The sequence below is a fragment of the Lissotriton vulgaris genome, chromosome 12 (genome assembly GCF_964263255.1).
Source record: "Lissotriton vulgaris chromosome 12, aLisVul1.2, whole genome shotgun sequence".
NCBI lineage: Eukaryota > Metazoa > Chordata > Amphibia > Caudata > Salamandridae > Lissotriton > Lissotriton vulgaris.
Genome location: NC_141700.1, coordinates 314,558,363 through 314,846,720, shown reverse-complemented (window position 1 = coordinate 314,846,720; position 288,358 = coordinate 314,558,363).

Sequence of the window (288,358 nt, the reverse complement as noted above, 5' to 3'; positions counted from 1 at the left end):
GTGTTTGATGGATTATCGCCTTAAATCCAGTCATATTGGCCTTGCCAGTACTTGTTTATATTATTTTTGTCAGTGGATAAGAATAACTGATCATGAGATTGTCACACTGAAGTTCTTTTGTAGACTCTTTATTTCCAGAAGCTGTAATAGTACACTGTAACAACATTCAATCACCTTCTACTAGGAGAGGGACCAATAGCACAGTAATTGACACATCAATGAAATGATTTCTCCACTTAACTTATTCTACTCCTCTCACATTCATTTAGTTCAAGAAGCATGCACATAAAAATGCTATGGAAATCTGCCTGAAAACTCAAAGAAGGTACTGAGAGGTATTGGAATACTGATGCGTGATTTTATGCTGAACAACAATATCAACGTTCACAATACATTGCTCCTCAATCGGATGAAACAAATGTAAAACAATTGTCATGAAGAGGTCAATAGTGGCATGAGTTTTTAATGATTAAAATAAAGACGTTTGGTATTTGTATGGCACCTACTACCCCATGTGAGGGCGCTAAAGCACTGGGCAGAATGCTATATAGCATGTTTGTTAGAAAATTGTTGTCTTTGCATTGAGCTTACATGGGAAGTGTTTCTGTGAGGATCTGTGTGTTGTGGGGCCTTATCATGGAGTACATTGACAGACACCATCTTGGGTCCAGATACCTTGATATATTTAAAATCCAATGGAGGGTTTCGGAGACACAGATTTTAGAACTTTTTATCTCTTTTAAATGCTATTGCAAGCAAGCAATGGCAATTGGAAAGTTTGAAAACTATGGAACAGTTAGTGTGAGTATGCTGGCCCAACTTGGGTGACCAAATCCAGCTGGGATAAGATCTAGAGGACTGGAAACGATACTTCAGGCTGTTACTCGGCCACCAGAGTATTTTTGAAGCAAGTGCCAAACTTTACAGACAACCACCACAAACGTCAATTGAGTGGTCCGTATGCTGAGGGATACAGGCAAAGATGATCAAAAGAATCTTCTGGTTGTGGTGCAGTCAACTGTGATGTCTTGGCGGTGGGTCCTCGGTCCATGAGTGATGTGGGGAGACTTTGGTCATGGAGGTCAGGGTCTCTCAAAGCCCTCTACATTGCAGTAGCTGGACAGCCGATGCTGCACTACTGGTCATGCTGCAATGTGGTTGGATGCAAACTCTTTGGTGGGGGATGGTGTCCCCTGGGAATGACTAATTCAAACTTGGAAAGCCCTCCCAGGTCTGCCAGACTTGGGTGCAGGTTTTGCCTATTTCAGATTTGTCTTCTGTTGTGCCTGGCAACTTTGTAGAGGCAAAACGTCTGGGGTCTGTACCACTTTGTTTGTTTGAGCTCTTTCACCTCTTTTTGTTCTGGAACTGGTTCCAGGATATCAGTAAACTGATTCTCAGAGTCACTGGTCTTGATGAAGCTGGGAAATCTACTTTTTCCAGGGTCAGGAGTTGCAGGAACAGTCCCAGTCTTGTTAGCCCAAAAGTGCAGCTGGTGCAGACCTCTTGTGGTGCAGCTTCTCTTTGCACTGTACCTAGGTAGCAGGGCAGTCCCTCTTCAGTCCTCTTTTTTTCTTCGAAGTGAACTGAGGGGCATGGTGCCAGGGGTGCCCTACTTATCCAAGGAAAGTGCCCTAAGGGGACTATGAGGTCACTAACCATTGGGCTACTGAATCCCATCCTCTGTGGTGATGACATTCCTGTGATGTGTGGTACCTGGCTATCCCAGAGTGCCCCATTCTTGTCCCCTTCAAAATGACACAACATTTCTTTGGTCATCTGGAGCAGGGTAGCCTGTTCTAAAGGTGTGGCTACCAGTGGTCTATATGCCTATAAAAAAACTGGTTTCCTCCTTTATCTCCATTTCTAAATTGTCTGCAGGAACAAAAGGCATGGGAGGATCAGGGATGTTGTCACAAGCAGCCCCTCAAAGGCGGATTCTCCTTTGGAGCCTGCCTTTTGGGATAACACCCTGAGTTGCCATCCTGGGAAATGGGGCGTTACCTCGCGCTGGTGCAACTTCTTTTGTTTACAGGCCTGAGAGTCATTCACATGTTTCCCAAGGTGGTCAGGGTTTCAGTGCCTTTATGGGGTCACTCTACCAGCTGGAGTGCTGAGTAGCAACTTTCTAAAAGTTGCATAATATTAATATTGACTTTAAATCTGGTCTGGGCATCAGGACAGATTTAATGTCACAATTATTTGATGCCTTACTTAACCTTGTTAGATGATCCTATTCAGGAGTTAGACGCACTGGAGTGCTAACGGCTTACCCTGTGTTAGCCAACGTGGCTCCTAACCTTTGCACAGCAAGTTGACAATTTGGAAATGTTGCTGTTAAGACATATAGAAAACCATAAGTCTTACTTAGTAACATACAACTCCATGGCATAGGACTCTATGGGCCTTCCTTAAGGGAGACTTACACCTGCTATTTAAGGGATGCAGTGGCTTAGCCATTAAGTGTAATGGCAAAGACGAACTGGCAGTTTCGCACACTGCCTTGTCAGTCTGTAGTAGCAGGTTGGGTCCATATTGTCTCTATCACATGCAGGGTGGCACAACCAGTGCAGCAGCCATGGGTGAACAATTTGTCTTACATGCCCTGGGTACCAAATACTAGTGACTTATAAGTAAGTCTGTACTTGACAATTAGGTGTATCCAATTCACACATAACTTTAGTATAGGGTAACACTGGCACTGAGGTCTGGTTAGCAAGCTTCAGTGCATGCTCAAGAGTAAAAAAAAACAGCAGTATCTGTACAAAAATGTGGGAGTGAACATGCAAGAAGAGGCATTTCTTTACAGTTTCTATATGCAGCGTTTTGACTTCTGAGGTGCACTTATCGTGTTATAGGTCGCAATGCCTACCGGTGAGATGACTGAGAAATCGTGAGAGAAAGACAAGCAATTTTAGGATTTATGTGATGCTGGCAACACAGATTAGCTCTTTATGGGGCATATTACCAAGGGGGTTTATCTCCGCTTTTTTGGCTTTAAAAGCCAAGAAAGCGGAGATAAAATTATCTCCCTATTACCTAGCTGTCCCTAACACCAGTTAGCGACAGCTAGTAGGAGATAGCGACCATCCTGGGCCCCACTTTGCATGTCAGTGATATTTATCACTAATGATATGCAAAGTGGGCGTGCCAAGATGTTAGCGACTGAAAACAGTCGCTAACATCGCTATCTCCTATTACCAACTTTTGGAGATATTCGCGCTAAGCGCAAATATCTCCAAAAGCTTACACCTGCCCTGAGCAGTTCTTAGCCATGTTATCCAATGGGAGGTGGATAACATGGCTAAGAGCATTAGCTCAGTAATGCATGAATATCGCTGACTTTTCAGCGATATTCATGCATTGCGGCGATTTTTATCGCATTTGCGATAAACCTTGGTAATACCAAGGTTTATTTGCGGTAAAAATCGCCGCAGCTCAGCGGTAAATTTTTGTCTCTTACCAAGCAATAGCGATAATTATCGCTATTGCTTGGTAATATGACCCATAGTCTTTTACTCTGTTGGTAGTATGACTTTACAGGTAACAGGGGTCGATAGTGAGTGTGAGGGATTCTGATAATGCCTAGGTAAACTGCAAACAGTCCTCCTTTACATGGTTGCCATTATGAAATGTCAACTGAAGGCAGTTTCAAGATAAACTGGGTTATCTTCATCATTTTTCATTGTAGATATCAGTGCTCAGAGTGACTATTTGACTATATTGACTATTTGCTACCTTCAGGGTGGATTATATTAGACCCCTCGGACCACCAGCAATTTGTGACAAATTTCTTTTGGATTTGGTAGACCTGCCAAGTTATGATCGAATGATTATTTAAGCAGCTGGTATAGCCTGTATCTATGCCAGCCAGTTGCCAAAAAGGTTCATGAGGTCCCTTGATACATCATATGCCTGCTCCTTTAACGATTAATTGGTATATGATATCATATGATGACATTATTTATATCAAATTGATACTGGGAAGGAAATCAAAGTAACTGCCCTCCATCTTCTGGGTAGAGGTAGAAGATAGGATAGACATGCTAGTGAAATGTGGAGGGAAGGCTATGGTTCGAGCGCCATCAGTCGCTGTGCAGGTTTGGGGGTCTTCACATGCATGGTGACAGCGGGCACTTTTAGTATTGATCGGAGTCGTATATCTTATGAATTGGATGCTGCAGCTATTACACTCCATCCATAGGTTAACGTCATTGCGGGTTTATGTTGATTTGGGCTCCCCAGTTTGCTCTGCATGCCTTTGTCTGTCGCATGGTTTGCTGGACGATTTAATTTTGACACTAATCATTAAGGAAAAACATTTTGTTTTGTGTGTAATTTAGTTCCTCATAAATATTTTCTTGTTATAAAAATATTCTTTTATGCGCTGTTTACTTTTACCATGGTGATAATTATCTTATGTTTTATATTTTAAATTGCCTGAAAAGAAAATATAACGCTTAATATTGGAATAATGCACGCTTTTTTTGTATGGATCATTTGTTTGTGAACTTGGTTATCTGAGTAAGGCTCTAATGTAATTTCATGCTTTGAAAAATATATACTCTTTCCAAGCTTGAAATGAGGTGCACATATTGTTTTCATCTATAAAAGCTAGAAATCTTTCATTATGTTTTTATTTTCATTTTCATACTTTGCTATACGCAGGCATCAAATTCAAAGCAGCGAAAACTATTGCACAAAGAAATTATGCCTTTTTTCTCATGGGAAATATCATAGTTTTACATTGTACAAATCAACATCCTAAGGGTTATAACACGATTTATTTTTTAATGAACGAAATCAGTACCAAAGAGCTGGATTTTCGATTCTGTACAGTACATTAAGAAATAGCAGTGTTTTAAAACATGTGTAGTTTCTTTTTTTGCACAAAATACTTTTGCCCTTAAGACATGTTTGTATAAATATAGAGTAAGAAAAAGCTGCCTGGACTGAAGAAACGACTATTTTGCATTTCCCGTCATAAGGAGTTGCATACATTTTACAGATGCATTGGGGATAACTGAGAACAAAAACACGGGGCCAGGTCACAAGGCATTTTAGAGTGGCGGTATTTCAAGTCTTTGGCTGTAAATTACGGCAGTGCTTAGTGCAAACCTCTTTTACCACAGTATTATGAGAGCAGGTTTTGAGAGGGGGTAATACGTGAAAGAATTTGTTTTGTTTCTACTGTTATGTTGTCATGTGTTATGTTTTGTGCTGTTATTTTTCTTTGTGTATATTATTTTGTTTGATGTTGTTTATCTTAATATGTCAAAAAAGGATGTATGACGTTACAACGCATGCTTTTACCACGCATGCCTTTACAACGCAGTTTTTACAACGCATGCCTTTACGACGCATAGTACTTTGGGGCGCTGGATAGTGAATAGTTTAATTTCCTATTCCAACTCCAGTCCCCGTGGATAGTAGGGAAGGTGTTGGATAGTACATTAAACCTATTGCCTATCCTAGAGCGCCCCCAGCGCAATGCGTTGTAATGCTTTGCGTTGTAAAAGTTGCGTCGTAAAGGCACTGCGTGGTAAAAGTTGCGTTGTAAAGGATGTTCCCCGTCAAAAAACGCTGCTATTTTTCCATCTGAAAGCATATCATGCCTTTAAATTTCCTGTCTAAAGTGGTAAAATAGCGCTGCTCAAACTCTCGAGCTATTAAAGACAAAACCAAGCCAAAACTCTGCCAGAGATCTGTCGTAAATTAACACTTCCTCTGATCACGTTCTGTCCTATTGCTCTTTTAAAACAAAAAGTTACCAATAAAGTATTCAGCATTCAAAAACATATATTTTATTTCAGAGAAACCGTAACATACATTCAATTGAAGCTTTTTGAAGGGAAATTATAAGGAGTTTATTAACTTTCTAATGATATCTAATTTTCTTTAAAAAGTCTTTTTGGTAAATATAGGAATTTTAAACATAATGTTAGTGGCCTTTGCCCAGAGACCTGCTGGGAACAGAATGTGGCCGTTAGTCATACCTTGTGCCTTGTTTTCCTGCTTGCCATCTTGGTCTTGATTTTTTTAGGTATCTTAATTGAGTTTTACAGCCTAACAGAACATGGATTATACTATGATTGCATACATTGAACATCATTAAAAAAGAAAATTGTTTACAGAGTTTTATATAGCGCGAACTTGACCCGAATCGGGTATCAGAGCACTTTACAGAGCACCAGTTACATTACATGAGGACATATTCATTTTTGTTTAAGTGATTTGCCCAGAATCACAAGATGTTCAGGGTCATTGCCGATACTTGAACCCAGTTCCCCAGATTCGAGGTCAACCGCCCTAGCCGTTAGGCCAACTACTCTCCCCAAGGATTACACCAAATTCTCAACAAACAGTAGTATCTCATTATAGAATAAGAACTCAGGGAATTTATAACAGTCCAAAAAAATTGTAAGAAACAACAGCATCGAGCGTATGTCTCTGATCTGGGTTAATGCATTTTAGGAGATTCATTTAGCTTGTGACGGTCCAAGTGGGCAAACTGCATCCTTGAACGGGGTATTGGAGTGCAGCCTAGGGGAAGCACCAGTCTTGCACCATGCTCTAGTCCACTCCATGCCAATGGCCTCATCAGTGGCTAACTTGGTCGGGTATCATGCTTCGGGTCAGCTTGGAGTGCATGAATGATTTTGTCCCAGGCTATCTCTATGGAACATCTACATAAACCATGCATTTCCTCTCATCTCTATGCCACAGATTCCACCTCTGCACATTTAGTTAAAACAGCTTGCCAATGGGAAGGCTCAGGAATATCACTGCTTTTCACCCCATCGCGATCACGCGCTGAGCATACAACAGTTAATGAAAAGGGCGGGCCCCTCTCACTCGTTGTTGCTTGTAAAAACACAAAACACATCTGTCTATGTTGTTGAGGTCCTGCAGACCTGTCACTCAAGCAGCCTTATGTCATGTCTATTATATCACCCCGTACAATAACTGCCCAAGCAGAGGTAAGGGGGGATGCAGCCAAATTCCTCCTAGTTTAATTGTTTTCCCTCTGCAGCTGTGGGGGTCTAGGGGGGTATATTAGCAAGGAATTGCGATTTTTTTATCGCTGCCTGTCGCTGGATATGTTAGTGGAGAAAAGATGATATTAGAAAAGTTTTTCCCCATTGTGTTAAACTATCCAGCGATAGCAGCGAAATGCGTGAATATCACTGGAAATCCAGCGATATTCAAGCCAATAGGGGCTTAACCTGACAATCAGCCTCCCTTTAAGTATACAGGTAAGTCATCCTATTAGCAGGCATTAGATTCTAGCGATAATCGCGCTTAGCGCAACTTTTTTTATTACTAAGCCTGCGTTGCTAATAGGCCATAGCTGTGTTAGCGACTGGTTTCAGTCGCTAACAGTTCGGGTACGCCCACTTTGCATGTCATTAGCGATATATATTGCTGACATGCAAGCGGGCCCCAAACCAGTCGCTATCGCCTAAAAGCTGTCGCTAACTGTTGTTAGCGACAGCTTGCTGATAGGGCGATAAAAATATTGCTGCTTTAGCGGGGGAAAAGTCCAGCTAAAGAGGCGATAGTGCCCTTGCTAATATGCCCCTAGGTCTCTTTGCTTTTTCAGTGCTCTGCCCCATCAGCCCGAGGGTCCTGTATCTGTCTCGCACTCACTGCTGTGGTCTCAGTGGAAAAACTGCGAGACCCTGATTCATCCCACCCTCCTCCTGGCACTCCAGTTCTGTGACTAAATACTCCTTCCCAGCCGGCGCAGGGCTCACCACTTGGCCCTGCAGGAGGGAGCGAGAGAAAGCATCCATACCTCTGTCGGGTCCACCACAGATTTTCCAGTAGCAGAACAGGCCTCCACACCAACCACCTCGGACCGGCCAGCATCAGCTCTCACCAACACTCGCTCATGTCGTCTCCAGTCTCAGGAGCAAGCCCAGTAAGTCTCCATATCCATACCAGTGCAGCCAAGTCAAGTAAAATGTGGCCTGCTGCAAGCCTTTAGGAAGGACAAAGTCGCGACTGCTTCTTGAGTGTGATAGACCGTAGTCTCCCGCAGCTCATCCTCTCTCTGCGGAGGTCAGTTTAGCAGCACACTAATTCTCTGCCTAAACTCGTCATTCAGCACAGCCACTTCTCTGTCTTCTGCTAGTGGGCCAGTACCCCTTTGTGAATTGGATTCTGGCACCAGTACTCCTTTCTGCAGTGGATTCGATTGCAGATGCACTCTATATGGTACACATTTGTTCAGTAACACTCTACAACAAAAAGGTAACAAATGACAGAAGTGTTAGAACAAAAACTCTCATGAAGGGTAAGTCTTGGAGTCTTTTTTAATGCAGTATGCAGCCAGCCGACACGTGTTTCGTCGCATTCGCGACTCCTCAGGGCTAGATGGCTGTGTCCAGGTCAACTAAGGTCGCTCAGCTGGTGATAGTTCCGACCCAGCCGGGCCCTTGACCATGAAGATACTCGGTATGAGTATATATGTAGATAAGTACAATTATTGGTTGATCTAGGTTTCTTATCATCAATCTCGGAGGTCAGAGAAATTATAGATTATGGAGTTGATTGCCGCCCACGTCGAACAGGGTATTGTTCTATATGGCGGGAAATGGCTCGTGTGTGTCGTTAAGGTTGTAGCGTCAATATGCGTCCCAAGCTGTATGCAGCAGGGGAGCGGCGTGTAGCGTGTCTGGACCCCCGAGCCGTGTTCCTGTTTGGACTTCCAAACAGGAACACGGCTCGGGGGTCCAGACACGCTACACGCCGCTCCCCTGCTGCATACAGCTTGGGACGCATATTGCCGCTACAACCTTAACGACACACACAAGCCATTTCCCGCCATATAGAACAATACCCTGTTCGACGTGGGCGGCAATCAACTCCATAATCTATAATTACTCTGACCTCCGAGATTGATGATAAGAAACCTAGATCAACCAATAATTGTACTTATCTACATATATACTCATACCGAGTATCTTCATGGTCAAGGGCCCGGCTGGGTCGGAACTATCACCAGCTGAGCGACCTTAGTTGACCTGGACACAGCCATCTAGCCCTGAGGAGTCGCGAATGCGACGAAACACGTGTCGGCTGGCTGCATACTGCATTAAAAAAGACTCCAAGACTTACCCTTCATGAGAGTTTTTGTTCTAACACTTCTGTCATTTGTTACCTTTTTGTTGTAGAGTGTTACTGAACAAATGTGTACCATATAGAGTGCATCGGCAATCGAATCTGTTGAATAAGGGGTAGTTTCCTCTACTCTATTGAGTGGTTTTAGGGTTCGCCACTCGCCGTTTTTGCACCTGAAGAATAGTGAATCTATATTGTGTGCGTACATACGGGCAGTGCACCTGGAGCGCAACTGATCCAAAAACCTCCTTTCTGCAGTGATCGTCGTGAAATGGGATGATGCTTTGGCTACACAATGTATGATGTATCCTTTCCAGCAGTGCCCATTTACCCCTAGTCTTTTTCATGCCTGTAGACACATGGATGGCTGCAGCATGCTTCTAGTAGTCCTGATCTCATTAACTGATTGTATTTTGCTTTCCTCTGTGCTTAGAATCCTTGCCATCAATTTAATTGCATCGGTAAAACATAACTTTGTGCCTGTTTTAGTTTTTGAGTTTTGGTGGATGGACACTCCTGTTCACCTAATTACATGTGCATTTATCTCCTAAGGCACTTGTAATAATGCAGACAAAATATCGTCCTCGTTTGCAACTAGGTATCCATCCGCTGAATTCTAAATCAGTGCCTTTGCTTTTCAGGTGCATTTTCTGTTGTCTAAAAATTCAAATCGAAAATTTGTTGAAAAATAAAAAATGTCAGTGCTTTTATATCTCCCTATTCTCTTGAATAAATGGTATGCAAATTTAGAAGATATCGTTTGGAACGTTTTGTGCACGTTCATCATAAAATAACGTTTTAAGCAATCCAATTTATGGTTTTTTTTTCTGCAACTGTACACTGTGCCAGCATATGCCATTACTGTGGTACAGGGGAGAGTGATTGGCTCTGGGTGAAATAGATACTAGTGTTGTTGCAGAGATAACAGTGGTTTTGTTTGAGGCATAGGGTTAATGTCAATATTTTCCACTGAAGGGAGATTTATGTTAATGCCACTAGGCCAGACATACACCTTTTTGCATATTGTTGGAAAATAAACGTGTGCATCATTCATGTAATTTTCATATACGAAATATATGAAAGTTCAAAAAAAATATGCCAAAGTACATGTAATGCATTGGAAGCATCTCATTTCTGAAAATAGACATCATGACGCACTTTGTGTGAGAGAAATCATAAATGACATCACCAGCGCGTTTTTCCACTTTTTTGACTTGGGGTGTAGCATTCCTCGCTCCAATCTGCTCCTGCTTTCTAGTGTCCCATCAAGATCTCTCCAGTCCTATTCAGTTCCTTCCCATATGCTCCCTTTTTTACTTTATCTGTATTTTTTTTCCTGTTACACCTTCAAACACATGTATTTGTAAATAGTTTTGCTTTTTAATTGTTTATCCTTTAATAACCTGCCCTGGCAGGTGAGAGCAATAGCTCACTGTCCTGCTGGCACTGTTTGGGCATGACACTGAAATACTTTTGTCTGAAGAGGAGGTGGCAGCACTAATTGTTATCATGCTGTCCCACCACCTCCTCCTTTTGGTGTTAGCAGTCAGGCCCAGAAAAGGTTAAAGCCTACCAGAGTACCAACATTACTGGAAGTGACTGGCCACTGCAACAGAAACGGCCTTGGTCTCAGCCTCGGATTACATCAGGCGGAAGGTGGACTAAGGACAGAGAGTGGTGCTAGTTCTCTTGGATCTGACAGCAGCAGTTGACACCATCTCTCCTATGTTGCTGCTGGGCAAACTCCGGAGTCCGGTATATCTCATTAAGCCCTTGCCCTTCTGTCCTCATTCCTGACAGGGAGATCCCAAAGGGTGTGTTTAAAATCTTTTCACTCTGAATCCTACTCCTTACCTTGTGGAGTCCCGCAGGGGTCCTCCTTGCGTCCCACCCTCTTTAATCTGTATGTGGCACCCCTCACTACAGTAATCCACTCTATTGGATTAGAGGTGGTGTCATATGCAGATGATTCTCAAAATATGGTTACCATCCCTAAGGGGAGGGACTCATGGTCAGAGAATGTCCATGAATGTATGGCCGGAGTAGCTAATTGTTTGTCGGCCAATTTCTTTCAACTTGATGGGGAAAAAATGGAGGTGATGATATTCGGATCAGGGACGGCCAAATGGAATAGTAATTGCTGGCCTTAGTCTTTGGGATGCTGTCCTGTCCCGAGTGGAAAGGCCAAGAACCTGGAAGTGTTGATGGATCTGGAACTTGGCTTCATGGTCCAAGTGAACCGTACCATTTCCACATGCTCCTGGCTTATAAGGATGTTAAAAAAAATCTTCCCCTTCATCCAGCGTTCAGCCTGGATCCAGGTAGCTCTGGCTCTGTTAATGGCCTTATTAGATCATTGCAATGCCAGTTAGGGCTTGCAATATAAACTCCAGGTACTGCAGAATGCACTCGCAAGACTCATTCTGGACATTCCCAAAAGACAATCAGCCAAAAAGAGGCTAGAGCACCTACACTGGCTTCCCATTGAACAACGCATTAGCCTTAAGGCACTGTGTACGGTCCACAAGTCACTTTGAGACTGAAGACCATGTTCAAATGGCAATCCCCAGGCTGACTACTTTGCTCCGCCCATCAAATGCAAATTCTGGTACCAATAACCAAGAAGAAGTGGGGGGATAGGGCTTTTTCAGTGGCATCGTCCAAGCTCTGGAACTCCCTTCCCTTGTCACTTAGATCCATTCCTCTTCTGCTCCCGTTTAGAAAAGCCCTTAGGACCTGGCTGTTATCAGGCAACCTGTGAGCTGAAGCTCCTTCATTCCTCTTCTGGGCGATGTGCTATTTGCGGTCTTTCACTAGCGCCTTGATGCCCTCGGGTGATTGTTGCGCTATATAAATACTAAAATCAAAATCAAATCAAATCAAACGGTCCCAGTGAAACGCATAGCAAAGCTGGGCTGATAACCTTGACCAGAAGCAGGGCCTGCTCGACCTTCTCCTCATTGAGGAGGCAGAGACAGGTAAGTGTGTGTGAACTTAGGCCCTTATTCATCAATATGCCAGGCAACGCAACACATCAAGCCACTTTGCTGCGCTGGTTGAAATGGAGAGGGTAGGAATGAGCTGCATTTAACATTATACAGCGCATTCCTCTTTGACTACACTGGCACACAAACTGTTGCCTAGCACCAATGTAAGCACCCTTGCATATTCCGCAGAGACATTTTCCTCTTTCTGAGTGCACTGCAGAATGCAGCACATATAGAAAAGGAAACAAACAAGGAGAAATAAACATATTGCTCCTTGTTGCACCTCTGCTGGGGAAGCGTACAATTCTGACACAGCCTCAGGTCCACCAGTTTTGGTAAATCTGGGAATGTGTCAGAATGCATAGGTGGATACATGGGAATGTCACGCTCCATCCATGGCATGCCTCCCTGCCACAGAGTAACAGAAGGCAGCAATGTGCCTTACTTTAGATTTATCAAGCCACTCAGGGACATACAAGGTGGCCTTGTGTGGCTTGAAAAATCTCATTTAGGTTTTGTGTTGTTTTTGTGTCGCCTCACATGGTGCAAGGGCAATGCAAAACCTTTAAAAATATGAGCCTTAATGTATAATACTCAAGTTCTCAAATTCCTCTTAACAGACCCAGTGCTTAACCTGCAATGGCTGACCAACTCCTCTTACACATGACTTGAGCTGTGCACTGTGACCCTTGACTGTAGTGTCTGGCCTGACCTCCAGGCCCTGTGCTCAAGTGACTACAGACATGGCATTTGGCCATGTACTTGAGAGATTAGCTTTATGGCCTGGCCTCTAGCCTAGCCTGTACCCGAGGTATCGTATTTATTTATTTATTTATAATTTGGCATGGGAGCGATTTGTATGTCTATGAGTTAGAGAATAGGCTGAATATGAATTATTTGAATTTATATTTTTTCATATTGTGAGTTATCATTCTGTTCATTACTCAGATCTTGTTTAGAATTAAATGATGGATACCTACATATCAGTCTGCAGTGCAAAGATACAGCAGGCAACATTCTGATGCATGTCAAAAGCAGCCATTTAACATTTCTTAAACTCAGCAGACCCTAAGGGGAAATACTGTGTGCACAAAGAAATTGTAGTATTTGCCTGTCTTTTAAAAAATGAGAAACGACTATTGTCCAGAGATTTAGGCACAAATGCTACCTCAACCATGTACTAACAAGGATGGATAATTTTTGAATGAATATGTATGCCTGATGTTATGATGATGCAGAAAATCACCTACTTGGGTTAGATATGAATTTTATCATGACTACTTGTATGTACGAAGTGATTTTCTCATATATTTTAATTTTTGCACTGCCTTATATTTTTTGTGTGCCAGTCTACTACTTTTACAAACCCAGATGAGCCAATATGGCAGCTGCAGTGTCATTGGCGACAGTGTTAATGATTGGTATTTTATTCTCCATTAATATGTGGAAATCTTTTGCTTGATCAGTCCTTAATAACACAAACATTTACTTCAGTTTTCACACTTTCTTCTACTATGCACTTTTTTTTAATGTTTTCACTAGTGTCATGTGATCTTCACTATATACTATATGCTGTGAAAATAATGACCAGCAGAATAAGGACACTAGAAGAAAACATCTGTTACCTCCCAACAGAATAGCCAGGACACAAATCGATACTGTGTATATTGCACCATTAGTAAGTCAACAGCATAACAAATAGGATCCTTACAATTTGGTAGGAAGCCTTGATCGAGCTTGAGTAACAACCTACGTTGTGTGCATCAAGGTTTGTTCTTTCCATGGGGGGATGAGTGTTGCGCCTGGCCATGCTGCACTTGGTCAAAGATAATGCGCAGTATGGGTTGGGAACCACACAGCAATTTGGTTAAATGGCTTGGCGGCATAACAGGCCTTACGGCCAAGCCCCGAGTGGTAAAGTCCAGCTGTATAGTTGAGAAATCCTTTATTGTAGCTTGGTTCCAGAATAGGAGAGTAGGAGAAGATAGATGATACAAGCGCAGCCCCACCAGGAGCAGGCTCCTAGCAGCTCAGCCTGGGAAGACCAACTCACGCTCTAAAGACTGATAGGCACTCAGGCATTCTATGATGTCATTGTACATTCCAACAGAGCAGTACAGTGGGGAATATTAGAGGTGTAGTTTACTACACATCCTCCTTCCTTGGGGAATGACAGTAGAAATAAAGAAAAAGACAAGTAAGATACCGCAGAAATAACATTAGCATGGAAGGAAAACATTGAGATGCAAATATCTAATGGTGTAGTTAGTACACGAGATGTCAGGCGTAATACTGGCATGAACAGAAATGCATAAAAATGCAAAAAACATTGTATACATTAAAATTGCAAATATCATTACACCCTTAGAGAAAAATAAGGCAAGGTTTAGGTGGAAAAAACAATGCAACAGAGAAGGGTGGTCACCCTGACAACCCCCCCATACGTGGGTTCACCACAGGGTAGTCACCATGGCAAACAAAGGTGGGTGTTGACACCCTTACAACTACGCGATAAAAAAGGGGGTGATCGACGGAGTGTTTGAGCAAATCAAACACTCACCCCCAGTCAACTGATCTGGGTTTAATCCATCACCATTCTTTAGCTCACTCAGTCACCCCAGTTCAGACATGGCCATAATCAAATCAGTCTGACCCTGTGCCTCATGGGAACAGTCCAGCCCGAACTGCCAAGCCATGTCTTCCCTGGACCGGAAACAAGCATCCTGGGACCGGTTTCGGATTCATAATCCTCATCAGCCAGGCTATCTTGAATCCAGTGGCCAAGTGAGCAAGGGAATCACGTCTGAGCATACCCTGCCACCTTAGGTCGAACAAAGCGATACAAAAGGGGGTGATGGACGGAGCGTTTGAGCAAATCAAACACTCACCCCCAGTCAACTGAGCTAGGTTTAATCCATCACCATTCTTTAGGTCACTCAGCCACCCCAGTTCAGACATGTCCAAATCGAAATCAGTCTGACCCGGTGCTTCATGGGAACAGTCTAGCTCGAAATGCCAAGCCATGTCTTCCCTGGACCGGAAACAAGCATCCTGGGATCTTTTTCGGATTCATAATCCTCATCAGGCAGGCTATCTTGAATCCAGTGGCCAAGTGAGCAAGAGACTCAATTTCTGAGCATACCCTGCCAACTTAGGGCGAACAAAGCGATACAAAAGGGGGTGATGGACGGAGCGTTTGAGCAAAACAAACACTCATCCCCAGTCAACTGATCTGGGTTTAATCCATCACCATTCTTTAGCTCACTCAGCCACCCCAGTTCAGACATGGCCATATGCAAATCAGTCTGACCCTGTGCCTCATGGGAACAGTCCAGCCCGAACTGCCAAGCCATGTCTTCCCTGGACTGGAAACAAGCATCCTGGGACCGGTTTTGGATTCATAATCCTCATCAGCCAGGCTATCTTGAATCCAGTGGCCAAGTGAGCAAGGGACTCACGTCTGAGCATACCCTGCCAACTTAGGGCGAACAAAGCAATACAAAAGGGGGTGATGGACGGAGCGTTTGAGCAAATCAAACACTCACCCCCAGTCAACTGATCTGGGTTTAATCCATCACCATTCTTTAGCTCACTCAGCCACCCCAGTTCAGACATGGCCATATGCAAATCAGTCTGACCCTGTGCTTCATGGGAACAGTCCAGCCCGAACTGCCAAGCGATGTCTTCCCTGGACCGGAAACAAGAATCCTGGCACCGGTTTCGAATTCATAATCCTCATCAGCCAGGCTATCTTGAATCCAGTGGCCAAGTGAGCAAGGGACTCACGTCTGAGCATACCCTGCCAACTTAGGGCGAACAAAGCGATACAAAAGGGGGTGATGGACGGAGCGTTTGAGCAAAACAAACACTCATCCCCAGTCAACTGATCTGGGTTTAATCCATCACCATTCTTTAGCTCACTCAGCCACCCCAGTTCAGACATGGCCATATGCAAATCAGTCTGACCCTGTGCCTCATGGGAACAGTCCAGCCCGAACTGCCAAGCCATGTCTTCCCTGGACTGGAAACAAGCATCCTGGGACCGGTTTTGGATTCATAATCCTCATCAGCCAGGCTATCTTGAATCCAGTGGCCAAGTGAGCAAGGGACTCACGTCTGAGCATACCCTGCCAACTTAGGGCGAACAAAGCAATACAAAAGGGGGTGATGGACGGAGCGTTTGAGCAAATCAAACACTCACCCCCAGTCAACTGATCTGGGTTTAATCCATCACCATTCTTTAGCTCACTCAGCCACCCCAGTTCAGACATGGCCATATGCAAATCAGTCTGACCCTGTGCTTCATGGGAACAGTCCAGCCCGAACTGCCAAGCGATGTCTTCCCTGGACCGGAAACAAGAATCCTGGCACCGGTTTCGAATTCATAATCCTCATCAGCCAGGCTATCTTGAATCCAGTGGCCAAGTGAGCAAGGGACTCACGTCTGAGCATACCCTGCCAAGTTAGGGCAAACAAAGCGATACAAAAGGGGGTGATGGATGGAGCGTTTGAGCAAAACAAACACTCACCCCCAGTAAACTGATCTGGGTTTAATCCATCACCATTCTTTAACTCATTCAGCCACCCCAGTTCAGACATGGCCATATGCAAATCAGTCTGACCCTGTGCCTCATGGGAACAGTCCAGCCCGAACTGCCAAGCCATGTCTTCCCTGGACCGGAAACAAGCATCCTGGGACCGGTTTCGGATTCATAATCCTCATCAGCCAGGCTATCTTGAATCCAGTGGCCAAGTGAGCAAGGGACTCACGTCTGAGCATACCCTGCCAACTTAGGGCGAACAAAGCGATATAAAAGGGGGTGATGGACGGAGCGTTTGAGCAAATCAAACACTCACCCCCAGTCAAGTGATCTGGGTTTAATCCATCACCATTCTTTAGCTCACTCAGCCACCCCAGTTCAGGCATGGCCATATGCAAATCAGTCTGACCCTGTGCCTCATGGGAACAGTCCAGCCCGAACTGCCAAGCCATGTCTTCCCTGGACCGTAAACAAGCATCCTAGGACCGGTTTCGGATTCCTAATCCTCATCAGCCAGGCTATCTTGAATCCAGTGGCCAAGTGAGCAAGGGACTCACGTCTGAGCACACCCTGCCAACTTAGGGCAAACAAAGCGATGCAAAAGGGGGTGATGGGCAAATCAAACACTCAATCCCAGTCAACTGATCTGGGTTTAATCCATCACCATTCTTTAGCTCACTCAGCCACCCCAGTTCAGACATGGCCATATGCAAATCAATCTGACCCTGTGCCTCATGGGAACAGTCCAGCCCGAACTGCCAAGCCATGTCTTCCCTGGACCGGAAACAAGCATCCTGGGACCGGTTTTGAATTCATAATCCTCATCAGCCAGGCTATCTTGAATCCAGTGGCCAAGTGAGCAAGGGACTCACGTCTGAGCATACCCTGCCAACTTAGGGCGAACAAAGCGATACAAAAGGGGGTGATGGACGGAGCGTTTGAGCAAATCAAACACTCACCCCCAGTCAACTGATCTGGGTTTAATCCATCACCATTCTTTAGCTCACTCAGCCACCCCAGTTCAGACATGGCCATATGCAAATCAGTCTGACCCTGTCCTGTTAGGGGGCACTGAGCGCTAGAGGGCACAGCCGCCACAAAACTACATTTCCCAGCAGCGCTAGCGTCATGCGCGACGTGCTCGGAACACTTCCGGGTCACGTGATTACAAACGATATCAGCAGAGTGTTCGGGCAAGACGCCGCCGATTATTTTGTGCTCAGGAGTTTGGAGAATCGGAGTTGTTGGAGTCTGGTAAGGGTGCCTGTGGCACCACCATCGAAGTACTGTTATATCCTCGTTTCAGCGCGTCTTGTGTTGGCAACAGACGGCGCTTCCTTTTGTTCTGCACGAGATCGTGCTTTGACTAACTTTGTTTTCGGGTACTGTGCAAGTTGAGGTAGCAGTGCTGCCAAGAGGGAGCTTGCCTTTGGTCCTGGAAGATTGTCAAGTTTTACCAGTTGGTATCTGAGGGATAAGGAGCACGTTATCCCGTACTGGATTGTACTGTGACTTCTGACTCTTTGGGTGAATTCAACTCGTAGAATCTTTGGGTGACTGGTAATATTCATGTTCCGTTATTGGAGAGTGAAGTAACTCTCAAGTGATCTTTGGGTGATGTACATGGAGGAATCGTGTTACCAGCTGAGACAGATGCAAAGTGCCTGGTACCAGATGTGATGTTTCTGCAATACATGCTGTTCTCTTTTTCTTTACAGGGGTTGTGTATGAATCAAGAGAGGCGTCTATATTAGACAGGTAGTTGTTGTTGCTATGTTTCAAGGTGGACATTATAGAACATATACATATATCTAGCACACCCTGATACACTGCATTGTTGTTACAGCCTCCCGAAGTTGGAAGACTTCTGATACACAACTCCTATGTGAATGCTCATTTATTTTTCTTTACAGGTTAGTGCTAGCACCAAAATTGTGTAGACATTGTTATCAGAAAGAACACTGAGAGTGGTTAGTAATTGTTTGTTCTTTTCTCTCTCCTTGTGTCTTCAAGATCTCCCTCCCCGCTGTTCCCATCCTTTCCTTCCTGGCTACATCCATCTTTTTCCCTCGCTTAACCATCCTTTAGTCTGCGTAATATATATATAGCAGATTTGGGGCGGTTTAGAGATGGATCCTATTTGAGCATCGAACCAACCCTGAGGATTCAACTGGTCGTCGAACAGAATAATCGGCCCACGAATATCCTATCCTCCTGGTTGGGTCGATCTCAGATACTATGGCCACTATGGATGATGTGTTAGCTGCGCTAGCGTTGGTACAGGTAGAACTAGCAGCATCACGCAATGAAACGGCTGCATTACAAGCCAAAGTAGATAGGATGCAACGCAATCCCTTTGATGCAGGGAGCTCGACTCAAACGTCCTCTAATGCCATGGTAGTGGAAATCCCCACCCCAATACCTTTAGCGCCCCCTGAGAAATTTACAGGCGACACACAGAAGGTGCAGGTATTCATGTCACAAGTGCTACTACATTTCAATTGCAAACCTAAAGTATTTGCCACCAACCAAGCCAGAGTATCCTTCCTCATATCATATCTGGCAGGTGACGCCGCACAATGGGCAGTCCCATTAGTGAGAAATGAAGATAACCTACTACATGACTGGAACGCTTTCAAGGCCGAGTTTGAAAAGACATTTGACAGGCGAGCTGATACTTATGCGGCGGATAGGGAGCTTATCGTCATTAAACAAGGAACCAAAGATTTATTATCATATGTGAACACATTTAGAAGGCTGGTCACAGAAACTAGATGGCCAGAAGAGAAACAATCAGCAGTCTTTTATCAAGGACTCAGAGAAGAATTGAAAGACTTGATAGCCCAAGTAGATCCGCAACCTCAGACATGTACAGCGTTAATCGAACTTACTATGAGATTGGATCAAAGAATGAGGGAACGCAAAGGCGAACATGTCAGAAAGGATAGATATCCCCTACATTTTGTCAAGCCGAGGATGTCGGAAGCAGGAACAGCATCCTCAGAACCTATGGAAATAGGAACAGTAAGAGCTGCATTAACCGGAGAAGAAAGGGAACATAGAAGAAGGAACGGATTATGTCTATATTGTGGGAAGAAGGGACATTACCTTCGTGAATGCCCTGTGAAACCCAAATTCGGACGTTCCAGATTTAATACTACAGTCACTCCGGTACAGCATCAGAAGGCGGAGGCGGGAAACTAAAGGGCTGGCGACGTGAAGAAGGGGAGTCGTCAAGCAAGTTAGGAATCCCTTCATTACAGAAGAACACCTGTGGGTCTAAAGAACACTTCTTTATTGAGCTTCTAATACATGTGGATAACAGATCTCATACCATGAGAGCCATGGTAGATTCCGGAGCAACCGGGTGTTTCATGGACATCGGAGAGGCAGAACGCCTGAACATACCATTGGAGGAGAAGACGGAGCCCGAAATAGTGCTTGCAGTAGATGGTAAACAATTGGAAGCAGGGCCCATTCGGCAAGGCACACAATCGTGTATAGTCGAGTGTTTACCCGGCCATCAGGAGCATTTATCTTTCAACATAATTTCTGCACCTTCGTATGGTGTAATCCTGGGTTTACCCTGGTTGACTTTGCACAACCCCGACATCGATTGGGAAAAGAAGACCATGGTTCTGTCTTCGGAGTATTGTGCAATGCACTGTTGGTCATCATCTGAATCAAGCGCCAGGAATACACTCCACATTGCCACGGCTGCAGAGAAGGATACAGAACTACCTTCATGTTATGAACAATATCAAGATGTTTTTTGTGATCAGAAAGCAGAGACGCTTCCACCACACAGACCCTACGATTGTAGGATAGATCTTCAACCTGGATCAGTTGTACCATGTGGTCGGATATACGCGCTCACTGAGCCAGAAAACATCCACTTACGGGAATACTTGGATAAATACTTAAAATTGGGGTTCATTCGACCTTCAGCATCTCCAGCAGCCTCGCCGCTATTTTTTATTCCCAAAGCTAATGGAGAACTGAGAACTTGCATAGACTTTAGAGCGCTAAACTCTATCACTATTCGGAATCAATATCCTTTACCCTTAATAACTGTTCTGCTGGAACAAGTCAAAGGAGCAGTAATTTACACTAAGCTGGATTTGCGTGGAGCGTATCATTTCGTTCGTATGCGTCAGGGCGACGAATGGAAGACCGCGTTTAAGACAAGGTATGGTTTATTTGAATACCTTGTAATGCCCTTCGGGCTGTGCAATGCGCCAGCCGCTTTTCAGTTTTTTTTAAATGATGTATTGAGAGAGTTCTTGGACAAGTTTGTAATCGTCTACATTGATGATATTCTGGTTTACTCCACACATGAAGAACAACATGTTCAACACGTGAGTCTCATTCTTCAAGCATTACGGAAACACCACTTGTATTGCAAACTTAGTAAGTGTGAGTTCCACGTGTCTACTGTGGAATTTCTGGGAGTAATACTCACACCCAACGGTCAAGAAATGGCAGAAAGGAAAGTCAAAGCAATTGCGGACTGGCCGAGTCCCAAAAACGTCAAAGACATCCAACGGTTTATGGGATTCGCAAACTTCTACAGACGTTTCATCTCTAACTTTTCCGATAAAGCTGCTCCACTCACTCATTTGACCAAGAAAAGTATCCCGTTTGCATGGACTCCAAAGACACAAGAGGCCTTCGAGGGACTAAAAAAGGCCTTCACCTCTGCTCCGGTCCTGGTCCACGCTAATCCGAGCCTTCCGTTTGTCGTGGAAGCAGACGCTTCGGATGTGGCAATGGGTGCAGTTCTTTCACAAAGACACCCAGAAACCGGGCAACTACACCCCGTAGCGTTCATGTCCAGGAAGTTCAATGCAGCAGAGCAAAATTACACCATCACAGAAAAGGAACTTCTTGCTATCAAAGATGCCTTTGGAGAGTGGAGACACTGGTTGATGGGAGCGAAACATGCCATTACGGTGTACACCGACCATCGTAATTTACAGTATCTGAAAACAGTACGGCTCTTAACACCTCGTCTGTTACGGTGGATGACCTTCTTTGAAGAATACCATTTCATTGTTACCTTTCGACCCGGGAGCCAGAACAAGAAAGCGGACGCCTTATCGCGACAAGATTCTACTGTCAGTTCTGTGGTGCCTGCAGAAAGAGCCATTTTTGCGGAGCATAAGGTGATTGGAGTAATCCACACAGATCAGTTTTTGAAAGATACACGTAAAGGCTTGAATACTTTTCAGTGGAAAGACTGGTTGAAACATCATCCCGAATGGATTAAAAGACAAGGGGTGTACATGAAAGGGAAACAGCTGCTCATACCTACGATACAGCTACGTCGCATGGTGTTTCAGTGGTGTCATGAAGACCCTAGTGCTGGCCATCCAGGAGGAGAGAAGACCTGCGAAAAGATAGTGAGACAATTTTGGTGGCCTTCGGTGCGAAAGGATGTTTCAGAATGGATTAAAGCATGCATAACATGCGCTCAAAACAAACCATTGACAGGAAAAACACAAGGGCTGCTTCAACCACTACCCACACCAGAGGTGCCTTGGGAAAGCATATCAATGGATTTCATTGTGGGACTACCTGCTGACAAAGGACATACAGTCATTCTTGTGATCATTGACTATCTCACCAAGATGGGACATTTCGTGGCGTGCAAAACCCTTCCCACTGCAGGTCAATTAGCCAAGATAATCATGGAAAACGTGGTGAGATTACATGGTCTGCCGAAGGTTATAGTCTCAGACCGGGGTTCCCAATTCACCGCTAAATTCTGGAAGGCGTGGTGCTCAGCTTTGCATATCTCTTCAGCCCTGTCAACTAGTTTCCATCCACAAACCGACGGACAAACGGAGAGGCTGAATCGAACCTTAAAACAATACCTGCGGTGTTATGTGGATTGCAATACAGACATGTGGGTGGAATGGCTTTGGTTGGCAGAAATAGCATATAATAATGCACTACATAGCTCCACGAAACACACACCGTTCTTTAGCACATATGGTTTTCACCCTAGATTCATCCCTTTCAGTTCTCCTATCAGGGGGGATCATGTGCCAGAGGTCAGAGATAGGATATCTACCATTCAGAACATTATTGTCAATACTAGGAAACACTTGGTGAAAGCGAAGTTAATGTATAAAACTCAAGCAGACAAACACCGTAAACAAGGACCAGTGTTTCAGAAGGGTGATCTGGTGTGGTTATCCACAAGAAACATCCGATTCAGACGGTATAGTATATTCAACCCGCGCTATATCGGACCTTTCCCTGTGATTAGACATGTGAATCCAGTTGCTGTCAAAATTGCTTTACCTTCCCATATGAAAATGTACCCAGTGTTTCATGTATCGTTACTGAAATCAGCAGCTCGACATACTCGGGTACAGCCTCTTGCAGTGGGGGTGGATCAGGGGGAGGAGTATGAGGTTGCTAGAGTACTGGACTCTAAGGTCAGTCGGGCGAAATTGTGGTATTTGATTGCTTGGAAGGGTTATGGCGCAGAAGAGAACTCGTGGGAACCTGCATCAGGAGTACATGCGCCTAGATTGGTGGCAGCCTTCCACCGTCGTCATCCTACCAAGCCTTGTGCCTGTCTGTGCCCTTCGGGAGGGGGATGTCCTGTTAGGGGGCACTGAGCGCTAGAGGGCACAGCCGCCACAAAACTACATTTCCCAGCAGCGCTAGCGTCATGCGCGACGTGCTCGGAACACTTCCGGGTCACGTGATCACAAACGATATCAGCAGAGTGTTCGGGCAAGACGCTGCCGATTATTTTGTGCTCAGGAGTTTGGAGAATCGGAGTTGTTGGAGTCTGGTAAGGGTGCCTGTGGCACCACCATCGAAGTACTGTTATATCCTCGTTTCAGCGCGTCTTGTGTTGGCAACAGACGGCGCTTCCTTTTGTTCTGCACGAGATCGTGCTTTGACTAACTTTGTTTTCGGGTACTGTGCAAGTTGAGGTAGCAGTGCTGCCAAGAGGGAGCTTGCCTTTGGTCCTGGAAGATTGTCAAGTTTTACCAGTTGGTATCTGAGGGATAAGGAGCACGTTATCCCGTACTGGATTGTACTGTGACTTCTGACTCTTTGGGTGAATTCAACTCGAAGAATCTTTGGGTGACTGGTAATATTCATGTTCCGTTATTGGAGAGTGAAGTAACTCTCAAGTGATCTTTGGGTGATGTACATGGAGGAATCGTGTTACCAGCTGAGACAGATGCAAAGTGCCTGGTACCAGATGTGATGTTTCTGCAATACATGCTGTTCTCTTTTTCTTTACAGGGGTTGTGTATGAATCAAGAGAGGCGTCTATATTAGACAGGTAGTTGTTGTTGCTATGTTTCAAGGTGGACATTATAGAACATATACATATATCTAGCACACCCTGATACACTGCATTGTTGTTACAGCCTCCCGAAGTTGGAAGACTTCTGATACACAACTCCTATGTGAATGCTCATTTATTTTTCTTTACAGGTTAGTGCTAGCACCAAAATTGTGTAGACATTGTTATCAGAAAGAACACTGAGAGTGGTTAGTAATTGTTTGTTCTTTTCTCTCTCCTTGTGTCTTCAAGATCTCCCTCCCCGCTGTTCCCATCCTTTCCTTCCTGGCTACATCCATCTTTTTCCCTCGCTTAACCATCCTTTAGTCTGCGTAATATATATATAGCAGATTTGGGGCGGTTTAGAGATGGATCCTATTTGAGCATCGAACCAACCCTGAGGATTCAACTGGTCGTCGAACAGACCCTGTGCCTCATGGGAACAGTCCAGCCCGAACTGCCAAGCGATGTCTTCCCTGGACCGGAAACAAGCATCCTGGGACCGGTTTCGAATTCATAATCCTCATCAGCCAGGCTATCCTGAATCCAGTGGCCAAGTGAGTAAGGGACTCACGTCTGAGCATACCCTGCCAACTTAGGGCGAACAAAGCGATACAAAAGGGGGTGATGGAAGGAGAGTTTGAGCAAATCAAACACTCACCCCCTGTCAACTGATCTGGGTTTAATCCATCACCATTCTTTAGCTCACTCAGCCGCCCCAGTTCAGACATGTCCATATGCAAATCAGTCTGACCCTATGCCTCATGGGAACAGTCCAGCCCGAACTGCCAAGCAATGTCTTCCCTGGACCGGAAACAAGCATCCTGGGACGGGTTTCGGATTCATAATCCTCATCAGCCAGGCTATCTTGAATCCAGTGGCCAAGTGAGCAAGGGACTCACGTCTGAGCATACCCTGCCAAGTTAGGGCAAACAAAGCGATACAAAAGGGGGTGATGGATGGAGCGTTTGAGCAAAACAAACACTCACCCCCAGTCAACTGATCTGGGTTTAATCCATCACCATTCTTTAACTCATTCAGCCACCCCAGTTCAGACATGGCCATATGCAAATCAGTCTGACCCTGTGCCTCATGGGAACAGTCCAGCCCGAACTGCCAAGCCATGTCTTCCCTGGACCGGAAACAAGCATCCTGGGACCGGTTTCCGATTCATAATCCTCATCAGCCAGGCTATCTTGAATCCAGTGGCCAAGTGAGCAAGGGACTCACGTCTGAGCATACCCTGCCAACTTAGGGCGAACAAAGCGATATAAAAGGGGGTGATGGACGGAGCGTTTGAGCAAATCAAACACTCACCCCCAGTCAAGTGATCTGGGTTTAATCCATCACCATTCTTTAGCTCACTCAGCCACCCCAGTTCAGGCATGGCCATATGCAAATTAGTCTGACCCTGTGCCTCATGGGAACAGTCCAGCCCGAACTGCCAAGCCATGTCTTCCCTGGACCGTAAACAAGCATCCTAGGACCGGTTTCGGATTCCTAATCCTCATCAGCCAGGCTATCTTGAATCCAGTGGCCAAGTGAGCAAGGGACTCACGTCTGAGCACACCCTGCCAACTTAGGGCAAACAAAGCGATGCAAAAGGGGGTGATGGACGGAGCGTTTGAGCAAATCAAACACTCAATCCCAGTCAACTGATCTGGGTTTAATCCATCACCATTCTTCAGCTCACTCAGCCACCCCAGTTCAGACATGGCCATAGGCAAATCAGTCTGACCCTGTGCCTCATGGGAACAGTCCAGCCCGAACTGCCAAGCCATGTCTTCCCTGGACCGGAAACAAGCATATGGCCATGTCTGAACTGGGGTGGCTGAGTGAGCTAAAGAATGGTGATGGATTAAACCCAGATCAGTTGACTTGGGGTGAGTGTTTGATTTGCTCAAACGCTACGTCCATCAACCCCTTTTGTCTCGCTGTAACCCTTACAACTTCCCCATAAAGGATACAGCAGAGGGAGTGGACCCTTGGGACTAAAAAAACAACATCCCCAAGAGAAGGGTACCCCAGAGGGTATAAGTCATTCTAGATAATATGATGAGTGCAACCGCCCCAAGAAGGGTACACCAGAGAGTAAACACTCTGGAAAAGATCACACATTTCCCTGATTAGGGTAGAAGGCATGCTGACGCCGAAAATGTAGGATTAAGGTCCGTTAAGGGTAACGGAGGAGGTTTAAACCCTAGAGAGAAACTTCTCACTCAAAGTCCTACGAACGTGAAACACTTGGCCACGAGTTCCATGCAAGTGAACCTCAACCAGAGCATAGTGTCAACATGAAAAGATACTACGTGGGTAGTAACCCTCGGAACTGACAAAACAACATCCCCAAAAAGTAGGGAACAACACAGGGTACTCACCATGGAAAACCTCCCCTAAATAGGGACACCATAGAATAATCACCTTTGAAAACTACACAACCTCCCCTAAGTAGAGTACACCACCGGGTACTCACCGTGGACAACTACACAACCTCCCTAAGTAGGGTATACCACAGGATAATCACCTTTCAAAACTACACATCCTCCCCTAAGTAGGGTACACACAGGGTATAACATCACCCTAGAAAACTACCATCTACATAACAACTGACCTCCCCATTGTACGGTGTACTCTAGGGTATGAGTCACCCTAAAAAAAGACCTCCCCATGGCAGGGTACAACCTCCCCATACCAGGCTACACCAGAGAGTGGTTCCCCTTGGAACTGAATAGGACACTAGTAGCCCGCACAACCTCCAGATGGAAAGGTACACCAGAGGGTAAACGTCACTCTCGAACAAAAAAAAAATTGTGGCATTGAGTGCCCCAGAACTTCCACAAGGAAGAGTGCACACCATTTTGTTAGGATACATAAGTGGATACGGTATGCAGGCATAAGAACAAATCTGCATTGTACAGTTCCTAAACCACAGTCCATCCTGAAGGAGACCTGGTGAGCGACGTCTCACCCGAACCCAGTGGTAATGGAGAACTGTAGCACCCTGTGGAGACTCCACGAAGCCGTTACGTCATTGCAGCAAAAACCACCAGACGAAATAACAGTGAAGCAAGAGAACACTTCAGGCAGAATGGGAGACAGTCACCAAGAGCTCCAATGAAGTTGCATTGTTGCTGCAGGTGCCAGACAAGAACAAACGTCGAGAATATGGTTGGCATGCAGGGGGCATTTACCAACTGATAGGATGAGCCACGGCTAACCACAAAATGGTGGAATGTTTTTGACGTGGAGCCGGGTGGCTTATGGCACGTATGCACTGCAGAGCATCCATGAGCAGCTAAGAAGATGCGGGAACGTCAAAAAAGTGTCACTATGGAACTTCAGGGATTTGTGACGGAGGTAAGAGTGCGCCTGTTGGTCCTTTCAATGAGCTCGTGGCACACATACAAATATTCAAAAATTGCGCACAGCATGGCAAACGGCCAACCAATAAACTATCTCAACTCAGAAATGGTATTTCACGGCAGGGCAATTTAGGGTACACACGCAGCTTCAACGGATGGCAGGCAATTATGTACGCTCTGCTTTGTGTTGCACACGGCTCCCAGTAAATTGAAACAAATACAGTCACTGATTCAATGGCTTGCGCTACGTGCAGCTCTCCGTTACTCCAAACAAACACAGTAGCTGCCTATTTTCTCACAAGTTGATTAAAAGTTGTTCACCGCAAGATGCTCAGACGGTCACGATGCACCACACAGGAATTTACTAAAACAACAGTTCTCTCCAATGGCTGTTGGCTTCCAGGTCTGAAGGCTGTAAAACTTTGCTTCATGAAACAAAACTCGCTGCCAACACACATCACTGGTGCCAATTCCCAAGCACCAGTTGCTGCTGGCAATCAAACTCAGAAGGGTGACTCACGACTGTAGTAAGACTAGCAGGGCAAAAGTAGCATTTCCCTGACAACTGGATGGCAGAAGTCACCATAGTACCTGCACGAATACCTGCAGTAGAAGGTCAAACGCCCTGGGCTGCAGGCTGTCCAGATGATGAGGGACAGTGGTGAGGCTGACCAGGGCGTTTCTGTTACATTTCCTTTTCCTTTCAGCAATCTCTCTTGTATATCTTTAATTCCAGTAGTTCCTTAGCTCATTTAAACACAGTCTCTATCCTCAGTGCGTAGGTTCTTTAAATCATCGCCAAAATGTGGTAAAAGGATGATACAGAGGGATCACTGAAAAAATATCGACTGCCAAAATATCGACCTGCAAGAATATCGTGTAAAAAATATCGACTGACAAAATATCGAGTTTCTATCTACAAACAGGTAAGTACAAAAATATCGAGTTTAAAATATCGTTTAAAAAAATATAGTTTAAAAAAATATCGACTTTACTAAAAACACAAATAAATTAAATTAATATTGAAAACTAAGTACTAAAATATACTTAAGAATACTTAAATTAACTAATGATAATTAAATAATTAATGAAAGTAAAAAAATAAAAATTATTTAATCATATTTCTTAAAACATATATATATATTAACTAAATATAATTAAATAATAGCCAATATTATTAACATACAATAACAAAAGAATAAAAATTACTATTCCCACTCCAGTGGGTGCAACAGTAGGGAAAGCGTTGGATAGCGTAGGGGTTAAAATTACTATTCCCACTCCAAAGAGTGCAACAGTAGGGAAAGCGTTGGATAGCGTAGGGGTTAAAATTACTATTCTCACACCAGTGGGTGCAACAGTAGGGAAAGTGTTGGATAGCGTAGGGGTTAAAATTACTATTCCCACTCCAGTGGGTGCAACAGTAGGGAAAGCGTTGGATAGCGTAGGGGTTTTAAATTACTATTCCCACTCCAGTGGGTGCAACAGTAGGGAAAGCGTTGGATAGCGTAGAGGTTAAAATTACTATTCCCACTCCAGTGGGTGCAACAGTAGGGAAAGAGTTGGATAGTGTAGGGGTAAAAATTACTATTCCCACTCCAGTGGGTGTAACAGTAGGGAAAGCGTTGGATAGCGTAGGGGTTAAAATTACTATTCCCACTCCAGTGGGTGCAACAGTAGGGAAAGCGGTGGATAGCGTAGGGGTTAAAATTACTATTCCCACTTCAGTAGGTGCAACAGTAGGGAAAGCGTTGGATAGCGTAGAGGTAAAAATTACTATTCCCACTCCAGTGGGTGCAACAGTAGGGAAAGCGTTGGATAGCGTGGGGGTTAAAATTACTATTCCCACTCCAGTGGGTACAACAGTAGGGAAAGCGTTGGATAGCGTAGGGGTTTAAATTACTATTCCCACTCCAGTGGGTGCAACAGTAGGGAAAGCGTTGGTTAGCGTAGAGGTTAAAATTACTATTCCCACTCCAGTGGGTGCAACAGTAGGGAAAGAGTTGGATAGCGTAGGGGTAAAAATTACTATTCCCACTCCAGTGGGTGCAACAGTAGGGAAAGCGTTGGATAGCGTAGGGGTTAAAATTACTATTCCAACTCCAGTGGGTGCAACAGTAGGGAAAGTGTTGGATAGCGTAGGGGTTAAAATTACTATTCCCACTCCAGTGGGTGCAACAGTAGGGAAAGAGTTGGATAGCGTAGGGGTAAAAATTACTATTCCCACTCCAGTGGGTGCAACAGTTGGGAAAGCGTTGGATAGCGTAGGGGTTAAAATTACTATTCCAACTCCAGTGGGTGCAACAGTAGGGAAAGTGTTGGATAGCGTAGGGGTTAAAATTACTATTCCCACTCCAGTGGGTGCAACAGTAGGGAAAGCGTTGGATAGCGTAGGGGTTCAAATTACTATTCCCACTCCAGATAATACAACATTAGTGAAAGTAAATAATTCATATATTAATCAAAAATCTACAAAAAAATATCTATTAATAATTAATTAAAAAAATAATTACCAATAACTAATTAAATTAATCACCTATTAATACTAATTAATTAAACATTAACAAATAAAATTTTTATAACTTAAACAAATATAACAATTATTTCCAAATAAATAAATTGTAATTAGTTTTATTATTTAATTAATAATTTATAATTTAATTTCCACCCTATGCCCCTATAAACCCACTGCCCACTACATAAATTAAATTTGTTACATCTACATAATTACCAATTAATCAATTAATATAAATTAATTAACAATTTTTAATTAATTAATTAACAATTATAAATTAATTAACAATTAATTACTATTTACTATCAATAAATAAATGTACATATTTAATTAATTATAAATAAATTACTTCCCACCCTATTCCCCTATAAACCCACAACCCGCTACAGAATTAAATTAGTTTAATTTACATAATTAACAATTAATCTATTACTCTAAATTAATTAACAATTTTATTTAAATTAATTAACAAATATAAATAATTAGCAATTAATTACTAATTACTATCAATAAATAAATTTACATATTTAATTAATTATAATTAAATTACTTCCCACCCTATTCCCCTCTAAACCCACAACCCGCTACAGATTAAAATTACGCAGAAATTATTAAAACAAAATGTGTTAAATATAATTATTTATAACATAAATACGCAATGTTCACACATATGATAACCAATCCAATCCAAAAATCTTTATTTCGGCCATTTAGACCATAAAAGATACATGCAAATACATACAACAATATTAAAATCATCATTGGAATGTAAACAAATACAAGTAACGACACTTCTTATCCGTTTAAGATCGAATAGATAAAATACATAAAAAGGGAACAACACAATTCATGTCTTGAGAATAAAATAGACAATATGATAAAAGGCATTTACCAACGGAAGCCATAAATTACAGTGAGGCAGTGGCAGAACATTCATTCTATGTTGGTTTATCCTTAATCAACTTGGACCTCATACGCCACATGGCAAGAAGAAATTTTGAGACTGCAAAAACAATATGGGGGGAGGAGTCAGATTTCAATATTCTATAGGATGTCAGACAGTTCCTTATAGCCATGTTCCTGCATAGGGGCACCAACCAATATTTCCTTGGGGATTTATAGGTGGGGCAAAAGAACAGAACATGGATTTCCTCCTCATCGCACAGGTTGCAGCCAGGGCATAATTTATCCCCTCCATTGGTCCATTTACTAGTGAAGGATTTAATTGGTAGGGAGCCAAACCGCCACTGTATAAACAGCTTCCTTGCCATGGTCGGATAAATAAAGTCCAGAAAAGTTTCAAACTTATAAGAATTTTTGGATTGAGTAAAACAGTGAGTTAAGGTGCCGATGCTAAGTGCAGTCATGTGGGATGCAAGATTTTGTTCCTTGTATGCTTCCACTAGTCTTTTCCGGGGGACCTTGCTACAACCAATTTCTGGAGTCACCCACAGCTCGTTAAAACCAATCTGAACAATTCTTTTTTAACAAAGGCTAGCCAGGGGATCTTGTCATTGTGGTTTAGGTTCATAACATGTACAAGATCTTGCCTATAGTGACTAAGCTCCTTTGTTGACCAGAGTCTATGCCAGAATCTTATGGGTTTGGATTTGAGATCCACCCTGATGGAAGGTAAACCCAGATCAAGACGTAAGGGAAGCAGGGGAGTTGCAGTTGGGAGGGCCAAAAGACGCCTCATAAAGTTATTTTCAGCACTTACCAACTCAGTTGCCGCATGGTGCCCCCATAGCTCGCTACCATAAAGTGCGGCAGGTTTCACTTGCACTTTATACATCTCAACTGCAGGAGCTATAGGTTTGTATGTTGAGGTGTTAGTAACCTTTAGAATAGCCCCAGAGAGTTGGGAGAGCCTTATTCGCGAGCTTGCGATCTGTGGGCCCCATGAGAGGTTCTCTTGAAGGGTTACGCCCAAATACTGAAATGTTTTGACCCTCTCTAGGACCGTGGAATTTAGGGATGGGTTAGGTCTAGTTGTAGAGGAGGGGTTAAAAATCATGTATTTGGTCTTCCCTGCATTTATCTCAAGGCCATACTGCCTACAGAAGAGATCGAAGCCATCAAGGATTCTCTGGATTCCCATGGGTGATTTGGAAAGCAGGAGGGTGTCATCAGCAAACATAATTGCTGGTACCCTCCTGCCTGCCAAGACTGGGGCGTCATTATCCCCAACATTAGCTAAATGTGAGATGACGCTGTTCACATATAAACAGAAAAGAGTAGGGGCAAGGACGCAGCCCTGCCTGACCCCCCGGGAAACAGGAAACCTATTTGTCAGTGCTCCGCCCCGCCCACAACGTACCTGAGCAAAGTTGCCCTGGTGGAGTCTAATTATAGCCTGGAGTAGATTAGTGGGCACTCCCATCTCCTTCAGGACCTCCCAGAGCTTTCCTCGCGGTACCAGATCGAACGCTGACTTCTGGTCCACGAACACCATGTACAATCTCCCGCCCTCGATGGTCACCGTTTTCCAGAAGAGGAGAACTAGGCGGAAGATTTGATCCATGGTGGACGTATTTTTCCTGAAGCCAGCCTGGAGAGGACTTAAGATTTCATTTTCCTCCATCCAGTCCATGAGTTGGTCCAGTAGGAGTCGCGAATAAATCTTCTGGGGGACATCTATCAGGCTGATCGGCCTGTAGTTGGATGGGAGCAGAGGACAGCCCTTCTTGAAGATAGGGACTATCTCTGCCCCCAGCCAAGTACAGGGGATCGCCATTCCACGTGCAAGTGAATTGAAAAGGATGTGAAGGTAAGGCGCCCAGATCTCTGGATGGGACCTAAAAAGGTCACCAGGTAATTTATCAAGGCCAGGGGCCTTACCCATCGCTAAGCCATCTATTGCGCTGGCCACTTCCCCTAACGTGAACTCCAAAGTATCGCCAGGGAGGGAGAGGAGTGTTACAACAGTGGCATCAGTATTCTCAAGGACATCTGCATAGAGTTTCCCGAAGTGATCTTCCCATATTTGTGCTGCTATATTGGGTTCAACTGCAGCTTTGGGTTCCCCTGAGCCAGTAGTAACTAAGGACCAAAATCTTCTTGAGTCCTTGGTTATTAGAGCTGCTGAAAGGTCCTGCCATCTGTCCCAGTCCCAGTCTGACCTCACACGAGCCATTGTGTCTTTGTACTGTCGCCGCAAAACGGACACCCTGGTCCGGGGTACACCCTCTTTGATTGCAGTGATAAGGTCAGCTTTGGCCTTTCTGCAATCAGAGTTATACCAAGTAGATGTTCTGGTCTTGTGCTTGGGCTTAGGCACCTCTGGGTAGAGGACCTCTCCCAATGCTCCCACTAAATCTTCGTGAATAGAAGGTAGGGTTTCCTGCAAGACCTGGGTACTGGATAGACTAATTAGTTCTTCCAAGGCCTCAAATTTAGGCAGCACCAGATTATAAATTTTCCCAATATTTTCTTCCGATTTGGAGAAATTCTGCCATCTCACCCTACGCCTATTTGAAGTTAGTACCAGATTTCCCCGTTCATCTCTTTCCTCTGGGGGAGAGGGTCCTACAGGTTCGGGAAGATAGGCCAAGAAGAGTAAGAGAGCATTATGGTCACTATCAGTGCGGGGGATTATATAAAAGTCCTCCACCTTTGGCCAAAGGCTGGTATCAACAAGAATATAGTCCAGTCGTGACTCATGATTAGGTCTATTAAATGTGCACTTGGAGGGGGTGTCTGAAGGAGTGCGTCCATTGCAGGCTCTTAACGCAAAATTAAGAGTTAATGACATAATTTGGACCGCAAGTGGAGACCAGGATCTAGGATGGGGTGAGTGACACACTGGTATACCCCAGAAGTCGTCTTCTGCAGTGAGGGCCCCTTCCCTCAAGCCCTCTAGGGGCTCGAAGTGGCAGTTAAAATCACCGCCCATTACCACCTTGAAGTCTGTCGGCAACTGGCCCAAAAAGGACACAAGGTCTTCTAGTGTGGTGGACTCCGCCGTTGGTCCTACTGGGCGGGAATAAACATTTATTATTGCTAACTTTGGAGCACCCTTCCAGTTTAGTAGAACACACTGGATGTCTTGGGAAGACGTAGCTATAATTTCCGCTTTGCAGCCAATATGAGATGCTATCCACACCGCCAAACCACCCGAGGGCCTCCCCTTGCCATTCCAGGTGGCATGGATTTCAAATATGGCATAGCCAGTTTTAAGAAACGGCTCCCTCGCCCATGTCTCTTGAAAGAGGCAGATATCATTGTTTGTTTTTAGGGAATCCCATTCTTCCGTGTGTATTTTGTGGAAAATACCTGCAACATTCCAAGATAGTACCCTCAGGGCTCTAGAAGGAGTGTACAAGTTTGGTCCCTGCCCCCCTGAGGTGTTACTACCACTACAAACATTTGAGATAGGAACCCCTAGTGGGGAGGGTGGACTGTAATTAGATGTGACTGGGAGGGTTGGGATCGTACCATAAGGATCTCCTGACAGCTGGCGAGGGGAGTTGGCACCGGGAACATGAGAATTTCCATTCGGTCCACTTAAGGCCCTCTCTACAGCAAAATAACCAGGAAAGGACCCCAGGCATCAATCACAAGAGTCCAAGCCAGAGAAAACTTCAAATCTATTATTAACTTCCAAAGGTGTAAAAGGAAGCAAATGGTCCATCCCCCCTGTTTGAGAAAAGTGGTCCGTACTCATATAATTAGTGCCATAGCCCCTTTGTGGGACAAGTTCCCACCCATGAACACTCTTTGGAATCATGGGGCCTGGGTGTGAGGGGAAATAATGGTTAGTTTGTATTGCACCATTAATCCCTGTCGGGGGCATGGGGGGCCATGGGCATGACAGGGGAGCTACTAGGGCTCTAGGATAGAAATAAGTGAGATCGCACGGCATAATTGATTTGCCTAAGTTCCCCCGGCATCCAGCTCAGAATATGCCTAACAGCTTCTGGGTCCCTGAAGTTAATCACAATCAAGTCGCCATCTATATCTTTCTCCCGTCCCCCTAACCAGGAGAGTCGGCGCACATGCACTATGTCCCCATTAACATTCACCGGGAGTGGTCTATTTTTAGACAACCAGTACATGGTTTTATTTTTAAGTTGCTCTGGACCTTCTCGCTTATCAGGGTCCAGGGTGGGCACACCCGTAAGCACCACTACATAAGGTAGTGATTCTGGAGGAAGTTCAACCTGGGGGATCCTACGTTTAGACACATTGCTAGAGGGTACCCTCTCTCCTGCCGGGTGGCTTGGTCTTGTGGCTGTACTATTTCCACCCTTCGAGTTGGTACCGTTCTTGTTTGTGGCAACTCTAGAAGGGGTGGCGGAGGTTGTAGTGCCTAGGGGAATATGGGACACTGTTTTAGTGGGAAGATTGGGCATGGGAAATGAAGCTGTTGTAGTGATGGTAGAAGTTGTATGGGCCGCCTTGGCTAGATTGTTAGATGTTGGATGGGGCGACTTAGAAGTAGAAGGTTTTGAGCTGTTAAGTGAACTGACTGCAGTCAGAGCTATACTAGGTATTAAAGGGGCCTTCTGATTGACCGGTCTATTTAGAATAGCCTGTTCCAAGTTCCCTAGCCGTTGTTCTATGGCCAATAATCTATCTACAATAGGGGAAGTGAGCGTCCTGAGCATTTGCCCAAGGAACTCCAAGGTAGGGGCGAGCGGGAGAGTCTCCTCCGGAATTGCACATGGAGGGGTAGTAGCTAGTATAAGGGATGGTGTTTCTTGTACAGTCACTGTAGAAATAGTAGGTCTAGTACCCACAGCTGGTTTAGAAACAGAGGCTGCACCCCCCCCTTTCCCCTTACCAAATTCAGAGTGGCTAATTTTGCCCTTTTGTGTAGTACCCCCCTTCCTCATTCTCTTTTTGGGCGGAGGACCATGGATTATCTGGGCCTCGGTCTTCCTCAGTTGATTTTTGGCAGTGGTTTTTCCCATAAGGATAGGAGCTGGCGTAAGTTTCTGGGCTGCATCAGGATTGCAAGGTGGTGGGGGAGCGACAGTAGGTGAACTAGATGGATCCCCAGAAGAAGGTGGTGTGGAAGTAATGTCCCTTAGAAGTTCTGGGATTCCCTGGGATGTAAAGGGATCCTCAGTAATAGGGGTCACCTCTGTACTGGGTATTAAAATATGCGGGGACGTAGCCAGGGGGGTCTTGCCTTAAAACCCTCGATAGAGCGTCGACGCTCCACCCTTCTCTCTGCTAGGGCTTCTTCCCTTTCAATTTCTGAGATAGATTTCTTAAAATAGTTATCTAGTGTGCCCTTGTTAGGGTTAACCCCCACTGTCCCAGGTGAGGCCGTATCCATAATGGCAGGAGGATACACAACTGTGAGAGTTATACAGGGGTAACTGTTCCTAAAATTACCTAGCCAGCAATAATAAAGGAACTATACTAACACAGGATAGTAAGTTCAGGAGCGCAATGTAACATTTAAACAGAGTGTACAAACAGTGGTGTTCGTGGAGAACCCGGGTCTGGGTAACACACAAAAATAAAGGGGCGGGGCCCAGCCCAGCCTCTCCGGCCACCTAACGGCCACACAACGGCCCGCTCTTTGCCCGGTCTTCGCCCGCGCTTCCGTCCGCGCGCGTCCCGCGTACGCGTGCGGAAGCTGGGCTAAGTAGGAGGAGGAGGGGGCGGGAAGAGGCACCAGGTGCGCGCGATTACCTGGCGCTAGCACCTCTGGGCCTCGCAGTCCCGCTCCCGCTGGCAAACTCAACTCCCTCAGCAGGTGGGAAAATCTGGGCTGGAATGCACCGGCTGACTCGTGCAGGATACCAAAGAAGAATCCCTTGGGGCAGTTGCACTGGTGAGGTGGAGCACACGGGCTCAGGCACAGTTCTGCTTACAGGCACAGGCGGTAGAAAAACGATGGAGCACACGGGCTCAAGGTACAAGGGTCCCAATGCGGAGATAAGCAGCAGCAGTTTGAAGGGCTCCCCACGCTTCCAGCAGCAAGCACGACTGCGAGCGGCACCCGGTAGGGGTTAAAATTACTATTCCCACTCCAGTGGGTGCAACAGTAGGGAAAGAGTTGGATAGCGTAGGGGTTACAATTACTATTCCCACTCCAGATAATACAACATTAGTGAAAGTAAATAATTCATATATTAATCAAAAATCTACAAAAAAATATCTATTAATAATTAATTAAAAAAATAATTACCAATAACTAATTAAATTAATCACCTATTAATACTAATTAATTAAACATTAACAAATAAATATTTTATAACTTAAACAAATATAAAAATTATTTCCAAATAAATAAATTGTAATTAGTTTTATTATTTAATTAATAATTTATAATTTAATTTCCACCCTATGCCCCTATAAACCCACTGCCCACTACATAAATTAAATTTGTTACATCTACATAATTACCAATTAATCAATTAATATAAATTAATTAACAATTTTTAATTAATTAATTACTATTTACTATCAATAAATAAATGTACATATTTAATTAATTATAAATAAATTACTTCCCACCCTATTCCCCTATAAACCCACAACCCGCTACAGAATTAAATTAGTTTAATTTACATAATTAACAATTAATCTATTACTCTAAATTAATTAACAATTTTATTTAAATTAATTAACAAATATAAATAATTAGCAATTATTTACTAATTACTATCAATAAATAAATTTACATATTTAATTAATTATAATTAAATTACTTCCCACCCTATTCCCCTATAAACCCACAACCCGCTACAGATTAAAATTACGCAGAAATTATTAAAACAAAATTTGTTAAATATAATTATTTATAACATAAATACACAATGTTCACACATATGATAACATAATAATACACTATAAAAAATTATATATTATTAAAAATTCGATATATTGTACTATCTATATTATATACTACGATATTTTAACTATCTATATTTTTTACAGTCGATATTACTTCACTTACCTTAAAAATAATATTTTTGTAGTCGATATTCTGTCCTGTCGATATTTTGTCCACTCGATATTAAATACACGATATTATGTCCAAACGATAGTTTGGACTCGATATTATGTCTGTGCACCGATACAGAGTCCAGCTGAATAGTTCAGTAATCCTTTATTGTAGTTTGGTTCCAGAATAGGGGAGTAGGAGAAGATAAATGATACAAGGGCAGCCCCACCAGGAACTAGTTCATGACACCGGCAATGCGCAGCCTTCTGCTGATTTCCTGAAGGCTCATGGCACAAGGCTTGCTGAGAGATAATCTGCTGCCACTTGAGAATATCAAAGTTGTTGCAGCAGCCTTGTGCCAGCTGGAGAACTTGAGGCAAAAGAAAAGGATGCAGCTGCATCAGTAGCTGTAAGCTCTTCTGTGCCACATCTAGACTGTCCAACCGCTGGTTTCACCCGAGTCACAGACAACCTTCCTACACCAACCACCCATAACCCCTCAATCCATACCGACCAGTGTCATCCTTCATAAGCCCCTCAAAGGTCTGGGGACACTGCAACAGGCCAGGATGACACAATACAAAGACTACACAATTTAGAAGGATGCTCTTTAAAGGAGGAGGTAAGTCTTTTGTGGGTTGTGGGAGGATTCTCTGTGAGAGAAAGTGTGGAGAGGGTTTTTTTGTTTTAGGGCTTAGGGAGGAGATGGGTCTGTTGAGATGATCTAGTTGAGATACGTGGGTAAGGAGTAGTAAAGTGTGTTTTTAGCATTTGGGAATGGGTGGGTCTGTGATGGGTGGTTGGGGTGTGATGAGTTGGGGAAAGGGTACTGTGCTTTTTTTTAGGCTTTGGGAGGTGCAGTGGCTGTTGCTGGTGGTGTGAGTGGATATGTTGTTCTTTAAAATGATAGTATTAATAGTACATTCCTCTATTAGTGTGTTGGATTGCTTTGCTATTTAATAAAGGACATTCGGGATAAACCAGGGAATGCCCATTTACTGAGAGAAGCAGAAATGCGGACTTTCGCAAAGAACAAAGAAGTTCTGTCATCCTCTATCCACATGCTTTAGACGACCTTCCTTGCAGCCAGTGTGTGAAATCTGACTAGGCCACTATCACCTACTTCTTGACTTGTCGCATGATCTCCCTTTTGTTAGTAATAAGTTAGACAGCACTAGACTGCCACCTCTGAATTCACCACTAATAATCCAGTAACTTGATGCCATATCACACTGACATCCCACAAATCCAACCTCTCCTTCCTCCTCACCTGAGAAGGGATGACTGTCAAGTCCTCCAATACCCGTGGCACCCGATGCAGTACAGGTTTGCTTAAACAATTAACTGGTTACAATAATAGTCACAAAACTAGAACATGCCACAGGAAGCAACGTTTTTTTTAATTCAAGAGAAGCTTGTTGTTGGAAGGCGGTGACCCCAGGGGTCAAGTAGACTCTCCTAACCCCCTGGAACCTCCTCTCCCACAATTACTGCCGAGTCTTATCGAGGGGGGAGTCCCCACCGGGGAGGACTGATCGTACACACTGTCGACACACCACACTTATGGCAGACACTACACCGTGATTCTTTATCAAGAAAGACTTTATCAAGATTAAAATAAAGAGCAATGCACAGCGATCGAGGGATCGCAAAAGTCTCGTAACGAGGGATCGGGTGAGCGGGACAGTCTTAGGAGGCCAGCTGGCACGCCACGTACCCGGCGATGGGACTTGCTGTCCTACTCACTTCTGGTTCAAGATGTTCGTGAGGGTAGCGTCGATGGTCCAGCCGGACCAGAGAGTTCGTCAAGCCGCGACGAGGTCAGCAGGGCTTGGGCAGGAGTACTCCGTTGTACTCGTAAGCAGATGGAGCCGCGACAGCGTCAGCAGGGCTCCGATGTTCAGGTCTTGTGCTTCAATAGGGAGCCGCAACAGCGTCAGCAGGGCTCCGATGGTTCAGTTCCGTAGGTTCTAGGGTGAGCCGCGACGACGTCAGCAGGGCTCGGTGGGTCAGAGTCTGTTCTCCTTAAAGTCAGCCGCGATCAGATCAGCAGGGCTTTCTTGTCCAAGATACAACTGCCGGTTAGGTGGAAGGCAGGCTGTCTTATAGTCGTCGAGCTCTTTGATGTCCGGACCCTCATAGGCAGGAGGCCGGAGGTCCGAGGGCCAGGCGCCTGATCGTCTGGGCGTTTGGTTCTTTGATGCTTTGGACCATGCGCCCATGGAATCCCAGACGCCCATCAGGGCCTGGAGCCAGCTCACTAGGAGGCCCAAGGTGCCATCAAAACCAGCCCCCAGGGATAGTTCAGAGGTGTGAGGGAAACCAGTTCCTCGGAAGGGGGCCGGAGGTGTGATGGAAGTCTTGGTTTCGGGTACTTGGTGAGTCGTTCACCCCCGGGTGGATCTAGGCGTGCCGGTCGCGCAGGCCTAGCGGCAGCCAGGAGAGGCCAGGGCTGCCGAAAGGAAGGAAGGCGGCAGGTCGGCCGGGGTGGCCAAACATGGAGTCCGATGGTTACGTGCACGGGTGCAGGTACGCGGTCTGGGGATCGTCTCAGGTCCAGTGTAGGAGGGTCATGTACAGTTCTGGGTGGACGGAAATCAGTTCCACCCGTAGATCTGGGGCTGTGGAGATCAGCGAGGACCACGCCACGAGGCCGGGTCCAACACTTGTGAACCAGCAAAATGATTCTGCAAGAAAAAAGAGTCAGCAGCAGAGTAATTTATTAATTCAAGCATACTATATTTTTCTTAAACAAAATACATCTAAAATAAAATAAATATGACAATGATATATATTTTATCCAAAAGTATGGATTATTATATGCTCGTCAAGAATTTTTGGGCAAGTAGATCCTTTGTAGTGCATAGATTGTACAAAGAAAATGCACATTACAAAGGCTACAATCTACCCGTTTCATATTCAGGAGGGAAACAACACTTACAACGCAACTTTTACAATGCACTACCTTTACAACAAAACTTTTACAATGCAACATCTATTACAACGCATGCCATTACAACCCAACCATTACAACGCATGTAACTACAATGCATACCACTAGAACACATGTCATTACAACGCAGTCATTACAACGCATACTATTACAATGCATACCTACACTATCCAACACTTACCCTACTGTTGCACCCCCTGGAGTTAGAATAGTAATTTTTACCCCTACACTATCCAACACTTACCCTACTGTTGCACCCCCTGGAGTTAGACTAGTATTTTTTACCCCTACACTATCCAACACTTACCCTAGTGTTGCACCCCCCTGGAGTTAGAATAGTAATTTTTACCCCTACACTATCCAATACTTACCATGCATGCAATGTAATGGTATGCGTTGTAATGGTATGCGGTGTAAATGTAGTATGCGTTGTAGTGGAATGCGTTTTAAAGGTAGTTTCAAAGAATTTGTTGTAATGGCATGCGTTGTAATGGAATGCGTTGTAATAGATGTTGCGATGTAAAAAATGCGTTGTAAAGGTATGCGTTGTAAAAGTATGCGTTGTAACGACATACATCCTATTCAGGAAGACCCATGAGCAGGGTAGGAGTGATGATGTGGTTAACATTTTTTATTTGGCCAATTCCATAGTGGTTTAGCATTGGTTATGAAAGTGTTGATGGTGGAAATAGATTACAGCACAATTGATCTCCTAACTGGGGTAAGAGGGTTAAGGATTCAGTATTTTTTTTTAATCCTATGAAAGTTTTATTCGATTTACATCAGTATAATCATGAAAGCAACAAAACGATAAAATAAATTACACAAACTTGATGATGCACAACTAAAAGTATTGAAGTTAAAAAGATAAAAATCTTAAAATAGCTGGAGAAAAAGTCATCATTACGTGCACAAATTGTTCCTGTAGACAATCACAAAACATAAGAAACTAGTGATGGAGCAAGGTTTCATACATATAGAAACATGATTGTAATCAGCCCTCTAAAAATAACATATAATTAATTAATCAACATGTTTTGTTTACTAATATTTGCATTACACAACATTTCTAATAAGATGGGGAAGCTTGCATATGAGCTTTTTTTAAAAGTACCCCGAGTGTCCTAAAATGGCAGCTGTAAACATGGGAAAATTACTGCGCATACATCCACCACATCTACGTGGTGTGACGTCTTTCGCTTCTGGTGCGAATTCTTTGCAGCTGCACACTAGTGCATGATGGCTGCTTCATGTCTCACACATGAATGCACCTGTGAGGTTCCGTGATAATTGTAAGTGGTGTCTTCGACTCGCACGAATATGGTCGAGTCTGGTATCTACGAACCGCAAATGACGAGCTTATTATGAGTGCGCAGTTTTGCTGTGCTAACTTAAACCGTTCGTTTGCTACGTGGGTTTCTTATCCGTACCCACGGGTTCCATCTTAGATACGGCATCCATTTTGGTCTCTTGCCCTCAAGTAGCCAGCGAACGGACGCTGTCCGCTTCGCGACCCTGGGACTCCCAAGATATTTGCGGAAGACACATGTCCTTTGAAAGTGTCTTTATGATGAGGGGGATGATACTGTAAGGCAGATGGCCCCGCTCGAGGCTCATCTCGCCGTGTCGGTGTATTGTCTCAGCCGTGCATCTCATTAGGCACGTCCCTTTGATGCCTGTAGCTCGTGTTTCCCGATACCCCCCCTTTTTACACCCTTTCTAATCCCCCACTGTATCCATCTCCCTCCACACCTGTTCTTGTTCCTTCTTCGATCCGTTTTACTGCTGATTGGAATGTACTAATGGTGGGAAGATGGGTTTTTACAGTTGGGAACCGCCAAATGTTTCCGCACTTAAGTTCCGGACTTTATGAGTATCAAAGTGACCAAAGCGACCCCTCTGGGGGATAATTATGGGAACCGGGTTGTAAACTTTTGTGTACCATGTTGTCTTATGGGTAAATTCTGTATAAAAGGAGCGATCTACAGAACCAATTTGAAGCAGTCTCCCCAAGTTGCACGTGTTGTACTTGTCGTGACTTCTGTGTTCCCTGCAGTAAATAAACCTTGAATCTTTGACGCCGAAGGAAGTGTCCAGTGTCTCTGTCATTTGTACGCCGGAGCAGGTTACCCACGAAGGTTTCAGGTGTTGTCCCCTGGCACCGCTGGGTCTTAAAGAACCCAGTCCTTCAGTTGGCGCCCAACGTGGGGCTGCATCAGTGGTACCGGTCCAAGCCCGACGATCGTGAGGAACTTCGTGTGAAATCTCCGAGGGAAGGTGCACTCCGCTTCATCGATCCTGTTGTCGAAATAAGTGGCCCGAAGACTTTTCCCGCGAAGATTCCCGCCTCCTGACGGCTGCGACGGACTGCTGCCCTGACTGTAGACCTGTTTTGGCGCCTGGCGTAGACCTTGGTATAGCGAGACGATTGACGGGCCTTCCTGGTGACGCCATCGATCTTTGAGTTAAGTATTTGTGGGTCGCTCCCAGAGTCCTTAGTTGTTGACACTTTAGCGAGTGTTTTTGTTGTTGACGCTGTGTGAGTGTTTTTGTCGGTGACACTTTGCTAGCGTACTTTGTTGTGTTATTTGACGACTGCAGCCGCCAAAAACCGAGGGTTTTTGCTTTTGCTGGGACTTGGTAAAGCCCGTAACCCTTGAAGTTTGTGAAACTCGGCTAGTGTGCAATATGCCTGGTCGTAGTACTTTGTTTAGTTGTTTCAGACCTTGTGGTACGGATTCCCGACTGGAGGGCTCGTGTCCGATACCTCCGGTTGGAACCCCGACTTATGAACTGTACAGTAAACATGGGCTAGGCCCGATTACTTTCAATGATTATTGGATTCGTTATACAAAGAAGGACGGTGTCCTTAGTTGGCCACCTCACGGTAGCTTTGAGACCCCGATCTTAGATAACTTAGAGGCTAAATTGTTCGAGAAAAAGTCAAGGCCGGCCATGTTTGATGCCTTTCGGTTGTGGCGTAAAGAAGCCCGACAGAAAGAAATCAGACAGACTAAACGAAATCAGAGAGATAATGTTGCTACCATTGTAAAGAAAGCAGAGCAGTTTCAACGTGATAAGGAGGATAAGGAAAAGGAAGTGTTTGACAGGCTACAGCGTATGACTATAGATAAATGTTATCCTACTTTGCCTACGGAGACGGAAAAGAAGGAAGAGGCAGTTGAGGATCCTTTAACGTCCTATCTTATGAAGTCGCCACCTCCGTATGTACAGGGTGTCGCAGCTCCTGTGATTCCCCCTGTACCTGTTCCTGCACCTTTTCTTCCTTTGCCTGTTCCTCAACCTGCACCCGTTCTTCCGACTGTTCCTGCTCCTTTGGCTGTTGCTATCCCTACTGCTCCTCCGCTTCCACATACTCCTGCTCCCGCTACTGCTCCTGCTCTGTTAACTCCTGCTGTTGTTTCTGTCTCTACTCCTTCACTTGTTAGTCCTGTGTCCTATACTTCACCCTCTACTCGTAGTCGTAATTCTCCTCTTGCGGCTAGTTTCTTTCATTCGCTTGGACCTGTTCTTGGGTCTGCTGGTTTTGATGGTCCTCAGAGACGTAGTCAGCTTCCTGGTAACAGGGAACGCGCTTCACTATACAATATGGCGATGGGTTGGATGACGCATCCCCTTAGAAATCCACCACGTATTGTACTCGATACGTTTTGTCAATTCAATGTCCCAACCCAAAGATTCGTGTTCGAGGAAATGTGTAAGGTCCTTCGTGATCAGATATCGGCCGACGCACCTGACGAGGTGCTGACCGCTTTGTCTGATTTACAGCTTCAGTTCTCGACTGGACTGATAGTGGATACCAACGTTCGACGTGCGGTCGAACGGTTGCTATCTTTCCGTCCCTCTCCTATACCTCAAGCCTTGTTTGTAGAAGATGTTGAAAGACAGTCAGATGAGTCTGGTCAATTTCCTATGCGCGAAGTTCCACCAGTATGGATGCCAGCTGATCCTAATGCTCAACCTCCGACATTGGCGCATTTCCAGAGAGTGTGGATACATCTCCCATGGAAACGCTCAGAAGTGTTACAGGTGAAGCAATCTTTGCCTGACCCTCGCAAAAATCCTGCAGGGTATTATAAAGAATTATCGCAGCTCGTAGATGCTACTGTAATGAATCTTGCTGATATTGACATGCTGTTTGGCAATGTTGTACCGCAACCGGTATGGGCTAAGATTCGTCAGGAGAATCATCCCAATGAATTAGGTGGCGATTGGGCTGCTCTTCTTGCGGCCGATACGCGACAAGTTGGTGGGGCTAAGCCTGAACAACTCATTACTGATCTCCCTCAAAGAATAATTACTTTAATGAAAACTCTTATGCCAGCTATGAGAGTGAATTGGGATAAATTGTCAGCTTGTAAACAGAAGAAGGACGAGAGTGTCTCCGACTTCTTTACGAGGTTCGAGGAGGCATTCATTGATCATAGTGGTCAGGATATGAGCACTGAGGGTGGTCAAAGGTTGTTCGTGGATAAATTTGTTTCGAACTTATTGCCCGATTTGAGCAATAAATTGAAGAATTCAGAAAGTGCGTGGGCCGTTTCTACCTCGGCTCAAATACTGGCTACGGCGCAGTATTATGAGAATAGAGAGAAAGAAGAGAGTGACCGTGCTGATAAAAAGACGAAAGAACTTAAAACTAAAGTGTTGTTGCAGCAAGCCTATCCTCCACGATCAGTTTGAACATTTGTCTCATTATGATTATTTTTGTATATATTCATTGAGTTTCGTTCCTTACATTTTTTTGCTTCCACAGCTGAGAAACATCGTTTTTGCATATATATATATACATTTGTGAAATAAAGGCCGTAGGGCCGCGCGTGTACTTCCTTCTGGTTAGTAGGTCTTGACACTAGGTTAAAGACTGTCGGTTCCTGGGAACTCCTAGGGATTGACTACTGCTACACAGAACGAAGTACGTCAAGAAACGTTGCGGACGGTTATAGGGGATGGCATTTTCGAAGCTGATGGACTTGGAAGGAGCTCAAGCGCAAAGATTCAAGCTGCAGCAACTTACTCGTACCAAATGTTTTAAGTTTCAAATATTCGTACTGCTTCTGATTATTTCGGCACTATTGGCGGGTGGGGTGTATTACATGATGTCTTACTTCCTACCTTCTGCCATACCTACTCCTACCCCTGACCTTAAACTCACCTCCACTGTTTCTCCTCATTCTTTTCATATCTTACCTGAACACGAGCAGGCTAGACGTGCAGAATTCCGCAACAATTCCTTTATTCAGCTCCTTCACCAGCATCAGTTAGAGGATAACACTACTAACTGTTGGGTGTGTGGGTTGATGCCGCACACTACGGATAAGGGAATTCCATATCTGGTGTTACCGTATAGTTCCCAAGGGTCAGCTCGAGCATTTCAAACAATGTTTCGAAGCGCACTGGGTTTCCACCCCATTCGAGAACCACGTTCCCCCTACTCTGGTCCTACCTCATATCAGAAACCTTTGTCTATAGCAATTGAAGACTTAGATAGCGATATCTATGATCCCTCGCTTATTCCTGAAGAAGAGGTACAAGCCTATAGGGTCCTAAGTAGAGGCGAATATAGTGTGTTCACTAGTGAAAAACAGCTTAAAAGCTCGCCTCCGATATGGGTCGTACCCCACATTGGTAATTTTTGTCTAATAGGTCGTGGCCGGAGATCGAATGCCCGACTTGGAGAGAGTGCTTGCACTGAAAATTACATTTTGCCGATGGTCTCGTCCCCTGTGTTTCTGGCTGCCAAGGGTACATACTTTATCTGTCATGATCGTGCGTATGCATGGTTGCCCTCTGACTTCATGGGCTCATGTTTTATCGCAAACTTGTTGCCTCCGACGTTTACTGTAGATGCAGATTATCACAAGACTAGAGTTGTGAGAGGCGTAATTAGCGAAGAGGATACTGCCGGTCAAGAGGCAGGAGACTTTTTCAAGGGTTTTCTCCCGTTTTGGGGACCTATGGTAAATAGTAGGAACCTGAGACAGTTGACTCGAGTGGTAGAATCGACAGCTAATATTACTGCCAGTGCCCTTGGTAATATAACCACAGAACTTCAGGCGGATAGACTTATGACGTTACAAAACCGTATGGTTTTAGACGTGAACTTAGCAGATCGAGGTGGGGTATGTAAGGTGATCCATTCGAGCTGCTGTATTTTCATTCCTGATAACGCTCCGACGGTCTATCAAGCCATCTCGAAGTTGCATAAAATCTCCGAATCCATACACGTGGATGTAGGGGATTGGACGCTACTTGGGTGGTTTTGGGGCCTAATGTCGACTTGGGGTTGGAAGATTCTGATGATCATCGGAGTCGTTGTGGCGTTCCTGTTCACGTGTTGCCTTTGTGTGCAGTGTGGTCCTGCCTTATGTGGCCTCTGTGCTACAACGTGTATGAGACAGCCACCTGTTACCAAGGGGACTCGGTTGGACAGAGCTATGCTACAGCAACATCTAGATGGTCTGATGAATATCGAGTATGATTCCGACTAGTGCTTGCCTACATGAGGGCAAAAGGAGCGTCTGAGGTTCCGTGATAATTGTAAGTGGTGTCTTCGACTCGCACAAATATGGTCGAGTCTGGTATCTACGAACCGCAAATGACGAGCTTATTATGAGTGCGCAGTTTTGCTGTGCTAACTTAAACCGTTCGTTTGCTACGTGGGTTTCTTATCCGTACCCACGGGTTCCATCTTAGATACGGCATCCATTTTGGTCTCTTGCCCTCAAGTAGCCAGCGAACGGACGCTGTCCGCTTCGCGACCCTGGGACTCCCAAGATATTTGCGGAAGACACATGTCCTTTGAAAGTGTCTTTATGATGAGGGGGATGATACTGTAAGGCAGATGGCCCCGCTCGAGGCTCATCTCGCCGTGTCGGTGTATTGTCTCAGCCGTGCATCTCGTTAGGCACGTCCCTTTGATGCCTGTAGCTCGTGTTTCCCGATACCCCCCCTTTTTACACCCTTTCTAATCCCCCACTGTATCCATCTCCCTCCACACCTGTTCTTGTTCCTTCTTCGATCCGTTTTACTGCTGATTGGAATGTACTAATGGTGGGAAGATGGGTTTTTACAGTTGGGAACCGCCAAATGTTTCCGCACTTAAGTTCCGGACTTTATGAGTATCAAAGTGACCAAAGCGACCCCTCTGGGGGATAATTATGGGAACTGGGTTGTAAACTTTTGTGTACCATGTTGTCTTATGGGTAAATTCTGTATAAAAGGAGCGATCTACAGAACCAATTTGAAGCAGTCTCCCCAAGTTGCACGTGTTGTACTTGTCGTGACTTCTGTGTTCCCTGCAGTAAATAAACCTTGAATCTTTGACGCCGAAGGAAGTGTCCCGTGTCTCTGTCATTTGTACGCCGGAGCAGGTTACCCACGAAGGTTTCAGGTGTTGTCCCCTGGCACCGCTGGGTCTTAAAGAACCCAGTCCTTCACCTGCTACTGCTATAACTAAACTTTGTTTGTTCTGCTTAGCTATTAAAACTATAGTTAAATTAAAGTAATGGGGTTAGAGTAGAAATAAGTGGTATACAGTGTATTCATTTGTTTTTGTATTCTAATGTGTTTCTCTTTGATTTTATTAATAGCTCGTATTTGGGCCTAAGAGTTACATGAACAACCATATTTAATCCACTCTGCGCATGTGCTGGGAGCACTGAAAGACCCCGAGCAATGGCATTGAAACACCGCCAAAGACTGTCTTACGCACGATGCGCCTGGGAACCTCACCCCATGAACAGGAAAGGAAGACAATTTGCAAAATTTTAAAACATTGTATACTAAAATGAAATAATAATGGTGGGCAGGATAAAGTCATGGGAAAATAAATTATGGGCGGGAATATTGATCAACTATATTGGATTGAAATGATCTCATATTAGTATTGTGTGAAGACCTCTCCTCGTATTTCTGACCAATCAAATGAAGGGAACACATAGAATTTGCACCATTTAGGGGGTGGGACACACACTGGAATGGTATAACTAAGGTAGGCTTAGTTAGATGATTTGTCCGACTTGACGCAGACATGTCAGTGACTCAACATATGCTGAAGGAGAATCGAGTAACTAAGTACACAGATTGCCAGCCACACACTTACTTAAATCCTCTATTTTTGAGGGAACAAACCATAAGAGACTTCCTGGTTCGTACGGGTATATCACTCAAACCCTTTTATTATTTATTTGTTTTTTGTCTTTTTTTAAGTATTGATGTATGAAAGGAGAATCGAGAGCAGAGGTGCTGGCTGAGCACTCTGTGAGAAGAATTTGGGTGTGCTGAGGGAGATGTATTGATTACCCAGTCGGAGTACAAAATTGCTGTTGAGAGGGGTGTGACGCTGGTGTTGCACTAGTGGAGGTTACCTGTCCTGATCTGCACCTGTCCTGTCCCATTGGCACCAGATTAGTCAGGAGCCTTTCTCTTTATCCCAGCCCGTGGCCATGGTTGGTCCTCGCACCATTCTAGGTAAATATAATCCATGTGATATGTCCTTGTGCTATTTCCTTTTCTCACCCTTCCCAGGTACCAATGTTTAAAGGTGTTACTATAATTTCTTGCAGACTCTATGTCTTATTACTTATATTCTTACTTGTAAAATTTCTGGTCACTGTTGTTGCCTCTGACTCTTCAAAATTTGCATAGCTAAAGTGCTTAAAACTTCTCCTGATAAATTATTAAATTGCTACCTAATATGCTAACTCCCTTTTCAATCCCTAGGACTTATAGCATAGGTGACAAAAGTTTGTAAGTCATGGTATATAGGTATAAGTCCCAAAAATAAAAATTGTGATAGGCAGAAAGTAGAAGTAGGATTAACAGTTCAAATGTGTGAATGTTTATGGGCCCAAATGAGTATGATTAATTGAGCTGGTAATCCCGCCAGCCATCACTAGAAATCCTAAAACAAATTAGTAAAGAAATAAGATGTTATAAAAACAAGAGTGCAGGTCAACATTGCTTAAAAATAGTTTAGTTAATAATGGCAATATACAATGTTTACATGGAACCTTATAAAAAGGACAAAAGAAAATAATGTGCAAAGTGCATTGGGAAGACACATCATCACATGGACAATTATTAAGAACATACGATCTGCCATTATTTCTAGGAAAAGAAAGTAAACAATTAAAAATATCTAATCTAAAACACTTCAAAACAAACCTGTGTTGACAGTTATGTACAAAATTAGGATAGGGATGTAGACCTTTGAAAAGAATCAGCTGATTTTTTATGATGCAAGGTTTCTCTAATTCTGTAGATAACCTTCGGTCACTCAACAAATTCAGACATTGAGCCTTGAGCTCCTTCCTGCTGATTGAGTGAAGAGCAGTGGGGTTCTCAAAGTATTCAATATGGCCAAGGTCTGAAAAAAATTGTTCAACAAAATTGAACCAGGTTATTGACTGTGTCCAAGCCAATTATAAGCAATCATTAATAACTTTCTAGTTTAACACAGTGTATTCATAGGTCCAGACTTTATGCCAAAGTAATACTGGCTTACCTCTAATCAAGTTTGACAAAAAAGAAACCCTCAGTTCCGCATGACATACTGACGAAAAACAAGTCTGAGGAATTGACAAAAGGTTCCTGAGAAAACATTCTTTGAAATCTGGAGCTGATTGGTAATACTGAAGCTGCAGTTTCCGACCCCATATAATGGGGTTGACACACATTTTGCATTATCAATCATAAAATCACGAAACTTCTTAACTGTACTCCTGCATTTCATAATGAAGGTCTAACCATATTAACATTTAGTCCCAAATCATTCATTTAGTTGACAAAGCAGGTTAGTAGTCGCTGGAGACCCAACGGAGTGCAGGACATAAAAATTGTATTGTCAGCATACACTAGACAGGGAAAGGGTCTATGGCCAATATGGGGAAGACCCTTACGGGATTTAGTTAAAACAGAATCCAGAATTTTGATATGCAAAGTGAATGGAAGTGAAGCAAGAAAGCAACCCTGTCTGACACTTCTCAAGAGGACAAAAGTGCAAGTGCATTTTGACCCCATGAGGCACAGGGTCAAGACTGATTTGCATAGGGCTGGGTCTAAACTGGGGTGGCATGTTGAGCAAAAAAAACGGATTTAACTAGATCTCTTGACTGGGGGTAAATGTATGATTTATTCAGCATTCCGTCCATCATTTGTTTGCGTAGCACTTTTCACCGGGAAACATCCGTTACAACGCGGATGTTTCCCCACGGTGCTGTTACGACGCGCCCGTTACGCGCTGGAGGGCGCTAGAAGATTAAAAATAGTAAATTTACTATTCCAACACCTTTCCTAGTGTCCACGGGGACTGGTGTTAGAATAGTAAATTATACTATTCGAAATCCGTGCCCCCAGCGCAAGTCGTGGTAACGACTTGCGTTGTAAGGGACGCGGTGTAACAGCACGCGTTGTGACGGTACGTGTTGTACCATCATACATCACTTTTCAACCTAAGTGCGATGGGTATGCCCAGCCGTGGGTCCGTTGCTCACAGTGCCACTGGATTCGATCTAGCCTGGCTGATGAAGGGTAATACCCAGAAACCGGTCCAAGGATGCTCGTTTACAGTCCAGAGAGGACCTGGCTTGGCAGTTTGGTCTGAACTGTTCCCATGAGGCACAGGGTTAAGACTGATTTGCATATCGCTGGGTCTAAACTCGGGTGGCATGTGAGCAAAGGAACGATGGATTTAACCCAGATCTCTTGACTGGGGGTGAATATATGAAGTATTCAGCATTCTGTCCATCATTTGTTGCATAGCACTTTTCACCCCAAGTGGGAGGGGTATCCCCAGACGTGGGTCCCTTGTTCACTGTGCCACTGGATTCAAGCTAGCCTGGGTAATAAAAGGTACTACCCAGATACCGGTCCCAAGATGCTTGTTTCCGGTCTAGGGAGTACCTGGCTTGGCAGTTAAGTCTGGACTGTTCCCATGAGGCACAGGGTCAAGACTGATTTGCATATGGCTGGTTCTAAACCTGGGTGGCATGGTGAGCAAAAGAATAATGGATCTAACCCGGATCTTTTGACTGGGGGTGAATGTATGATTTATTCAGCATTCCGTCCAAAATTTGGTTGCGTAGCACTTTTCACCTTAAGTGGGATGGGTATGCCCAGATGTGGGACCCTTGCACACTGTACCACTTGATTCAAGCTAGCCTGGCTAATGTAGGGTAATACCCAGAAACCTTTCCCACGATGCTTGTTTCTGGTCCAGAGAGGACCTGACTTGGTAGTTCGGTCTGGACTGTTCCCATGAAGCCCAGGGTCAAGACTGATTTGCAAATGTCTGGGTCTAAACTGGGGTAGCATGGTGAGCAAAAGAACGAAGAATGTAACCCAGATCTCTTGACTGGGGGGAATGTATGATGTATTCAGCATTCCCTTCATCATTTGTTTGCGTAGCACTGGCATGTAAGAAGGCATGGTTAACAAAGACAAAACAGACGCAATCACACACATACAAAATCATGGATTAGAGCATGGGTTGAGAAGACAGAATCCTGATCAAACAAATGATAAACAGAATGCTGAAAAAATCCATCGTTCTTTTGCTCACCATGGCACGGCAGTTTGGCCCCAGCCATATGCATTCCATCCATCATCAGTTTTTTTTGCATTTGAGAAGACAGAAGGCATGGAGTCAAAGACAAAGTTGCCTCCTGTCAGACACACACTGCTTTCACTAAAAGAGCGGCAAGCTCATGGCAAACATTGACAAGGTATGGAGAACAAAGATAAAATGTTTACATACCCTAGAGTCCATCCTTTCTCTCACCCACAGGAAACTCGTACAATTTTGCAGAGCAAGGATTGTGCAAATAAATAGCAGAAATATGCCTAGGAGAATCCAAAGGTCCATACAACTCCACTAAAACACCAATGACAAAGTAAAAAAATCAACTAAAAATAAAAAATAACAGCATACCAATGTTGCAATGGATAAAAAAACAAATGATTGAAATAAAATATAAAAATACCCTTAAAAGAGCAATAGGCTATGGTTACTTGAGGCAAACACTTCTAAAATTTGAAGAAAATTTATATCAGTCAACTGTCTCCATCTTTCTCTTTCTCTCTCTCTATCACACACACAGATGCATAATGGTGGCCAATTACATGGGGTAGAAAGCAGTTGGGATTAAAAGAAAATGACTGGTTGCTTCCCCTAGGCTCATGGATCCCTCGCACCCCCACCCTGCCCAGATATCAAAACACGCAGCTGACAAAAAACAATCTACATTTGGCATGTATTCAATGCCCCTCAACTCCCTACATTATCTTTGGCACAACAGCTCTGATAAAGTGAAAAAACAATAAAATAATTGACAATAAATAGTAATGTCTAAGGCTGACTAAGACTCAAAATGTTTTTAAAAAGCCGAATATATTCACATATCTGGATGAAAAAAAAAACTAAAAGGACTAAATATATTTATGGGCCTCCAGCATCCCAAAATGCCCTTTTTCATTGCTATGCTCTTATCCCTCTATTCTCAATAGGATCTGCCCTACATCCCCTAGTAAAAAGTTCAGGCCAAACAGTAGCAAACAAAATAAAAAAAAGAAAACAAAAAGAGAAAAAATGATGGTGACTGCATCCCATCAAACATCAGCCCATCAACGAAATATTTTGGAAAGAAGTGAACTGAATTTTCGTGATTTTCTGTAAAACATACAAGAGAAAGGATGGATGATGCAACACAGATTGCAGACATGGGATGAGTGATGCTTCTACCAGAATCCAAAGCCAAAATGGCGAAGATCTCCATAGAGAACAACAGGAAGTATTTGGGCCAATAAATGGAAGCTTATAGAGTATGAACAGTATTCTCACTTGCCTTGGTACTTCCCATGTAAAATAAAAATTGATTTAATGCTAAACAGATTCTTAAATGGTGTTCTAGTGTAAAAAAACACCTCAACATAGATTTTACACATGCAATAGTCAGTAGCAGGCGACAAACAACAGTAAGTACAACAGCAAATCACATTTATGAAAGCCTTTTCTCTTTTCTCATGCAATACAATACATTTCAACCAAACAAAACTTTGTTTATGCAACATGGCATAATGGCAATATCTCGGACATAGTGTGTCACAAGTGTAACATGAAACATCTGAAATGGTGCTGATGTAATAAAAACGTTGTCCGGGCTTATCAGAAAACAATAAACAAGCATGGTGGGTAAGTAATGTCATTTGTTCTGAATCTACTGTGAATTAAGAATGCACACTCTGGACCATAGTCTGACCACCAAACATGGTCCAATAAATTACTTTCCACAACAAGGTCAGCTTACATCCTAGAGGTCTGGGAATCTAAGAGGATAATGCAGATGGAGCCAAATAATGTATCCCCCCATGGAAAATATTAGTCTAAAGTCATTCAGAAAAAAGTAGTCTGTGGATGTGACTTCTGGAATTTTCTCATCCAGACAGCTATTCATGTTTAATTTGCCAAATAAAGTCTACTGAACAGCATTATTCTAAATGCAAATAAAAATTCAGACCGAAATAAGGTGGTAGGTCGAAACACCATTGTACATAAATAAGCCTACTGGAGGGCATCCCACTGTCTGGTTCTCCCCAACAAAAGGCTAATAAAATGTGTTAAAAGTTTGTGCTATTAGAGGCAGAAATAAATTACAGCTAGAACACAGATACCACTTTCACCAAAGCAAGCACCTACATGATCATATCTCATCATCTTCCTCGGTCCACCCAGTACACTAACCAGAGACCTAGTTCACACAAACATTCACATCATATGTGCACCGCACATAGATCCAAGCTCCCTCACATCCCACCAATCACTTCCCACAAACTACCAAATACATACTCTAGCTCATATTCATTAATGCATGCTGTACAATGCTTCACAACCCAGATAGCACAGACCTCATCACTTATCACAAATTCTATGCAATCTTCATCAAAGAGACATGGTGTACCCCCATATCCTTACCAACCCTAGATGTTCTTGTTCCCACAGGGAACATATTTTAGCATGCAGGCTACACACATAGGAAGGGGTACGACTTGTCATTTTTCATAAATCCGACTGGTCCTACACCCTTGGCAAGTCAATGCCATCAGAGTTCACAAAGCTCCTTATGTGACTTTTCCAACTACCTGCAACTTAGTCTGCCAACTTCCATCTCATTTACAATCCTCTCAGACAGAACAAAGGCTTTACTGACAAAGGTTCATACCTTCTCAGCATCTCATCCATTTGTCAAGCCCTTATCAACTTCCTAGGTGGCTTTAACCTCTCAGTCAGTTCAAGCACAAAAACAACGAGGTACCCTCCTCAACCTCAACAACATAGATTGATGTACATTATGTCATTCAACCAAAACTCTTCATGCACAAGAGCTCAGGACACTCAAAGCCATGCACTGCAAATCTCACATAACTCTGGACTTAACTGACCACCTTAACATTCCGTTTTTTAACTCTGCCATACAGCGAGTCGACACATCAAGATCAACCCAAAAAAGAGCAACAAACTCAAGTTATTGAAAGATTATTCCATCAACAGTCTAAAGTTTGAATTTATTGCTTACTCTCCTACTTTGTTATCCAGTGTGAAAACCCCTAAAATAACGTCAATACAGTGCTGGAAAAATACATTTGAACTCCCCACTCTAAATAAAATGCACAGGTGCAAGATGAAGCCTTCATCAACCCAATATTTCAAAGATCTTACCAACAAAATGTATTCTATTGGGAAACAGGAAAGAAAATGGAAGAAAACTAGAACCCCCAATGATCTCAAGCACTAATGACCTTCCAAGAGATATGAAGACAACTCCTAACATTAGCTAAAGAAAAGTATTATATAAATACTGTCAAAGAAGCTGAAATAGCAACAGAGCACACTTCAAGTCTATCAAGCACTGTATCAGTCCCATGACTGACAAGTTCTCTTTTTCAGTAAAACAGAGCAGTGGTCAGAACACCTCAACATTAATCCTTTTTCCAACCTTGAATTCACCCACTTCAAGAAACATTCAGCAAAAAATCATTTTTCAATCCTATGTCGCCCGCTGATCTTGCTGAAATCCTCAACTCTTTCAAAGCCACCTTCTAAGGAATTGATGTCGGCCATCATTACAAGTCAAATGGAGTCATATTACCCCATGGAATTCCACTCTGCCTGTCTCCAAGTTGTTAATTTTTTCCTGTGTGGGAAACCCAGACCCATTATTACAGTGCAATAATTCTGCTAGTTAAAATTGCATGAGACTGCTGCAGCCAAGTCACTTTCCCTACTTTTTTCTGATGGGGGTATAAAATGCTCCCCTTTACCAGAAAACACTTTCCCCTTCTCTGCCCTACTTCACCCATCCCACTTCCTTGCTCCCCACTCTAATCATAGGTCCACACATACATATTCCCTCATTTCAGTGCATGTGATAAATGTATGCCATAAACCTCAGGGAATACAGAATCCTTGTGGTTCTACGACTAAACAGATTAGGCCCCACATGCTAATTCCTCTCTCCAAGGGATTAAACTTGTAATTGCACACTACTTGTTTAGATCTTCCACATTGTAATTACAAAATTGCATGTAATATTACCTTGCAACAAGTACTGTTCAACTTCGAATGAGGCCCTTACTCTCGTCCTCATCAAATCACTTTGGAGAAGCTCTCCTACCCCTGATTAAAAGCATAAATTCCTACTTTGCTCAAGGCATCATGTCAGAGGTTCTCATGACAGGCCAGGTCCTGCATGTAAATGTTTTCAGATATTTCAGGGCCATTAGGGGTTAGAGGGCAAAAATTGTAATGATAAGATACTTTTACTTCTTATGTCCTGGTGCTTACTCTACTGTTTGACCCAAAACAGAACACCGAGCATATCTCCTTTGCCATTTATTTATTTATACGATTTATAGAGCGCATACGTTTGCCCTTGGGTGTCTTGGCGCTAAGATTACTAAAAGGATCTTTGAGTAATGGCAGCGTTTAGGCGGAAGATTCATTACTGGTTGAATAACCAAGTCTTCACCAGCTTCCTAAACTGGAGGAGAGACTGTGCCGATCTGATAGTCAGCGGAAGCGAATTCCAGAGTCTAGCTGCAGACACTGTAAAGCGCCTGTCTCCCCAAGTAACCGTTCTGGTAAGGGGTACTGCTAACTGATGTAACTGCATTGATCTCAGTTGTCTTGATGGGCAGGAGATGGAAACTGCCATCGACCCTAAGGTTGCTCATGCAGAGTGGTCCAGTGCTTAGTCAGGGAGGGGGTGTGGGGTAAAGAATTTAGACTTAATCAACCTCATAAACACTTATATTTAATCAGGGTCAAAACCAGTCCTTTTACCTACTAAATTATTGACAAAAATAAAAAAAACACTAACCATGGAAATAAAGAGGGCAAAAGCAGTCATCTTTGCAGAAGAATGGATGCATACAAGGATGGTTGAGACACAATGCAAAAACAAAGAATGAAGGGAAACATTGGTAAAGTTGTTAACACACAACTCGACCAGTCACCGGTGTAGTACCTACTCTCCTTGTTCACCAACCCAACAACAGAGCTATCTCTTTAATTTGTTATTTCACTTCCTCATTTGACCATCTTTCACTGGATGGTAAGCAGTGAAGTGTCAAAGATAAATTTTTACATGTTATCAATAAACATTCCAGATTTTTAAAACAAATTAGGAATCCGGATAATATATGTTAAAGTACCATGTAATTGGATGATGTTCTTGAAAAACGGGCCTGCCAACTTTTATGCCATGGGTAACCCTTTTATGCCAATTTAATGACTCACTTTATTCAGAGGGTTTGCCATTATGGCTTTGTATCTTTGGTTTCAAATCATACAACTCTACTGACAGGCACTGTATTGAACTTTCTGTGTGACTGACTGACTTTACAACTATTTAACTAGTTAGTCATTTTACACGTCATAGTATTTTCTTCTATACAAAACTATTAGTCGATGTTCTACACCTAATGCTATGCTTCCTCACATTTCATAAGTACACTCCAAACAACATTTAGCTCTCGTTTGTTTTCATAGCTATAACTCATCTGTGATTGGTGTTCTTTAACACAGTATAATTTCTAAACAGTGAAGAGGATAACAGAACTTATTGTCTGAGACACGACCCATCTCTGTTTCCTTGCCCTTCTCTAATGGACGTTTTCTTTAACCAACTTAAAATTACTATGGCAATCTAAATAAAGGTTTACAGTTCAAAAGATGTGCAGCTTTGCTACCTAAATGTGAAAGTAAGTATACAGTGCTGTGTAAATTAATAACCAAAGTAGTGCCATTATCTTTCAAAGAAGTCCAGCAATTACACTCTACAGTAAGTCTCCTATGTGTTACACTGTAAATGTCACCAGGCTTATTTGGAAACAATCTTTCATTATTACAATAGCATGATTAAATATTGAGAGTATCCCTTTTCCAATTGTTCCATTGCAGTTTTTAATGAGTGCAATTAAATGGAAAAATTGCCTTTTAAACAGATGATAGTCCATTAGTGCCTCTGTCTGTTCAGAAAGAAAAGGAGCGAATTATTCGAATGACAAATGAGTCAAAGTTACCACGGTGATGGAGAGGTGTGATTTCCCTCCACATAATCTTCAATTAGTGATCTTTCTAAGAGGATGTTTTTCAAAAGGGTAATAGAGAAGTAATGAGATCAGAAAGAGGTCAAACCCAGCCTTCTTCGTTTGGCAGTTTGATTAATTTATTTCTCCTTCTTGCAGATTGCTGTAAGGGGCTTTTGTCACCCGATGTTTTTCAGGGGACTCCGGTCCGAGTGACTGCTTGTATTAGCCTTTCATATATCAAAGCATGCGCGCTGACTTGGAGTTGAAGGTGCTCCGATTTGATCTTCACAGCCCTCAGTGGTCCTCTGAAGTGTGTGTGCACGTGGGGGAGATGTGGGGCTGTGCCTTTATGCTCTCTGAGATGCGCCTGTTCACTTCTGTTTTATGCTTATGCTTTAGGAGAAAGTCTAACGAAAAGACTACACAAGGAAGTCGGAGAAACGTATTGCTTGAAAAAACATTGAGCAAAAAAAAAAAGATCAGATATGACAATTAAAGAGTGTTTATGTTATGGTTAAACAAATATGTTATGTTATGGTTAAATAAATATGTCTGTTATGGTTAAATAAATATGTTCTGTTATGTTATGGTTAAAGATTGTTTTTGTTATGGTCAAAAGATTCTGTTATTTTCTGTTCTGTTATGTTAGGGTTAAAGATTGTTTATATGATGGTGACCTGTATGTGTGCAGAAGAAGGTTGTGCAGAGGTCTCAATAACATTTAAGGTACACAAAGTACGATAAATTCCGTGATCTAATAAGAGTAAGCCTTCAAGCATGGCATCTGCCCAGCTGCTCTACATATTTGCCATTTATTGAATCGTGGCGTTATAGAATGACAGCATTTCACTGTCCACTGTTATCAGGGGAGGGGATAAGGACAAGAGAACGCACAGCTCTATTCCATCATTCAAAAGGAGGTTGTGCGGTCTGTACCCAGATCAATAACTCGATCTGAAATGAAATTGCATCCGCCATACAGAGCTATCCACTACTTTGTAGGGTAATTTTAAGGTAAGGATTCTTAACTCCAAACAACTACATATCAGAGTGAGTATATAATTCCTACTTTACTTAGCCATACTTATCCTGCAATGTAAAGGAAGGTCGACATAGTGTATCCAACATTATTATTATGTGAGAATACACCCATCATAGTGGCAGGTCGCCCGCACACCTCTGCTCGTCACCTGACTGCCTGGTTCCTGCCTCCTTGGTTCCTGGGTTTTTCCCTCCCCTCTGCCCTGTGCACCAGTTCCCCCTGCCCCCCCACCGCTCCTGATCTGACCCTTTCCCGCTGCTGCATTCCTGTGCCCCGCACCCCTGCACACCCATTCGCCTCCCCGCTCCCGCCTCCCAGCTGTTTCTCCCTCCCAAGCCCCCTCATGCAGGACGAGAAGCAGCCATGCAGCAAAAGTGCACAGAGGGTGCGCCGCTGTCGCACCTCAGCCATCCGCGCCCTGCGCCAGAACCCTTGGACCCCGCGAAAGCCAAAACACCAGAATTCACTAAGACGCCAGCACCCTCCACGCACTCAACGCCTGCTGAAACCACACCTGCTTCCAGGCCACTCCGAAACGGACCTTTCTCCTGCCACACCGGCAGCGTATCCTGCAACAGAACCACCAAACCTCCAAGGACTGGACCCAACCACCTCCGCTGCATACTCCTCAACACCCGCTCCGCAAGCAAACACGCCGTTGAGCTCTGGGATCTGCTCGACACCTCCGCCCCAGACGTGGCCTTCCTGATCGAGACCTGGTGGAACGACTCCTCGGCGCCCGACATCGCCATAGCCATCCCGGATGGCTAAAACATCACCCGCAGGGACCACGCCAACGGAATTGGAGGAGGAATAGCCATTGTCCACAAATCCATCTTCAATGTTGCCACCCACCCAGACGACACCCGCAACACCGCCGAACACCTGCACTTCCGGGTCCACACCGACCCCAACACCATCCTCAGAGGACCACTCATCTACAGACCCTCTGGACCCCGGGCTCACTTCAGCGACTCCATCGCCGACCTCGCCAGCACCCACGCACTTGCCTCCATGGACTACATCCTCCTTAGGGACCTGAACTTCCACCTCGAGAACAACAACAACGCCAACTCCGCCACCATGATCAACAACCTCGCCAACCTGGGCCTCAGACAACTCGTCACCGCATCCACCCAAGCACCCGGCCACTCGCTGGATCCCATCTTCTCCAGAGGCTCCCACATCGCCTTCGACCACACCACCAAACTCTACTGGACCGACCGCTGCTGCATCCATTTCACCTTCAAGAAACCAACAATGCACCACCGCACCCAACAGCTGCCTCAGCGCTGCTGGTGCAAAGTCACTGAAGACCAGCTAATCACCTACTTTGCCAAGAACCCACCCACCAACCCCACCAACCCAGACGCCGCAGCCCGAAACCTCAGACAGTGGATCGACGACTGCGCCAACACCCTTGCCCCGCTCAAGAAACCCTAGAACAGCCATGCCAACAAGAGAGCCACCTGGTTAACCGACGAGCTCCAGACCTCTAAACGTGCATTCCGGAAACTGAAGAAGATATGGCTCCACGAACGCACACCGGACAACCACACAGCCCACAAGGACGCCACCCGCAGACACCACCACCTCATCAGATTAGCAAAGAGATCCTCCTTCAAAGATCGCTTGGATAACAATGCACCCAACAGCACAGAGCTCTTCAGCATCGTAAAGGAACTCTCCAACCCCAGCGCCAACGCCAACAACATCCCGCCCTCACAAGAACTGTGCGACTCACTAGCCATCTTCTTCCACCGCAAGATCACTGACATCCACGACAGCTTCAACACCACGACAACCCCGACTACGCCAGAATCTACCTCCCCTGAGAACACCACCAGCACCAACCTCCTGACCTCCTGGTCCAACGTCAACGACGACGAGACACGCAAGGTGATGAACTCCATTCACTCAGGATCTCCATCTGACCCGTGCCCACACCACGTATTCAACAAAGCAGACGCAGCCATCGCACCCCAACTACGGAAGGTCATCAACATCTCCTTCGAAACAGCGACATTCCCGGAAAGCTGAAAGCACGCCGAAATCACCGCCCTCCTCAAGAAGCCCAAAGCGGACATCAAGGACCTCAAGAACTTCCGGCCCATCTCCCTGCTCCCGTTCCTGGCAAAGGTTATCGAGAAAATCGTCAACATGCAACTGGCCCGCCACCTCGAAGACAAAAACATCTTGGACCCATCCCAGTCCGAATTCCGACGAAACCACAGCACCGAGACAGCCCTCATCGCCACCACAGACGACATCAGGCGCCAACTAGACAACGGCGAAACATCAGCCCTCAACCTCCTGGACCTGTCAGCCGCCTTCAACATGGTCTGCCATCGCACTCTAAAGACACACTCCCTAGAAGCCGAAATACAAGGGAAGGCTCTTGACTGGACCACCTCCCTCCTCTCTGGCAGAACCCAGAGCGTCTGCCTCCCACCCTTCTGATCCGAAGCCACCGACATCATCTGCGGCGTCCCCCCATGGCTCATCTCTCAGCCCAATGCTGTTCAACGCCTACAAGGCCCCCCTCGCAAAGGTGGCCCGCCATCACAACCTCAACATCATCTCCTACGATGATGACACCCAGCTCATCCTCTCCCTCACCAAGGACCCACACACTGCCAAAACCAACCTCCACAAGGGAATGAAGGCCGTCACCGATTCAATGAGGAGCAACCGTCTGAAGCTGAACTCGGACAAGACAGACGTTCTCATCCTCGGACCCACCCCCTCAGCCTGGGACGACTCCTGGTGGCCGACCACACTGGGAATAGCACCAACACCCACCGACCATGCACCCAATCTAGGATTCATCCTCGACTCCTCCCTCTCCATGTCTAAGCAGGTCAACGCCATCTCCTCCTCCTGCTACAACACCCTCGGCATGCTCTGCAGGATCTACAAGTGGATCCCGACCGAAATAAGAAGAATGCAGACTGGACTACGGCAACGCACTCTACGCAGGAATCCCAGCCAAACACCTATGACGACTACAACACATCCAAAACGCCTCTGCCCGTCTGATCTTCCATGTCCCCCGCCACAGCCACATCACCCCCCACCTGAGAGACCTACACTGCCTTCCCATTGACAAGAGGATCACCTTCAAGCTCCTCACACATGCACAAAGCACTCCACAGCGCCGGACCAGCCTACCTGAACAGCAGACTCAGCTTCCACACCCCCACCCGCCAGCTCCGCTCCGCCAGCCTCGCCCTTGCCACTGTCCCCCGCATCCAACGAACGACCTCTGGTGGCAGATCCTTCTCCTACCTCGCCGCCAAGACCTGGAACACCCTCCCTACCTGTATACGGCAGACCCAAGACCTACTCGCCTTCAGAAGACTCCTCAAGACCTGGCTCTTCGAGCAGTAGCAGCACCCTCCCTCCCGTCAGCGCCTTGGGACCCTCACGGGTAAGTAGTGTGCTTTACAAGTACTCTGATTGATTGATTGATTGATTGAACATATATGCCCATATAAAGACTATTTTCGGACAAAATATAAAACATTAATATGTCTAACGTATTCAATCTCCCTACTACCCACATGATGACACAGGAAAAGAGTTCCTTAAAATTGCAAACCGTTGAACTTCTCTCAATTTTTTTTCTCCTGACTGAGAGTGCGAAGTTGGACTCTGTGCTTGAAGCATTCGTGTAGACACATTTAAAATATGCTTTTCCAGCAGTATTCTGTGACCTGATCGATCTCTTTAGCCTTACCATAGAACCAGATATTGTTCCCTTTCCTGTGATTAAGAGGCAAGCAGTTGTTTGGCAGATGAAGAATCATACCCCCAACATGGCTGATACTGTCAATTTCAGACCTATCATTGGACTGCCAGTGGCTGAAAAACATCTTTAGGAAGCTGCAACTGAGAACTTTGGGATCAGAAGAAAACCAGTGGAGAGTACAAAGCAACACACTTAGCATATTCCTTTCTTTCTTGGCAGACTATTCTTAGTCTGTCTTGCTGCATACTTCATCTTAACTTCCATGACCTCTGATTTACCAATGTAGTACCAATTTTTTATTGTTACTACTAATTCTCTTTTTTTGATTTTCAAACTCTGTATTAGTATCAATGCGGGTCAGCAGTAGAATGGCAACATATTGCAGGCATAAGGCATCCAACTTTAACAGAGAATGAGAGCATATGCTCAAAAAATCATAGTTGTGTGTAGAGGACTGTAGGGGGCCAGAGCTCAGACAAAGAACTATCTAATGCAACCATATAGGCACATAGGGGAGCATTAAAACTGCCAGCATTGGGCAAGTAAAAAAACAGTCAACCCCTCCCCTCATCTCTGTTGCCCATTCACGTAAAGTAATATAAGAATTATAGGAAATGCTGTGTGCTGCATGTGTTTATAAAGAACAGTGGGGGATAGCCCGAGACTGAGCGATGGAGGGCATGGAATGGAACTTGGAGGGAGTGGAAAGAGGGAAGGGGACTAAAGGTTCATGGGGCGGTATTTAGAGTTAGTAAAGGGGTATGGGAGGGATAAGCAGGTTGTCAGCAGAGAACATCAAGGGGTGGTACCCTCCATCCTCAGGAAGAGGGGACAAAATACCAGTGAAGGTCTATCCGATTTTGAAGGTGGTATATAATCTTTTTGTATGACAACACTTTGTATATCTCAACAGTCATCAAATGTGGGGATTTGCAGGGATCTCTAGCCACAGGATACACAATTTGGACAGTCTCCCATATCATGAAGCATGACTAGGGTGCTTTTCAGCAGTAGGGAAAGTTCCAGGGTGTGATCAAGGATAGAACAAATTTGAGGCCACAACTGTGATATGGCCGGTCAGTCATAGAGGATATGGTTAGTGTTACAATCGGGAGCATTGCAGTGCCAGCACCTTTGAATGGTGTAACAGAACAGAGGTCACTAGATTTTATGGAGTCCAGAAAAAAGCCTGGATTGTCTTAAAGAGGCAAAACTTCATCCTGGATTCATGAGCCTCCCTCTCCAAATCTGCTATCAGATCCACCCAGTCCTGGTCCTCATACTCTATCTGTAGCCTCTCCTGCTACTTGACCCACCGAAGGGCTAGAAAGTGCAGATGATTTATGACGAGATTGTAAAAACTGGACATCATCCCCTCGCAGGACTCGGAGACCTTCAAGTATTCGGTGATAGGGGCGGACATTAAGACCCATGGTCAGGCTCTCAGGGCACTGTGGTGAACATGTCTCAGTTGGAGACATCTTCACTGCTGAGACTGAGATAGAAATGTTGTACATAGGGTGTCAAAAGTTTTTATTTGGCCCATGGGCAAAAGGTAATTCATAGTCACTACACAAGCCTCTTTCCAATGTCTCCAAAGAATGGATCAGCCATCTACCTAGATAGCAGCAATATTACACACTGGTAAATGGAGATGTAGGTGGACATAGCTCAGTAATATCTTGGGGTCTGGTTCCAGGTCTGCCCAGTGTGCTGAACAATAGGGTTAGAGGTGGGTGTTGGCAGGGGTGTTATATTTATACAGGACAGCACACTCCAGGTATACCACAAAGGGGACATAAGTCATCTTAGGCCACATGGAGGACAAGTGAGCAATGTGGGGGGCAATGTAGTAGTGTTCAATTCAGTGCAGCCCTAGACCCCTGCACCAGTGATAACAACATTCCTTCTCAACAACCCACCCATGTCTTTACCTTTTATCCATCAATGTTGCTTATCAATTTCAGCCCTATGCTACTGAGACCACTTAATATGAAAATAAAGGGGACTTTCATGACATGAGATTGTGATTACCAGAGACATAAGTCAGGCTCCAGATGGACCATAAATAAACCAGAGGTGGCAGTAAAATAAAGCCATGGCCGCAGATAAAATGAATTTTAAAGAGACTGAAAATTCCCATTGGGGCAGTGAAGAAAGCAATACATTAGGCAAGCTGCCAAAAAGAAGAGGTACATACAGACTCTAGATAAGCCACCAAAATGTATATGCAACAAGATCACCAGCTTAAAAGTGAGATGAAAAGATCCCCTTATGCAGGAGACCCCTAGAAAACATGTATAGGTGGTGCATTGAAACCTCAGGATTTGCGTAGCCTTAATAAGGTCAGAGCAGCTCTTTCTGGGGCCCCTGGAATCCATCATGCAGACAGCCTAAACTCCCAAACAGTGGAATCAATGTTTTCTGATGATCTTAGATTGGTGGTGTTGTTTGCATTGTCAAAAGTTGAATGTGTGAGGTGTTTAACAATGGCATGCAGTCTTATGTATTGATAAATATGAAAATAAGGGGAGGGAATCAAGATGGTTGCAGCGTAGGAAGAGGAACCAATCTTTGATGCAAGGTCAACTAATGGATCCTAACGAGAAGGATATATGTTATGTTAGGTTGATGTGTATGATGCGCTTATCACAGTGAGGGTATCCTGGTGCTGGAGCAGAAACACAGGCCGGTTGGCTCTCCTAGATGAACAGCCAGGTCTTCAGTTTACTGCGAAAAATGAGGAATGAGGGTGCTGTCTCAATGAGTTTAGAAAGTTCATTCCAGTTCTTGGTGGAGATGAAGGAGAAAGTGCATCCTCCTGACTTGCTTTTGCGGATGTTTGGGACTCGTGCGGGGGAGAGAAAGGTCTTTAGGCCTGATAGAGTAAAAGTTGGTCATTGAAGTAGGCTTGAGGTATGCTGGTCCGGTGTTGAAGAGAGCTTTGTAGGCGTGGATGAGAAGCTTGAATTGACAACATTCCTGGATGAGTAATAAGTGTAGTTCAGTGAGGTAGGGACAGATATGAGTGCTTCTGGGACATCTAGGATGAGTCTGGTGGTGGGGTTTTGGATGGTCTGGAGTATTTGTGCGAGCTGGTTGGATGTGGCAAAGTAGAGTGCATTGCCCTAGATGAGTCTGCTGGTAAAGAGGGCCTGGGTGACCATGCATTTGATGTTCATGCGGAGACATTTGAAAATATTACAAAGCATTCTGTGTATTAAGGCAGCAGGATGTGATCCAGCATTTACCTGTTTATTTGATGTGAGTTTATAATCTAGGATGATTGTGAGAAAGTAATCCTTTTGGCCCTGATCACCCTCATCTTTTGACTGATACTGGTGGGAATTGACTCTGACTCCACCCTGGGCTAGCCAGGCCGCCAAGGCCAGTGCTCTGCTTAAAAATGTATATGGTAATTAGGTGTAATTACAATTGGCACTGACAACCTACCTGTAAGTTCCTAGTAGATGGTAGGGCATGTAGGTTTAGAGGCACAGCAGCTTGAAGGCACTTAAGTGTGCACTGCTCTGTTGCCTCTTGGCATTTTAAAGGTCAGCCCTGCTTTGCAAGCTGCTTTTAAACTGAAATTATATGCAAATTCGATTTTGGATTTAAAAGTACTTCCAAAGTACCAAACTACCTTATTGTTACATATAAGTCACCCTAAAGCCTACCCTAGTTGCCCCCAGGGTAGGTTTCCATGTACAAATAAGCAGGGACATTTTAAAAGATGTTTCATAGGTCCTGATGAGGGAAAAATTATCAATTGGATTTTTTCCCATTGTAGTGCTTTTAGTTCCATAGGCTAAGAAGGGAAGATTGTAATATAGTGTACACTATAATACAATCTTGACTGTAGTGAGTTAAAATAATATTTCAAGGACTTGACACATTTGTAATAATAAATCCAACAACTTGCCACTGTTGAAAGTATCATAACTAATACAGAAAAAAAGTTATAGAACTTTCTATTCTGTGAGCCACAATCTTGTCTTCTGGCAGCCTCTCCCGATTGGCCAGCCCTAATAGGCAGGTGCAGAGAACAGGGCAGGACGGGTTGGATAAATCCAACTGGGCTTTACAGTCAGCCTGGCAGACACCCTCTTCCAGTCCCCCCCAGCCAGATGGCAGCCTCAAGAGTGAAACATGCAGGAGGTCTGGAAAGGTAGTGTTAAGTGAAATGAACCACACCAGTAGGTTGGCTCAGTCAGGTTTTCACTCTCCGGAAAAAGATTTTACATGTTGAATTTTAAAGTGGAATGCTTTGTGGGACAGTAATATGCCACACTTTGGAGGAAGCTATCATGCTTTTGGGTGGCACCCTGCACCCCATTTGACAGACGGCCCTCCCCCCCTTGTCGCCCCAGCACTTTGCATAAATATTTGAGAGCTGCATAGCAACTCAGATCTCCTGCCTGAAACTACAAGAAGAAGAATGACTGCCCAGCTGGAACCCTGGCCTTCACCAAAAGGACTGCACTCTGAATGTCTCTGCCTGCAGCACACTAAGGAACTACAGCCCTAAGGCAATACTCGCTGGACTACCCCGGGTGTATAGTTTTCAGAAATGTGTGGGTTTGGTAGTTTCCCAAGGTGACTGCCGAGCCCGGGGCCAAAAACCCAGGGAACCCCCCCTTGCAAAACCAGGTACTTTTGTGATAGGTAATTTTGATTTCTCCACACTACATTTTGGGCCCTTGCCTGTCGCTGGTACTTGACCCACCTATGTGAGTGAGGCAACATTTTTATCAGAAGACTTTGGGGAATGCGGGGTGGGTGGAATTTTGTGGATCCACGCAGATTCCAGAACTTTCCCCCACAGAAATGTTAGGAAAATGTGTCTTTTTGACAAAGTTTGAGGTTTGCAAGGGATTCTGGGTAACATAACCTGGTTCGAGCCAGACAAGTCACTCCATCCTGGATATTCCTGGGTATCTAGTTTTCAAAAATGCAGAGGTTTGCTAGGTTACCCTAGGTGGCGACAGAGCTAGGGATCAAAATCTACAGCTAGGCACTTTGCAAAAAAGGGTCCGTTTTCATTGTGAAAATGTGGTGCGTCCACGGTGTAAATGGGCCTTTTCCTGTCGCGGGAACTGGGCCTACCCACACAAGTGAGGTACCATTTTTCTCAGAAGACTTTTGGGAATGTGGGATGGGTGGAATTTTGTGGATCCATGTAGATTCCAGAACTTTCCACCACAGAAATATGAGGAAAAGGTTTGTTTAGTTTACAAAGTTTGAGGTTTGCAAGGGATTCTGGGTATCAGAACCTGGCGAGAGCCAGATAGGTCACCCCATCCAGGATTCCTCTGGGTGTCTAGATTTAAAAAATGTATAGGTTTGCTAGGTTTCCCTAGGTGCCGGCAGAGCTAGGGTTCAAAATCTAAAGCTAGGCACTTTGCAAAAAAACTGGTACGTTTTCACTGTAAAAATGAAGTGTGTCCACATTGTGTTTTGAGACGTTTCCTGTTGCAGGCACTAGGCCTACCCACACAAATGAGGTACCATTTTTATGGGGAGACTTAGAGTAACACAGAATTGGAGAGCATCTGTTATTACCTATTGACGTTTGATGAATTTCTGCCTTTCCAATTGAAAGACAATGTGTAAAAAAGTAGTCACTTTGATAAATGTCCTATAGTTCTCATGCTAGTATGGGTACCCACAATTTTGGAAGTGTGCAAATAGCTACTGTTTTTAAACTTTATAGTTTGTTCCAATTTCAGAAATGTATAGGTGTCTTTCATCCTGATTTTCACTGTATATATTTTCTCAAATTAATTGCTATTTACCCAGTAAATAATAAAAAATAATTGCAAGACGCTGCTCAGTTATAGGTTCTGGGTTTGTCGGGTTCTTGGTAAACCTACAAGTCCAATATATCCCCACAACCAAACACATCCAGTGCATGTAATGGTGTATTTCTTTCAAACATCTGTCATAATTAGAATAACTTACAGGTGAAAATGTTGGCACAAATAGCTGTATTTTTCAACTCATTTTCAATTTTTCCTATTTTCAACTGTTAGTTTCTATAAAGAAACCTTGAAGGATCTACACAAATGAACCCGTGATAATTTCAGAATATAGTCTACTTTTCTAAAATGGATAGCTTTCAAGGATCCATTATTGCTTTCATACCCATTTCTACAATTAACTGGAAGAAAGTTGAAAGCACACACAATAGTAAAAATAGGCTATGTCCTGGTAAAATGCCAAATCTGGGTTAAATTAAAATAAATTGGTTTTCTGACAAAAGTCTGTGAGTACCTGAAAGCTGGGAAAATTGTAATTTAAGCCCCACAAATCCTTTGTCGATATCCTTTGCAGGGAAAAAACAGACGCGTTCATTTGCAGCATTTGTTTCTCATTTGTTTTGAAAAAAAACTAGATTTTGCTGTATTTTGGCTTTTTTCTGGGTCCCCTCCAGGGGAATCCATGATGTTGGAAGAAATAGACACAAATTTCGCGTGGATACCTTTTGTGATCAAAAAGTGACAGGGGTCTAAGCGTGAAATACCCCAAATAGCCCATAAAAGGCTTAGCACAGGGAGTGAAAAGGCTTAGCAGCGAATGGGTTAAATGTTGTTATTTTTTGTTGTTTTAGAAAATAAATAATCTACAGCTTTTCTTTTCACAGTCCTCAGCCCCAAAAAAATTGGCACAAAGTTCACTTTTCAAAAGCTTCCTACTTTGCAGTCAGAGAAAAAAAAGTCAACCTCAGTCTAAAGGTAAAAGAATAATCAGGAATTTGTCAGAAGACATACTTTGATGTTTGACCTCTGTCTTTAAAAGTACAGCCTATGTGATAAGATAAAAACAAAATGGAAAGGCATATTTACTGCCATTCACCTTCTGAACTGCAGCATGATTATTGTGGCGATGCTTCAGCACTCACCGCACCCCTACTTCCAGCTCCTATGATACACCGGGAAAATGCAATTGGTGAAGAAATGAAAGAGGAGGAATAAGAGTATGTGTGAGAGTTTATTTATCATGCACAGGCCAAACTAGTTGAGAATGGGACAGTCTGTCTTTTATACAGACTGAAAGAAATTGACTCAACAACAGAAGGCAGGAAAGGACGTCATTGGCTTCCAGTACCCTCTCGGTGACTTTCAAAGCTATGAATATTGTTCAAACACTCACTTTTAATAACCTCTTGATTAACATGTAGAAAGGCATTATTCATTGCTCAACCGAAACAAACTGGTCCTTCCTCCAAGAAACCTGTAAAGATGGTTGTTGCATTCCACAAATACCTTTACTACAGCTACGATTGTTCAGAACAAAAAAAACACTCAACATAATGAACAATACTATGCATTAATGGTCAATCGGTATGTAACAGAAACTAGACTTAAAAAGGCCTATTTAATCCAGCAGGGAATATACTGGAGACGCTGCTGAATGAGGGTTCAACTATTCCTATTTTGTGAACGTGCCCAACAGTACAAGCTTTTTGAAAAAAGGTGGTAGGCTGTTTTAAAGAGATATTGGGATACATAATTTCAGAGATACCAGAGTTGATAATCCTGGGTTGGAGTACTCTCGAGCCGAAGCAATGACTAGACACAAGAAAATCTTATTGGGGATCCGATTGAAACATTTGCTGGTAGCTGTAAAACAAATGATTGTTGCAACATGGAAGATATCAGAGTAGCCTTCAGTGACTTAATGTTTGTATAAACCATGGACAGTTCTTGCTTTGGAAAAACCCACTTACAATATGGATAATCAGTACAAAACATTTAAAAGCATTTGGCATCCTCTCAATAAGCATGTGAGATTAATAGAACAGGAATACAAAGAGCCCAAAACGGCTAGTAAAGTTTTGATTTACTTTATTGACAACTCTGAAAAAAACCTCCTTGTGGAAGACACAGTCAATGTAATGGGAGGTTGAGTCACTAATTATAAATTAAAAGTGGGATCCAAAGCTGGGAGGGTGGGGTAATTATTGTGATTTTATTTCAACGATATGAGGTATAGAATGTTATAGTGTGCTTTAGTGTAGGGTGCACGGTACCACATCAAAAAGTGAGCTTAACCGCACTGCTCTGAGTAATATGAATTACTGCAAATCACAATAAGTTGTTGAAAGTTAAATTATGAAAATTAATGTAATTTTCTTTTTTTAATTTTGAAATTTGAAAATGAAAATGATCCTATTGGAGGGGTTATTTACTTGATATCTCATGGGGAGTGCTTAGGAACATTAGCATCATTGCACACTGCACATTGCTAGTAAATTCCGTGGATTTTGCAACAAGCACAGGAGTGGTGTAGATCAGGGCTTTCTGACTCTGCTCTATGAATGATTGACATGAAGCATAATATCTGAGGTGATTCAGAACATTTTTGGACTGAGTGTCTGTCATTAGCTGTTATGCCTTCTTAACATAATAACAAGTAGGTGATGGTATAAATTCTGAAGACATCAAGTGGAATAATAGATTCGAATGAATGTAGCTTCTGCGAGGTATCTGTTTAGTTTCGCAATGTGAGAGGGAGAGCCTTTCTGGGTAAGTTTGGGAGGTAATTATGGTTGTACATTTGCAGATATTTAAACTATGCTTTTTATGGCCCAATTTCTTACTTCTAGAAATTCATCGCGTGATCCACTTTAATAGCTAATGAGGTCCTTAGTGAATAAGCCTTTGGTCAGGTATACTGTCACCCCGCCAAGGGCAGCTGTAGGAAAGTAGGATCTGCTTTCACGGTTATCCCCACTTTTTGCTTGGTGTCAGTAAATTTTTGATCTGGTCAGACTGGGATCCTGCAAATCAGGACTCCAGTCACTGCGCTTTCTCTCTAAAATGACCATGGTAAGTACTTTTGCACATCCCCAATTGCCTACTGATGTACCATTGTAAGTCCCTAATAAATGGTACTAAGGCCCACCCCGGGCATAGGTACAAAAGGGATCTCCCAAGGGCTGCAACATGGTTTGTGCCGCTCATGGGTGTCCACTTAAACTGTGACTACAGCCCTGCCATTGCAGCCTGTGGGAGTTGGCGCTTGCACCTCTCACAACAGATATTATTATTATATTTATTTTTGTAGAGCGCACAGCTACCCTAAGGTTTCCCAGCGCTAAGGACAAAATGAGCAAAATTACAAAAAGGGGAATAGTGAGCTATTGAGAACAGAGTTATTGGTTGAAAAACCATGTTTTTAGGTTCTTACGAAATTGAAGGTAACAGTCGTTCGTGCGAAGCTGAATTCGGAGGGAGTTCCATAGGGAGGGGGCCAGGTAGGACCACCCTGTCTAACTCGGTTGATCCTGGGTATCTAGAACTTGTGTTGGGTCGAGGAACGTAGGATTCTTGGAGGGACGTATTGATGGACAAGAATGCTCAGATAGGCAGGGGCCTTGCCAGCCTTGATTCTATGCATGAAACATAGAGCTTTAAATTTTGCTCGTTGTTTGATACGGAGCCAATGGAGACTCCGAAGACCAGATGAAGTTGGGGATTTTTTTGGTAGCATGCATATCAGCTTCACTGCTTCATTTTGCACTGTTTGAAGTTTCTCAGTGACATCTTTACATGCCCCCAGATATAAGATGTTGCCGTAGTCCAGTCTAGATGTAATTAGAGCTTGGACTACGGTTTTTAGTGTATTCTGGGGGAGCATCCACCTGATTTTCTTGAGCCACTTGAGTATGGTGAAACAAGTGGCTGCCACTCTGACCGCTTGTTGTTTCATGGACAGGTGTTCATCAAAGATGATGCCCAAGTTGCGAGCAGTTTTGGAGGGGGTGGGTGTAGGTCCCATCTGAGGAGGCCAATGTTGGGGGCCCCATAGGGTAGTGTGTTTCCCAAAAAGAAGCAGTTCAGTCTTTCCTCCATTGAGTTTTAGTTTGTTCTCAAACATCCATTTGGCAATGTTATTAAGGCCTGAATGGAAGGAGGACGGGTTGGAGTGTGCATTCGCCGAAAGTGAATAGACAATCTGGGTGTCGTCCGTGTATGAGTAGATCGTCAACCCAGATTTTTCGGCTAAGGTGGCAAGGGGGCTGGTTTATAAGTTAAATAGTGTCGAACCCTGGGGCACCCTAAATAGTGAATTGTGAGGTTTGAAAGAGGCTGTGGAGGAGAAGACTTGAAAGGTTCTATCGGAGAGGAAACTTTTTAGCCATGCCAGGGCCAGTCCAGTAATGCCACAGGTTTGCAAGGTGCTAAGGAGGATGGAATGGGAGACCGTGTGGAATGCAGCACTTAGGTCGAGTAAGATGAGTGCCACGGTCTCCCCCTCATCAACTTGCCGGCGTATAGTTTCGGAAACCCCAAGTAGGGTAGATTCCGTTGAAAAGCCTGCCCTAAATCCCGACTGGGATGTGTGAAGGAGGTGATTGGTTTCTGTGAAGTGAGTGAGTTGGGTGACAATATGTTTCTCCAAGATTTTGGAGAATAGGGGTAGCAGCGAGATTGGACGGAAGTTAGCGGGGTCGTTTGGATCTGCGGTGGCTTTCTTCAGTAGAGGTGAAACCATGGCATGTTTCCATGCCTTAGGGACTTTGGCATCTCTTAAAGAAGAGTTCAGGAGCTCTAAAATGAGCGTAAGGGAGGGGGTGTCGAGTGAAAGGAGGATTTGGGGGGGAAAGGGGTCAAGGGGGAGCCAGATTTGATAGTTTTTATGATTTCGTTCAATGAAGACAGGGTGAGGGGGTCCCAGTTGGCTAGATGCTGAGGGGGGACACCTAAGGAAGGGTGTGTACTAGCATTTTCACAGTTTGACATGCTTACCGGGGAATTCGGGACTGATGGGGAAGAGGTTGAATCTTTGAACTCTTCATATATTTTGTCAATTTTGTTTATGAAGAATTCAGCCAGAGCATTGCACTGTGCAGAGTCCAGGGAGGGGGCTTTCGGTTGGCAAAATGAGCCAGAGAGTTCCTGGACTATTTTGAAAAGTGCTTTGGGCCGATTTTGAGCATTCTCAATGGTTGTTTTGGCAAATTCAGCTCTAGCTGATGCACAGTTAGCATGATATTTCAAAAGGGCTGCTTTATATAATAATTTTTGTGCAGGGTCATAGTGGACACGCCATCTACGCTCTAGATTTTTACAGGCCGTTTTTTCAAGTTTAAGTGCATCTGTATACCAGGGGGCGTGGGGATGAAGTGGGATTTGTTTTTTATTTTTCTGTGGAAGGCATACGTTGATGGCAGAGCTGAGCCAGTTGTGAATGGTTGTAGCTTCCTCTATGATTGTTATATTAGTAAGAGTCCTGGTGTCGTTAAGATGAGTATTCAACTTGGTAGTGTCCAGCTTTTTCCAGTTCCTTAATATTCTAGGTCCGGAAAGGGCCTTATGAGAGATGGCCGGTCGCGGCACTGCTATTGTAAATTCCACTAGGTAGTGATCAGACCAGGGGATAGGTGTCGGTGGTTTACAAACAATGTTGTCGTGGTTGAAGAAAATTGGATCAAGAAGGTTACCAGTCTTATGGGTCGGACCCGCGTTGTGGAGGGTGAGGTTTAGGGCAGATAGATCCGCTATAAAATTAGTACTGGTGTGACTAGAGGTGTCATTTAGATGGATGTTTAAGTCACCGACTATCAGAAAGTTAGTGGCATCTAACAGAAACGGTGCAATGAGCTCCCGAAAAGAGGCTGTCCAGGTGCTGGCTGTGCCTGGAGCACGATATATTAAAGCACCAGATAACGTGAAGTTTGGAGATAACAAGAGCTTAAAGGATCCGGCTTCACAGTTAGGGATGTCAAGATCTATCCATTGACATGTATATATGTTTTGAAAAATGATAGCGATTCCACCTCCCTCTTTATGGATTCTGTTTTGCTAATGTAGCTGTAATTAGCGGGCAGCGCAGCTGCTATGTCTGGACCCGAGCTATTAGTCAGCCAGGTCTCCGTGAGGAAAAGTGCAGCTGGTTGTGACGACGTGAGTAAATCAAAGATGTCCCTTTTATGTTTAGGTAGTGACCTGCAATTCAGACTGATAAAAGGGAGGTCATTTAAGGGTGGAGTAGGAATTATTATATGCCGTGCCGGTGGGAAGTCGGCAATTTCCAGATCAATTTCAGAGGGTAGGGAATGAAGACAAAGGTTGCAGTCAGAGCATGTGAAAGGGGTATACATGCAATTAATGAACTTGTCTTTAGAGCATATAGGAGGAATACATGCCAGAAGAGCCTCTTTGGAGTAGGTAATGGGGGTGTAGTTGGATGAGCCAAGGTTAGTGGCCCCTGGCCGCGTCTGGTCGCGGACGGGCGCAGACGGGCAGGACTTTGGCTTGACTTCGGCGCGACATAGGTTTCCTTACATCTGAGGTCAAGACACCTAAAACCTATGAGTCACCCTTATGGCAGGCTTTTCAGTTCTGTAGGCAGCGAGCTTGGTTATAAGTGTGAGGATGCCCCAGCATGAGCAGAACACCCCTATAGACCCCGGAGTCAATTCTCCAGACTTTGTAAGTATGGTCAGCCATTTTAATACATATAGTGGATATTAAGTATTACAAGGTGTCTAACTATAAGTGATTGGTATCAAACATGTTGGAATCATTCCCAAACACCGATTCCAATGTTGGAAATATGATACCATGTACTGCGGATCACTTGGATTACCCCCCTGTACTACCGATAACAGCATTTCAGGGTCTGACAGCAAGCTAGTGCTAATGCCCACCCCAGACACCATTCTGCCCTCCTGATCCTGAGCCAAGCGCAAGCAGGGGAAAGCAGAACAATAGGTTTCCTGTCACAGGGAGGTGTGACCACCTCCCAGACAGGACTTAGTGTATTGGGCTGGGGTGGGGTGCTTGCCTGCACCACCAGTCTGCTTTGAAGGGCACATTTGGTGCCCTCCTTACATACTCCAGTTTGAGTCAGTTCAGCAAGCCCTTGTGAAAAGGGGCCCCAATAAATTCCACAAGTTTGCAAACCTGAGTTTAAGTTCTGCAACCATTTCAGACATGGACTGGGAAACAACACATGTGGTATATGAACCATTGAATGCTATATCAAACCCAGCATGAAACTCTGCATGATTTTGTTGTGCAATTAAACATCAGTTGGGGGACCCTTTGGCACTCATCCTTAATTCACAGGTTCAGCTTCTGGTCATACTGCCCACACTTGTGGTGTTTTTAGAGTATTACTTTGAGGAGTGGCTTGCTTGAATTAATCTCAGGCATTAGTAATTGCCATAGGCCACGACCCAGTTCATAATTCTTTGGCCAACCATGTCATCAAAGACAGAAATGACCCATAAACTAATCAGCCTTAGTCTTGCACCAATAGGAGCAGTCCAGCTCAACCTGCCAGGCTTTGACACCCCAGGCAGGAACAAAAAGCAAACAGATTAGATTCGAATGTTGGCCTCATCAGTGGGTTGCAGCTTAAGTCCTATGGCACAGTGAGCAATGGACCCACATCTGGGCACACCTGTTGCACGTAGGGCATCCCAGTGAGGAAACAAAAATGTGATGGACAGATTTCTTGATTGATCTCTGCCACTAGGCAGTCCATCGTATTTTTGCCAACTTTGCTATCTCAAACAGGAGCCTGGCATATGCAATTCCACCCATTGCAAAGACAGAGGTTTTTGAAAAAAGAAAACATTTATTTTTGTTAATGCCTGATTCAAAGTGGCATTTTTTTAATACAAAGCCCAGTCTGGCCATCTTAGTAGATTCAGCCTTGTGTCAAAATGTATGGGTGTTTGCGTTCATCCACCCAAGTAAGGCCCAGTAATGAGAGATACCTGCCCCATCAGAATGATATGTTTCACAGGAACAACTCAGCTCCCTTGTGTTTTACCCAAGATGTCACATGCAGCAAACGGGCAAAGTCTCCAGGTAGAACCATGCAGAAATCAATGTGTACCTCCAGGTTCCACATGTTACTCCACTAAAACATAATTTTTGTTCTTTCTCTGCTACCGGAATTACAGGGACCCGGTGGCGGCGGGTAGGGAATGATGAGGAGGGCTGGGTGAGGAAATTTTAAAAAAGAAAGTGTTTCTGCTGGTTGCCGTCGCCAACTGCTGCCTCTCCTCACAGAAACCAGGAACTGGAAGCACCTAGGCTTACAGACTCCCCTGACCAATCATGACGCTGCTGACAGCAGTGTTATGATTGGTCTAAGCGCCGTGGTTTGGCGCTCAGAGAGGGAAAGGAAGCCTGGGCATGTTCTCCACCCAGGCTGTAATGCAGCCTGGGTGGAAAATATGCAAAGTGTGCATGATTGATTGACCGGCCCATGGTGGCCGGCCAAACAGTCATGTGCACTTTAGGTGCAGCCGCAGCCAATCCTCCTCCCCGACGTCGCGGAACCCCAGCCCCACCACACCCTAACCTGCCAGCAACTGGAATGCAAAAAAAAAATATTATAATTTCTTCCGTTATTATCATTTTATTTTTTCCATCACACTGCCATAAAGAAGTGGGGCTGTAGAAATTTGGCAGAGATCGATGCTAGCATTTAACTAAAGCCATCTTGTTTCCGGCAGCCATCTTGTTGACCATGTGCTCTTTCCTTCTTTGCTGTCGCTTTCCCCTGTGCTTTGCTCAAGGACTGGCTATACTTAGCCTCTGCTACTCTGCACATGCTCAGAAGAGTCTGTAGATGCCCATGCAGCTGCTTAGGTTTGTTACTGTCAGGATGTCTTTATTCAAGTCAGCAATTGTTGGCTCCTCCTTCTCTGTTGACTGTACATTGTCTGTAGGACCATCTATGTATGTAACTCTTGCTATGTGTGCTTTTACCGCCTTTTTTTGAGCTCCTGTGTGGGTATAAAAGACCCATGGTTCTTCTACTCCTTGTGCTACTTTGTACACTGCCGAAGGGTGTTGTGTGAATGTAGTTTCACCTCATGAGGTTTAATAAAATATATTTTTGCTATTTCAGCTTCCGTGCCAACGTCTATTTACTGGTCTGAGGACTTGTGTGCAGAGAAGGGCGAACCCCTAGCACTGCTAGGCCTTGATGAGGTTTACTTCTACAGGGCGAAGCGCTTCCACCTTAGCCAGGACCCCTGATAATGACATTTCCAGAGTGGGAAAGTATCAGGAATGAATACAGACCACTTCTAATGAGGGCTAAATTTTTCTTACTTGTAGAACTTATAGATCACAGTTGCACCATTTTTGTGAACGCTTCAACCACGGATAGACGAGGAGTTAAAAGTATTCTAACATCAACTACATGATGCCAAGCCAAGGACGGAATGGGACTTGGTATTCCACTTTTTTGTCAAACGCGGATGTTATATCCCCTCGTAGGATTAAATACTGCTAATATAAGAGCCCTGGAAACTTGTTTTTTGACTCTATGTCTGCTACATAACCACAGCCATCTTTATAAACGTGTGTATGTGTTGTTCTGTGTGAAAGGGTATCTGTAATGCTTAATTTGAGCCAGTGTTGCTGGTGTGGGCCATCAGCACTCATTTTTGGTGACAAGCATTTATTGTTCTGCATCAGACATTCGCCGAGAGCAAGAGGGGCAAAATACACAAAGGAAAAGGACGCAGAAAGAGAAAGATGGAAAAACCGTAATGAAGGGAGAAAGCAGGAACTTGCAAGAGTGTGATAAAGGAGAAAAGTGTGTCTGGGGTGGTTAAAGAGGTATGATGTCGATTTAAGATTAAGAAGCCTCGGTTTTGGGTGCACCGACATTTAGTTGCACCAACCAAGGGCTTCTGAGCAGAGGTGTGGGCACTGACATTCTTTTACACAATAGGCACTGGGCTCCTTTTTGTCCGGCATTCTGTGTGTATTGAATATATAAGTTTGTTGGTCCTGGTTGTCTACAGGTATGTTATTCTGCATATGCATCATTGGTCGTATTTATGTTGCTTTTTTTGCCTACCTGCACCTATGTGTGCCTTAAAGCTGCATGTCTCTGTATGTGACTTCATGAACTAGACTTATTGGCATTGATAATACTCGTCAAGGGTTAGAATGTAAATAGTGATTATATTTCAAGCCGTGGTTAATGCTTTTCAAATGTGTTGCAATTCTACACAATCGCAATTAGTCCTTTACGCCCCCTTTCAAATTAAGGTGCAACAGTGGCATTTTGCAAAAGAATTTGCACAATTAATTTGGTGCAGAAATGACACAGCCACCTGCCAGGGCACCAAAGACATTTACAACTCCTCTTTGAGTGGGAACGGTTTTGCCCGGGTCGGGCAGTGCAATCGTAGACTTTACACTGGTTAAATGGTGCATATGATGGTGCAAAATTGCCAATTAATCAACACCAGTGCGCGCTCTACAACTCAGCCCGAGTTTTGTTTAAGGTATGTGTGTGTTAGAATGTAACTTATGACTGTGTTTGCAGGCTTAGCATGGTATCTTGTGTACCATCCTCGCTGAGATTTTAAGCCATCCACTCTTTTGTTACATCAGTGGTATCTGAGAATAACAGAATTTTTTCGGTCTAGGCTAATACAGCAAACCATGCAATGCAGAGTTTAACCTTCAAAGATATACTTAGCATTGGGCGCCACTCTTTTTTTCCCGTCGGATTTCCTCTCTGGGTATTCAGAATATATTTATGTGCAGATGGAAATTTTTACAAAAGAGCCTTTGTCTGTAGATCAGAGTGGGTGAAGTATGCTTTAATCTGTGTGCGTGCAAGCATATCGCCAGATATCATGGAAGACAGGCTGCCTAATATCCCTTCAGAAGTGTAGTCTTTCCAGTGTTACTAAGCCACAAATTTATGAGAGCTATATAGTTACCCAGGTGCAGCGAGCTTTCCCATCATGAGTGGTTTGGTCTTTTTTTAGCTTCGGGAAAGACCACGAGTAACTATTTTCAAACCAGAAGCTGTATAGCAAACATATCTCCTAACTACTCACTGATGAGTCTATTTACTAAGATTTAACAACGCTAAATCTTTTGTTACCTATTTACTTCCCATAATAATAACTGCTTTGCACTGGAAAATCACTTGATAAGTAATGTTGCATTACTTAGCGCCAAGGGGGCATACGTTGGGTGGTGCATGGGCGTTCTCATGCAACCACCCAAGGTTTCTGATGCTAAACCCTTTTTCTTAAAAAAGTAGAGAAGGTGTAGCGACAGAAAATAGCACCAATTTCAGACAGACGCTATTAAGGAGAAATGCTTTTGTTTTCTCCTTTATTTTCCAACTTTGCATGTGTGCGCCACTGTATAGCACACTTACAAAGTGGGAACATGTTTAAACTTGATGTAAGCATAGTGGGGCATATTACCAACAACTAGCGATAATTATCGCTATGTTGGCTTAGCGGCAATATTTTTATCGCCGAGCTGCGGCGATTTTAATCACTTAGGAACCTTGCTATTATCAAGGTTTATCTCCTAAGCGATAAAAATTGGCCGCAATGCATGAATATCGCTGAAAAGTCAGCGCTATTCATGCATTACGGAGCTAATGCTCTTAGCCATGTTATCCACCTACCATTGGATAACATGGCTAAGAACAGCTCAGGGGCAGGTGTTAGCTTTTGGAGATGATCGCGCTTAGCGCGAATATCTTCAATAGTTGGTAATAGGAGATAGCGATGTTAGCGACTGTTTCCAGTCGCTAACATCTTGGCATGCCCCTTTTTGCATGTTATTAGTGATAAATGTCACTGACATGCAAAGTGGGGCCCAAGATGGTCGCTATCTCCTACTAGCTGTCGCTAACTGGTGTTAGCGACAGCTAGGTAATAGGCAGATAATTTTATCTCCGCTTTCTTGGCTTTTAAACCCAAAAAAGCAGAGATAAACCCCCTTGAAAATATGCCCCAGTATTTTGTACTGGAAGGGTATCCTTACAGTACTAAACCTATACTAGGCTCACAGAGACACCCTTGCACTATGTTGAAAAGATGTTTCCGTAACGCATGGCTGCACATTTCTGCAGCGGCATTAAGGAGAGGGGAGGAGAGTGCCATTTTTCTGTAAATATGGCACTCTCCTGCTCTCTCATTCTCACGCAGCGCAGCATATGATCCTGCTGCACTGCGCTGCACGAGAAACGGTTAAATCATTCTCAAATAGTATTGTGAGTTAGACAATATTTTCTAACACTATAAATGATAATCACATTATTAGTTGTAGTTATTGTTTGAAAAGGTTTATAAGTGGCATACATCATTGTGTTTGAAAATACACAAACATTGACTCCGTTTAGACCACATCCCAGCCTACATGGCTTCAGACACACGTAAATCAAGATGATAGTTAGGCATCCATTAAGTAGCAGTAGCGCCAGGTGTGGTATGGTACCAGGAGCTATATTAGAGATGGTGTGTACGACCCTGCCCTGCATTATGGCGCCACCTTAAATACATGTACCAAGCGTAAAGTGGGATGCAACACAATATCATAGCAAATGTGCTGTTACAAGTGCAGGCATGAAACCATGCCTGCATAGAGAACGGAACGTTAGGGGAAGGCGGACCAGCTGTATGAATCAGCAGGTCCACCTTCCACTGAGGCGGCAGATATGACCTCGAGTTTAGAGGTAGAAGGGATTCTTTTGCAGGCAGGTGCAGTAAGTGATTGCATTTAGGGGATGCCTGTAGGGTCACTGAGACCCCAGTGCCTCCCTCAGAGGGGTGCTCCTGGGGACTGTGTGCCACATAGAGGTGCCTCCAATGGGTGCTTTGCCTTAGGTGATGATGCAAAGAATGTCCTTATATTCTGCTTTAATAAAAGAATCTGATGAAATCAGAATTATCGTGGACGGAGGAGGTGCGGCGGTGCTCATAATGCTCAACCTCTCAGTGGCCTTTGACACAGTCGATCATACCATTCTGATCAACCATGTCAGAAGAACCAGAGATTCTATGAGCTCCATCACCCTTCTCTCCTCCTTCCTGGCCAATCGGGAACAATCTGTGACCATGGGCGGCTACTCATCCTGTCCTTTTGCTCTTCCTTGTGGCGTCCCCCAGGGATCCTTGCTAAGTCCAACACTTTTTAACATCTATGTGGCGGACTTGGCGAGGATCATTAAAGCTCATCGTCTAGCAGTTACATCTTATGCTGACGATACTCAGCTTGTCCTGGCTATCAATAACAATGGTCTGGAAGTAGCCAACAATTTCAAACTGGGAATGTACGCCATTAGCAATTGGATGAGTAGAAATTGCCTAAAGCTTAACTTGGATAAGACCGAGGTTATGGTTTTTGGGAAACTCACTCCCACTTGGTGCCCCACCTGGTGGCCTCAAGAGCTTGGACCTCCACCTGTTCCAGTCAACAAAGTTAGGCATTTGGAAGTGATTTTTTACAATAAACTCTCCTACATACACCACGCAAAGTCTATAGTCTCCGCTTCCTTTTATACGTTAAAAATGATCAGGAAATTGCTCCCTGATCTTCCTGTAAACACCATAAAAAGCTTGATTTTCGCTCTGCTCATGTCCCAAGTCGACTATTGTAATGCCCTACTGCTCAATGCACAGGAACAGATTTTAAACAAACTTCAGCTGGTAGAGAACGCAGCCGCCAGACTTGTCACCGCAACACCTAAATTTAAACCTATTTCAAATGTCATTCGGAAACTCTACCGGCTACCTGTGAGGAATAGAATTAAGTTTAAGGCTTCGTGCATAGCTTTCAAGACTTTCCATGAAAAAGGGCTGCTTTTTCTTAAACATTCTCTCTGTGCATATAGGCCAGGCCGCAATCTCAGATCCTTTAAAGCGAATCTCTTGGAGATAGCCAAAACAAAGAAAGCTACATGGGGGGACAGAACGTTTTCGATTGCCACTTCCAAGCTGTGGAACACGCTTCCCAACCACCTTAAAAGTATTCCTACTTTAACTCTTTTCCGAAAACAGTTAACAACTTGGTTATTCAATCAATAGACTTGCTAGTTACTCATAAAATATCAGCTATATTGTGATCCTTTGTCAAGCGCTGAGACACCTCCGGGTATTCGTGCGCTCAACAAGTTTTTAAAAAAAGAAATATATTCAAGGGACACCTCCATGCAAATGAGGGAACACCCACTTGAGATCTTGGCAGTACACATGTCGTCCCAGTGTGATCTGCATTATAGAAGGGGCCACGCAATAATATGTGGCCTTTTCTGTAACACCAAAGTGCCCCAGGATGCAGAAAGCTAGCTGAAATGTTTTTTGAGCCTCTGGGGAGTTCACCATATTATGGCCCCAGATGCTAAACTACAAGTGATATTTCTAGTTTCGGGCATCAAAATAGAGCATAACAGGCTAATATCACTGTTTTTCCTCTGATCCTAGGCATTTGCCTGCTTGAAATGCACCAGGTATTACCTGATACAAATCTTGAAGCCAAATTCACATGAGGAGCAGTGTTACCACAGCAGTTGAAATCATGATTTGGGAGAAAACTCCTATGTGATCCTCAGTTTGGAATTTGCATAAGATCTGGGAATGAGGGCCATATTATTTCTATATTGGTGTCTAAATCGACTGCTGAAGTGAAGAAAGTTTTAAAATCCAGATCCACAATAAGTAATTTCACAACTGACAATCAACAGTCAAGTGAATGAGTTGCACTTGGAGAATAGCTCTCAAAGCATACTCCCTTGGAGGGTGTCACTGTCTTTAGACTGATCTTTAAACTCAAAGCAAGCAGAATACTTCCCTTTACACCAATGGAATGATCCACCCTGAAAAACGTCTTTATCCTTAAAATAGTTCATCTTCAATGATTATAAATGGTGAGCCCTCTAATCCCATTCAATGTCATCCGTGTTGAATACTACACAGATTGGCAAGTGATGAACTCAAGACAGTTGAAAGTCATATCATCACTCATCAAGTGATGAACACTTTAATGAAATAGAGTTTATTGAATATACAAGTGTTTTATATTTTTTATCAAGGGTAATGAAATGTATAAGGAACAGACGTATTTAACAAAGTCCCAGCAAACTGGCAAATATAAAGCACAAATATCACCTTGCTTTATTATTAAAACGCTCTGTCTTCTGTGTTTACCCCGATACTGAAACAATGAAATAGTGGTCACTCGACTCTGATTACTTTGTCTCCATTGTGGAAAAACTGGGACTTTATCCCTTGGTATCTCAGTCTCCAAATATTGTAGATGATGCCACTTCCAGTGGTGAGACTGGATGTGTGTCAGAACCCTAATTTTCCATGGTACTAATTAATTTCCAAACTATGATCCACTGTAATTGCTGGGGCATGCCGGAGTGCCTGGGTGAGTATATATGCATTTGCTGTACACTCCTGAATGCTGATCTGCTCCATAAGTTCTGGTTCTGCCCACTGCTCCTCTCATACTGGTTAGGAATCCATGAGTTGCTGTTGAGGGTGACAGACCACACACTAACAAATTCCCCCGAGGTAGGGCTGCTGGTCTTATTTTCTCATCCTAAACTCACGAAACGCTCTACTAGATTCCTTCACCTGTCTCTTCTTCTAGCAGAGCACAATGGTACTATACGCTGGAAGAGCTCAATTCCCCTGACTATTGTGACATGGACCAAAGTCTGGTTTTGTGGTTTAAATCAGAGAGCACCATGTTACACAGAAAAGAGCAAGTTGGCCTAAAGAAATACTTCATTGCTCAAACTTGGGATACATTAGTGGAGGAGTTCAAAGAGTGTAACAAAGTTGATACTCACCCACCATGAGTCTCCTCTGACAACAATATCCTTTACCTTTATTCACTAATTATTCTTTTTCTTTTATGTAGTAATACTGCACATTCGTGAATGACCACCTGATTTCGATACTTTGGGATGTTTTCTCTTCCCTAGTACCTTACTGAAACACTATGGGAGAGTTAGGTTAGTTTGGATATACTGATATTGGATACTGTCAGTGGCTGGGTTGGGGGGAAGATGAGGCTGGCTGTTATGTTTTTATTGGATTTACTACAAACTCATATGACAACAGATTTATGTAACTTAAAATTGGAAAATTGTATGTTGGCATCTTCTAAACATCTGTATACCAATGCTGATCTAAAGCACTAATTATTTGGACTGTACCACTGCACAACTGGCTGTTATTTTTTTGCATAACTCTGCCCACATACACTAATAAAATATATTTTTTAAAAGGGAGGTAGAAGACTGGTAATACCATATTCACTAACACTTTAGCAAACTATACTAGTCCATGATGTTCATCAGGAGATAGTTAATACACAAAAACACCCATGGAAGAACCTATGATTCATAATAATTATTAAAATACTGGTAGTGGCACAGACTTCCAGTGTTCCATGTAAAGTTGATAGACTGACAGAAAGGCCTAATACAATATACTGACCTGGAAGACCACATCTAAGCCATTGAAAAATGTGTTCCAAGTTCTGTTCACTTTCAAATGTAGTAGTAGATGATCTGGTAACCTAATGGATGGTAGATTTTGAACACCTCAATACACTGAAACTGTTCATCCAGGTGGCAAAAGATGGACATGGGATTACTATAAGAGATACTGTCCGATATTGATTCTCAGTTCAAGAAAGGGATGACAGTGTTGTGGCTATAGTTCAGCTGGAACAAACTGCCAGGAGATTGTGTTATGTTGCCCCTAATCCAGTTGTGTAATAGAACATTGTATAGGTATAATAATACCAATGAGACAGCACTAGGCAAAACCAGACTTACCCATTAAGTACCCACGTGTTTGAGTGCAGCTTTGCCGATTTGTAGTGTCCAACAGTCCAACTCATGTCTCTTGGACACCCAATGAAATTAACCACTCCTCAGTGCAAAGGCACTGTAGGCATCTAAAGGATAAAATAAGCGTCAAGAAACAAGACAAATTGTCCACTGATGATGTTTGGATACAGTGCTAATAAGACACAAATTTATTTGAGAATGAACGTGACACTATTTAATTGGAGGAGACAGGAAAAAAACAATGAAAAATTATGACCTATTGGAAATCTGCTAAGAGGAATTCTCAAGTCTTTCAGTTTTTTCACACCAATGCAGGTGCATCTTGCAATTTTTGCCCTCCTTAGGGATAGCACAAGGTCCACTCCCTTCTCCGCGAGTCCCTGGGCTCCCCAGCAAACCATGAAGATCCAAAACTTGATTACTAGTTCAATCATAATAACAAGGTTCTACAGGGGTTGTGCATTAAAAGAAGACTATTTTCAGAATTTTTATATACCGTGAACCATTTATACTGTGAGCACAATCTTGTACATAAAGTACCCATAACTTTCACAGTGAGGTGTACCTCTCATCTCCTGTTTATTGAATTCAAAGCAAGGAAAGTACACACAGCTTCTTTAAAATGATCATGATTGGTATGCTGGTATATGGGAAAAATGTTGCTGGCATCCATTACTCATCTTGGGACTTAGTCCACTGTCCCGAAGTTTAGAACAAAATAATAATATAAGGGGGCAGGGATACTCTGCCCCCCTAGGCCTTGTGGGGAGGATGCAGAGGGACACCCCGGGGCCAAAATAAAAAAAGTAAGCAGAAGTGTTTGCTATGATCCAATAGGACTCCCAAAACAAAAACAAAAGAAAATGGTAATCTGTCATTTTTTCAAATATATTTGGGAGGGGCATAAGTGGCAGCTCCCTCCATAAGCTGTTTCAGGCCCCAAGGAACTCATCACCTGGGGCCAAGTCTTAAAAAGGGAGGAGCACGCCTTCCCTCCCAGAGACTTTGTTGGCCTCGGGAACCCCATTACCAATGACAATTTCTTTTTTTTAAAAAGGGAGGGGGCGTGCGGTTCCTCTCCCGAGTGAAGGTGGCCCCAAGGACCCCATCACCTGAGATCGATTGATGTAAACAAGGGGAGGGGCACATGCAGTCCCCCATCCCCGAGGTGTTGTAGTCTGAGGATCTCATCCCTTGGAGCCAAAATTAACTTTAAATGGAGGGGGACCATGCAGCCCCCCCCCCAAGCCTTTAGAATCCCCCAGGACCCCATTCCCTGGGCCAGTTCAATTACTGAGTCCCAGGGAGCCCATCCTCAGCACTCATTAGTTTCCCTGCCTGCATCAGTGTGGACAGGGAACATTTTTAAATCTCTCACCAAACAGGAGCAAACATGCCTTCCCTGCTTGCAGTAATGCGGGCAGGGAAGGCAAGTCTGCTCCCAGCTGGCAGAATATTCAAACTTACTCCCTCCAGGTGGGAGCAAATGTCTGTTCAGCATCCCTGTCTGCACTACTGCACATAAGGAAACAGAACATGTATTGCTCCCACCCGAAGGGAGCAAGCATAGATAGCTGCTCCCCACAGGCGAGAGCAATGCCGGTTCCAACACCATTAGAGGAGCTGGCTGGGGCCAAGGTGCTCCCCCAGCAGTCCCCCAACGTGTGGTTTGTGGGTGTCTTGGGTGAGCCACACCTTCATGCAAGTGAGGGAACACCATCTCTCAAGTGTCTGTGGGCCCGTCTTTAATACCAAAGTGCTCGGGTGCACAAAGCGGGCACTAACTATGGATGCTCCCCCAGGGCCCTTCTGTAATACGGCCCCAGGTGCGCATTTATTGCCCCGGTTATAATCCTAATTCAGGAGAAAAAAAGGAGTTTCCATCCAAATCAGGGTTTGCTGAACTGTGTGAATAAGGCTGTTTGTAATATGCTCAGCTGTTATTACCCTGGTCAGTATAGTATGCAGACGACAGGTCCAATATTGTTTCAGAATGGCACATTACTTCAAATTAATGTTTTCCATTTTTTCATGCCGCGGATGGTCTATGGACATGTATTTAGGTACAGAATTTGATCTAGGATATACATCTTTAGGTAGTAAGTACATTCTGAATATCCATAACCCCTTTATGTTTCCTAACAACTTTTCTGTTCTGTGTAACTGTTATAAATTAGTTTATCATATTTACGTACACTTGGTAGCAGTTGCTGTATCTAATGTCACTTTGTGAATTTGCACTAAAGAGATTTTTGATAAACATGTTTAAAACAGTACATGTGACACATACTTCTTTTGGCTTGCATTTTATTGCACTGTTTGACAAAAGAGATGTGGGGAATTGTAAAATGGCAGTTTCCATTAGGACAGTAATTAATGTATTCCTGATGGTACAGAGGATGAGCCACCTTAAAAAACGATGTAATGCTTGGTTTAGGTAAGAGAGTTCTTTTTAGTATTCTACTGTGGAGATGGTAACCGGCTGATACTAGCTTTGTTTCATACATTTGAAGGGGTGGTTGCCTGGTTATAAATCTTTGTGCTACAATGTTTTAATTAAGCCTGGGCGTAGTCCGTGAAGTAGCGCTATGCGTAGTGCACTTTCGCAGTACGCAAGCTACTCGTAGCATTAGGAAAACTGCGTACTGCGCTGTTCGCGACGATTGCACAGTGCCGGATGCTTGTACGCACTGTGCAATCTTTGAAAACGGCAACTTGCACACTGCAAGCTGTCTTTTACTGCCGCTCAAGTAGATTTTTACTCAAGCAGCAGCTTTCTCAATGCGGACTGGTAGTTCCTCATCGCGAGCGGTCATGAGCATACGCGACCACTCGCAATGAGAAACCAGACCTCCCTGCATTGAGAATCTTGCCAGGAGGTTTATTTTACACGCTCGCGATCGGCAACTTGATGTTGCTGATCGCGAACGAGAAAAAAAGTCTCACTGGGTGTCAGAGAGTCTTACTTGAAGTATCCAGAAATCTCCACAGGAACAGAATGACAAACTTTCCCCAACACCCCCTCGAGTCTTCCTCCACGCACCAAATGTTAACTCTAGCTGCGTGAAAGAACCCCCACGGGGGAAAGGGGATGGGACAGAGAGAGACTGCTGGTCTTCAATCTGATGTTTCACAGCAACCTTCAACTAATCTTCTTGGGCGCTGTTCACACTGACATACACAAAACAGAATTAACAACCTCTACCCTATAAACTTACTTTTCTAACACCTCTCTCTCTCTCTCTCTCTCTCTCTCTCTCTCTCCCTTAGGAAACTATTACCTGCCCTTGCAAGACCAACTTTTAGCCACTCCTTTATAGGATATAGGTGCCTTGTGTTGAAGTTCTTTTGTTGAATTGTTATGTGGTACTATATCCTGTAATTTAATGCCATAATTACTATGGTTAGTAAACTGTTCTAACTTTCTCAATAACTTTTTCTTTTCATAATACTGATAAATGTTACAATATTCACCTTTTGTTTCTTTCTTTGCTTTTTTCAACAGAATTCTAATCACTTTTCACCAACTAAATGTTTTCCAGAACCGGAATTAACTAGCTATCTCTTTTTTCTTTCAACAGGAAAGAAAGAATACAGGGCCAGATGTAGGAGTCGAAATACCGGTCGGTAACGGCCGATTTCGTCCGTTACCGACTGGTATTTAGTAATTGGCATGTAGGGGCCCTATTTTACTGAATCGGTAAATTTACCGAATTGGTAAATTTACCGAATCGGTACAATACTGATCCTGATGTAGGTGGGACTCTTCTGAGTCCCATAGGCCTTACAGATTCGGTATTTTACCACCCAATCCAATTTGGTGGTAAAATACCGAATCCAGGTGTGCATGCACATGTGTGCATGCACACCTATGCCATGTGACAGACAGACATGCCCTTAGGGCATGTCTGTGTGCCACATGGCACACATGCCAGTATTTGGGGTGCTAGAGGGTGTCAAAGTGACACCCCCTGCACCCTTGCTGGAATCGGCATTTACCGAATCTGTAAATACCGATTCGGTAATGCCCATTGATTCCTATGGGCTTCAATGCCCATAGGAATCAATGGGCATTACCGAATCGGTATTTACCGATTTGGTAAATACCGATTTTTACAGAATCGGTAATTCAATTACCGATTATACCTACATCTCCCCCCTTCTATTTTATCAATTCATAAATACCGAATCGGTAAAATTCGGTATTTATGAGTCGGTAAAATATACTTACCTACATCTGGCCCACAGGCTTTTACAGGAAGGTAAGTAAGGTTGTTTATCACTCGCATTCGTTTACATTTACATTTTCTTTGAGCTAGTAAATACAAGTTTAACCAAACATTTTAATATTTTCTATTTTAGCCCTCTAGATACTTGCGTGACAGAAAATTGCATAGAGGCTGGAGCAGAGAAAACTTTGGGTCGGGATGTCGCCTTATAATTGACCTCTCACTGGAGCTTTTCTTTCAGAGAACCGACGCGTAGGAGAACTCAACTACCGTCGGTACGGATTCCCTGAATTATGCCTAACTACTCTCGAACACTACACAAACGCAGGTAGAAATCTTCCGACTATCATAAAGGGTCTTGGTGAAGTGTGCGGTACTCAGAGCCAACGCGAGCCTCAGCTGTGCTCTTGAGTCTCGCGCAAATCACCAAATGACTGCAGCGCTTACCTAGCGCTGCACTGACACCTTGAATAGATATTTTCCGACCAAGGCAGACCAGACCCCATGCCCTGGGGACAGGGGGAAAACTGTGGCCCCAACAGATTGTCCTCTGGAAGAATTGGTTTTCCTGACAGTACCCCGTCGCAAGGGGGTTTCCCCAAGCCTTGCTTTGTGAGGATTTTGATCATGAAAGGTTTTAACCAGTCTGGGAGCATGGACATTAGAAGAGGGTTCCCACGATCTCTCTTCAGGACCATAACCCTTCCAATTGAGTAAGTAGTATAGTGTCTTGTTTCTCCATTTAGAATCCAGGATTCTTTTAACTTCGAATTCTCCACCATCTATGGTTTGAATTGGTTTTGAAATGATTCGGGGTCTAAGATGAGGAGAAGAACCCTTCAACAAGGAAACATGAAAGACAGGATGGACTCGCAAGTGTGCGGAGAGTTTCAACCTATAGGTCACTGGGTTTATTTTTTTTCAACTTCAAATGGACCTATAAAACAAGGCTGAAACTTTCGATTCCCTTTTAGTCTCAAATTTCTGGTGCTGAGCCAGACCTTGCTACCAATTGGATAATTTTCTCCTCTCCTTTTTTATCTGCATAACTCTTGTAAAGCTCTTTTGACTTCTCTAATTTTTCTTTAGCTATCTCTTGGGTGCCTTTTAAAGATTGTACAACATTTTTGGCTGCTGGAACTGAAACCTCACTAGCATGTATCATTAGATTTGGATGTCGACCATAATTTAAATAAAATGGTGAATGACCTGTAGAACTGTTTTGGGAATTATTATGTGCGAACTCTGCTGCCTAAAGAAGGTCTGACCAATCTCCCTCTTGATCTAGTAAATACAACCAAAGGTATTGTTGTAGCTCTTGATTCGCCCTTTCGGTCTGTTCATCAGTCTTGTGATGATAACTGGTGGAGAATCTGGTCTCAATGTGCAACCCTGTGGTGAAAGCCTTCCAAAAATGGGACACAAATTGAGCGCCACGATCTGAGACTAGGATCTTAGGAATTCTGTGTAACCTTACCACATGCCAACTAAGCTGTGTAGCCAATTCCCTAGCACTAGGAGTGTCTTTTAAAGGGACGAAGTGAGCCATCTAGGTCAATGCATCTACAATCAGATCCATGGTCACTGTATACCACGGGTAGGGAGGTGTAGGCATGGGTTTTAACAACCCTTGAGGTGATTGTGGTGTCGGTTTTCCCTGAGCACAGATTCCACACCCTAACACATATTCTTTGATGTCTTTAGTCATCTTGGGCTCATCTTGGGCCACAAAAAAATGTCTTTTGATTAGTTCCTCAGTCTTATGTATTCCTTTATGACCAGCTAAGGGGTGACCATGGCAATCATGTAGAACTTGTTCTTCCAGTTCTAAAGTGGGTATGAACAAGGCTCCATCATGATATGGCAACCCTTTCCGATTTTCTCAAAATGGATCCATCAAAATCCACTGCTGAAGCTCCACTTGCGTGAAGCACTCTTGTACCTTCTCATCTAGAGTTTCACTCAACACTGCACCCACTATTTTCGATTGTGGAATAATCTTCTGGTTGTCTATTACCAATTTTTGATCTTTGGTATTAAATCTGGACAAGGCGTCTGCCTTGCCATTCTTGCTTCCTGGACGATAGGTGATCACGAAGTTGTAATCCACAAAGTATAGAGACCATATGAGTTGACTCAGAGTTAAGGTTCTGGCAGAATTTAAGAATTGCAGGCTCTTATGATCTGTAAATACTGTAACAGTATGTTGCGCTCCCGTCAGATAGTGTCTCCATTCTTTGAAAGCATCTTTTATAGCCAGTAGTTCTTTTTCAATGATGGTGTAATTAATTGCAGCAGGGAGGAGTTTGCAAGTGATAGGCAACTGGATGCAATTTCCCTGTTTCCTGTGCCTCTGGGAAAGAACTCCACCAATGGCTTGGTCCGAAGCATCAGTTTCCACGGGGAACGGCTCTGTGGGATTCGCATGAAGGAGGATAGGCGCTGAAGGGAAACTCTCTTTTAAGGATTGGAAGGCCACTTCTGCTTCTTTTGACCAGGAAAAGGGAACACCTTTCCTTAACAGACGAGTTATTGGAATCATCCTCTGGGAAAAACCTTGAATAAACCTTCTGTAGAAATTTGCGAATCCAAGGAATCGTTGGATCTCTTCCACTGTGGTAGGAGATGGCCAATCCAGTGCTGCCCTAATCTTCTTGGTATCCATGGTAGTTCCCTCAGGAGACAGAATGAAGCCGAGGAAATCCACTGAGCGGACATGGAATTCACATTTTTCAAGTTTGACATAGAGACTGTTTTCTTGTAACCTTTCCAAGATTCCTTTGACATGTTCTTGGTGTTCTTCCTCTGATGCTGAGTAAATGAAAATATTGTCTACATATACAATAGCACATTTGTCTATATAGGAACTCAACACATCATTTATAAAATACTGGAAGGCTGCTGGTGTATTACATAGGCCAATAGGCATAACCTGATATTCCTATAGGCCAAACTTAGTCCGGAATGCAGTCTTCCATTCACCGCTTTCTCTGACTCGGATTAGATGGTAAGCTCCCCAGAGATTGAGTTTGGTGTAAATCTGAGCCCCTTTAACCTGATCCATGAGCACCGAGATCAAAGGTAGTGTTCTTGACCGTGATCTTGTTCAGGGTGCGGTAGTCTATGCAAGTTCAAAGATCGCCTTCTTCCTTCTTTGGGACAAAAAATAAAGGCGAAGAGACCGGAGACTGGGATGGTTGGATGAAACCATTTCTCAAAAAGGTCTGTATATATTCTGTATATATTCTTTTAAATGAGAATCCTCCTTTTCAGTCAAGGCGTAGTTTCTACTGCATGTAAGACTTGCGCCTGGTTCCAGCTCAATCTTACAATCATACGGTCTATGAGGTGGTAACTTCTCTGCATTTGCTTCAGTGAACACATCTTCATAGTTCCGAATCATTTCTGGAATTCCTTCAGTATGAATTACACGCACCGTTGCTCTATTTCCACACAAACTGGCAGCTAAGTTGGACTCCTTCACTTGCTCTTTATCGTGGAAACAGTATTCAGAATACATCTCAATCAACCTCTTCGCCCAGTAAATTTGTGGATTGTGTTCTGTTAACCATGGGAGTCCAAGAATCAATTGAAATTGATGCGCATCAATAAGGTTAAACTGTATGTATTCTCGATGACCATCTGTTAGCACAAACTCCACCTCTTCGGTGTTACTAACAATTGGACTGGAAGAGAGGTTAGTTCCATCAACCGCCCTTACTGCTTCACTCTTGTTCTTTCGTATTGCCTGCAAACCTACACTAGAAGCAAACTTGATGTCACAGAAGTTTCCGGTAGCTCCGGAGTCAACCATTACTGAAATGCCAATTTGAATTGAAGTTCTATATTTCAGGGTCACCGATAAGGTTAAATGCAGAGTAGAAGACTGAAGTGTGTTAGCCAATGAATGGACTTCTGGAGTTGTGTTTTCTTTAGCATCCACCAGCCCAACTCCTCCTACTGGTGGTGCTGCAACTTTTCCTACGGTGAAGTCTTTGGTTTCTTCGGACACCCCTTAACGAAATGGCCGCTAACCCTACAATACATGCACAGGTTATTGGCTCTCCTCTTTTCCTTTTCTTCTTTTGAAAGGGGTCCTCTTACGTCTCCAACTTGCATTGGCTCTGCCATCGGGATACTCTCTATAGATCTAGGGCCAGATGTAGGTGGCCGTTTCAGGCCATTTACCGACCGGTAACGGCCGATTTAGGCCGTTACCGATCGGTAAATGGGTGACAGGTATGTAGGGGGCATTTTTTTACCGATTCGGTAAAATTACCGATTCGGTAATTTTACCGAATCGGTAAAATAAAAATTCGGTAAATTTACCGAATCTGAGGCACCCAGATGTAGGTGGGACTCTTCTGAGTCCCAGAGGCCTTACCGAATCGGTATTTTACCATCAAATCCAATTTGATGGTAAAATACCGATTCCGGTGTGCATGCACATGTGTGCATGCACACCTATGCCATGTGACAGGCAGACCTGCCCTTAGGGCATGTATGCCTGCCACATGGCACCCGAGCCTGTTTTGGGGGTGCCAGAGGGTGTCAAAGTGACACCCCCTGCACTCTTGTGAAAATCGGTATTTACCGATTCAGTAAATACCGAATCGGTAATGCCCATTCATTCCTATGGGCTTCAAAGCCCATAGGAATGAATGGGCATTACCGATTCGGTATTTACCGAATCAGTAAATACCGGATTTTTCCGATTTGTTATTCCAGCACATCTGGAATACCTACATATCCACCCCTCACATTTACCGATTCTCAATTGCCGAATCGGTAAAATTCGGTAATTTTCGGTAATTAAGAATCGGTAAATCTATTTTACCTACATCTGGCCCCTAGTTCCTTCAGATCTGGCTCGATCAAACCGAGGCACATTAGAACTAAAACCTCTTCTTTTTTCACCTTTCCGTTCCGACTGCCTATAATCCAATTCTAGGACCAAATCGATGAGGGCAGAAACCTCTGTGGGTCGAATAGGAATCTGGGACAGAGAACCCTTCAATTTATCTTTTAAACCCCAGTAAAAAAGAGCAGCCCTTTTGTTCTCTGGCCAAACCGTCTCCACTATTAGTTTTTTAAATTGAGCCAGGTAGGCTACCAGTTGTTTGTTCCCTTGTCTTAACTCCAATAGCTCGTTGTCCGTAGCTTGGGACACTCTTCTTTAATCAAAGACCCGCAAGAATTCCTTTTTAAATTCATCAAAATCGTATAAGATGCCAGAATCTTTTGTGACCAGTGGTAAGGACCATGCAGCTGTGTCACCACTTAAGTACGAAAGAACAAATGCTACTCGGGACTGTGCGTCAGGGAAAATGGCGGGCCGACACATGAAGTGTAGTGAGCACTGCGTGAGGAAAATCTGCGCCTTTAGGGGGTCACCACTAAATTGCCCTGGAGGAGCAAGCGATAAAACAGGGGACAAGGAGTGAATGACGTGTAGTTTTTTTGGGGTGTAGGGTAGGAGGGACATTGCTAGCTTGAGTGTACTGAGATAGAGCTGAAAAACTGGTGCCGGCAAAATACACATCCATTCTACTCTCTAAGTCTATGGTTTCTCTCCTGGAGGCCAGTAAATCTTGCCTTAGTGCCTTGTTCTCTTCTCGGACTGCTAATAATTCTTTTTGTATAACCTCTAGAACCCCTCCTAAACTCTTCAAGTCAATTCCTTTGGCCATTCTATTTGGGGGAGTACAATATTCGTGGGCACTTCACTCTGTCAGAAAGTCTTACTTGAAGTATCCAGAAAACTCCACAGGAACAGAATGGAAAGGGGCGACCACTCGGTCCCCCCGAACGTATGGTGGAGTACCCCGATCCCCCCTGGAAGCCATTTTGGGCGGGAGGCGAGTCTCGGCTGGTATGCCCGAAGCGGCGTAGCCGGGGCGCGCCTTTTCCCGCCCAAGAGTGGGTTGTCCTAGACACTGACGCCGCTAGCCACGCCCCGGAGGCGGATTGGAGGTGGGTCCACGCCCGCCCGAAGAAGGATAAAAGGAGCGACAAGCCAAGGAAGCATCCTCTTGTTCCTGTGCTCTGAAGCTGCACCTCCCCGTTGCACGTGAGCTCGAGACGGAACGAAGAGCCAATTTCGAGGATTTAATTTTGTGTTTATTCTTTCAGTGAGTTCGGAGTTTCCTGGCCTAGGACCTCGAGGAGCATACGTGGACGATGCCTAGCAAGAAGGTCGGAAAGAGGGTCGGGACTGATCAGATGCTTCGTATGCTGATGAAGGACATGGCGGAGATGAAGAAGCAGATGGCGGCAATGAATGGTGCGGGGGGGACCTAAGAGAGTCGTAGGACCAGCATTGTCTGGTGTGGTCCCTAACGGGAGAGGTAGAAGGGCCAAGAAGGGAGCGTCGGGTGGGGAGGCCCCGGTTCCCGAAGCACCCCCAGAGCACCCGGTCACACCGATCGGGGCCCCGACTCCGGTCCCGAACGGGGGGCAACCAATCCCTGTGGTAGTCACTCCTGTGAACGGGGAGGATATGCCTCCTGAGCTGGCTGCCCAGTTGGCGGCATGGTTGGGCAAAGAGAACGAGGGGGCCACGGCTGATGATGCCAGGGCAATAATGAAGCAGTTGCGGCAATCGAAAGATGCTGCAAAGGCACCGTGTCCTCTTGTTTCCCCGCAGGCTCCCGTGGAACAACCAGTATCGGGCGTTGGTTCGGCAGGGACGACGGTCGCAGTTACCGGTTCAGGTAAGCAGCCATTGCCGATGGCGGGGGAGGGATCGGTACCTTCAAGGAGGGAGAAAGTTGTTCAGCATATCCCGATTGAGATAAAGGAAAGGATATGGGCTGATAAATATGTAAACATGTTTTCCCTGCTGACCGATCACTATGAGATTGAGCATGTAAAAAGTCAAAAAGAGTTTCTGCACCCTAGTGTATGGCGCGCCAAGATGGCAGCTTTCAGAGTTGATGAATCGATAGGCAATTGGGGCAGAGCGTTTGGAATGTTCACTGCAATTATGGGGGAGCGTAGGCCCGAATTGTTGGTGGAATTAGCCGTGTATCAGACACGTATCATGGAATTTTCTGAAACATATGGTGGCAATCAATGGCTTTGTTACGATAGCATATTTCGTAAGTCCAAGGAGTACGACACATCTCTGACGTAGGATTGTTTCGACTCCATTTCCTGGCAGAAAATGGAGAAGTCAGGCATGGCGAAGTCGCCATCTTTGGGGGGGAACGGGGTCGAGTTTTCCCGCCATTCGTCTGGGGCGCCCTTTCGGGCGGGATCAAGCAATGATCAGCACACAAGGAATAATGGCAACTCAGGTAAAAAAGGGGCTTGCTGGAGCTTTAACAGAGGCAAATGTACTAGGCCGCAGGGGTCATGCAGGTTTAGGCATGAGTGTACAGGGTGCGGGCAGTCCTCGCACCCCGAGACCATGTGCAGAGCCAAGACGGGTGACACGGGAAGTAGAGGGGGCGCCAAACAGGTCTGAAATAGTCCGAGGGGCGCCTCTCCCTACCCCGGTTGATACCATGGCAATGATTCCTTGGCTGAACGAATACCCGGATCATAGCTCCGCTGGGGTGTTGCGAGATGGTTTTTCGTATGGTTTCCGCATCCCGGCGGGGGATTTTCAGGGTAAACCACAATGTAGGAACCAACCGTCGGTTCTGCAGAATACGGCGGTGGTGCAAGCAAAGATTGGGAAAGAGGTGACACGAGGTCGCGTTGCCGGACCATATGACATGCCGCCAGTTGCTAATTTTGTTTGCTCGCCTCTGGGAGTAGTCCCCAAAAAGGACCCAGGGGAATTCAGGTTGATACATAATTTGTCAGCTCCAAGGGGTCTTTCGGTGAACGATGCGATTGACCCGGGAGTTTGTTCGGTGCGGTACGCATCTTTTGATGAGGCCGTCGCCATGTTGAATCGCCTGGGGCCCGGAGCGCTGATGGCCAAATCAGACATTGAGTCGGCGTTCCGGTTGCTCCCGGTACACCCAGATAATCAGCGTCTCCTTGGTTTCATGTTTCAGGGATGCTATTACATGGATAAATGTATGCGAATGGGTTGCTCCATCTCTTGTGCGTATTTTGAGAAATTCAGTAGTTTTCTGCAATGGGCGTTCACAAGAGCAACTGGGTTTACGCATGTTATGCATTATCTTGACGATTTTCTGTTCCTGGGGCCAGCCGGGGACACGGAATGTGCACAGGCTTTGAATGAATTTTGTGACCTCATGAGACGCTTTGGCGTGCCATTGGCACCAGGTAAGACAGTGGGGCCGTCTACTTCGCTCGAGTTTCTTGGAATAGAGCTCGATTCCGAAGAGGGGTGCTTCCGGTTGCCCAAGGAAAAGGTAATGAAATTTAGGGCCTCGCTTGAGACATGTATTAGCGAGACGAAGGTAATTTGCATCAGTTGCAGCAGACTGTGGGTCAGCTGAATTTTGCCCTTAGAGTGATACCAATGGCTCGCCCTTTTTCCCGCTCTATTGCTCAAGCCATGGTTGGCCTTAAGGAGGGGCACCACCACACAAGGCTCTCGGCAGAGGTTCGCCAGGACATGCGCATATGGTTGGCATTTCTGGCGGATTTCAACGGTCGTGTCGTGTGGAACAAACCAGCGGTTTCCTCTGAGGAGCTGGGGTTGTGGACAGACTCGGCAGGGAGTGTGGGTTTTGGCGCCATATTTGGTAAGCACTGGTCAGCACGAAATTGGCCGTCATGGTGGCACGAGAGTGGGCTCACAGGTAACATTGGGTTTCTTGAACTGTTCCCTATTCTGGTGGCCTTAAAAACATGGCCTGAGGGGTTTCGTGATCGCTCTGTGGTGTTCTGGTCTGATAATATGACCGTGGTTGAGTGTAACAATAGTCAGGCAGCACGCTGCAAATGGATTTTGAGATTGCTGAAGGAAATTGTTCTGCTGTGTATGAGACTAAACGTCCACTTTAGGGCGAGACATGTGCCAGGGGTGCTAAATCAGGCAGCTGATGCGCTTTCTCGTTCCCGTATGCAGGCCTTCTGGGATTTTCTGCCCACAGCGGACCCGGTGGCGGCACCATTTCCCGAAGCTCTCTGGTCTCTCGGTGCCCCGGATTACAAGACCTCGTGCGAGAGAGTCTAGCACCCAGGACAAGGAAGGCATATGAAGGGGCGTTCCGTTCCTATTGGTCCTTTTTGGGTTCAGCTAGGGGGGAGCTTTGGGGCCAGGAGGAGTATGTCCTGAATTTTCTGTTATCATTACATCAGGCAGGCAAATCGGTGGCTACGGCCAATAGGCACCGGGCCGCCATTTCTTTCATGGCACGGGCTCATGGTATCCAGGACCCCACTGCGTCTTTTCTGGTACAAAAAGCGCTGCGTGGGTGGCAACGCCTTGAGGGTCGCAGAGTGGATGAGAGGCACCCGATAGGTCTGGAAAGGTTGACCCTGTTACTGTCCGTACTCCCTGCAACATGTTCATCTCGATCAGAGACTGTGCTATTCCGGGCCGCTTTTACATTAGCATTCCATGGGGCTATGCGGGTAAGCGAACTGGTAGCAAGGAACAAGCAGGATACGGGGGGAGGTCTGTGCCAAGAGCACATTCAAATTAAGGGGGAGACAATGGTAGTCTCATTTGCCAGGTCCAAGACCAATCAGGGAGCGATCGGGGACAGTGTAGTGGTCCAGCGGATTCCCGGATCTCCCATGTGCCCGGTTGCATGCGTTGAGGAGTATTTGGCGCAGAGGGCGGCATCATGGGGGGGGAGCTTGCTGAGGCACGCCACCCCACTGACTAGGTTTCAGTTCCAGCGGGTACTTGCAATGGCAATCACAGCTGCGGGCTTGAACCCGTGCGATTTTGGGACCCATTCCTTCCGGATAGGGGCTGCTTCAGAGGCTACAGCCAGGGGTCTGAGTGTTGAAAAAGTGAAACAGTTGGGGCGTTGGTCCTCGAATTGTTATAAAAGGTATGTGCGGTTGCACATGTTGTGAAGCTAATGTCATGCACTCACGCTTCTTGTTTTTGTTTGGTTTACAGTTTCGCGAGCTTACGAGGCTGGGCGGACTGAGCAGTCGACCCTACACCTGGGAACCAGCGGTCAAAGGTCACCGGCTGAGGAAAGAGTGGTGTGGGTCGTGGGCCACTCATACGTGAGGCGTGCCGCAGACGTATTCAAAGCAGGTGACATGATTCACATGGCTGGGGAATACAGGTACAGGGTGACCTTCTACGGAAGGGGCGGGCTCTGTATTGACCAGTTTCAAGGTTTTATGGAAGGTTTGTTAGGGCGGACAAGGTCACCGCCGTCTATAATCATAGTGCATCTTGGGGGCAATGATTTGGTGACCATTGGTCGACGAGTACTTCTCGAGTTGATACTATCCACAGTAAGTTGGTTGGCGAGAAGGGTTCCGGGGTGCACGATTGCATGGTCCCATATGATTCCAAGGAAGGTGTGGCGGGGGGCTAATTCTGTGTCTGCTGTAAATCATTCAGTGAAGAAAGTGAATAACAAACTTGGTAGATTGTTCCGTACAAGTACATTGCATTCTATTCCTCATGGATGTATCAGGGGGGACCATATGTATGTAGAAGATGGGGTCCATTTGTCCCGGGTGGGGAATACTTTACTCATAGGAGACCTCGTAGCTTGGTTAAAGAGTTTGTAGCCATGACCTTTAAGTAGGAGTTTTTGTGGGGGGTCCGGATAGCCGGTCAACTATCCGGCCTGTGGCGGTAAGGTCATGATCAGTGAGCAGTAATTGGAAGATCCCTAGAGGTGGGGCGTCACCCATTATGGATGGGAGCGCCCGGGGGGAGGCGGCCATTGGCCCCTCAAACGGGGAGGCGGTCCCCTCTAAGGATGGGGACGCCGAAAGGGAAGGCGGCCATGGGCCCCTTCCTGGGGAGGAGGGGCTGCGGGCCCCTCCTGGGAATTTCCCGGGGCCAGGACATCTGCGACGGCAGATGTGGTAAGTTGTGTGGGGTGGGAGGGGGGTCTACGCTACCTTCTAGACACCTCACACGAGTCCTCGGACGACCACTAAGATGGCGTCGAGTTAACAGGGGGCCCCCGCTAAGACAATGGAAATTGGAAGTAGGCACAAAGGTACAGTCCTCTGTGCGACCGCCCCTCACAAGTGAGGGGGGAGTTCTGGTATTAGAGATCTGACACCGGTTACGACCTTGCCGTTGGCCCGTAATGTTAGGATGTACAATTTCAATTTTGAGAAATGCATTTGCAGGATGTTTAGTATCGGCTAGGAGAACCTTTGTATTAGAGATGTGTTAAGGTCAGCCAAGAACATCGTAATGTGGAAATGAAATTGTACATGATATGAAACTGTTATTTTAATGTTTTAATTTTGTTTCATATTTTTAATAAATACGGCCGGGAGGGTAACTCCCTCCCGCCTTCCAAAAGTTCAGAACCGTTTCCGTATTCCCATTCTTGGGGATTGTGTTGAGAGGGGGTGGCGGGTATCTCGACCATATGGAAAGGGGCGACCACTCGGTCCCCCCGAACGTATGGTGGAGTACCCCGATCCCCCCGGGAAGCCATTTTGGGCAGGAGGCGAGTCTCGGCTGGTATGCCCGAAGCGGCGTAGCCGGGGCGCGCCTTTTCCCGCCCAAGAGTGGGTTGTCCTAGACACTGACGCCGCTAGCCACGCCCCGGAGGCGGCTTGGAGGTGGGTCCACGCCCGCCCGAAGAAGGATAAAAGGAGAGACAAGCCAAGGAAGCATCCTCTTGTTCCTGTGCTCTGAAGCTGCACCTCCCCGTTGCACGTGAGCTCGAGACGGAACGAAGAGCCAATTTTGACCCACCCACCAGCCCCTGATGACAGCGATTTGTCTGAATAAAGTCGTGTGACGTGGTATTGTTTTTTCTTACAGGTTGTTCTGAATAAAAAATTGGTGATCTGGTATGAAATAAAGTTGATAATTTTCTTAGTTAGCATTTTTTTTGCACCAGAGTTGAACAGTGATGTTCTGTAGAGTTTGACTTGAATTGCTTAAATATAAGTGTCTTTTTCCTATTTTAGCCTTAGATTGTCGTATTTATTTTGGTCGGGCGGTAAGGTCATGATCGGTGAGCAGTAATTGGAAGATCCCTAGAGGTGGGGCGTCACCCATTATGGATGGGAGCGCCCGGGGGGAGGCGGCCATTGGCCCCTCAAACGGGGAGGCGGTCCCCTCTAAGGATGGGGACGCCGAAAGGGAAGGCGGCCATGGGCCCCTTCCTGGGGAGGAGGGGCTGCGGGCCCCAGCTGGGAATTTCCCGGGGCCAGGACATCTGCGACGGCAGATGTGGTAAGTTGTGTAGGGTGGGAGGGGGGTCTACGCTACCTTCTAGACACCTCACACGAGTCCTCGGACGACCACTAAGATGGCGTCGAGTTAACAGGGGGCCCCCGCTAAGACAAGGGAAATTGGAAGTAGGCACAAAGGTACAGTCCTCTGTGCGACCGCCCCTCACAAGTGAGGGGGGAGTTCTGGTATTAGGGATCTGACACCGGTTACGACCTTGCCGTTGGCCCGTAATGTTAGGATGTACAATTTCAATTTTGAGAAATGCATTTGCAGGATGTTTAGTATCGGCTAGGAGAACCTTTGTATTAGAGATGTGTTAAGGTCAGCCAAGAACATCGTAATGTGGAAATGAAATTGTACATGATATGAAACTGTTATTTTAATGTTTTAATTTTGTTTCATATTTTTAATAAATACGGCCGGGAGGGTAACTCCCTCCCGCCTTCCAAAAGTTCAGAACCGTTTCCGTATTCCCATTCTTGGGGATTGTGTTGAGAGGGGGTGGCGGGTATCTCGACCATATGGAAAGGGGCGACCACTCGGTCCCCCCGAACGTATGGTGGAGTACCCCGATCCCCCCGGGAAGCCATTTTGGGCAGGAGGCGAGTCTCGGCTGGTATGCCCGAAGCGGCGTAGCCGGGGCGCGCCTTTTCCCACCCAAGAGTGGGTTGTCCTAGACACTGACGCCGCTAGCCACGCCCCGGAGGCGGCTTGGAGGTGGGTCCACGCCCGCCCGAAGAAGGATAAAAGGAGAGACAAGCCAAGGAAGCATCCTCTTGTTCCTGTGCTCTGAAGCTGCACCTCCCCGTTGCACGTGAGCTCGAGACGGAACGAAGAGCCAATTTTGACCCACCCACCAGCCCCTGATGACAGCGATTTGTCTGAATAAAGTCGTGTGACGTGGTATTGTTTTTTCTTACAGGTTGTTCTGAATAAAAAATTGGTGATCTGGTATGAAATAAAGTTGATAATTTTCTTAGTTAGCATTTTTTTTGCACCAGAGTTGAACAGTGATGTTCTGTAGAGTTTGACTGGAATTGCTTAAATATAAGTGTCTTTTTCCTATTTTAGCCTTAGATTGTCGTATTTATTTTGGTCGGGCGGTAAGGTCATGATCGGTGAGCAGTAATTGGAAGATCCCTAGAGGTGGGGCGTCACCCATTATGGATGGGAGCGCCCGGGGGGAGGCAGCCATTGGCCCCTCAAACGGGGAGGCGGTCCCCTCTAAGGATGGGGACGCCGAAAGGGAAGGCGGCCATGGGCCCCTTCCTGGGGAGGAGGGGCTGCGGGCCCCAGCTGGGAATTTCCCGGGGCCAGGACATCTGCGACGGCAGATGTGGTAAGTTGTGTAGGGTGGGAGGGGGGTCTACGCTACCTTCTAGACACCTCATACGAGTCCTCGGACGACCACTAAGATAGCGTCGAGTTAACAGGGGGCCCCCGCTAAGACAAGGGAAATTGGAAGTAGGCACAAAGGTACAGTCCTCTGTGCGACCGCCCCTCACAAGTGAGGGGGGAGTTCTGGTATTAGGGATCTGACACCGGTTACGACCTTGCCGTTGGCCCGTAATGTTAGGATGTACAATTTCAATTTTGAGAAATGCATTTGCAGGATGTTTAGTATCGGCTAGGAGAACCTTTGTATTAGAGATGTGTTAAGGTCAGCCAAGAACATCGTAATGTGGAAATGAAATTGTACATGATATGAAACTGTTATTTTAATGTTTTAATTTTGTTTCATATTTTTAATAAATACGGCTGGGAGGGTAACTCCCACCCGCCTTCCAAAAGTTCAGAACCGTTTCCGTATTCCCATTCTTGGGGATTGTGTTGAGAGGGGGTGGCGGGTATCTCGACCATATGACAAACTTTCCCCAATACCCCCTCGAGTCTTCCTCCACGCACCAAATGTTAACTCTAGCTGCATGAAAGAACCCCCGCGGGGAAAGGGGATGGGACAGAGAAGAGTCTGCTGGTATTCAATCTGATGTCTGATGTCTTCACAGCTACCTTCTACTAATCTTCTTGGGCTCTGTTTACACTGAAATACACAAAACAGAATTAACAACCTCTACCCTATAAACTTACTTTTCTAACACTCTCTCTCTCTCTCTCTCTCTCTCTCTCTCTCTCTCTCTCTCTCTCTCTCGCTCCCTTAGGAAACTATTACCTACCCTTGCAAGGCCAGCTTTTAGCCACTCCTCTATAGGATATAGTTGCCTTGTGTTGAAGTTCTTTTTTTGAATTGTTATGTGGTACTATATCCTGTAATTTAATGCCATAATTACTATGGGTAGTAAACTGTTCTAACTTTCTCAATAACTTTTTCTTTTCATAATACTGATAAATATTACAATATTAACCTTTTATTTCTTTCTTTGCTTTTTTCAACAGGAAAATAATTGCGCTGACTTATACATGGAAGTATAGGTCTTGAGTTCTAATCACTTTTCACAAACTAAATGTTTCCCGGAACCGGGATTAACTAGTTAACTCTTTTTTCTTTCAACAGGAAAGAACTAATACAGGCTTTTACAGGAAGGTAAGTAAGGTTGTTTATCACTCGCATTCGTTTACATTTACATTTTCTTTGAGCTAGTAAATACAAGTTTAACCAAACATTTTAGTCTTTCTATTTTTGCACTCCAGGTACTTGTGTGACAGGAAATTGCATAGAGACTGGAGCAGAGAAAACTGTGGGTCGGTTCGTCGCCTTATAAGTTACCTCTCACTGGAGCTTTTCTTTCCGAGAACCGACGTGTTGGAGAACTCAACTACCGTCGGTAAGAATTCCACGAATTATGCCTAACTACTCTCGAACACTGCACGAACGCAGGTAGAAATCTTCCGACTTCCATAATGGTCTTGGTGAAGTGCACAGTACTCAGAGCCAGCGCAAGACTCAGCTGTGCTCTCGAGTCTCACTCAAATCACCAGAAAGACTGCAGCGCTGACGTAGTGCTGCGCCGGCACCTTGAACAGATATTTGCTGATCAAGGCAGACCAGCCCCCATGCCCTGGCGACAGGGGGAAAACTGTGGCCCCAACAGAATGTCCTCTGGGAGAATTGTTTTTCCTGACACCCGGATGTCATTTTGCTTGCTCGCGGTCGCCAACTTGACGTTGAGGACCGCGAGCAAGCGAAAAATGATCGCTGCACTATGCTACGCTACGCGTGTTTGCACTGTTCTAGGTGCAATTCGCGGAGTGCGAAGTAGCGCAAACTTCGCAAACTACGCAAGCGTAGCATAGTGCTTTGCAAACTTCGCAAACGACACGAGCATAGCATAGTGCTTTGTAACTATAATAAGAATGTATGCAACTGTATCTTGTGTAGTAATAGAAAAACAATTTTTATCTCTTCTAATGATTTATTCCACTTCCTACACTTGCAGTTCACAATGCATAGTCTGATTTTATTTGTATACGTTTTTTCTTAGAGAGGTTTCAGGAAAAAGTACCTATACAGATGTTTACCAGCTCCAGCTGTAAACATGTTTTGATTCTCCATGACAACCCTAAGTATCTCAACTGCTCGCTTAAGCAACACTGGAAATGAAATATGTTTGGTGGTTGCAATGAACTCTGAGCTAGAGATCCAGTTAGCATAATATTCACCATCTACTTTTGTATGTGATGAACGTATGCAGCAGGTGGCCATATTGTATATCGTTCGCACTGCCTTGGTTTGCGCCACAAGCATGCCAGTCACAGATCTTGTCAGTGTGCGCTATTACATATAATGTGCTGCGTCCTGGAGAGCAGCAAACATTTGCATCCCTAGGGCAGCACTTTAGTGAAAATGCAGACCGATAGCTTGAAGTAGATAATCTGCCTTCCACAGTGCAGGTGGCACCTGGCCTGCTTTTTAAAGGGGGGCAGAAGTCTCGCTGCAGCCACGTGCAGAGAGTGGCTGCACCCGCTTGCAGGAGGATGTCAGGGTGGTTGATGGTGCTCCCTTTTTTTTCTTGCAGCAGTTGCCTTCCCAGTGTGCAATGATTGCATAGCATTTTGTTTAGTATGGGAAAATAATGTATGAATCCACCTGTAATATCAAGGATTTTATGTCAGTAAGTTTACAACACATCTTATTAAATACGAAATACCACCAGCTCTGGTGCCTTTCCACTGCCCTTCCTCATTCTCGAATGACAACCAATACTGAGACAATCAGCACCTCACCTTGGATACCGTTGTTTCTTGAGGCTGCCTTGACTCTGAGTTGCCAAGGGAGGCACTGCTATTGCTTCCTTTCTGTAAGAAATTGGGTTACTGGTTGAGGGGGGTAGAACCATTCTCAAACAGCAATCACAATCCTTGTGCCGCTTTTTGGTAACTTTTGTGCGCTACAATGTGGACGCTTTTGGTGGACTAATAGTACCCTTTCTTACAACATTGCGAGAGAGGGCGGTACGGAATACCAAAAACACTCATATCTATTAACAGAGATGAGACATGTTCAAATGCTTTATTGAGGCGTATCAAACCTAAGAATGGCATGACCTTGAGATGGGTGATAACGAGGGGTGATGCTGAGAGTCTGTGTGAAGAAAGAGACTTAAATATTACTTACACAAGACTCTCTAAGGGAAATAATAAACGATCGTCATTAAACAGCGAATATGGATCGTTTGTGAAAGAGCTAAAATTATTACTGACGTGAGTGCTATGACTGAGGTGGGGTAATGAAGTCAGTTTTGCTGACATGTCCAGTAACCTTTTGTAATTTCTTTTCTTTGCTCACTAGTGCGGGGCTCCATTTACCTGAGCTGTGGCCAGGTGGGGTGGAGCATTTCTCTCCTTTCATTTGGGTAAGTGAGAGCTGCCACTGTACGTTATTGGCAGTGCGTGTGTCAATCATGGCATGGGATTCGCTTTTTAATGGCCATTCATGCACATGACTAATGGATGTGTTACCCAATTCACTTTTTGTTTTGTGGTTGTTTGTCTTCCTTTATATGTCTGTTTGGGCGTCTCGCCGCCCTGTGATCCGAAAAGCAAGGAGAATGAAGATCCATTAAAATACTCAGGTGATATTCTTTTTTCACCTTTTTAATGAGCAGTCGCGATTATGGTCCTGAAGAATGCAGCAGGATACCTATCAGGCTCCACTTTAAGTATGCAGAAACATGTTGACCATATTGAATGATTAGTGGTTATATGTTCAAGCCACTATTGTCGCACGCATTTTATTGATTTGGGAGTCTTAAGGTGTTTAATAAAGTTTGTTATCCTTTCTACGACCCAATTTTAGTGTACATTTCACTTTTCACCTTCTTTTCACCGCTTCACTTGCACTGCTCTACAGTTGCCTCCTCACACCCTAGTATGTGCTAACACATGTTGGGTTTCATTGTTTAGACACAGATTTATGTTGTCTATGTCAAAAAAAATGTTTTCAAAACACCTACCTTCCCGGTGTGAAGGAACCCAAATGATGAACAGGGCGTTCAGGATCGGCAACTGATGGGTATTTTTCATTACAGGAAAGATACTCACTTTGAGATAGTGTCACTTCACTCACTTTTCATGTTGGGGCGTCCTTTTGTTTTGTGACATATATTCGGAGCTAACTGGTTCATTTGACCCACTGCTACTTTTTTCTGTGTACTATCTGATAGCACTGCAATGGAGAATGGGCCAGCGACAAGAAACACATTTAGGCCTGATGAACAGGAGTACCAAAAATCCTTGTTGCGGAGCATTGCAATGTCTAGCGTCGAGGATGCGCCAATTTGGCGAGAGGATGCGAGGTCGGAGATGTATCGCATATCATCAATATCGAGGATTAGTGAGGCTCTGATGTGAGGACCTGCATTGTCGTAGTGGAGGCTGTCGATGAGGGGGCATCCAATGCAAAGTCCTGCATCGAGTATGCATCAAGCACTGGCTGGTTCCGAAGAAGCTGTGTGGTCTTGCAATGCAAAGGTGTCATTGAGTCTGCTGTTGATGAGGGGCTTGCGATACGAGGGCCTGTGTCATGGATGCGTCTCACAGCAGGTTGCCGGCTGCAAGGTCAATGCGAAGTCCTTGTTTTGGAAGAGTCCTTTCAGCAGAGGTGAGGTGTTGGTTTTGCCTGGGGTTGTACCATGCAGCAGAGGAGATGCATTGTTTCTACTGGGTCTGCAGATGGGTTTGGATAGCACCTTCCGGCCCACTTCCAATGGTCTAGGACTACCACCTGTCAGGGTAGGACTCACAGTTGCATAGTCCAGGAGCTGGTTACAAGAGACCAGACCTTGGAGTCACGCTGGTTGCTCTGGGTGTAGTTTGCAGGTCCAGTCCTTCTCACACAGGCAAGAGGACAGCAGGGCAGCAGGACAGCACAGCAGGCAGCAGTCCTTTAGGGCATTAGTCCATCAGAGGGGCAGTCCTTTCAGAAGCTCAGCAGTTCTGATTCCCAGAACTCCCAAATATCCGGAAGTACACTGAAGAGTTGGTGTCTAAGGTCCATTATTAATTCCTGGTGCCATATTTGAAGTGGGAGAAGTTTCTAGAGAACTTTCTCAGAATTTCTCCGGTTTCCTACCTCTCCTGCCCTGGCTCCAGACTAACTACAGAGAGTATGCAATCCTTTGTGTGAGGGCAGGATGCAGCCCATTGAGGTGTAAGTGGGAGGTGCCCAGCTCTACCTTCCCATCTGCTAGTAATGGCCCATCCCGGCATGCCTAAGTTCTCAATTGTGTGTGACTGTCTAGGAGGTTAAAAAAACCTATTTCCAACTACAACTAGTTCAGTGACCCAGAGACATGCCGCAAGGTCTAAATGGCAAGGCAATAAAAATATTCAAAATCTGACTTTTCTACAAAAGATGATTTTCTCTACAATTCCAAAGACACCAAAAGTTAACTGTTAAGCTGCCTCCATTTGGCAGATATCCTTATTAAATGTTCAAGTTCAAGTTCAAGTTGAAGTTCAGAAATTTGTATAGCGCACTACTCACCCACAGGGTCTCAAGGCGCTTGTGGGAGGGGGTGCATTATTTATCGAATAGCCAGGTTTTAAGTTCCTTTCTGAAGGAAATGTGGTTCTGTGTGAGGCGGAGGTGAGTGGGGAGAGAGTTCCAAGTCCTGGCCGCTAGGAAGGAGAAAGATCTTCCTCCCATGGTGGATCTGTGGATGCGCGGAACTGCGGCGAGCGCTTGGTTGGAGGATCTTAGTTGGCGGGTGGGTGTGTAGAAGGACAGTCGTGTGTTGAGGCATTCGGGTCCTAGTTTGTAGAGGGCCTTGTGAGCGCGGGTGAGGAGACGGAACCTTATTCTCTTGTTGACGGGAAGCCAGTGGAGGTCTTTCAGGTGGCCGGTAATGTGGGCTTGGCGAGGGATGTCCAATATGAGTCTGGCAGATGCGTTTTGGATGCGTTGGAGTTTTTTCTGTAATTTGGCTGTGGTTCCGGCGTAGAGGGTGTTTCCATAGTCCAGTCGGCTAGTGACCAGTGCGTGGGTGACCGTCTTTCTTGTTTCGGTGGGGATCCAACGGAAGATTTTTTTGAGCATACGGAGTACGTTGAAGCAAGAGGATGAGACAGCGTTAACTTGTCTGGTCATCGAGAGGGAGGAATCAAGGATGAATCCCAGGTTGCGTGCGTGGTCTGTGGGTATGGGTGCTGTGCCCAGGGCCGATGGCCACCAAGAGTCGTCCCAGGCAGAGGGTGAAGATCCTAGGATGAGAACTTCCGTTTTGTCTGAGTTAAGTTTTAGGCGGCTGTTTTTCATCCAATCGGCTACTTCTCTCATGCCTTCATGAAGATTGGTTTTGGCGGTGTTAGCGTCTTTGGTGAGGGAGAGGATCAGCTGGGTGTCGTCTGCGTAGGAGATGATGTTGAGGTTGTGTTGTCGCGCGATGGATGCGAGGGGACTCATGTAAATGTTGAAGAGGGTGGGACTGAGTGATGATCCTTGTGGGACTCCGCAGATGACTTCGGGGGCCTCTGATTTGAATGGGGGGAGTCGGACTCTCTGGTTTCTTCCGGCGAGGAACAAGATGATCCAGTCCAAGGCTTTTCCCTGTATTCCAACGTTGCTGAGGCGTTGTATGAGGGTGCTATGGCAGACTGTGTCGAAGGCGGCGGAGAGGTCGAGTAGGATGAGGGCAACTGTTTCTCCGTTGTCCAGAAGTGTTCGGATGTCATCTGTCGCTGCGATGAGGGCGGTTTCGGTGCTGTGTTTGGCTCGAAAGCCGGATTGTGAGGGGTCGAGGTGGTTGTTGGATTCAAGGAAGGCGGCGAGCTGGCTATTAACGGCTTTCTCAATGACTTTGGCCGGGAAAGGGAGGAGGGAAATGGGGCGGTAGTTCTTAAGTTCAGAGGGGTCAGCTGTGGGTTTCTTCAAGAGGGCACTGAGTTCGGCGTGTTTCCAGCTTTCAGGGAAGGTAGCGGAGTAGAAGGAGCAGTTGATGACATCGCGGAGATGGGGTGCGATGATGGAGTCTGCTTTGTTGAAGATGTGGTGGGGACAGGGGTCGGTTGGTGAACCTGAATGGATGGAGTTCATTATGCGGATGGTGTCTTCAGTGGTGATTGCGTTCCAGGCGCTGAGGTTGTTAGAGAGTGGTTCGGGATTGGAAATGGGTGGGGTGGGCTGTTCTTTCAAGATTTTCTTAAAGCTGTTATGTATGTCGGCGATTTTGTTGTAAAAGAAAGAGGATAAGGAGTCGCAGAGGTCTTGGGAGGGAGTAATGTCGTTAGAGGCTGCAGTGGGGTTGGTAAATTCTTTGACGATGTTGAATAGTTCCTTGCTGTTGTGGGCGTTATTGTCGAGTCGATCCTTGAATGCTGATTTCTTGGTGGATCGGATCAATTGGTGGTGTTTACGGGTGGCTGCCTTGAAGGTGGTCAAGTTGTCAGTGGTTGGCTTTTTTCTCCATGTTTTTTCGAGAGTACGGCATAGTTTCTTGGAATTCTTGAGGTCATCGTTGAACCAGGGGGCCTTTTTGTTACCTTTTTTGATCTGGTGTTTTTTTAGGGGTGCTAGTTCGTCGGCGCTATGGGTGATCCATTGTTAGAGTTTGGTGGCAGCTTCGTTTCGGTCCGATGAGAGGGTGGTGATTTTGTTCCAGTTTCTTCGAGGAGCAGGTTGTGGGGGGTTGTGAGTCGTGGTAGTTTTGTAGCTGAAGTGAACACAGCTGTGGTCCGTCCAATGGAGAGATGTGGTATGATTGAAGGAGATGTGTTTGCTGGAGGTGAAGATGGGGTCGAGCGTGTGTCCGGCTAAGTGGGTGGGGGTGTCAACAAGTTGTTTGAGTCCGTGGTTGGCCATGTTGTCCAGAAGGGTGGTGGTGTTGCTTTCGTTTTTCTTTTCTAGGTGGAAGTTGAAGTCTCCCAGTAGAACGTAGTTCTCGGAGGGGAGGGCATGTGGGCTGATGAAGTCGGTGATGTCTTTGCTGAATTGTTTACGGGTTCCGGGTGGTCTGTAGATGAGGGTGCCTCTAAGTGTGGATCTGGGGCCAGTGTGGATCTGGAAGTGGAGGTGTTCGGCGGTTGCAAGGTGGTCGTCGGAGTTGGTCGTGATTTTGATGGTGTTCTTATGGACGATGGCGATGCCTCCTCCTGTTTGGTTGGTGCGGTCTTTTCGGATGATCTTGTAAGCGTTCGGGATGGCTATGGCAATGTCGGGTGTTGATGATGCGTTCATCCAGGTTTCTGTGAGGAAGGCGATGTCCGGTGACGCAGTGTCTAGTAGGCCCCAGAGTTCTGTGGCGTGTTTGTGGATCGAGCGGGTGTTTAGTAGGATGCATTTCAGGTGGTTAGAGTCGGGGCTGTGAGCGGAGGTCGTGGGTTTGGTGTGGGTTTTGATGCAGGCGAACTTGCAGGATTGGCAGGTGAATGGACCGTGGGTACGTCCTGGGGCAGCTTCTTGGCATTGTGGTGTGAGTCCTGGGTTAAGGTCTAGGAGGGTGGCGGCGTCATACTTTATGCGGGAGGAGTGAGGTTTGCGGGTCCAGGGGGTCTGGCGCTCGGCGCGGTCCAGGCGCGGACGGGCGTAGACGGGCTTACCTTTGGCGCACCTTCGGCACGAATGGGGCGCGACCGCTGCGCGTGAACGCTGCGCGGAAATCCATCTGTCATAAATGGATGGTGAAAGGGGAGGGACGAGGGGGGGTCAGCTGGGAGGCGGGAGCGTGGTGGGGGGACGGGCTGGGCTACACAACAACAAAATGGCAGCGAGCAACTAGCACTGAGTAACTAGCGCTATGACAAACAATGCTGGCAGCGGAGCGTTATCACAATTACTGGAAATAACAAAATTACTTCAGGCACCAAAGCGCTGCTATGCAACAAAGCGCTATATTAAATTAGTGTCAGAATAATTCAGGCACTAAAACGCTGTTTGGCAGGATGTAATCACAAAATAATTCAGGCCCCGAAGTGCTGCTTGGAAAACAAAGCGCTAAGTCAATTAGTTCAAGGCACGCTCAGCAAAGCGCTATGATACCAGTCGGTAGGGCAGGAGGGGAGCGACTGTCTCTGATGGGGTCAGGAATGGTCACAGCAAAGGATCGGTCGGGTCAGCTCTTCACTTCCAGTGGGAGGGGAGGTCCGCTGGGAGGCGGGAGCGTGGTGGGGGGATGCTGGGCTACGCAACAACAAAATGGCAGCGAGCAACTAGCACTGAGTAACTAGCGCTATGACAAACAATGCTGGCAGCGGAGCATTATCACAATTACTGGAAATAACAAAATTACTTCAGGCACCAAAGCGCTGCTATGCAACAAAGCGCTATATTAAATTAGTGTCAGAATAATTCAGGCACTAAAACGCTGTTTGGCAGGATGTAATCACAAAATAATTCAGGCCCCGAAGCGCTGCTTGGAAAACAAAGCGCTAAGTCAATTAGTTCAAGGCACGCTCAGCAAAGCGCTACGATACCAGTCGGTAGGGCGGGAGGGGAGCGACCATCTCTGATGGGGTCAGGAATGGTCACAGCGAAGGATCGGTCGGGGCAGCTCTTCACTTCCAGTGGGAGGGGGGGTCAGCTGGGAGGCGGGAGCGTGGTGGGGGGACGGGCTGGGCTACACAACAATAAAATGGCTGCGAGCAACTAGCACTGAGTAACTAGCGCTATGACAAACAATGCTGGCAGCGGAGCATTATCACAATTACTGAAAATAACAAAATTACTTCAGGCACCAAAGCGCTGCTATGCAACAAAGCGCTATATTAAATTAGTGTCAGAATAATTCAGGCACTAAAACGCTGTTTGGCAGGATGTAATCACAAAATAATTCAGGCCCCGAAGCGCTGCTTGGAAAACAAAGCGCTAAGTCAATTAGTTCAAGGCACGCTCAGCAAAGCGCTACGATACCAGTCGGTAGGGCGGGAGGGGAGCGACCGTCTCTGATGGGGTCAGGAATGGTCAATGTAACAGTGTAACTCTAATATAAACCTTTGGGAGAGGCAGGCCATGCAATAGCGAAACACAAATGTAAGGATTTTCACAATCAGGATATGTAAAACTTAAATGTAGAAGTCCTACCTTTTAAATGTATTGCACCCTGCCCTGTGGGCTGCATGGGGCTATTAACAAGCATTTGCAATGCAATAGGTCTCGCATTTGCAAGAGTTAGAACTCTTGGATTTGAAAATGAAAATATTTTGTTACCTTTTGTTTTCTTCCATGCAATGGAGTGATGGTTTTTGCATAGCGCTATTTCTACTTCCTTGTGGAGCTGAAGAACCAGAAAATGGGAAATAGGTTATGATGGAGGGGAGACAAGAGTAGTATGCAGCACATTAGCTTGGGTGTTGAAACATCTACTGTTCTTTAATATGGAGGGAAAGTAAAAACCAAACAAGCCTTACCCATTAATATTGTCAAACACCTGGACATGTAATGTATTTTGAAGATGACTTAGTGGTATCTGAGCATCGAAAAAAAAACAAATTGTGTGTTCGCCAATTTGACACAAGCAGCAATTAGTTATTTATTGGCAAGTATGCACCTATTGGGAATTCAGAATGGGCATACCGAGGGCACCATAAGGAGACACAAACTGACCCTTCATATGCAGGTGTCCCCACCGTGTACCCGTTGACAATAGCATCTTCTGAGCAGCCTTAGACGAGAGCAGCCCAGGGACACCACCAGTGCACCATTAGATGTGGCCTTGGGAATGTACTTATTGGAAACGCCGGTTGTTGCCCTTCGCCAGGGGTGCTACCTACTTTGAAGAAGGGGCAGGCTGCTGTTGGGGTAAAGGGTCACAGTTAAGTCCTTCAGAGATGTCTGTGTACAGCTTTTCCTCAGCGGTTTCCATGTGGCCCCATCGACCCCCATTATCTTAGCATTGGATGCCCGCTCTCCTGCTCCCTTGCTCTTGCAGCGCCTGAACAGTTCCACCCGGAAAAGTTTCCAGCACCACTTCACAGGAAGCTGTGCCTCTTTGCAGCCGCTTTGTGTTTATTTTATCTTTTAAAATGTATGTGCGTGGCCTCACTTTCCCGAGGGATGCAGCTCTCAGGCACAGAAACACACAGAAAGAAAGAAACAGACAGACATAAACAAACACAAACAGAAAAATAATACGTCTATAGAAGCACACACTGAAAGTAAAAACACTCCTGCTGGAAGTTCCCTGATGGTGTGTGATAAGGCAAGAATGACCAGGAAAAAGGAATACATGGAGGCAGGTGCACAACACCTATTGGACATTTTAGGCTGCCTGCGCTGTTTGCGCCCTGCCTGCCGGACTGGGGTTTCGCAGCAGTGGGGAGAGGTGGAAGAGGCTACAGATGCTGTGCGGAAAGAAAATAAGGCACATATGCTGTGTGATGAGGCGTAACGGGTGTGCAGCGGACACTGCACTGTAGCTGCCGAAGCAATGAATAAAAAAAAAGCAGCAGCATTGGTGGAAAGTGGTCATCCCACAGGATCGGGTGAACAAACGGCACAGGAAATAAAGCGGTCATGCACATTAAACGTATGCGTCCAGTGAAGCATGAGCTATAGCAAAAAAAAAAAGTAGTCCATACATTAAAATATACAAGCCTGCAGAGGAACTTAATTGTAGTTAAGCGTTGCTGCTTCTGGAATAAACGTAAGTACGTATCAAATCAACAGCCAATAAAAAGGAAGTTTAGAAGAGCAATGCCACGGTTAAACTAATGGCAAGCGGCAGGACAATTTTCCTGGCAATGGGCGGAGTTTCAACCAACATATAGATTACTTGATGTCTCAGAGAGACATCGCATGCGCTGCCTAAGCAAGACCTAAAAAGGAAGGTCTGGGCATGGCAAAAGGTATATTGGCAGTTTACAGCTGTACAGAAGGTATGCTGTTTCTAATTCTAAGACAAGAGAAAAGTGGTTTTGTGAGGTCATGAAGTATATGAGGATGAGTATTCCTCCTCTTGGAATATAGGGCCCTCACACACCCGGCAAGGTGTCATGCTTCATCATATGGGCTGCTCCTTATCAGGTCAGCGCTGAAATACCTGAAGGGCTGCCTATGAGGGGCTCTTTGGCGGAGATCTTTTATTTCAACTCCCATTTGGTGCCGTGGAGGGTGAGGGGCATAATCAGTGTACATGAAGGTGTGAAGGTGTATAACCTAAAAAAAGTATTGAAGCAGGTCAGGGAGTACCAGCAAAAACTATTTTAATCAATGGGCCTCCCACCCTGACTAAAAGAAACAAAGGTGCATGTCTGAGATTATGTCTCAGGGTGTGGTCCACATGTTTCTCGCCTGGTAGTTAATCCATCTGGTGGCGATTACTCAGGACCTAATAAGATAAAATCTATCTACACATGGGTGGTTGTTTGGTGTGAGCTACCATTTTAAACCAACCTAGCACATGCTATGTGTAGTACCTGAGAGCATACGAACCAACCTGGTAAAGAAATAAAAACAGTTATTAGGATCAGGTGTGCCAGTATAAACAAAACTCTTGTGTTCCCTGTGTGACAAGTTCAAAGCACACAGTGGTGATGACTAAAAACATACATAACGTAAGTGCCATGTGGGTGACTCTCACAAACATTTTATTGTGAGGATTACACAGGTGCATCTGGTGGGATACCACCATAGTTGCAAAAGGAATTGACAAACTCACCCTAGTTGGGTTTCTCTATCTACTTCATCGATACACAGCAGGTATCTCACAAGGAATTTCCTTGTGTGCTGCGTGGGTTGTGGATTAAAAGAAAGGAAATGTAGAGCATATCACATAAACCATGTGATTAATGTGTATTGAGCGATGCAGTTGTCTTATAAATTAATAACAATGTAACTAGGGGTTGCCACTAATATATGGTAAGTAGCAGGCTTCGCCGCTAACACTGATAGCCTGAACATGAGTAGAGTAAGTATTGCTTTGCTTCGAAATAACAGTACAAGTGTCAGTGCATATCTGGTCTATCGGTAATATAAAAACACATTGATAGCGGTAGTGTTGTCAGAGCTGTGGGCGTCTAGCAAGATTCAGAGCTGTTGAGTTATGCAGCGATTGAGGCTTTCCTTTTTTTTTTTTTTTTAAATCTTTTTATTGAATGAGTTTTTCCCACTTTTACATACAGGGCACGGCAATATATTACATGTAACAAAGACATATCAAGCATTTAGAGATAAAGGGTAAAAAAAAAGTGAAATAGTTTACAGTCCAGACAGAGTTGCAAAATATCCAACCAGCTAAGCAAGATATCAAAAACATAAACCTAAATTAAGCAGTCCAATACACATTGAGCATATATATAATTCAAGCCTTTCAATCCCTACTCTCTTCTTTCCAACGAGTAATAGGATCCCAAATCTGTTTACCAGTTTTCCTTCCCTTTTTCCCCTTCCTTGCATAAATCTCAATCTCCAAATTATATATTGTTAATAATTTAGCCAACCACTGATGGAATGACGGTGGCAAAGGGTCCAGCCATACAAATGCAATGCAAAGTCTCATAACTGGCATAGCTAAAAATAAAAAAGATTCCCCTCCGCCCTGCTGTTGTCCCTCCTTCTCCTTTACACCCAAAATAATTATTGAGGGGGTTAGGGGAATATCTGTTCCTAATACTCGATTTAAGAAGCCCTCAATGTCTTTTTTGAGCAACTGCAGGTGAGGACATGTTGCAAATTCAGGTATTAAGTCTGCATCTGAATTTCCACATCTAAAACAGGTGGTTCCTGCTGTGCCATCCCATTGAGCTATCTTTGCAGGCGTGTGGTAAAGATGATATATAGTTTTATAGTGTTGTGCCAGAAGAGGCGCTGAGCACAGCAGTGTATACCCCATTTCTAAAGACATATAGAAACTTTCCTCACCAACATCCAAACTACATTTCCATTTATTTGCCCATTTTTCGATATCATCCTCCTTTGAAATCAATAATTCAGCATAGAATCTCTTTATGGTACAATCCTCCCCTGCTTGAATCACTTCCATGATTGAATTTTTGCTAAATCCAGATGGGCCACCTTTTTTGTTATATAGAAAACTCCTTATTGTAAATACTTAAAGAATTGTCTTTTGTCTAGTGCGTACTTGGCCTGCAGTTCAGAGAACTGATAAACCCCTTGCTGTCCCAGAATGTCTCCTATCCTTCTGACACCTTTGCTTTCCCATTCTGCAAGTATAGGACCAGCAACAACTTCCGCCGGTAGATTTGGGTTTCCTTTCAGTCTGGTATATGAATTATACCGACCCAGCCCAAATCTTTTAGTAAAGGCTTTCCAGACAGTATGAGCCACCAGGAGCGTTTTAAACCGTGTCCTTTTGAAGTAGCTAGGTTCAGTATATTTTAAGAATACATTCTCCGCTTCTGGCCCCAATAGCAAGCCATAAATTGCCAATGATCCCAACTCATTCCATCCTTCAAATTCTGCCCCCCCCCCACCAAGCCAACCATATTTTGCAGAGCTGCTGCCCAATAATAAAACTTTAAATCTGGCAGTGCCCACCCACCCCTCTCCCGTAGAAGTGTCATAAACCTGAGTGCTCTCCTGGTTTTCCCCTTTGCCCATATAAATCTGTTAATCAAATCTTCGATCTTCTTAAACAGCTTGGCCTCAAATAGTAAAGGTATTGCTCTAAAAAAAAAAAAAGAAACTTAGGTAAGACCAACATCTTTACTACGTTTGTCCGCCCCACGATTGATAGGTGTAAGTTATCTAATCTATCCAGGTCCTTCCGTACTTTATTAATTAAGGGTATTATATTCTTTTCCACTAAACAATCTAAATCAGCCGATATAGTCACCCCCAGATATGCTCCTGCTTGAGTAACTCGGCTATCTGCACAGGTAGTATAATGATTTTTAATTATCTGAGTCTTGGTGGTGTTAAGTTTATAGCCCGAGATTTCTCCAAACCTCGAAGCTTCGATTTCCACTTGGACAATAGCCTCCGTTCGAGTTGGTGTAATTACTGCAACGTCATCGGCGTACACTAATATTTTACAGTGACCAATTTGTGTAGGTAGTGATTTTATTAGATCGCAAGTCTCTATTCTCCGGATCAGTGGGTCCATATACATAGCAAATAGCAATGGGGAGCAGGGGCAACCTTGCCTCGTACCTCTCCTTATCCGAAATTGTGTTGTAGTCCCCGCATTCACTCGTATAGAGGCCACAGGGTCTACATATAATGCCTGGATTGCTTTGATAAATCTTTTTTTAACCCCTGATCTTTCCATGGTATGCCACAGATAGTCCCAGGAGACCCGGTCGAATGCTTTTTCCGCATCTAGTAACATGATCGCCATCGGGTCCCCTGAGACTGCTGCAGCATCGAATAAAGTTATTACCTTGCGCGTATGATGGGTGGTGCCCCTTCCAGGTATAAAGCCATGCTGGTTCTTACTCACCACCCTATCTATTATCTTAGCATATCTTGTTGCTAATACTTTAGAGAAGACTTTAGTGTCCGTATTCATCAATGTAATGGGCTTATAGGACCCGGGTTCTTCCGGAGGCTTCCCTTTTTTTTTTTTTAATTATCACTATTTCAGCCCCCCCCCATGACCCAGGTATAGATTTACCTATTTACACCTGTTGCATTGTCCTGATTATATCAACTTCTAAGATATCCCAGAATATTTTGTAGAACTCTATTGGAATCTGGTCCGGGCCTGCAGTTTTTCCAGAGGGGAGGTTCGAGATAGCGTTTTTTATTTCTTCCCCCTGAAAAACCTCTTCCAAGCTTTCTGCCTCCGCATCCGTGAACCTGACCACCGGGATTTTCTGTAAATAATCTCTAATTTTACTGACATCTCCCCTTATCGGTTCCTCATATAGTTTCTCATAAAAGTTTCTGAAGACTTCCCTTATTTCCTCTGATTCTGTATAAATCCTACCAGAGGTATCCCTGATCTCCCTCACAGTACCTAACGCTTCTTGCTGCCTTGTTCGTACAGCCAAGGTTCTACCCACTGTTTCGCTAAATTTGTGACATTTCTCTCTTTTTGTTATATATAGTTTTGCAGCCTTTCTGGCGCTGTCTCCCTCAGCATCCCCTTTCACTTTTAGGAGTTCCAACATTACATTATCTAATGGGGTTCCGCTCATAATACACTACTCTAGTTTCTCTTCAGCCTTGAGTACTGCCTTTGCAAGTTCCATATTCCTCATCTGCTCCTGCTTTCGCTTATAAGAATTAAAGCTCAGGGTCTCCCCCCGGACCCCTGCTTTAAAGGCGTCCCATACTACCTCTACAGTAGAACTAACTATAGCGTTTGAGGCTTTCCAATGTAAAGATATCTGAGCAAATTTGTACCGAAATACATGGGGATTGCTAATAGTAAGCGGGCTTACCCACTACTACAGATAGCCTGAGCATGAATTAAGTAGGTATTACTTTGCTTCAGAATAACAGCGCTAGCATCCGTACATATCTGATTAATGGGTAATCTTTAAACACATAGTTTACATTAATTCTGTCAGAGCTGTGGGTGTCTAGCATGATGCAGAGCTGTTGAGTTATCTAGAGACTAAGGCTTCCCAATGTAAAGGGTATCTGGTAAATATTATCTACAGGGGCATGATGTATTGTGCCATAGTGCACTTACGTTTTGCAAAATCCGCAAAAGGCCAGCCGACCTACTCTCTTCAGCTGGGTCTTCCGGTAGGCTTGTTTAAATACTTATAACTTATAAGTACATTAAATGTGCCTTTTGGGGATAAGCCAATGTTATCATGTTTTAAGGAGTGAGCACACACACTTTACCAGTGGCTAGCAGTGATAAAGTGTGCATAGTACTAAGGCCAACAACAATGAGATCAGAAAGATACAGAGAAGTAAGGCAAAAGGTTTTGGCAAAGGCCACCCTAAGGTTGACAGGTCTAACACTTTCCTACATGTTGGTCTCTGAGGAATTGGGCCAACATGATTTCTGCAGAATTGGGACATGGTCCTGAGATCCGGTGCAGTAATTGGAGGAAATGCCTGGATGCTGTGCCAGGAAAAAAAGGTGAGAAACCTGTTGCTCTGCAGGATATTGGGTTTCAGTCTGCTTTAGTTCCTAACGATGTTGGATTTGCACTGGAATACTCACTGGTACCATGGGCGGAGGGAACAAACAGTGGCGCACAATTTGGTGCACCATAGGGAAGGGAAGTTTATTCCCTTCAGAGTCCCTCTTAGGAGAGACCTCCAGGCACTTAGAAGTTACTTGAAGGCAGCAATATTGGGATCCCATGTCAAGACTGGCTTTTTAGGTTTGTTATACAACTAGACCTCCCATTATGTAGACTGAAACTAGTTATCTATGGTCACCCACCATTCTACCACTGCCAACTTTTCAAATCAGTTCAACAATAATGTCATGCTGCTGACAAGTACAATAATTATTTGTCTGTGAATACCGATTGTCTGTGGGTATAAATGGGCTTTGACACATTTTCATCGTACTCCAAGACTAGGAAAGCAGCTGGATGCTGTCAATGTGATTTTAGAAGAGTATACTTCTGATACATTGTTGTAACCTAAATTGCCCTGGCCCTGTGACATTTTTTTTCTTTGTTCTTAATTTCTAATAAATTCAGACAAAAATATTTGTCAGTGAATTAAACTTAGAGGGTGTTACTCCGCATAATCTATCCTAGGATTACCTAACTTCTGCCATTGTAGGTGGGAGGGACACTGGTTATTACTAGTGGTGCATCCAGAGCAACAGGTGATTGCTGCCTAGCAAAGGGGCAGGTTAAATGTCTGTATACTCTTATCTCATAGATTTCTGGTCTGTTTGTTTACCGAGAAATTGTCACATGAACAGCAACACTTCTCTTTTCCCCTAGAAAGGTGTACATATTTCAAGTTGTTCAATGCCCCTGAAGTGGTTTTGTGCTATTACTGATTTTATGTATTGGAACTTTTCTTATATAAAGTGCATTATCACTATTTTAGGTCTTGTTTATGGTATAAAAGAAAAAATTAAAATAATAAATAAAATACTGTACACAAATCCCTATTAATAATAGGATTACAGTTGTCCCTTTTCTTCTTTCTGCTGCTTTTGCTAATATTTAAATTATGCTTTGCAGCCTGCTTTAAAGAAGCTATTTTGCATACCTGTTTTATCATGTTACAAGGCTTTATATCACCCCTCAGGGAACAATTCTTTCACCAGAGCCCAATTTTTGTCTCTATGCACAACACATAACCTTCTTTTGAGTGCTAGTGCTACAGCTTCTCAGCTGACAAGACTCCATAGAGTTATCATCCTATTAGTAACTGCAATAGTGCTCTTCTTTAAAAGTACACTGTCCAAGATCTGTGTCTGCAGCATGCCCTCTCCCATTACCTGGAATCTTTTTGTTGGCAATGTCTGTTTGGGGACTCCTAGTTTCTGACAGCATTGAGGATGACTGTGCGCGCTGCAGTGTATTCATGTCACTTTCTACTCAGAGGGTTTTTTGGGAGGCTTACTAGTTTTCATCCCTGAAAATGTATATGTTGGCATTATATCTTTGTCTGTGTTTCTCACTGTCATTTCTCCATTCCCATATTCTTGCTGGGCCATTGCCAGGGTGGGATACACAACAGGTGCCACTTCCCTCCACAAGCCAAAGACATCTTAGGTCTGCCTTATAAACTGTTCTGGTCAGACTATCTTATCTATTAACCAGGGTTATGGATAAGTACAATTCTGTTATTGAAATTGTTAGAACTTGAAGTTGATAACTCTGCAAGCTTATGAAGTTTCAGACCTTTCAAACTTAACAGAACCTTGCCTGTAAGTTAAAATAAGTTCACAAACAAGAATTTGTGAAAGATTCTTCCAGCAACAAATTCTTATACATTGAATGCACCAACAAACATTTTTGGCTGATATTATTTTTCCTGAAAAACCCATTGTTTATTATCTGGAGTTCTTGAACATGGTGAAGTTCATTTTAAAAATATGTCCTGAGGTCTGCAGAAACAAAGTTTACCAACTTTGTAGACCCTTAGATTAATTAAATATAGTCTACGGTGAAAGTCATATTTCCACTTAACGTTTCATTACCGCTTTATGTTGGGATTAGTACATTTTTAGCAAAGTTTAGTATACTTTGTCTGAGGTGAGTCCTTGTATATTTGTGTCAAGTAAGGGTAAGGGGATTGCTTTTCCTTATTTTCCATAGTTTGGTTAAAGAATCATGGCTGATGCACTGGCATCCACAAATATTGCTAAGATTTCCCTATGAAACTGAACAGGATTTTATGTCAATAAATCTACTGCAATAGAACACCTATTTCTACATAAGTGTTCCGGTAGGTGTAGGACTTGTACTTTATTTAGTCCCTAGAAGCACCTCTAATAACACCACTAAGGTCACAGGAGGTCCTGCCTGAATAAGACTGGAACCTGCCTCGGTTACTGGCATGTGCAGGCAAAAAAAAGCCAGATTCACCAATCCTTACAGGCAGGAATATGAGAAGGAGTTTGCTGCCTACAGAGAAGTGTGTGTGCAGAGGCTTCCTGAAAGAGGGCTCACTTCATCAAAGTAATTTGTATTCAAGATTAGGGTCTAGCTTGCCGGAAAAATGCAACACACGCTGTTTGAGCTGGGTCGCCATGCATCAGAATACAGGAGGTATACTTCTGATGTGTAACTTTGCTCCAGTGAGACAAAAGGAATTTTCATGTCAGAACACCCCAGCTCTTTACCCACGAGAGTCAGGGAGTTTATTTTAATGGAGGGGTCTGAAAGGTCCCATCTAGGAAAACATGAAAGGTTTAATTTCTGCTAAGATTTCCCTATGAATCTGAACAGGATTTTATGTCAAGAAATCTACTGTAATGGAACACATATTTCTACATAAGTGTTCCGGTAGGTGTAAGACTTATACTTTATTCAGTCCTTAGAAGTACTTTTAGTTTTTAAAAGAAAAACAGGAATGTAAAATAACCAATTATAGAAAAAAAATAGCAGAGCAAGCTGTAGAACGCACTTTGGTTCAGATTGTATCCCAGGTGAAAACCAGTCAAGTACAGTAGAGCTTCAATTCCCACAAAACCATGATATGGAAACTTAGGTCTGTCCATATCGGGTGGTCGGAGCAATACTTATTTGACAGCAGCAAATTCCTAGAAATAGGACTATTCTGCACATGAGGAGTAGGCCTGAGCAGTAAATTCTGTTCTGCTCGTGGAATTTGCTGAATTTGGGTAATTTAGCGTTCCGCGGAAAACGCGAAATTGTCCAAAATTTAGCGTTTCGCAACTACGTGAAATTGTTTGCTTCTTTGCGTTCTCAAATGCATGTTCGCAAGATATTTCACCCGGAGCACCCAAGGTTAGAAGAGGGGAGTGACCCAAGTGCAATGTTGAGGAGACCTTTAAGCTCATTATACTGTGTAAACATATTGTTTGAGAAATTGTATGTGCTGGTTAGTTCAGAAAAAGAAACAATATAGTTATCCGTATGTTGAAAATGCCTTTATCTGTCCACTTTTTATACAATATGGTTTTGCCATTTTTCTTAATTTATTATACCAGATGGAGATGGGACTGCTAACAAACTGATCTATAGGTGATAAATTTGAAATCATGAATGGTTTCAATAATGAACAAGAGAGTCATACATTATACGAAAAAAAACATTTTGGCGGATTAAACATAAAAAGAATATTTCTGTTAAAAAAAGGGAAAACCAAAGCCCTAGATTGAACCATAACTTTTCAACGCTGCTGACATGATCCACTAAATGAACCTGAATTTGTTTAATCCCAAATTCCCTGTGAAAGGTGGAGCAATCCAGGAAATTAACAGCTCCAGACACTACAGGATAGTTCAATCTATGTAGGAAAATTCAAGGTTTCTTCCCATCCCAAAGAAATTTAGATAATATGCTATTGAAGGTAGCAAAAAATACCATATCCCCAAGCAATTCATCTTAGTCGGTATGTTGCTTTTTGATATTTTCCACCTGCAACAGTTGTTGGTATATAGGTGCAAATGAAAGATGAACATGGGGTCAGATTTACAATCATTTTGTGCTAGGTTTGTGTCACAAAAGTAATGCAAACCTACTAGAATGCTTACTTTGAATTTACTATCCAGTGCAAAACTTATTTTGCACTAGAAACTTGACTAATAGTAGTCAAAGTAGTGGTTTTCATTACTTTGCATCAGGGGAACATTTCATGAGTGGTACAGGGACATTCCCATGGAACCATAAATGTTTTTTTACGGTGTATCTATAAACTATAGTAGAGGGAGTTTTGTACCAAAAATAACATATTTTTTCAGACTGGTGTTTACTCGGAGAACAGCTTTTATTACACCAGCTTTCTCCAACTTTGGATGTATGCTGCACTCTGCAGCATGCTTTCAAAATGGGAAAATTTTTAAAGTTTGTTGATGCATAGCATTTTGTACTGGTAGGGTGTCCTACCAGTACAAAACCTATGCAAGACATCAAACACACTTTCTTGCACTGTGATGCAAAGGTGTGTACATGGTGCTAGGCAGCCTAATTGTGCACCAGGGCTAGGAAGAGAGCAGGACAGTCATAGTAGATATGACGCTTTCTAGCTCCCTACCTCTCATGCAAGTTGATCCACTAGGCTTCACAAGTTCTTAGTAAATATGGCATATGGCAGAAGCAATTGCCACCCAGAAAAAAACACCCCCTTTATGGTCCACAGACTCCAGAGGCTGACAGGGAGCCCACTGCAAGGCCCCTAACTCCAAATGAAGATCCCACAGAGGGGATGACAATATCGGTGTAGGGCACTGCAAAACCAGAGACTTCAACAAGGAGCCACCAATGGCTCAATTCCAGCAGAAAGAGGACCCTGGAGTTCCCTAATAGCAGTCCACTGTGCTAAAGGATTAGAAATAGGCAACCCCAGGTCAAAAGCCTCTGACAAAAAATTCAAAACCTGAGTCGGTTCCAACCCTTAAACAGACAACCCAAGGCCCTAACACCAAGGAGAAAAAATATTCCAATGCTTAGCATATGCTTTCCAAATAGAAGGACATTGCATCTGTTGAATGGGGTCAGCCACCACCATGGAACAACCTCTCTGCATCAGAGGCTGCCATTCAGTTGCCAAGCCTGAAGACTAATAGATTGGAACACTGGAAAGAAAAACTGGGGACCCAACAAGGGACATGCCTGGGCGCACGCCAACTTTAACATCAGTGGAAATCAAGGGCGGGGCTGCTAACACGGAATCACCAGAAGCACCAAAGCACCATCCCTCCTGATTTTCTGCGAAACTGCCGGCATCAGGGGAACCGGGGAAATGCATACAACCGGCCCCTAGGCCACTGGAAGGACATCACATCCACCTTTCAAGCCCACAGGCATGGCATAATCATGTAGAAACACTGGAGATGGCATTTACAGAGAGGAAAACAAGTCCACTTTCAGAGACCGAAACCTCACCTGAAACATCAGGAACACCTCTGGGGTCAGAGACAGTGAAGCCATGGAAGGAAAGACCCTGCCTAAACGGTATACTACCACATTCTCCCTGCCCGGTATGTAAATTGCAGACAGGGACCCCAACACCGTCCATGCACAAGAGCAAATGACCCGGCTGAGACAACTGAGGGACTGCATACTACAAGCCCCTTGATGAATCAAGCAAACGCCAGGTGACCTAAGCGAACAGTAATTCAAGGAACAGGACATCAGATTCCCAGCCCCGTAGCCCTGGATGGGAGAGTCCTCTAGAGTAGCACCCCAGCTCAACAGACTGGCATCGGTCATCACCACCCAAGAAGAAACCACCAGAGATGGGGAACATCCATTACCACACGTTTTTTACATCACACTATCATTACAACGTGGGCTTTACAACGCAAGTCATTACCACGACCTGCGCTGGAGGGCGCTCTAGGCTAAGGAATAGTAAATTTACTATTCCAACACCTTCCCTACTGTACTTAGGCTGGTGCTGGAATAGTAAATCTTACTATTTCTAAGTCCAGCACCCTACAGCGCAATTCGTGGTAACGACTTGCGTTGTAAAGCCTGTGTTGTAATGGCACACGGGGTAAAAGCCCGCGTTGTATTGACATACAACCACCAGAAACGAATGACCCTGGGAGAGTTTCAGTTCATTCAATCACCACCCCGGTTCTTCCCTGGCCCGGCAGTCACCAGCACTCCCTGACCAAAATCCTGCCCACACAGGAGCTAATGAGACAAAACATGTTCCACCACAGGATACATATGCAAGCGGGCCCAAGGAACCACCATCAAAGAAGCAGACATAAGCCCCTATACCCTCAACCACCGGCTCCCAAGAGGACAGTCCAGGGTCAACAACAAAAACATTTAGAACATCAGTGTCACTTTCCGGGCCTGGGGCAGGAAAACCTTCCCTGGCAGAGTCATGAAGCCAACTCCAATGTACGTGAGATCCTGAGTCGGGACGAGGCATAACTTTTTCAGATTCACCAGAAAGCTGTGGGCCTCCAGCAAAACCTCCTGTAAATGACACTTCGCCTTAGGGAAAGAGGAGGCAGAAATCAAAAAATAATCCAGATAAGGAAAAATCTTAATCCCAATACTGTGCAACACCTCAATGAGCGGGGCCAACACTTTGGTAAAGAGCCGGGGAGAAGAAAAAAAGACCAAAAGGCAATACCTTGCTGGCTCTGTTGACCCAGAACACAGAATCACAAAATCCCTGGGGACGTCAGATGGACCGGGACATGGAGATAAGCATCCTGTAGGTCAAGGGAAGCCAGAATATTCCCCTGATTGACCAATGGAAGAATCAGCCTGTGAGAGACCATCTTAAATTTGACATGGTTAATAAACCTATTCAGGCCTTTTAGATCCAACAGAGGCCTGAAGTCACTGGTATGCTTCTTGACCAGGACCTTAAAGGAAAACGGGATGCATTTAAAAAAAGAAAAAAAGAAACCTTTTGTTTCATTTTTTAAGGGCCGGCAGTGGAAATATTTTCCCCTTCATTTACAAAGGGGAAGGGGTCCCCTGAGGACCCCTTCCCTTTTGCGAGAGCATTACCACCCCCTTGAAGAGGGTGGTAATTTGCGAGTGTTTTGTCAACGCAATTGCGATTGCAAAACATTCAAACATAACTTTGGAGTCTCTTTTAGGTAAGGGAACGCCCCTTTCTACTAGTGATTCGCAATTTATTTGCGACTTGCTATTTAGGAATTCTAAATTTCCCTGTGAATTTTTGCACGCGCAAACCGGTCGCAAACTCGTTTGCGCATGCAATTTAAGGTTGTACATCTGGCCCATAGTGTATTTTCTTGCTACCCTTTTCTGTGGTGTTTGAGATGGTCGGTCACTAAGGCACAAAATGACTATTTTAGCAATTTTTTGGAGTTCTGAGATTGTGCACTTGTGTTGCAGTCTGTTTAAGAATCAGCAATACACTAAGCAGTGTCCTTGAGGCCTAATCAGGGTATCCAAAACTGCTTAGAAATAATAATTAGGTGTATATAAAAAAAATTGTAGTTCCTTATTTCCTAAAATTTAGAGATTGATCCCTCCCTACCACTCTCTGTATGTTGCAGCATTATATAAACAAAGAAGCAAAATGTAAAACTGCACATTTTTAAATGTTCTCCGAATGTCAACGAATTTGAAATTGTAGGCTACAACTCAAGTTACTGTCTTCAGATTGATTTGTGGGAACAGTGCAAATTTATCAAACAGAATACAGTATGCACGAAGTGTGACCTCAATTGAATTTAGAAAAGCTACAACCTTCCCGTTATTCTTAAATGTTAAATTCTTTTATATTTGTTTGTGAATGAAATAAAATATTTAATAATTTTCTATTTGTTTGGTAAAGGCTTGTTTCTGAATTTTTGTTTTTAAGAAAAGATGGAACGTGCACTCGTAGAAAATTAGACATGCAAGCAGTAATTCCAAAAAGTGCTTCTCTTTATTGAGTCAATCCTTAAAAAAACGGCACACAGCCAACGTGTTTCGTTCCCAGTTGTGCCAAAAGGGAACTTTGTGAGGGCTGTAATAATCATAAACAAAACTAAACCTTAACAAATACAATACCAACATTTAAAAACAAATACAATATTTGACAAAATGACCCACAGTTAAGTACAAAGTAGGGAAAATTCCTTTTCACATATATATACATATATATATATATATACATATAAACATATATACGCACAACATTGAGGCAATAAACCACATCCTAGTAACACAGAGTGGAAAATATCACACTAGTAAGTTAAATAGATTTTACCAAGCACCAAATAAAATATCATATCTATCTATACATTACAAAAAAGAAGAAAGAAGAACAGGGAGAGAAAAAACATGCATCCATAAGTTTAATATCATGACAATCCACATTAAAAACATACATTTTATAAATCAATACAATTAAAGAACAAACATTAAATGTTAAAACCAAGACATACTATAAAAGACACACTCAATACAATATGAGAGTGTCTAAGCATCCAATGCATAACCTAATATTTAGTACAGTGAAGTCATACGGAATACAGTATGACAAGTACTAATCTCATTATTTGAAGAAATTACTTTTTGAAAGGCCAGGCCCACCATATGATAAAGACAGAAGTATAGGTATATCTCACCTCTTATATATTTGACCAATTAGTGTAAAAGGAAAGAAAATTGTGAAAAAAACGACATACTAGATGGCACAATACGTCTGGACCAATATTAATAAGAATCTAAAAATAAAAGAAGGGGGTAGCCCTATAAAATAGTAGGAAAGATAATATGTGAAGTATGAAAGTTCATTTCTCCAAGACATAAACCATCTAGTACCATGTCATGCTTGAAAGCAGAAACCTATCCTTAACACCATAGCTGCTTTGGAACGTCCAGCTCCAGTGCTGAACGTTCCATTGCGCAGGTGCAGTTGGAACGTCCAACAGCCGACGGCAGCACTCCTGAGGTAGTGGTGCCGTCGGCCGCTGGACGGGCGCAGCGCTTAAGGGGTTAAGTTAGAACCAAGGCCAAGCATGTGATGAAAACAAATATATAGAAGTATCTCACTTTAGTAATTGGCCAGTCAGCATAGGCAAATAATATGATGAAGCAAGTGGTGTCCTGAAGTACCAAGTACCTGAACCAATTTTGGCGAAGATCTAAAATAGAGGAGGGTATCCCAATGAGATAATTAGGAGAAATAACCTAAAGCTGGAATAACGCATTTCTCCAAGCATGGATGCCATTCACATGCCATGCTTAACACCTTGGCCGCGGGAGTCATTCCCCCACGGTGCTGGGGGGCACGCACAGCGCCCCGGTGCTTGTGACGAGCTCAGTTCGTCGTGAGCCATGGTGGCCGTGTGCTCATGACGAGCTGAGCATGTCACGGTCACACCCGTTTCCGTGGAACGCTCGCACAGCAGGGGAATTAGCCTCGCAAGCGAGCATTAGAGCCGTTATGACGAGCTCAGCTCATCATGAGCACACGGCAACCTTGGCTCATGACGACCTGAGCTTGTCATGAGCATGGGAGAGGTTAAAGAACAGAACAAAACACCATCCCAATGATCAATGCTGCCATAGCTTTAAACTAAAAAGCATATGCAAAATGTGATATAGAGGCATATTTTTAAGATATATCTCACCTCTTATATAATCAGCCTATCGCCAATGGTGAGAAGTAACTGAACAATAGCGTCTGGAAGGGCCCAGAATGGCCTAAATCAAGATGAATTTGAAATTTAAAAAGAGAGAAAACCTCCTAATAGATTTTCAAGCAAATAAAATCATTACTGATCTAGAACAGAATTATTAATAATAAAATGCTCAAGAGCCGCTCATAATGAGAGCAAACATTCTACAACTAATGAAGAAGAACATATGGTACTGAAAAACCGATTACATTCCAAAATAGCTGCAGAATGAGAGAGTACAAGAATCACATAAGAATCCGCCTCCTATTATAGTACAATCACCCAACATTGAAATGAAAAGAAGATGTCTCCTGGGACTCACCTTACGAATTATTAAAGAAAGAACGATATCACTAGAAATCTGTAATCTAATTAAGCAAAAGAGAATAGTACATCTCATTACAATGCATGTGAATAAATAGGTAAAAAACAGCTAATAAGCATACCAAAAAACGTGACATACCCCGTTATAGAAAAGTGTAAGTCATGGCAGATAAAAACGAATATGTGCGCCGATTAAGAGCACACACTCTTACCGGTCATAGAAAATGCCAGTTCAACCAATACACAACGAAAACGAAGACCTTATAAATAACCCTACATAGACAGCAGTATCCCGCTGAGGAATGCCATGAGGTGTGTTATAAAACAACCGCTTAGTGAATACCCCCCGTAGTCACCGAAAAGCTCCAAGAACTCCCCTGTAAGTATGCAGCCCGAGGTGGCATACCCCCATCGTACGCTTACCTAAAAAAAAAGATGTAACGATTCACGGCGATTGACATCATCAATACATGGCATAATAACCGGCAGGGCTAATCGGAACAAGAATAGCGCCTTCATTTTAAAGTCAAGGTAACCCACATCATACCCGGAATCAAAATCACGTTTGCCTAGTCGGTGTGCCTAGACGTCTACGCAGGTGTTTTGTGACTGCATTTGCGGTTGCAAATCATTCAAACATGAATTTAGGCTCGCATTTAGGAAGGGAACACCCCTTTCAATAGCGACTCGCAATTCCTAAATAGCAAGCCGCAAATAAATTGCGACTCGCTATTTCGGAATTGTACATTTCCCTGTGAATTTTTGCATGGGCAAACGGGTCACAAATTTGTTTGCGCATGCAAATTAGAGTCATACATCTGGCCCATAGTGTATTTTCGTGCTACCCTTTTCTGTAGTGTTTAAGATGGTCTGTCACTAAGGCACAAAATGACTATTTTAGCAATCTTATTGGAGTTCTGAAATTGTGCACTCGTGTTGCAGTCTGTTTAAGAATCAGCAATACACTAAGCAGTGTCCTTGAGGCCTAATCAGGGTATCCAAAACTGCTTAGAAAATTAAATAATATTAGCAGAATACTTAGGTGTATATAAACAAAGAAGCAAAATGTAAAACTGCTAATTTTTAAACGTTCTCTGAATGCCAACAAATGTGACATTTTTGTGTATAATGTTGGGGTTCAAATCATTAAAATTGCTTAGGCGGGGTCCTCGTATTCCCATCATGATTCTGTTGGGGTCTCATGCATCATGTTGCCACACTCAAGAAAGCCCTGAAGATAATATATTGAGCCAGATCCTCAGCTGCATATTTCTGAGTGGGGAAGAGAGAAGAGAAAATATTTTATTTTTCCCAATAAACCGCTCTCTACCCCTTTTTTTATTTATTTTCATTGTTTTTATTTTTATTTTAAATCTGTAAATATGTGATATATACTTGTCTAAGCCGAATCACTGGTAAAATGGAATCCTGAGAAAATCTACTATTTATATATATATATATATATATATATATATATATATATATATATATATATATATATATATATATATATATATATATATATATATATATATAAATATATGTATATAGAGATAACTCTAACCACTAGTATATTTAGTAGACCTTTGTACTCACTACCATTCATATATGATTCTTAGAGTTTATCCATTTGTATCTCTTCCTTGAGTGACTTTACAACTTGTACATTTGCATTTTTTTCAATTTGTATCTCTTCCCTGTGTGACTTTACAACTTGTACATTTGCAATTTGTGTTCATGTTTGTAACTCATGTAATCCTAAATCCTTATGTATTGCAACTGGTTCTTTTGTAAAATGCTCTGACACCTTCGGGTAATGTGTGCGCTATAGAAAATCACAATAAATAAATAAATAAATAAATAAAATAAATTAATAGTGCTTGTACCACTCAGTATCACCTCCAAATCTGGAGGTGATACTGATCGGTTACCTGATCACCACTGCAGGGCATTACCTCCAGTAGCAGCACTCAACTCTTAATGGACGAGTGCTTTCACAGTTTGTGATTCATAAATTATAGATGTTGTCACATGTGTTTGTTGCATGTTAGGCGTGCTTCTGCTTTAAACTGCAGGAGAAAAGAATTCCCTCTTTTGCCACAATTCACTACAGACTGTGCATTGCTGTCAAGCGAGTAACTCCATTTCGAAAGGCAGTAGACACAGTGACGCCATTTTAGAAAGGGTGCACATCAGTCATGAATGAGTTTGCACAGGACATTGAGGATTACTTATTTGAAGTAATAAATATATTTTTTGCACTAGGGCCTGTTGGAGTACATACTGAACAGGCCGTACTCAGTATGTTGTCCTTGCTATGTTTTGCTTGTTTGTTAATTTAAGTGGCACTGTGAATAGAAAGTATGTGACTTGCTTCCTCTGTGCAGTCTTCTTCTGTGAACATAGAACTAGATTTAGCTAATTTTTGAGACACTATTGTTTTTTTTAAATTTGTGCTATTTTCCTCCTCTATGTCTAAATTGGGCATGATCATCTGTAAAAATATTAAACTATACTTTTTTATTGTTTTATATATATTTTTTATATGTGCACGCCGAACTAGTTCTGCTCATGCTCAAGAAAAGCTAACTTTCATTTAAGATGCTAAATAACATTTTATTTTAAATGTTGATATTTTCCTTCTTTCAGCTATACAATCATTATACTGTACTACTTGATATCTTCTGCAAACTACATTAAACCTTAAAACGGAAACCAATAATGTTTACATTTAAAATGTTTATGCTCGATCCGTGACTGGTTTCCTAACAGCGAGATCATTTGACTTTGTCACATATAATAAATTAAGTAACATACAATTAAACTCATAAATTGAAAACATGAAATGGTTAAGATTTCAGTGTATGAATATACATTAAAATGCTGATACTGACTGACTATCTGAAAACAAGGCGCAGACTTCAGAATCAGGGAAAATTAAGTATTTGTTTTTTAAACCTTGGCATATTAACAACTAGTAAAGCGTATGAGTTGTTGCCAGATGTTTATCGTCATTGTTTTCCCATTCATAGCCATATGTTTTCACATAATTTTTTCGTATAATTATGTTTTTGTTGGTAATGTTCTGGCCTGCTCTGTTTGTAGTTGCATCTGTTTTATTGCTAAAAATCTGCCTATGCAAGCTGTTGAATTTCAGACATTTCTGAGAAACCATTTAGAATAAGTACTTACTATCTGTCGTACACATCAAGAAAAGACATTTCAGTTTGATGTCTCGCAAAATATCAATAATAGGACATGCCACGAAGTGGTAATACTTTAATTTTATAAATCCTAAACACGTTTCACTGTATCTATTATGAAACAAAACTAGATTAAAAGAAAGACAGTCGTGAATGACGGTAAAGGGGAATTAATGAACAAATAAAAAAGAACGACTGCTGTGATAGTGCCCCTTTCTCTGTATGGTTCTATTTAGTGAAATTGTTATTCGGGTTTAATAGAATTATTTAATGTTGCGCTTGAAAGAGCATTAAACATAAGATTTAAAAATAGGGTGGAGCTTATTTTATGACTGACAAACAAAGTATCAATAAAGCAAGAATAAAGGGAGGTACTTATATTGCCTACTTCAAATTAGGTGCTTCACCGCAACACATAATAAACGTTAAAAAAATGCACTAATATTAGATTAGTACATAGACATCATGAACGTATGCTAAAGTACTCAATATTGAAGATAATGGAAAAAACATGGGACAGTGAGGAAGAGATCTGAGAAGAGAAAGAAAGAACTGATATGCATACATTAATGGGGAGTGGGGGTTCATGTTTGACAGAAAAAACAGACAGGCTCTCAGCCATAGCACACTACATTGGTTGCTGACTGTTAACATGGTTACGACTGTTGCCATGAAATCTCAACCTCTGGCACTCATGTGGCAGGACGGACGTTTAAAATAGAAAGAGTGATATTAATCTGACAGAGTGAGGGTCTCTTACAGAAAAACATTGGGGCATATTATCAAGGGGGTTTATCTCCGCTTTTTTGGCTTTAAAAGCCAAGAAAGCGGAGATAAAATTATCTCCCTATTACCTAGCTGTCGCTAACACCAGTTAGCGACAGCTAGTAGGAGATAGCGACCATCTTGGGCCCCACTTTGCATGTCGGTGATATTTATCACTAATGACATGCAAAGTGGGCGTGCCAAAATGTTCGCGACTGAAAACAGTCGCTAACATCGCTATCTCCTATTACCAACTTTTGGAGATATTCGCGCTAAGCGCGAATATCTCCAAAAGCTAACACCTGCCCTGAGCAGTTCTTAGCCATGTTATCCAATGGGAGGTGGATAACATGGCTAAGAGCATTAGCTCTGTAATGCTTGAATATCGCTGCCTTTTCAGCGATATTCATGCATTGCGGCGATTTTTATCGCATTTGCGATAAACCTTGGTAATACCAAGGTTTATTTGCGGTAAAAATCGCCACAGCTCTGCAGTAAATTTTTGTCTCTAACCAAGCAATAGTGATAATTATCACTATTGCTTGGTAATATGCCCCATTGAGATTTGAATTTAACGAGATAAAAATAGAAATGGAAAGAGTAGGTGGATGGGTGGAGGTTGGCATAAACAGACTTTTTCCAGGATGGTGACTTGCCATCAGTTTTCAGACGTTACTTGACATGCACAGGATGCAATTATAAAGGTAGCCTGCGGTTGTATGTCGCCATATTGAGGTCAATAATATCGCATTCACCCCATAACCTACCACAAGATCGCCTGTGTATGTATATATTTACTGATTAACTCAACATCTACTTTCTTTGATGATCCGAATGAGTGCTGTCTTGAGATTTTAAATGATCACTGTCAAGGAGGTTCTTGCAAAATTTTCACTTGCAAATCTACCAGATTGTACTTCAGTTGCTGTATGCTAGTCAGTATCCTGTAGTCCTTGTCTGCTTTTTAATATTTTCTAAGGCAATGCTCCTTTGGAGGAGGAAGGGCCTCTTAGTGTGAATTCAGGATATTTTTTACTTCATAAAGGACAGCTTTTCCCATATTTGTTCAAGCAGAGCATAACAAACGTTGTCCAGGTAGTACAGCTGGGTGTCCTGTCCAACATGGATGAGGCATGAGGCTGCAGCAGGTGGGGTTTCTGCCGCCCTGGGTGGGCAAATTTGGGTGTTTATCATCTGCATTTACAAAGGGGTCAGTTTTCTCACCTAGGGCAGCAAATGGGAGATTACCCCCTTCTTCCATCACAATGTGTCAAAACTACACCCAGGAGAATTCAAATTTCTTCTCACCTACCATATGGAGGGCGATGCTCAAGGCCCAAATCTGGACTGCTCTCACACCCTTAATGCTCATTTGCCATTTGTCTCTTTGTGAAAGTACATTTGGGTACTTTTATTGCACACAATACAGTGATATGCAAACCCATTGTTCACAGTGGTAATATTTCAGAGTTCTCTGTGAAATATGGATTTTATATTCGCCATAGTAGCATCCAAAACACTCTGCAGAGCTTTACCATTGTTGGGGCTGTTAGGAATATGTGGTATGAAGGATCACATTATGCTGCAAGGTTATCTAAATAACGCCGAAATAAATTATTAGCTCATTTTCTAGAAGTATCACTGTGAACATTTTTTTCTAGAAATAGCATTTATTGTTAGCTAACTGCATATTTTGCAAATTCTGTGGCAAACTATGGATGCGGTAAACCTATAAATGCTGCACCCACAGAATTGCATTATTCTACTGGCCCACAAAATTCATAAGAAGTAAACAAAACCTAAATATTCTAATTCCATCCAAAACCCCCTGCTAGATATACTGGGAAGAAAACCGCTTTTTCAAGCGAACTACCCCAAAATAAATAACTCATACTGAGTAACCTGTTTGATACGATCCTATATTGACATCTTGGGGTTTTGGTGACATTTACAAACCACTTGGTCTTTGTTCTTGTGGCTTAAGATTTACATATTAACTTCTCAATGGCAACTTTGTACTGTGTTATATAACTGCTTGATATGTATCATACATAAATAATTTGTCACTGAAAAAAAAGTTTAAAGTTATGACTAGAATTGGTCATAGAACATTAGAGTACTTGTAAAAATCTAAAAACAATTATTGAAAGAACACCGTCAAAGTGCAATCATGGTTGCCAAACAGAATTCAGCATACATAAAAAGAGGAGGCAACAAAGAGAAATAAATATATTTCTCCTTGTTACACCTTCCCTAGGAAGGCGTATCTTTTTGGTGCATTCCCAGGTCCACCACTGCTGGTAAATCTGGGAATGAGTAAAAAACCATGGGAGTTGCAATGGGAACGCTCATTGAATGCCATGCCAGGACGGAGTAACGCAGCAATTTGCACTATGTTGGATTCTCCAAATTTATGAAGCCCCTAGGAGCCACCCAAAGTGGCCTTGCATGGCTTCATGTATCTCATTTTTTAGTTGCGTTGAACATGCAACATGTAACGTGGTGCAAGTGTGACAGAACTGGCCTCAGAAATCTGGCCCCTGGTGTATACAGCTGTAGCCCTCGTATTTATCAATTTCTTTCAATATTATTGTTTTTACAGTTCAGAGTCAACAACACTAACAGAGATGAGGTACCTTGGATCTTGGTGATATATCTATATATATGTTTATAGATTCATATATATATATATGTCCAAAATCGATTGGAAAGTTAAGAAAGCACTCACCTGTATTCAGGATGAAAATTACAGCGTCTTTATTTTAGACAATATTACCAAGTCCCAATGCGTTTCACCTTCACATAAGGCTTGTTCACGGGATAAGGAACCCTGTTAGTTGGACTTCTTTTATTTTTAACACAAGGTGACTTCCTGTGATATTGTCAGGTGCATTGTGGTCAGTGTAGTTAGTGACTTACTACAGCTATTCTAGCTTGATTGCAGTGCTTGTGCTCGGCGTGGCCACACGCCAAACATGGCGGGCGTGAACTAAGTTAGCTCCGTCTCAAGCCCGAATACTACGCAAATTATCCTGTGATCCCTGCACTCGAGGGACGCCCACCCTTGGCCAACTGATATCAAAGGAGGAGAGGTTCCCGGAGACGAACTCTGAGACACCGGCTGACTTCGTAAGGTGCGGAGGGCCGCCGAAGGCGGAGGGGCCTTGTAACACGCCGGAAGCCGCGGACTGCCGCACGAAGTAGAGCCGGCCTGTGTGCGGCCTGGGGGCGGAGGCACTATGACGGAACCTGAAGGTGCGCAGACACGGCGCGCCGGGAAAATAACAAGCAGCGGCTGCCCTGGTCGTCGTGAATGAGGGGGCTGTAACCGAACTAGAAGCAGAGCGAGAGACGCTTCCCCGACCACCAGAGGAATCCTTCACGGGGCGCGAACCCCGGGAACAGAGACACGGCGCGGCACATCAAGAACACCTGACACCGCCTTGAAAGTAAGTGAATCGGCGGAGCGTGGCGGCAGGGAACGACGAGACAGAGAGGGGCGGAAAGACACTGGCTGTCCCATGGCTGCAGGACCACAAAAGGTAGCCGCCTCTCGCCGCCCTTCACCGCTACGCATTCAGCAGTAGCCGCCATTTTGAGGCGTATGCCCGTGCCCCATGCGCCTGGGATCCGGGGGCGGCTTCCTGCTTCCGAGGGCAGCCGGAGCGCCGGACCAATTGGGAGCGGTGCCGCTCCGGTGCAGGATAGTGGACAGTGGCATGAACTATCAACGCAAGTAGCAGACCCGGTGGACCTCGCCATACCTCGCCGGGCACTAATGCCTAAAGCGTCACAACATAACACCAGGGACCTCCTGCTGGCTGACCCACACCACCGCCTAGATTGACCTGGTTTTTTTAATATGAAGGAGTTAGGTCCTTAGGTAATGGGGAAGGCTGGACCTTAATAACACTTTAACATGAAAAAAGTGCCCCCCCCACTTGTTTTTTAGAAAAAGCTCTTAGTTATAAGCAACACATCCACTAGGGTTAGATATGTTCGGTATATTTATTTGTACCTTGATTTCACCAATTATTTAGAAAGTTCTTAACTTTACATGTCAGACAAAGAACACCACAAATATGACATATACATGTACCAGTTTAGACATAATATTTAGCACAAAAAAATAAACAAATCACCAAGTACATACACTGTACACAACAAAGCATTTACGTCTGTATTCAGACTATTCCACGAGAAAAATCACAATAGCCAACAGTGAAAAATTATTTAAACAGTATTAGACAAAATCACAGATGAAAGGAGATATCACAACACATTAATTGTACCAGTCGTTACACAACAATAGTTTTTGGTCGTGTTAGTTGTTTGTTATGGGTGCTGTTATTTTTATCCCCTTTCTTGCCGACGCATTTCGAACTTCACACATCAATTACGAGTTCTCTTCAGGGCCTTGTCATTACTATCTGCATGTGTGTAAAGTAGAAGAGAAACACTCTTTAAGTGTCAATTCTATAGCCTCATCTCCTAAGACCACTTTGGATCTTCTGCATTTAAAAACAATTTACCTGAATGGTAGCCGAGTTTGTCCTATGTCTTGTTCAGGGTAATGGGAGCTGCAGTCTACAAGACGTTAAGAAATCATTTCAGAATTAAGTTTCAGTGATAGCCCTACAGTCACTTCAGTCAAAAACATTGCAGGACATACCTTTGATTTAGTTTGGGGGTACGGAAGGGCGTCTCCCTATGGCGCGGTGAAGCTTCAGTGACCTAGGGGAGGGTGAGGAGGAAATCAATACCAGCAAGTTTGGAGCCTTTCAGAGCCGAAACAATAGGTTAAAGTGCTGCCCCTACCTCGTAAGGTGCCCCGCGGGCTTCGGGAGCGGCTCACTTCATGCCACACAGTTTGTCGGTTCTTCGTTGCTATTTAAAAGTACCGCGTAGTAACTCTCAGTCAACCTCCGATCTCCTACGCTGTTAAAAAAGATCGGTGTCTGTTTTAGTTACTGAATTGAACAACCCGTTTTGGTATGTGACGCCTTTATTTCTGCCAATATGAGGTCCAGTTTAGCGTCCTGTGTGCACTTACCTGTCGGCGGTATGATCTCTATGTTAGATGAGGCCAGTGGGTCTTCTGATCCGGTGGATTGCACGTCTGCGTTCGTGCCCTGGTCCAGCACTTTGCCCCTGTGCTTCCCCATGGCTCGCGTCTGCAGGGTGGCGGTATTAGGGTTTCACTTACACAGCCAATGACACTGCGGACGCTGAGTAGTTTGATAGTTATGTGGTTACAGTCCCAGGCTCACCTCTTGTTGTATTCACCTATTTGGGAGTGAACGCCTCGTAATGCTGCAAGTGTGACCAGGTCTGTCTACAGGTTGTGTTTTAGCAACACTACAGGTCTGCACATATAGAGTATGTTTCTGCCCTTTCCGTGAGGGCCCAGTGCGTTTCGGTATTACTGGCCCGGGACCGAGTATCCGCCACAAACGGTCCTCTGCGCTGCGAACCCGCTCTCTGTACAACAAAGGGTGTAGCAGGGCAGCGCGGTGTTGTAGCTCTGCCACCAGGTCAATCTACTTTAACATGAAAAAAGTGCCCCCCCACTTGTTTTTTAGAAAAAGCTCTTAGTTATAAGCAACACATCCACTAGGGTTAGATATGTTCGGTATATTTATTTGTACCTTGATTTCACCAATTCTTCAGTACAAGGGCCCGATTGATATTGAGGACACCCTGCTCAGAAAAGAGGCTTACCTGATTCTTAAATTCAATAGCGCACAAAATGGATTGAACACTCTGTCCGAGTTGTCTAGACTATAAATAAGGGTTGTATGGGACTCCACGGGGTACGCGTGTATTTAGAACTACAATCCCCAGAAAACCCACGGTCATGTGACCGCATTTAGTTTCCAGGCAACCCGACCGCCGCCCTCGACATTGAATCATTTGGGAAGCGAACCGCATTGAGAAAGGTGAGCGGAGGGTCTGAGTGCACATACCAAAACGGGTTGTTCAATTCAGTAACTAAAACAGACACCGATCTTTTTTAACAGCGTAGGAGATCAGAGGTTGACTGAGAGTTACTACGCGGTACTTTTAAATAGCAACGAAGAACCGACAAACTGTGTGGCATGAAGTGAGCCGCTCCCGAAGCCCGCGGGGCACCTTACGAGGTAGGGGCAGCACTTTAACCTATTGTTTCGGCTCTGAAAGGCTCCAAACTTGCTGGTATTGATTTCCTCCTCGCCCTCCCCTAGGTCACTGAAGCTTCACCGCGCCATAGGGAGACGCCCTTCCGTACCCCCAAACTAAATCAAAGGTATGTCCTGCAATGTTTTTGACTGAAGTGACTGTAGGGCTATCACTGAAACTTGATTCTGAAATGATTTCTTAACGTCTTGTAGACTGCAGCTCCCATTACCCTGAACAAGACATAGGACAAACTCGGCTACCATTCAGGTAAATTGTTTTTAAATGCAGAAGATCCAAAGTCGTCTTAGGAGATGAGGCTATAGAATTGACACTTAAAGAGTGTTTCTCTTCTACTTTACACACATGCAGATAGTAATAACAAGGCCCCGAAGAGAACTCGTAATTGATGTATGAAGTTCGAAACGCGTCGGCAAAAAAGGGGATAAAAATAACAGCACCCATAACAAACAACTAACACGACCAAAAACTATTGTTGTGTAACGACTGGTACAATTAATGTGTTGTGATATCTCCTTTCATCTGTGATTTTGTCTATTACTGTTTAAATAATTTTTCACTGTTGGCTATTGTGATTTTTCTCGTGGAATAGTCTGAATACAGACGTAAATGCTTTGTTGTGTACAGTGTATGTACTTGGTGATTTGTTTCTTTTTTTGTGCTAAATATTATGTCTAAACTGGTACATGTATATGTCATATTTGTGGTGTTCTTTGTCTGACATGTAAAGTTAAGAACTTTCTAAATAATTGGTGAAATCAAGGTACAAATAAATATACCGAACATATCTAACCCTAGTGGATGTGTTGCTTATAACTAAGAGCTTTTTCTAAAAAACAAGTGGGGGGGCACTTTTTTCATGTTAAAGTAGATTGACCTGGTGGCAGAGCTACAACACCGCCCTGCCCTGCTACACCCTTTGTTGCACAGAGAGCGGGTTCGCAGCGCAGAGGACCGTTTGTGGCGGATACTCGGTCCCGGGCCAGTAATACCGAAACGCACTGGGCCCTCACGGAAAGGGCAGAAACATACTCTATATGTGCAGACCTGTAGTGTTGCTAAAACACAACCTGTAGACGGACCTGGTCACACTTGCAGCATTACGAGGCGTTCACTCCCAAATAGGTGAATACAAGAAGAGGTGAGCCTGGGACTGTAACCACATAACTATCAAACTACTCAGCGTCCGCAGTGTCATTGGCTGTGTAAGTGAAACCCTAATACCGCCACCCTGCAGACGCGAGCCATGGGGAAGCAGAGGGGCAAAGTGCTGGACCAGGGCATGAACGCAGACGTGCAATCCACCGGATCAGAAGACCCACTGGCCTCATCTAACATAGAGATCATACCGCCGTGCACACAGGACGCTAAACTGGACCTCATATTGGCAGAAATAAAGGCGTCAAGGGAAGCACTGGAGCTACGCATGGACAATATGGCCACTGGCTTATCGCTCCTAAGGGCTGATCACAACAAACTGGCCGAGAAGGTATCGGAGCACAAACTCGCTCTTGATGACCTGATACCACAACAGACAGACCACTCCACAAAACTCGAGTCCATGGAGAAACAGATCAAATTACTTTGGGATAAGATGGACGATGCAGAAGGGCGGGCCCGCCGCAACAAAGTGTGAATCTTAGGAATACCGGAGCGAAGCGACGGGAGGAACCCCACACAGTTCGTCGAAGACTCGCTGAAGTCATTAGTGGGCCCGCAAGATCTCACTCCTCTATACAGTGTAGAAAGAGCACATAAAATGCCGGCAAGGCCACCTAAACCGGGTGCTCCGCCGCGACCGCTGATAGCGCGCCTCCTCCATTATAAGGACAGAGACTCTGTGCTGAGAGTGGCAAGAGAGAAAGCGCCGCTGAGGTACGAGGATAAGACCATCTCAGTGTATCCGGACTTCACCCCAGCGGTACAGAGAGCCAGGTCGTCGTTCCTAGGAGTAAAGCGCAAACTTTGAGAAAGGAATTTGAAATATGCTCTGCTATTCCCGGCCCGCCTCAAGGTAATTTACGAAAATAAATCGCACTTCTTTTCCCCCCCGAGGAAATAGCAGAATGGATGGAGGTGACGCTGACGCCACCGAACACGCAGGACCCTTTCGAGGAGGACCTTGGTGGAGGGCCCTCTCGCCAGTAGGATCAACGACATACTGCAACAGGAGAAGACCACACGAAAGAGTCGGAGGCACATAGTGAATCCATGCCGGAGCACACCGGAAAGAAGGCAAAGGTGATGCAACTGACGAAGGCTGCGTTAGCCGCACACGATGCACGAAGCAAATCAACTCCGGGAAACAACACCGATACGCATACGGAGGTGTCAGGCTCTGCGGATAGCCTACAACTCTTTCCAAAAATCACGGCGCAGGTGGCAAACAAATTCTGAATGTGTTCTCAGAAGACTCCGGATGGTAATGTATGAGATACACGAATGGTCAAGGGTGGGTGGACGGGGAATGAGGACACAATAGCCCTGGGCACGCAGTACCACCACCGACTGGTCCTGTCCGGATGTGAGTGACCTCCACCCCCCACCGTACAGACATGTTATGGTTTGACTATTGCCCACGTTGGGCATCATGGTTTGGACATCGAACTTCTTCACTCGAGGACCTTAAAGTTGTGGGGTTACACGTTATGAAGGCACTTGAAACATTGTACATACTGCATACGACTCTCTCTGTGCAAGCCCTGGCGAATACACTCACCACAGACGGTAATGGGGACCCCTAACACATACAAACTATGCACCTGGAACGTCAGAGGTATGGGTTCTATCCAGAAGAGTCACAGAATTCTGGCACAACTTAACCGGCGAAATGTAATGATAGCATACCTCCAGGAAACACACTTAAATAGGGCGGAGGGTGCAAAGCTGCTTAAAAAATGGAAAGGCCAACTGTTTGCTACCTCTTACTCTGTTTTCAAGGGGGGCGGCCATATGGCTCAGATTGGGAACTCAGTACCATTTAAGGTAGTGGAAACAAGACTGGACATTGAGGGCAGATACGTCTTTGTTCTTGGATTATTGGATGGCTCCCCTATTGTGCTGGGCAGTGTGTACGCACCAAACTCAGGACAATCAGACTTTTTGACTAACATGAACAGAGTGATGGCAGACTGGGCAGGGTATCAATGGATTGTGGGAGGGGATTTTAATTCTGTCCTGGATATCTCTCTGGATAGGTCACACCCACCATTACATGCCACTGAAAGCAGGAGACAGGCAGACGCGCTGACACAGTGAGCGGAGGGATGGAATCTGGCTGATATATGGCGCTGCAAACACCTGCTAAATAGAGAATATACATTTTACTCCCCGCCCCACGGTCTGCACACTAGAATAGATAAAGTATTCTGTACCAAACCGTTGTTAGAAGCGGTTACTGCAGCGGAACATATGGGCAAGACTTTCTCCGACCACAACCCGGTGGAAGTAACATTGCAATGGGGCAAACTCCCGACCTCCCCACCGGCTTGGAAGGTGGCAAAGGAGTACCGACGGAGAGAGCGGTGCTTCCCTCGAGTCCTGAGCAGTTGCCAGGCGAGGTGTAGCCTTCTACTTCGACTACAATGTGACATACATCAACTGTGAAGTAAGACGACACCTAGGGATCCAGGTGATCTTTTTTCATGTCGCAGATTGTTTTATATGTAGTCACTCTTCTTTAGCATACACTTCACTATTTATCTTTGCAGTAGCTGTATTATAATCTAGGTCCTGATGAATGCAATGGACTCTGTAGTCCCCAGATTTGCAGAAACATGTTGACCCCTATTACATCCTGGCAAATATTTGTTTAATTTACCTTTGCTGCTTTTTTAACATTGGAGGAGCGAGCATACCATAGAATAAATACTTTTTCTGCTCCCTCACCCAATTTAAGTTTCACTGAGCACTTTCTTTCACTTGCACTGCAAATAAGTCACTCTCATCTTTCCAGCCAATGAATGGCCTGTGACACTCTAACCATACAGGGCACCACTAGGTTTACAAGAGGTATTTACATCTTACCCTCCATCTGAAACCAGTGTTGTACCTTCTATATGGTTAACAGGAATCCCAAATGATGAAGAGCGGTTCCGAGTGGTGACTGATGGGTACCCTGTTAGGGATCACAAGGTACCTATCATTGCTTTCTCTATTTCTTGGTAGGGAATCTCACTAAACTTCTCTAGTTCTATGTACCACATTCCTATGTTTAGACCCGCTGACACTTTTTGTGTTCTGCAAACTCCCGACACCCATCCCGACATGGCGACTACCCGCGGAACTGCTGGAAGACACTGTATTTAAGGCATCACTGGCAGACGCTATCACAAACTACTTCAATATAAACAATGGCACTGCCAGCTCCCTCCTAGTAGAATGGGACGCCTTCAAGGTGTCAATGAGGGGGGAGGCGATGAGCACGCGGACGGGCATGAGACACAATGTGATACACAGACTTCGGGAGGTGGAGGGTCGCCTAGCCTTGTTGGAAAGTGAGGCTGCGGGCACAAATTTACCCTTCACGCCGCTACAGGAGGCGCACATACTACATGCTGAACTTTTAGAGGAGCTGCGCGTCCTATACCACAGGGAATACCTTTGCAGACAACACGCGCAAGCGGACAGGTCAGGGCCCTTGTTGGCTCGCATAGTACGAGATGCCCCAGTATACACGCCCATACTGGAAGTCACAGACCAACATGGGTCTCCGGCCACGACACAAACGGACATTAATACAGCATTCAGAGACTACTACGAGACGCTGTACAGCCCACACAGTCCGCTTTCTGAGACGGCCCTAGAGGAGTTTATGTCAGGGATCGAACTGCCATGCTTAGAAGCCCACCAGAGGGAGGACCTAACACGCCCTATCATAGCTGCAGAAGTCCGGCAGGCCATACGCGCGCTCCCCCGGAACAAAACCCCTGGGACCGACGGCCTCCCAGCCAAGTTTTATGAGGCCTATTTTGACCTCCTCGCACCACGTTTACATACAGTATATCAAGGAGCCCTGCATACTCAGACGCTACCACAGTCGTCCTTACAGGCGATGATAGTATCACTTCTGAAACCAGGCAGGGATGGAATGCACATAGCTAACTACAGACCCCTGTCCTTACTAAATACGGACTATAAAATACTGAGCAAGATCCTAGCGACAACGCTAGCACAATATATCCCACAACTAATGCACACCGATCAGTGCAGCTTCGTACCTGGCCGGAGTACGGCCATGAACCTGATGAGACTTAGCCAGCTCATGTTATGCGAATAGGCGCAGGAAGGGACAGAGGGCTGCATCTCCCTCGACCTGAAGCAGGCATTTGACTCCCTCAGATGGGACTTTATGTTTGCGTCATTTGAAAATTTTGGGATCCCACCAGCATATATTAACTGAGTCAAACTCTTGTACACCCATCCGACAGCCAGGGTGCGGACGAATAAATGCATATCGGCACAACTAGACATAGCAAAAGGGACTAGACAGGGATGCCCGCTGTCCCCACTCTTGTTTATACTGGCACTAGAGCCTTTACTATGTAAACTTCGGGGATCAGCACAACATCTGGGCATAGACAGAGCTGGCACACCTCACGTGGTATCGGCATATGCAGACGATATCGTTATATATTTACGGGACCTGGGGGGGAACCTAAGCCCCATCCCCGAGATCTTTGAGGATTTCCGTACAATATCGGGCCTCACCATTAGCGAGACTAAGACATATGGGTTCTACTTCGGCAATGTCGAAACAACCACGCACCTCTCCTTTGCGCCTCATAATTTCCAGGTGGCGGAGACAACTTTCCGTTACCTAGGGATACAGATATATAGAGGTGCGACGGATATGATTGATGGAAACTTGGGCAGGGCGATCTCAGCGTTAAAATCGCAGGTACAATTCTGGACCTCCCTGCCACTGTCGGTGGCGGGCAGAGTAGCCATCTCCAAGATGGTGGTACTACCCAGACTCCTTTACTACTTTACGAACATGCCCTTCATGGTCCCTGCTACAATGTTCAGGACGCTAAACACACTCCTTACCGAACTAGTGTGGGGAACAGGCCGAAGACGTATCAGCCTGTCCAAACTACAGCTCACCACTGCGACGGGCGGTATGGGGGTACCAGACTTCCAGGCATATAACTATGCTTGTCAGCTGCAGTGGCTGGCCTACTGGCTGACGGGGCGCAATTTGCATGAAATTGGCTTGTCAAAAATGTACTGGTCTAAGGGAAATGTCCACACCCTGTTACTACCTAGATCAGAGATTCCCAAGTTGAAACCCGCCCCTGCTACGACTTGCTATTACCTACTGGAGAAACTCGGTGAAATACACGTCCCCTGCTTCCTCCTATGCCCCCACGATTCTGCTGCTGGGGATCCCACTGGGACAGGGAACGCTCTCGAACCAATCACTCACTATGTGGCATGAGGCAGGTGTGACGCAGGTAGGAGATTTATTTGCAGATAACCGAGTAATGTCATTCGAGGACTTTCTTACCACACACCGGACCCCAGGAGGAATGTTTCTCGTACATGCCAGGATATGCCGATACATAGCGAAGACATGGACACAGGATGGAATGGAGCCATCCACGAACCCACTACTCACAATGCAATACCTGATGGGATCAGGTAGCCACTTGACAAAATGGATAACGGCTGGCATTAGAGAGGGGAGGGCGACCTCGTTACTGCCCCTGCGAGACAGATGGGAAAGGGACGTAGGGAGACCAGTAAGAGACAAGGAATGGGAGAGAATCATTAAATTCCCGAAAAAAGTATCCAGGAACCCGAAAATGAAATTCATTCATTTAATGGTCCTGCATAGAGCATACCTAACACCACACCGCCTACACACTATGTTCCCAGCCACAGCTGACACTTGCCCCCGCTGCGGTGCGGACAACGCGCGACTAATACACATGATTTTGGACTGCCCCAAACTAGGATACTACTGGAAGACGATCCAGGAGGCTCTGTCTAAATTAGCCCCTTCCAAACCATACAACGCTATAGAATACACAATACTAGGACTGGGGCCAGTGGAGCGCAAAAAAAGTGTAGCTACACGGTTCACAGACTTGGCCCTACTGCTTGCAAAGCGCACAATAACGATGCACTGGAAATCGGCCAGACCGCCTGACCCAGAGCTATGGAGGGCAGAAGTGCTGCGATGGGGAAAGGCAGAGGGCGAGACGCTGCAGCGCGAGGAGCGTAAGGGACTCAGGAAGTCCCCCATATCCCTAGACTGTAATGTCACACTTGGGGCTTTTGAGATGGGTGGGGACATTGCATCTACCTCATCACTTCCCCCTGACTAAGAGATGCACTGCCGGGCCGGGTTGCTAAACTTCTGATGGGCACCGTATAACACACTCAATCAATCAATCAAAGACATTTATAGAGCGCACTACTTACCCGTAGGGTCTCAAGGCGCTGGGGGGGGGGGGGGGGGGGGGGGGCGCTACTGCTCGAACAGCCAGGTCTTCAGCTTCTTCCTGAAGGAGAGGTGGTCTTGGGTCAGGTGCAGGTCGGGAGGGAGGGAGTTCCAGGTCTTGGCGGCCAGGTAGGAGAAGGACCTTCCTCCTGTTGTCGCTCTTCGGATGCGGGGGACGGCGGCGAGGGCGTGGTTGGCTGAACGGAGGTGGTGTTTGGGAGCGTAGCAGTTGATTCGGTTGTTGAGGTAGCTCGGGCCTTGGTCGTGTAGGGCTTTGTGTGCGTGGGTGAGGAGGCGGAAGGTGATTCTTTTGTTGACGGGGAGCCAATGCAGGTCTCTCAGATGTTCGGAGATGTGGCTGGTTCGTGGGATGTCGAGGATGAGTCTGGCTGAGGCGTTCTGGATCCGCTGGAGTCTCTTCTGGAGCTTGGCGGTGGTACCGGCGTAGAGGGCGTTGCCGTAGTCCAGTCGACTGGTGACGAGGTCCTGGGTGACGGTCTTCCTGGTCCCGGTGGGGATCCACCAGAAGATCTTCCGTAGCATGCGTAGGATGTTGAAGCACGCCGAGGAGACGTTGTTGACTTGCCTGGTCATGGAGAGGAAGGAGTCCAGGATGAAGCCCAGGTTGCGTGCGTGGTCTGTCGGTTTGGGTGCGGTGCCCAGGGCGGGAGGCCACCAGGAGTCGTCCCAGGCGGAGGGCGAAGAGCCCAGGATGAGGACCTCCGTCTTGTCTGAGTTCAGTTTCAGGCGGCTGGTCGTCATCCACTCGGCTACCTCTTTCATCCCTTCGTGCAGGTTGGCTCTGGCGGCGGCGGGGTTGTTGGTCAGGGAGAGGATCAGCTGGATGTCGTCGGAGTTGGAGATTATGCTGAGGTTGTGTTGGCGTGCGATGGCCGCGAGGGGGCTCATGTAGACGTTGAAGAGGGTGGGGCTCAGCAAGGATCCTTGAGGGACGCCGCAGATGACTTTGGTGGCCTCTGACTTGTAAGGTGGTAGGCGGACTCTCTGTGTTCTTCCGTCGAGGAAGGAGATGATCCAATCCAGAGCCTTCTCCTGGATTCCGACGTTGCTGAGGCGCTGTACTAGGGTGCGGTGGCAGACAGTGTCGAATGCCGCGGAGAGGTCTAGGAGGATGAGGGCCGCTGTTTCTCTGTTGTCCATCATGGCTCGGATGTCATCGGTGGCGGCGATGAGGGCGGTCTCGGTGCTGTGGTTGGCTCGGAAGCCAGACTGTGAGGGGTCGAGGGATCCATTTGTCTCAAGGAAGGCGGCCAGCTGCTTGTTGACGGTCTTCTCGATGACTTTGGCTGGAAATGGGAGGAGCAAGATGGGGCGGTAATTCTTGAGTTCGGTGGGGTCCGCTGTGGGTTTCTTGAGTAGAGCGCTGAGTTTGGCGTGCTTCCAGCTCTCAGGGAAGGTGGAGGTGTTGAAGGATGTGTTGATGATGTCTCGCAGGTGGGGTGCGATGACAGCGTCGGCCTTGTTGAAGACGTGGTGAGGGCAGGGGTCGGTCGGAGATCCGGAGTGGACGGAGTTCATCGTGCGGACGGTGTCTTCGGTGCTGATCGGAGTCCAGGCGCGGAGGGTGGTGGTGGGGGGTGGTGGTTCGGTTGTGGTGTGCGTTGGTTGGTTGTTGAAGCTGTTGTGTATGTCGGTGATCTTGTTGTGGAAGTATGAGGCGAGGGAGTTGCAGAGGTCTTGCGATGGGGTGATGTCGTTGTTTCCTGCGCTGGGGTGGGATAGCTCTTTCACAATGTTGAAGAGTTCCTTGCAGTTGTGTGCGTTGTTGTCCAGCCGGTCCTTGAATGCAGTTTTCTTGGCGGCGCGGATCAGCTGGTGGTGCTTCCGGGTGGCAAGCTTGAAGGTGGTCATGTTGTCCGGTGTTGGTTCCCTTCTCCAGACTTTCTCGAGGGCTCGGCAGATCTTCTTGGAGCTCTTGAGTTCGTCGGTGAACCATGGGGCTTTCTTGCTGCCGGGTCTGCTGGGCGGGGTCCTCAGCGGGGCGAGCTCGTCCGCGCAGTTGCTGATCCACTTCGTGAGGTTGTCGGCGGCCTGGCTGGGGTTCGCTGAGCTGGCAGGAGGGTGCTGGCTCAGGGAGGTGGCGAGCTGGTCGGCTGTGATCTTGTTCCAGCTTCTGCGGGCAGCCTGCTGCTGGTGGTGGTGGGTCGTCGTTCTTTTGAAGGTGAAGTGGACGCAGCTGTGGTCCGTCCATTGAAGCTCTGTGGCGTGGCTGAAGGCGATGTCTGTGCTGGATGAGAAGACTGCGTCGAGTGTGTGTCCGGCGAGGTGGGTGGGGGTGGACACCAGCTGCTTGAGTCCAAGATTGGCGAGGTTGTCGAGCAGGGTGCTGGTGTTGCGGCCGTTGTTGTTCTCCAGGTGGAAGTTGAGGTCCCCCAGGAGGATGTAGTCAGCGGAGGGGAGGGCATGCGGGCTGACGAAGTCGGCGATGTCCTCGCTGAATTGGGTGCGTGGTCCCGGAGGTCGGTAGATCAGGGTGCCTCTGAGGGTGGTCTTCGGGTTGGTGTGGATCTGGAAATGCAGGTGTTCGGCGGTGGTCAGCGTGTTGTCGGTGCTGGTCGTGATACGGATGGTGTTCCTGTGATGATGGCGATGCCTCCTCCCATCTGGTTGGCGGTGCGATCCCTCCGGGTGATCTTGTAGCCCTCTGGGATGGCGATGGCGATGTCGGGAGCTAAAGAGGCGAACACTGATGAAAGAGAACTAATTCTAAGTGCAGAAAATGCGAATACTAGGTGTAACATACTGAGTATGTTCCCAAATGGTCTGTGTTGAAACAATACCTGTACATCAGATTTGTTCAGAGGAGTCATGTAATGCAATAATCAATCAAGTTAAAGTAAAGTGCCCGGGGATGGGTGAGCAGGGGAGGGGGGAGTTGGCCTGACTAGTTGGAGGGGAAAAACAGAAAAACTGTGATTATTGAGCATGTGACTGTTTTGCTGGGACGTATAATGGAGGTACCTTAATTGTGTCAAAAAATGTGTTGGTCCTTACTTAACTAGCTGACAATAAAAAGATTTTCAAAAGAATATATATATATATATAACGCAACAGAAGAATCACATATAAGATTGTAACACATCTTCCCCCTTTAGGGACAATGCAATAAATAACTTCTATCGATACAGTCTAACATAACATGTCTCCAGGAGGAGGTTCATTTGTACACAATAAAGTCCTTGTGCCAAAAACAAAAAAAGAAAACAGTGCTTGTGCTCAAGGTGATTTAGGTGAATTTTAAAAACTCTAATTTGTACGTAAGCAGGTTTTTTATTACTGATTTCACACTTATAGCTTTCTAGTGAGCATTATTTATTGTTCACTGTATTGATGGAATTTGTTGTTTTTATTACAATGTCCAAAAATCCATATCTTTGCATTTCATTGCTCACCAGTGAGCTTTTATTCACAGTGGCACTCTGGATCTTGTAGTGCAAACCTTTTACTCCAGTGAGTTACTGATGCCAATTTCCTCAATTCTCCAAATTGAAATCCAAGTGGGTAGTGAAGCCGTTCCTCCCTGGAATAAAAGGTTACTTTACTCACCTGTGCGGGCTAGCTCATTTCCAGGCAACTTTTGTGATGATGTATATATATATATATATATATATATATATATATTTATATATATATATATATTACCTACTGGCGGTCGCCAGTAGGTATATATAGTTAGGATTTTTTCCCTATGGCATTTCTGAAAATTCTATGTCTAATAACTTTAGCGTTTGTGGACGGAATCGGCTGAAATTTTCAGGAAAATGGCACATTTTGTTTCTGAGCAGCCCCTGAAAATTTGGGGGGGGGTCGTCAAGGGGGGGCCAAGAAAAAAGGGGGGTCCCAAAACGCGTTTTTCCCATGTTAATTTCCATAGGGCGGTTGGACTCACTTTTAGCTCGAACGGCTGAATGGATTTTCACGAAACTTGGCAAAATTGTAGGGACTGTTAGCCCGATGTGCCTTTGCTAGGTCTCAATATATGTGCTTCAGTGGATTTTGAGAAATTACCGTTTAAATCAAGATATATATCTGTAACAGCGCTCCGGGCAGCGATCCGGTTAGCGAACTTTTCGCGTATCGGAACTTTGCGAAGCGAAGCTGATTGGCCCTTCGGTGTCTGTCAACATTCTAAACAGTCCGGAGCGGCCGCCATCTTGTCTCTCGGTAGGATCGAGAGACAAGAGGAGGCAAAAACAAAGGGGGAAATTACCATAAGGGGGCATAGTAGATCCTCGTTGACCCCCTAGGTTTTATGTGGAGGTTTTAAAAGGGCCTAGGAGGGTCCAAAAAAAAAATATATATATATATATTTTTTGCGTGGTAAGCGCCAAGTTCGCGAACCGGAAAGCGTTCTGGGCAGCGTACTTTAAGGATAAAAGAATGATAGACTTTTCTAATACTGTATGTTAATTATTTGTTGTTTTTGTTCGTTTTTTTATTTATTTATTTATTTTGATTTAAAAAAAAATTATTTATTATTTTCATAGTTCATTAAAACTTCCAGCATTATATCATCTGGTATCTCGTCGAACATGGATGTTTCTGTCTCTTGTAAGGTTTGAATAAATTGTTCGTCAAAAGATTGATCCATAAAATCTTCATCCACATTTTGTTCAGTTACAATGTCTTCGGATGTAATCTCGAAGGAAACATTAGTTTTTTCTTGCTCCCCTTCCATTTTTTTGCTGTAAATTGCATAAAAAAAAAAAATTATATTAGAAGACTTAGGGCACTGTTGGGTTTAAGTTCAGACATGTTGTTCTGTTTTTTTAACAGTGAAGTTAAAGTAAGTAAATTCATAATTATAGCAGAGAAGTGTAAGTCAATCAATAAATGTAACAGAGGAGGTTATCTGTATCTATAACTATAGCAGGGGGTCAGTAAATAATTATCAATAAACGTTTTTACAAATTAATTTAAAGTGCCACTTACAAATTATCAAATAACTTTACAGGGAGGTGAAAAGGCTCTTGAAATGTAGTTCAGGAAGTAGCAGTGAAAATGGCTGTGTTTCCTTCTCTTCCTTTATATATATTCAGGTATATAACCAATCAAATGTCAGGTAATAAAAATTGTAAATGAAAGTAAAGTTTTCATTGGTTGTCAATTCCAATATTTTAGATGTGTTTTGTGAAGAAATTTACCTCAGGGTATTTAGATAGGTCTACAGGCTAAATGGCTAAATGAAATTTCAATCAAATTTGTGAGAATGAAAGGGATTGTTATGTAGTATGAGGTAATCTATATTTGGTGAGAGTGTCTCTAGTCGTTTTTCTGCTAATTACTTTCCCACCTTTTTTAGGACCGCTTTCTGGAAAGCGGCCCGGTTAGCGAACCTTAAGCGTCACGGGAGTCCACCATTTTGTGTTTCGGTCGCATTAAGATACAAGATGGAGGGCAAATAATGTTCAGAATGTGTAGAAGGGGGCACGGTAGACTTATCTTGACCCCCTAGGTTTTCTGAGGGTGGCTGAGGAGGTTTAAATGTGCGGAAAAAAAACATTTTTTTAAAAAATTCCGCGAGGTTAGCTTTCGGTTAGCGAACCGGGGAGCGTATTTTGTGGAAAATTAGTGAAAAAAGTTAGAAAAAAATAATAATTGTGAGTGATTAGATGAAGGGTAGCTCTGAGAAGAGCTTTTGGGTTTATGGTACATTTAGGTACTTATAAGTAGGTACCAATGCACATTCTTAAATTCAGAATGAAAATTCTGTTGCCCTCATCTGAGAAGTGAACTCCATCTCCTCTGTAGATATCTTGCATGTAGTAACGCAAGTTATTGTTGTACAGGGAGCCCATTCCATGGTCTCTCATGAAAGCTGAAACAGATTTGTTTACATGCTTCCTCGACTTCTCAATTTGTGGACAAAATTGGTTGGACCACCTCCATTTCTGTCTTTGGCATATATTGGAATATACCAAGGCAGTTTGAGGAAAAAGTGCCATTAATTGCTCAAAGGTGTCCTTTAATAGCATTTCCAGACCTACTCCTGTCAAAGTGCCCAAATCATTACCTCCACAGTGCACAATTAACAGGTCAGGTTTTGGCAAATGCATAAAGGTTTTCACCAATGGTATCAATTGGTGACATTTTAATCCTCTTTGGCCCAACCACTTAATTTCCACATCTTGTAAATTGAGGTTGTGTAAATTTCTGTTCTCGGCATACCTTTGAGCCCAGTGGATGTAACTATGTCCAACAATCCAGACGTTAAACATGGTGGGAGAAGGTTGTGCTGCAGTCAGATGAAGTGTGGTAATGAAAGGGCAGTTGAAACAGTAGGAGTTTGTAAAGAAAAAAAATGTGGATTTCCAATGCTAATGATTCATTAGCAGTGATTGGTGTATTTCCATTTCTGAAAACAGAAAGTTAGGGTGCATGGATGTGTTCTTTGAAAGATGTAATTTGAATGGTCAAGGAAGAAACTTTTAATGAAAGATTGCACTGGATACGCAGGTGCACTGAGAGTTCAGAGTTCAATTGAAACATTGTTGTGTGAATTTGCAAACATGAGAGGTCTTCCAGGAGGTCGTTGCTATGGAAAAAAGGCAGAGAGGGCAGAGGGGGGAAGGGTTTTGATTTGAAAAAAGTGAGGGAAGAGTTATGATTGGCTAATATGAGAGATATGTGAAATGAATATCTGTATTTCTGTGCTTTCAATAGCTGCAGACTCTGGAGTGCATCCTTTTTCTTCTGCTGAAGACAATTTGGTGTATTTCTGAGACTGTTTTCAAAACTCAAAAAGTATTTGCTAAGGTGAGAAAAGATTTATTTATTTTAGATAGAGAATAGTATGAATTAAGGAGAAAATAATGAAGAAAGCAGTGTTTTTAAACTGTGGCTTTGTCTGTAGTGATATAGAAATAGATTTTGTTACTTAGAGAAATTGTAATTGCATATTCGTTGTAGCATTCTGGAATGCAGTTATACAAGTTATTGTTGTATATGAAGCCCAGTCCATGGTCTCTTATGTAAGCTGAAACAGATATGTTGTTTATAAAAATAGTTTTTGAAATCAATTACATTTCTGCATATGTACTGCTAGAGCTTCATAGGTTGTTTTGGGTCATATTTATAAGGCATTTGAGTGTCTTTGATGTTATTTTTCCTTTTTAAATGGAAAGCGTTCCTCATGGGGCCCTGAGCAGTTCTTAGCCATGTTATTTAATGGGAAGTGGATAACATGGCTCAGAGCATTTGCTGGACAATGCATGAATATCGCTGACTTTTCAACGATATTCATGCATTGCGGCCGTTTTTTTTCGCATTTGCGAGCAGTTCTTCGCCATGTTATCCAATGGGAGGTGGATAACATGGCTAAGAGCATCTGTTGGATAATGCATGAATATCGTTCACTTTTCAGCGATATTTATGCATTGCGGCCGTTTTTTTCGCATTTGCGATAAACCTTGCTAAGGAGAAAATGATGAAGAAAGATGTGTTTTTAAACTGTGGCTTTGTCTGTAGTGATATAGAAATAGATTTTGTTACTTTGAGAAATTGTAATTGCATATTCGGTGTAGCATTCTGGCATGCAGTAACACAAGTTATTGTTGTATATGAAGCCCATTCCATGGTCTCTTATGTAAGCTGAAACAGATATGTTGTTTTTAAAAACCATTTTTGAAATCAATTACATTTCTGGATATGTACTGCTAGAGCTTTGGGTCATATTTATAAGGCATTTGAGTGTAATTGATGTTATTTTTTTCCTTTTTAAATGGAAAGCATTCCTCATGGGGCAAGTGTCTTGTAAATACGTTGCCACCTGCGCTTGGCAAATTTAGATTTTGATTATGGGAGTTACATAGCCATGTTAATAATGTCCAAAAAATAGTGCTAGGGCATTCCAGAAAACGCTTTCATGTGTCTCAAGGATATTTTCAGTCATTTCCTCTTGAATGCAGGTATACAATTGATTTATATGTTATGTTTAAAAACGATTCTTTTCTATAATGTTATTTTTTCCTTTTTAAATGGAAAGCGTTCCTCATGGGACCATGAGCAGTTCTTAGCCATGTTATCCAATGGGAGGTGCATAACATGGCTAAAAGCATATGCTGGATAATGCATGAATATCGCTGACTTTTCAGCAATATTGATGCATTGCGGCCGCTTCTTATCGCATTTGCGAGTAGTTCTTAGCCATGTTATCCAATGAGAGGTGGATAACATGGCTAAGAGCATTTGCTGGATAATGCATGAATATTGCTGACTTTTCAGCGATATTCATGCATTGCGGCCGTTTTTTAACGCATTTGCGATAAACCTTGCTAATAGCAAGGTTTATCTGCGATAAAAATCGCCGATGTGCGGCGATAATTTTTGTCTCTAAAGAAGTTATCGCTAGTGGTTGGTAATATACCCCCGCGTTTTTGGTTGCAGGAATCGAGAGGCGGGAGAGTAGCACTGAAATCAGTAGTCTGACGCCTGAATCGGGAGGGTTGGTATGTGTGGATTCTCTACAGCTGGGGCTAGGTGATAGCCTGGGACCGGCCTGGCATCTAAAATGGCTACCGTGTACGACAAAATTGTTGCATTGTAAAAAAGACAAGATGGCGCAGACAATGTTTATCAATAAGGATTCATTTATAACGAAATATTTTATCGCACTGACAAATTGGTTGTCAACACTTCCCGATTTCCTTCGAATCGAACGTTAACAGACGTGACGCAGCAAAGAAAAAAAAAAGCTCACGCAGAGCCGCTGGAACACATGTATCAACATATATGAGCCTTCTCAGCCACCCTCAGAAAATATAAGGGATTAGGATACGTCTCCCGCACCCCCTTATACTTAGTAATTTAATTAAAACGAAGCACAAAATGGTCTCCCGCACCCCCTTATACCTATTCCCGTTTCGCCAGCAGTTTGCAGCCCAGTTCGGTGTTCGGAAAGCGCTTCTACCGTGAAAAATATATTTTTTTTATTTTCCCCATGGGACCCTTTAAAAACCCCAACAACATTGCTAGGGGGTCAAGAGGGGTATACCTTGCCCCCTTTCATTAAATTCCCCCTTCGTTTTTCACCTCTTCTTCTCTCTCGATCCTACCGAGAGATAAGATGGCGGCCGCTCCGGTCTGTTTAGAATGTTGACAGACACCGGAGAGCCAATCAGCTTTCTGCGCGCAAAGTTCCGTTTCGCAGGTGGGAGCGTATTTATAAGAAACTTGCACCATGAAGAACGCTTTCCATTTAAAAAGGAAAAATAACATTATAGACACTCATATGCCTTATAAATATGACCCAAAGCAACCTATAAAGCTCTAGCAGTACATATCCAGAAATGTAATTGATTTCAAAAAATCGTTTATAAACACGGCACATAAATCAATTGTATACCTGCATTCAAGACGAAATGACTGAAAATGTCCTTGTGATGCAGTGCTGGTGCAAAAGATTTTCTATGTTAAATAATAAGTAGGACGTTAAGTTTTTGATGACTGTTATTTATTTACTGTTTGGTAATAGTGCTTAATAACATTTTTTATTATATTTTTCCACAGATTCAACTGCAGATCTTTTTTAAATTTGAAAAATGCCTACGGAAAAATAGAATTAGAAAGGCTAGAAAACGTCAAAGACAGCAGGATGATGTTTTATTGCAGCAGTCCTCTTCCCCAAATACTTATCAAAACACCAAGAAAGCTCCGGGTAAGAGCACAAAATCATTCTTAAAAAATATTTTTAGTAAAAAAAGTATTTTTCGCCAAAATGTTTCAGTTCAGAAAAAGAAGAGTAATTTAAATGGAAAGGAAAGACCCATCAAAAATGTTATTGGTAGAGGAAGAGATAACTCTGTGCATGATAGTAGAAGGAAACAACAGTTTAGGGACATTCGACATCGAATGTTCCGTAACAGGATAATAGTTAATTTATTAAGAAATATTAAAAAAGGCCAACAGAAAGCGGCATTTTATAAGAAGAAGAAAAATGTAGAGAAAATTATTGATCATGCTTTTGAAATTAAGCGAAAGTTGTTTATTTTGGTAATCAATAGAATTAGGAAACTAAGCAAGGTAATTTCTGATTTCAAAACAAACAGTAGATGGAAGAGAGTAGTAAATCGTAGTAACTTTTGTGAAGTTTTTTCCGGAGAATGGATGCATAGTTCAAGTTCTGAGGCATTTTTTAATGAGGAGAGTTATTTTCAGGATAATGATTTGATGTTTGCAGTTGACACCAGTGGTCGAGCTTATGAAGTGAAGGATGGTTGTCCAGTTGAAAAGGAAAAACTTGTGACAACAGAGACAGAAGAGGTGCTAAGTGATGAGGTTTTAGGAAGACGTCCTAAGGGTCCTGTGTACATTTGGAAGTGTAGTTCTATTTGCAGTGTGCGACAGGTTTCCATCAATTTGCTTTGTGATTTTATACGGACATTTAATAAGAAAAGTTTGAAGCAGAAAATGAAGTTGTTGCAAAATTTAGATCCTTGCAGAGTGAGACAAATGACAGGTTTGCGTGGTCATTCACTGGCTTGTCTTTCCAGGAGAGTATGCCAAAGTGTTTTTCATCATTTCAGGATGGTAGCAGTGCATCATAATAAAGTGAGAAAATTAGTGAGAATGTTGTATTATGCTAAGAGTCCAGCAATTATGCTTAAACAATTATGTGCTGCTCTTTTGCATGGTTCAGAAATAGATGTGAAGAATATTTGTGAAGAAATTGAGTTTTGTTACTTTAGTAGTAAAGATGAGAATGTTCAAATTGACCCTGAAGTAGAGGGTAATGTTGAAGATAATGTACAGGTTTCCAGTACAGATAATTTTCAGAAGGAAATTGCCACTTTTCAGATGAAATCAAGTGAGAGGCCTAATTTCACTTGTGTATGTTGTCGACGCACTTATTATAAGAATCAGACTAAAGTAGTGGATTTATATGCAAAAAGTGAAAGGGAAAATAATAGTGAATGGAAGGATTTTGCCACATACTTGATGGTAGAAAATTATTTTGATTTAGGATCGGATCAACGTGTGTGTACTTATTGTTGTAATAAATTAAACCAAAACCAGATGCCTGCTAGGGCAGTTCATAATAATCGGGAATTGGTTGAGATTCCTTCTGAATTGAAGGATTTAAATACTTATGAATGTATTTTGATTCAAAGTATCCATCCCTTTCAGGCTATTGTAAGAATGGAGCCAAAGACAGGGAAGTTGCCTCCAGCAGATTTACAGCGAGGATTAAAGGGAAGAGTTGTTTATTTGCCTCTAGATTTGAACAAAAACATTAACACAATTGGAATAGAAAAAGTGGAAGAGGAACCTCTGGTTATCTTAGTTAATGGGGTTCCGACAAAGAATAAGAAAATATGGCAAGATTTAGTGGATGTTAGGAAAGTCAAAAAAGCAACAGTGTATTTGAAGACAAATAATAAGTACTATAAGAATGTATATGTTGCAGAAGAGGAAGTAAGTGATGAAGAGGATAGCGATTTGTGTGCTGGCCAAATTGAGAAAGTAGAAGCCTCTAAAAGTGAAGAAATGTATGAACATTATAGTGTTCATCCTTTGCATTCCAAGGAAGTCATGGGGAATGCTATTGAGTTGTTTCAAATGAAACAAGCTAAAGGGAGTCCCATTAGTGTTTGGGAGGAAAGTTTGGAAGCTCGGTGTTTCCCACAGCTATTTCCCACAGGTCGAGGAGGAAGATATGATGAGCGACCTCATCAAATTCCTGCGTCTGAATACCGGACTTTACGATTGTATGCAGACGATCCTAGGTTTCGTCAATGCATTCCCTATATGTTTCATCTCCTGTTTGAAAGCGATCTGTCTGGACTGTCATATGCAGTGAACCACATCTTAAAAAGTGGTATACAGATGCGAAATATCTCGGCAAGGGACTTTATGCATAAAGTCAATGTCCAAGACAGTATTTTGGATTCTCACTTAATTAATCTCATGGCGTGTCAGCGTGGTACTAATGAGTACTGGTACCGTCGTCATGGTGATTTAAAATGTATGCTGAGGAACTTAGGAACTCCGACATGGTTCCTCACTCTGAGCTGTGCCGAGTATGGCTGGGAAGACTTACTTGAATTTCTACGAGAGGCAAATGGAAATATTGAAAACATTGAATTCAAGACACCTGGAGAACTGTGTTCTTTGGATCCTGTGAATGTATGCAGGTACTTGAATCATAGATTTGAAGCTATGATGTCTTTCATCACAAATAAGAAGAATCCACCTCTTGGAGAGGTGTTGGATTTCTTCTGGAGAAAGGAGTACCAAGCAAGAGGTGCTCCTCATATACATATGTTGTTGTGGATCAAGGATGCACCTAAATTTGGAACAGATCCCGATGACTTAGTGATGAATTTCATAGAACAGTATTCTACGTGTGCTGTTCCAAACGCAACGGAGAAGAAAAGCCTAAGAGAACAAGTTTTACGTTTCCAAAGCCATCGTTGTGGAAAGTACTGTCGTCGTAAATTCAGAAACAAGGACAAGTTCTACACCAAATGTCGTTTCAACTTTCCACGACCGGTGATTTCTAAAGGAAAAGTGAACAGTTTGATGTCTTCACTGCGACATAATGTGACGAGGAAATCACCCAAAAATACATACAATTTGAAAAGGAACGAAGAGTCCAAGTACATCAACGACTACAACCCAGTGATTTTGTCCATGTGGAATGCTAACATGGATATACAGTTTGTGGGTGACAACTGTATGGCTGTGGCTCGGTATGTGACATCTTACATCACCAAAAAAGAAAAGACAGAACTGAAGGATATGTGGGAGGACATTTCCCATGAAAAGAGCCTCAGCAAGAAGTTGTACAGTTTCAGTCTGAAGATGTTGTCGCATCGAGAAATCGGAGCTTACGAATGTTCAGATCGATTGTCTTCAGCAAGTCTCTATGCCAAATCCAGGAGTATTGTTTGGGCGAGTCTTGGTCTTGCTGCAACGCGAAATCGGGTTCTAAAACCTGTCCGGGAAATTGAATATTTGGCAGAAAAGGAACCAAACAGTACCGACATTTTGAAGACCAACATGTTGGATACATATTATCCAAATCGAAGCAGTCACCTTGAGAATGTTTGTCTATATGAGGTTCTACAAAATTATATATTCAAGAGGAACATCAAAGAAGATATTGAGAAAGGAGTGTATGCTGTAATTGGAAGTGAGGGATGCCTGGTCAAGCAAAGAAAATGCCAATTAGTAAACCATCGAAAATTGAGTGGCGAATCTTCAGAAACAAAGGAGTTTTTCTATTTAGCACTTTTGCAACTTTTCAAGCCTTGGCGTGCAGAAGAGGAACTGCTTGGAGATTTCCTCTGTTACGAAGACTCTTTCACTGCTGCTAAGGATAGCATAGAATGTCCTGCTTTTCCCAAATATCAAGAAATGCTAACTTTGGAAATTGAGCAGGAAGCAACGATTGCAGCCGAGATTGCCAGAGACAGTTCTCAGGACAGTCAGAGTTCTGTTTCATTGAGTCAAGATCCACTTGGAGGACCTATTATCGAAAATGAAGCTGCCACGGCTATGAATGAAGTGGAAAGAGCCATGGCACATGCTCAGGAGGATTCAGTTAACTTAGAAGACTTGGAAAAACAACTCAATGTTGAGCAGAGGAAAATATATGATGAAGTTACCAAGCAAATTGAGCATGGATTAAGTCTTGAGAAGAAAGAGTGCTCATGTACATCGTTGAAGCCTGTCCGACTGTATGTGAGTGGAGAAGCGGGAACTGGAAAAAGTTTCCTTATTAAAGCAATTTCATGCTATTTGCAGGAAAGGACTGAGTCATCGCTGTCTTGTGTTGTCACCGCTCCTACTGGACTTGCAGCACATAACATTAAAGGTATTACTTTGCATCGTCTACTGATGCTGCCGGTGGAGCATGACAACAAATTACAATATCACAAGTTATCTGGGGATGCTTGCTGTGAAGTTTCAAGAGTCTTGAGGAAAATGAAACTACTTATCATTGACGAAGTAAGCATGGTTTCCAATGTCATGCTTGCCTTTGTGCATTTGAGAATGCAAGAAGTACTTAAAACTGAATATGATGTGTTATTTGGTGGCAAACACATCATTGTTTTTGGAGATCTTCTGCAGCTGACAACAGTAAAAGGAGAACCTGTGTTCAAAATACTCACGCATGAAGATACCAGGAAGTGCCTAGGGAGCATTGGCAACGTCAATATATGGTTAAACTTCAATTATGCTGAACTGCATGAAAATATGCGTCAGGCAAAAGATGAAGATTACAAGAATATTCTACAAGATATTAGAATTGGAAAAGTGACCGAGCATGGAAAAGAAGCTTTGAATGCACGATTACTTTCAAATTTATATCCCGAACAAGAGATTGTGGCTGAGAATATTTTTCAGAAAATTACTGAGAAGAAATCCGGAATATGTTTGATGCCAACTCTTGCAGAATGTGCCATCTTCAACAACAATATGTTGAATTTAGAAAAGCAAGAGATTGTGAAACTTGAAGCTATTGACAAAATAGAGCACATGGGATCAACAATTATTTTGTCAGAAAATTTGAAATCAAAATTGGATTCATTAGAGAAGACTATATCTAAAACAGCGGGTTTTGAAAAGACTTTGAATGTGTGTTTAAATTGCCGAATCATTTTGAGAAGAAATTTACATGTTGAAAGAGGTCTGGTAAATGGATCAATGGGTAATGTTGTTGATTTTCAGAAGTACAGAAATAGAGATGGAATAGAATTTTTAAAAATTAAATTTGATGGGATTGAGAAAGTACAGCTAATTGGTCGTTGTTCTGCTAGGTTTTTGCTTGTTAAAGACTTATATGTTCGCCGTAAACAGTTTCCTGTTTGCTTGGCATATGCGGTAACAATTCATAAATCGCAAGGTTTAAGTGTAGACAGTGCATTGGTGAATATTGGCAGTTCTGTGTTCAAGGAGGGTATGGCATATGTGGCATTGTCATGAGTAAGAACTTTATCAGGATTGTACTTGATTGACTGTGATGTCACAAACATTTGTGCGGATCTAGATTGTGTTAAGGAATACAATAGGTTAAGAAGAGAGTATGCGCCACATTTGCCTCAATATCCTTTGTTTGAGAAACGTGTGGTAGGCCGCAAACGTAGAAATATCAGTAATAGTAGGGAGGTTGTTGCAAAAAGACTAAAAGTTAATGAACCGAAAATTGTTAGCAGAAAGAAAGTGGATTCTGTTGAAGATGTTGTCGGTTTTCAATTTGAAAACAGTTCTGGTGTCAACTGCTATGCAAATGTAGTGGTTAATGTTCTCTTTTCACTAGAGAGTTTAAAAGAACAGATTCTGTTGAATTCAGAACAAATTTTATGCTGTTTATTGAATTCTGTTTTCGAGAAATGTAGCAGTGATCGAACAAAAGTAGAAAGTGTGTCTGAAGTTCGTTATCTGTTAGATGAATGTTCAGGGCAAACAGACTTCTCTGAAAATAATCAGCAAGATTGTCAGGAGTTTTTAATGTATATGCTTGATGTATTGCAAGATGAGGGTGTAGATGTAGATCACCTGTTTGGGCTTTCTTATCAATGGCAGCATGACTGCGAGAATTGTAGGGTATCAAGTACTACTAGTGTAGACTCAGAAAGATTTATATATTTAACTTTGCCAGACAGTAAATCAGTCTCCTTTAATAAGCTAGTAAATGCAGCGGATCACAACATGGAGTGTAGCCAATGTAAATCTGAAATGATGTCAACATTATTTATACGTAGATATGGACAGTATGTCATTTTAATGATTCAACGATGTAGGCCTGATGGATCAAAATTGTCAACTTTAATAAAAAATGTTGTGGCTTCTCAGCTTTCAATATCAGGAAGGACTTTTGTAACTGTAGCAATTATCTATCACGATGGTCCTTCAACAACATCAGGACATTATACAGCTTATTTAAAGTCTCGAAACGGCTGGTCATTCTGCAATGATTCCGTTGTAACTTTAAAAAAAAAATTGCCGTTTGACCTTAAAAATTCTTACCTGGTGTTTTTAAAACCAAAATTTTAATGAAAGAATCTCGGGATTTCCTGTGAAGAATTGCAAAAGGTTCATGAAGTAGAGGGAATGTAAGTCTGCAATGCTGTCTAGATTATTGGTCCAAAACTTTTAATTATAATGTCAATTTAAAAATCCAACTATATAAACCTGATGCAAGTAAGTCTGCTTCATAGTAAGCAGTATCAGTGTCATAGGAAAAGGAGAACATGAGTGACAAAGAAGCGTAAGATATTAGTAGTCCAGGATTGTGAAAATAATCTCAAATGTTTTTTTTTAGAAAGTTGCGAAAATAGAAAATGTCGGGATTTGATTGGAAGAATTACAAGAGTAGCGAATCGCGGCAACATGATTTGGCCTAGTGGAAATATGTGATAGAATGAGAGAAGTGTTTTCTTCTATGTAACATATTTTTCGTATCGATGGAGGTTTTCTTTCAGAAAGTGGCGGGCTGAAAATATTTATAGCACAACAGAGTGAATGCTGTTCATAGGAGATCCTTCGACGTCATTGAAAGTAAGTTAATTTTAAGGAGTTTTGAAATCAGATTTCTTAGGTTGTATGGGTTTTTTAAACACAGTCATTTTGATTGTGTTTTTTTTCCCCGCTGTTACATGATGAATACGTTCAAGTCACTGATTTAAGTGAAATTTGATACATTCTGAGAACAGCAAAAATAAACCATATAACATGTATAATTAATGTTCTTCTGTTTGTACTTATGATATACATTTAGAAATGTGAGGTAGATATGGAAAAACTGAGTCTTCTGTAAGTGTCAATTTTAATGCTTATAGTGCTGTATTTCCGGGTACTGTTTTTAAAAAAAAAAGGAATAGGCCTCACCTCAAAGAAAGCTCTTCAAAGCACACATCTTATTTGCATCCTGAAACTATCATTTAAAATATTAGAGACAATTTTATGATGGCTTTACATCTTTTTTGCGCTGCTATTGCATCACTATTGTGAGACATCAGCAGTGCAAAAGAAGTACCATGTTCAAAAATAGGTCTCAGTTCATCAGCATGAAGATACTGTTTATTTAAAATATATATCTTTAGGATTGTGTAGGGGACGTAGAGAAGCAGAGGCTTCTGTAAATGTCAAAATTGTTGAAAAAGTGTTTCTTCTTGAACCTTTTCCCTTTTCTTTTGTAATTTTTAAATACATGTAGTAATATTTTTGGAAATGTATGTTTTCTCTTTTACAGATTGAAAGTATGAAAAAATATTTAAAAAAGGTAACAAGAATTATAAGGTAAATGTTTTCTACTCTTTTTACCCGCAATGCACTGCTGATGATGTCACTGACACTATCTCTGATTTACTCTCTATAGCTGTCTTTCTTTTTACATTACTCTCTGTTTACTTCCCTTATACTAACTCTTCTTTTTTTTTAAAAAATATTTTTTTGGTTCGCTTCAAGTTCGCGAACCGGTCAGCGAACTTGAAGCGAACCAAAAGAAATAGAGCTTGCTAGAGTGTTAAACATTCTAGCAATTTTATTTGAAAGGGGAGGTATTTCTGAAAAGAACTTTTTTTTAATGTTTTTGTTGTTTTTTTTATTTTTTTTTATTTTCTGAACATTTTTTGTTTTTTTTGTATTTTTAGAACAGTTTTATGTTTTTTTTGTGTTTTTCATGGAGGGGAAACAACAAAAAAACAGGCATCGAAAAGGGCTCAACAGGAGCAAAGAAAAAATTACTGCTTGGGTGGGTTAGGGCAGTTATGGTTATCATACACCAAGTTTATTAAGTTTACGCTCATGTTGCCACATGAGAGCAAAGCACCACAATGTATGCACGTTAACTTCATGTGCTTGAAGTTTGGCTGTATGTTTGGCACAGTTTCCTGTGCCTCTCTTACAGTCAAATTTATATTAGAAGTTGATTTGGCCACAGGAGTTGTCGGGGGATTATCTTGCAGATCCCTTAACTCTGCCCGGCTGTAATTTAATGGATGCCACCTGACCATATGGCGATGCATAGTATAGTTGCCCATACTATACTTTTTCTCTGTGCCTCGAGATAATCTTTTTTTGCAAATTAGGCAGGTGGCATATTTGGCATTAACTTTCTTCTCCCCTCGAGGAATTGAGAAAAATTGCCAAATGAAACTTGTTTTCCTTCTGGAAACACGGGGCAACTCCGGAATAAATTCAGGTTCATCAGTGTCCTCTTCTTCTAAGTCGTCTTCTTCTTCCTCTCTGTTTGAGATGAATTGAGATGGTGGTCCTCTCTTGTCATGAGGAGGTTGAGGTGGTGGTGGGGGTCCACCAGCTGAAGCAAAGATAGAAGCCATTGTAATCAAAATGGAAAATGGTCTTTCTCTCACCAAGATGAAAGTCAGAGTGAGGAAAGAAGAAGGGGTTTACGTGATTTTGGAAAAGCAAAAGTTCGGAACCAATGAAAAGTGTTATTTTTAGGTCACATGACCTAGTCATACATCATTTGGAAACCAAAAGTGAAATGAACCAATGAAAACTTCGATAAACAAGTCATCACTAACTATATATGGCCTAAAACCAATGGTTTTTTCATTGAATTTTCAAGGTTTTGTAAATGCAAATTCCTAACTATATATCGACTATAACCTATGGTTTTTTCTGTGAATTTCAATGGTTTTTTAATAGCAAATATCAAAAGCTGTCAAATGTCAAGTACATGATAGGTAAAAACGTTTTCGTGTTTATGCACGCTGATGTGCTTTGAACGCTGCCCCCCCCACCCACCTCCCTCTTTTCTCTTAGTAGTACTCTCTCTTTGCAGATAGTGAACGGTAGTTAACGCAGACCTTTACCCCTGTTGTAATCCGTCGTACCTGCTTGTCTCTCCATTTGATTGATTATTATCCAAGCATTTACTGTTTTACAATTGGTTCTCTTTGGATCATTCTCTATTTACAAACAAGCACAAAGTCGCAATACTCTGTTTAGTCTTTGCAGATAGTGAAAAATCGTGTAAAAAAATAAAAGTAATCGAGCAAAATCAGTAGACCACTAATTCGATCTCTTTTTGACCTCGGTAAAATACAAACATTAGGAACAACCCTTCATGAGAAATACGAAAATAGTGAAATGAACTGAGCTCCACACCATGAGGGCTGCAAGACAGCTCGACTCCGCCACCCACACCGCCCAAAATAACGACAAACCCTATGCAAATATTATAAATATACACAACACACCAGCAAAGAAACAGAGTAAAACATTTATTAAATAACTATTTACATAACTATTTTATACTTTTTATTGCCCGATCCGGCTAGCTCAATCGATCGAGCATGAAACTCATGCACTGATAGCAAGCGTTGAGAGTTTGTAGAACGATGGCTTCAGATTTTCCACATACGGTGTAGTGGCGCGAACTGGCAGGGGGCGTTTGGATTCTACCCCTTCCCCAAATAAGATTTTCATACGTGAATGTTCGTTCATGCTTTTTGTCCCTGAGTTGCTTCCATGTCACTGCCTTACACAAATGGCATAAGTCCTGGTTGTTGAGTGCCATACTTCAGAGTTCTAAGCAGCTCTTGTAACACTGTTTAAACCTTATTTGCACCTGCTGCAGCTTCACTATTCAAAGTAAGTGGGGTCCATTTGTGGACCTGACTGCATTGGAAAACAATGTGATACGGTGCCTCCCTAAACCGCTTGACGGAGGCCCCCGAGGGGCGGTGAGATGGCGCGGACTGAGAGGGGGCGCTTGGCTCCTGCCCCCTCCCCAAGTCGTGTTGCCCTGGTGAGGCCTGAGATCGCCCCCGGCATAGGCGGCCGGCTCCCGGGGTCCGGCAGAATTTTTTCCCTTTTGAAGAATCTTCCATTCTGGACCTTGTCCCACAATCCGTTTGACCTGAAGACACGCTGTCGTGGGGCGCCCCTTTACCGTTTTAGTTGCCATTCCGCCCGCTTTTGGTACTCTGTGCCTCTTCCGCCATTCAGCTGTTTACCGCCCGCTCTTGCGACTACAACGTCTCGCTCACCATGTAGTTGAGTTGCTCCCGCTCTTAAGATTTAACCGAACTTTTTGGACTGCTGAAAGCGGTTGTATTCCGACCGCTGGTTGGTGGAGACATTTTGACTATATTCTGGACCTGCATTGTCGCGTAATGCGTCATATGACGCGACGCGTTAGCGCACCCGGAAGTGCTCCGGTGCGCAAGGCGCAGCTTCCCGGAAACGATCCAGAGCGCGCCGCGCAGCGCGTAACGTAAGCATAACAGGTCATGTGACTTGTTAATAAAACTTTTCATTGGTTCATTTTACTTTTCTTTTCCTAATGATGTAAGACTAGGTCATGTGACCTAAAAATAACACTTTTCATTGGATTAAAACATTTTTTTTCCCAAACGATGAAAGCCCCACCTTGTTTCTGGATGTTTCAGACTGAAGCTGGCGTCACCATGAGAGCACCACCATCTCGTAGCTCCGTCGTTGCCATTCCGCAAGCAATCATGGCAGCCGCTCCCCACCGGAAGCCTGCGGGAGTCGACGGCCCCCAAGACTTTTGTACAATCTTCAAGGCTGAGGGGATGCTTTGGAGAATGGAACCCAAGCCCTGGCAGACAAGCGTCCGAGTTCCAAGGTGTCCCAGGGCCATTTTACTGGACCAGGCCCAAATCCGAAGAGCCGGCCGCCATTTTAAGAGTCCTGTGGAAGCCGCCTATCACTGCACCGCAAGAGTGGGAGCAACTCAACTACATGGTGAGCGAGACGCTGTAGCCGTAAGAGCGGGCTCTAAACAGCTGAATGGCGGAAAAGGCACAGTGTAGCAAAAGCGGGCGGAATGGCGACTGAAACGATAAAGGGGCGCCCCACTACAGCAGACAAGCCTCCGCCATGTGCTTCAAAACTGCATATGTATCTCGTGATATCAAGGTTGGGCAACCAGTACACAACAAGCAGTTACGAGTCCCATTTACACCGGCGCCATTTTGGGCGCGGCCGGGCAGGTCCAGGATCTACTGAAACATAACAAATGAGGCTGACGTCTCTGAAGCAGTTGAGGAACAGCAGGACATAGCAAATAAACATGAACTCTCTAAAGCTGTTAACTCACTGCAGGACAAAACAAGTAAACCTGAAACCTCTGGAATAATTGTCGCTCAAAAGAACAACACACAAAACTCTGTAGAGCCTGAAGAAAAAAAAACAGAAGGGCACTGTAGTTTCAGACACACTTAACAATAATGACTAAACAAAGATATCGTCTGTTTATGAAGCAGTTATCATCTTCACAGAATTGACAAAGAAGTGTGCAGACACCAATGCTATTAAGAAACACAAGGAAATCCTAACGCATCAGCATTCTCGGAAGAGGTTGACACAGATAACATCTTAAGGAACAAAGAAAGACCTGTTCACTCTTGACACCCCAGGTGCTGTGTATGTTGCACTATAGTGCTGCATCGAGAAAACAGACAACCCTATTGATGTGGATTTTTCATTATTGATTATTGTAAAGAAATGGCGACTCCCCCCTTTAGCAGATTAGCTAAATGTTTGTGTAATTTAGGCATAAAAGTTATATTATTGTTGTTGTTGTTGTTATCGTTATAGTTCTGGTTAATTTCAAAAAATGGTTAAATATATTTACAGTTTTTGTTGCGTTCGTTATATTTAAAAGTTAATAAAGTTTTAAAATCTAACTTTGTTGGAGTGCTATATATGTTTAAAAAATCGGGTGAATGGGGCTTTGAATCGGGTTATTGTCATGTGTGGGCTTTGCAAGTGTACTGCTACAAGATCGGACATTTCAAACTCAAATGCACGTTCTTTTTCTTACCTTTCCGAAGCATGGAGCGCAATAGCAGGCAGAGAAAGGGTGATGCACGTGTTGAACACTGCCTGGCCTGGCAAGTTGCTGGCAGTGCCCCCCCCGTCCGCTCCTGAAAGAGGGCACACAGATACCGCCGCCCCGAGTACTTCACAAATCTTTAAAAGACCATGCGCTTGTTCATGAGGCTTAAATGGTTTATCACCCCTTCTAGAACCCCTGCATCGACCCTCTGACGTTTCCTGGAAGAATTAGCACGTAACACAATACCAAGCCCTGTCAGCTGAAACCCCCGAGAAATCATGGGGCATATTATCAAGGGGGTTTATTTCCGCTTTTTTGGCTTTAAAAGCCAAAAAAAAAGAGATAAAATTATCTCCCTATTACCAAGCTGTCGCTAACACCAGTTAGTGACAGCTAAAAGGAGATAGCGACCATCTTGGGCCCCGCTTTGCATATCAGTGATATTTATCACTAATGACATGCAAAGTGGGCGTGCCAAGATTTTAGCGACTGGAAACAGTCCCTAACCATCGCTATCTCCTATTACCAACTTTTGGAGATATTCGCGCTAAGCGCGAATATCTCCAAAACCTAACACCTGCCCTGAGCAGTTTTAGCCATGTTATCCAATGGGAAGTGGATAACATGGCTAAGAGCATTTGCTGGATAATGCATGAATGTCGCTGACTTTTCAACGATATTCATGCATTGCGGCCGTTTTTTATCGCATTTGCGATAAACATTGCTAATAGCAAGGTTTATGTGCGATAAAATTCACCGATGTGCGGCGATAATTTTTGTCTCTAAACAAGTTAGAGACAAAAATTATCGCTAGTTGTTGGTAATATGCCCCCGGGTTTTTCCTTGCAGGAATCGGGAAGCGAAAGACTAGCACTGAAATCAGTAGTCTCACGCCTGAATCGGGAGGGTTGGCATGTCTGGATACTCTACAGCTGGGGCCATAAACTACATCCGCAGGGCTAGGTGATAGCCTAGGTCCGGCCTGGACAATCGGACACAGAGGAAGAGGAGTGTCAGAGGGTGCGGTAGTGAATAGGGTGAAAGGGAGGTGTCGGGCGGGCACAGGGTGTGATTCTCAGAGAAGAGCAGCGCAGATGGGGGGAAGTATATGGCCCATGCATGAGAGAGAGAGCGGGGCTGACCAGTGCGTGGGGGAGATGCTTGCGAGGGTGGGGAGCCGTGCTGAGAATCGACGGCGTGCAGAGAGTGGGTCTGGTCAAGGCATCTAAAATGGCTGCCGTGCACGACAAAATTGTGGCATTGGACAAAAACGCAAGATGGCGCAGACAATGTTTATCAATAAGGATTCATTTATAACAAAATATTTATTCGCAGTGACAAAATGGCGGTCAACACTTCCTGATTTCCATCTAATCGAACGTTAACAAACGTCACGCAGCAAAAAAAAAAAAAAAGCTCACGCACAGAGCAGTTTTTAGCCATGTTATCCAATGGAAGGTGGATAACATGGCTAAGAGCATTTGCTGGATAATGCATGAATATCGCTGACTTTTCAGCGATATTCATGCATTGTGGCCGATGTGCGGCGATAATTTTTGTCTCTAAACAATTAAAACGAAGCACAAAATGGCGAATTCCCGTTTCGCTACGGCTGGGGCCATAAACTACATCCGCAGGGCTAGGTGATAGCCTAGGTCCGGCCTGGACAATCGGACACAGAGGAAGAGGAGTGTCAGAGGGTGCGGTAGTGAATAGGGTGAAAGGGAGGTGTCGGGCGGGCACAGGGTGTGATTCTCAGAGAAGAGCAGCGCAGATGGGGGGAAGTATATGGCCCATGCATGAGAGAGAGAGCGGGGTGACCAGTGCGTGGGGGAGATGCTTGCGAGGGTGGGGAGCCATGCTGAGGATCGGCGGCGTGCAGAGAGTGGCCCTGGTCAAGGCATCTAAAATGGCTGCCGTGCACGACAAAATTGTGGCATTGGACAAAAACGCAAGATGGCGCAGACAATGTTTATCAATAAGGATTCATTTATAACAAAATATTTACTCGCAGTGACAAAATGGTGGTCAACACTTCCTGATTTCCATCGAATCGAACGTTAACAAACGTCACGCAGCAAAAAAAAAAAAAAAAGCTCACGCACAGAGCAGTTTTTAGCCATGTTATCCAATGGAAGGTGGATAACATGGCTAAGAGCATTTGCTGGATAATGCATGAATATCGCTGACTTTTCAGCGATATTCATGCATTGTGGCCGATGTGCGGCGATAATTTTTGTCTCTAAACAATTAAAACGAAGCACAAAATGGCGAATTCCCGTTTCGCTACCAGTTTGCGGCCCAGTTCGCGGCCCGTGAAGCGCTTCTACCGTGAAAAATCATTTTTTTTTATTTTCCCCACGGGACCCTTTAATAACCCCAACAACATTCCTAGGGGGTCAAGAGGGGTATACCTTGCCCCCTTTCAATAAATTCCCCCTTCGTTTTTCACCTATTCTTCTCTCTCGATCCTACCAAGAGATAAGATGGCGGCCGCTCTGGACTGTTTAGAATGTTGACAGACACCGGAGAGCCAATCAGCTTTCTGCGCGCAAAGTTCCGTTTCGCGAAAAGTAAGCGGACCGGAGCGCAGCCCGGAGCGCTGTTACAGATATATATCTTGTTTTGAACGTTAATTATTCAAAAACTACTGGAGCACATATATTGAGACCTAGCAAAGGCACATCGGGCTAACAGTCCCTACAATTTTGCCAAGTTTCGTGCAAATCCATTCAGCCGTTCGAGCTAAAAGTGAGTCCAACCGCCCTATGGAAAAATGAATGGGAAAAACGCGTTTTGGGACCCCCCTTTTTTCTCAGCCCCCCCTTGACGAAACCCCACCAAATTTTCAGGAGCTGCTCAGAGACAAAATGTGCCATTTTCCTGAAAATTTCAGCCGATTCCGTCCACAAACGCCAAAGTTATTAGACATAGAATTTTCAAAAATCCCATAGGGAATTAATCCTAACTATATATACCTACTGGCGATAGCCAGTAGGTAATATATATATATATATATATATATATATATATATATATATATATATATATATATATATATATATATATATATATATATATATATATATATATATATGAGCGCCTAGTACGCGAACCGGAAAGCGTTCTGGGCAGCGTACTATAAGGATAATAGAATGATAGACTTTTTTAATACTGAATGTTAATTGTTTGTTGTTGTTTTTTTTTTTTTCTTTATTTTTAAATTTTTTTTATTTTGATTGTGTTTCATACTTCATTAAACTTTCTAACATTTCAGTGTCAGAAATGTCAAAATTGAATATAGGGTGTAACATTTTCTCATTTTGAAGCAGGTTATCCACTGCTTCAACACATTGTAGAAGTTCGTGGTCTCTACTTTGATCCATAAAATCATCAATTTTGTCTTGGCTGCTCTCCTTCAGTTCAATTGAAAATGTAACTTGTTGCTCGCCTTCCATTTTGCCTGAAATTTTGAATAAAAAAATATATATTAGTAGAGATAGGGCACTGTTGGAATTAATGTTAGATAGGCAGTTTTTATCTGTGAATTCTTCTTTTGGTAGTGTATAGTATCAGAGTGGAAATAGGACTATAAAAAAGTGTATGTGATTTAACCAAGAGAAGCCTAACTCCATTCATAACTATAACAAAAAAGTCTATCTAAATCCATAACTACTACAGAGGGATAGTGTATATCTATCAGAAAAAGTCTACTATATTAAGTTATAGGGCACAATATATTTCATTTTTAAAAATTATAACTTACCTTCACAAAGAAGTTGAAGTTTTTGGAAGCTATTGAAATGTGATGTACAACAAGAAGTAGTAGTCAAAATGGCTGTGTTTTCTTCTCTTCCTTTATATATATTCAGGTATTTAACCAATCAAATGTCAGGTAATAAAAGTAGAAAATGAAAGTAACATTTTCATTGGTTGTCAATTCCAACACTTCAGATGTGTTTTGTGAAGTAATTTACCTCACGGTATTTAGAGAGGTCTATAGACTTAATGGCTCAATGGAATTTCAATCAAATTTGTGAAAAAGAAAGGGATTGTTATGTAGTATAAGCTAATCTATATTTGGTGAGAGTGTCTCCTGTCGTTTTTCTGTGAATTACTTTCCCACCTTTTTTTTGGACCGCTTCCCGGGAAGCGGTCCGGTCCGCGAACTAGGAGCGTAACGGGAGTCCACCATTTTGTGTTTCGGTCGAATTAATATATAAAATGGAGGGTAAAGAATGTTCAGAATGGGTAGAAGGGGGCACGGTACAAGTATTTTGACCCCCTAGGTTTTCTGAGGGTGGCTGAGGAGGTGCGAAGAAAAAACTTTTTTTTTTAAATTTTGCGCGGTTAGCTTCCAGTTCGCGTACCGGGTAGCGCTCTTTGAGCGTAGTTTGTTGAAAATTACATAAAAAAGTTAGAGAAAAATAATAATTGTGAGTGACACAACACAGCTTTGCGACAGCATCTCCTGCTTCTTTACAGACAAAATCGATGCCATCTACAATAAAATAGAGGCATATAGCTCTGGCATAAGTAGCCAGGATAACTCTACTCTGGTACAGACTGCATCTACTAACATCTATTCTTTCAATGATTTCCCTGAGATATCGTTAGCAGAGGTTGAGAGACTGTTTACGGACATCAAAAGTGGAAGTCCCGCGGACTTGCTTCCAGCCAGACTTATGGGCCCTCTAGGGAGTACGCTAGGCCCTGATGTTCAGAAACTGGTGAACCTCTCACTTACATCTGGAGTTGTCCCACAGTGCTGGAAAAAAGCCCTAGTTAGACCCATCAGGAAGAACTCATCTGTTCCTTGGACCAACATGTCTAACCTGAGGCCTATCTCCCTCCTACCATTCTTAGGGAAAATTATTGAAAAACATACCAATAAGCACCTATCCACCTACTTGGAACAGTCTGGTAGCCTCGACCGATCTCAGTCAGGCTTTAGGCCAAAATTCAGTACAGAAACGGCCTTGCTGTCGGTAACGGACGATCTGCGGCTGTACCAGGACAGGGGCTACTCTGTTGTCCTGGTGCTGCTAGATTTATCGGCAGCGTTCGATACGATCTCCCACACCATTCTGATCGAACGACTGTCCAGGAGTGGAATCGGCGGCAGGGCACTGGACTGGATCAGGAGCTTCCTCTCCAACCGCACCCAATCTGTCAGCATGGGTGAGTTTAGGTCGGAAGAGGTTAACATCACCAAGGGAGTACCACAGGGCTCTTGCTTGAGCCCGACTTTATTTAATACCTATGTGGCTCCCTTGGCAGATGTTACCAGAGCTTTTGGGTTCTATCCAGTGTCCTACGCTGACGACACGCAGCTGCTCTTCCCTTTTAAACACCTTTCCCCGGAGATAATTCAATCCTTTTCCGATGGGATGAAGGCAGTTGCTAGGTGGATGTCCTCCAACCTCCTTCAATGTAATGTTGGAAAGACGGAGGTGATGCTCTTCGGGGAAGCTAGGATTCAATGGTCCCCCGACTGGTGGCCTTCAGACTTGGGCCCAGTTCCTGAGCCCAAAACAGTAATCAAGAATTTGGGAGTCACATTGGAGCCGGAGCTGACCATGAAGCATAATGTTAACATCACTGTGGGATCCTGTTTCCATGCGATTGGTCTGCTCCGTAGGATTTTTCCTTTTCTACCGGACTCCCATAGGAAAACCTTAGTTCAAGCTCTGGTCATAAGCAGACTTGATTATTGTAACGGTCTTCTGGCAGGTGCAAATGAGGAGGCTCTAGACCGTCTACAGGTGGTACAAAATACCGCAGCTAGGCTGGTGTTAAATGTACCTCCTAGATCCCCCTCCAAACCACTACTTCAAAAACTACATTGGCTACCAATACGCCAACGTGTGAAGTTCAAGACCTGCTGCGTTATCCATAAGGGACTTAATCAATTGGGACCAGAGTATCTAGCCAGCAAGTTTGTTCCCTATGCCCCTATTCGTTCCCTCAGATCCAGTGACCAGCTGTTACTGAATGTTCCTAGGATAACCAAATCCAGACTAGGTGGTAGGGCCCTGTCTGTAGTAGGTCCTAATCTCTGGAACTCCCTCCCACTTTCACTAAGACAGTGTCATAACCACTTCCAATTCAGAAAATGTCTGAAAACCTTTCTGTTTGGCTCAGTTTAGTTGTTTATTTTCTGGACCCTGAACCTCACAATATTCTCTTTTTAATTGAAATGCTCCTCTGTCAGTTGTATTACTGGTTGCCAACAGCGCGGAGATACTCCTTCGGGAGTCTATTCACAGCGCTATAAAAACTCGCAAATACAAATACAAATACAAGTGATCAGATGAAGGGTAGCTCTGAGAAGAGCTTTTGGGTTTATGGTACATTTAGGTACTTACAAGTAGGTACCAATGCACAGTCTTAAATTCAGAATGAAAATTCTGTTGCCCTCATCTGAGAAGTGAACTCCATCTCCTCTGTAGATATCTTGCATGTAGTAACGCAAGTTATTGTTGTACAAGGAGCCCATTCCATGGTCTCTCATGTAAGCTGAAACAGATTTGTTTACATGCTTCCTCGCTTTCTCAATTTGTGGACAAAATTGGTTGGACCACCTCCATTTCTGTCTTTGGCATATATTGGAATATACCAAGGCAGTTTGAGGAAAAAGTGCCATTAATTGCTCAAAGGTGTCCTTTAAAAGCATTTCCAGACCTACCCCAGTCAAAGTGCCCAAATCATTACCTCCACAGTGCACAATTAACAGGTCAGGTTTTGGCAAATGCATAAAGGTTTTCACCAATGGTATCAATTGGTGACATTTTAATCCTCTTTGGCCCAACCACTTAATTTCCACATCTTGTAAATTGAGGTTAGGTAAATTTCTGTTCTCAGCATACCTTTGAGCCCAGTGGATGTAACTATGTCCAACAATCCAGACATTAAACATGGTGGGAGAAGGTTGTGCTGCAGTCAGATGAAGTGTGGTAATGAAAGGGCAGTTGAAACAGTAGGAGTTTGTAAAGAAAAAAATCTGTGGATTTCCAATGCTAATGATTCATTAGCAGTGATTGGTGCATTTCCATTTCTGAAAACAGAAAGTTAGGGTGCATGGATGTGTTCTTTGAAAGATGTAATTTGAATGGTCAAGGAAGAAACATTTAATGAAAGATTGCACTGGATACGCAGGTGCACTGAGAGTTCAGAGTTCAATTGAAACATTGTTGTGTGAATTTGCAAACATGAGAGGTTTTCCAGGAGGTGGTTGCTATGGAAAAAAGGCAGAGAGGGCAGAGGGGGGAAGGGTTTTGATTTGAAAAAAGTGAGGGAAGAGTTATGATTGGCTAATATGAGAGATATGTGAAATGAGTATCTGTATTTCTGTGCTTTCAATAGCTGCAGCCTCTGGAGTGCATCCTTTTTCTTCTGCTGAAGACAATTTGGTGTATTTCTGAGACTGTTTTCAAAACTCAAAAAGTATTTGCTAAGGTGAGAAAAGATTTATTTAATTTAGATAGAGAATAGTATGATTTAAGGAGAAAATGATGAAGAAAGCTGTGTTTTTAAAATGTGGCTTTGTCTCTAGTGATATACATATAGATTTTGTTTCTTTGAGAAATTGTAATTGCATATTCGGTGTAGCATTCTGGCATGCAGTAACACAAGTTATTGTTGTACATGAAGCCCATTCCATGGTCTCTTATGTAAGCTGAAACAGATATGTTGTTTTTAAAAACGATTTTTGAAATCAATTACATTTCTGGATATGTACTGCTAGAGCTTCATAGGTTGTTTTGGGTCATATTTATAAGGCATTTGAGTGTCTTTGATGTTATTTTTTCCTTTTTAAATGGAAAGCATTCCTCATGGGGCAAGTGTCTTGTAAATACGCTCCCACCTGCGCTTGGCAAATTTAGATTTTGATTATGGGAGTTACATAGCCATGTTAATAATGTCCAAAAAATGGTGCTAGGGCATTCCAGAAAACGCTTTCATGTGTCTCAAGGACATTTTCAGTCATTTCCTCTTGAATGCAGGTATACAATTGATTTATATGCTGTGTTTAAAAACGATTCTTTTCTATGATGTTATTTTTCCTTTTTAAATGGAAAGTGTTCTTCATGGTGCAAGTTTCTTGTAAATACGCTCCCACTTGCGGTTGGCAAATTTAGATTTTGATTATGGGAGTTACATAGCCATGTTAATAATGTCAAAAAAATGGTGCTAGGGCATTCCAGAAAACGCTTTCATGTGTCTCAAGGACATTTTCAGTCATTTCCTCTTGAATGCAGGTATACAATTGATTTATATGCTGTGTTTAAAAACGTTTTTTTGAAATCAATTACATTTCTGGATATGTACTGCTAGAGCTTCATAGGTTGTTTTGGGTCATATTTATAAGGCATATGAGTGTCTATGATGTTATTTTTCCTTTTTAAATGGAAAGCGTTCTTCATGGTGCAAGTTTCTTGTAAATACGCTCCCACCTGTGCTTGGCAAATTTAGATTTTGATTATGGGAGTTACATAGCCATGTTAATAATGTCCAAAAAATGGTGCTAGGGCATTCCAGAAAACGGTTTCATGTGTCTCAAGGACATTTTCAGTCATTTCCTCTTGAATGCAGGTATACAACTGATTTATATGCTGTGTTTAAAAAAGATTTTTTGAAATCAATTACATTTCTGGATATGTACTGCTAGAGCTTCATAGGTTGTTTTGGGTCATATTTATAAGGCATATGAGTGTCTATGATGTTATTTTTCCTTTTTAAATGGAAAGCGTTCTTCATGGTGCAAGTTTCTTGTAAATACGCTCCCACCTGTGCTTGGCAAATTTAGATTTTGATTATGGGAGTTACATAGGCATGTTAATAATGTTCCAAAAATGGTGTAAGGGCATAATCAAAATCTAAATTTGCCAACTGCAGGTGGGAGCGTATTTACAAGAAACTTGCACCATGAAGAACGCTTTCCATTTAAAAAGGAAAAATAACATCATAGACACTCATATGCCTTATAAATATGACCCAAAACAACCTATGAAGCTCTAGCAGTACATATCCAGAAATGTAATTGATTTCAAATAATCGTTTTTAAACACAGCATATAAATCAATTGTATACCTGTTTTCAAGAGGAAATGACTGAAAATGTACTTGAGACACATGAAAGCGTTTTCTGGAATGCCCTAGCACCATTTTTTGGACATTATTAACATGGCTATGTAACTCCCATAATCAAAATCTAAATTTGCCAAACGCAAGTGGGAGCGTATTTACAAGAAACTTGCACCATGAAGAACGCTTTCCATTTAAAAAGGAAAAATAACATCATAGACACTCATATGCCTTATAAATATTACCCAAAACAACCTATGAAGCTCTTGCAGGACATATCCAGAAATGTAATTGATTTCAAAAAATCGTTTTTAAACACAGCATATAAATCAATTGTATACCTGCATTCAAGAGGAAATGACTGAAAATGTCCTTGAGACACATGAAAGCGTTTTTTGGAATGCCCTAGCACCATTTTTTTGACATTATTAACATGGCTATGTAACTCCCATAATCAAAATCTAAATTTGCCAAGCGCAAGTGGGAGTGTATTTACAAGAAACTTGCACCATGAAGAACGCTTTCCATTTAAAAAGGAAAAATAACATCATACACACTCATATGCCTTATAAATATGACCCAAAACAACTTATGAAGCTTTAGCAGTACATATCCAGAAATGTAATTGATTTCAAATAATGACTTACTTCATTGGTAGGCCTTCACATGTATTATCTCCTTTGTTTTCTTCAGTGAAAATCTTATCTGCAACCATGTGTTGGCCTCACCTCAAATAAACAAAACAGGCGATGGACCGAATGTGGATCAATGACACACATTCACCCCAGTCCAAAGATCTGGGCCTAAACAAACCTTTAGATAGGCCACACCTTATCGTCATCCTGAATTAATCATTTAAAATATTAGGGAGAGATTTATGATTGTTGTATGCCTGTTTTGTACCACTGTGTGTCATTTTTGTGATGCAGTGCTGGTGCAAAAGATTTGCCATGTTAAATAATAAGTAGGGCATTAAGTTTTTGATGACTGTTATTCATTTACTGTTTGGTAATAGTGGTTAATAACATTTTTTATTATATTTTACCACAGATTCAACTGCAGATCTTTTCATATTTTGAAAAATGCCTACGAAAAATAGAATTAGAAAGGCTAGAAAACGTCAAAGACAGCAGGATGATCTTTTATTGCAGCAGTCCTCTTCCCCAAATACTTATCAAAACACCAAGAAAGCTCCGGGTAAGAGCACAAAATCATTCTTAAGAAATATTTTTAGTAAAAAAAGTATTTATCGCAAAAATGTTTCAGTTCAGAAAAAGAAAAGCAATTTAAATGGAAAGGAAAGACCCATCAAAAATGTTACTGGTAGAGGAAGAGATAACTCTGTGCATGATAGTAGAAGGAAACAACAGTTTAGGGACATTCGAAAAACAAATGTTCCGTAACAGGATAATAGTTAATTTATTAAAAAATATTAAGAAAGGCCAACAGAAAGTGGCATTTTATAAGAAGAAGAAAAATGTAGAGAAAATTATTGATCATGCTTTTGAAATTAAGCGAAAGTTGTTTATTTTGGTAATCAATAGAATTAGGAAACTAAGCAAGGTAATTTCTGATTTCAAAACAAAAAGTAGATGGAAGAGAGTAGTAAATCGTAGTAACTTTTGTGAAGTTTTTTCCGGAGAATGGATGCATAGTTCAAGTTGTGAGGCATTTTTTAATGAGGAGAGTTATTTTTAGGATAATGATTTGGTGTTTGCAGTTGACACCAGTGGTCGAGCTTATGAAGTGAATGATGGTTGTCCAGTTGAAAAAGAAAAACTTGTGACAACAGAGACAGAAGAGGCGCTACGTGATGAGGTTTTAGGAAGACGTCCTAAGGGTCCTGTGTACATTTGGAAGTGTAGTTCTATTTGCAGTGTGCGACAGGTTTCCATCAATTTGCTTTGTGATTTTATACGGACATTTAATAAGAAAAGTTTGAAGCAGAAAATGAAGTTGTTGCAAGATTTAGATCCATCATTTCAGGATGCTAGCAGTGCATCATAATAAAATGAGAAAATTAGTGAGAATGTTGTATTATGCTAAGAGTCCAGCAATTATACTTAAACAATTATGTGCTGCTCTTTTGCATGGTTCTGAAATAGATGTGAAGAATATTTGTGAAGAAATTGAGTTTTGTTACTTTGGTAGTAAAGATGAGAATGTTCAAATTGACCCTGAAGTAGAGGGTAATGTTGAAGATAATGTACAGGTTTCCAGTACAGATAATTTTCAGAAGGAAATTGCCACGTTTCAGATGAAATCAAGTGAGAGGCCTAATTTCACTTGTGTATGTTGTCGACGCACTTATTATAAGAATCAGACTAAGGTAGTGGATTTATATGCAAAAAGTGAAAGGGAAAATAATAGTGAATGGAAGGATTTTGCCACATACTTGATGGTAGAAAATTATTTTGATTTGGGATCGGATCAACGTGTGTGTACTTATTGTTGTAATAAATTAAACCAAAACCAGATGCCTGCTAGGGCAGTTCATAATAATCTGGAATTGGTTGAGATTCCTTCTTAATTGAAGGATTTAAATACTTATGAATCTATTTTGATTCAAAGTATCCATCCCTTTCAGGCTATTGTAAGAATGGAGCCAAAGACAGGGAAGTTGCCGCCAGCAGATTTACAGAGAGGATTAAAGGGAAGAGTTGTTTATTTGCCTCTAGATTTGAACAAAAACATTAACACAATTGGAATAGAAAAAGTGGAAGAGGAACCTCTGGTTATCTTGGTTAATGGGGTTCCGACAAAGAATAAGAAAATATGGCAAGATTTAGTGGATGTTAGGAAAGTCAAAAAGGCAACAGTGTATTTGAAGGAAAATAATAAGTATTATAAGAATGTATATGTTGCAGAAGAGGAAGTAAGTGATGAAGAGGATAGCGATTTGTGTGCTGGCCAAATTGAGAAAGTAGAGGCCTCTAAAAGTGAAGAAATATATGAACATTATAGTGTTCATCCTTTGCATTCCAAGGAAGTCATGGGGAATGCTATTGAGTTGTTTCAAATGAAACAAGCCAAAGGGAGTCCCATTAGTGTTTGGGAGGAAAGTTTGGAAGCTCGGTGTTTCCCACAGCTATTTCCCACAGGTCGAGGAGGAAGATATGATGAGCGATCTCATCAAATTCCTGCGTCTGAATACCGAACTTTACGATTGTATGCAGAAGATCCTAGGTTTCGTCAATGCATTCCCTATTTGTTTCATCTCCTGTTTGAAAGCGATCTGTCTGGACTGTCATATGCAGTGAACCACATCTTAAAAAGTGGTATACAGATGCGAAATATCTCGGCAAGGGACTTTATGCATAAAGTCAATGTCCAAGACAGTATTTTGGATTCTCACTTAATTAATCTCATGGCGTGTCAGCGTGGTACTAATGAGTACTGGTACCGTCGTCATGGTGATTTAAAATGTATGCTGAGGAACTTAGGAACTCCGACATGGTTCCTCACTCTGAGCTGTGCTGAGTATGGCTGGGAAGACTTACTTGAATTTCTACGAGAGGCAAATGGAAATATTGAAAACATTGAATTCAAGACACCTGGAGAACTGTGTTCTTTGGATCCAGTGAATGTATGCAGGTACTTCAATCATAGATTTGAAGCTATGATGTCTTTCATCACAAATAAGAAGAATCCACCTCTTGGAGAGGTGTTGGATTTCTTCTGGAGAAAGGAGTACCAAGCAAGAGGTGCTCCTCATATACATATGTTGTTGTGGATCAAGGATGCACCTAAATTTGGAACAGATCGGATGACTTAGTGATGAATTTCATAGAACAGTATTCTACGTGTGCTGTTCCAAACGCAACGGAGAAGAAAAGCCTAAGAGAACAAGTTCTACGTTTCCAAAGCCATCGTTGTGGAAAGTACTGTCGTCGTAAATTCAGAAACAAGGACAAGTTCTACACCAAATGTCGTTTCAACTTTCCACGACCGGTGATTTCTAAAGGAAGAGTGAACAGTTTGATGTCTTCACTGCGACATAATGTGACGAGGAAATCACCCAAAAATACATACAATTTGAAAAGGAACGAAGAGTCCAAGTACATCAACGACTACAACCCAGTGATTTTGTCCATGTGGAATGCTAACATGGATATACAGTTTGTGGCTGACAACTGTATGGCTTTGGCTCGGTATGTGACATCTTACATCACCAAAAAAGAAAAGACAGAACTGAAGGATATGTGGGAGGACATTTCCCATGAAAAGAGCCTCAGCAAGAAGTTGTACAGTTTCAGTCTGAAGATGTTGTCGCATCGAGAAATCGGAGCTTACGAATGTTCGGATCGATTGTCTTCAGCAAGTCTCTATGCCAAATCCATGAGTATTGTTTGGGCGAGTCTTGGTCTTGCTGCAACGCGAAATCGAGTTCTAAAACCTGTCCGGGAAATTGAATATTTGGCAGAAAAGGAACCAAACAGTACCGACATTTTGAAGACCAACATGTTGGATACATATTATCCAAATCGAAGCAGTCACCTTGAGAATGTTTGTCTATATGAGGTTCTACAAAATTATATATTCAAGAGGAACATCAAAGAAGATATTGAGAAAGGAGTGTATGCTTTAATTGGAAGTGAGGGATGCCTGGTCAAGCAAAGAAAATGCCAATTAGTAAACCATCGAAAATTGAGTGGCGAATCTCCAGAAAAAAAGGAGTTTTTCTATTTAGCACTTTTGCAACTTTTCAAGCCTTGGCGTGCAGAAGAGGAACTGCTTGGAGATTTCCTCTGTTACGAAGACTCTTTCACTGCTGCTAAGGAGACCATAGAATGTCCTGCTTTTCCCAAATATCAAGAAATGCTAACTTTGGAAATTGAGCAGGAAGCAACGATTGCAGCCGAGATTGCCAGAGACAGTTCTCAGGACAGTCAGAGTTCTGTTTCATTGAGTTAAGATCCACTTGGAGGACCTATTATCGAAAATGAAGCTGCCACTGCTATGAATGAAGTGGAAAGAGCCATGGCACATGCTCAGGAGGATTCAGTTAAGTTAGAAGACTTGGAAAAACAACTCAACGTTGAGCAGAGGAAAATATATGATGAAGTTACCAAGCAAATTGAGCATGGATTAAGTCATGAGAAGAAAGAGTGCTCATGTACATCGTTGAAGCCTGTCCGACTGTACGTGAGTGGAGAAGCGGGAACTGGAAAAAGTTTCCTCATTAAAGCAATTTCTTGTTATTTGCAGGAAAGGACTGAGTCATCGCTGTCTTGTGTTGTCACAGCTCCTACTGGACTTGCAGCACATAACATTAAAGGTATTACTTTGCATCGTCTACTGATGCTGCCGGTGGAGCATGACAACAAATTACAATACCACAAGTTATCTGGGGATGCTTGCTGTGAAGTTTCAAGAGTCTTGAGGAAAATGAAACTACTCATCATTGACAAAGTAAGCATGGTTTCCAATGTCATGCTTGCCTTTGTGCATTTGAGAATGCAAGAAGTACTTAAAACTGAATATGATGTGTTATTTGGTGGCAAACACATCATTGTTTTCGGAGATCTTCTGCAGCTGACACCAGTAAAAGGACAACCTGTGTTCAAAATACTCACGCATGAAGATACCAGGAAGTGCCTAGGGAGCATTGGCAACGTCAATATATGGTTAAACTTCAATTATGCTGAACTGCATGAAAATATGCGTCAGGCAAAAGATGAAGATTACAAGAATATTCTACAAGATATTAGAATTGGAAAAGTGACCGAGCATGGAAAAGAAGCTTTAAATGCACGATTACTTTCAAATTTATATCCCGAACAAGATATTGTGGCTGAGAATATTTTTCAGAAAATTACTGAGAAGAAATCCGGAATATGTTTGATGCCAACTCTTGCAGAATGTGCCATCTTCAACAACAAAATGTTGAATTTAGAAAAGCAAGAGATTGTGAAACTTGAAGCTATTGACAAAATAGAGCATATGGGATCAACAATTATTTTGTCAGAGAATTTGAAATCAAAATTGGATTCATTAGAGAAGACTATATCTAAAACAGCGGGTTTTGAAAAGACTTTGAATGTGTGTTTAAATTGCCGAATTATTTTGAGAAGGAATTTACATGTTGAAAGAGGTCTGGTAAATGGATCAATGGGTAATGTTGTTGATTTTGAGAAATACAGAAATAGAGCTGGAATAGAATTTTTAAAAATTAAATTTGATGGCATTGAGGAAGTACAGCTTATTGGTCGTTGTTCTGCTAGGTTTTTGCTTGTTAAAGACTTATATGTTCGCCGTAAACAGTTTCCTGTTTGCTTGGCATATGCGGTGACAATCCATAAATCGCAAGGTTTAAGTGTAGATAGTGCATTGGTGAATATTGGCAGTTCTGTGTTCAAGGAGGGTATGGCATATGTGGCATTGTCACGAGTTAGAACTTTATCGGGATTGTACTTGATTGACTGTGATGTCACAAACATTTGTGCGGATCTAGATTGTGTTAAGGAATACAATAGGTTAAGAAGAGAGTATGCGCCACATTTGCCTCAATATCCTTTGTTTGAGAAACGTGTGGTAGGCCGGAAACGTAGAAATATCAGTAATAGTAGGGAGATTGTAGCAAAAAGACCAAAAGTCAATGAACCGAAAATTGTTAGCAGAAAGAAAGTGGATTCTGTTGAAGATGTTGTTGGTTTTCAATTTGAAAACAGTTCTGGTGTCAACTGCTATGCAAATGTAGTGGTTAATGTTCTCTTTTCACTAGAGAGTTTAAAAGAACAGATTCTGTTGAATTCAGAACAAATTTTATGCTGTTTGTTGAATTCTGTTTTTGAGAAATGTAGCACTGATCGAACAAAAGTAGAAAGTGTGTCTGAAGTTCGTTATCTGTTAGATGAATGTTCAGGTCAAACAGACTTCTCTGAAAATAATCAGCAAGATTGTCAGGAGTTTTTAATGTATATGCTTGATGTATTGCAAGATGAGGGTGTAGATGTAGATCACCTGTTTGGGCTTTCTTATCAATGGCAGCATGACTGCGTGAATGGAAAGGGGCGACCATTCGGTCCCCCCGAACGTATGGCGGAGTACCACGATCCCCCCGGGAAGCCATCTTGGGCGGGAGGCGAGTCTCGGCTGGTATGCCCGAAGCGGCGTAGCCGGGGCGCGCCTTTTTCCCGCCCTGGAGTGGGCTGGCCTAGACACTGACGCGGCCGGGCCACGCCCTCGGGGCAGGCCGGGGCGGGTTTACGCCCGCCCTGAAGACGGATAAAAGGAGCAGCAAGCCAAGGAAGCATCCTCTTGTTCCTGTGCTCTGAAGCTGCATCACCTCGCTGCACGTGAGCTCGAGACGGAACGAAGAGCCAATTTTGAGCGTTGTAATCTTTCTTGTTTGTTTTTCAGATACTCTGTCGGAAGAATGCCTAAGAAGGCGGGAAAGCGAATGACTACCGACCAGATGCTGCGTGTTCTCATGAAGGAGGTGACCGACTTAAAGAAACGAATGGCGGAGAAAGACGAGGAAGGGGGGCCGAAACGTCCTCTGGCAGGAGCAGCTCCAGGAGGAAAAGGCAAGAGGCCCAGGAGGGGAACAGCAGGGGGAGACGTCCCAGTTCCCTGTACCCCACTCGAAGCACCCACTCCTTTGCCGGAGGAAGGGAATCCGATTCCCGTAGTGGTCACTCCCGTGTCCGGGGAGGATATGCCGCCCAAGCTGGCAGCACAATTAGCAGCGTGGTTGGGTAAAGGTAGCAAGGGCGCCACGGCTGACGACGCGCAGGTGTTGATGAAGCAGCTGCGGGAAACAAGGGAAGCGACGAAGGCACCATCGCCATCAGTTCCAGTCGCTGATACAGCTACCGGTTCAGGTAAGCGGCCATTGCCGATTGCGAGGGATGAGTCGGCACCCTCTCGGAGGGAAAAGTTGGGTCAGCATGTCCCTCTGGCGATTAAAGAGAAGATATGGGCAGGGGAATATATAAACATCTTCTCGTTGCTTACCGACCATTATGAAATGGAGCATGTTAAGAGCCAGAAAGAGCTCATGCATCCAAGTGTTTGGCGCGCAAAGATGGCCGCCTTTAAGGTAAATGAAAACATTGGTAATTGGGGCAAGGCATGGGGGTTTTTTACATCCATTCTGGGTGAACGTAGGCCCGAATTGCTGCCCGAATTGCCGATTTATCAGTCACGGATCATGGGGTATTCAGTATCTCACGAGGGCAATCATTGGTTTTGTTACGACAATATTTTCAGAAAAGCGAAAGAGCATGATAATAATTTAACTTGGGATTGTTATGATTCTGTGTCCTGGTCAAAAATGGAGGACTCTGGTATGTTGAAGGTGCCATTGGTAGGGAGTAACGTGGGTGAATCCTCCCGCCAATATGCGGGGACGCCCTTTCGATCAGGTACGAATAACGACAATCACTCGAGGCCAGCCGGCAACGCAATTAAAAGGGGGGTTTGTTGGAACTTTAACAGGGGGAAATGTACTAGGCCCCAGGGGTCATGCAAATTTAGGCACGAATGTGGGGGGTGTGGGCAATCATCACATCCTGAGTCCATGTGCAGAGCCAAAACAGGTGATAACGGGGGGAGAGGAGGCGCCAAACAGGTCTGACATAGTCCGAGGGGCGCCTTTACCTACCCCGATTGATACCATGGCAATGATTCCCTGGCTCAGCGAATACCCGGATCACGCTTCCGCTGGGGTGTTGCGCAACGGATTTTCATATGGTTTCCGCATCCCAGTGGGAGAGTTTCGGGGTATGCCACAATGTAAAAACCAGATATCGGTCTTACAGCATACGACCGTGGTACAAGAAAAGATCGGGAAAGAGGTGGCTCGAGGTCGAGTCGCCGGTCCATTTAATGCGCCACCAGTTGCTAACTTCGTTTGTTCCCCGTTAGGGGTGGTCCCCAAGAAGGACCCGGGGGAGTTTCGGTTGATACATAATTTGTCAGCCCCACGTGGTCTTTCTGTAAACGATGCGATAGACCCAGAAGTGTGTTCGGTGCGGTACGCATCCTTCGATGAGGCCGTAGCCATTTTGAATCGCCTGGGGCCCGGTGCGCTGATGGCAAAATCTGATATTGAGTCAGCGTTCCGGTTGCTCCCGGTACATCCAGACGATCAGCGTCTCCTTGGTTTCATGTTTCAGGGTCATTATTACATGGATAAGTGTATGCCAATGGGGTGCTCTATATCTTGTGCCTATTTTGAAAAGTTCAGTTGCTTCCTGCAATGGGTCTTCACGAGGAAAACGGGGTTTCAACATGTGATGCATTATCTCGATGACTTTTTGTTTTGGGGGCAGCCGGGGATCCCGAATGTGGACAGGCTTTGACTGCATTTTGTGTTTTGATGAATCAGTTTGGCGTGCCATTGGCACCAGGTAAGACGGTGGGTCCCTCGACTTGCCTCTAGTTTCTGGGGATCGAGCTTGATTCCGAGGAAGGTTGTTTCCGTCTACCAGGGGACAAAGTGTTACGATTCAGGGCATCCCTGCAAATGTGTATAAGTTAGTCTAAGGTTAGGCTGCATCAATTACAACAATTGGTGGGACAGTTGAATTTTGCCCTAAGAGTTATACCGATGGCCCGCCCCTTTTCTCGCTCGATCGCTCAAGCCATGGTCGGCCTGAAGGAGGGTCATCATCGCACAAGGCTCTCGGCAGAGGTTCGCCAGGACATGCGCATTTGGTTGGCATTTCTGGCGGATTTCAATGGCCGAATTGTCTGGAACAAACCGGCCATGTCCTCCGAGGAGCTCGGGCTGTGGACGGATTCGGCAGGGAGCATTGGTTTTGGTGCCATATTCGGCACTCAGTGGTCGGCACAAAAATGGCCGTCATGGTGGCATGAGAGTGGTCTGACAAGTAACATTGCTTTTCTAGAACTTTTTCCCATTCTGGTGGCCCTGAGAACTTGGCCCGAGGGGTTCAGAGATCACTCTGTGGTATTCTGGTCTGGGCACATGACCGTTGTTGAGTGTATCAATAGCCAGGCAGCACGATGCAAGTGGATTCTGAGATTGCTCAAGGAAATTGTGTTATTGTGTATGCAATTGAATGTACTATTTAAGGCAAAACATGTCCCGGGGGTGATGAACCAGGCGGCTGATGCGCTTTCTCGTTTTCGTATGCAGGCCTTCTGGGGTTTTCTGCCCACAGCGGACCCGGTGGCAGCACCCTTTCCCGAAGCTCTCTGGTCTCTTGGTGCCCCGAACTACAGAACCTCGTGGGAGAAAGTTTAGCACCCAGGACGAGGAAGGCATATGAAGGGGCGTTCCGTTCCTATTGGGCCTTTTTGGGGGCAGCTAGAGGGGAGCTTTGGGGCCAGGAGGAGTTGGTAGTGAAATTCCTGCTATCCTTACGTCAGGCAGGCAAATCAGTGGCTACGGCTCAGAGGCATCGGGCCGCCATTTCCTTTGTGGCTAGGGCTCATGGGATCCAGGATCCGACAGCGTCTTTCGTTGTGCAAAAAGCGCTACGTGGGTGGCAACGCCTTGAGGGTCGCAGATTAGATGAAAGGCGCCCGATAGGTCTGGATAGGTTGGCTTTGTTGTTATCTGTACTGCCTGCAACATGTTCATCCCAGTATGAAGCAGTGTTATTCCGAGCCGCTTTTGTGCTAGCATTCCATGGGGCTATGCGGGTAAGCGAATTAGTGGCGAGGAACAAGCAGGATACCATGGGGGGACTGTGCCGAGAGCACGTCCAAGTCAGGGGGGAGACAATGACTGTCTCATTTGTCAAGTCCAAGACCGATCAGGGTTCGATGGGGGACTGCATAATGATACGAAGGATCCCCGGGTCCTCCATGTGCCCGGTGAGTTGTGTAGAGGAGTATTTAGCACAAAGGGTGGCATCATGGGGGGGGGCCTTGTTAAGACACGCTGACGCCACCCCACTGACGAGGTTTCAGTTTCAGCGGGTGCTTGCGATGTCGATTACGGCTGCGGGCTTGAACCCGCGCGAGTTTGGGACCCATTCCTTTCGGATAGGGGCTGCTACAGAGGCTACGGCCAGGGGTCTGAATGTTGAACAAATTAAACGTGTGGGGCGTTGGTCCTCCAATTGTTATAAGAGGTATGTACGGTTGCACATGTTGTGAAGCTGTAACGATGTACTCACGCTTCTTGTTTTTGTTTGGTTTCAGTTGCGCAAGCCTACGAGGCGGGGTGGACTATGCAGTCGACCCAACACCGGGCCAGCGGTCATACTTCACCGGCTGTGAAAAAGGAGGTGTGGGTCGTGGGCCACTCATACGTGAGGCGAGCCGCGGACGTATTCAAAGCAGGTGACATGAATCACGTGGCTGGGGAATACGGGTACAGTGTGTCCTTCTACGGAAAGGGCGGACTCTGTATTGACCAGTTTCAATCATTTTTTGAGGGTTTGCTAGGGCGGACGAGGTCACCGCCGTCTATAGTCATAGTACATCTTGGGGGCAATGATTTGGTCACCACTGGTAGACGACTTCTTCTTGAGGCGATGCTTTCCACTGTAGGTTGGTTGGCGAGGAGAGTTCCAGGGTGTACAATTGCATGGTCACATATGATCCCACGTAAGGTATGGCGGGGGGCTAATTCGGTTTCTGCTTTAAACCATTCAGTAAGGAAAATTAATAACAAAGTGAGTAGATTGTTCCGTTCCAATACACTGCATTCTATTTCGCATGGTTGTATTACTGGTGACAGTATGTATTTGGGGGATGGTGGTCATTTGTCCCGGGTGGGGAACGAGTTACTCATAGGAGACTGTATAGCCTGGCTAAAGACTTTAAGACATGACCTTTAGGTAGGAGTGTTGTGGGGGGTCCGGATAGCCGGTCAACTATCCGGCCTGTGGCGGTAAGGTCATGATCGGTGAGCACTAATTGGAAGATCCCTATGAGTGGGCGTCACCCATTACGGATGGGAGCGCTCGAAGGAGGTGGCCATTGGCCCCTCAACGGGGAAGGCGGTCCCTTCTAAGGATGGGACGCCGAAAGGAAAGGAAAGGCGGTCAAGGCCCCTTCCTGGGTAGGGGGGGCTACAGCCCCCTCCCGGAGAATTTCCCGGGGCCAGGACATCTGCGACGGCAGATGTGGTAAGTTGTGTGGGGTTTGGGGGGGGGTCTACGCTACCTTCTAGATTCCTCACACGAGTCCTCGGACGACCTTTAAGTGGCGTCGAGTTTATTGGGGCCCCCGTCAAGTCAAGGGAAATTGGTAATTGCACTCGAGGTACACCTTGGTGCGGTCGCCCCTCACAAGTGAGGGGGATATTTCTGGTTAGGGATCTTGACACCGGTTACGACCTTGCCGTTGGCCCTTAAACGTTAGGATGTACAATTTCAAAAATTTCAAGTTAGATGTTTTGTAGGATGTTAGTTCGGCTAAGAGAACCTTTGTATTAGAGAATATGTTAAGGTTAGCCAAACATCGTAATGTGGAAATGAAATTGTACATAATATGAAACTGTTATTTTAATGTTTTGATTCTGTTTCATATTTTAATAAATACGGCCGGGAGGGTCACTCCCTCCCGCCTTCCAAAAGTTCAGAACCGTTTCCGGTTTCCCATCCTTGGGGATTGTGTTGAGAGGGGGTGGCGGGTCTCTCAGCCATATGGTTTAAACCCTATAGCTGTCTTTCTTTTTACATCACTCTCTGTTTTCTTCTCTTGTAATTACTCCTTTATTTATTTATTTTTTTAAATTTGGGGTTAGCTCCCGGTTCGCGTACCGGAGAGCTAACCGGAAAGCGAACTAAAAAAAAACAGCTTGCCAGAGTGTTACACTTTCTAGCAATTTTTGTAAAAAGGGGAGGTAGTTCTGAAAAGAACTTTTTTTTTTTTTTTTTTTACTTTTTTGAACATTATTTCATTTTTTTGTATTTTTTGAACACTTTTTTGTTTTTTTGTTGTTTTTTTAAAGGGAAAGAACAGAAAGAGGCATTGAAAATGGCTCAACAGGAGCAAAAAAAAAATGTAAAACTTCTTGCGTTTGGAACATTGGTGTTTCTCGAAAGCCAGATTAATCAATTTCACACTCATGTTAGCGCATGAAATTAGTGTTCCACAATGCAAGCATGTTAGCTTCAGATGCACAAAATTTTTTTGTATGTTGGGCACTGTTTCGTTCGCCTCTGCCACTGACAGAGACAGATCAGAAGATGTTGAAGGCACCGAAGTTGGGGGGTTTTGTTGCAGTTCACGCATCTCTCCACGACTGTAGTTCATTGGATGCCACCTCTGCATATGTCGGTGCATTGTGTGATTTCCAAAGCTGTATTTTTTATTTGTTCCTCGGGATAATTTTTTTTTGCAGATAAGGCACGTAGCATATCGTGTATTGACTTTTTTTTCTCCAGAAGGAATGCTAAAAAATTGCCATATAAAGCTTTCTTTCCGATGAAATGCCCGGGGTAACTCTTGGACAAATTGTGGTCCCTCTTCTTCCTCTCCGTCTTCTTCTTCCTCTTCCTCCTCTATGTTTCCAATAAATTGTGGAGGGGGTCCTCTCTTCCTATTAGGAGATGGGGGTGGTGGTGGTGGGGTTGCAGAAGCTGAAGCTACTATTGAAGCCATCACAGAAAATTTTCAGGTCTTCCTTTCTCAAAGTTGAAAGTCAGAGTGAGAAAAAAGGTGGGGGCTTTCATCATTTGGGAAAAGAAATAGTTCTAAACCAATGAAAAGTGTTATTTTTAGGTCATATGACCTAGTCTTACATCATTAGGAAACCAAAAGCGAAATGAACCAATGAAAAGTTTTATAAACAAGTCACATGACCTGTTCCGCTCACGTTACGCGGAGCGCGCCGCGCCGCGGATCGCTTCCGGTTCGCGGTCCGGAGCACTTCCGGGAGCGCTAACGCGGCGCGTCATAAGACGCATTACGCGACAACGTGATACGTCGCGCTTCCGCGACGCGTCACGATGTTGATTTCTAACGCGGCAGTTGCGCTAAAGGAACGTTTACCGGTTAGCGGACCGGGTCGCGGCATCAAATTGAGCAAACGGAAAGCTGACTGGTTCGCGGACTGGGAGCGAAACATAATTATTTTTTTTTTTAAATGGATAAAAAACATGTAAAATATATTTTTGGATTTAAAGAAGAATACATTTTACAGCTACAGATATTAGCTTTTAAAAAACCAATGAAATTCACTGAAAAAACCATAGGTTATAGACCATATATAGTTAGTGTTAGAACCGGCTGTCTCTAGTTGGCAGAGGTATACACTTCTGACAAATAGGGACACTCCTTTTCCAGTCAGGGCAAGGGGATCACACCCTGGGTCAGCTCGGGCAGATCTCCCAGTTCAGCAATTTGTTCCCCGGTGGGCTCCAGGGCATCCCCCTCAGGGTCTACCTCCTTCTGGACCACGGGAACAACGGGGGCCGGTTTCCCGCGCCTCCTGCCTCTTCTCTTCACAGCTGGGTCCTGGGCCATACTTTCAGGCTCCGGGACCCCATCAACACCCTTACTCGCTGTCATGGATCGAGTGGTTGCACACACCCACTCTGGCACACCCAACATTTTCAAGTGCGCCGCTCTCTCCACCTTAGCCCAAGGGGAGTCTTCCAAATCATTGCCCAGGAGACAGTCGACAGGCATGGCGGGCCTCACAGCAACTTGAAGAGTACCTGAAACTTCCCCCCATTCAAAGGAAACCTGAGCCACCTCACACTCTTTCTGGGAGTTATCGGCAGCTATCACGGGGTAGAATGCGTGGGGAACCACCTGCTCTCTGGACACCAAGTGACACTTGACAGCTGTCACACTCGCTCCGGTGTCTCTGAGAGTTTCCACTCTATGGCCATTAATGGTCACCCACTGCCTATATTTACTAGTGTTACTAGGCAGAGGGGGTGGAGGGACCATTTGCATGTCTCCTAGCGAGACCAGGGACATTTCTGCGGGACCCCTCCCACCATGGACAACCATCTCCTCCCCTCCCAAGGCTACACTTGCCAACTGACGAGGGGGTGCACGCGGCGGTTCATTCGAATCCTTCTTGGGACACTGGGGGTCATAAAACCGGTGTCCCACCTGCCCACAACCGTAGCAGGTTAGGGGGCCCCTATGAACAGGTTTACCCGTCGGGGCCCCTAACTTCTTCTCAGGGGGAGGCTGGGAACCCTTCCCTTGGTTCCCTTGGGGATTACTTTGGGGCCCTTTCTGAGACTCCTTCTGTTTACCCTTGTCCCCCCCACTCTTCTGCTGGGGACCCTGCCCACCTTTGGCTGAGTCTCCCACTGGACCCTTGTGGACCCTGGTACTGACCCAGCGGTCTGCCTCCTCGGCAAGTTTTCTAGGGTTAGATATCTTGCTATCAATCAGGTGCTGGCGCAGCTCTGGAAAACAGTTATTAGACAAGTTCTCCCACACAAACAAATCATAGAGAGCTTCATAACTTTCCACTTTGCTGCCCTTTACCCAACCATCCATGGCTCTGCAAAAATAAGACACATATTCAACCCACGTCGTACCAGGCAACTTCTTACATTCTCTAAAAGCTTGTCTGTACTGCTCGGGGGTTAAACCATATCGCAACATTAAAGCCTCTTTCATATGAGCATACAACATCCTATCCGCAACAGGCATGTCTAACAGGGTATCTCTTCCCTCATTCACAAAGCGACCCCACAACCCTGCTCCCCAATTCTTCTCAGGGACCTGGTGGGCCAACAATGCTAACTCATACGCTTTAAACCATTGACCAATATCCTCATTCTTATTGTAATCTTTGATCACATCTTTCGGGAAGTAAAACTTACTTTCTGCAGGCTCGGATGGAATGCTGCCACCAGAGGGATTCAACTCTAACTTTTTAGCTTGGATATCCAGTTCCCTCAACCTGGCTTCACGCTCCAAAGCTAACTTCTCTCGTTCAAACTCTAACTTTTTGATCTCTAAATCAGCTTCCCTTCTACCTCTTGCATTTTCTAACTCCAACTGCCCATTTATCTTTAGCCTTGCCATCTCCATGTTGTAAGCTCGCTCTTTCGCCCTTTCTTCTCTTTCTTCAGGGGAAAGACCTTTAGAGGAAACACTGCTTCCGGGAGAGGGCACAGGTCCATTCACTGGCACCTCCTCATCCCCTTCCTCTGTGGGTACCACCACCACATCAGAGGGATTTCTCGATTCCCACCAGGCCTGCAATGCTTTATAAAAATCATCTTTTCTCGAGAGGCCGGTGGTAGGAACTTCAAACTGGTTGCAAAAGTGTTTCAGCTCATCTTTCTTGTATCTTTTTAGCTTACTCCTCTCAAACTCTTCAACAACAACGATAGCAGGGGCAGTGACTCCGTTGTCACTCATGGTTAAAACTGGCAGTGTTCAGAAAATCAAGTTTCAGGAAAGCGGAGAACAAAAATATGATCCTTCCGAATCAGATTGTGACTGCGTTATGGTCTGCTTTCACTACGTAGCGCACACTAATCACTGTACATGGGTCATAAATGCAAGGTCCAAATCCTCACCGCTGCATCCAATGTTAGAACCGGCTGTCTCTAGTTGGCAGAGGTATACACTTCTGACAAATAGGGACACTCCTTTTCCAGTCAGGGCAAGGGGATCACACCCTTCGATAACCCCTGCTCACCCCCTTGGTAGCTTGGCAGAGCAGAACAGGCTTATCTCAGAGGCTGTGTGTTAAGCAATTATGACCACATACAGTAATACAGTAGAGGCAAACAGAAAAAAATGGAGGAGAGACTCAAGCCAATGATGTCAGGTCTAACAGTTAGGAATTAGCATTTACAAAACCTTGAAAAATTCACTGAAAAAACCATAGGTTATAGACCATATATAGTTAGGGATTAGCATTTACAAAACCTTATTTTACTCGCACAAAACCATTGAAATTCCATATATAGTTAGTTGCACTAACTATATATCGCGCACCCGCAATCCACTGCTGATGATGTCATATATTACATCATTCATGACATGCTCAGTGACATCACTGATGACATCACTGATGACATCTCAAATGACATCACTGATGACATCTCAAATGACATCACTGATGACATTACTGATGACATCTCATTTGACATTACTGATCACATCACTGATTATATCATTCATGTGATAATACGATGAACCTCTTCAGACTCTAATATAACCTTAGATACAATCAGTGTAAACAGACACTCACAGACTGTCACTCATCCATGGTGTTACTCACACACCTAGTCAGTCATGCAAAGAATCAATCACGCCTCCATTTCCTCAACTATACAGTTATACAAACTTTACTTATTCAAACATATACTAACACATATTTACTCTCTTATACAATCCCTGATACAAGTTCACAATGATCCATACAGCCACTGACACATTCACTGGCTCTTATGCACAGTTATTTATATATGTCAACTCTCACATGTACTGTGTTTTACATATGTATTTACTTTGACATGTAGCACTGAGATATCCATTCACTCACTAATACACTCATGCACACAGTCAACCGCCCATACAGCTGTTTCCACATGCACTTTTGAACCCATACATCTAGTGAATCAACTGCTCACTCATCTATGCACAGAGTCATACACCTCCCAGCCACCCACACACACACTCAGTCTCCCATACAAATACTTGGGCAACCAATCAATAACCCATATAGTTACTCATATAGCTACTTATCAACACATGCAACAGTTTACAGAACAACAGACATAATGATGCACAAATTAAGACAGTTTAGTCACTAACCCATGCACTCAGTGAGACACATTTAATCACTCACTCATACAGTCAGTCATGCACCTACTAAATCCTTCATCCAGACACTTATACATCCACTCATTCTTCAATATGTAAGACATATTTTAACTTTACAGAAACATACAGTCACTGGATGTTGTCATCAGTGATGTCATCAGTGATGTCATTTGAGATGTCATCAGTGATGTCATCAGTGATGTCACTGAGCATGTCATGAATGATGTAATATATGACATCATCAGCAGTGGATTGCGGGTGCGCGATATATAGTTAGTGCAACTAACTATATATGGAATTTCAATGGTTTTGTGCGAGTAAAATAAGGTTTTGTAAATGCTAATCCCTAACTATATATGGTCTATAACCTATGGTTTTTTTAGTGAATTTTTCAAGGTTTTGTAAATGCTAATTCCTAACTATATATGGTATATAACCTATGGTTTTTTCAGTGTATATATATATATAAATATATATATATATATATATATATATATATATATATATATATATATATATATATATATATATATATATATATATATATATATATATATATATGTATTACCTACTGGCTATCGCCAGTAGGTATATATAGTTAGGATTATTTGTCTATGGGACTTTTGAAAATTCTATGTCTAATAACTTTGGCGTTTGTGGACGGAATCGGCTGAAATTTTCAAGAAAATGGCACATTTTGTTTCTGAGCAGCCCCTGAAAATTCGGGGGGGTTTCATCAAGGGGGGGCCGAGAAAAAAGGGGGTCCCAAAACACGTTTTTCCCATTCATTTTTCCATAGGGCCTTTGGCCTCACTTTTAGCTCGAACGGCTGAATGGATTTGCACAAAACTTGGCAAAATTGTAGGGACTGTTAGCCCGATGTGCCTTTGCTAGGTCTCAATATATGTGCTCCAGTGGTTTTTGAGAAATTAACGTTCAAAACAAGATATATATCTGTAACAGCGCTCCGGGCTGCGCTCCGGTCCGCTTACTTTTCGCGAAACGGAACTTTGCGCGCAGAAAGCTGATTGGCTCTCCGGTGTCTGTCAACATTCTAAACAGTCCGGAGCGGCCACCATCTTATCTCTCGGTAGGATCGAGAGAGAAGAAGAGGTGAAAAACGAAGGGGGAATTTAATGAAAGGGGGCAAGGTATACCTCTCTTGACCCCCTAGGAATGATGTTGGGGTTATTAAAGGGTCCCGTGGAGAAAATAAAAAAATATATATTTTTCACGGTAGAAGCGCTTCCCGGGCCGCGAACTGGGCCGCAAACTGGTAGCGAAACGGGAATTCGCCATTTTGTGTTTCGTTTTAATTAAATTACTAGGTATAAGGGGGTGCGGGAGACGTATCCTGACCCCTTATGTTTTCTGAGGGTGGCTGAGGAGGCTCATATATGTTGATACATGTCTTCCAGCGGCTGTGCGTGAGCTTTTTTTTTTTTTTTTGCTGCGTGACGTCTGTTAACGTTCGATTCGATGGAAATCAGGAAGTGTTGACCACCATTTTGTCACTGCGAGTAAATATTTTGTTATAAATGAATCCTTAATGATAAACATTGTCTGCGCCATCTTGCCTTTTTGTCCAATGCCACAATTTTGTCGTGCACGGCAGCCATTTTAGATGCCTTGACCAGACCCACTCTCTGCACGCCGTCGATTCTCAGCACGGCTCCCCACCCTCGCAAGCATCTCCCCCACGCACTGGTCACCCCCGCTCTCTCTCTCATGCATGGGCCATATACTTCCCCCCATCTGCGCTGCTCTTCCCTGAGAATCACACCCTGTGCCCGCCCGACACCTCCCTTTCACCCTATTCACTACTGCACCCTCTGACACTCCTCTTCCTCTGTGTCCGATTGTCCAGGCCGGACCCAGGCTATCACCTAGCCCTGCGGATGTAGTTTATGGCCCCAGCTGTAGAGAATCCAGACATACCAATCCTCCCGATTCAGGCGTGAGACTACTGATTCCAGTGCTAGTCTTCCGCCTCCCGATTCCTGCAAGGAAAAACCCGGGGGCATATTACCAACAACTAGCGATAATTTTTGTCTCTAACTTGTTTAGAGACAAAAATTATCGCCGCACATCGGCGAATTTTATCGCAGATAAACCTTGCTATTAGCAAGGTTTATCGCAAATGCGATAAAAAACGGCCGCAATGCATGAATATCGCTGAAAAGTCAGCGATATTCATGCTTTATCCAGCAAATGATCTTAGACATGTTATCCACCTTCCATTGGATAACATGGCTAAAAACTGCTCAGGGCAGGTGTTAGCTTTTGGAGATATTCGCCCTTAGCGCGAATATCTCCAAAAGTTGGTAATAGGAGATAGCGATGGTTAGGGACTGTTTCCAGTCGCTAACATCTTGGCACGCCCACTTTGCATGTCATTAGTGATAAATATCACTGACATGCAAAGCGGGGCCCAAGATGGTCGCTATCTCCTTTTAGCTGTCACTAACTGGTGTTAGCGACAGCTTGGTAATAGGGAGATAATTTTAACTCCTTTTTTTGGCTTTTAAAGCCAAAAAAGCGGAAATAAACCCGCTTGATAATATGCCCCACGATTCCTCGGGGGGTTCAGCTGACAGGGCTTGGTATTGTGTTACGTGCTAATTCTTCCAGGAAACGTCAGAGGGTCGATGCAGGGGTTCTAGAAGGGGTGATAAACCATTTAAGCCTCATGAACAAGCGCATGGTTTTTTAAAGATTTGTGAAGTACTCGGGGCGGCGGTGTGTGTGTGCTCTCTTTCAGGAGCGGGCGGGGGGGCACTGCCAGCAACTTGCCAGGCCAGGCAGTGTTCAACACGTGCATCACCCTTTCTCTGCCTGCTATTGCGCTCCATGCTTCGGAAAGGTAAGAAAAAGAACGTGCATTTGAGTTTGAAATGTCCGATCCTGTAGCAGTTCACTTGCAAAGCCCACACATGACAATAACCCGATTCAAGGCCCTATTCACCCGATTTTTAAAAAAAATATAGTACTCCAAGAAAGTTGGATTATAAAACTTTATTAACTTTTAAATATAACGAACGCAACAAAAACTGTAAATATATTTAAACATTTTTTGATAAAAAAACAACAATGGTCAGAAGCTGTCTTTTGTGCGAATAGTCCCAAGGCAGCACAACGTGCTGAGTTGTGGAAGGCACCCAGGTGAAGAACCATCCCTTCTTTAAACCCCATGGTGACCAACTATAGTTTCAATGAGTGCTATCTCCCAGGTTTTACATAAAGTAGTGTTTACTTAGAGTGGTGCTTTGTAGGACACTCTGAATGGAAATTAACCAGAACTATAACGATAACAACAACAACAACAATAATATAACTTTTATGCCCAAATTACGCAAACATTTAGCTAATCTGCTAAAGGGGGGAGTCGCCATTTCTTTTGATAATTTATTCACCCATCCGTAGCCTCTCTAATCTCCATTACAATGTGTTTCTTGCTAAAATTAACCAGAACTATAACCATAACAACAATAACAACAACAATAATATAACTTTAATGTCCAAATTACGCTAAGATTTAGCTAATCTGGTAAAGGGGGGGAGTCGCCATTTCTTTGGATAATTTATTCATCCATCCGTAGCCTCTCTAATCTCCATTACAATATGTTTCTTGCTGTCGCTAGCTGATGAAAAAACTAAAGTGATAACTTCCTCATCCTTATTTTGTCTTTCTTTGTTCCTTAAGATGTTATCTGTGTCAACCTCTTCCGAGAATGCTGATGCGTTAGGGATTTCCTTGTGTTTCTTAATAGCATTGGTGTCTGCACACTTCTTTGTCAATTCTGTGAACATGATAACTGCTTCATAAACAGAGGATATCTTTGTTAAGTCATTAGTGTTAAGTGTGTCTGAAACTACAGTGCCCTTCTGTTTTTCTTTCTTCAGGCTCTACAGAGTTTTGTGTGTTGTTCTTTTGAGCGACAATTATTCCCGAGGTTTCAGGTTCACTTGTTTTGTCCTGCAGTGAGTTAACAGCTTTAGAGACTTCATGTTTATTTGCTATGTCCTGCTGTGCGTCAACTGCTTCAGAGACGTCAGCCTCATTTGTTATGTTTGACTAGATCCTGGACCTGCCCGGCCGCACCCAAAATGGCGCCGGTGTAAATGGGACTCGTAACTGCTTGTTGTGTACTGGTTGCCCAACCTTGATATCACGAGATACGTATGCAGTTTTGAAGCACATGGCGGAGGCTCGTCTGCTGTAGTGGGGCGCCCCCTTTATCGTTTCAGTCGCCATTCCGCCCGCTTTTGCTACACTGTGCCTTTTCCGCCATTCAGCTGTTTACCGCCCGCTCTTACGGCTACAGCGTCTCGCTCACCATGTAGTTGAGTTGCTCCCACTCTTGCGGTGCAGCGATAGGCGGCTGCCACAGGACTCTTAAAATGGCGGCCGGCTCTTTGGATTTGGGCCTGGTCCAGTAAAATGGCCCTGGGACACCTTGGAACTCGGACGCTTGTCTGCCAGGGCTTGGGTCCCATTCTCGAAAGCGTCCCCTCAGCCTTGAAGATTCTACAAAAGTCTTGGGGGCCCTCGACTCCTGCAGGCTTCCGGTGGGGAGCGGCTGCCATGATTGCTTGCGGAATGGCCACGACGGAGCTACGAGATGGTGGTGCTCTCATGGTGACGCCAGCTTCAGTCTGAAACATCCAGAAACAAGGTGGGGCTTTCATCGTTGGGAAAAAAAATGTTTTAATCCAATGAAAAGTGTTATTTTTAGGTCACATGACCTAGTCTTACATCATTAGGAAAACAAAAGTAAAATGAACCAATGAAAAGTTTTATTAACAAGTCACATGACCTGTTATGCTTACGTTACGCGCTGCGCGGCGCGCTCTGGATCGTTTCCGGGAAGCTGCGCCTTGCGCACCGGAGCACTTCCGGGTGCGCTAATGCGGCGCGTCATATGACGCATTACGCGACAACGCAGGTCCAGAATATAGTCAAAATGTCTCCACCAACCAGCGGTCGGAATACAACCGCTTTCAGCAGTCCAAAAAGTTCTGTTAAATCTTAAGAGCGGGAGCAACTCAACTACATGGTGAGCGAGACGCTGTAGTCGCAAGAGCGGGCGATAAACAGCTGAATGGCGGAAGAGGCACAGAGTACCAAAAGCGGGCGGAATGGCAACTAAAACGGTAAAGGGGCGCCCCACTACAGCGTGTCTTCAGGTCAAACGGATTGTGGGACAAGGTCCAGAATGGAAGAGTCATCAAAAGGCAAAAAATTCCTCCGGACCCCGGGAGCCGGCCGCCTATGTTGGGGGCGATCTCAGGCCACACCAGGGCAACACGACTTGGGGAGGGGGCAGGAGCCAAGCGCCCCCTCCCAGTCCGCGCCATCTCACCGCCCCTCGGGGGCCTCCGTCAAGCGGTTTAGGGAGGCACCGTATCACATTGTTTTCCAATGCAGTCAGGTCCACAAACGGACCCCACTTACTTTGAATAGTGAAGCTGCAGCAGGTGCAAATAAGGTTTAGACAGTGTTACAAGCGCTGCTTAGAACTCTGAAGTATGGCACTCAACATCCAGAACTTATGCCATTTGTGTAAGGCAGTGACATCGAAGCAACTCAGGGACCAAAAGCATGAACGAACACTCACGTATGAAAATCTTATTTGGGGAAGGGGCAGGATCCAAATGCCCCCTCCCAGTTCGCGCCACTACACCGTATGTAGAAAATCTGAAGCCATCGTTCTACAAACTCTCAACGCTTGGTATCAGTGCATGAGTTTCATGCTCGATCGATTGAGCTAGCCGGATCGGGCAACAAAAAGTATAAAATAGTTATGTAAATAGTTATTTAATAAAATGTTTTACCCTGTTTCTTTGCTGGTGTGTTGTCTATATTTATAATATTTTCATAGGGTTTGTCGTTATTTTGGGCGGGGTGGGTGGCGGAGTCGAGCTGTCTTGCAGCCCTCATGGTGTGGAGCTCAGTTCATTTCACTATTTTCGTATTTCTCATGAAGGGTTGTTCCTAATGTTTGTATTTTAGTGAGGTCAAAAAGAGATCCAATTAGAGGTCTACTGATTTTGCACGATTACTTTTATTTTTTTACACGATTTTTCACTATCTGCAAAGACTAAACAGAGTATTGCGACTTTGTGCTTGTTTGTAAATAGAGAATGATCCAAAGAGAACCAATTCTAAAACAGTAAATGCTTGGATAACAATCAATCAAATGGAGAGACAAGCAGGTACGACGGATTACAACGGGGGTAAAGGTCTGCGTTAACTACCCTTCACTATCTGCAAAGAGAGAGTACTACTAAGAGAAAAGAGGGGAGTGGGGGGGGAAGCGTTCAAAGCACATGAGCGTGCATAAACACGAAAACGTTTTTACCTATCACGTACTTGACATTTGACAGCTTTTGATATTTGCTATTAAAAAACCATTGAAATTCACAGAAAAAACCATAGGTTATAGTCCATATATAGTTAGGAATTTGCATTTACAAAACCTTGAAAATTCAATGAAAAAACCATTGGTTATAGAACATATATAGTTAGGAATTTGCATTTACAAAACCTTATTTTACTCGCATAAAACCATTGAAATTCCATATATAGTTAGATGCGCTAACTATATATCGCGCACCCGCAATCCACTGCTGATGATGTCACATATTACATCATTCATGACATGGTTAGTGACATCACTGATGACATCACTGATGACATCTCAAATGACATCATTGATAAAATCACTGATGACAACATCCAGTGACTGTATGTTTCTGTAAAGTTAAAATATGTCTTACATATTGAAGAATATGTTTTAGGAGTGTTATAGTTAGCTGGACATTTCACTCGTACAAAACCATTGAAATTCCCCCCTTATAGTTAGTCGTACTAACTATAACTCGCGCACCCGCAATCCACTCCTGATGATGTCACATATTACATCATTCAAGACCTGGTCAGTGATATCACTGATGATATCACTGATGACATCTCAAATGACATCATTGATGACTTCACTGATGACATCATCCAGTGAATGTGTTTTGGTACGATATTTAAATAAGTATTATATACATAGCAATCTGCATTGAAGACTGAGTGGATGTCTAAGTGTCTGAATGGAGAATTTAGTAGCAATGTGATTGACTGTCTAAGTGACAATTTTAAAGTGTCTCACTAAATATATGGGCTAGTGATTAAACTGTGTGTATACCTGAATCACTATCTCTTGTTGTGTAAACTACTACATAAGTTGGTTAATACCTATGTGAAAGTCTATATTAGTTATTAATTAGTTAAGTGAGTATTTGTATGGGATAGTGAATAAATGTGTGTGTGGTTGGGTGGGAGTTGTGTGACTGTCCAAAGATGTGTTAATAGTTGATTTAACAGATATATGAGGTTAAGACTGTATGTTGAAACAGTTGTTTGGGTGAGTGAATCTCTTTATGGGTGTGGTGATGAGTAAATATATTTCTCAATGATACATGTCCAACAAACTAGAAATACAAAAGGCAGTGTATGTGACAGTTGTTGTATATAAATAAGTATACATAAGACTCAGTAATGTATGAGTGATGTATGGATAACTGTGTACTTGTAATAGTGATTTTATAACACACTAAGTATGAATTAGTATATATATATATGGATAAATAAAGTGGTGTTTGTGTAAGTGTTTAGCTTAGTAAATATAAGTATCATCAACTGTTTGCATAAGTAAGTAGGATGACTGCATAAGTGAATAGGATGTGTACCGGTGTGTAATGTTTTTTTATTTATTTTATTTCTTTTTTTGAAAACCTTTATTGACATTTAAACCAAATACAAGTATGGGCATACAACCCCGGGGGCGGGCCGCTAAGCAGTTAGATTAACAGAGAGCAATTTTAATCACATGCAGCACCTCGGGGAGCAGAATCTCCATGCTAGCGTACTCTTGGCCACTGAACAGCACAATTAGAAAAACAGGATATAAAAGGTTTTCATTTTATAATAGAAGATGGACGGATCAGGTGCCGAACAATTTCCCAGCAGCGAAAATGGCAGGCAGAATAGGAAACGTGTCAACAGTAAACAGTAATCGATCAAATCAATGGCGCTGAAACAGGAGGTTCAGGATGTGAAGGAATATTACGGTCAATTCGCGCCTGCAGTCACCTGCCCTAAGACCCAAAAAACACCACGAAAATTGAGGCACAGATGAAAAAGCAGGGATTGATACCAAAGGAAACCCACTGCACTGACCCAGAAAAAGAAAAAGACAAAGACAAAGAAGGATAAGAGAAGAGAAAAAAGGCCATAGAAACAAAATAAAAACGAAAGATCCCCTCCCCCAAAACCCCATCCTGCACCCCTGCAGATGACTACGCCCCCCCCCCAGCTGTGTGCCTGTCGCCCGAGAACCAAACCCAAAATATAGAAGAAGAAGAGAAAAAAGAGAAAGAAAGGAAACCCCACCCAACGGGGAAGCGGAGGAGGGCGATAGTCTAGACGCTCTCGGTCTCTCCCCCCCCCCCTATCAAAGGGGCCCCCCTAAGCCAACACAAGTAAAGTTGTCCACCATACAAAAATACCCCGGGGGGAACCACAAACCCCCCGCCCCAGGATCTGTCTGTTAATGAAGCAGTCCTGTTACCAATAGATCCATTGTAAACGATTCAACCCACAATCTCAGCCTTGGCCCCGTCTAACAAAGTTGCCGAGTCCCTCGGATAAGAAAAGCCACATCCCTGGAAAGTCAAAGTTCACACAGAGGCAGCCGGAGCTTGAGTCAGCAATTAGGAGAGGAATAGCAGGTCCCAACGCACACAGCTTCCTCCAACGATGTCCCTCCCCGTCCCCGAAGCCAAGCATCATTCCATCCGCCATGTTGGAAGACCGATTGGGGAGGGGGTGAGACTCGTTCCGACACAGATCAAAGTATGGGCCAACAGTGTCCAGGATGGGGGAAGCAGCGAAATGCTCCGATAACTGTAGGACCGATGTTTCCGAGAACGTAAGAGAGTCACCAATCTCAGCACACACGATGAATTCTGTTTCTTCGGGGGCAGACACAGCTTCCCGCACCGGGTCCAAACACACCAGTAGGGCTTCCAACAGGGGGCAAGTCGGCTGCTGGGTCTCAAAGAGCAAGTTGGGCTCGTTCCCGGTCCTATGATCCCATCTGTTGCCGACAGCCAATGATTGACCTGGGCCCTCACCATCGCGTGAAGCGCCGCAACTTCCGCCATTACCATCCGCAAGGAAGGGCCACATTGAGTCCGTTCCGCCGGGTTCCATACGGCCGCAGGCATAACGATCCCCACGGAGAGGCCTCCTCTCCGGGGCAGGATACGCCGGAGCAGAAACAGGCCGTGAGGGACAGGCCAGCAACATGCAGCAACGCGCGGCGGGACCCCCACCCCGGGGCACCAGCGGTGCTAGTGCCGGGCCTCCGGGCCGGGGACGCAGCACCACGCACCACCCGTCGCTTCACCTCAGGTACAGCACCAGGCAGCAGATGGTTGCAAAGTAGTCCAGAAAAATTTTCGAAAGTTCCAAGGACCGGACCCAACCACCCTAGGCAGTCCGTTGTTGTTCACTTTGGACCCGGGTAGACCAGCAATCGAGACCCCGTCTTCCAGTCTGGGTTAGGCCTCAAAACATTTTCGATGTTACTTCACACCAGAACATCAGAAAAATTCCGCGATCACACCATCGGGATGCAGACTAGTTCACCCACACGACTCCGGGGCAGGAGATCAGGATATTCAACAGGATAAGCGAGCGTAGGACGGGGGTCAGCGGAGCCGGGAGACTACGCGGCCATCTTGGTTGGTGTCGTAGCTCCTCCCCGGTCTTTAATGTTGATGAAGGTGTATAACTATATTTAATAGTGTTCTATTGATCTTTGTTAGCATGTATGAGTTACTCTATAGGTAAGTGTTTAAATGTGTGTGTAGGTGTACGAATCACTAAGTGTTTTTTTTTTAGAAACTTGTATTGGTGTTTTAATCGTTCCAAATATGGTACTTCATATTTTATAATGAGTTTTGAAAAGTTATACTAGTGTATGATAAGATATATCAGAGTGTCATGTGGATGATGTCATCAGTGATGTCATTTGAGATGTCATCAGTGATCTCATCAGTGATGTCACTGACCAGGTCATGAAAGATGTAATATGTGACATCATCAGCAGTGGATTGCGCGCGTGCAAGTTATAGTTAGTACAAATAACTATAACAGGGGAATTTCAATGGTTTTGTACGAGTGAAATGTCCAACTAACTATAACACCCCTAAAACATATGGTTTTTCAGTGAATTTCTAAAGTTTTTTAAATACTAATTCCTAACTATAACATGTCTGAAACCTATGGTTTTTTTCAGTGAATTTCAAAGGGTTTTTAAATTCTAATTCCAAACTATAACATGACTGAAACCTATGGTTTTTTCAGTGAATTTCAAAAGTTTTGTAAATTACAATTTTTAAATGTATTAATTCTTATATTTATTTTTCATACTTATTTACAAATTTTTTTACAACTATTTATTTTGAGATATTTTATTTTTAAATTACATTATAATTACATTATACATTACATTCCAAAATATACTTTCTCAGAATGAATTACTTTAGTTTAAATACTTTGCAAATAGGCAATAGAGTTTTAAGTACAGTAGTTACAGTTGTTGCAATCGGCAACACAATTTCAAACCCAATGCAACATTGGGCTGAATGGAAATTTCTAGTTAAATGCAACTAGTTACTTTATGGATTACTTTTCTTACCACAGGACTGGTTCCTAGATTCAGTCCTGGGACATCTCATGTAAACAGTTGAGTAAAAGTGTTTCGGTTACAGTAATGTTTTTTAAGGAATATTATTGTATTTTAAAAGTTGACACTTTGAAACTTTTTCACATAGAATCACCAATGTTATCCTATGGGTGGAAATTCACTTAGCAAGTAAGTAGTATTATCATTACTTTTTCTTACTCTGTGGTGGATCCTGGATCCAGCACTGGTGCATCTCCTGTAAACAGTTGAAAGAATGTGTTTAAGTCATGCAGGCGATTTTTTAGGAATATTTGTAGTTTGAGAAAATAGTCACTTAGAAACGTTTCTGGTGAAAACCAGACAATGGATTCCTATGGAAGGAAATACAAGTTACTTGTAAGTATGGTTAGAATTTCTTTTCAGGGTCAGTGCTGGGCTAAAAGATGGAGCACTGAGTTCTCTCCTGATAACAGGTGAGTAAATCGGAATTTGTTGTACATCCAGCAAGAGCCACAGAGCTGCATAGCAGAAAGATGTAAAAAGGGGCATGGCCTGCACCACCTCTCTGCAACACAACGCAGTGGCGCTTCCTTGAAGCACCTGGTGGGTACTTGACCCCCATGGTCCCTCAAGTTTGAAATTGAATTTTTTCCCCAACTTAATACGCGCCCCTCCCCTCCCTTCACCACTGTGTAAACGCTCCCTGTCACCGTTCTAAGTTGAGAGATTAAGTCCCCTCCAATCCTAAGGGTCCCTAGGGTCAAACTAGCCCACTAGGTACCTCCAGTAAGCACCACAGAGCTGCGTTGCAACAAGGTGTAAAAAGGGGCGTTGCCTCTGTACACCTGTTTGCAATGCAGCTCCATGGCGCATACTGGACATACCTGTTGGGCTATTTGGCCCTCAGGGACCTTCAGTATTGAAAGATAATTAATTCTCCAACTTAAAACGTGCCACAGGGCGCGTTTTAACAGTGGCGATGGAAGGAGGCGTGGCCTGAGGTGATATGTCTGCAAGCACACCCTGCAGCACATTTTAAGTTAGAGAATTGGGTCCTCCTCAATCCTGTGGGTCCCTGGGGGCCAACTAGCCCACCAGGTCCCTCCAGTATGCGCCAGGAGGCTGTGTGGCAGAGAGGTGTTAAGAGGCCACGCCCCTTTTTTCAAAACTCTGCAATGCAGCTCTGTAGTGCTTACTGGAGGTACCTGGTGGGCTAGTTGGCCCCCAGGGACCCTCAGTATTGACAAGGAATTAATTCCCCAAGTTAAACCGTGCCACAGGGCATGTTTGCATACATGTGAACTCAGGCCTCCCTTTACCACTGTGCAAATGCGCCTGTGGCGCATTTTAAGTTGGGGGAATTAAGTCCCTTTGAATCCTGGGGGTCCCTGGGGTCCTACTAGCCCACCAGCTACCTCCAGTAAGCGCCAAAGAGCTGCGTTGCAGAGAGGTGTAAAAAGGGGCGTGGCCTCAGAACACCTCTCTGCAACGCAGCCCCCTGGGGCATACTGGAGGTAACTGGTGGGCTAGTTAGCCCCCAGGGACCCCCAGTATTCAAGGTGAATTTGTTCCCCCTCTGCAAATGTGCCAGGGGGTGTGTTTGCAGAGTGGTGCAATGAGTGGACGTGGCCTCTGGCCGTAATCCCATTTTAAAAAAAAATAATTAAGTAGGGGGCTGTGTAGCACCCGTTCCTTTTCTATTTTTTTTTTAGCCCTGGGGACCCAATCCCCCAGGGCCTGCCCCCAATGTTTTATCTAAATTTAAAAAAATCGGGAAGGGGGCCTCGTGGCCCCCCTCCCAAGGCTATAATTTGCCCCGGGGACCCCATCCCCGGGGGCATGGCCCATTTTAAAAAAAATATATTATTTTGAAGGGGGGCTGCCCTGCCACCCTCCTGTGGCCAGTTGTGGTCCCATGGACCCCATCCCCCGGGGCCTTTTACTTTTTTTATTTTTTATTTTTATTTTTTGGAGAGGGGCTGCGAGGCCCCCCTCCTGGGCCACTACTAGCCCTGGGACCCCATCCCCCGGGGCTGGCCCTCTTCGTTGGGGGGAGCCGGCATCGCTTTTCCATATGGGGAGCAGCTAACATGCTGCTCCCCATATGGAAAAGCAATCTGCTTTCCTATTTGGAAGAGAGAGCAGGTTTCCTGCTCTCTCTTCCAAATAGGAAAGCAGTTTGCAATGGCAGGGTGGGAGCCGCGAGGCTTCCGCCCTGCCATTGCAACAGCAATGTCCCTCTCTTGCCTCTTTCTGCACCTCTGTTGCCTCTTTCTGCACCTCACTTGCTTCTTCCTGTACCCCTGTTGCCTTTTTCTGAACCCTTGTTCCCTCCTTCTGCACCTCTCCTGCCTGTTTCTACATCTCTCTTGTCTCTTTCTACACTTCTCTTGCCTCTTTCTGCACCTCTGTTGTTTCTTTCTTCAATTCTCTTATCTATTTCTGCACCCCTCCTGCCTCTTTATGCACCTCTGTTGTTTCTTTCTGCACTTTCCTTGCTTCTTTCTGCACCTCTTTTGCTTCTTTCTGCACCCCTCATGCCTTTTTCTGCAACCCTTTTCTCACTTTCTGCACCTCTCTTGCCTCAGTCTGCCCACCTGTTCCCTATTTCTGCACCCCTTTTGCCTATTTCTGTAACTCTCTTGCCTCTTTCTGCAGCTCTCTTGCCTCCTTCTGTACCTCACTTGCCTCTTTCTACAACTCTCTTGCCTCTTTCTGCAGTTATATTGCCTCCTTCTGCATCTCTCTTGGCTCTTTCAAAACTTCTCTTGCTGTTTCTGCACCTTTCTTGCCTCTTTCTGGACATCTCTTGCCTCTATCTATACCTCACTTGCTTCTTTCTGTAACTTTTTGCCTGTTTCTGCAACCCTCTTCCCTCTTGGTGCAACTCTTTTGCCTCTTTTACACCTCTCTTCCCTCTTTCTGCATCACTCCTGCCTCTTTCTGTACCTTTGTTGCTTCTTTCTGCAACTCTCTTGACTCTTTCTGCACCCTTCATGCCTCTTTTAGCACCTCTGTTGCTTCTTTCTGCAGTTCTCGTCCTTTTTTCTACACCGCTCCTGCCTCTTTCTGTACCCCTCTTGCCTATTTCTGCACTTCAGTTGGTTCTTTCTGCACTGCTCTTGCTTCTTTCTGCACCTCTGATCCAAATTTTTGCACCCCTCCTGCCTTTTTCTGCACCCTTGTTCCCTCTTTCTGCACCTCTCCTACCTGTTTCTGCACCTCTCTTGCCTCTTTCTACACTTCTTTTGCCTCTTTCTGCACCTCTGTTGTTTCTTTCTTCAATTCTCTTACCTCTTTCTGCACCCCTCCTGCCTCTTTCTGCAATTCTGTTGTTTCTTTCTGCACTTTTCTTGCTTCTTTCTGCACATCTGTTGCTTCTTTCTGTAACTCTTATGCCTCTTTCTGCACAGCTCTTGCCTCTATCTGTACCTCACTTGCTTCTTTCTGTACCCTTTTTGCCTGTTTCTGCAACCCTCTTCCCTCTTGGTGCAACTCTTTTGCCTCTGTTACACCTCTCTTCCCTCTTTCTGTGTCACTCCTGCCTCTTTCTGCAATTCTGTTGTTTCTTTCTGCACTTTTCTTGCTTCTTTCTGCACCTCTGTTGCTTCTTTCTGCACCCCTCATGCCTCTTTCTTCAACCCTTTTCCCACTGTCTGCACCTCTCTTGCTTGAGTCTGCCCACCTGTTCCCTATTTCTGCACCCCTTTTGCCTGCTTGTGCAACTCTCTTGCCTCTTTCTGCAGCTCACTTGCCTCTTTCTGCATCTCACTTGCATCTTTCTAAAACTCTCTTAACTCTTTCTGCAGTTCTCTTGCCTCCTTCTGCATCTCTCTTGGCTCTTTCAACACTTCTCTTGCTGTTTGTGCACCTCTCTTGCCTCTTTCTGCATATATATTGCCTCTATCTGTACCTAACTTGCTTCTTTATGGCCCATTTTTGCATGTTTCTGCAACCCTCTTCCATCTAGGTGCAACTCTTTTGCCTCTTTTACACCTCTTTTCCCTCTTTCTGCATCACCCCTGTACCTCTGGTGCCTCTTTCAGCACCTCTCGTCTCTTTCCGCACCCTTCATGCCTCTTTCAGCACCTCTGCTGCTTCTTTCTGCAGTTATCTTCCTTTTTTCTACACCGTTCCTGCCTCTTTCTGTACCCCTCTTGCCTCTTTCTGCACTGCTCTTGCTTCCTTCTGCATCTCTGTTCCAAATTTCTGCATCCCTCTTGCCTTTTTCTGCACCCATCTTCCCTCTTTTTGCACCTATCTTGCCTCGGTCTTCCCACCTTATCCCTCCTCCTACACCTGTTCTGCCCGATTCAGCAACTCTCTTGCCTCTTTCTGCAGTTCTCTTGCTTCCTTCTGCACCTCGCTTGCCTCTATGTCCACCTCTGTTGGTTCTTTTGCGCTGCTCTTGCCTCTTTCTGCACCTACCTGTTTCTGTACCTCTCTTGCCTCTGTCTGTATCCCAGTTCCCTCTTTCTGTACCTCTTTTCGTGCTTCTGCAACTCTCTTGCCACTTTCTGCAGTTCTCTTACCTCCTGCAGTGCTGTTAGTTCTTTCAGCACTTCTTTTGCCTCTTCCTGCAACCCAGTTGCTACATTCTACACTTCCCATGATTCTTTCTGCACTTGTCTTGCTTCTTTCTGTACCGCTGTTGTCTCTTTCTGCACTAGTCTTCACTCTTTCTGCACCTTTTCTGCCTCTTTCTGCATCTCACTTCCTCTTTCTGCACTTCTCCTGCTTCTTTCTTCACCTCTGTTGCTTCCTTCAGCAATTCTCTTGTCTGTTTCTGCACTTCTCATGCCTGTTTCTGCACCTCTTTTGCCTTTTTTTGTATGTCACTTGCTCCTTTCTGCACCCCTCTCACCTCTTCTGCATCCCTCTTCCCTCTTTGTGCAACTCTCTTACCTCTTTCTACACCTCTCTTCCCTCCTTCTGTACCTCTCTTGCCTCTTTGTGTACCTCTGTTGCTTCTTTATGCACTTCTCCGACCTCTTTCTGCACCCTTCGGTTCTCTTTCAACACCTCTGTTGATTCTTTTTGCACTTCACTTCCTTATTTCTGTACCCCTTGTGCCTCTTTCTGCACTCTTCTTCCCTTTTCCTGCATATCTCTTGGTTCTTTCTGCAGCCCGTTTGCCTCTTTCTGTACCCCTATTACCCCCTTCTGAACCTCTGTTGGTTCTTTCTGCACTGTTCTTGCTTCTTTTGACACCTCTCGTCCCTCTTTCTTCATATCTCTTGCCTCTTTCTGCACCGCTGTTCCCTCTTTCTGCACATCGCTTGCCTGTTTCTGCAACTCTCTCGCCTCTTTCTACAGTTTACTTGTCTCTTTCTGCATTACTTTTGCTTCTTTCTGCACTTCTCGTGCCTCTTTCTGCTCCCCTTTTGCCTCTTTCTGCACCGCTGTTGGCTGTTTCTGCACTGCTCCTGTTTCTTTTTGCACCTGTCTTGCAAATTTCTGCACCCCTCTTACCTCTTTGTGCACCCCTCTTCCCTCTTTCTACACCTCTCTTGCCTCAGTCTGCACCTTTATTGCTTCTTTCTGCACCCCTGTTCCTGATGTTTGCACTTCTCTTGCTTCTTTTTGCACCCCGTTTACCTCTTTTGCACCTCTGTTGCTTCTTTCTGACTGTTTATTCAATTATTTTCTAAAAAAGTTATGGAACACTCCTCCTACTACAAAAATAATTCTTAATTCAAGAGCTATTACTCTGCCATCAAAATAATGTAATGGTACTGAGCTTGTTGCTGCTGCCTGCCTGCCCTCAGCCCTCATTGTCATCATGCTTACCATGGCTCGTGGGGTGCGGGCGTGGCAATCGGAAGAAAATATGCGCACGCCGCGCTGCCTGCTGCACAGCCCCTACAACTTCCTGCTTAGAATACCAAATCCCTCCCACTGACTCAAAAATCCCAACTTTGGGGGATTCTAGAAAACAGAGCAATCTCTGGGCGAGGTGCGTGGGACGAGGGACAATTGAGGAAGGGAAGTGACAGGCTCTGCCAGAACATATAGGAGGGATAAAGGCCCGTGGCAGAGAGTGTGCACAAATGAGCTTTGTGTGAGTGAAGAGACCTCAGAGTTGAGGAGAGCCGCCTTCATCAAAGACACCCTGCCTTGTCATACTGGCATTTAACAAATTACTTAATGCATATCGTGGTGTAGGCCCGGGCTATGTATACACACGGCCGGCTGGCGGCCGTTACTAGGCCAAGCCAGCTGAGCCCAGGCAGGAGCATGCACCATCGTCAAATTCAAATCTGGGAGGAAGGATACTACTTCAAGGGGCAGGGCCTTCCCTTCTTTAACAACTTAACTAACTTATCCTGATATAATGATGAATAAAATAAATGTGTCCGTGGGCCGGGTCAGGGCCAGGAACAATGGTGTGCGCATTACTGGGAGTGCGTCACCATCATTGAATCTTGTGGATGGAGCCGGATCTACCCAACCCTGATGCCCGACACGCCACCACTGGGCATGTCGTAGTATGTGGCATGACATCATTGACTGCTATTTAAGTTATTACTTTAATACTTATAGTTACACTTTGGTGGGCTGGGGCTGCGGGGCCCTGTTTTCATTATTTGATAGGTCTCTGGTCTTGCTGCCTGCCCTCAATGTGGCCGGGATCCTCTAACTCGTGGGTTGCGGGTGTGCCAGTCAGAGCATGGCAACAATAAGTGGAAAGAAATCTGCGCGCAGCTCGCACACAGTCAAATCCAAGCTACCCAATCAATGTCTGATTCCCGCCCAGTACTGCTTCCGAGTCCCCCCCACCCCACCACCGGCAACAGTCCACTGAACTAAGGGCTGCACCTGGGCGCCGGCGCCAAGCTGACGCCATCACATGATCAGTATCATTAGGATTAATGATGATGCAGTAATTACTTTGATGTTGCTCCTGCTCACGTTTACACTCAACCGAAGCACGCTGGACTCAGGAGACCCAGAACAACACTCTGCACCAGTGCGCCCACTCCGAGTCACTGAGTCAGTATGGGTAAATAATTTATTATAAAATCATGTCATCATATGAAGCGCTGTGAGGCCTTTGGGTATGTACGCGCTATATAAATATAATTTTTCATTTCATTTCATTTCATTTCATATGTGACAACATGCAGCCTGTCTTGCAGACGGGTGTAGACCCGACCCTGAAAAGTAAGTGCCGGTGTCAAGCGCCGGAAAGCACCAGCACAAATTAAGCACTGTGACCTCACTCATTCTTATGTGTATGGTTATTGCCTACTATTACACACCTTTGCCTTTTGTTCTACCATCTCCTATTCACTGTCCCTTTATTCTCTTTCCCCATCTCTCATTCAAAGCTCCCAAACCTCTTTACCCGTCTTGTTCTAAAACATGTCACTCTATCCTTCTCCAAGATCAGACCACTCTCCTTAGATCATTGATCATTCTAACCCTTCCCTGTTTCACAGCCCACTTCCAACTTTCTCTCTCACATCTTTGTTTTTAGTAAGTGATCTTCTTCTATGTGCATTCTCCCAGGTAAACAGGTCACTGCTAGCATTTAATGTTTATTCATTTTCCATTTCATTGTAGGGAGATATTGATTCTCAAATGTTGTTCTACTTGTAAAGCACATTGAAATCAGAATTATGAAGAGGGAAATGTCTGCCAAAAATATCTGTGCATATATATTTTGTTGCATTTTGCCGTTGGTGGTGAAGTGTTTTTCTGTGCAAGTGTATTTTTATGCTGCATTGTTGCATTTTGTTATTGATGTGTTGTGCTTGGCTGAGATGCCTTCTGCATTGTTGACTTTGTAGCATGTTACCCTGTTATGTTTTTATTGGGGGTTATTTTGTTATGTGTTGGTTGTGCTGAGTTCTATTATTACTTTAGAGATGTTAGCAAATGCTGAACAAAAATTTACTCTAAAGCGGCAAACTACTTCTGCTTGAGCTCTTCAAATATTTAAGACCTCAATCAGCCCTAAACTGTGGCAGAGACGATGCCCTAAATTAGCACTTTCAATGGTCACTTTATATGACACGACCAACGATATTAGATTGTGGATTTTGCATGTGCCTTACTCATCTGGAGAAGCATCATACATTTTTGTACCAGAGCATAACACTAAAGATATGCCGATTCTCATCAATTTTACATGAGTCATCTTGCACACCAAAAGGCGCCTACAAAAAGCGATTGCGTTTTATGTTTTTTTCTTTATATGAAAATGAAGTAATGCATTACTAGTAAAGAACATTACCTGTGCCTTTGATGGCGTATATTTCATACATTTTGCATAAGAGGCAGGGTAGTTTTTGATCTAAGCAAATTCATGTGTACTTCAAACAATAAAACGGCCTTGCTTTGTGCTATATCACATAAAGATGCAGATTTGATTCCCTCTCTCCTCTTGCTTTGAAAAGAAAGTTTTAAAGTGGTTAGTCCTACCTGAAAATGTAAATGTACTCGCCTAATGCAATGCTGAAGAAAAATTAAGACAAATGACACAGCACCGCCGCCACAAACTACGGCTTGCACAAAATTCACTTTAGTTATTATGCTGTGAATACGTGCACTAAACCTCCTCTGTGTATGCACAATTTATGTTGAATGCAACATGAATCATTTTAATAGACCTAGCATGATGTCCCCAAAGTCAATTTTCAGATTATGAACCTTGGAACAGAGAACAACAAAAACACAAAACAAGGAATTGGGGCTTTATTGTGAACTATGGATGAACCATTAAAGGCACAGCTCTCCCTTTCAACATCTTATTTTATTGAATCCTATTTGTAACTGAAACTGGAGCGTGTTGCAGAGCCCCATAAATCTACAAATAAAGAATGTAGCCACGTTTTCTCATCTATTTGTGTGATGCTTGCTTCACCGAAGGGGAAACGAAGACACCACTGAAAATATATTTTGGTTGTTATTTTATTTTATATTTCAATTTGTAGCTGTAATTTTCTAAGTAGCACATTCCCCTCATTTGCCAGGAGAAACAACTGCCTAAAAAACAATTATGATTCAGTATATTTCACGTTTAGTAGTAGGTGTGATAGTTGATGCATAGTTTTCTATTGCATGACTATACGCATGTGCTTTTAGTTGGTGCATTTCTAACTACAAGATTATTTTCTGCTGTAAGTTGCTGCTCTTCTTCAGGAGATGTTGTCTGACACATTTTGGTGTGACCAAGAGGGAGTTTCCAATAAATGAGCTATCAATAACGGGCAAAGGTTACACGAAACAACAATTCTAAAATATTTATTTTTAAATATATTTTTGGCAATTTTATATAGCACAAACTCGACCCAAGGTATTGGAGCACTTCACATTTATACAGCACAAACTCGACCAGGAGGTATTGGAGCGCTTCACATTTATACAGCACAAACTCGACCTGGAGGTATTGGAGTGCTTTACATGAGCATTAATTACATAAAAAGGTCAGGTGCCTTTTTTAGGAATGGGGAGATTAAGGGTAAACTGTGCAAAGAATAGGAATAGCAATCTGCAAATAACACATTTATCCGTATCGCTATTTGGATATCGCTACCCCTTATGAATGAAACTTTTTGTTTTATACTTCGATTCCGAGTAAGTCGCAAATGGACCTACCTCATGAATATTAATGAGGTAGTTTGCAACAAACGCAGAATGCCTGCCATCACAGGGTTAGTTAGTGGCCTTAAAGGAAAGCGGGATGTGTTACAACAATAAAAAATGAAACTTTTGTTTTCAGTTTTTAAGAGTAGGCAGTGGCTATTAAAAATGATTTCCCAACATTCACAAAGGGGAAGGGGTCCCAAGGGGACCCCTTCCAATTTGCAAATGCATTACCTCCAACTTTGAATTGGTGGTAAAATATCACGTTTTTATGACCTGCATTTCGCTCACAAACCTTGATACATAACACTGGAAATCACTATTTGGAAGAGATGACCTAAACATACTCCTTCCAAATAACGATTTCTACATCCAAACTGTGATTCTCCAGTATTGTTGCCTTTGTGGCAAATCTGCCTTTTCTCCATGGTCAAAACCCAGAAGTCCATTGAAATGGCACCTAAAGTACACTCATGGTGTAGAAAGTTAAAAGCCATCTGTGGCCTGCAGTGTATATTTACACTACCCAAATATATAACAAAAATATATGTATTCCAGAAGCTCCACTGTGCTCCGGCTGGGTGGTAGTTTAAATAAACTGCAATGACATGTCAGGGAAAACGCCTCTACTATGTAAGAAAGTACTATTTTTATATTTTCACAATCACCTGAGGACTGTGTGCAAATACATATAAATGTAGGGTGCATTACATATTGAAGTTAAATGAATTTACAAACAAATAAAAGTCAAAAACAATTTCACTGTGTAGGCCTATCGAGTATTTTCCTAAATTAATGTAGATGGGATTAGAATTGCAATCCCATCGCTCTGCTTCGGAACAGATTAGAAAATGTTTCAAAGTTATTGCATCGCTTTTGAAATCTGATTTAATGCTGAATTCAAATCAGATTTTAAGAAAACTGAAGCAGAAAAATAAATTTTGAAAAATGCATTTTAAGGTGCCAGAATCAGTAAATTACTTCAATCAATCAATGATTTGTTGAGCGCTGCATATCACCCTTTAGGGTCTAAAGGCACTGGAGTTAATGAGTGCTTCATTGTGATCTGTTTATTTGCACAGCCATGTCTTGAAAGTTTTTCTGAATTGCTGGAGCGATGGGGTGATCGTGAGATGCAGGAGGGGCTCATTACATACTTTGGCCTCCAGGTGTGAGAAGGAATGTCCTCTGCTGTTGCTTCATCGGATCCGAGGGAGGGGGGGTCTTATTAGGAAGAGGGAGGCAGATCAAAGGTGTCTGGTTGGTTGGTGGAAGGTCTAGAATTCGTTGATTTAAGCTGGTCCTCTGTTGTGCAGGGTGTGTAAGCATTGTTCAACATCTTCTGGATCAGGAGCCAGTGTAGCTTCTTGCGATGGGTTGTGATGTGGAATCGTCTGGGAGATCAAGGATGAATCTGGCCAGTGAGTTTTGTGTTGTCTGTATTCTCTTCAGGAGGTGTGTGATGATTTCTATGTAGAATATGTTCCAGACATCCAACCTGCTGGTGATGAGGGCCAGTGTGATGGTCCTTCTGGTGTTGACTGGGAGCTACCTGAAGATGTTGCAGAGCATGTGTAGGGTGTGGAAGCAGACAGATGAAACTGTGTTTACCTGTTTCTTCATGGAAAGCTTTTGTCCAGGATGATTCTGAGGGATCACTGAAATAATATCGACTGACAAAATATCGACTTGCCAAAATATCGTGGACAAAATATCGACAGTCAAAATATCGAGTTTGTATCTACAAACAGGTAAGTACAAAAATATCGAGTACAAAATATCGTTAACAAAAATATAGATGTAAAAAATATCGACTTTATTAAAAACAGTGTTAAATTAAATTAATATTAAATTTTAATTACTAAAATATACTTAAAACGACTTAAATTAAATTATAATAATAAAATAATAAAAGAAAATAATAAAAATAATTTTTTAAAATCTTATTTGTTGACCCTGAACCCTAAAAATACCCCTTTACCCAAAAACCCAAAACTGACCCTGAACCCTAAAAATACCCCTTTACCCAAAAACCCAAAACTGACCCTGAACCCTAAAAATACCCCTTTACCCAAAAACTGAAAACTGACCCTGAACCCTAAAAATACCCCTTTACCCATGACCTGAAAACTGACCCTGAACCCTAAAAATACCCCTTTACCCATGAACTGAAAACTGACCCTGAACCCTAAAAATACCCCTTTACCCATGAACTGAAAACTGACCCTGAACCCTAAAAATGCTCCTTTACCCAAAATTTATCAATATTATTTAATTACCAATTAATTATTAATTAACAATAACAATAAAGTAAATATATTAGAACATTAGGTGTAATTATTTTAATAATTAATATTATTTTTTACTTAAAAATAACACAAAATTATATATATAAAAAATGTACTCTAATTAATGTAATTAACTAATTACAATTAATTAATTAACAATTATTTACTAATACAAAATATATTAAAAATTATATTAATTAATTAACTAATTAATATTAATTAATTATCAATTAATTATTAATTAAAAATATTAACAACATATATTAATTAATTAATTATTATTAAATTACTTCCCACCCTATTCCCCTATAAACCCACAACCCGCTACAGAATTACATTACGCAATTATTATCAAAACAAAATTCATGTAATAAAATATTTTATAACATTAATACACACTATTCACACATATTATTACATAAAAATACACTATAAAATATTATATATTATTAAAAAATCGATATTTTTGCTATCTATATTTTATACAGTCGATATTACTTCACTTACCTGAAAAACGATATTTTTGTAGTCGATATTATGTCCAGTCGATATTTTGTCCAGTCTATATTTAAAACTCGATATTATGTCCAGTCGATATTTTGGAGTCGATATTTTGTCTCTATACCGATTCTGAGATTGTGGGCATGGTCGGTCAGGGCGAGGATGGAACAGGTTCCATGGGCTACCTTGCGTGAGAGTTGTTGTTCCCAAAGATGAGGACTTCTATCATGACTTAAAATCATTCCTAACACTCACCATATCTACAGAGCTGGAATATACATCCTTGGCTGGTGGAGTTACCAACTCTGTCTCAGAGGACAATGGCTTGCATCTGGACTAAGGAAAGGTCAATGGACATTAACTGCTGACCACTTAGCAGGCTTAGAAGGGATTAACTAACTAGGAGCACACAGGACTACTGGCAGAACAAAACACAGCTTTAGCACTACATCTTATTTATTTGAGATGCCCAGGAGGGCTTCTCCTATTGTTTCATTGAACACTCATAGACACCCAGTATCCAATCAAAATAGGATGGAGAACCAGTTTTGACTTTCTCAGGTGGGTGAAGAATTCATCTGAATAGAGGAGTGGCTTATGACCCGAAGATAGGCTTGTTTGTTGGAGAGACCAACAGTAGGGATAGGGCAGGACCAGTTGGAACTGGTCACCTGGGCTGTTGCAGGAAAAGGCCTCCTGTAGATTGATGTGACCCTGTAGCTTCATAAGGATGTTAGCCTTATGATCCTTGGAGTCCGCTTCCTTGTCCTGGGTAAAAGAAGGAGCAGGTCAGTCCTTCAGGGATCCTCTTGGGTCTCTTAAGTCACAGACAGCAGGTTTAGTCCTCTTCTGATCATCCTCAGGCCATATAGTGTTCTAAAAAGAGTGCAGGGGGTGCCACATTTATGCCTGGAAATAGATTGTGTGTGGGGTAACTCCTGGCCACTCCATAAGCAATGTAGTAAAGGTTCCCATAGGTAATCCTACTCACTTTTAAGCGGTTCATGTGTGCCCTAATGCAGCCAATCCCACATTCCCCCTCTCAATACTAATATCCGAAATGGCAATAGTCTTTTCCCCTTGTGCAGAGCATATGTGTCCATCTAGAGGTGTAGCCAGGGTAAGGAGCAGCCCCTCTTCTGTGGTCACTCCAAAGCAGTTCTGAGGGTAGCTCTCCTTCCAATGGGTCCACTGCCTGACTGAATGAACAAAGGAAGGGGGCTGTCCTGGTGTGAGCTAAGATTTACCTGTGTCATGCTAGGCCTCTTTGAAGTAAATTAAGTCCCTGGATATACCCCAAATAGACATTCTGCCAGGATAAAAAACACCCTTACCCCAAAACCAGGACATTTTCTTTGCTCTGGGAGCCTCTTGACTGCTCTCTGCCTTCACTTGTGCCTCTTTCACTCATTGGGCCACTTTTCTTTACTGCTTTGTGTCTCTTTACTGCTTTGTGAATCTTCTTCATTCTTTGCCATGCTTCTCTGCTTTGTGACTTTTTCATTTTATGCCTCTGTTTTTGTGCCTCACTGCTTTCTCCAGCCACCTAACCCTCTCCTGTGCTTTTATTCCCTGCCTCCCTCGTTCCTTACCTGCTCTACCCTGTCTTCTTCCTGTCTGTACTTCCCACCTCCCATCAGTCCCGGCCGCAGTCCCCTGCACTCCTCCCCCCTCCCAGGACCTACTTAGTGTTGACCGTGGTTCGACCGTACAGCAGACATGCCACTGGAATGCTGAAGGCACGCCAAACATGTTTGCACCCACCTCACCTGGACTGTGCCCAGTATCACAAGCCCTGGTGTGACTGACTGCCACAACTACACCACCAATGACATTTCCATGCTCAACCCTCACAGCCATGACCATTGCTTCCATGCTACACCTGAAACGATGGTAGGACCTTTCACCTGCTCACACTGACACTTCACCAGTGACAACCCCCTCACAAACCACTAAATGTGCCTCATTCCCAACACGGGCATCTCAACGGCATGCTTATCAACATATTCTCTCTTGGTAAACATTCCACCAAGATCTGGACTTTATCAAAACACACACCTCAGACATCCTCTTTTGTACCGAAACCTGCCTCAACCCAAACCATCCTCGGTCATCACCAGAGCCATCTTACCAGGCTACAAGATAGAGTGCAAAAACAGACCCCACAAGTAAAGAGGAGGCCTCACCATAATCCACATGGGCACGATTAACTGCCCCTCATCCACAAACAAGAACACACTGTTCATGGCACACATGCCCATCAGAGGAACCCTCAAATGAAGAACCCCCGGACCACGCACCACTTCTGCAACCTCATCACAAACTTTGTGGCCGCCCTTGACAAGAGCTCTAAGTACTTTCTCTCCGGCCTTTGACACTGTCTTTCACTACACTTCGTCTCAAGGTTCCTGCACACTGTAATACAAGGATCAGTTCTAAGATGGATAGCCTCAGTAGAGAGTCAATCTCCCACCATACATCTCCGGACCCAAGAAACTCATCTTTGAAGCCCCACAAGGGTCATCTCTTTGATCAGCACTTTTTTGCATGTACATGGCATCCCTCACATGCATTATCAGAGCCCATGGAATCAACATCTCTTTGATCAGCACTTTTTTACATCTATATGGCACCCCTCACATGCATCATCAGAGCCCATGGAATCAACATCATATCCTACACTGACAACATGCAGCTCATCCTATCCCTGACAAACAGAGCCACGGCCACCAGAAACAACTTCACAAACTGCATGACCAGCACGACTGACTGGATGAAAAAGAACTGCTTGAAGCTCAACATTGATAAAACTGAAATTCAGATTGTCAGAAACAAGAGTTCATCATTAGGCACCTCCTGGTGGCCAATGGAACTAGGACCCACTCCAATCCAATCAGAACAAGTGAGAAACCTAGGAATTATTGTGGACAATATACTCACCATGGCATTCCAGGTAAACACTGCGACCGCCTCCTGCTTTCTCATCTTTTGCATGCTATGCAAGATCTTCAAGTGGCTACCCCAAAACACCAGATGCAGCAAGACTCAAGCCCTCATCATTAGCAGACTAGATTATGGCAACACACTCTATGCCGTAATCCCAAACATCCTCACATAGAGACCCCAGAACATTCAGAAAGCCACGGCAAAACTCATCCACCACCTCCCTCACCCAAGCCACATCTCGTCTCACCTCAGAGAGCTTCACTGTCTCCCTATACAGGAGCACTGCCAATTAAAACTCCTCACCCACTCATTGAACGCCCTTCACAACATCATACCTGCCTACCTCAACCACCCTCTACACTTCAACTAGCCAAACCACCAGACAACTTTGATCAGTGATTCTTTCTATCACACAGATCCCCGAATTCACAGAAGCAAAGCTGGAGATCGCTATTTATCTTACATTGCTGCCAAGACCTGGAATGGCCTTTTCCAAATCATTAGGACCTGGGCCTCACTACTCGACATCTACAAGAAGCTGAAGACCTGTTTCTTCAACTAACCACACAGATCTCCTCCAGATGGCTCACACTACTCCAGCTCAACCTGCAAACCTTCTCAAGCACCTAGATACCCTCACAGGTAATAAGTGCACTCAACAATTCAACATAACATGACACTTCCATCCCTTATTCAGGGCCATTTACCAGTTGAAATGGCAATGTAAACTAGCCTTTAGGAGTTTCAGGCAGGGAAAAGGTGATATTCTAAATGTCACTTTCCCTTAATAGTTATTTACAAAAATCTGACTTCACCGGTGAGTTGGGTTTTTAAATTAAAATGAGCTGCAGAATCATTTCTGCCACCTGGTTCCTATCCTGAGATAGTGGAATTAATATTTAATATTGTCTCCCAGTGTTTCTGTAAGGACCAACCAACTTTCCTGCAATGAAAATAGCTTTTTGATTCTCGTCACTGTAAGGGAATTGTATTGTTAACCTTAAAGTTCTACAAGTCCTACTCTTAAATACCAAGTGCACTGCCTTCTTGGCTACAAGGCCTGCACAGAGGTAACTTATTCATGTTTGGAAGGAAGGTTTTTACCTGTCAAACAGGTTTATTTGGACAGGTCGAATTGTAGTTTGTACACTGCTACAGTCAGTCTACGATGGTAGGCCTGATACTAGGCTTGCACTTCCACTGTAGTGGATGACACAATAAGTGCTGCAGTCCACTAGTGGCATTTAACTTCCAGGGCCTAGGTACACTTTTTATCCTAAACCAAGGGACTTATAGGCAAGTTAATTTTACCAATTAAGAGTATGCCAATTTTAACATATTTAAAGAGAGACCACACGCACATTACTGCTGGTGAGCAGGGGTAAAGTGCACAGAGTTCCAAAGCCAGCAAGAATATGGGATCCAGCAAAAGACAAAAAATCTGGGGTGACCACAGAGAAAAGTTTGATTTCCTATTACTGTCTAGTAGGATAAATCTATCAACTCCACCACCATCAGCTCTTCAGGACATTCCGGGACCTCAGAAGACTCAGGGCCTGATTTAGATTTTGAGGGATGAGTTACTCCGTCACAACCATAACGGATATCCCACCTGCCGAACTAAAAATCCCTGAATAGCATATGGGATTTATATTTATAAAGACGGGATACCAGTCACCGTTGTGACAGAGTAAGTTGTCCCCCAAAATCTAAATAAGACCCTCAACCTAAAGAAGATGCCTCTTCTGGTAGAAGACCTCTGATGCCTGGTGGTAGAAGAGGATTTGCATAAGTATTCAAGGACCCTCAACTCCTACCAGCATCCAGGGTCGGACTTTGCTCCCCCACAGGCCAAGTGCAAGGATGGGTGTAACTCAACATGATTCTGCGTAGCATAATCACAAGGAATTACTTGGAAATGTCCAGCGATTATGTGAAATTATGTGAGAACAGTAATTCTGCATTTAGTGCATTTTTCAAAATGCTTCCAAAATGGATATGAGAATGCATTGTGCACTAAGAAATAGCACTAAATGAAAGAGAACATGAATAGCAGCCACTCGCAAGATAATTTCACTTTATATGCAATTGCAATAGGAACATCTAACAAGTTACGCAAATTAGTAGAACTATGAAAATCTGGTAATAGAGATCCCCAAACAATATTAGCAGAAGCAAGAGGGGAATATTTTTTTTTATTTGAATACTTAGACCAAACCAAAGTCCAAAACGATGTAATATACTTACAATCAAATAACATATGTACAATAGATCCATGTTCATTGATACAAGACCAACAAAGAGAGAAAGCAGAGCAATAAAACATTACTATGAGCTGGAGTGTATAGGACTCCATTATAAATTTTAAACAAAATGTGTTTGTGTCATATTTGCTGCCCTAGAAGTTTTGAACAGTGTAAACAATTATTTGGCCATAAATCAACAGAATAGAAAGCCTTTCAGATCAACTTCCTATAAAAGTTCAACATTACTCTTCACTTTATATAAGATAGTCTGTAACATTTTTATATAAACCAGAGGAGCTTTAGGGAAAGGTGCATCCCAAAATATTAGTAATAGATACATTCGGTAGAGGACAAATAGAACTCACAGTTATGGGAGAAGTAGACAAATATCTGGTTTGAACATGTTTAACTAAGCTTGCTTCTGGTTACCTGGCCAGCATTGTACTTCAGTAGCTATTACTAGTAAAGGCTACATCTTTAACGGATAACCTACAAGCATTGACAAACATATACTGTTGGAAATGGCCCTTTTTGCCAGGTTATCCCCAAACTTTTTGCTTCTTCCTCCCTTATTTTTCCTGACCTGTGGTTATTGGCAATAGGACTCTGGGCACTTTACCACTGCTGATCAGTGCTAAAGTGCATATGCACTCTGTGTAAATTGATATTGTGATTGGCTATCCATGATTGGCATATTTGTGATACCAGGAAGTACCTAGTAAAGGGCACTGGGTGTGCCAGGGCTGGTGATTCAAATGCTACTAGTGGTACTGCAGCACTGATTGTGCTGCCCACAGGAGTAGCCCAAAAATGGTGTCTCAGGCCTGCCACTGCAGTGCCTGTGTGCAGTTGCTAGCTGCCATGCTGACCTGGCCAGTGTCCACGCTGGCCAGGCCTAATCCTTCCCTTTCTATACATATTGGTCACCCCTATGGAAGGCCCTGGGCACCCCCCAGGGCAGGGTGCAGTGTATGTGACAGTGAGAGCATGTACTAGTGTAGGTGACATGAGCTGGTAGTGAATTACAGCCATTTTCATTTTTCACTATTGTAAGGCTATCTTGCCCATAGGCTATAATGGGGAATGCTGTGTATAGTGTTCACCTGCATATCTTCCCATAGGAGCAAGATAGAAAATTAAAGTCTGGTATCCCTGAACTCAGAATTTAATAAACCATCTTTTAGGAAGGATGGTTTTTAAATCCTGTGTTTGAAAACAGCACTTTTAGAAAGTGGCTGTTTTCTTGTCTGACCTTTCTGTGTGCCTTTGCCTGTTTGTGAATTGACTGTCTTGTTTGTGAGCGACAGGGGCTGGGGTGGCTCCCAGAGGCTGAGTGAGTCATCCCTGGGCTGGATAGCCCCATCTACATCTTGAGTGGTGGGAGGGGATAGCACATGGGCCTGAATAGGGCTGTGCTTGCCTTCCACAATGCTGGCTCCACCTCCTGCTGGGCGGCTGACAACCCTGCCCCTCTCTTTCAAAGGAAAGAAGAAAGTTAAGTAAACAAAGTGCTCCAGGACTAACCAGAACTGGTTCTGGCTACGCCAAGGCCTCTCTGCCTCCAGAGAACAAAGAAAAAAACTGGTATAAAAAGGGCTACCCAGACTAAAGAAAATTAGATCATCCTGGAATCAAGAAGGAAAATCTGCCAAGGAGAAAGCTGGAAGAATGAAGAAGAAGGACTGTCCTGCTGTGTGCTTGTGGACTGAACTGCAGTTGCGTTGCTGCCAAGGAGAGGGGATGGAATTTGCTGTGTGCTGTGTCCCTTTGCTTGAAGAGATCTCCAAGGGCTTAAGGAGAGCTGGCCTCTTGTTAAGAAGTCCCAGGAACAAAAGGACTTCACCCCCCCAACTTTCCCCCTGAACTCTGCTGAGTGCGTTCTGCCCTTCCTAGAGTGCTTGATCCAATTGTGGGGCCTCTGGAAGTTGTTGCCTGCTGTTTGGGAAGCTGGACAAGGAGAAAAGAAGACAATCTGCAATTTTCTTGCATCGCTCGCTTGCGGAGCGCATCCCCGACAGTGTGAGGAAATTCCCGCCGCCCCGAAGATCGAGATCGTTGCAGCGCCTGTTGTCGCTGTAAGAACCGACGCACCGTTCGCTTGCGAAACGCATCGCCCCGGTGCGGGAAGTTTCCTGTTCTTGCGAGTATCGTCGCAGAGCCTGTCATCGCTGGGTGAGATCGCTGTACCGCTTGCTTGCGGACTTCATTACGTCGCTGCAAACATCGTCGCAGAGCCATCGCATCAAGGGGCTGCCAGAGGAGAAGATCGATGCTGAGCCGCGCATCGCCGCCGCACCTGGGATCGTCGTTGTCCCGGAGATCGTGGCATCGTGCCTGTGCGAGAAGCTTCCTACCGAACCTGCGCACCAGAATCCATACAAGGTATTGCATCCCTCCCCATACAGACCGGATTCGTCGCAACACTCCAGCTGCGTCCAGCGGGGAGTTTCATCGCCTCCCCAGGGTCTCAGGAGTGACGCATTGCTTGTTTTTCAACACTGCAGCTTCCATTTGGAACTTTTGTTGCATCTACAGGTACTTTGAGCTAAACATGACGCAACTGTGGATTATTTTGACTCAAACCCTAGAACTCTTTTACAATCACATTCATGAACTGTGTATGTTGGATTTTTGTCGTTTTGGTCTTGTGTAGTTAAGTTAAAGATACTTTATTTTTCTAAACTGCTGTGGAGTCCATTTGTGGTGTTTTCACTGTGTTACTGTGAGTGTTGGTACAAATACTTTACACATTGACTTTGATAAGCCTGTTTGCTCGTGCCAAGTGAACAAAGTGGGGGTGAGCAGGGATTATCTAAAGAGTGTATCCCCCTTACCCTGACTAGAACCAAGGGTCCCTATTTGGACATTGGTTCCTACCTCTGCCAACTAGAGACCCCCAGATCTAACATATAGCAACAACATACGCTGATAAGAGGGCCGAGGGCAAAGGTCATATTGTGTTTACAAGGAGTGGAGTGGGAACTCGATTAACAGACATAGACAGGTGCATGTTTGCATCACTTCACTGTCCCTTCTGATAACGTAGGATAAAGCAGGCCTTGTTTCTATCTGCCGAGTATACACATTCAGGCCTCCAAGAGTCAAGGTTGTGTATACATTTTATGAAACATATTTTAGCTGTTATTGTATCTGTCTCGATTCAACCTTTTTTGCCTAATTCCGAGTTCTGGCTCATTACTCTTCCTGGGCAGGACGGGACCTGTGCTACAAAGGGCAGCAGAGGAAGGTGTGCAATTAGGGAGTTACACGGGGCTGAACAGAGTACTCAGCCAGGTGTAGAAAGGATTGCCTAGTATTTATGAATGAATGTCATTACGCTGACAGGATGATGAATTAACACGCCTGGCTTTGGCTGCTAGATTTGATGAGCAGATTTGCCTGATCTAGTCAGAACTGAGCACTGTGGGTTGCTGCTACTTCGAATGCAGCCGTATGTTTTTCCAGGAGTGTAATCTGAAGCTCGTGTTAACAGTGCTGCTGCGGACTACATGCATCTGACTTTTACGCAAAACGCAATCGACGTTTCATAATGAATGCAGAAGAGATCGACATGGAAATTCAGTTTTGTTTTTAAAAATCATATATTTGAAATACTTGCAGAAAGGCTTATCAAGGAAAGTTTAAAATATTTTAGAATTAAATTACACATTTTCTTTTTGTAACTGAAGTTGCCTGTATCCTTAGAAAATGCGCATCTTCTCTCCAAGGATGCAAAATACATGTAAAAAATCGCTAGTTTATATTCGTTGCCGTTTTCTGAGTTTATCCTTGAATTTTGCTGTCAACCGCTATGTGCACGGAGATTAATTCATATTTTGCCACTTTCTTGACATCACAATATGAGCGGGCTAGGGTTCTATATCCCTTTCTATGATTGGCCGCATGTGCTTACGATTTCATGTGGCTTCTTGAGAACTCACCCATTCAGTGAAGATTCACCGTCAACAGTAAAGGCTCCCTCCCTCCGCTATAAGTGCAGCGCATATAAAACTGCAAAAAACAGAAAAGAAAACCGTTATTTTATTTACGATTTGCTCCAGCATTTTTAGAGGATTCATTTTATTACCAAGCGAAAGCACGTTTTCAAATCATGGCATAACAACGCTACAATTGAGAAACAAACTCGTATATTGTTTATCAAAGCTGTTTAAGAAATTTAATTGGGCGCTCCATATGCTCCTTAATCTGTAGTCATCTGTTTTCAAACGCTGAAACATGCTGGGGGCTTGTGCGCCATTTTGTGTTTGCGTTTGCTGGATAGAGCCGGATTACCATAGTCCGTTTGCTCTATATTTTATTGTTTCAGAGAATGGAGAGAAGTGGCTGGGAAACATTTGCGAATTTTAAACCTAACCCCGTTGAATGCATTGACCCCTGATGCACCGGATCCAGGCGGCCCGTACATACATCTTGTGCGAGACAAGTTGAAAATTTGATCGGGGCCTGTTTCATTAACTGTAGTAGATGGTTAGATTAAGAAAAATTGCTGTTACTGCTTGTTACTGTTACTGCTGGTTTCCTGCTGGGCTCTTATAAGGAAGCCATAAATTGTTTTCATTTTGGCAGCCAAAAATGTAACAATAGCATCGCGCGGGAAGACTGGTCGCGAACAGCAGAGTGTTAAGCGCGAGATCAGCTCACGAAAAAGAAGGAGTAAAAAAAGACACTCAAAGTTATCAGTGTGATAATTTTACTGCGCGATATCTATCAACGTAACCAGTGGTGTTTAAATTACGTAATTCTTCGTTGGAAAATGTGTCGCAATTTCATAAAGTATAAGCAAAATGAGGCTTTTGCTGGTAATAATGATGTCATTTTTTTATGTGAAGAAGACGCACTTCTGAAAAAAAAACATATTTTCTGCTTGAACCTGTCCTCCACCGGAAAATACATCAATTTAAATAAAATAATGTTATTTGATGAGAAATATTGTAAATTTGATGTGCCACGAAACTTGCGAATTTTGAGAATTTCGCCGTCATATATTTATATTAAATTTCTCCTACGACTAGATGACATGCAGACAAAGGGGGAAAAAAGCACATTGTGCCTTTCCAAAAGAATTAGACTCTCTAGGTGGCATTTAATGTTACTTACGAAAAAATAGTCCCCTAACAGATTTCCCTTTTATTGAAGCTGTTTGTCAGGAAAAGATTCTCGTCGACGTGTAATAGCCCACAAGGAAATGTTGTTCATTATTTTTAGATATATGGCCGGTGCTGGAAAAGAATTAAGCGAGGCACGCGGAAGCATGTAATGCAACATCACTGCAAAGCCCTCGCACCTGAAAACGTTGGTTTTGCCACGTCAGCAGTCATGGTGAAGTTAAGCGGCCCTGGCTTCAGTGACTTCAACTGTACAAGTGCCCTTGACGAGGAGCAGAGTTGTCAATGTACTTGTAAAATTCCTCAGCATGGCTTCTTCTGTCTGTTCCCTTCCTTTCCTTAAGTGAACATCTGTCTAATTGTTCACCTCCATTGCTTTAGTGCTTTCCTCATGCTTTCTCTGTTTCCACACAATAAACTTTATTTTCTTCATAAGAATTCAATCTACGCGAGGGCGTTAGGCAGCTTGTTTGCACCTTTTAATTCCTGGAAGTTTTCCAGAAAGGCTTTTTTTTGCTATAGATCCAGGGGATTCGTCGGTGAATCATGTAACTTAATGTAGCATTGTGTCTTGTTTCAGTTTTTTATCAGTTGCCTTCTGTTTGTAAACAGCTGCCTGAAATGATTTTTTGTCTTGCAATTTCGAATAGAGTACAGAAGGACTGCTCCCATTGTGGTGAGATGGGCTGTTGTGTATGAGGTTAACATGCAGTAGGTAAATAGAGGAAAGAGCACCTTCCTCCACCGAAAAGGCACGCGTTTTAACGTAAATAAGCAATATTATACAAAAAGCAATTAGAAAGGCACATTTAGTTACAAGATCTTGGTCACTGTAAAACATAACGTTCTTTTCCTAAGGAGGCTTTTATGACTTAAGAATTATATTTGGATTATTTTCTGTGCAATTTTTTTTTAACCTAGTAAGCTATGTTGTGTTGGAGCGTATTGTTTGAGGGCTACATGTGCCCGCGAGGCTCTTGTCGTTGAAGCCCTAAAACTGAATGAGTAATTGAAAGAAAGTGTAAAAAAGATGAGCTTTAACTCAGGAGATGAGAAGGTATCAATCGGAGCTCTGGAGGGAATTTATTCCAGAATTTGGAGGCTGGTCGAAACGCATCATGGACGAATGGCATTAGCTTGATACATTGGAGCTGATTTAATTGGATCAAAGCACTTGTTACTTGCACTTGAAGTGGAGTCCATTCCTGCTTTGGATATCAAAGTTCAACTTCGAGCAAGGACTTGGTTTCTCTCGATATATATATATATATATATATATATATATATATATATATATATATATATATATATATATATATATATATATATATATATATATATATATATATTCACAGAAAAAACCATAGGTTTTACACACGTTATAGTTAGGAAGTAGCATTTAAAAAACCTATGAAATTCACTGAAAAAACCATAGGTTTGACACATGTTATAGTTAGCTGGAAATTTTACTGACATAAAACCAATGAAATTCCACGTTATAGTTAGTTGGACTCACTATAACTTGCGCGTGCAATGCACTGCTGATGACGTCACATATTACATCACTCATGACATGGTCAGTGACATCACTGATGACACCATCCTTGTGACATAGTGACAGACCTCCTTTCACTGTAATGTAATCCTTGAAACACATATTCAAAAATAGAAACTGAAATTTAAAAAAAAATGCAGATACCCATATCAGTTACAACAAGTAATTCAGTAATTCCACCATCTATATACACATCCACTCATACATATACTCACTCATCATATGAAATGATACACCTATACATCCTGTTACACACCGACAATCATCGAAAAGTTACTCACAGACATACTCACACGTGCAAATAAACTATTGAACATCCATTTATTTGAATATAGAGTTATACACACACTTCCACCTTACTTCTATTGAAAATTACACATATTTATTCTCTTAAACAATCACTTATAGAAACACATACTTATTTAAACAGGAACTCTTTCAATCTCTTACTCTCACATATACTCACTTATATATATCAATATTCACATATACTAGATTAAAACATATGTCGTTACTGATAAAGACACTAGTGAGACAGTCATTCACTCACTAACAAACACATATACACGCTCATCCACCCATACAGTCCTGCACATATGCTGTCTTCAAAACACATACAAACAGAGAGTCAGTCACTCATGCATCTATGTGCTAAGTAATACCCCCACCAAACCATATAGACACTCATACTGATACTAAGAGAAACATCTAATAACCCATATACATACGCATGTAGCTACTTACCAACACATGTAGCCACTTATACACAAAGTGAAACACTAATATATATATTTAAATATTTAAACATTACTCACTAATATTTATTTTTCAGAAAGACACATATTCACTGGATGGTGTCATCAGTGATGTCATGAGTGATGTCACTGACCATGTCATGAGTGATGTAATATGTGACGTCATCAGCAGTGCATTGCACGCGCAAGTTATAGTGAGTCCAACTAACTATAACGTGGAATTTCATTGGTTTTATGTCAGTAAAATTTCCAGCTAACTATAACATGTGTCAAACCTATGGTTTTTTCAGTGAATTTCATAGGTTTTTTAAATGCTACTTCCTAACTATAACGTGTGTAAAACCTATGTTTTTTTCTGTGAATTTCATTGGTTTTTAAAATGCTAATTCAGAAAAATGTCGTGTATGCAACCTATACTTTTGGCAATAAAGTTCTGGCAATATTTTTTTCGAAAACAAGCCGTTTTCTTCACTGTTCAAGTTCCAGAGAGACTCCTTGTAAAGCAATACAGAATTCGAAAGTCTGTACCTTGCCTTTTTTTAAACACATTAGAATTTGTCTGTAAATAAAAATAGCCTTACTAAACTTTCGTGCGCGACCCGGTGTGCGCACTCTCGGCAACAGTTGTCAATAAAATGGATATCGCATTTCCAGGCTTTCGTGCGCGACCGAGTGCGCGCACAGGCCTATATATTTCGTAAAAACGTTGCGATTTGAACTTATTGAAATTCTTCATACACCCCTCAAAGAACTTATAGTACGTCAAAGAGACTGTACCTAGACTTCTTTTTTATTCTTATGAAACTTTTCAGTAAATGGAGCCGAATGTCTTTTTAAACTTTCGTGCGTTACCGGATGTACACACCTTGGTATTTTTTTTAGAAATATAAAACGTTTCATACTTTAACAATTGTGCGCTTAAATCCAGCTCAGAAGATATACAAAATCATGATGGTAGTTGGTTCAACCCGGACCGTTTATTAGAGGTAGATCGTCCGACTCCACCGGAAGACACCCCTAATAAAAAGGACATATATATAAAATGCGGACTAGCCGCTGTATCGTGCTAGCAAACTATAACATATAAATCGTTAGAAAAAACAAAAGGAATCGAGCAAAATCAGTAGGCCACTGATGAGATCTTTTTTTGACCTCGCTAAAATAGAAAAATTAGGAACAACCCCTCATGAGAAATATGAAACTAGTGAGAGAAACCGAGCTCGACGCCATGATGGCTGCAAGACAGCTCGGCTCCGCCGTCCACCCCACCCAAAATAACGACAAATATTATAAAGATACACAACACACCAGCAAAGTAACAGGGTAAAACGTTTTATTAAATAACTATTTACATGGCAGCCTACTGCAACATGAAAACAACACCTTCAATTGGTTCTTAATAGTTTCAATTCTGGAATTTACACGCAGCACTCCACCCACTTCCCTCACTATCTTTTCTACTCAAAAGAGACAACAACGTCCTACATCTTTTGGAAGACTTTGGTGAAATGGCTACCGTATCTCATTCATCTTCCGAATCTGACCAAAATGATCGACTACCTTTAATAAGAAAAAATAAATCTTTCATCTGGCAATTTTTCACTTATCCTGAAGATCAAAAGAAAGTGAATGCACCAAAAGTAACCTGCACGATATGTGACTTGGTTCTCTTAAGAAGAAATCCAGCAAAAAAATATTTCTTTTCCATACATACCATGGTGCGGCATGTCAAACAAGTGCACCCTCTGCAATTTGCAGAGGCAACGACAAGAGCCCTGGCCACGCTATTACCATTAGAGGTGGCCAGCACATCTTCTGATCGACGACCTGTATCTCCATGCAGTGCAGAGATGGACTTCAGATATTTAACTATATATGGTCTATAACCTATGGTTTTTTCAGTGTTTTTCTTTGGTTTTTTAATAGCAAATATCAAAAGCTTTTTTGTGGAAAATGACTACAATTAGGTATACATAAGCGGCGTTCATTTATGTTCACCACAGCCATTGTTAAAAGTAAAGTGAAAGTCGCGAAACAGTGGCCACGCCATCTAGTCCCTTTTAGGCCCCATCATGCACGTAAGTAACAGCCATTTTCTGTGTCATGGCCTCTCTGCCCACTGCCAATAGCCTATGATTGTTCAAAATTGGTTCTCTTTGGGTCATTCTCTGTTCACAAATAAGCATAAAGTCGCAATACTCTATTTAGTTTTTGCAGATAGTGAAGGATAGGTAGTGCATACTTTTGTCCCCTTTGTAACCCGTCATGCCTATCTCTGCCCCGTTTGTTGCTAGTTGGTTCAACCCGGACCGTTTATTAGAGGTAGATCGTCTGACTCCACCGGAGGACCCCCCTAATAAAAAGGACATATATATAAAATGCGGACTATCCGCTGTATCGTGCTAGCAAACTATAACATATAAATCGTTAGAAAAAACATGAATCTAGAGAGAGGAACCGAGCTCGACGCCATGATGGCTGCAAGACAGCTCGGCTCCGCCACCCACCCCGCCCAAAATAACGACAAACACTATGCAAATATTATAAATATATACAACACACCAGCAAAGTAACAGGATAAAACGTTGTATTAAATAACTATTTACATGGAACCTACTGCAACATGAAAACAACACTTCTAATTGCTTCTTAGTAGTTTCAATTCTGAAATTGAACACCCAGTACATCCAGAGGTCATGTCCGACAAGTTGTGTGGGGGAATGCCTTGCTAATGCCGCCACCCCCACCACCTTCTGTAGGAAGGACTCTGGATATCCCTGCCTTGCACAAATGTCATAAGTTCTGGATGTTGAGAGCCATACTTCAGGGTCCGACAAGTTGTGTGGGGGGATGCCTTGCTAATGCCGCCACCCCCACCACCTTCTGTAGGAAGGACTCTGGATATACTTGGTCCCTGAGAGGCTTCGATGTCCCTGCCTTGCACAAATGTCATAAGTTCTGAATGTTGAGTGCCATACTTCAGGGTCCAAGAAACGCGGACTCGGTGGGGGCGCTTGGCTCCTGCCCCCTCCCCAAGTCTTGTTCCCCTGGTATGGCCTGAGATCGCCCACGACATAGGCGGCCGGCTCCCGGGGTCAGGCGGAACTTCTTGTCTTTTGATGCCTCTTCCATTCTGGACCTTGTCCCACAATCCGTTTGACCTGAAGACACGTCCTGCGGTGCCCTGGTCCAACCATCACATTTACACCGTCTCACCCGCCATCCGGCTGAATTGCACCCACTCTTCCGATACAGCGACAGGCGGCTGCCACGGAGCTCAGGAAATGGCGGTCGGCTCCACAGACTTGGGCCTGGCCTGCAAGGATGGCTCTGGCAACCCTGGAACTCGGACGCTTGACTGCTAGGGCATGAGCCCCATTCCCAAAAGCGTCCCGTCAGCCTTGAAGATTCTACAAGAGTCACCGAGGCCCCCGACTCCTGCAGACTTCCGGTGGGGAGCGACTGCCATGATTGCTCGCGGAATGGCCACGACGTAGCCACGAGGTGCTCTCATGCTGACGCCAGCTTCAGTCTGAAACATCCAGAAACACTGTAGACTACCAATTCGATCAGTTCCGGTGGAGCCCCAACGACGTATCGCGTTCTTGCGTAATCCGTCATATGACGCGCCGCGTTAGCGCACCCGGAAGTGCTCCGGTGCGCGAGGCGCGAAGCGCAGCTTCCCGGAAGCAATGCGGAGCGCGTAACGTAAGCAATTACATTTCAGTTGGTTCTCCCTCACAATATTTTCAATGTCACATAAAACTCACCCATCACCCACTGCCATCTCTGGCTGTTTCCATGGTAACACCTCATTCTGCACCTGGCTGAAGGCACAGGTCAAAAGTTCATATCTCAACGGTTCTACAGCAAAGTAACAACACTGTTTTCCCTCCAGAAACACCTGCCAATCCACAGCTCTGTTACATGTCTTTTTTTTCACACCCAATAGTACTTTTCGTTTAACATAAACATTAACATGCAACGTACTGTTCAATCTCCACTTCTTACAATCAACTAATCATTTTTATTTTTTAAACCACACCCAGCCTCTTCCTTTTTCTTTATTTAGAATTTCAACTTCTAACTACCATTGCACTTCCAGAACCGATCGGAGGACGACTACAAATCCCTTGAAAATGAAGGTCTGGCTAATAGGACACAGTTATATTCACTGGAGTGAAAAATATGCAGTAAGCAGACGAATTTGCAACCTCAGCTTACCAAATGTACACATAACATGGATTTCCAAAAGAGGATTGAAATGTCACCAATTGATTCCATTGGTGAAAACTTTTATGCATCTCCCAGAACCAGACCTTATAATTGTGCACTGAGGTGGAAACGATCTAGGCACAATCACTGGGGTAGGTCTGGAAATGCTTCTAAAAGACACCTTTCGACAATTGATGACACTTTTTCCTCGATCTGCCTTGGTATATTCCAATATATGCCAAAGACAGAAATGGAATTGGTCCAATCACCATTGTGCACAATTTGAGAAAGCAAGGAGACATGAAAATAAATCTGTTTCTGCGTTCCTCAGAGATTATAGCATGGGTTCTATTTACCACAACAACTTGCGATACCACATGCAAGACGTCTATAGGAGAGACGGTGTTCATTTCACGAATGAGGGAAACAGAATCTTCCTCTGCAACATCAGGCTCTGCATCGGTACTTACTTATAAATGCAGAAAACACTCAATTAACACAATGGCTCTTTTTAGAGCCACCTTATATCTAAGCACTCAAACTTCTGATTTATCTCCATTTTCACACTCTTGTAAAAAGGTGTGCGCGACCGAGTGGGCGCACCACGCAACTTTAAAAAAAAATATATATATATATTTTCGCCTTTAAGGGCCTTACTGCACACCCTGAGAAAACCTACGCAGCAAAACAATCTCTACCTTCTCCCCTTTCCATATTCCAACGCTTTGAAATCAACAATATATTTACTCGCAATGACAAAATGGCGGTCAACACTTCCTGATTTCCTTCGAATCGAACGTTAACAGACGTCACGCAACAAAATTCCGCTCGCGCGCGCAGCCGTTTGGGTGCGCGCACGTGTGCGCGCGTATAGATATATAATTGACTTTAACTTTAATTTCCTCAGCAACTACTGAACGGATTTACACCATTCCAAAAAAAGCGTAATCTGCGAGCCGAACTGTACAGTTTTGCCAAATTTCTTATAAATCCATTCACCCGTTCGACCTGTAGCCGAGTCTAAAGGTCCTATGGAAAATAACATGGAGAAAACACGTTTTGGGACCCCCCTTTTATCTCAGCCCCCACTTGACCAATCCCCCCCAAACTTTTAGGGAAGGAGCGCAGCGGACCGAGCCATCTTTTTTGAGAAATTCGCTAAGATTCTCCAACCAGGGCCAAAGTTATTCCAAATAGAATGTTGAGGATTTCCCATGGAAACTAGGTCCTAACTATAACTACCTACTGGCGACCGCCAGTAGGTAATATATATATATGACCCAAACTGCTACAGACATTGCGACCTCACTGCACTAAAGAAGGCACAATCAGACTTTCACTCTCTACTAATGGGATGGCGCTCCAGCGGGCTGCTCAGTATGGATGAGCTAAAGTGTTTAAAAAATGACCACCCTGTGACCCCAGTATTGTACCTAATCCCTAAGGTGCACAAGGATGCAACAAAGCCGCCAGGTAGACCCATCATATCGGCGTGCGGGGGGTTGTTGGAGAAAGCCACCATTTATATTGATATGTTCCTCCAAGAGCATGTTTTATCACTAGAGTCATACATCCAGGATTCGAGTGATTTGTTGAGGAAATTGGAGGGTTTTGAGTGGAAGGATGACTACTGGCTGATTACACTAGATGTGTCGTCGCTATATACAAGTATAGTGCATGCAGATGGGCTCAGGGCTGTAGAGTTCTTCTTAGGCAGACGACCCATAGAGATGTTTGAGCACAATAGGATGTTGCTAACAATGATCAGTTTCTGTCTGCACCATAACTACTTCATGTTCCTTCATCGATATTACCAGCAAGTCAGGGGTGTTGCCATGGGGGCCTGTTTCTCTCCTAGTTACGCCTGTCTCCACATGGGCTACTGGGAGAGGCAGGTCCTCAGAGGCATCCACCATGACACCTGTACCCATCATATCATCAGATGGTACAGGTATATCGATGATATACTTTTGGTGTGGCGAGGAACACGTGAAGAAGCAGTCAGCTTCATTGAAACCTTAAATTCCAACTCATTCAACTTGTCTTTCACGTCTCATATCAGCCAACAGGTGGCACACTTCCTTGACATTACATTAGAGGTCAGTGAGGGCAGACTGGAAACTAAGCTGTACAGGAAGCCCACATCGGGCAATACCATCTTGCATGCGGGAAGTCATCACCCCCCACACTTGATTAGAAGCATCCCCTATGGGGAGATGCTTAGAATCCGTAGGGTGTGTAGTACGGACTCCCACTGCAAAAGTGCACAGGCTGCGAGCAAAGAAAGATTTCTTGCTCGTGGGTACAGCGAGCAGCTTATCAATACAGCTATTAGAAAAGCTAATGCTCTGTCACGGACCCAAGCACTGACCCACGGGAAGGAGCAGAAAAATAAGGCAGCAAACAAAGAGCTCCCAATCAGACTTATCTGGACCTACAATAGTCAGCACGGGGCGCTTAGAAAGATTGTCAACCAATACTGGAATCTCATCAAACTTGATCCAGTTATTGGTGAGCACATGCCTAATAAACCAGCTATTGCTTACAGGAAGGCATTCTCCTTGCAGGATGCGCTAGTTAAGTCTAGCCCTGAAGTAATACCACCCAAAAACTGGCTAGCTGCCAGCCGAGGGTTCAGGAAGTGCTCTAGCTGCAAAGCTTGTTCTCAGGGGCTCAACAAAACTGAGTTCCGTACAGCATTTTCATTGGAACCCCGCAAGATTAACAAGCAACTTACGTGCAAATCGGAGTATGTGGTGTATGTGCTGGAGTGCCCATGTGGCCTGCAGTATATTGGCAGCACCAAATTGCAGGTCCACAAAAGGGTTCTCCAGCATATTAGAGCCATCAACACCAATGACACCACTTACCCGGTTGCACGGCACTTTAAGGAGTTCCATGGTAACAACAGTGGTCTCCTTAAATACTATGCCATTGACTCAGTAGGCCCACTAAGGAGGGGAGGTAACCGGGAAGGGATCTTGAGGGCACTCGAGACCAGATACATCCTGGAGATGGATAGCAAGAGCCCTAATGGCCTCAATTCAACAGAGGATTTTCACACTTGTCTGTAAATCTCACATATCTGAACAGCTATCTGATAGCATCTCTGCCTCTCCCCTAGTAGAATAGTGTTTGGGAACTGCCAATTTGCTTGTTCCTGTTGTCACCTGTAAGACCACATAGCAGTGTCGGCCAAAAACAAACTAAAATGACTATTCATGAATTAACACACTAGGTCATTATAAGGTAGTTTGTTGGTTGCTATTTTCCTAAGTAAACAAATGTCACCAAGAGTTTTTAATGTACACTTGAGAAAAAAAGTATGTTGCACTTATTATATTTTTCACCTTCCTTTTAGCATTCACATTAGAGATGGGTGATTGGTGTTGGAGTTTGATTTTTCTTGGTAATAGGGTGGGGAAATGTTAATATATATTCAAAACAGAGCCCAGAATAGCCAGCCGCAATGTCCATCATGATTAATTTCTCGTTTTGATTCTTCATCAGCAATTTGGGGTAGGAGTTTGTAATCTTTGATTCTTATAGATGTATATATATTAAATATACTGTATATATTTTAAAATATGTGGTTCAACTGTCATATTGTGCACTGTATATACATGTACTGTTAGCATTTATGCTGTCAGCCTTTTTAATGAATCTATCACATTGACACCGGATAGACATTTGACGATTGCACTTTATGTAAATATGTGTTTTCATATATTGCATGTTAGACATACTTCGTTTCCCCACTCTCCATGTATTAACATTAATTAATGAATTTAACTGGACTTACATAAAGGTCGGCTAGTGTAAATGTATTTATACAGTGATTTAATTGTCCAGGGCTTTCATTTATGTTTGACATGAATTTCCCCGCCTTAAATTAAGTGCAATTGCAGACATTCTTTTCTGTTGCAGTTTGTTAACACTCCCACTGCATTCAAACTCACCAATCATATGTTCCCCTCTATTGTGAATGTCCCCTTTAAATTTCTTGCACCTCTTTCAATGCGCCATGTGACCAAGGCCTCTGTGCAGGCCGAAACGTTATGCTGCCGTGGTGTACTATCGAATAAACTAAACTCACCTGCACTCTGGGTCTTCCTGTTCTTTCCTGTGTGGGTTCGGTGATTGCAGACTGGCGCAGTGAGAAGGACAGTGCGGATATATATATATATATATATATATATATATATATATATATATATATATATATATATATACACATACATATACATACATATATATTACCTACTGGTGGTCGCCAGTAGGTAGTTATAGTTAGGATTTTTTTCAATGTTAAATCTCAAAATTCTATTTGGAATAACTTTGGCGCCGGTTGACGAATCTGCTTGAAAATTTCCTCAAAATGGCCTCGCGGCGCCCCGGTCCTTCCCTGAAAGTTTGGGGGGGATTTGTCAAGCGGGGGGCGAGTTAAAAGGGGGGTCCCAATACGTGTTTTCCCCATGTTAATTTCCATAGGGCGGTCGACCTCACTTTTAGCCCGAACAGCTGAATGGATTTCCACCAACTTGGCAAAATTGTAGGGACTGGTAGCCCGATGTGCCTTTGCTATGTCTCAAGATATGTGCTCCAGTGGATTTTGAGTAATTTAGGTTAAAAAAAATATATATATCTGTGACAGCGCCCTGGTGCACGCACCGGGGAGCGCACCGGGTGCGCCACGCGACTTGCGCGCAGAAAGATGATTGGTTCTCGGGTGTCTGTAAACATTCGAAACAGTCCGGAGTGGCCGCCATCTTGTATCTCGGTAAAATCGAGACACAAGAGGTGGCAAAAACAAAGGGGGAAATGACCATAAGGGGGCAGAGTAGACCCGCTCTGACCCCCTAGGTTTGATGTGGGGGCTATAAAAGGGCCCCGCGGGGCAAAAACATTTTTTTTTTTTTCGATGTGCGCGGAGGCGGCGCCCGGTACGCGCACCGGCGAGCGCACCGGGGAGCGTACCATGGGGAAAAAAGAATTACATTTTAAAAAAAAAATTGCATTTTTTTAGAAATTGGAGGTAGTTCTAAAAAGAACTGTTTTTTTATTCTTTTTGTTGTTTTATATTTTTTTATTGGTTTTTCTTTTTTTGGCTTTTCTGAATATTTTTTGTTTTTTTGTATTTTTTAAGGGGAGAAACAAAAAACAGGGAATTCTAAAGGGCTCAACAGGAGCAAGAAAAAAAGCAGAACAATTAATGTTTACTTGGGCACTTGTGGTTATCCCAAGCACGATAAATAAGTGTGATGCATTGCTCTCCATTACATATTGTTTGTCCACAAAAAAGACAAACAATTTTAAAATTGGAAAATTTGGTTTGTATGGTGGAGCAAATCTCCCTAACCTCTGGTCCCAATGGGGTGGAAACATTAGTTTGGGAGGTGCTGGCAGAAGATTGGACAGGGTTTCTGGCCAGTTCCCTGACCTCTGCCCTAGCAAAGTTATTTGGATGCTTTCTAAGCATATGTCTGATCATCTTGTGGTTTCCGAAGGAGTATTTTTTGTTGGGATTCCCCCTTGACAGCTCCTAATGACAGATTAAGCAGGTTGCCTTAGGTGCATTGACTTTTTATTTGTCGTTGGGGATTGAAAAAAATTGCCAGATGATGTGCTCTTTTGGTTTGTACGTAATATTGTCCTCTGGGACGAATCTCCTCTCCTCCTCCTCCTCATCCTCCTCCTGTTCTTGATCTCCACCACTGTGAAGTTGTGGAGGTTCTTCTGGTGGTGGTGGTAGTGGTGGTGGTCCAGAAGATCCAGTAGCTGCAGCTAATGTAGCCATTTTCGACTGATATAAATGCAGGTCTACCTCTCTCAAAGCACAAAGGTAGAATAAGGAAAAAAGGTGGGGGCTTTCATCATTTGGAAAAAAAAGATCCTGAACCAATGAAAACTGTTATTTTCAGGTCACATGACTAGCGGTTTCATCATTATGAAACCAAAACTGTTATGAACCAATGAAAAGTGTTATTTTCAGGTCGCATGACCAGACGCGCTTACACTACGCGCCCCGGGGCGCGTCCCGGGGCGCTCCCAGGGGCGTCGAATGCTTCCGGGTGCGTTTACGCAGACGATACGTCATGATCATGTTTTCGTTCGTGATATTGGCGCTAACAGGATTATTTATATAATGCTCCAATTCTTCCGTATCCCAAAGAATTACCCACACTCACGGGGTTGATATTTCCAAGGTTGTTTTATTTTGCAGACAAGACAGACGCTCTCGCGTTTCGGCACACAGCCTTTCTCGATGTCAGTGGCCACTAGACATCGGCATTTTTTAAACATTATCCTCACAATCAAGGAAGGACTACTGGCTTACTGTCATTCACCAGCGCCATCTTAGAGTGGTACGTTATTCAAAAGATGGAATCATCTTTAAGCATGTTTAAAATGTAAACATACATTTGACCACTCATTAATACAAGTAAATTCGAACTGGGAAATGTGCAAAATTTATCACCATTCCCCTCAGTTTTCGGTATTTTTCGTCGAATCACTTGATTTACAAACAAACATTGAGCCGTGGATCGGCTATTATCCTCCCTTGAATGTTATTCAGGTCTGTTTTTCAAATCAAATCAACCATTAACATTTCATTTACTATACAATGTTTTTTCTCTATTTTATCATTTATCCATTTTTTCACTTCTTAATTCATCTTATCAAATTCATGTTTTGCAGTCACCGGACCCACCAAGGAACATCTCATAGCTACCAATTAGATTAATATACCATAAATCAATCATAAATCCAACAGAAAGAGATAATTCATCCAAAAGAACCCTGAATCACTTATTCTTATGTACACATATACACCTATATACATATATACAAATAAGATATCATGAACATTTTCTTTGCAATTCCATCGTTGTTACTACTCATTTAAATACCAATATGAACCATTAGGTCTTCACCACTGTTCATACCCCACGGTGATTTGGTATGGAGGTCAATAATATACCTCGATTCAAGCCTTCAAAGTTTCTTAAGTCTATCCCCTCCTCTGATATGGTCAGGAACCGAATCTAATCCATAGCACAATAATTGGTTCCGATCACTTTGATGTTTTTCTGCAAAGTGTCTTGCGACAGGATAGGCTTGGTCCACCTTATCTATCGCCCTCATGTGCTCTAATATCCGGATTTTGAATGGGTGCACTGTGCTGCCTATGTACTGCAGCCCGCATGGGCAGACAAGGCAGTACACCACATACGGTGTACTGCAGGTGATGAACTTGCTGATTTTCTTGACCATACCAGTGTCTTGAATGGTATATGTTAGCGCTCTTTTGCTGTTACAATACGCTTTACATTTATGACAGGGGAAAAAACCTTTCATGCTCCTCAAGGTGTTGGTTTTAGGGGGTGTTTTTTCTAAGTTGCTCCGTACCAATTGGTCTCGGATGGATCTAGCCTTTTTGAATGTGACCAATGGATAATCAGGGACATCCTCTCCTATAACATTATCCGCCATTAGGATATGCCAGTTTTTTCTCAGCATTTGTTTCAGATGATTAGCCTCTGCTGAGTACGGGGTAATTAATCGAAATTTACCTCCTTCAGTTTTCTTGTCCCTGCTCTGTTCTAGTAAGTTCTCCCTGGTCATGGCCTTTACTTTGCAAAGTGTTTTGTTCAGGGTGATGGGATTATAGCCTCTAACAATGAATCTGGCTACACTCTCAGAAGCTGCTGTATCAAAGTCACAATCGCGTGTACAATTTCTCCTGAGTCTAAGCAACTCCCCATAGGGGATACTTTGCACTAGTTTGAGGGGGTGGCTGCTTGTTGCATATAATATCGAATTACCAGCAGTGGCTTTCCGATATAGCGAGGTTTCGATCTTGCCCCCAACAACTTGTACACTCAGGTCCAAGTAGTCCACAGAAGATATATATTTTTCAAGGCACAAACACAGATGCTTTCCCAGGACACTTGGAAAGTTTCAGCAATAAAGTTTTAATTCATTTCCCATTACAGGATTCGGCTGCAATGCAGCCTTGATCACTAGAGAATACAACACCAGTAGGGTGTTCAAGATAAGCTGTGTGCTAGGCATCGACAACAGACATACGTTATAACAAGTCTGGTAACTTTGTCAGCCATTTTGGACTGTCAAACTGAAACACAGATCGTATAATATCGGTCTAATGCAAACAAATAAAATAGACATTTTGATCATGTGTCATGCCAACAGTGAGAGCAACATTAATGAATGACATACAAATCCCCACGGGGATGAAAAACAATGTATGGATGTCCAAAAGTGTTAAAACGACCAGTGCTGGACATAGACAATGGAAATATGTTATAACAAGTCTGCTGAACTGTAAATACATTGTCAGCAATATTGGACAGTCAAAAGGAAACACAGATTGTATAATATCCATCTAATGCAAAGAAATAAAAAAAATATATACATTTCTGTTGGACTTGGCCCTTTTGGCAGGTTCACCCCTGAACTTTTTTGCCTTAAGCTCTGACATAGTGGTAGTGATTCTAGGCCTCTGAGCACTTTAGCACCGTGCCCCAGTGTAAAGTGCATGCATGCTCAGAGAGTGTGTGGTGAGATTGGCCTGCCCTCCCATAGGAATGCATGGGGGATAAGTGGGTCCATGGTAATTTCTGGTATGAGAGGAGTGCAGGGGCGAGTTTAGTATGTATGAGCTCGGGGGAATAAATGCTGCACAATGGTGTGTGCAGATTTATGGTGACTAGTAGAGAAATGCCACTTTTAGTAGTTGGCATTTTTGGGTACTGTGTGTCTGCCTGCCTGATGTGAATTGCATGTCTGGCTTGTGATTGACAGGAACTGAGAGGTGTGGGTGAGGAGCCAGGGGGAGTCAGCCCAGTGGTAAATAGAGAGATCTGCATGCAGATGGGAGGGAGGAGTTGCACCTGGGACCTGAATAGGACTGTGCCTTCCCTCCACAATGCTGGCTCCACCTTCTGAGGTGTATCTAATCCAGACCCCCACCTAACAAAGGAGAGAGGAGCTGAGCAAAACAAAGTGCTCCAAAGCTCCCCTAAACCAGCTCTGACTGGTACCCCTAAGCCCTGTGCTGTGACACAGGGATTTGCTAATATAAATATGGGGGCTGTGACCCCATGGAAATGTTCAGTTCTGCAGTTCTGTTCCTGCCAGGGCGTGCTGCTGCTGGGGCCCAGGGGGGATGCCATGAGGGCTTACCTCCCTGGGCCCCGATTTGCCCCTGGATGCCTCAGGGCCTTTTTGGGACCCCTTTGCTTGCTTTGATCCCTTATTTTTGGATGCAGGACTTTGTGATGCTTCCAGCGCCTCGTGTGCGCTTTCATTCTATTTTCCCTCAGAAGATCGTGTGGGTTGCGCAGCGCTGTTGCTGTAGCCCCCCTTGGAGAGGGAATCCTGGCGTGAGGGATTCCCTTGTGATACCTCTGAATGCGGGTGCCACCCCGCGTATACTTCCATTATTATGGCGGGAGCCCACCCCGACTAGATTTACACTTTGGAGGGAGCCTACCCCTTGTATCCCCACCGCGGCCTTAGCTTCAAAAGAATTCTCTTTCGGGCCACTGCCCAGCGTGACCCGGAAGGCATACAAGGTGGTGTCCTGGTGGGCGGGGCTTCCGAGACGGAAGCTAAGGAGAAGAGTGGAGTCCCATGAGAGAGCCCAGTGAGTATTTATTTCATTTATAAAGCGCGTCTGTCACCTAAAAGGCATCCTGGTGCTAGCAGACTCCAGACAGCAGTAAGAGGAGGGCGGTAGCGGACTAAAGTTTAGGGAAGAGAAATGTTTTCAATCGCCTCCTAAACAGAAGGAGATCAGAAATGTGTCTGAGCTCAGCCGGGAAAGCATTCCACAGTTTCACTGCGGCTACGCCAAACGCTCTTCCTCCTGCTTTGATTTTCTTAAACCGAGGTATTATCGCCAACCTGGCAGAGGAGGAGCGTAGGCTGCGGGCTGGAACATACCATCTAAATTTCCTTTGTAGGCCCACAGGACCAAGATCTTGCAGGGCCTTAAAGGTCAGACAGAGAGACTTAAATTGTACCCTCTGTCTCACGGGGAGCCAGTGTAACTGGGCCAAAGCCGTAGAGGAGGAGGCTCTCGTCACCCACCCCTGGGCTAGTTTAGCGCCGCAGACTGGACTCTCTGAAGTCTATCCATAAGAAAGCTTGGAGAGTCCAGCAGCAGGGAGTTACAATAATCTAGCCTGCTGAGCACAGTGCAACGTACCACCTCAACCCGGGCTGGGGGTGGAAGTAGGGGTAGAATATTTCTCAGAAGTCTGATGACAGCTAGACAGCCAGCTACTAGTTTCGATACCTGCGCCTCCAGAGAAAGCTCCATATTGAACATGACACCTAAGTTGTGCGCTACCTTCACTGGCTGTACCTCTGAGGAGAAATCCCCAGGCCAGAAGTTACAGGGTAAAGAAGTTTGCACCCTAGGCCTAGGGCAGTAAAGCACTTCCCTTTTCTCTGCATTAAATTGCAGTGAATTGGCTTTCAACCACTCAACTGCGTCTCGCAGACAGTTATGAAATTCCTCCAAGGAGGTCGAGTTATCTCCCTCCAGGGAAAGAATCAACTGCGTATCGTCGGCGTAGTTGACGATTTCTATATTATGTTTCTGAATGAGAGCAACTAAGGGCCTAATAGAGATATTAAATAGCACCGGGCTGACTGCTGAGCCTTGGGGAACGCCGTGCCGGGTAGCAGAAAAGGTGGATTGAAAGGGAGGGAGGGCCACTGCTTGTTCCCTGTTCTTGAGGAAGAACTCAAACCACTCCAGCGCTCTGCCAGCAACCCCCCTCTCTCTCAGCCTGTCCAACAAGATGGCATGGTTCACCGTATGAAAGGCGGCAGACAGGTCAAGCAGTATCAACACACCTGCCTGACCCTTGTCTGCTCGCCAACGAAGCTCATCCAGCATGGTCACCAAGGCCGTCTCGGTACCATGGGCTGGCCGGAAGCCAAACTGCGCTTCATCCAAGAGCTTGTATTGCTCAAGATGTCTGGAAAGAGTGCCTGCCACTACCCGCTCAACGATTTTTGCTGGGAAAGGTAGGAGCGAGATGGGTCTAAAGTTCTTCAAGCACTTGGGATCAAGGTTGGGCTTTTTCAGTAACGGGGTCACCACTGCCCTCTTCCACTGCAAAGGAACCACTCCAGTGGAGAGCGACTGATTGCAAACAAGCCGAAGCGTGGGAAAGAGCTCATAATCAAACTCCTTCCAGATTTTCAATGGGAGCGGATGAAGTGGAGACCCAGATGTATTAACCGAGGCCACACTCCTAAACTCATCTGCAGTCAGCTGCGGAAATTCCACAAGGGACTGAACTCTTCCCTGTTCGCAGGCCACTCCAAGATTGTAATAATGGGTGGGAGGGGTGACTAGGTCCTGCTTCAAAGGTCTATCACACTCAGCCAGTACCGAGGGGTCTAGACTGGCTCTGGATTGTTGCTGACCCATCCCCAGGTCATCAATGATCTTATTGATTTTATCCTAGAATAATCCTCCTAGGTTCTCACACAGTTCCTGGGAGTAGGGCTGATATCTGGCGGGAAGCTGCATGTGTTGTGTGAAGTCCCCGTGGAGGCTTAGGGGCACATTGTGGTTTCAGTGTCTGAGCGCCCGAGTCAACAAGCAGCTTTGGTGTTGTGTAAATTACTGCAGTCGAACCATACTCCAGTAGGCTGCTTTCAAATCCTTTTTCACAGGGAAGACAGTGACTACTGGATCCTCTCACAGTTTGCTCATCCCTATGCTGATCAGTGTGTTCTTTAGATTCCTTATCCAAGGTATTTTAGTTGTAGACCCAACAGCCTAACTTCAGAAAAGCTTGCGCATGCGAAGTAAGCTCCAGAGTGGTCCAGAATCTTCTCCAGAATGCTACCGGTGTAAACCGTGCCTGGTCAGCGATTTTGTTACAGCCCAAATCCAAATTTAAAGGCCACAGTAGAGTAGACTGTGGTAGGCCACTCAAAGCTCCTAAAAATTTGTTTTGGGCAGTAACCAAAGATGTTAAATCATTAAAACCCCATAGTTCCACCCCATACAACAGTGATGAATCTATTTTAAGGTTATATATCATTAGCGCAGGGGCTATGGGCTTGGTCTTGGAAAGCCTATGCTCTTTTAACTCCTTGGACGCTCATGACGAGCTCAGCTCGTCATGATGTACACCTCCATACACTCATGACGAGCTGAGCTCGTCATGAACAATGGGTTTTTAAAAATATCAGCATTGACGATGAATGTCATAAGCATTGATGTGGTTAACAATGCTTATGCAATTGAGAATGCTTGAGTGCCAGCAGGTCAATCTGGGATTTCCAGCTCAATTTCTTTCCCAATGTGAGCCCTAAAAAAATGAAGGTGTCAGTCTGCTTCCAAGAGGACAGTATTCATATGTACCCTCCCCCTCACGTCCTTTGACCTATGGAACACCATGAACTTTGTTTTGTCCACGTTTATCACAAGCTCATGCTCGCGACAGAAAACCCAGAAATGCTGTAGAGCAACCTGCAGGCCTTTTTGAGTCCTGGAAAGTAACAGGGTGTCATCCGTGAACATGAGCAGCAGTATCTTCATTCCTGCAAGCATTGGTGCATCAGTGGGCTGGGATGTAAAGTAATGGGCCACCCTATTAATAAAGAGTGAAAGCAGGGTTGGGGCCAGTACACACCCTTGTCGGACCTCCTTGGTTGACGAACCTTTCAGTAACATTCCCCTGCTTCCCCCAACGGACCTGTGCATAATTTGGTTCATGCAATTTGACCAGGATACTCAATAATTCATCGGGCATCCCCAGAGCCTGAAGGGCACTCCACAATTTTGTGCGAGGAACTAAGTCGAACACGGTCTTTAGGTCTACAAAGGCCGTGTAAATCGTACCACCTCCAATGGCAACTACCTTTCAATACACAAGATCAAACCTGAACACCTGGTCAACGGTGCTTATATGGGGACGGAACCCTGTCTGTAATGCAGTCAGAATATCCATCTCGTCTATCCAAGCCTGGGTTCTGACTAAGGCAAGCCTTGCGACTATTTTTTGGATGGAATCAATAAGGCTTATTGGCCTGTAGTTGCATGGTAGGGAACGGGCACCCTTCTTGTGTATAGGTAAAATTTTGGCGCCGGACCCTGTTTCAGGAGTAGGTACGCCACTAGCTACTGCATTTGCAAGGTATTTTATGTAGGTGACCCAGTTCTCTTGTTCCGATACAAACAGGTCAGCCGGAATAAAATCTGGAACTGGTGCCCGGCCTCATGGAATCGATTTTAGCACATTTTCCACCTCGAGGCAGGTAAAGGATGCACTGGTATTGGAAACGGTTAGGTAGATGACAGGGACATTACAACTAGTGGCTGAAAACTATGCCTCGAAGTGGGACACCCACATCTCCGGGGCGATATAGTTTATGGGTACTTTGGATATCGCTCCGCTGCCCCATTGAACAAGATGCCAGACGTGGGTCATGTTTTGCTCGTTACTTGATACAAGCAGGTCATGCCATTGAGACACGTTCCAGTCCTTCTTTGCCTGCAGTTGGGATGCCTTGTACCTAGTTCTGTCTTTTTTTTATATATCCCCCGTAACCTGGGATCTAATGGCCTTAGCCAATAACTTGTATGCCTCTCTACAGGTTTTATTATAGCAGGAAGCTACCTTTGTGGATGGGGCCCTCGTTTTTGGGGGGTTTGATAAATAACTTTTTAAGCTTCCTAAACAGCTTGTTATGGACCTCGGGGGTAATGCGGTTTACCGCCTCCTGGGAGTCGCAATCATGAAAAATAGAAAGTGAGCGACCGACTAGGGATTTCATCTCAGTCACGTCACGCTTGTTATCCACCATCCTTGCCCATCGAACTCTCGTCATATCGTTGGTGAGTATGGCCTCTGCTAGCTTATCCTCAGCGACCCTAGAGCCACTACTCGATAGGCCAAGAACCTTAAGGGTTAGGATTAACGGATTGTGGTTACTTTGGTTAGGCTCCTGGACCTTCATGTCTAACATAAAGGACCAGATTTCTACACTGAGAAATATATAGTCGATGCAACTACTGCCAGTTCCAATGTTAAAAGTGTGAGTGCCCTTACTATCTGAATGCGTCCTCCAGTTGACTGCTCTAAGACTCCTTTCCAAACACAACCCTTTGAGCTGTAATGCAGCCTCAGTCCACTTTTTGATTGGGCTTATATTTAATTGTGGGATGTTCCATTGAGCGTCCTCTTCCAAACTGAGGTTTCCATCTTCATGGTCGAGGGGCTCAAAGGTGCAATTAAAATCGCCTGCTATTATCAAGTTGCAGCCGCCCCCCAGGCTACCTAAAAACTTGTCAAGGTGGGCAACTATGGTTGATGCTCTACCCCAGGCAACCCTCTGGCATAGACGTTGATTACCAGAACGTCTAGCAATCAGTCATCCGTAACCCCAATGTCTATATATCGGGACTGTCAATGTAAACTTCCTGCATCACCCATCCATCTGACTGACTAACCCAACATGTGAGTCCGCCAGACGGCCTACCTTTCCGGCCACTGAGTACGTGACCAGATTTATTGAAAGGACCAGATATTATATTTATCTATAAACACTGCCTAGTCAGTTGAGGCAGTTTTGGTTGAATATCCCGCTACGTTCCAGGAAGAAAAAGACATAGAGGGCTGTACTTGCTGTATTACGTATTATGGTGGTGTTAAGTAGGTCAGATGTACCCGTACTGCTTTTACCCACAACCACTGACTTGTTGGGAGAAATATTGTGCTGTTTTAAAATGCCATGGGCGATGGGATATTTGGCCAAGGAAGTAGTGATAGTATCCCTTGACGCCACCTCAGGTTTTTTAACCATCTCAATACCACAAGTAGTCTCTAGGTCAGCGATCAGCAGAACCGGAGTCAGAGACATTCCAAGTACAAGAGGACCCTGTATAGACTAGGTCGAGAGAGCCCATGACTGACCTGACTGGTCCCCTGGACCTAAGGCTCCTGCTAAAACCGGGCCCCTGGGACCCTAAGTCAGTCTATTTCTTCCATGGAGGTTAGGGCATCAAATCGATTACTATTGGTAATCTGTAAAGCGGGAATCTGGAGGGTATGTTGGCCACACATGTTTGGTTCACCCCTCCTCTCACTACGTCCAATGATCCCTTCTGTGTTGTAGAAAAATCCCAATGGGTCACAATTAATGTCATCCTCCTTGATGAAACAGTTGCCTGCCCTCTCCAATATGTGCTGGACCAATCTTGGGGATCTAAAACTAAGAACTACACAATCACGTGGGAGAGACTTGTGGGATTTTCCCACCCAAGAGACTCAGGGAACCATCTTAAACTCACGAAATAGAGGTTCCTTAATACATGTCCTAACACTCAGCAAATATAGTGCCTTATTTCCTAATGTGGACCAATGCTCCCGCGCATCAGGGGCGAGCACAGGGACGTTGGACAGAACTAACGTGCATGGAGTAGCTTCCGGAGGTAGGTATAAAAAGATCTGGGTGCTTAAAGGGCTGGAGAAATGGGGACGATGGGCCTGATGGCTAAACAGTCTCTCTACCTGCTTCATGGTGGGGAATGAGGGTTTTAGGGTTTGAGGCGGATTGTCAGGATGTATAACCTTTGTGACAGTGCCTGGCAAAGATATAGAGCAACTTGCATTGCTAACCAGGCCCCTGAAAACTCCCACTGGCCTCTCATTCAAATGTGTAATGGCCCCACACACCGTTGTCCAATTGGGGTTGTTTGGAGTTTCGAAATACCCATCTCTATTTTGTCAAGTCTTTCTTCAATCAGGGACAACTTTTTTAATATATGATCGATCAGTGCCGATACTTTGGATTCAATCCTAGTGCAAAGGTCTACCTCATTACTGAAGTGGGAGGAAACACATGAATCCTCTAGGCGAGACTGGCTAGTTGCAGCGCTGCTAGCCATCGTACTACTAGTGCTCGCAGTAGACTCCCCTTTACGTTTTTCAGATCTTCATATTGCTGTTTTTTTGATGGTCCTCTGACTTTCCTCTATTTGGACGGTGGTTCGACGACAGTAACATTACTAGACTTCTGACCATTGGTGATAGCCGGAGTGGAGTTGGGGGAACTTTCCAAATTTCCTGAATTAGGGGGGGGTGGAAATCGTTTGACTGCTGTGGAATAGGGGAGGCAGATCACTATGCTGGTCGGTGGCTTCGATTGTAACTGACTCACTGCATGGGAGGAGTGGGGAAGTTCCAAGGGTGCAAGTGGGAACTACTGGTTCTAACGATAGCCTGCGTTTAGTGAGCTGGATTTCGTGCATTAATACTGATTCTGCCCTAAAAAGGAACGCATAAAGTGTTCCCACAACCCCTGCACCCGCCGTTGCTTTACGTTTATTCATGATGTCCATGAACATAACTAAGCTTACCTTAGTCATTACTTCAACCCACACAATCCAACAAGCTGTGACCTCAGAGGGCTGGCCCAGCCCGGCCTCATCTGGTCTGTGAAGGGTACAGATGGGCCCGCACTTGGTCTGGACTTCATCCAGGCTACGTCCTGCACCGCGGTGGGGGAGGTAGCGCTATAAGCGTGATGACGAACACCTTACCTCGCAGCAACACCTCTGTCAGCAGAACTCCTGTGCTGTGGGTGGAGAGGCAGTGCTATAAGCACGATGACAAGCGCCTCCCCCTTGCGGCAACACCTGTGTCAGCAGAGGGACCTGTAGTCCCTCTCCGTGATGCTGGACCCCACGCGGGAAAGCCTGGCGCTGAGAGAGGGTTGGCTCCACCAGGACATACAGAACGTGCAACAAAGATGTTGGAGCAGCCAAAAAGTGAGTATGAACTCCCGTGCCGTGGGGGGAGAGGCAGTGCTATAAGCACGATGACCAGCGCCTCCCCCTCGCAGCAACACCTGAGTCAGCAGAGGATTCTGGGACCTGTAGTCCCCTTCCGCGATGCTGGACCCCATGCGGAAAAGCCTGGCCCTGAGAGAGGGTTGGCTCTGGGACTTCTGCCCCACCAGGGCATACAGAACGTGCAACAAAGATGTTGGAGTGGCCAAAAAGTGAGTAGGAACATCATCTTAGGTCTGGTGCAATACCTTAAGCTGTCTGCTTGACTTACGTCTATAAGAAAAAATACACATGTAAAGGAACTCTCCCAATGTCAAATTCCATATGACTTGCTGGGGCCAAGCAGGAGCTACTGGGCCTCAACCATAAATATTGAGGTTTATTGTCTCTGTCGTCCTGAGGTCTGTTGTACTATGGTTCAGCCCACAAGGGCCAAGTATCAGGCCTTTTTGCAATGTCTCCTGTGGTCGGACTTGGCAAACAGTCACAGACTTCTCATGGAGATAGTTTAGTTGTGCTGAACCTCAGAACTCAACAATCAATTTGTCAGTAAAGGAGTGCTCAGCCCAGTTACAAGAAAGACAGCACTTTATTACATATTAGAAACCAATACTTCATACTACCATGAACAGAAAACAATTTAGAGCCTCTGGGCCGGCTGTCTCCAAACACTCCATTACCAGAAACCTTTAGAGTTGCCCCCAGTCTTGAGTTAATTTTTTAGCAAAGAACTGCAATAAATAAGTGTTGCATTTTCCCTTTAGATTTAAGGGAAGGCTATATTTATTTTACATTAATATCAGACGACAGATAGCAGAGCCTAATAATGAGCAGCACACAGTCAGATTTATGACCAAGAGGGCCACAGAGGTTCAGAACTGAGGTATTCAACTCTTAAATAAAAGTACTTTCAACTCAGTATTTTCAGCAATGAAACAAAATGATATTTCTGAACACTTTTAAATGAGGGAAAATTAAAATGAAGAGTTAACATAATGATTAAGTGAACTTTTCCTTTAAATGTTCTCCCTTTTCAAAGATTGACATTTAAAAACATTAATCTTGCTCCCAGTAGCTGGTAAACATATGGCCATATTTGTAACTGAAAAATGCAGTGATATACTTTTAAATTGGAGAAATGTAGAGCGAAGAAAAGTGTTTCTATGAATCATTGCCTTAATGTTTTCTATACTGTAAATTAAGCCAATAAAGCCCTAACTTTTATGAAGCAATGTTCTTAACTTTAAATTCCTCACAATTAACCCCTTTGGTACTGCGGACGGCCCCCGGGCGTCCCACGTAATGGTGGGCGTGTGCGAAGGATGGCCGGGGGCTGTCCGAAACCCGCCTACTAATTAAAACGCCTGCACCCTGGCGGAATTTGTGCCGCGGTCAACGGGTTAAACAAATGACTGTATTTCTGTGTTATAAATATGGTGCCATATCTACAGGCCACTGCGAGTAATATGCCTGCTGTTTATTAAGGCACTTTGACATGGAAGAAAGTTAAATTGATGTGTTTTATGTATTGTATATAAATATAAAGTATACTTTTCAGTTCAATTGTCTCCCATTTCAAAGAGTCTCATATACATACATAGGCTGTCCGTAATCCGGTTAAAACCGACTCTAACCGACAGTACCTTACAGGATGAAAATCAGCTGATGCGGTTGAAACCTAGTGTCACTGATTTTGCACATTTGTTGCACTGCTTGGCCACTTGAGGGAGCCAAAGCAGTACAAAACATTAAAACTCCCTGCAATACATTTCAGAGATGTCAGGAGTCAGTGCTTAATGGCTACTACGGAGGAGATAATATCATCAACCAGTCAGGTAAGGACTTTGGTATTTGACTCACGGTAATAGGCGGGTCTTGTTTCGGGTGGCAGTTTGAGGAAGAATAATGTTTTTGGCTGCTTGTAAGCAATGGTACCCCCTACTTAGCTCCCCCCTCAGTAATGAATCCTGGGACTGGACCTCAGTGATTCCCAGAGGCCAGGGACCGCATCAGCGAGTGCTGGAGTGGTTCCTCACTCCGCAGCCCGCAGAGTACACCCCACTGTGCAGCTTAACTAGCTGAGCTTCAATCGTGCCCAGCTGGCGTTACTGTAAGCTGAGAGTTGGAGCCAATGTTGCGATGGTCAGCCTCCAGGCAGGCCCGTATCGGTCCGAATTGCCACTCTCATTACCCTCACTACTGCAAAGATAAAGTAAGTGCCTAGCCTGGAGTAATGTATCATTCCTAAATTCCTGCTACTAATAGAAATGTGTGTAAGTTAGCGCACCACGCGTTCATGATGTCATCATATTCATTCTGAGCTGAAAGTTAAAGGCTGCACTGTGTCTGCTCACTGTACTAGTTTTCAGTGTTTCTCAGTCACACTAATCTTGTTTTAACGCCCAGGTCCAACATCAACTTTACTTGCAGTGCGCCACTGAGCCAGAGCGTTATGAAGTCCGTCTTGCTCTGTGACACAGGCAGGTGGAGGCATAGCTCTGGGTAATGATTTCTATTTCGGTGTACGCTGCTCAACCAATCCATTGAAGGCTGTCTGGTGAGTGTTCAGTTTAAGTGGGGACAGAGGTGCAACTCTAGACAAATTTGGGGGGGGAGGGGAGCTAAGAACAAATTTTGGGGGGGGCTGAATCTTTAAGCAATAGTCAGCCTGGAGCTGCAGGGGCTCTTAGAAACGGTGAAACAACAACAATGCCTCATTAATATGCGAATGGCCAGTTAAAGACCTGTGAAGTGCTCGGTGAGGCTGTATGTGTGCCCGGGAAGCTGTCTCATCCTGGGCTGCCACACACGACAGGGGGAGGGGGGTTTGGGTCGAAGCCCTTGAAGTCCAATGGGCGTTGCACGCGTGAGTGGGGATATATATATCTGCATGCAGCCCTTTCGCATTTCATTATCCGGGAAAGGCTGGATGCTCTGCTGACTCCATGTTGTTGTCAGAAGTGTTCAACTTTTGTTTTTGTGCAAATATTGCCCCCTGAAGAATTCCTCTGTGGCTAGTCACGTTGCTGGGTTTTGAGACAACTTAATCCAAGTTAGGCAGATGACATAACGGTACCAACATACTTTTAACATACCGGTCACCTATATATTGTATTTGACAAAGAAACTCATGCCCTGTGAGCAGACACACCCACACCTTTCACTACAGAATATTTTTTGATCTATGAAACCAGAAAAAATGAAAATGTATTAAAAACTGCAAATTACAATGCAGCAGATGCTAAATTATGTCATTATGCTTCGAATACGGGGCTTTTATTTTAAAAATCTAAAACACACAGGGCCCCATTTGAGAGGTGCACACAGAGGCAGCCTTTGCTCCATTCGCTCCTTTGCTGAGAAGGAAATATGCCGCCTTGCTGGTGAAAAAAATGTGACAGCAGGCCCTTTGCACAGGTCAGCACCAGCAGATGGTGAGGAGTAGATGGGAGGGCAATGTATTGGGTGAATAGGTGCTAAAATACATTGTTTGCAGCACGTTAAGAATAGTTGAAAGTACTTTAAACTGGATCACTCGAGCCAAGGTAGGGGGCGTTGCTGGTTGTGGGACTTTTATGCACATAGTTCTTTTCACCCCTCTGAAGATTGGCCCCTTGGTCCAGCTCACCCATGCCATGCCAAAAGCTAGCCCTGGGTCCAAAAGTGAAAAATTGTTCAGAGATGATTTATGCGCCTATCTTTCCACTTTGTGCGTGTTTCATGAGGAATGGAAATAGTTTTCACTGATTGATGACTTTTGCACACGCTTGTCACCCTAGGTCTTACCACTAGGAAAATGTGCCAACAGTAGAAGGCTCTGGGAGAGGAAAAAAGACTGTTCTCGTACATTATTCACCTTTCTCAATTAATTACTGGGGTGCCAAAACTGGCCTGCTATGGTGTGCAAACAGTATTACAACCATTAGTACCTCCAAATTGGGATCAAAGCTGCAGACTTGGTACGCTTTATGTTACTGTACCAGAATGGTACACTTGATAAACGTGGTTTACAAAAAAGGAAATCCCAGGAATGGATACATCTTTAGTGAAAAAGTAACTATGTGAATGCCTTCAATGTAAAATATGTTTGTGCCAGAATGATGCAGGTACTGAATGGTAGTGCTACAAGATGTCATGGACATTCAGAATGCACGCTACTGAAAGAGGCCATTAATGGGATGGGCATGCAGGGTGATTTTCATTGTTACCTGAGGGTGATCATTCAAAAGAGAGCAAGGGCAAGAAAAATTAATTATTATATCATGCAGTGGAAGCGATTTTTCTGGGGAGAGACCAACAAATGCATCAGCCTTGACGCCATACTATTCTTTTCACTTCAAATGTTTTTCTCCATCAGCCATTACATGATAACATAACGTGAATCCTAAATCTTTCTAGAATAAGTTATGCATGAATCCCTGTCAGCCTAGTCCTCTATGGGAATGTATTGCTTCTAGAAACATGAAATGTGGCAGTAGATAAAAGGCACCTAGTCCCACCTTGGCAGCTTATTTTCAGCCTCTGCTTCACAGAGGTTCTGAGATTTAAATTTGCTTTCGTAATACTGTTTCCGTCAAATGTATTCATGCAAATTAGCTTTGTAGTAATTCAATTTACTGCTTTCTAAGACTCCTATAAGAGTCTTGAATATGTATTTGTGTTCACGTATTTGTCAAGCACATTATTACCAGAAAGCACCATGGTCCTAGAAGGTCAAAAAAGTTGCTACTCTTAACAAGAATAAGCAAGGTCTTTTGTCCTTTAGGAAAGTTCAGAAACTTGGTCTCACACCAGTGGATCACATATACACAGTATGTACACTGTCATTATACCATGATCTATCAGTGCAGAAAGCAAGCAATAATAAAAGCAAACAATCCATAAACACTGGAAAAACACTGTTTCTGTTGTTTTTAATGGTGGCAAAATGTGTAACCACTGATAACCACCTATTTTTTAAGGTATTGAAATCACTGGAAAACACTGAAAGAAACCCACCAGAATTTACAAAAAATAGAAACTGAAAACAGAAAAGCCTATACATACTGCAGGCAACTTTCGTACCAGTGGCTGGGAGACGCCCTGCCATATTTGTTAGGCCTGGGCATGAAATTCTGCTCTGCTCGCATAGCTTTTCCTATTTTGCATAGCACACAGAGTTTCAAAAAACTCCCCTCCTCGTAGCATAGCAGAGTTTTTTCCTTGCTCACCAACATTAAGATCACGAGCAGGGAAAATATTACTCCAGACCACCTCCCGGCATGATTTCTCAACGTGGGCGGTTGCGGATGGTCGATACCGCTCACTTTGAGAAACCTTCTGTTCACGATGAGGAAGCTGTCGCTCAAGTAGAACATCTACTCGAGTAGCAGAAAGAAACAGTGCCCTCTTGCTCTGTGTGTTGTGCCGTTTGCACTGATTTTATAGCACAGGACAAAGATGCAGCACTATAAATCAGCATGAACGGTACAATGTAATGCACTCCTCCCCTGATCATTTTGCGGAGTTCTGCATAGTGGAACTCCACAAACTCTGACCCAGCCTAATATATATAGCTGAAAAATATATTTTTTTAAATGGGAGAAATTTTAAGTGCAGAAAAATGTTCCATCAAGAGCAGAAAAGTGTTCCATATTATGAACATTGATGTACAGCAGTTTTCTGAGCTTTAAATTTCTCCCATTTAAAACAAAACTGGTTGTATATTTGTGTTGTACATGTAGCAGTGCCACATATGGTAAAATGTATGTCCTATGCCACAAGTACATATTACACAGGCTCTCATTCACCCATACACATATATCCCATTCATTCACACACATGTTCATACATTCCACAGACTACTCACTCACTGATGCACATGGCAGCCCATTCATATTAACCCCAGTCACAGTATATTGTTCAAATCGTAGTATCAGGCTCCATGGACATTAGGTTTAAAGTTAATTAATCGGAGTGAGGGAGTGTCTGGTAACAATTCGTGAGTTACAAGGCCTTCAGTAATTCACAATGATTTTCACTGATCAGAAGTAGCTTTCATTACAGAAAAGGTTGAATACCCCTGCTGTGGCTGCTATTCAAGTTGATGCTGCACCTCTTCCTGCTATCTTTCTGCTCTCTTCCCAGTCCTGGCACTCTCCAGTTCTGATGGTCCCCAACTTCTGTAGGAAATTAATTAGTAGCATAATTATAGCTCAGGTGAGATTAGTCACCCCCAAATAGGTGAACAAATAATGCCAGTTCAATTTGTTCCAACAATTATGTGGAACCACCTCTTGAAGATTGGTCTTGCTGACTGATTTTCAGCACACAATCCACAAATAAATATGGTAATTCATTTAATTCATATGCCACACTGGACCCTAGGGATGATTCCTGAAGAAAGCAATAAAGGAAAAAAGAGATTTGGATGGAAAGACTTTACCCACTTGTTTGTGACATGCTTCATCATCGGCAAGTCTGCCCCATCATGTTAAGATAATACTAAAATGATAGTCTCAACCTCATGGGGAGAGAGATTAGAATGCATTGTGGTCATAGAAGGGATCCAGGTAACAGTTTAAAATAACTTGTGTGTGTGATAAATCAGGACCTGTTTGCAATGCCCCCCACACACCTTTTGCCTCCATTTGTGACTACTAAGTGCTGGTTTTCGGACTCTGATTGTGCCCTGGGCTCTGTTAACCAGACCCAGGGCCTGTGTACTGATCAAAAGTACATGCTAATTAGGTATAATTCAAGGACTTAAAAGAGTACTTATGATTAATCCAACAACTTGCTTTTGTTAGATGTGGTATAACTAATATAGAACAGGTGAAGTGGCCAGCTTTGAGACAAATTATTTCTTGTGGGAGGAGAACTGCAGAGCACTAGGCAGGAAGGGGATGGAGGGGCCAAATTGGTCTTCAAAGAGCGAATTACAGTTTGGAATAGGACACAGCCTCAGCCCCACATCCTGCACCCCAGCCAGACAGAAGCCTCAGTAATTAGATTAGTGTAGGGTCTGGAAGGCTAGTGTTAGGGAATCTTAGCCACATCAATGGGTTGGCTTAGCCAGAGCTAATTCTCCGGGAGAGAGTTTATCCCCTTTAGATTATGGAAAAATTGTGCTTTCTGGGACAAGAACATGCCACCCTTTGGAGTGCAAACAAAACAGGTGATGGACAGAATGTGGATCAATGTCACACATTCACCCCAGTCCAAAGATCTGGGCCCAAATCCATCGTTTTTTTGCACTCCACACCACCCTGGGTTAGACAATGGCGATATGCAAATCAGCTCTGACCCTGTGCCCCATGGGAACAGTCCAGTCCGAACTACAAAAGCCATGTCCTTCCCAGAACGGAATCAAGCATCCGAGGACCGGACCGGTTTCGAGGTAACACCTCTCATCAGCCCGGCTAGCTTGACTCCAGTGGTGTGGAGTGCCTGGGACCCACGTCTGAGCATCCCCAGCGCACTTATGGCGGCAATTGCAAACAAAACAGGTGATGGACAGAATGGGGATCAATGTCACACATTCACCCCAGTCCAAAGATCTGGGCCCAAATCCATCGTTTTTTTGCACTCCACACCACCCTGGGTTAGACAATGGCGATATGCAAATCAGCTCTGACCCTGTGCCCCATGGGAACAGTCCAGTCCGAACTACAAAAGCCATGTCCTTCCCAGAACGGAATCAAGCATCCGAGGACCGGACCGGTTTCGAGGTAACACCTCTCATCAGCCCGGCTAGCTTGACTCCAGTGGTGTGGAGTGCCTGGGACCCACGTCTGAGCATCCCCAGCGCACTTATGGCGGCAATTGCAAACAAAACAGGTGATGGACAGAATGTGGATCAATGTCACACATTCACCCCAGTCCAAAGATCTGGGCCCAAATCCATTGTTTTTTTGCACTCCACTCCACCCTGGGTTAGACAATGGCGATATGCAAATCATCTCTGACCCTGTGCCCCATGGGAACAGTCCAGTCCGAACTACAAAAGCCATGTCCTTCCCAGAACGGAATCAAGCATCCGAGGACCGGACCGGTTTCGAGGTAACACCTCTCATCAGCCCGGCTAGCTTGACTCCAGTGGTGTGGAGTGCCTGGGACCCACGTCTGAGCATCCCCAGCGCACTTATGGCGGCAATTGCAAACAAAACAGGTGATGGACAGAATGTGGATCAATGTCACACATTCACCCCAGTCCAAAGATCTGGGCCCAAATCCATTGTTTTTTTGCACTCCACTCCACCCTGGGTTAGACAATGGCGATATGCAAATCATCTCTGACCCTGTGCCCCATGGGAACAGTCCAGTCCGAACTACAAAAGCCATGTCCTTCCCAGAACGGAATCAAGCATCCGAGGACCGGACCGGTTTCGAGGTAACACCTCTCATCAGCCCGGCTAGCTTGACTCCAGTGGTGTGGAGTGCCTTGGACCCACGTCTGAGCATCCCCAGCGCACTTATGGCGGCAATTGCAAACAAAACAGGTGATGGACAGAATGTGGATCAATGTCACACATTCACCCCAGTCCAAAGATCTGAGCCCAAATCCATCATTTTTTTGCACTCCACACCACCCTGGGTTAGACAATGGCGATGTGCAAATCAGCTCTGACCCTGTGCCCCATGGGAACAGTCCAGTCCGAACTACAAAAGCCATGTCCTTCCCAGAACGGAATCAAGCATCCGAGGACCGGGCCGGTTTCGAGGTAACACCTCTCATCAGCCCGGCTAGCTTGACTCCAGTGGTGTGGAGTGCCTGGGACCCACGTCTGAGCATCCCCAGCGCACTTATGGCGGCAATTGCAAACAAAACAGGTGATGGACAGAATGTGGATCAATGTCACACATTCACCCCAGTCCAAAGATCTGAGCCCAAATCCATCATTTTTTTGCACTCCACACCACCCTGGGTTAGACAATGGCGATGTGCAAATCAGCTCTGACCCTGTGCCCCATGGGAACAGTCCAGTCCGAACTACAAAAGCCATGTCCTTCCCAGAACGGAATCAAGCATCCGAGGACCGGACCGGTTTCGAGGTAACACCTCTCATCAGCCCGGCTAGCTTGACTCCAGTGGTGTGGAGTGCCTGGGACCCACGTCTGAGCATCCCCAGCGCACTTATGGCGGCAATTGCAAACAAAACAGGTGATGGACAGAATGGGGATCAATGTCACACATTCACCCCAGTCCAAAGATCTGGGCCCAAATACATCGTTTTTTTGCACTCCACACCACCCTGGGTTAGACAATGGCGATATGCAAATCAGCTCTGACCCTGTGCCCCATGGGAACAGTCCAGTCCGAACTACAAAAGCCATGTCCTTCCCAGAACGGAATCAAGCATCCGAGGACCGGACCGGTTTCGAGGTAACACCTCTCATCAGCCCGGCTAGCTTGACTCCAGTGGTGTGGAGTGCCTGGGACCCACGTCTGAGCATCCCCAGCGCACTTATGGCGGCAATTGCAAACAAAACAGGTGATGGACAGAATGTGGATCAATGTCACACATTCACCCCAGTCCAAAGATCTGGGCCCAAATCCATCGTTTTTTTGCACTCCACACCACCCTGGGTTAGACAATGGCGATATGCAAATCAGCTCTGACCCTGTGCCCCATGGGAACAGTCCAGTCCGAACTACAAAAGCCATGTCCTTCCCAGACCGGAATCAAGCATCCGAGGACCGGACCGGTTTCGAGGTAACACCTCTCATCAGCCCGGCTAGCTTGACTCCAGTGGTGTGGAGTGCCTGGGACCCACGTCTGAGCATCCCCAGCGCACTTATGGCGGCAATTGCAAACAAAACAGGTGATGGACAGAATGTGGATCAATGTCACACATTCACCCCAGTCCAAAGATCTGGGCCCAAATCCATCGTTTTTTTGCACTCCACACCACCCTGGGTTAGACAATGGCGATATGCAAATCAGCTCTGACCCTGTGCCCCATCGGAACAGTCCAGTCCGAACTACAAAAGCCATGTCCTTCCCAGAACGGAATCAAGAATCCGAGGACCGGACCGGTTTCGAGGTAACACCTCTCATCAGCCCGGCTAGCTTGACTCCAGTGGTGTGGAGTGCCTGGGACCCACGTCTGAGCATCCCCAGCGCACTTATGGCGGCAATTGCAAACAAAACAGGTGATGGACAGAATGGGGATCAATGTCACACATTCACCCCAGTCCAAAGATCTGGGCCCAAATCCATCGTTTTTTTGCACTCCACACCACCCTGGGTTAGACAATGGCGATATGTAAATCAGCTCTGACCCTGTGCCCCATGGGAACAGTCCAGTCCGAACTACAAAAGCCATGTCCTTCCCAGAACGGAATCAAGCATCCGAGGACCGGACCGGTTTCGAGGTAACACCTCTCATCAGCCCGGCTAGCTTGACTCCAGTGGTGTGGAGTGCCTGGGACCCACGTCTGAGCATCCCCAGCGCACTTATGGCGGCAATTGCAAACAAAACAGGTGATGGACAGATTGTGGATCAATGTCACACATTCACCCCAGTCCAAAGATCTGGGCCCAAATCCATCACCTGTTTTGTTTGCAAATCCCACCCTTTGGAGTGGTCACGCCTGAGGGGGGCACCCTGCCTCACATTGGTCAGGAGTACCCCCCTGCTTGACGCCCAGGAACACTGAAAATATATGAGAGAGTTGCCAAGCAGTTCAGATCTACTGCCTGGAACAACAAGGAGAAGTAGGACTGCCCTGCTGGAACCCTGATCTGCACCCAAAGGACTGCACTATTAAGGACTGCACCTTCTGAACAATTTGGTACTACATCCCTAAGTAGTTTGCCTGGCTTCAAAAGGATTAAGGAGTGGACTACAGGTCAACAGAGTTCACCTGCACCTTCTCCACAGAAAAGTCCTCATCCTGGAGTGCATCCAGTTGACTTTTAAGGATTGACAAGGTGCATTGTGGGACTCGAAGTCCCAACATCCCAAAGACCATCTCAGAAATTCTAGACGCCTAGATTGGTGTTATGAACACTTTGAAGCCACAAGAGGAACTTCAGGAAGAAGTTTTAGAAATCTGGAGACATTTGAGGAAACCTTTGAAAAAAAGTACCCATAAGTTGAATGCATTGTGGGTGTTTCAGGCCCAGACCACAAGAGGCAACCAGAGCATCTGAATCCTTGACTGGTGCTGTGGACCACCTTCCTGCATCAGGAAACACTTCTGGAAGTAAGTGTAAAAGTATTACATCGTGGATGGACTGAATGGCCCAGGATGCCCTCTTTTTACCCTTTAGGTGCTCTTTGCATTTAAGAGCTAGTTTTACTTTTAATCTTTAAAAATGTATATCTCTGGTTGCCTATACTGGATTTTTGTCATTTTGGTGTCTATGTGCTCATACAAATATAACCTATTTTTATAAATCGGTGTTGGATTTTTATTGTGCATTGTTGTGTTTCACTTATTTAATGTATTAGTGTTTTTAAATACTTTACACACCTGTCTTCTAAGTTAAATCTGCCTGCTCGTTGCCAGCTACCAAGGGCTGAGCAATGGAATCATTTATTGAGACCTTGACTGGGCCTTATATTGTGATAGTGGCCTTATTACTAGTGGTAGGTACTTACTTACCACTACTAATAAACAACTTTTCAACAGTGTGTAACCCTGGGTATTTCCGTTATTAAGTGGGTGCATAGGGCTGGGTTAAAAAACAAGAAAACTGGATGCTACCTCAAGCTAATGTTCCAGGCATCCTCTCTATTTTACAATATGCAGGTTTTTAAGCCCACCAGTGTACTATTTGCTAGGGAGGTAGCATGCCAGCCAGCTTCTCTTCTCTCCCTCCTTAGGCCTGGGTTTGCTTATGGCTGTGTGCTCACGTGGGGTCCTTCTGCAACAGGAACAAAGATGGAAGCTCTGGCTTTAAACTGTTCCAACTATGTCAATGGTGAGTGTCTATGGTCTTAGGCTCTTAGTGCTGGGCCCATGTTAGAGCTGGCGGGTCCTCACAGAGACTTTCATTTGGCCATGTGACATTTTAGCAGGTGCAGTCTCTGTCATCTTGTCATGACTTTGGAAGCTGCACCGCTGCATGGGCTGGGTAAACAGGCAGTTGTAGCCTCTGCATCAGCTAGTCACAATGGGCAAGCACAGCCAAGAACAAACCAGTCTCCTATGGGCAGTTGCTGCCACACACGGATGTATGACGTTACAACACGTGTTAGTGGTAGTATGCGTGCTGTTACATCTCGGTCGTTACAACGACTGCGATGTTACCATGCTATGCCATTACAACGCAAGTCTTTACATCGACTTGTGTTAGATGGCGTGCTAACATTAGAAAAGTGTAATTTACTATTCCAACTCCAGTCCACTTATCAGTAGGGAAGGTGTTGGGATAGTAAACAGCACTATTTTTAATGCTAGCACGCCATCTAGTGCAAGTCGGTGTAAAGGCTTGCGTTGTAATGGCATAGCATTGGTTACATCGCGGTCGTTGTAATGAATACAATGTAACAGCATCGCAGTGCACTGTCCACTATGTTAATGATGTTTCCAGCCACACTCAGGCTGATCTTCAGCTAGCAGTTGCGATCTCGCACAAGCTGCTCCTTGCACACAATCACTTTCTCAATCGGGCTTTGGCAACTATAGTTGCAGTTTGCTTTCCAACCGTTCTCTCTTCTAGGTGCTCCAAAGATAATGGGCATGCACTCTATCTTGCTACTCCCATAACAACACTCCTGATGCAGGTCTAGCAGGCTCCTTTGCTTTTGAAGCAGGCAGACTAGATTCTAGATGCTTCAGAATGGATATACAACCCTCTAAGCAAGAGATCCTGACTTCAGATGATGTCCGCATATTTCTGGGAGACTGGATCCAAGTAGACATCAAACCTGGTTAAACAGCGATCCTCTGAGTATTCTGCACTGTCCTCTCTTCCTTGGCTATAGACAACATAGAACATAGAACTTGAGCAATAATTGAAGTACTAGGATCCACATTTATACAAAAAGTAAATCAGGAGATGTAGATCTAGACTCTGAAACATTAGAAATGGTTTAGGGTGGAGACGCGTGAGCGCGTCAACCAAGATGGCCGCCGCCACCGGAGCTCCGTGATTCCTCAGAGCTTTTAAGTTAATTTAACGACGAATTCCTGTCACAAACCCAGCGAAAATACCGGCGCTTGCCTCCTGATGCCTCTACTTACCTGTGGAGTTCTTTTTTGATGACTTTCAGCGACGAAAGTGTTTTTCTTCACCTTCCATGGTTCTGCTCCCTGCTGCTCCTCAAGGTACTGCCGGAATTGTGAGCCTGGGGGGGAGAGTTATTTATGAAAGAGGCTGGCTTGGGCCTACCTCCGCCTACTGTACTGTTTAGCTGCTGCACCTGGGGTTTTTCAGTGTTTTCTGACGCATTTGCCCCTATTTACAACATTTTACTTCACATTTTGAGGTTATTTTGTCTTATTCTGTTTTTCCTACATATTAAGGCATATTTTTTCTCCTCAAAATGGATTCAAAAAATTCTTCCACTAATAAAAGGAAGCAACAGGTTTCCCCTCCTCCAACCAAATCTAAGGTGGTGGAATCCTCAGAACCTTCTTTGGCCCTAATTTTGGAGGAAATTAAAGCCTTACGTTTAAATACTGACACCATTGCCTCAGACGTCAAAAATGTTCGTAAAGATATGGCTTCTATATCGATGAAGGTGTCGGATAATACCATTAAAATTCAAGATAACAAGAATAAGTTGGATGCTTTTACACCTTTAATGACAAGAATTATTCCAATGCATAATCAGCTGTTGGACTTGGAAAATCGCAATAGGCAATATAATCTTCGCATCTTTAACTTACCTGAGGAAATTGAAGGGACCAATTGTCGGCTTTATCTTGAATCTCTTCTGCCTGGTCTCCTGAATATTAAGTTCACAGAAAAATTTGAGATTGATAAAGCTCATAGAGTTCTGTCACATCACAATCCTCGTCATTCTAAGCCAAGGCAGGTGATATTTAAGGTCCTGCGTCATCATCATCTGGTTCTCAATCGAAAAGCTGTGAGGGAAATACCATCATTGTTGGTGAATGGAACCAAAATCTTCATCCATCAGGATTTTGCTAAAGAAACTGTGGCTATTCGTAAAGAATTCTCTTCTCTTCGTCCACAGCTGAGGAGCCTTGGTTTCAAATATGGCCTATTTGTTCCTTCTACAATGCGGGTCTGGAAAGACAATGTCTCTAAATCTTTTCAGCGTCCAGAAGATCTTCGTCTTTTCCTTGAACAGCAGGCTCCTCCATCAATGGAAACACAAGATCCTAATTCTTGACTTCATTTCGCTGAATTCTTGTGGCATGTTTATGCATAAATTTCTTCATGGGCTCCAACGGTACCTGGCCATGCTTGAGGAACGGGTGTGCGTTTCCTTGTCTTTATTTATGTTGCTTGTTTGTGCCTTACTCTCTCTTTTTTGTTTCTCCCTTTCCTATTTTTCGCTCAGAGTTACTCTTTTAACCTGTCTTTTTCTATCTTCTTCTTGTTCTCATTCCTTTCTCTACTTTTTCTTCTATCCTAATGGCTAATGTTCATAATATTAAAATTGTTTCTCTTAACGTAAAAGGTTTAAGACATCCAGTGAAACTTTGAACATTTTAGATTATTTAGGTAACTCTAAGGCTGACATTTGTTTTGTCAAAGAGACGCATGTTGATGATAAAGTTTTAAGTTATATGAATAAAAAGTGGGTTGACTCTATTGTCTCTTCCCCTGCTAAAGGTAAAAAGAACGGGGTCGCTATTTTCTTTGCCAAAAGATTGCATTGTCACGTCTTACATAAGATTTCAGATTCTGAAGGTAGATATATTATAGCCAAAGTTAAAATTCATGACTCTATTTCCTTTTGATTAATGTTTATGGCCCTACGGCTGAGGATCCTGTTTTCTGGGCTACTGTTACGTCTGAAATTTTAAAATTGGGAAATGTTCCATTGATTTTTGGTGGTGATTTCAATGTTTTTGTAGACTCCTTGTTGGATAGATTATCTACATCTCGATTTAGACCGTCCAAGACTTTTCATGCCTTTAAGACTTTTCTTCAAACCACCAAGTTAGCGGCTATTTGGAGATTGCACTATCCAACTGGTAAAGAGTTTTCCTTTTTTTCCAATCCCCATAATTCCCATTCCAGAATAGATTATTTTTTCCTTTCCCCTTCCCTCATTCAATTTGCAAATAACCCTACCATTGGTACCATTGATATTTCAGATCACGCAATGATTTCTTTTGTTTTGAATGTATCATCTTCTTTTACTAAACAGTCGAGATGGCGTATGAATACTGACATTGTCCTTAATGACACTCATAAACCCAAATTATTACAAGCAATTCAGGATTATTTTACATTCAATCCGGAAGGCTCCACCTCCATTACCACTCGATGGGATGCATTTAAAGCCTATGTCAGGAGTACTACTATTTCTATTATGGCTCATGAAAATAAGAAATTTAATTCTCATGTTAAATCTTTAGAGAAACAAATAGCTCATTTTGAGCGTTTATTTATTACGTCTAGTGATCCTCAATATAAATTAAAGTTACAAAAGCTAAGGTATGAATTTAATGCTATTCTTAGTACTAGAGCTGGGATTCAACTTTCTAAATCCAATGCTAAATATTGCTTTAATACCAATAGGTCTGGTAGACTTCTGGCTAATTATTTACGTATTAAACGAGATAAAACACAGATTACCTCTATTCAATGTCCTCAAGGTAAAATAGCACTTTCCCATAATGAGATTGTTCAAGAGTTTTTACATTTTTATTCCACTTTATAAAATAACCCAGATTTTTTTGATGAATCTATAATTGATTCCTTTTTACAGCATTCTGATTTACCTCACATTTCCTCCTCTGATAAACTTAAGTTAGACTTACCTATTACTAATGATGACATTCTCTCAGCCATTAAATTGCTTCCAAAGAAAAAATCCCCTGGTCCTGATGGTATCCCTGCAGAATTTTATAAAGAGTTCCAACATCATCCTCTACCTTATTTATGCCAGATTTTTTCGAATTTTTCCTCATCAGGTACCATTTCAGGTTCTTTTTCTGAAGCATTAATTGTTGTACTTCCTAAACCTGTTAAAGACCCTACCCTTGTTGCTAATTATCGTCCCATTTCCTTGATTAACCAGGATTGTAAACTATATGCTAAACTTATCGCTTCTAGGTTAGCACCTATCCTTCATTCAATTATTCACCCAGACCAATCTGGTTTTATGAAAAATAGATACTCTGCTAATAATACAAGAACGTTACTACATATTATTGAGCCAAGCTCCACTGTCCTTAGCCCTGCTGGTGTTATGGCATTAGATGCTGAAAAAGCTTTTGATAAAATCCATTGGCAGTTTTTATTTAAAACTTTATTATCTTTTAATTTTGGCCCATCCTTTATTCGTATGATTTCTGCTTTATACTATGCTCCTACTGCTCGATTGTTTATTAATGGCCAGATTTCTAACCAATTTTCTCTTTTCAGAGGAACTCGTCAGGGTTCTCCCCTTTCCCCTCTTTTGTTTTTATTGGGTATAGAACCATTTCTTAATTACATTCGAAAATGCGATAACATTCAAGGAATTACTTTCAATGATATTACTGTTAAAACTTTGGCGTATGCTGACGATGTGTTAATATTTATTAGTAATCCTGTTTCATCTGTTCCATTTTTGCTTGATATTATTTCTAAATACTCCACTGTGTCAGGTTATAAATTAAATGTTAGTAAAACTGAATTCTTTCCGCTAAATATGTTATGTACTCCTGATATGTTACCCTCACCAGATATCGTTTGGCAAAAGAGTAAATTGAAATACCTTGGAATATTGTTTTCATCATCCCTTCATGCTACCTTGAAATTGAATTGTGAGTTCATTCTTGAGTATATTAAGCAAAAAACATCCAAATGGTCTTCCCTTTATCTTTCCTGGTGGGGGAGAATGGAATCTATTAAAATGACTATTGCCCCTAAAATATTTTATTCTCTTGCTATGATACCAACTCAATTCCCATTCAAATTTTATGAAGATATTGACAAACTCTTATCTAAATTTTTATGGAATAATAAGCCTCCCCGTATTGCTTATAAAAAATTAAAAATTCCCAAATGTCAAGTTGGTTTTGCCCTACCTGATTTCTTTTTGTATCATAAGGCATTTATCCTTAAACAAAGTTCGTTATGATTTAATATTTCCCCTATGGTAATCCCCCTATCTGGTTTCATATTGAGACTTCCCTTGTAAAACCTTTTTCTTTACTGTCCTTGTTAACCATGTCTCCCATATCTAAGATTATACATTCTTATTCCATAATCAAATCATCGAGATTAATATTTAATGATTTAGACTCCGATTTTGAATCCCCTTTACTTTCTACAGTGCATTTGTCCTTATGGCATAGTGCCTTAATCAAATTAAATAGGAATATCTCTTTTTGGTCTTCCTGGATTGATAAAGGTATTTTTTATCTCAGAGATGTTTTCTTGGATGATGCATTTATTCCATTTACTCAACTCCAATCGAAATTCAATCTGCCTTTATCTGATTTGTTAAAATATCAATTTCTCTGTAATTCTATTTTAGATTCCTTCCCAAATGGCATTCCTTCTAAAATGACAGCTGGTTTTTTGCTTTATGTTAATACTGTTTCTTTGTCCTCTAAAGCGGTGTCTGTATTTTATAAGAAACTTACAGTATCCTTAGGTTCCAATGTTGATACAATTTTCACTTTTTGGAATACTGAGTTATCTTTATCTCTGCCAAATGATTCTTGGTCATTAATATGGACTCATTGTATTTCTGGATGTTTGCCAGTGTTAATTTATCAAACTAATGCTTATATTTTATTTAATTCCTTATGGACTCCATTGCGTTTATTTAAAGCTAATTTATTGCCATCTAATTTATGTTGGCATTGTAATTTGCATCCTGGTTCTTTACGTCATATGTTATTTGATTGTCCAACTATTAGGAAATTTTGGTCTGAAGTATGGAATGTAATTTTGAAAACTTTACCTATTTCTGATTTACCCTCTTATAATTTAGTCATATGTAAATCTGTTGCTTTGAGTGTGCCCCTTGATGATAATGAAGCAAAATTATTAAATTTTTTGGTTTCGGCTGCGTTAAAATCCATCACTTTTTGTTGGAAGGATGCTACTTCTCTTTCAGTCCATGCTTGGTGGTCTTGGATTATCTTTACAAGAAGAGGTGCTCAATTATCGTTACAAGGTGTTCGTCATAATTCTTGACATTTTCAATCTTTTTGGTCTCCTATAGATTCGTATGTACAGTTATGATTATTGTTGTTTTATTGATAATATCTTATTGGTAACTCTATTTATCTATGTGATTATGCTATGAATTGTATATTTCCCTTTTCCCTTCTCTCCCTCCCTTTCCTTCCTCTTCTTCCCTTCCTAAGTTCTCCTTTGAATGACAATATTATATTGCGATGTATTTTATTGATGAATGTATTTTTATGATTGTTCTCTTTCGCTTCTTTGTAATTTAATGAATTATTTCTTCACTTTTTTGTATGTATTGATGTACTTTTCCATTGTAAAAAATTCAAAAAAATCTTACTGAACTAAAAAAAAGAAATGGTTTAGGGTACACATTTTCATTGTATCCTTTCCAGGCTGTTCTTCAGACACAGTCTTTAGGAATAGTGTTCCTTCCCACAGCAGGGTAGCCTTCAACTTTGGTACAAAGAGATGTCTAGTTTCTATGCGAGTCTTTCATCAGCTGAACTGATGGAGTAATCAGGGAAATCCAAGAAAACAGGCATCACCTAAGAGTCTCCGCAGTTTGCACAAAAGAGTCTGCAGTACCACCCCTCATCCCTACAATTCACCAAATGGCAGTTTTCAGTAAGACTAATCTGCACGTCCTTGCTAAGCTTTAGGCCTATTGGACTCTTGTCTCTGTTCCACTTATTTTAGTGTCTAGGTCTCCTCCTTCCAACTTTAGGAATGTGAGCAATACACGTCAGCTATCTGGGAGCACAACCTCACCTCCATCTTGTGCAAAGCCAGGACAATGCTATTGAAAATGGATTCTACCAGTCTCTACTACTCTCGTTCAAACACACACCATGCACATACCACAAAGGCTACACACATCAAGAAATATAACATGCAGGTGTGATAGATCAAAGAACTGGGTAAGCATATAGAAGCTGCAGTTTACATGAGTGAGCCAGTAACCCTCTGCTCCAGAGATCCAGATAAAAGGTATGATCACACTATATTTCTTAAAACAACTTATGCTTCCACATCTGCTCATTATGCTAAATCCATGACAGAGATAGTAGTCCCCTGTCAGTAATGAGGGCATGCATGCTGTGGCACTCCATGTCAGAGGATAAGTGAAAAACCTTCTCATGTCAGGTTCATCAAACATGCAGTTGGACCCTCAGGGCAGAAGAAGATGCCTGTTCTCCATCTAGTGGACATTGTTGTCCCAACACCCTTGTGCAACTTTAATTATACAAGGATGACCGTAGGAAAAACTCGATTAAAAGGTACACACGTCTGAGGCAACATTTCTTGTTTGTTTTACGTATTAGGGCATGCATGCTGTGCCCCTCTAGGTGACCGGATCAGTCAAGTAACTTCTCCTGTCAGATTCAGGATACCTACAATCGGACACTCAGCACAGAGGAAGATGCCTGTTCTTCATCTAGGGGACATTGTCGTCCCAACACCCTTGCGTAACTTTTATCATACAGGGATGATCTTTGAAAAACTTGATTATTGGTGTGCACATCTTAGACAACATTTCTTGTTTTGTTTCTCTTATGCTATTAGGTGGATCACATAAGGCAGGATTTTGTTCAAGCAGTAGTTGTTTTGCGGGTTCTGTGAAACTGGATGCCTGTCACCGATGCATCAAGTAACAACTTCCTGTACCTGTTCTCAGATTTCTCACCTGTGTTTGCCGGTCCCTTGCTGTTTCTGGATTGAGCTGCTAAAGGAAAAGCATTAATCACCCTTCCCCTGCATCATTATCTGCATCATTCCTTGCATTATTTAGGAAAATGAAGTAAGTTGAATGCTGCATGGGAGCTATTTTTCTTTGATCTGATAATTGTCGGAGATGCTAGGGGCACCTCCAATACTTTTCTTCTTTCTTTCTTGTTGGCTGGAAAGCCTAGTAAACAGAAACACAAACAGACCTAGGGCTGTCACATGCGTAGTGAATGGCAAAAAGGGTTTGGTGTACTGTTTGGGCAATTGGTATTTTTGTCCATTGCTTGGTTTTGAACGTCTGGGAATATGTTTCCTAATTTTCTTTATGGTTTTATAAAGACGTGTTGCTATTTCTATGGGATGTTTTACAGTTTGAGGTTTTGTGAAATAGTATGTTGTGGGCCGCAGATAATGTTCTCTGTTTTAGCCAACCTTCTACATTTTCACAATAGCTGTTCACGAGGCATTCAGAGACTGTGGCCGAGCCTAGATGTAATCCGAAAATTGGGTTTTTCTGGGCAATAATTTTATTGCAGGGGTTGTTGGTGGAGGGGGCATTACAAGATCAACAATCATTTTCCTTTTGTTCTCTCCATGCTTGTGTCTCCAATGATGATCACCATTGTATGTGTTTGCGTGATAGTTGATTAATCCTTGTTCTTTCACTTTGAAATGCATTCAGATGGAAAGTTATGGGTTTCTGAGACCTTTTGGAGCCGATAGATAACTTTTCTAATATACAATTTTTAATCTGTTTTTTCTACTAAAGTGTTAGTGACCTGGTGGTCGTTTGAAGGCATTGATATTATCTATAATTGTAATTAATGTTTTCTTGTCTCCTTGATGCTGTATTCCAAGGATTATAGCCACGTGGGGAATTCACATACATTATTCTCAGTTTCAATCAATTTTTCACATTTTCATTGCTTCTGTCTTGGGGTGCTAAGGGCTTATGAATACTGCCCAGATTGCACGTTAAATTTCCATATTTTGTACATTCATACCCCTGCTAGTGCTTGTTGACAAGGAGGGATTTTCCATTTGTTTCCTGCTTATCTACATCTTCCTTGCCGTATGCCCGTCCTCTGTTTTTTTAGGAGGGAGGGGAAAGAAAGTTGTATATTTAAACACAAATGATGTGCATGTGTGTGATTGCATGTGTTTGCTTTTTTGTTTCAATGTCAATACATGTACATATGCTTGAGTAATAAAGTATGTTGGAAGCAGGCCCTGGTGTGTTGTGGTAATTGTAATTTTTTTTATATTTTTTAGACCAAGCAAGGCATGCCAGTGATGACCCCGTTGACAATTTAGCCTGGAGTATTGTTGATAAATCTAGGCACATTGGGACCATCCGTGTTCTGATGGTGCCCCCTCTTGGAAGAGTGATAACTCTGGTATTTTAATGGTATCTATTAGTAATTTAGACCATTTATGCTATGAAGATATTGACCTTTGGCAGCAGGCTAACACCGGCATATTGATGACAATCCTTAGCACATTGGAGTCATCCAAGAAGTGATGGTGGTTATGTAGGGGTAGTTCTACAACTGGTGTATTTATTTGAATTATTTTCATATTATGGCATCTGTGTGCCTACTCTTAGAAAAACTCTGGCTCTGTTTTGTTGATGTTGATTTTTGCAAATGGCTATTATCCTCCCCATAATAATAAGGGATCACTGAAATAATATCGACTGACAAAATATCGACTTGCCAAAATATCGTGGACAAAATATCGACAGTCAAAATATCGAGTTTGTATCTACAAACTGGTAAGTACAAAAATATCGAGTACAAAATATCGTTAACAAAAATATAGATGTAAAAAATATCGACTTTATTAAAAACAGTGTTAAATTAAATTAATATTAAATTTTAATTACTAAAATATACTTAAAATGACTTAAATTAAATTATAATAATTAAATAATAAATGAAAATAATAAAAATAATTTTTTTAAATCTTATTTGTTGACCCTGAACCCTAAAAATACCCCTTTACCCAAAAACCCAAAACTGACCCTGAACCCTAAAAATACCCCTTTACCCAAAAACCCCAAACTGACCCTGAACCCTAAAAATACCCCTTTACCCAAAAACTGAAAACTGACCCTGAACCCTAAAAATGCCCCTTTACCCAAAAACTGAAAACTGACCCTGGACCCTAAAAATACCCCTTTACCCAAAAACTGAAAACTGACCCTGAACCCTAAAAATACCCCTTTACCCATGAACTGAAAACTGACCCTGAACCCTAAAAATACCCCTTTACCCATGAACTGAAAACTGACCCTGAACCCTAAAAATACCCCTTTACCCATGAACTGAAAACTGACCCTGAACCCTAAAAATACCCCTTTACCCATGAACTGAAAACTGACCCTGAACCCTAAAAATACCCCTTTACCCATGAACTGAAAACTGACCCTGAACCCTAAAAATACCCCTTTACCCATGAACTGAAAACTGACCCTGAACCCTAAAAATGCTCCTTTACCCAAAATGTATCAATATTATTTAATTACCAATTAATTATTAATTAACAATAACAATAAAGTAAATATATTAGAACATTAGGTGTAATTATTTTAATAATTAATATTATTTTTTCAAAATTAAATACTTAAAAATAACACAAAATTATATATATAAAAAATGTACTCTAATTAATGTAATTAACTAATTACAATTAATTAATTAACAATTATTTACTAATACAAAATATATTCAAAATTATATTAATTAATTAACTAATTAATATTAATTAATTATCAATTAATTATTAATTAAAAATATTAACAAACATATATTAATTAATTAATTATTATTAAATTACTTCCCACCCTATTCCCCTATAAACCCACAACCCGCTACAGAATTACATTACGCAATTATTATCAAAACAAAATTCATGTAATAAAATATTTTATAACATTAATACACACTATTCACACATATTATTACATAAAAATACACTATAAAATATTATATATTATTAAAAAATCGATATTTTTGCTATCTATATTTTATACAGTCGATATTACTTCACTTACCTGAAAAACGATATTTTTGTAGTCGATATTATGTCCAGTCGATATTTTGTCCAGTCTATATTTAAAACTCGATATTATGTCCAGTCGATATTTTGGAGTCGATATTTTGTCTCTATACCAATAATAAGTATGTTAGTTCTTGGCATACTGGGGGTAATCATGGTATGAGATGGTAATATATGGGCATATATTTGGGCAGGCATGACAGTATATTTCCTTTTACTGTTTTACATTAGTACATATTTAAATTGATGAATAGATAAACATATTTACTAAAAATGGAAAGGTAATATTTCAGGACAAACTCTTATTTTTGAACCAAAGTGATATGCTTTTCTCATGAAATCAAATAATTTTTCCCAAGTTTAATGCTAGTATTTCATAGAAAAATCTATGCATTTTCATACAGCGACAAGTTGAAAACCGGGTACAAATTATTGAATTTCCATATGCATATTAGAACAGATATTAAGACATGTCCGTGATAATGAATAGTGTTCTATGAAATTGTAACATGTGAGATTAGTGTCCTCTGCCAGGAATTTGAACCTATGTGGCCTACATAACCTGCTCGACAGCACTGCTGTATGTGCCTGACAAATCTGTCCGTTGAAGCTCATTTAGTTATAAACAAGACATATTGGGTTTGCATATGCTTGCATATGTATCAGAAAATAAACTGCAGAAAGTTGGTATGCATAATGTGTTATTTTGCTATTTATGACATGCTACTTTAGCACCACTAGACATTTAGGGGGAGATGTATCAAGCTTTTTTCTTGCCGCGAACGCTGCGATTAGCAAAATAGCAGCGTTTGCGACAAGAAAAACGGGAAATAAGATGTATCATGCTAAAAGTTTGCAATAATAAGGAATCGCAAATTTTGTGATTCCTCAACATTGCGCAAGCATTTAAGAAATCGCAAATTGAGATTTCTTAAATGCTATGTATGAATCATTTTATTTTAGCAAATTTTGGCTAAGAAATCGCAAATTACCACCAACTTGCAGTTGGTGGTAATTTGCGAATTCTTTTACAAATGCACTTTATGCAATTTGTAAAGGTGCCATGTGACGCTCATACATGCCCTTAGGGCATGTATGTGCACCATATGTGCACACATTTCATTTTCAGGGGTGCAGCAGGGTGTCCTTGAGACACCCCTGCATCCTTGAAATTATTCTCAATTTGCGATTTGGAAATTGCGAATTGCAAATTGAGAATATTTTCACATTCAATCCTATGGGCCTCCTGGACCATAGAAATGAATGTGAAATTATTCCTTATTTGCGATTAGCAATTTGCCAATCGCAAATAAGGAATTTTAAGAAATCGCAAAAAAAAGCGAATTTCTACATACATGCCATTTTGCAATTCCCAAATAGCGATTCCTTAAAAATCGCTATTTGGAAATCGCAAAAGGGTATGTTGATACATCTAGCCCTTGCTCTTTTTTAAGGGTTTTCAAATTTAGCACAGCGACATAATGCAATGTAATGTCATATTGCCAATTTGACATTTTATGATCTGCTACATTTTGAAATGTACATGAAGTGGCAACGTTGCAAGTTAACGTGATCGCATGCAAATGATTGTTCAATATGTATGTACTTATAAAAATGATGCTGAAATAAATACATTATCTTGGTCACAAACATATAGGTCGAAATGACAAATGGGCTAAACTTGCCTCTATTCTACTACGGTCTAGCTAATCTTGATGGTGAAAAAAAATGTAAGCCAAGCCAAATTGCTCAATTTCGTAGAGCTAAAAAATATTCTGTGCGCCACATCCTCTTAGAAAAGATTTTGAAAAGTACTTAGCCCTTATTAATTTTCAAAGAATTATGATTTATGTATTTTAAACACTATCAAATCGGACTACATTAATCTGCACGCAAATACTGCACAATCCCCCATGAGACTAATTCATTCCTGTACTTAAAGAACTCAGTTTATCTCAGAAAAGTTATATATCGGACTACCCAAAGTCTTTGTATACATTTAATACAGAACAAATATGTATGGTTTCACTGTGGATATGTTATACAGCAGATTCTGTTATTGTTATTTCTGATGAAGGTGCAACAGTCCTGTAATTTGAAAGCAACATCCACCCGGTTACTGACACAGCACTGCATTTATCCCTGCATGCTGTAATGCTGTGCCCAAATTCCCATTAGTAATTGCGCCTACGGTCGAGTTATTCTGTTTATCTTTCATTCATACCTACATGGATTGCATTACAGGGCACGGTATTAATTTTGCATCTGACAAGCAATGATATCATTGCATTTCCAATCCTTCTGCTAGGGGAAGCCATTTGATTTCATTAGCTATATAGCCCAGAAACTAATAAGGCCAGATTGAATTACTGAGTTTTGTTTCAGTTCTAATTTATGAACTGTTTACTCTGCTGCATGTAACATACCATTGCTAAGTAACATTTTTCATTCTCAACATATCTTCCAGGAGGGCAAGATGCCCAGAACATCAGTGATCTTACGGTTATTACTTTGTGTCATATATAATCTCGTTTTTTCCTTGCAACAAATAAATCTCTGGGCCTCCCTGTGAAAAACATTTGTGGTTACAGTATAATAAAAATAAACCGTTTGTCGTGACTGCAGCTGACATTTATCAGCCTATTTGAGGGTGCTCTAGCTTCGCTCCCCACTCTCGCTCTCTCTGTATAATACCGAACATAATTTGTCACTTTGTAAATACATTCCGGTCTAAATCCCTGCCAGCAACTGTTAGTGCTTGAAGGATTAATGCGTCACGCAGTGAATGTCTGCACTTTCAGGCAGCAACGTAGCTAATGATTAGAGATCATGGGAGAACCAGGAAAGGGTATCTTTTGCACTGGACTCAATATTTCTTGTCTTTTTTGGCGAAAATGATTGACTTTTCTTATCACCTATCATCAGGGCAGACGTTCTTCCACTTCACACCAGTAAGCAGCTTTTTATGACTCACGTGACTGCCTAATTCTCAAGCATCAGCCGGGCCTCAATCTAATTGCGTGAAATTGTATAAGCCAAGGTTCTCAAGCACTATCAAGCAAAAGGAAAATAAACGCCACACTTTTTTCTTCTTATTAATCGAGGTAACATTAACTCATTATCATACCAGAGTAATTGTTTTTAAATTGATCGTTTTTTTGACTTCTTGAGTTTCACAAATGTAGGCTCTTATGCACTTTTCCTTTGTATGCTACAGCATGAACGCATGTAGATTTGTAACGGATAACTGTGTAATATGATCCCGTACTGCCACTGAGAGTTCCTGGTGACATCTTAATCTAAGTCTAACTTTTTTTTATTGTAAACAGAGTACAAATAATACATTATATGTGCCAGAGGAGCCATAAACAAAGTCAAATAAATTATCAATGACAAAAGCCACATACAATCATATAAAAAATGATCTGCAAAATTGACTACCTAATAAAAATTAATAAGCAATGGCGGCACAGACGAAGTATGAGCCTTAAACCGGGCAAGACGTGCTGCATGAGTTCGGCAAGAAACTACAATAAAGTGACAAGCGTCAGTAAGACTGCAACAAAGCAAGAAGTGGTCCCAAATGAAAGACGCTCTTGTCTGCAAAGTCTTGAAGGCAGCAGAATCGCTTGAATGAATCTGAAACGAGGGATCAGGTGCACAAGAGAAGAGACATCACCCACAGTACTGCCAAACAGACGTGCAGTGATGTCACATGTCTGTCATTGTCCGCGGAGAATGTGAAATTGCCCAAAATTGTGCGTTCCGCGACTTTGCGACATTTTTTGCTTGTTTGCGTTCTCAAATGCGTGTTCGCAAGATATTTCCCCTCGAGCACGCAAACAGCGATTACAAACAGTAAAAAAGCATCGCGAACAAGCAATTCCGCGTGTTCGTGGAATTTCTGCGTGTTCGCTGAGATTTTATACCGTTTCGCAGAGATTTGCGTAACGCGATTACGGGAATTACGCCTACCCCTACCAATCTCCCATATGAGACAACATTACGCAATCCAAGTACGAGAAGCACCTTAAAAAAAAATGCTGAATGTTGTCATGGTGGTGAAGATGTCTTTTGCCTAACCCGGATCCCTTCCCCAGCTGTGTTTTCTCCTATGTGGAACCCAACCTAGACCTATTGTATATACCATATCTACATTTGTCGCCAACATTACTGCAGCCTGAAGGACGCCAGGGACTCGGTGTCCCAACATCCCATGCAGGAAGGAGGAGCCAGTCTACCGCTGAGCTGCACACTGTAAAAGTGCTGGTTATCTCCTGTGGCGCGGGCCGCTCCTGGGTGAAAACCGGGCCAAGGGCGGGCCCGTCCGTCAGAGCCCGAAGCAGGCTGGCCTGGGCCATCCCTCTTGGCTCTTTGTTTTATGGCACATATTCCAAAGGGTCGCCCTTGAGAAAAAGCTGAGAGGTGATCGATTGCTAATAAAAAGGAGGACTCTGCCGGTATAGAAGAAACTCCTAGGAACATATTGGATTTGCAATTAACGGACTCCATGTACTTTTGTAAGCTCCATAAAAAAATTCTCCAGACTATAGTCTTCCCTTCCCTCCCATCTGAAAAAGAACCTTTGCAGCTAGTTCAATCTAGGCTGGCAGGCCTGGAAGGACTGGCATCCTATGTGACCATTACCTTTTCTATATATAAATGAATGAAGTTAATCCCACTTAAGTAATTTAAGGTTTTAAGGATGGGCCTGTAGTAACCGGAAAAGGAAGCTTATTCTAGACAACCAAAGAGTCAGATAAAGAGTGGTGGGCAAAAAACCTGCGCCGTAAAAGACGACACTCAGCCATTTGGTAATTTACCATATAACTTATCAGGACTTGTGCTGGGTTTGCCTTGAACTGTTTTATAATTATTGAATGTTTATCACATTTTAACTTCTAATTGTTAAAGTCTTTGTATTATCTTGCAGACCCACTTCGATTTATATTTATGCTGTATACTTTTAACGAGTATCCTGATCCCTATCTGAAATAAATATGGGAAAAATGAAACTCATAGAAAAAACGGGAAGGACTAAGTCAACAGAAAAGCCTCCTAGCCAGGCGCAGACCTCAATACTAAAATTAATTTCAGGGTCTATGGGGGCAACAGAGAAACAGATCTCTTCTGTGGACGAGTCCTTGATAGTTTGCGGTGATCAAATTATGGCCCGACAAGGGGGGTACAGTGCCCAGTTAACAATGCAGAGAATCCTAAAACTACTGATAAAGGTAGACCTGAAGTGATCAATAAGGGAGGGAATGGGTGTATTCAGAACATATCCGAATCTGTTAATTTATCCAATTTGGACTCCTCACAGCCCCCGAAACGGATAAAAAAGCCCTGTGTATGTGCCATAATTGGCGCTCCAAATAAAGAGGGAAAATGGAATAAAAAAAAACAAACTCCAAAATATGACACTGGGTTGTTCAATGGTGGTCAGCTCTGATCCCATCCAACAGTGCAGTAATATAAACAACCAAAAACTAGATGCACTATGTACAGTACTTAAATCTCTAGAACAACATGTGAAAACCACCTTAGATTCTATTAACTCGCACCTCAAACAGATAAAAATTAAATGTACAACCTATTTAGACTTGTACCTTTAATGGGAGAAACTCCAATACTATCATTGATTATGTCCTATCTTCAAATAATTTTGCAACCTATGTTTCTAATTTTAATACCCATCCTATCCCATTAAGTGATCATTTTCTGCAGTCTGTACAAATTTCACTACTGCTGTTTACTAGTAAAGACAAGGAGATGATGAACTGGGCACTGAAACTTTTCAGACACTCACCCCCAGTCACAGATCTGCGGTGAATCCATCATCATTCTTTAGCTAACTTCACCACCCCAGTTCAGATACAGCTACATGGAAATTAGTCTTGACCCTGTGCCTCATGGAAACAGTCCAGCCCGAACTGCAAAGCCATGTCTTCCCTGGACCGGAAACGAGCATCTTGGGACTTGTTTTGGTCTAACAGCCCTCATCAGCCTGGCTAGCTTGAATCCAGTGGCAAAGCGGGCAAGGGATCCACGTCTGGGCATACCCTGAAAACTTGCCGGACTGTTCCCATGACGCACAGGGTCAAGCCTGATTTGCACATAGCTGTGTCTGAACTGGGGTGGCGAACTGAGTTATAGAATGATGATGGATTCAATCCAGATCTGTGACTGGGGGTAAGTGTCTGAAAAGTTTCAACGCTCCATCCACCATCTCCTTGTGTTTGCTTTATTCACCCTAAGTTGGCAGGGTATGCCCTGACATGGGTCCCTTGCAAGCACTGCGATCCATATTATGATGTGACATTTTCAATGCCTTTCCATGGTAGAGACTCTGCCATGGAAAGGCATGCAGAGTTTTCTGTGGGGGTCAGTTGTGGGCCCCCAGGGGGTTGGGGCGGTGGAGGGCAGCAAAGGTGGCAGGCACCGCGCGGTGCCTGCCACATTGTGCATGCCAATGCACAGCATGCATATATTGCATTGTGGCTGGTGCTGCTTACAGCACCACCCACCACAATGTTATATATGTGGGCTGCCACCGCCACCGTGGCGGTTTCATCCTAATTCTCAGTGCGGGACCGCAGCACCACTGGCGGCCGGTCCCAGCACTGTTAGGGTGACGGGCAGACTGAAGTCCGCCTGCCATCCTAATAGAACCCAAAACACTTTTATATGAGGAATGGTAGGAAGCCTAGGACCTGCAGTGCCGTCAAGATTGTCACAAAACAGACAGGTAGGAACCCCAACAAGTACGGAGTTGCCACTAACCTGTCTTACTTGCCCCCGGGGACCACAGTCTGAATAGATACCTCCCAATTCCCTTAAATGCCAACCCTCCCAATGTGGTAGACACACTGAAGACAGATAGCACTCAGGGGGAAAAGGGAAGGGGTTGTTCCTGGGGGCACCCTCTTGGTCTGGTCTAGCGTGGTCCTTTGCAACTAAGAAAATAAAGGACACCATTACTAAGTTCAGAGACAGAGGCTAGACATTAACATAGAAGGGTACGTTTGGTAACACTCACTGTATGCCCCACAGCGTTCAAGGTTGGTTCTCGGGGTGAAAAGGGTCAGGAACTCGGACTCTGTTCCTCAGGCTGTTACCTCACAGGATTCTGAGTACAGCTCCGAAAGTCGGGTGTAATTACTAGGCGTTGTCGAGCACGCTGTTGGCACTTTAACATTCAGTTTCTAATAAGGCAGGGTAGTCTGACCGGAATAAGTACACCGGTGCTAGATAAGCAAAAAAGGTTTAATAGATAACACAAGGTTTTTTGCACGACTGTACTAGGTCTTACCTCCAACCAGTAGCGGGAAAGAAAGCGTCCGCGGGTTCAGCTGGTGGGGTCCAATTAGCGGGAAGGAAAGCGTCCGCGGGTTCAGCTGGCTGGTTCCGTGTAGCGGGAAGGAAAGCGTCCGCAGGTTCAGCTGGCTGGTTCCGTGTAGCAGGAAGGAAAGCGTCCGCGGGTTCAGCTGGTGGGGTCCAATTAGCGGGAAGGAAAGCGTCCGCGGGTTCAGCTGTTAGGGTCCTCGAGGAAGTATGAGGTCGGGTTCAGGCTCTGAATCCGGTAAGATTGACAAGCACCTCGCACTTCCTGGGAGGCTCTTATATACCACTCCCCCCTTCGCCGGTTCCTGACTGCTAGAGCCCAGGGCATTCTGGGAGTTGTAGTTTTGTAGCTTTTTTTACACTCCGCCGTATGCCAGCTGTTCAGAATCGCTACAGAGCCCCCTCTCAAGGACTGCCGACTCGGTTTGCCCGGATGGGCCTGATGGTAACTAGCCAACAACTCAGGGCAATGGAGATTCTGCTCCAGCTCCCAAGACCTGTCCTCGGCCTCCGAACCCCTTCCAACTCACTAAGTATTGGACCCTACCCCGATGTATCCTAGAATCCAACAATTCCTGCACTTTGTACTCCTCTAAACCCTCCACCAGCACAGGCGGTGGATGGATGGGCAGTCTAGTGTCAAAGGGACAAGGTTGGAGCAAAGACACATGGAAAACAGGATGGACGTGCCACGAGCGGGGGATAGCAAGTCTCAGACCTTCGGGATTGATGATTTCCACCACGCTATATGGGCTGATGTATTTAGGCTTTAGTTTGTTGATGCCTTTCAGGTGAATGTTTCTGCTCGACAACCACACCTTGTCTCCCACTTGGCATTCTGGTTCTGGACTGCGTTTCTTGTCTGCGAAACGTTTCAGTGCCTCTTGAGCATCAGATAAATGGCGTTGTGCATCGAGTCTGACCGCCTGTAGGTGTGCATGATGTTCCTGAATGCTGGGAAGATTGGAGGTAACGAGCCATTTGAAGGGAAGGATGTTAGGATGGTAGCCCAAAAGGCAGAAGAACGGTGAACAACCCAGAGTCGAATGGTCAGAGTTATTGTAAGTAAACTCAGCCAACCACAAGAGCGTGACCCAATCTGTAGAGTTTTGTAAGGAAAAACAACGCAGGTACTGCTCCAGCGTCTGATTTAGACGTTCTGTTTTGCCGTCTGTTTGTGGGTGGTAACTCGTTGAGAGCCTAGCGTCGACGTGCATAGTCTCACAGAGGGCCTTCCAGAAACGAGAAGTGAATTGCGCCCCTCTGTCGGTTATGAAGACACTCGGTACCCCATGGGCCCTGACCAGATGTTGTAGTAGCACCATTGCCAGTTCTGCTGATGTTGGAACCTTGGTTAACGGTACGAAATGTCCCATTTTGGTCAAGTGGTCTACTACGACCAGGATCACTGTTTTTCCTTGACACAAGGGTATTTCTACTATGAAGTCCATGGAGACGGTGTGCCATGGTTTAGGTGGAATGGGTATGGGACGGAGGAGCCCCGTCGGCCTACTGTGTCGTGCCTTACCCTGGGCACACACCGAACAGTTCCTGATGTATTTCTTTGTGTCGTCTCTCACGGATGGCCACCAGAAGGAGCGTTCTATGGTGGCGATGGTTTTGTACACACCCCAGTGACCTCCTAACACGGAGTCATGAGCCCAGTTCAGTACTTGGATCTGTAACCCTAGGTCAGGTACATACATGGCATGACGATAGTACAGGAGTCCATCTTTCACTGATCGCCACTGGGGTTCTTCTTGGAGCCAGGTTTTTTCATCAATCTCCGCCACCGAAACCTTGAGAACCTCCAGGAAATCAGAGGTCGTGAGTATGGCTATCGTTTGGTTTGGAAAGGCTTTTTCGGGCAAGATGGATGGCGGCTCATCGTCTTCAACTGTCTGTTGTGGTGGGATGTCCTGATTCCGGGAGAAAGCGTCGGCTTTCCCATTTTGTGGACTTGGGCGGTACCTGATGACAAAATCATAGTCCGAGAAAAAGAGAGTCCAGCGGAGCTGTCGAGGTTTCAGCGCCTTGGCTGTTTTGAGGAACAGTATGTTTCGATGGTCCGTGTAGATTTCGAAGGGGTGACGGGCTCCCAACAAGTAATGTCTCCACTCTTCGCAGCCCCTCTTTATAGCCAATAGCTCTTTGTCTGTGATCGAGTAATTGAGTTCGCTAGGGCTAAGTTTTTTCGAGTAGAATGCCACTGGGTGGATTTGTCCTGTCGTAGGGTGTCTTTGAAACAGGACTCCTCCCAACGCGTATTGGGACACATCCGTTTCCAGGATGTAGGGGAGTTGAGCATCAGGATGTCGCAAAATCGGCGCCTGGGTGAATCTTTCTTTTAAGTACCGGAACAACTGTTCGGCTTCCTCACCCCAGTGAAAGGGAACGTTCTTTCTCAACAGTCTGGACAAGAGATGGATTATCTTGGAGAAGTCTTTGATGAACCGCCGATAATAATTCGCAAATCCCAGAAAGCTTTGTATGGATTTGACACACTGAGGGGTCTTCCATTTTGTGATGGCTTCCACCTTCCCATCCTCCATCTGAAAACCGTTAGCGTTAATCACAGAAAGGACACTTCTTGTGTATGAAAGAGGCATTTCTCTAATTTGGCATACAAGTCATGCTGTTGCAGTCAACCCAGGACCTCTCTGACATGTTCTACATGTTCCTTTAAAGTACGAGAGTAGACGAGGATATCGTTGATATAAACCATGCAGATGGTATCCAGCAATCCTCTCAACACCTCGTCCATAAAATACTGGAAGGCTGCCGGGGCATTGCAAAGCCCAAACGGCATGACTCTGTACTCAAAAAGGCCGAACTTTGTCCGGAAGGCCGTTTTTTCATTCATCCCCTCTTTTGACCCTGACTAAATGGTAGGCCCCTCTTAAATCCAGCTTCATGAAGTAGCGTGCCCCGTGTAACTGGTCCATCAACACCGAGATCAAAGGAAGGGGGTACCTGTTTTTAACCGTGATGTTATTCAGGGCCCTGTAGTCAATACACGTTCTTAGTTCAGCACAATCCTTCTTCGGAATGAAAAACAGGGGCGAAGAAGCAGGGGACGTGGAGTGACGAATGAAACCAGAGGCCAAGTTGTCGTCGTCTATATAGTTTTTCAAGTAGATGTTTTCTTTTTCCGTGAGGGCATAGACTCTACTGCAAGGAATGGCCGCACCAGGTAGTAGTCCTATGCAGCAGTCATAGACCCAATGAGGTGGCAAACGAGTGGATTGCTGTTTATTAAACAGAGGTCGGAACTCCGCATAGTCATCTGGCAGGGTGGTGGCGCTACACGTCCGTTCTGTTGCGCAAGCTGCGGCCAGGAAATGTGCACAGGAGGTTTCTTCTTCCTTTTCCTCTGGTGAGAAGGGAAGAGCATGACTGCAATGTTCCTTATAATAAGCGGAGTCCAGGGATACCGTGCGAGCCGTCCAGCTCACAGTGGGGTTATGTAAGGTCAGCCATGGCATATCGAGGATGAGACGAAATTGCGGAGCAGCGATTAGGTTAAACTGGATGTACTCAGTATGTTCTGTTTGGATGTGCATTCGAAGAGGCAGAGTATGCCTTACTACGGGTCCAGAGGTTAATGCAGAGCCGTCCACCGCTTTCACGTACTCAGGTTCCTCTTTCTTTTCCCATGCGATCCCCAAGGGGCGTGCATACTCGATATCCATATAGTTACCGGTAGCCCCGTAATCCAAGAGGGCATCCACCTTGGTGGCTTCCTCTGCAGTAACCCACAATGATACGGGTAAGTTGAGGTGGGCCACAGCTGGCATCAACGTATTAGCAAGTAACGAGGAGATCGGTGTGTGTCTTGCGTCCAACCCAGTGATCTCATTCTGGTTCGGACTCTTCAGTTTTCCGATGCCTCTTTCGGTCCCAGAGCAGCGGTTCTGCGCGGAGCCGGATTTCTGTCTGGTTGTTGGGCCCTTGCCTTGCACTCTCTTATGAAGTGACCACTCTTGCCGCAGTATAAACATAGCTTCAACTTCCTCCTACGTTCACGTACTTCCGTAGTAAGGGGGCCTCGAATACCCCCGATCTGCATCGGCTCGGTTCCGTCGGTAGGCTTGGGGTTTTCGACCGTAAGGGTTTTCGGTTTGGGATACCAACCTCTTATCTCACCCTTATTCCGATCCCCTCGTCTTTCCACCAACTGATGGTCCAACTGTACTGTAAGATCGATCAACTCCTCACAGGTTGCTGGTAGCTGGACCACTTGGGAAAGCACGTCTTTCAGTTCTCCTCTTAGGCCCTGGTAGAACAAAGAGGTTCTTTTTTCCTGTGGCCAATCTGTTTCAACCACGAGACGATTGAAGGAAGTGATATAGGATAACAGGTCCTGCGATCCTTGTCGCAGTGTAAGCAGTT